General features: G+C 38.0%; 2 protein-coding genes, 1 long non-coding RNA gene and 1 pseudogene across 6 annotated transcripts; 1 reads left to right on the top strand and 3 right to left on the bottom strand.

The window, feature by feature from the left end:
* Window positions 1-38,957: 38,957 nt before the first annotated feature.
* LOC311580693 lies at window positions 38,958-71,878 on the bottom strand. Its single transcript, XR_014773565.1, has 3 exons — window positions 71,600-71,878; window positions 40,125-40,324; window positions 38,958-39,376 (listed from the first exon to the last, which is right to left on the bottom strand). It is a non-coding gene; the product is annotated as an uncharacterized lncRNA (long non-coding RNA).
* Window positions 70,682-185,046, top strand: PHIP (PHIP subunit of CUL4-Ring ligase complex). Of its 3 annotated transcripts, none has more exons than XM_084752382.1 (40): window positions 70,682-71,020; window positions 71,126-71,184; window positions 71,329-71,358; window positions 71,549-71,608; window positions 87,150-87,300; window positions 87,389-87,487; window positions 102,625-102,785; window positions 112,834-113,055; window positions 113,288-113,388; window positions 115,521-115,591; window positions 116,839-116,939; window positions 117,026-117,066; window positions 117,682-117,780; window positions 118,779-118,932; window positions 119,336-119,470; window positions 130,515-130,643; window positions 132,154-132,379; window positions 136,354-136,491; window positions 137,184-137,367; window positions 139,933-140,050; window positions 142,867-143,007; window positions 146,185-146,261; window positions 148,574-148,805; window positions 154,638-154,757; window positions 157,105-157,212; window positions 157,604-157,728; window positions 157,849-157,931; window positions 160,537-160,648; window positions 160,830-160,891; window positions 162,732-162,887; window positions 163,694-163,814; window positions 166,340-166,465; window positions 167,903-167,972; window positions 168,281-168,331; window positions 169,794-169,943; window positions 172,834-172,986; window positions 173,711-173,874; window positions 174,334-174,593; window positions 175,172-175,354; window positions 179,587-185,046. In XM_084752382.1, the coding sequence occupies exons 1-40, from the start codon at window positions 70,981-70,983 to the stop codon at window positions 180,222-180,224; spliced, it is 5,451 nt and encodes a 1,816-aa protein (XP_084608508.1). In that variant the 5' UTR covers window positions 70,682-70,980; the 3' UTR covers window positions 180,225-185,046. The 3 variants fall into 3 exon arrangements, with proteins under 3 accessions (XP_084608508.1, XP_084608507.1, XP_084608506.1); XM_084752381.1 differs by having other exon boundaries at window positions 139,936-140,050; window positions 175,172-175,369; XM_084752380.1 differs by having other exon boundaries at window positions 70,683-71,020; window positions 175,172-175,369.
* An 18,372-nt stretch (window positions 185,047-203,418) lies between these two features.
* On the bottom strand, window positions 203,419-218,630 carry IRAK1BP1 (interleukin 1 receptor associated kinase 1 binding protein 1). Its single transcript, XM_084751794.1, has 4 exons — window positions 218,088-218,630; window positions 210,501-210,566; window positions 204,177-204,307; window positions 203,419-204,086 (listed from the first exon to the last, which is right to left on the bottom strand). The coding sequence occupies exons 1-4, from the start codon at window positions 218,397-218,399 to the stop codon at window positions 203,816-203,818; spliced, it is 780 nt and encodes a 259-aa protein (XP_084607920.1). The 5' UTR covers window positions 218,400-218,630; the 3' UTR covers window positions 203,419-203,815.
* An 11,134-nt stretch (window positions 218,631-229,764) lies between these two features.
* LOC311580708 (ubiquitin-conjugating enzyme E2 variant 2-like) lies at window positions 229,765-238,670 on the bottom strand (annotated as a pseudogene). The gene is made up of 2 exons: window positions 238,478-238,670; window positions 229,765-230,227 (listed from the first exon to the last, which is right to left on the bottom strand). The product of its transcript is annotated as a ubiquitin-conjugating enzyme E2 variant 2-like (transcript).
* Between the last annotated feature and the right edge of the window lie 49,688 nt (window positions 238,671-288,358).

Consider the following 288,358-nt stretch of genomic DNA (forward strand, 5'->3'; position numbering starts at 1 on the left):
TTTGTTCAAAATCTGTGCTGTGCTGCTGTGATGCATGTGCGCACACAGACACACACACACACACACACACACACACACACACACATACACACACACACCCAATGGCTTAATACAAAATAGTTTGTGCACCAATGGGGTATATGTATGTATGTGCAGGCATACAGGCCAGAAGATAGCCTTAAAGTTATTCCTCGGGAGCCATCTATTTTGTTTTTGTGACCTGAGGCTATCAAACTAGGCAAATGGGCCAGAAAATTCAAATTATCCACCCATCTCCGCTTCCCTAGGCCTAGCTTCTTACATTCGTCCTAAGACTTGAAGTCAGGTCTTCACATTTGTGTGGCAATCACTTGACTGACTAAGCCAGCTAGCTCTCAGCTCTCCAAACAATTTCAAGCAATACCCACCACACCACCATTGGCTTCATTATGGATGTGGCTAGCTCCGCAGATTGGCTGTATCAGCAAACATCCTCATTGCTGTGACAAAATGTGTGATGCAAGGAAGGAAGGAAGGAAGGAAGGAAGGAAGAAAGGAAAGAAGGAGGGAGGTAGGGAAGGAAGGAGGGAAGGAAGGAAGGAAGGAGGGAGGGAGGAAGGAAGGACTCCTTTTGGCTCACAGGCTGATGACATTATAACGTGAAGGAAGGGGCTGCTGGTCGTAGGGCATCTTCAGTCAGGAAGCAAAGAGATGAGTCTTGGTCCTCAGCTTGAACTCCTTTGTGTCCCACTGTATTGTCTGAGACTCCAGTCCATGGGACGCCATCATTCGTGTTCAGTCGGGGTGGGCTTTCCTTCCTCTTAGTTAAACTAAAAATGTCCTGATTGATATGCTCAGAGAAATCTTTTGGCTGATTGCAAATCCATCGACGTTAACAGTCAAGAATAACTCCCAGAGAAACCGTCTGTGTCGTGGGGACTCATGACTCAGCCAGTTGTGATCCTGTGGTCACCTCATCAGCACGACTTTACCCAGTGACAAAGAAAGAAAAACTCTGGGAAATAACACAGAAGCTCCTTACTGCCTCAGGCCAGAAGTTACACACTGGACATCTGTTCACAATTTATTAGTCCAAACCAGTCACATGACCTGGCCTAACAGCGAGGGAGCTAAAGTGGATTTTTCCTTGTCTGTGGAGTGGAACAATGTCTGACAGACTGGAGGACCAAGCAGACCTTCTTAGTGCTTCCTTTTCTCTCAGGAGCTTTCCATAATTTTTACAGACAGACAGAAGGCTCCGGTCCTCAATTTGCAAATGCCTACCTAGTTAACATTTATCACCGTGTATTATAATTATTTACATAATTACCTGACTTTTCATCTAGCCTACCCAGTCTTTGAAATAATGATTTTACTTTAACCATATATTTCAAATTTTGCACCATAGTGTCTGGTACACAGAAGGCTTTTGGGGGAATATTTATTGAATAAATAGCTGAACAAAAACAATCAAAAGTTTATATATAATTATTTACATTTAAGATTCAGTTGGAAAAACCAGGATGCAGGAGGCAGAGGCAGGTGGATCTCTGTGAGTGCGAGGCCAGCCTGGTCTGGTCTACAAAAGGAAGTCCAGGACAGTCAGGACTCCACAGAGAAACCTTGTCTCACAAAACCAAAATAAGATAAAATAAAATGTAGTTGGTAGTGTCAGACAGTCATAGAGCACACCTCTAATCTCAGGGCAGAGGCAGGTAGATCTCTGTGAGTTCGAGGCCAGCCTGGTCTTCAAAGCAAGGCCTAAGACATCCAGGGCCACACAGAGAAACCTTGTCTAGAAAAACCAAAACCAAACAAAACAAAACCAAGACAAACAAACAAAACAAAAATGAAAAAAACTCCTTAATGGGTGAGTGGGGGAGGGGATGTGAGGGCAGGACTGGAAGGAGAGGAGAGAGAGGGGCTGTGATCAGGCTGTAAAGTGAATAAAAATACTACCATTATAATATACTACTTATGAAACATTAATGAAACATAGCATGGCACAAAATACATTCCAAACAAACTATCCAATTCATTGAGTTAAAATATGACTCAGGTTTTTTGAGACCCTGCCTTAAAAGCCAGGGTGTTATGGTGTGCCATCTCTGTGACACGTGAGAATGGTCACAGCCTCAGCAATGGAAAAGTGCATTTTGCAATGTATGCCCAAAGTTTATAAGTGAACATGTTTCCTGTCTATATAATATTAATGATGAAAAAGTGGTGACATTAATAACAGTAGTAAAACTAAGTAAAAGGCCATTGTAAACACCCTAATACATTTATAACTATTAGTCAAGTTTCTTTAAACTTAAATCTTAAATAGATGACAAGGCTTAGGCTGTGAATAAAGCAAAATATTAAGGCATCACTTCAATCACTCATTTTGAGGGTTTCCATAATGTTCTTCTGTTTGATTGTGCCATCCTGTCATTTGCACTACATGCCTGCACAAACTATATCATAGTCTGTGTCTTTTTCTTTAGTCTAAAAATATAATCACACAGAGGATGGGGGTGGGGGGGGGGGGAGCTTGCCAAAGACAGCAGAGGTTTATTCACTCACACCACACAGAACTTACCCAGTGAGTGCTAACCTAGCTTTTGTTAGAAAATGCCCATACAAACTAGGATCCTTCTACCCAGGAAGCTCACCAACTGTCCCCAAGATGGTAACTAGAGGTTCATAGAGTTCTGGGACCCTTGTGGATCCTGCCTAACACTCTGAGACCAAGTGGGGGAGATGGCAGGAAGCTATTAGAAGGGCAGCAGCCCATGCAGGTTCCAGCTAGGATGTGCCCTGAGATGGGTAACGAACCAGAATGAATCAGGAGAAACCAATGGAACAAAGCATACAGAATAAATGACAATTGTTTGACCGCTGGCTTCCAGGGGGAATAGATATATTCATACATATGTATATGAGATATATTCTTATGCTATAGAATTTGAAATAACATGTAGAGAGGAATCCAAAGGCTAGAGCCAGCAGTGAAGGGCAAGTCTGAGATGACCTGACAGGCAGGGTCACTGAGGGGAAAGAAAAATGTCAAGTGGAATCTAGGAAGTGGACTAAGAAGGCAGGGATGGGGGCAAAACAAAAACAGTGTCAGAGAAGTGGATGGGACAAGGGGGAAAAAAAACTAGAGCTGGAGGGATTTCATAAAGAGCAAGAGTAGGCTCAGATTCCCCACCCCCCACTCCCTCAGAATCTCATTCTGCTTCTACTTCTATTCAGTCCTAATCACTCTATTTCAAGCCTTGAAAACATTTTTTAAAAATATATTTTGAGGCTTCAAGTATTACAGACATTTTCTTTCTTTAAAAAAAAAAAAGAGCAAACATCTTAGCATTTTTAAATCTAGAGGTGAAAGCATACAACTGAGAGGCTTCTTTTATTTATTTTAACAAAGAAGTAGTCTTGAAAAATTCATAGAAGCCTTTCTTCTCTACATATTATTTCAAATTCTATAGCATAAGAATATATCTCTTATACATATGTATGAATATATCTACTCCCCCTGGAAGCCAGCACTCAAACAATTGTCAGTCACTCTGTATGCTTTATTCTATGTAAAGGATTCATTCATTTCCTACTTAACTACTAGAAAGAACTAGAAAGTGTTCATTTTTTGTTGTTGTTGTATTTTTGTTTTGTTTTGTTTTGTTTTGTTAAAAGATTATGGAGGCCAGTGAACTGGCTCCGTGTGCAACAGTGTTTGCCAGCAAGCCTGAAGACCTGAGTTCAATCCCTAAGACCCATAAAGCAGAAGAGAACTGACTACCCCAAGCTGTTCTCTAGCTTCTGCATAAGTGCCATGGCATATTTATGTGCATATATAAACAAACAAAAAACCAAATATAATAAAATATTTGAGCTGGCAAGATGGCTTTGTGGGTAAAGGCACTGCCACCAACTCTAATGACCTGAGTTCAACCATCAGGACCAACAATGGTTGAGGGAGACAACCAATTCCAGGAAGTTGTCTTCTGGTCACCACTCACGTGGCCTAGGTACACATGCCCCCCCCCTCCGCCCCGACTAATAAATGTAATCCTTAAAAAAAGATTACTGTAAATAAAGTAAGAGAAAAAAACATGTAGGTCTATACAGCTAAAGGTCCTTGTGTTGCCTTGTGTGATGCTTAGTGCTAATTGTCAACTTGACAGGCTCTAGAGATACCTGAGAGATAGACTTGAGAGTGCCTATTGGGGATTATCTTGATTGAATTCATTGAGACAGGAAGACCCACCCACTGTGGGAGGCACCATTTCCTGTCCAGATCCTAGACTACATAAGTGGAGAGTGGGAGCTGAGAAACACCATGCTTGTATCGTTCCCTGTGATTTCAGGTGGGATGTGGCCAGCGGCTTCAAGGTCCTGGTGTCTTCATTTCCCTGCTGTGATGGACTGCGCCTTTCTACTGCTTTTGTCAGGGCATTTAACCACAGAAACAGGAAAAGAAACTAAGACACCTACGGAAACTAAGACACTTTGGAAGTTAAGATTTCTGCTGTGCTGTCCAGAGTAAAGTTGGGCAAGGATGTCTTCCATAGCATTCAAGGAAATCATGTCGCAGGAGAGACGTATACGTGTTGTGAGAGGAGTGGGGGGGTCAGCTCTTCTGTGTGAAACTGATCAAGTGAAGCTACAGTGGCTGCTGCCTCTGCTGAGTATAGTCAGCTCCGTTCTCCGGGCATGACAAAACACGTGTTTAAAGATGTAAAGATTTCTTTTAACTGACAGTTTATGAAGGACTACAGTCTGGGCCAGGGACATGATTTAGCAGTTTAAAAATGCTTGCCATGCAAGCCTGACTACCCAAATTCAATCACTGAATCTCATCTTGGAAGAAAAGCATCAACTTCCAAAAGCTGTCCTCTGACCTCCACATGTGCGCCATGTTAATCTGCGAGCCCCGCCCACCCGTAGTAATTACAATACAATTTTAATATTCAAAAAGGGAACTAGAGCCCCTCCCTGCAAGGAAGCTACAGAAACAAACAGTAAGACAAGCCTGTTTCCTCCAAGGTTAGAAAGCAGAGAGTAGACAGGAAGTGAGGCTGGCCATCCCCAGCGACCTACTTCCTCCAGCAAGGCTCCATCCCCAGCAACCTACTTCCTCCACAAGGCTCTGTGCCCTAAAGGTTCCAAATCCTTCCAAACTAGCAGCACTGGGTACCACATAATACAGGGTGCACATAATACGGGCACCCCAGGATAGCTCTGAATAAGGCCCAAACACAAAATCATAAACATGGGGCTGGAGAGATGACTCAGGTTAAGAGCATTTGCTGCTCCTGCAGAGGACCCAGGTTCAGTTCTCAACACCTGTATGGTGGCCCATAACCTTCTGTAAGTCCAGTTCCAATGAATCAAATGCCCTCTTACTTTCTCTGTGAGTACCAGGCACACATGTAGTGCACATACATATATGTAGGCAAGATATTCATACATATAAGATACAAATAAAAGTGTTTTTTAAGTATCATACATAACCTTACTTAAAATATTACGATTTTTGAGAGGGATTTTAATCCGGCAACAACAATGCTGCTCTTGCAAAGGATCATCTCCAAAGACCGTCTAGGTCTAGGTGATCTGACTGCAATACAAACACGCCCTTAGCGCACACCTTTAAACCTAAACAATGTTGGTAAGGTTAGTTTGTAGAAGAATGCAGCCATGTTTGGAATTGATGTCTAATTGAGACGCAGACAAATTGATGAATCAGAGAAAGATTTGACAGAATAGGATATGCTCAACTCTCACGAGAGCAGGGAGGAAAGAGAGATGACTTAAGAGAGAGCAGTGCAGAGGGAGGAGAGGGGAGGCAGTTTTACCAGACAAGTTTTACAGAGACATGTTGAAGAGAGAACAAGCTAAACACAGGTGAAGACAGTATGAGCCAGAGAATAAGGACCCAGAAGATTAGAGGAGATTGCTAGAGGTAGTTTGAAGCCAAGCAGAGCAATTCAGTCAGAAGTTGCAAGAAGCCAGTTTGAATCAGTCAGCTTGGAGAGGAGTTTGAGCAAGAACAGCTGAATTGAACCAGCCAGAGTTCAGAAAGAGCTAGAAAGGGTAAGCTTAAGCAGCAGTAAGCCTCAGAGGCTGAAAATATTCTAGGCGTAGATTAGATGGTATGGAGGTTAGAAACTTCCAGGACTAGGCCTAGGTTAGCTGATGGAGACAGTAAGCCTCTGAGATGACAATTAAATCAGGTGAATAAAAAATATATTTTTACAATGATTATTTTCACAATTTCTCTCTCTCTCTCTCTCTCTCTCTCTCTCTCTCTCTCTCTCTCTCTCTGTCATTCTCTCTCTCTCTCTGTTTTTTGAGACAAGGTTTCTCTGTGTAACATCCCAGGCTGTCCTGGAACTCTCTTCAGAGAACAGGCTAGCCTTGAACTCACAGAGACCCAACTGCCTCTGCCTCTCGAGAGCTGGGATTAAAGGTGTGAGCCACTGTGCCTGGCTCCTCACAATGTTTTTTTTTTATTCCTTATGAAGGTCTTGAATGTGAACTATAGAGGACAATGTTGTTTCACTGTGTCAAAGGGTTGGCACTCCTGGATAGGGAGCATTCACACTCAGGCCACACCAGGCATCTCTGTGGTAGAGGCATGTTCTTGATGTCAGGTTTTGAACTTTAAAATAGGATCCTGATTGTGAACATCAAATCAATTAGGCATCACCAGCATACTGGCTCATATAAAAACAGAAGTTCAGAGAAGTTTTAAAATTCTTCAAAGGAAAAAGAAACTCATGAGACTGTAGAAGAGATAGGATACAAGATTAATATGCACAAGCCAATTGTTTCCTGCATAATAAAAATGAACAGAATTCAAAATTAAAAAAAAACACAATATCATTTGCTTCAGCACAGCTCTTGAATGGTCCCAGTACTTTGGAAGCCAGTTTGCATATTTCTTACAATGCTAAACACCTTCTTCCTGTGCAAGCAGGCATGCTCCTCAACATTTACTCTAAGGAACTGAAAACCATGTCCCCCCCAAAATCTGTACAGCCGTTCTGTTTGTAATTTCCAAAGTTTGGGAGTGATCGAGATATCTCCAGTAGGTGAATGGATAAACTCTGGGGTATCCCAAGAACAGTTTCTGAGCCATGAAGGGGCACAAAGCTTAAGATGCACATTGATAAGCTGGGAGGGACATCTGAAAGCTGTACAGTCTGTCTGCAACAGTGTGACATTATAAAAAAAAAACAACGTGTTGATATTAAAAGATCATTTGTTGCTGGGATTAGTGAAGGAGGGGTGATGGGAAGAGCTGGCGGAAGTTTTAGGGCAGTAAAATGCTTCTGTATAACACATAGTGCTCTGGGGGAGATGTACTCCAACCTGTAGAACGTACAGCACTGAGACCAACTCTAGTTGTGAACTGTGGGCTTTCAGTGATAAGGATGCGCCGGGGCAAGTTCACCAAAGGTGCCACTGTGGCATAGTGCTGATGATGGAGCAGCTGTGTACACATGTGAGGAGGGTGGCATGTGGGAGGTCCTTGTCCTTCCCATGAGCCCTGTGACTCTAATAGGAAACGAGTGCTGAAAAGACTCTAGAAAATAATGGTTTTTTTTAAATGTGACAATGATATTGATGCTAATGAATGTTGCAATAAGAAGTTTGCAGACAGCTGGGCAGCGGTGGTGCACGTCTCTTATCCCAGAACTTGGGAGGCAGAGGCAGCTGGATGTCTATGAGCTCCAGGCCAGTTTGCTCTACAGAGAGAGAGAGTTCCAGGATATCTAGAGCTACACAGAAAAACCCTGAGTAACTTGTATACCTATTCTGGGCCTCAGCTTCCTCCACACTGAAGAAAACCAAAATATCTTTGAATCTGACACAGAAGTTGGCGTACCAGGGCAGATTGTCCTGAAATAAAAACTTCAAAATGAGAGAGCACATGACAAACACCCAAGACCACCCCTTCCAGAGAGAGGAGCTCAGGAGCCGGACAGTGGGAGGGTCTCTCGGAGAAAAGCTGGGAAGTGCAGCTTAGAGCACAAAGCTTTCGCTTTTTCTCGCCAGGAAAGTGGGAATGTTAACGTCTACCTCAAGGTTGTTGAGAGAAGCAGAGCTCGCACACAATAATCACCCAAATGTGTCACAAGTTATCAGCTTGTCTGTTATCATGGTAGGAAGGTTCCACGGCAGCCCTGGAGTGCAGTTACCAGGCTCAATGGTGCTGTTGAGATGCAGAAAGAGGAGCTACAGTGTCTCTTCTATTGTGTTAGCTTTACTTTTAATCAGGAATAAAATTGCTTAAACACTTTTGGTTATACTTACTTACTTATTTTGTGGCTACACATGCATGCACCCGGGAGACCAGGGCTTGTATTTGAGTGGGGTCAGAAGATACATTGTGTGGCTCCCTCCTTTCATTATGTGGGTCCTGGGGATCAAATTCAGATTGTGAGGGGCTGCTGGCAAGTTCCCTTACCTGCTGCGTAATCTTATTGCCTTCCCCTTTTTACTTTCTTTGTGGTGAAAACAGTAAAAAAAAAACAAAAAACAAAAAAACAAAAAAACTTTTTAAGAAATATAAAGAAATCACCACTACCTATCCTATTCCTACTGTGCACTAGAGTTCTAATTAAGCATGACTTAGTACCTATTAGTTAGTACTTTCACATTTTCCTTTTTTCTCTGTATATTCTTTGTCCACTCATCAATCGAAGGGCCTTAAGTTCGCCATTTCTTAGCCATTCTGAAGTGCTGCAGGCAGGCATAGTTGTGTACACTTTTAATCTCAGTATTCTAGAGGCAGAGACAGGCAGATCTATGTGAGCTCCAGGCCAACCAGACCTATATATAGAGAAACCTTGTCTTTAAAAAAAACCCACAATAAATAAATAAAGAACTGTCAATAAACATGACAGCCCAGATATACCTTTGACAAAATCATTTCATTTCTTGTGAATGCATATCCTGTAGTACAAGTGATGGGTTAACTGTAGTTCTAACTATAATTTTTTGAGGCACCTCTATACCTTGTCTGTGATAGCTGTGTTACATTACCAACAGCAGTATATAATTCTTTTTCTCCAGATCCTTGCAAGTCCTCATTTTTAAGGCATTTTTCCCAAGTCATTCTGATAGAAGGTGAAACATCTCATTGTAGTTTTGATAAGTTATTTCCCTTAGACTCACATGAGCATCTTTTTCAAGTTCTCATCGTATTTGCATGTCTTGACGAGTGTCTCTTTTAGGTCTGTGTGATGGTTTGAATAGGAATGTCCCCATAGGCTCATATATTTGAATGCTTAGTCATCAGGGAGTGATGCTATTTGAACAAGATTAGAAGACGTGGTCTTGTGGGAGGAAGTGTGTTACTAGGGGGTGGCCTTTGAGGTTTCCAAAGCCCTTGCCAGGCCCAATGTCTCTCTCTGTCTCTGTTTCTCTCTGCCTCTGGATCGCTGCCATGATTCCCTCTAAAATTATAATGAATTAAACCTCGGAAACTATAAACAAGCTCCCATTAAATGTTTTCTTTGAAGAGCTGCGTTGGTCATGGTGTCTCCTCACAGTAATAGACCTATGACTAGGACAGTCTACTCACCATTTTCAAATCTGATTTGGGGAGACACTACTGAGTTGTTTTCATTGCTCGCAAATTCTTGATACTAGCTCTTCTCAAATAGACAGTCTGCATATATTTTCACTCATCTGATAGCTTGTCTCTTCATTTTGTTCATTGCCTCTCTTGCTGCTAGGGAATTTAGTTTGACATAACCTAATTATCTATTTTTGCTTTTATTTCCAGCACTATTTGAGGTTTTTATCAAAAGAAAAAGGTACCACTTCAGTGATCATTTTTCCCATGTTCTCTTCTAGTTGTTTCATAATTGGGACGGTGTGTTTAAGCCTCATCTACTCTTAGTTAATCTTTGTGGGGAGAGATAGGGGTCTAGCTTCATTCCTCTTATGGAAATCCATGTTTTTCAGTGACAAGGCTGCTCTTTGCTTGGCATGTGCTCTTGGCGTCTTCCTCAAATATCACCTGGCTTTGGATGAGACAGTTTTCTTCTAGGATTTATATTCTGTTCCATTTCTCCATGTAGCTGTTTTTATGCTAATACCCACTGCTTTCATTACTCTATTTCTAATATGTCTGTGCATATATATCTGTATGTCTGTTTGTCTGTCTGTGCATGTGTATTTATTTCTGTGTATGTAGTTACATCTATATAATCTATAGCTATAAATGTTTTTCCCAGTGCTTAAGACTGAATGCACAGCCTAAGAGTGCTATCAATGACGTCAACAGAATTATACACTAGTTGTCAGGCAGCACATCTCCCACTATGTTCTAGCTAAAGATTGCTCTAGATGTTTGGGTATTTTGACTTTTGAGTTTTACTTCTAATTCCATATGTATTTTAGTTTTTCATATAAATTTAGATTTTTAGTTTTAGGAAACGTGAAAACTGTCACTGGAAACCTGACATGCCAGCTTCACTTTTTATTGCTTGAGAAAACTCCATGAGTCTTAGTGTCCCAACCATGCAGCTCAAACATTACAATTGTCTTTAAAATGAGGTTTTAAATATATAAGATTGATCAGTTGACTTTTAAAAATGAAAGCTTGCCAGGCATTGTGGTGCAGGCTTTTAATCCCAGCACTTGGGAGGCAGAGGCAGGCAGATCTCTGTAAGTTTGAGGCCAGCATGGTCTACAAAGAGAGTTCCAGGACAGCCAGGGATACACAGAGAAACTCTGTCTTGAAACAAAAACAAAACAAAATTTAAATAAATAAATAATTTTTAAATGAAAGCTTTCTCTCTTTGCCTGGAGAGTTCTGCTTTTTTAGGGTTCACATTTCTGAGTGTTTTTGCCAAATTATGATCAGGATTCTTGATTCTGCAGATAAGACTGACCAGGTTTTTGAACATCAACATATACTTGTTGAAAAGGTCAGAGTCTCTGGAGGTGGAAGATAGGACCCGCAAGGACCCTACTGGCTCTTCCCCTCCTTAGGCAGTACTGAGCTGTGAGTACCCCAGAGCCTGGGAACCCCATCTTCCTTCCATGCATACTTTGGACCACATGAAATTCACCCAACAAAAAAACTGGAAAAAGGAAAGCTCAGTTCCAAATGACCCCAAAAAGCACTATCATCATCATCATCATCATCGTCGTCGTCATCGTCATCGTCGTCATCGTCGTCGTCGTCGTCATCATCATCATCATCATCATCATCATCATCATCTATAGCAAGTTCAAAAGAAACAATAGGTAAATGATTTCTCTGTGATGTGCTAAAAAGCAATTTGAGCTTTCCTTTTATAACTGGAACTAGGCCAAATACCCAAAGCAAGAATGGCAAAGACAGCATGGAATGAGTTACTGATAAAGACGTCCATATGCAAGCTGAGGAACTGCTGAATTAGATGACCCACTGCGCGGGATGGTGCAGTCACAGAGGGAAAGTTCGGATCACACTGCGCGTGGATAGCAGTGGCATTTCATGCTTTAGTCAACAAGAAAGGTGAAGTACTTTTCTAACTCCATCAAACATCCAGAAGATCATACTCCTACTCGGATTATTTCTGATGATGATGGTGCTTCTATAAAGATCAAGTATGAATGTCCTTTTAAAAAAAAAAGAAAAAAAGAAAAAAAACGCAAGTTATTTGTAAGGGCATAGCACTTAGAAACAACATATGTTCCCTGTAGTCAAGAATAGGTTCCTTACATCAGCAGAAGACATTCGTGGAGAGATGAGTTTGAGGAAATAGTATCATAGGCAGGCGGGGGAAGTTGTCATCGCCTTTCTGTGCTTGTCTTCTTTGCCTGCCTGTATGTTAATTTTCATTTTGCATTATTCTAGACCTAGAACATTAAAAATGTTGTCTCGACACAGTATCTTTTGGTGTCATTTTGTGTGTGTGTGTGCATTTTGATGGTATGTTTTTCTTAAGACAAGGTCTCAGAGTCCAGGATGCCTTAGACTTGGCTATGTGCCTCAGATATTACTCAGGCTCACAGGCTTCCTGCCTCAGAGTCCTGAGTGATAGATTTACCATCTATACCTCATTAGATATTATTATCAATGCTATTAAGGTAGAGGCCTGTGTCATAGCATGAAGTGTATGTATGTAGCCATTCATTCATGCATTGGTGATCTTTCCTGTCCCAAGGCCAGGCTCTCAGTCACAGTGTCTACTTTCCTTTTATGATCATAGCTCAGCTTCAGGACAGAAGACAGACTCAATGTGCCTCTGTGTTCAATCCTGCTCTCTGCCCTCCTTTTAGTATACAAAGCAACTGGAGGATTACTGTATTTCCCTGCTGCAAGCCTGCAGTGGTGCCCATGTTATGGAACAAGCTCCGGACAAGTCACTGTGTTTGACAGAGTCCACAGTGATTGATCCTCTACTTCTCCAGCCCTGCCCAGTATCATCCTCTGGCTTCTTACGCTTTCCTAGCTTTTCTCACCAGAACCTTGTATGTGTCTCTCTTCTGGAACACACACAGACCTCATTCTTCCAGTTGTCTCTTACACACAGCATCCCAGCAGACTAATCCTGAAACTCGTGCATAGTACACCTCTCTTCACATGCTTCCTGTTTTCTTTACCATGCTACAATGTACAATCCAACCATTGGCTTATTGGTTTCATCCCAGTAGATGATACAGGAATTCCATGATACTGAATTCCAACAGTAAGCATTATATCCATTATCTTAACTAGATTCCTGTGTTTGGTTGGTTGAATACTAAATGAGTGAGACAATAAGGAAACAATTCAGGGTAGAACTGACAGAAGCACAGGACAGTTTTTCTAGACTTCTAGATGTAGAGTTTAGGAAAAGTTGGTGAGATAGGTATGGAATTACAGTCAGATCTTCCAGGAGATGTGCAGTGTTCTAGTTTGCCAGGCAGGTCCCCAGGCAGATCTTCAACTGAGTCTCATGAAATGGAGAAAAAAACATTAAGATTGTCTACCCACCATCCTACATACCCTGAATGTTCTTGGAGGTAGTATGACTTCTGTGCAGCTTAAGGTACGCAGGCCTTATTTTATACTTTAAGAAAATTCACATTTTTTCTGAGTGGCCCAAGTATTTCCAGTTCCTGCCTACTCTGCTTCCATTGCCCTCAAACTAAGCTCTCAAACCATAGAAAGGTCTTGAGCATTTGCCTGTGGGCTATCATACCTATTTTACCTTGTTATTATTTCAACCTAAGTTGTTTCAAGTATTTATAACAAGGTATCTTGTATGTTTTCTAATCTCCTTGGTGTTTCTTCTTCTTCTTCTTCTTCTTCTTCTTCTTCTTCTTCTTCTCCTTCTCCTTCTCCTTCTCCTTCTCCTTCTCCTTCTCCTTCCCCTTCCCCTTCCCCTTCCCCTTCCCCTTCCCCTTCCCCTTCTTCTTCTTCTTCTTCTTCTTCTTCTTCTTCTTCTTCTTCTTCTTCTTCTTCTTCTTCTTCTTCTTCTTCTTCTGGGCAAGGGTTCTCTGTATAGCCCCCGTGGTCCTGGAACTCACTCTGTAGACCAGGTTGGCTTCAAGTCCTTAGAGCTTCTTTTTCATTTTTTTTTTCAGGACAGAGTTTCTCTGTGTAGCCTTGGCTGTTCTGGGCTCATTTTGTAGAGCAGGCTGGTCTCGAACTCACAAAGATCCTTGGGGCTTCTTAATGCTATTAAATTGAAATAAAGACTGATCATCACATTTTATTTAAATTGAGAGATTTCTAAGTTCACTGTGTTTATATTTATTTATTGTTTTCTGTTTTGTGATCATAATGCTAAAGATTTTACCAACAGAAGAAGATGTAGTCTTTCATGTTGTTTTAGTTTGGTTTGGTTGTTGTTCTTTTGCTTTCTGGGGCTCTTGTTTTCTTTTTACTCCTGAATTGTGCCTGTACCTTTAAAACAGCTGCAGCTGTTGAGCTGTGGAACTTCCCTCCATGATATTTTCTGTTTACAGATCTCACTGCCATTGTCAAGGACTGGACACGCTGATCTTAGGCCCAGTTCTGAGCTCTTCACCCTCTTCTATCATTTTCATGACTGTTATGGAAACAGAAGCATCTGTGCACTCACCTGCATGTCATTTAAGTGTCTTCTAGAGCAGTGTGCACTGACTGCACACACACACACACACACACACACACACACACACAACACAACACAAAGCTTGTCTTACATGCCAACACTATTCTTTTGTTTCGTTTGCTGTGGTTAGAAGATTTCCACTAATCACATTTTAATTCTAACATCTAAGAGTATGCAGATAAGTGAATTATGGTACTTTAAAAACAATCAGCTGAATTAGCACTGGTACTTGCCTCACAGAAGGTCGAGTTAGAACACATGAAAATTTACTTTACATTATCATTCATGATTTTCCATCTAACTTCCAAGCTAATGTAACAAACTTTTAATGCTAAAGGAATTTTACATGTGAATTTATTATTTTATCTTTGGGGAACTTTTAAAATGAAAATTGGGTTGCATTACTATGTACATCTCATTTTAACAGCCATTGGAAGTCCCAATAAAAGCTCTCTCCAAGGATTTGAGGTTTGGCATCCAACTTAGTCGGTGTTAATTCACCTTGTAACTAGTTTCCATGGGAGGGATTTGGGGGTTAGTCTCTTTTCCAAACTAATAATTATATAAGGTTAATGCTTGTCTGTATATATCATGTGTCTGGCAGGAAAAGAAATGATCCATTTTACAAATGTTGATTACAAGCCTGCTAAGTACTACCTATTAAGCAAGATGGAAGAGTCAGAATCAAATAAGAAGGCAGGCGGGGCGGGGTGGGAGGTGGGGGTGGAGGGAGATATGGCGATGTCGTTTTCAAGAACTATAAAAGAAAAAATTTAGAAAGTACAGACGTGGCACAAGTCTCCAGAGGCAGGGAGGGATTCTAAAAGGTACTTTTTTTTATTTAAAAAAATTATTAATTTATTCATATTACATCTCAGTGGTTATCCCATCCCTAGTACCCTCCCATTCCTCCCTCCCTCCCATTTTCCCCTTACTCCCCTCCCCTATGACTATGACTGAGGGGGACTTCCTCCTTCTTTATATGCTCATAGGTACTTTTAAGCTGTAGCTGGAAGTGAAAGTAAGAATTTACTCAGTGAGGTAGCTAGCTCTGGATGGTAAAGCTGACCAAGGGCTTGGCATCCTAAGCAGAAGAAACAGTCAAAGTGCAGGGGCATGAAATACTGCACCTTGCTCAGCTCCAGGTGAAGTGCAAGTGAGAAAAAGAGCACCTAGGTGGTTATCAGATACCTACTGAAGTGTTATAGAGGCACAACTTCACTGCCCGGTTTGGGGAGTTCCAGAAGTGAGAAGACAGCCTGGCCAAAGTTTACAAGTCATCCAGAAAACTGATATTCAACCCAGTGGCTTCCAGGGGGTGCTGCCTTGTTTAAAGAGGAAATAGAAGGTGCTATGAGAGAATCTTGCTAAATCTAGAAACATTTGGAAACACCCACGGGCATTCCCTCCTTCGTCTCCCTCCAAAACCATCTTCTCTACCGTTCTGTGTCCCCAGGCTCAAAGTAGCTAGTCTCACTGCTTTAGCCAGCATCGGGTAGGTGAGTCTCTAAAGCTGTGGCTTTCATCACGGGTAGGATAACTGAAGCGTGACAATTAACGACTGACCCAGAGAGCGAAAAAGGTATAAGGTGAAAATGTGCAGAGCTCAGCAGAGAGCTATACAGGATGCTCGTGCATGGACACCAGAGAAGAGCGAAGGAAAACGTTTAAGAGAGGAAAGGCACGTGAAGAGAAGTGGCAAGGCACAGGTTATGAAGGGTCCAATTTAGGAGCAAGTAATATAGCTTCCTACCCTCAGTAGTTCCTTAGACCCTTCATCGTATATTGCCAAAGGCCATTTAGTCTTTTGGCCACTCTGCAAGGAGTATTTCTTCTCTCTTCCACAGCCATTGCCTTGGACACACCCTTGTTTTGGACTTAGCCCATTTCACTGTGGGGAGTATAGAACCAACAAAAGGGCTTTATTCTATGGTTTTTTTTTCTTGGTTAAACATGCTTTTGCTGGTGTTTTAAAGTGTATTTCATAAAGGTGAAATTTATAGCGGATGCTTCAATGGGCTTGGCAAGTGGAATAGAGCGTAAGCACCACTCCACCCATGATGGAGAACGTTCATCAGCAGCATCCTCCCTCCCTCTGCAGGTAAGCTCATCCCACTTCTCTCTAGAAAACCTTGACTAGTTTTCTAACTTTATGGTTTGGCCTTTTCTCGGGTTTCACATAATGGAGTTGCATAGCACACAGCTTGTGTGTATGATTTCCTTCACTAAGCACAATGCTTTAGGCCGTAGTTTATGGCCTCTGCTATTATGTTCACAGGTAATATTCCTTTGTTGCTGGATAGTAGGCCATAATGTGGAACTACCGCAACTTCCTAATTCCTTCACAAGTTGATAGTGTTTTGAATGTTTCCAATTTGAGTCTATTCTGAAAAAGCTTGCTTAAACATTCTTGTATACGTCATCACGATCATGTATGTTGAGGGTCGGTTTTCTTCTTCTTTGGATATATGCTCCTTTCTTTTGGTTAAATCCTGTACCTATGGAATCATATGGAAAGTGCATGTTTAATGTTTCTAGGAAATTGAAATGCCTTTTCCAAACTCTATACTGCTGAAATCCTCTCCATAGGTCTATGAGTTCAGAGCAGCATCCTTGCCAGCGTTTGGCAGTACCTCAAGGCTAAGCATCCTAGCAGGTGTGTGGCTTGACTCACATTTCCTTGATAAATAATGATGGTAGACATTTTCCTATGCTTATTTGACCCCTGCTTTTCTTCTTTGGTGAAGCATTTGTTCAAATATTTTGCTATATTTTTTATTACATTTTCCTTTATTATTACTGAGTGATAAGAAATCTACATATATTCTAGATATAAGTCCCATATCAGGTAATGTGTTTTTTTTTTCAACTATCTTCTTCCAGTTTACATGTTCTCTTTTCATTTGTTTAACTGACTTTTGAAGAACAGCTTTAATTCGAATGGAGTCCAAATTAACCTTTCTATTTTCTTAATGATTTTAGCTTCCAAGATCATTGACATTTTTCTCCTCTTTTATTTAGAAGGTTTATTATCCTAAATCTTATACCTAGATATCTGGCCACATTGATTTGACTTTTACTGTTACTACGCAATATTGTCAAAAAGTCATCCTCATGCATATCTTGTGGTTCCAGTACCCATTAATGGTTATCCTTTCCCCTACTGAATTACTTTGACTCTTCTGTTCAAAATTAAGTAAGCATATATTTATCTGTTGCTTCATGCTTTGTGTTTCATTAAACTCTATAGCACAATCACTGTTGACTATTCGAAATATAAATGAATAAATGTTCTATTTTACCGTTTCATTTCAAGATTGTTTTAGTTATTTTACATTCTGTTAATTTCTAAATAACTATTATCAATTTCCACAAAAGAAATCTGAGTGAATATACACTGAACTTATGGATCAATTTAAAGATAATGTATATCTTTTGCAAATAATTTATAAACTATAATTATCCACTGTTAATGTTTGAAAATCAAATAAATATTTATGCTGATATTTTAGGCTGTAACCTTGATAAATTCACTTATTAGTTCCTGCAGCTTATGTATAGATTCCATTTTATTTGTTAAATATCCCATTGTATAATCAATAGACAACATTTTGTGTACAATATATAGTCTTCTAGTTATTTTTGCATCGTGATATGAATTAAAACTTCTGATATGTTTAAGAGGAGTGTTGAGAGTAGATAGTGATCTTATTCTACAGGAAAAACACGCAGACTATGAATGAAAGAACTGCACTTGGTGCAGTTTTGTTGTTATTTAGCAGATTGGGAGATTTTTTCTTTAATTGTTGGTTCCTAGGAATTTTCTACAATGGCTTGGTCTCTAACTTTGTAAAATACTTTGTTCTTTGTCTATTGAAAAGCTCATATCCATTTTCTCATTTTGCTTTTTAACATCGTGAATTACACTGATACACTGATTTTTCTGAACCAATTTTGCATTCCCAAGGTAACTCCACTGGACCCTGTTACATTATGTTAATAAAAATATGGCTATATGGGATGTAATTGGTATTGTGAGGAGGATTTTAACACCTGTATCTTTGAGGAATACTGGCTTGCAAGAGTCTAATTTGTTTTGTTAAGAGCATAATAAAAGCCTTATTAAGTTTTGCTTAACAAGCAAAATAAATAAAATAGATTTGCTGTGCTGCCTTTTTGGTTGTTCATGTATTTTGTTTTTAGCTATAAACTAATTTTCTTTAATAAATAGTTATTCCAGATACTCAGTTCTTATGAAAACTTAGATATTTTATATCTTTGTGGGATTTTTTTCAATGCATTGATGTCAGGCATAGAAATGAAGTTATGTCTTTATTGTACTTTTAATATAAGTGTGAACACTAATGATGTCTATTTCATAGGTCTGAGCATTTTTAATTTTCTATTTTTCCATTGGCCTATCTTTTCTTAAAGAATCATCCATTTATTTGATTGGTTTTTTTTCTGTTTTTCATTCTATTAATTTATGCTCTTAGCTTTTAAAAATGTCCTTTCTTTCATTTGCTTTGGGTTTAAGGTGTTCATCTCTCTTATATATATTTTTATTGATAATATTCATATTACATCTCAATTATTATCCCATCACTTCTATCTCCCATTCCTCCCTTCCTCCCGCTTTCACCCTATTCCCCTCCCCTATGACTGTGACTGAGGGGGACCTCCTCCCCCTGTATATGACCCTAGGGTATCAAGTCTCTTCTTAGTAGCCTGTTATTCTTCCTCTGAGTGCCACCAGGCCTTCCCATCAAGAGGACGGGGTCAAATATGGGGCACTAGAGTTTGTGTGAAAAGTCAGTCCCCACTTACCACTTAAGTGTGGAGAATTGGCTAGATCTGGGTAGGGGTTTGATGCTTACTGCATGTAATGTCCTTGGTTGGTGCCATAGCTTGAGCAGAACCCTTGGGCTCAGATCTGCCCATCATAGTGTTCTTCTTGTAGATTTCTAGGACCCTCTGGATCCTTCTAGTTCCCCAATCTTCCATACTTCTCTCACCTAGAGTCCCAATAGGATGTCCTCACCTCTATCCCACTTTCCTGGTAAGTGAAAACTTTCACATGTCCCTTGGGCTAGTGCCCAGATATAAGTGAGTATATACCATTTGAGTCTTTCTGCTTCTGGGTTAACTCACTAATTATGATCATTTCTAGTTCTATCCATTTGTCCACAAATTTCAGGAATTCCCTGTTTTTAATAGCTGAGTAGTATTCCATAGTGTAAATGTACCACAGTTTCTTTATCCATTCTTTTACTGAGCGACACTAAGGCTATTTCCATGTTCTGACTATTATGAATAAGGCCACTACAAACATGGTTGAGCATATATCCTTGTTGTGTGCTGGAGCGTCTTCTGGGTATATTCCAAGGAGTGGAATATCTGGGTCTTGAGGAAGCCCTATTCCCAGCTTTCTGAGATAGCGCCAGATAGATTTTCAAAGTGGTTGTACTAGTTTGCATTCCCACAGGCAATGAAGGAATGTTTCTCTTTCTCTATATCCTCGCCAGCATGTGGTGTCACTTGAATTTTTGATCTTAGCCATTTTGATGGGTATACAATGAAATCTCAGAGTTATTTTGATTTGCATTTCTCTGATGACTAAAGATGTTGAGCATTTCTTTAGGTGTTTGTCAGCCATTTGATATTCCTCTGTTGAGAATTCTCTGTTTAGTTCCAAGCCCCATTTCTCAATTGGGTTATTTGGTTTGGTGGTGTTTAATTTCTTGAGTTCTTTATATATTTTGGATATTAGACCTTTGTCAGATGTAGGGTAGGTGAAGATCTTTTCTCAGTCTGTAGGCTGTCGCTTTGTTCTCTTGACAGTGTCTCCTGCCTTACAGAAGCTTCTCAGCCTCATGAGGTCCCATTTATTAATTATTGATCTTAAGGCCTGGGCTGTTAGTGTTCTGTGTAGGAAGTTGTCTCCTGTGCCAGTGTGTTCCAGGCTCTTCCCCACTTTTTCTTCTAACTGATTTGGTGCCTCTGGTTTTATGTTGAGGTCTTTAATCCACTTGGACTTTAGTTTTGTGCATGGTGACCAGTATGGGTCCAATTGCATTTTTCTACATGTAGACATCCAGTTAGACCAGCACCATTTGTTAAAGATGCTATCCTTTTTCCATTAAATAGATTTGGCTTCTTTGTCAAAAATCAAGTGACCATATGTGTGTGGATTCATTTCTGGGTCTTCGATTCAATTCCATTGATCAACCAGCTTATTGCTGTGCCGGTATGATGCAGTTTTAATTACTGTTTCTCTATAATACATCTTGAGATCAGGAATGGAGATTCCTCCAGAGGATTGTTTTAGCTATTCTGGATTTTTTGTTTTTCTATATGAAGTTGAGAATTGATATTTCAATTTCTTTAAAATATTGTGTAGGTATTTTTATAGGGATTGCATTGAATCTGTAAATTTCTTTTGGTAAGATGGCCATTTTTTACCACATTAATTCTCCCAATCCACAAACAAGGTGTTCATTTCCTATTCATTTTAAAAATTATTACATTTATTTTTGTATGTGTTGAGGGAGGAAAGCATGTGTCATGGTCCACATGTGGAAATCAAAAGACAACTTGCAGAACTTGGTTCTCTCCTTTTACCATGTGGGTCCTTGGGAATCAAACTCAGGCCATCAAGTTTGGCAGCACTTGCTTATGTAGTCATGGTGTTTTATCACAGCAGTAGAAAGTCTAAGACATAAATTGGTCCCAGGTCATGAGGTATTACTGTGACAGTCCTGACCATGTGTTTAGGAGAGAATTGTGGGAGGGTTTGGGAACTCTGGTCTAGAAAAACCATTGAGGGTTTCAAGTTTGATAAGCTGTTACAAAAACCTGGAAAATAATGCTGAGAGAAGTACAGATGATACAGGCTTAGCTTATGAAATTGCAGAGGGAAGTGAAGGTTCTATCAGGACCATTTGTGTGGTATTTTGAATTCATAATCTATGGCTCTAGTCAGCTGGGGCTAAAGAATTGGCTGTAATTAACAAGAATCTGCCACCACTGAAGGGACACCTTTGCTTTGCTGGGGCCATCAGAGCTGGTCACATGGAGCTGAAGACTCAGCTTTGAATAAGAGAGGACCAGCATCACTGAGGTGAAATCTTCTGGGTAGCCTTTGTCTTGGCTCAGCATACAGAGTCTATAGTCCAGAGTGGGCCAAAGCTGTACCTTGTGCTGGTAGCCAAACTTTGTAATGTTAGAAGTCTCCCAGTTGGTATTCATTTTGAAGGCATGAAGGGGTTATTGATAGCAGCTGAAGCTTGACACAGTCCTAGGTGCAGATTCACTTATACTAGAAGTCTGGGGGATTTCATGGGTCATGGAAAGAAGTTGAGACTTGGCTTGGGAGAGAGAGAGAGAGAGACAGACAGACAGACAGACAGACAGAGAGACAGAGAGACAGAAAGAGAGAGAGAGAGAGAGAGAGAGAGAGAGAGAGAGAGAGAGAGAAATCAAAGAAGAGAGACCATAAATGGAGAGGCATGGGGAGAGTTTGAAGTTGAGTTAAAAAAAGAAAAGGAGGGAGCAATGTAAATATAGTGCTCAAACTCAGAGTTCTCAAAAAGAAAGTTTAACATAAATAAACAAAAATATTGAATAGGTGTGATGGTGCATGTCTTTAATCCCAACACTTGGAAGGCAGAGGCAGGCCGATATGTTCTATTTTGAGTCTAGCCTGGTCTACATAATGAGTTCCAGGTTAGCCAAGTCTAAATAGTAAAACCTTGTCTCAAAATAAAGTAAAATAAAAAGATTATAATTCTTTCATGACGTGTGTGTGTATGTGTTGTGTGTTTTAAACCATATACAAGTTGTTTATGCTGAGGAATTTTACAGATGGTTTTCTGGTATGTTTGCCAACTTCACTGTGGTCAGAGTTCACCTTGTGAATGCCTTCCGCTCCTTGAAACTTTCAGGGTTTGTTTTGCTCTGTGCTCTATAATATGGTCTACCTTGAAATGTTTTTCTACACACTTGAAAAGTTTGTGCTCTGCTATTTGGGAGTGGAGTGTGCTTTAGCAACACTATCCAGTTGATAGACAGCACTGTTCAGTTCTTTCATAGTCTTACTGATGCAATTTAAATATCCTATCAATTACTGAGGGAAAAATGTCAACACATCTAAATATAATTATGGTTAGACTTATTTTTCCTTTCACTGCTATTGTTTTAGGGTTTATTAAGTACACAAACATGCTATGCCTCCCTGGTACTGGCCCCCTATGATTATATAATGAACCCCTTTCATATTCTGAAGACTATCTATCAGTAACATACCTAATATTAGCAAACCTAACATACCTTTCTTTGTGTGAATGTTTTCATTCTTTTATTTTTTTTAATTGGTCTAGCAATGTCTTTACATTTAAAATTCATTTCTTATAAACTGCATTCAGTCAGGTCTATTGCTTTTGTCTGTCTGTGTGTGCACAAGCGTGTCGGTGCCTGAGGAGGCCAGAAGAGGGCATCCTTACAGGCAGATGTTGTAAGGCCTCTGACACGGGTGCCAGGAACTAAATTCGGGTCCTTGAGAAGAGCAGCAAACCCTTTTAACTGCTGACTACCTCCCCACCACCCTCTTTTATAATGGTGGAGACTGAATGTATAACCGCGTGCATGTGAGGCAACTGCTACATCTACAATCCTCTTCTTACTGCTGACTGTGAGGTAGTGCCTTGCTAACTTCCCTGGGCTCATTTTGAACTTCTCTGTAGCACAACCTAGCCCCAGACTTGTGACCCTACCACCCCAACTTGTCTTGCCATAGGCCTATGTCTCCAGATTTGGCGGCTTTTTAAAATTTAATCACAGGTTTTCTTGCATTCAGTTTGAGTGGTTAGACCTGAATTATCCAGTAAAGCAACTCTTAACTCCATGTGCCTCTGGAAACCTTAATATATGTATGTCTGGTCTGAACTGATATACGATATAATATTAAATACTCATGGAATTTTGATATATGTATATATGTACATATATAATAGACTAGTATCAAATGGCTTTATATTAATTATATGTTAAAACTAATTGCATAGGTTTTATTAAAATGTGCTAAATTAATTTAGTTGATTGTTTTAAAATGTGGCTACCAAACAGGAAACACACTCCACAGCATTTTCGGAGGTCCCTTGTCTTATAATGTCTTGCCAGAGCTTTTCTTTCTTAAAAATTTTATCTATTTAAATTTTTTTTTAATTTTTACTTTTGTCTCTTCTTATCGTCCACATCCTTTGGACATACATTATGGCTTCTGGTTTTGTGTTTTATGGGTTTCCTGAGTATGCAAATGAGTTGGTCTCTGTGTCTATATTTCTTCCTTGTGACTTTTCGTGGGCTTCTGTTTGTCTTTTTTTTTTCAACTTACTCCAAAGTGTTAGTTTTTGTTTTGTTTTATTAAATGTTATTTAATTACTGTCACTTAGAGGCCTGAGTATTTCCTAATGAGAGACATACAGGGGGTGGATCCAGATGGGGGAGAGTAGGGAAGGAACTGGCAGGGGAACCTGTAATCATGAGTTGAGGTTGTGGGGGGACTCATGCCTTTATTCTCAGCACCTGGGGGGCAGAGGCAGGAAGATTTCTGTGAGTTTGAGGCCAACCTCGTCTACACAGCTAGTTCTAGAATAGATAGAGCTATACAAAGAAACTCTATCTTGAAAAACCAAAAAACAAATGAACAAAAAAGAGTAGCATAGGATATATTATTGAAAAATAAGTCTATTTTCAATAAAAGAAAAAACCTCATCATGCATTAAAATAAAGATCAGTGCTGAGTGATGGTGGCACAGGCCTTTAATCCCAGCATTTAGCAGGCTGAGGCTATTGGATTGTTGTAAATTCAAGGCCAGCCTGGTCTACAGAGTTTTTGGGCAGCCATGGCTACAAAGAGGAACCCTGTCTCAAAACATTAAAATCAAAAACAACAACAAACAAACAAACAACAACAACAAAAACCCAACCAAACAAAGATCACTATTTGCATCTCAGGCAACTGTTGGTTCATATATTTGAATGCTTAGTCACCAGGAATGTAACTATTTGAAAGAATTAGAAGGTTAGTAGGTGTGACCTTGTTGGAGTGTGTCAGTTGGGGCTTGGACTTAGAGATTTCAAAAGCCCACACCAGACCCAGTCTTCCTCTCTCCTCTCTCCTCTCTCTCCTCTCTCCTCTCTCTCCTCTCTCCTCTCTCTCCTGCTGCCATGCTTCCTGCTTTGATAATGAACTAACCCTCTGAACTGTAAGCAAGCCCCCATATAAAACCGTGTGTGTGTATGTGTATGTGTGTGTGTGTGTGTGTGTGTGTGTGTGTGTGTGTTTGCTACCAGATCCTTGTTTACATAGGCTTCTATTGGGCAGCATTTACTCACATACTTTTCATTTAATTTTTCTTGGGAAAATGATATATTTACAACCAGGCAGTTGGTTGGCTGTGTTCTGGTTTTCTTTTTTCCTCCTCTCTTTTTGTTCTCTGTTTTTGAATTAACTTATTTTTTTTTCCTCTAGTACTGGCTTATAATTTTTCAATGTTAAAAGGCCCTATGGATTCTGTTGTTAATTTTTTAACTTAATGCAATCTTTTAAAAGAGCACTGTCATTTAAACAGTATTGTCATTTGGAAAGAATCCCTTACAAGCACATTTTCTAGTACTTCCCTCTCTTCATGCGTGCTACTTTGGTGACACATTACCCTTTCACATGTCCAACAAACCCACAGGACACTGCTTCTATTTTTGCCCTAAGTAGCCAGTGTTTCTTAAAATAGCTTAGACGAGGGCACTGCTTGCTGCTGTTGCTTTGGTGCTGGGTTTGCACTCGGGGCCTTGGGCATGAGAAACACGGGCTGCTGAGCAGTGGCCGCCGTCCAGGAATACCTCTCGTATTTACTTTCCTTTTAACTATTTCTGTCGCTCCCTGTTTCCCTGTGTTTCATGTTCCTTGTCATGAAGAGCTTCCCTTGCCAAGCACAATAATGATATTCTCCCTCGGTTTTTGTTTAACCAAGGGTGACCTCTGACCTGTACCTTCTTTTTGAAAAGCATTTTTCCTGGGTATGAAAATCTAGATTAAAAGTTGTGGGTTTTTTTTTCCCCTTCAGCATTGAATTAATACTGTCATGGTTTCCTGTACAAAGATAGCTGAGTTGTCGTCTCTGGGCTCACAGTGGTGATGACAGGTGCTTTCCCTCTTGGTGTCTTCAAACTTATTTTCATGTTGTGACATTGAGTGGGATGTATTCTGGGCTTCTTTTCAGTATTATTTTGACCTTTTTGTTTACTTTAATCCGGCCTTCTTATATGCTTATCTTCTACAATTATTTTGGCCGCTATCTCTTCCAGAGTGATTCCGTCTTTCTCTAGCTGAAACTCCTGTGGTTTGTATGGCAGGCCGCTTTAGCGCTGCCTCTCAGCGTTGAATGCTCCTGAGTGCTTACCAATTGGTCTGGATGCCTTCCTCCCCCCCCCCCCAGATATTTTAAAATTCATGGATTATTTTTTGTAATCAATTTAATGAGGAGTGCATCGAAGTAAATCCTCATTTCTGCTGCTTCGGGTGTTAAATCTTTCGGTAAACGCTCGTTGCTTTGTTTTCGTTTCGTTTTGTTTTTTTGTTTGAGACAGGGTTTCTCTGTGTAGCCTTGGCTGGCCTGGAACTCACAGTGATCCACCTGCCTCTGCCTCCTGAGTACTGGGGATTAAAGGCGTGTGCCACCACCACACCCAGCATTCGGTAAACACTCTTACAACCACACTCATAGGTGATGTTGTAGATACCGTTACTTAGCTCAGTAGTCAAATTATTTTTTTTCTTCCAACTACCTCTGTTTATTTCATTTTGAATGGATTCTGGTACTGACCTTCAGTGTCCAATCCTTTCTATCTGCAGTAAGTGATGGCCTATTCATCTCACTCACTTTCCTTTCATTTCAGATCATGTATTGTTTTATAAGTAGAAGTTCCGTCTCTCTTTTGAAAAACACCTTCCACTATGCTCATTGTCACGTTTGTATTCCCATCACTCGTGTGCAACACCTATGTATATACCTCTGCCATCTGTGAATGACTCTGTATATATTGGTTGCTTTTCTCTTGATTATGAGGCATATTTTCTTGCTTCTATGTTCCATGCTGGAAATATTTGGCTGAATGGTGACAGTGTTAATTTGACAACATTCGTTGCTGACTTTTGTGGTACACACATACTAAGCTTTGTTTCTTGGAATCAGTTTGGTCCTTCTAACCTCTGTAAGGAAGGTATAGGAAAATATTTAGCCTTGGCTGGTTTGTCCAAATTATCATGGTACTGTCCTTCTGAGACCCAACCTAACACCCATTCATTGTAAGTTTTTTTATCTTCTGGCTACTGCGAACACCAACTGTTGCTTGGTCTGTGTGAGCTTGAGGGTTGTCTGGACTGTGCACTCAGCCACAAGACATGGCAGGAACTTCTGGAAGATGCCTGCAGTGCTCTCTCTCCGTCTTCACTCTAAAGCGCTCACCTCTTCACTATTGTCTTCATGGAGCTTAACTTCTTCCATCTCTCTGGACCCAAGCTCCTCTTCTTTGACTGTGGAAGACTGCCAGGCATTGTTTTGATTTCCTCTCATCTTTCTTTCTAGGCAGTAAGATTGCCACTCAGGGATTAGTGGCCTTGCCTATTGTCTAAGTGCTTAAGAACAGTTTCAACTAGTTTCTAGTACCTCAAGACAGGAGGCTAGGCACACTCACTCATACCATATAACCTGTAGACATATAGCTATAGCCACTTAAAGGCTGTGAGGTAGAGTGAAAATAGTAAAGTTTACCATTAAATAATTCTGATGGGAAAATAAAGTATTTCAAGACAGTACCATAGATACCCAAATCAGGTTAAGATGTTAATAGTCCCAGAAAAGATGGCAAGAACATGAACTGTTGGCAGTGGACACTGCAAGGATGTGAAAAATATTTAGAGTAACAGAATCTGGTAACAGGATGAGCCTGGGAAAATCAGATAAAATAATAAACACAAAACCATTTTTAAACATCAATTCAAGTACTTGTTGAACACCTGCTGTGTGCTCAGGATGGTAGAGGTAGGCAGAGTACAAGTATAGATGACATCATATCTGGTCAAAGAGAATTACCAGACTTGAAAAAGTATAACCATGAAGACAAATATCATATGTGCTCACTTATAAGTTGATATTAGAGTTAAGAATAACTCAGAGGTCCTGAGTTCAATTCCCAGCAAACACATGGGTACTCACAACCATCTATAATGTGTCTGGTATCCTTTTTCAGCCTGCAGGGGTACAAGCAGGCAGAGCACTGTATACATAATACATAAATCTTAAAAGAAGAAGAAGAAGAAGAAGAAGAAGAAGAAGAAGAAGAAGAAGAAGAAGAAGAAGCTTGCTAAAATGCATAGACCCAGAGAAGCTAAGTAAGAGGAAGGGAACAAGGGGAAGGACATGAATCTCCCAGGGAAGGGGGAAAATAGAATAGATATTGTGGGCGGATGGGAGGGGAAGTGGGATCAGGAGAGATCAGGTGTTGGGAGGATGGAGAACGAAAATACTATGAGAGACAACTGGAATTGGTGGGTATCTCAAGGATAAGCTAGAAACCTAGTGCAATGGACACTCCAAGAAGTCTTCAAGACTCCTGGCAATTGGAGTCTGAAATGACCATGTCCTGGAATCAGGCAAGTCTTTCAATGGAGGGATGGGCACACCAACCCAGCCTACAAGATGTGCTGAGGTAAAGGTGGCACAGAAATTGCGGAAGTGGCCAACCAATGACTGGTCCAGCTTGAGATCCATGCCACGAGAGGGAGCCCGTCCCTGACACCATCTGGAGGGCTAGGACCCAGAGGCTGAATAGCTCAGACACCTACAATAGAACCAATCACAACTGGGGGAGGAGGGAAGAGTCAATGAAATGATTCCTAATGATCTTCTGTTATACTCATAGATTGGTTCCCAGCTCAATTGTCATGAGAGAGGCTTCATGTAGCAACTGATGGAGACCCACAGCCAAACATTAGGCAGAGCTCAGGGAATCCTGCTGAAGAGGCAGTGAAAGAGCCAGAGGGGTCAAGGACACCACAGGAAAACCCACAGAATCAACTAACGGGCTAACAAGGGCTCACAGAGGCTGAACTGACAACCAGGAAGATTGCACAGAACTGAAGTTGGCTGTCTGCACATATGTTATGGTTGTGCAGCTTGGTCTGCTTGTGAGACTCCTAATAACGGGAACAGGAACTGTCTCTGTCTCTTTTGCCTACTTTTGAGAGACCATTTTCCTCATCCTGGCTTACCTTGCGCAGCCCTAACATGAAGAGAGGTACCTTGTCTTACGGCAACCGGATATGCCATGTTTGGCTGATATCCATGGAAGGCCTGCCCTTTTCTCAACAGAAATGAAGGAGGAGTGGAGTGAGAGGTAGAAGGGAGAGAGAGTCGGACTGGGAGGAGAGGAGGGAGGGGAAACTGTGGTCGGGATGAATAATAATAATAATAATAATAATAATAATAATAATAATAATAATAATAATACAATAATAAAGTCAAGCACTAGGGTAAGGACTTGAGTCAAAAAAGTATAAATAAGATGCTATTTTATACAAACAAGGATGCAGCAACAGCTAAGGGATTCAAGGGGATCTTGAAGAGAAAGCTGTATTTCTGATAGTGCCTCGAAGACATTACCAAAAAGAAAAATAATGAAAAAAAAAGAGATGGGAATTTACAAGTGCAAAGATAGTTTTGCTGTGAATGGGGTATAGAATATATTGTACGATCAAGATGTGTACATTTAAAAGTGTAACATTACAAATTCAGGATTTTATTATGTCTCCAAGGACTGCTTATGTAAATACATATATCATGAGAAATGCAGAAATAAGTTCTGGTGAAGCAGCAGTACTCAAAGCAGAGTCTGTGTCATCTGTTACGTAGTGCAAAAGAAATCAATATTTATGCCTACTTCCAACCCAGGATGCAAAAATGCAATTACTTTAAAAATGTCTACACTCATGTACCAAGATAATGTTCAAACAAGCCAGGCACTTTAAAAAAAATAGAAATAAATATTTGAAATGCCTATAAGAAATGAAAAAAAAAACCTGTTATATAGCCTTCATTATTTTAAAGTTACTTTTATGTGGGTGAATTCCATGGGCAATCATCACCACATATCAAAACACTGTTCTCTGGCTATTTGCCTCCATATTCTTTAGTAGCAGAGGCACTTCCTGTTGACGTTGCTGTTTTAAACAGTCTGACGTGGATTTTTGACTTAGTAAGCCTGTGTTCCGTTTTGAATTTCTATCCTTGGGTATGCCTGGCACCCTTTAGTCAAGGCGCCCCTGTTTAACCCCTTTGGGAAAATAAAACTCTCATCTGTTGCTTTGCGGAATAGGGAGCTGGCCACTAGGTAGTATAGAGTTGCGGTGGTGTGCGGGCGCTGGGGTGGGGGTATAACTGTTTCTCAAATGAACAGTGCGCCAAGTTTATTACTGTGTGGCATACACTTCCGCAGAAGAGGTGCCAGGCACCAACTCCTGAGCCTTGTAGGAGGCTGTGGGGAGGACAGGTACAGGGACTCTGCACTGCGAAACACTTTCCTTCTGCTTCCCCCAAGCACGTAAGCTTTTCTGGGTCCAGTGACTCAGTTTCCACTCATCTTTCTTCCATCCTGGTAGTATTGTTTCGTTTCTGTTCTCTTGGATCTAAAGTCCTTGATGGTTTATACCTTTTTGTCTTTTTTCTTTTTTAAAATGAATTTACTATCGTTCTAATAAGCTTCCAAGAGGGAGTTGAAAGATACACGCGTCCGATGCTTCCTCTAACTGGAAGTCCTTCAGCCCATTGTTTTTTTTTTATATCTATGCCTGTGCATCTTATGCTTTATATACTTGCACAATGATATGCATGCACCATTTACGAATTAATACTTAGATATTCATAGTTTGAGTTAGTCCTTTTTCTTCTTATGGGTGATAGAATATGTTTATAAAGGGTTGAAAATTATTCTTCCTGAACACTAAATTATGCTATTTTCTAGAGTTCAGAATTCCACTTTACTCTCATTTTCTGTTAATACTCCCCCTAAATAAACATGTTTAGTTGAAATGTTAATCACTTCATTTTTAACCCTGATCTATTCTTTCAGCTCCAACTTTCCACTTAATGTTACCACCAGGACCTCATGGTTATGTCCCAAACTCAACTCAACTCTTTTATCCATCACCAAATGCCCCAAACTGTACTTTTCCCAGTCCCAACATTTGTACTGAATTAAGTTATATCATGATTCTAAAGCATGGAAACAGAGCACCAAAGAAACCTGAAAAGATTGATGGCTTATAGCCAGCATTCCAGGGGAAAAGGAATAGGTAGTAAATATATTTATTATTTCTACTTACCTAGGCTCAATGATATTGAGAAATGCTAGATAATAGGAATGGATAGCTCCAGAGTGGGGTGTGTGTGTGCATGTGTGTGTGTGTGCATGTGTGTGTGTGTGTGTGTGCATGTGTGTGTTGTGTGTGTGTGTGGTGTGTGTTGTTTTCTATTATGACTTTCAAGGTTCACTCTATCTGTTTGATGTTAGGGTCTCTTATATCTTTGTCTTTGTAAGTTTGGGGAATGAGATATAGTATTAAGTGCCACTCGGTGAGTTTGAGGAGAGTGTGGAGAGAAACGTATTTGCTCAGTTTGCCATCTTTACCTGGAAGTTGAAGAATGTTCATGGGGCATCTCTATACAATGCTATTCAAGAAGAACCTTGAAAGAAGTGAGGAAATAAGCCATATGACTATTTGAAAAAAAAAAAAAAGAGCATTTCAGATGGAGGGGCCTATACATGGAAAGGAGCCTAAGTTGGGAGCTTTCATAATGTGCTCAGGGACAGTGAGCCAAGTGTTGCTGAAATGGGGTTGAGAAGCGGATAGGAAGGAATGCATTTGAGAAAAGAAGGTGAAGTGTTGACGAGGGGCAAATCATTTACTAGAGTTCACAGTGACGATTTTTACTCACTGAAATGGAATGCGCTTGGAAAAATTTCAATAGACATTATTAAAACTGTGCTTTAAATAAATCACTCTGCTATGATATCCCATAGCAGGATAAAGTCAGAAGAAGGGACACTAATTAGAAGGGTCAAGACAAGAACTCCTGATGCCTTGAGCTAGAAGGATAGCAACAGATGTGTAGAGAAGTGATGCGATGCTATGCTTTGAAGTTAGAGCCACTGGGATTTTACAAGTAGATTGTCCAGGAGAAAAGGCAAGGTTACTCCAAGGTTTTGGCTTCAGCAAAATGGAATCATAGTGTTGAGATTATAAATGCTGCAGATGAAACAGATCCCTTTAGGGCAAGGAAGCACAGGAGCTCAGTTGGGTACGAAATTTGAAATAACTACTAAAAACTCATCTAGATGGTTATTTCAGGGGGTTGTTGAATATAAGAGTCTGAGGTTTGAGGGAGAAGTCAGACGGGGGGCACTAGTGAACAGAGTGAATGCTCTGTGGGAGTGCCACGGGCAATAAGTGACTCAGGAAGACAGGGGTTATCTAGTAAAACAGTGCTCGCAGTTAGACAAGGAGGAGGCATCCAGAGCTCAGACACAGAATGTGCCCGGTATGTATCAGATAAGTCATCCTTTGCAATCAGGGGCTTGAAGGCTCAGTTTTCAGTACGTTGGTTAATGTGCTCCGAGGTGTGGAATGCACCTTTGGTTGAAATAGGAAGCAATGGTCACTATTAGCTGAGAAAAATAAAGAGAAGTGATGGGGTTGGAAGAAAAGACATTACCAAGGAAAGTAAGAAGGTAAATAAATCCATTAGGCAATTATAGTAGCATTGCGCAGCTAGGCTCAAACCACTGAAATCTTAGATCATAGAGAACAAACAGTCCCCTTTGGGCGAATATCTGTATTTCGCTTCTGAGGCGCAGTTGAAGAGTCAATAGAGATTTAGGCTTGACCAAACTGGGATTTTTTTCCATGCGAGTTTGATGAAATGTTTCATGGGAATGGAAATGGCGGTGATGTGATCGTGGCGTGATGGGACATCCCAGCAAGCATGCCCAATCACTTGGTCGCACTCGTCAAAAACCTAAGAATCATCCTGGATTTCTCGCTTCAGTTCCCCAAATCCATCACCAGGTCCTACTGCCTCCATCACAATACATCTAGGCTTTACTCTCTTTATTCTGACTCCATCACCACCTCTTTCGTCGAGTTGCTTGGCTCCTCCTGGGACCAACACCTTTACCATGTAACCCACCACTTCCTCTACCCGTCTGACCCAGCAATCCATTGTCCACACAACAGCTGGGGGAAGTTCCTGACACCTCAACGCGTATTCTCACTGGACAGTCCTTTTCACCCAAATCAGGGACACAAAGGCTCTGCTTGTTTCTCCAACCTTCTTTGGTGTTGCTTTTTTCGGCTGGCTGCTCGGTCACAGACATGTTGGCCTCTTCTCTGATTTTTTCCTTATTTCAGGTTGATGAAACTTCCTCCCTCTGCTTATGCTGACCTTCCACCAGCCCTTTAATTGGCTGCTCTTACTAATACTTCATATGTCAACCTGATTAAATGGTAACTGCCCCCAGAAAAGACTTCCTGGTGCACTGGATTTAAAGTATATCTAGAACTTGTAATCCCAGTGCCCAGGAGGCAGAGGCAAGCAGATCTCTGAGTTCAAGGCTAGCCTGGTCTACAGAGCAAACTCTGGGACAACCAGTGCTACACTGAGGAACCTTGTCTTGAAAAACTAATAATGAATGAATGAATGAACGAACATCTGAGCAGCACGGTGCATCATATCATCATATCTTTTAATGTTCTTAAACAATCTCATTCTGTTTTTATGTGTGATGATCCCTGCATGCATCACTTAGAAAAAGAATGTTGTTTTGCTGAGTGTTGTATCCTCAGAGTAGGGGCCCTCACACTCACTCATTTCAGGAAGTCCACACTCTTAAAAGTCAGTCAGGACTCAAGGTTTTTTTTGCTTTGTTTTGTTTTGTTTTTGTTTCGTTTGTTTGTTTGGTGTGTATGTGTGTTATGTCTCCTATTAATTGCTGTTAGAAATTGAGACCGATTTTGAAAATATGTCTGTATTTGCTCATTTAAATATATCAAAATAAGCTGGGCGTGGTGGCCCACACCTTTCATCCCAGCACTTGGGAGGCAGAAGCAGGCGAATCTCTGTGAGTTCAAGGCCAGCCTAGTTTACAAAATGAGTCCAGGACAGCCAAGACTACACAGAGAAACCTTGTCTCAAAAAACCAAAGTAAAAATAAATATAAATATAAATAAAAAAATGAAAATAACAGAATATCCCGTTTGCTATTAACACAAATAACATTTGTGAAGAATAGTTCCTCTTTTTCAAACAGAGAAAAATATAGAATGGTCTCACTGCTCATTTCCTAAACCTTGTCAATGCCTGGTTTGACAGCTGTCTAGATTCTCGTATCTGTCTCCATATTCAATTTGTAATGATATGTTGCTCCTTCGTGTGTACTTCTTAACTCCAGACTGAGACACTCTTTCCCAGAGGAAAGCCTCACCAGATTCCGGAAACTCAAAAAACCACTTTTAAGACTCAAGAAACCCATAAAACTTACAAGACTCACAAGGCATCTATCTGAGGCCCCATAAGCAGGAAAGTGTCACTGTAGGAGAGCCCGCCTCTGCTTAGGGGTGTAGCTTGCTGCCTGATGTGCTGGGAACTCCTCCGAAGCATGCTTTCAGAGTTGTAAACCATGCCCAGATGGAGCTTTTCTGTGACACAGCAGCCTGTGTCAGCAATGCTCCTGTTAGAAACGCTAACACAGCCAGGCATAGGTGGCTAGGCGTTAATCCTGTACTCAGGCAGCAGAGGCAGATGGCTCTTTGGAAGTTGGAGCCCAGCCTGATCTGCAGAATGAGTTCCAAGACTCATTCTGAGATTTTGTTTTAAAAAATTAAACAAGATAAACAAAATAAATAACAGCAGCAAAGAAAAAAAAGAAAGAAAAGAAAGGAAAGAAAACCCAACAAACTTGTTGGTTCACCACACTGTTGTCACTGGCTTCCTTAACTGTGGTAAGTATAATCTATCTCCTGCAGGAAAAGCCATCTAATATTTGTATTATAACATATACAGAAAATCTACGCATGGTGGCAGATGCATGTAATCCACTATTTGAGAGACTGGAGAAGGAGGATTGTGAGTTTGAGGCCAGTCAGGACTACATAGGAAGGCCATATCGCAGAGGGAAGATATATATATATATACATGTAAAGAACTTTGTCTTCACATTAAATATTTAATAAACACTTTAGGTAACTGCATATATAATTTTTAAAAGAGTTAATTATTTATTATTTATACAGTATTCTGCCCAAATGTGTGCTTGCGCACCAGAACTCATTGTAGAAGGTTATGAGCCACCATGTGGTTTCTAGGAATTGAACTCAGGACCTTTAGAAGAACAGACCGTGCTCTTAACCTCTGAGCCATCTCTCCATCCCTATAATTTTTGATAATACACTAATGCTCAGGAGTACTAAGTCCTGAAATGCCTCATGCAATATGGAATCTTAACCATAGCAATAAATCTTTATGAATAAATTCATTAGCTGATTTTCATATTCGAATAGCTCTCTTCTCTAATATTATTTTGTAACTTCCTACATTGGCTATTTGAAAAATATTTATTCACTAGTTCATAAAATTTTTAAGTGTTGGCATATTTATTTTTAAAACCATACACATTCTGAGGAATCTTTAAATATTGGAAGCTGTCGAGCTCATGGTAATGAATAAAAATTTCCAAAGTTCTATTTTTTGCTTGACAGCTTTAAACTTGACTCACTTTAAATTTTTTTTCAGAAAGCATTTGCGAAGTCCCAAAGTCTAATGACTGAAATTTGTCAGCCAGTTGTTTTTTCACACATAGTAACAATGTCCCACGAAAACCAAGGACTGCCTCAGCTTTTAGTAATGACAGTTCCATTTACACAATGGCAGAGCTGTTTTTCTTAAGATAGTCAAGCAATCTTCCTATTCTATCATAACATTCTTAAAAAATTAAAAATACTGTTAGGTATTAAGATTTAATAAAACTCATTGTTCATTCCAAAGCAAGTTTTGCAAGTTTTGGGGGTTTGTGTTGTTTCTTGTTTTGCTTGTTTTGTTCTGTTTCTTGAGAAATTCTCACTATTAAGCTCAGGCTAAACATTAACTCGTGGTATTTTTTGCTTAGTCTCCTAAGTGCTGGGTTTACACGCATGTGCTACCATGTTTGGCAATAATATATATATATACAGATACATACATACATACATACATACATACATACATACATACATACATATATAGTTTTTGATGCAGGGTTTCACCTTAGCTGACCTGAAAATCGCTAAGGAGCACAAGCTAGCCTCAATCAAACTCTGCTCATGTTGGAATTAAAGGTGTGTGCCACCGCATCCTGTGAACATATTCTTTGTTAAATAAAACTAATGCTTTAATTATATTTTACTTATGTCATGACTTTGTTTGCTGCAAGGGTATGTCAATGAAGGATGGACTGTCCACTAGTACAGTTTTGTGGCATTGCTTTGACTCATGCTTGATTAAAAGTGCAGACAGTTTTATCACCATTATTTGTTTGTTTGTTTGTTTTATGTTGTTTATTTTTGGTTTGGGTTTTGGTTTTTCAAGTCAGGGTTTCTCTGTGTAGCTTTGCTGTCCTGGAATCACTTTGTAGACCAGATGGCTTCGAACTCACAGAGATCTGCCTGCCTCTACCTTCCTGAGTGCGGGGATTACAGGCGTGTACCATCACACCTGATTCCATTTACCATTGTTCTTGGTGCACGATCAGTACAGATAGCCACACAGTGGAAAAAGAAGAAGTATTTTATAATTATTATGAATACAGTCATTACCTCGCCGATGCCAAGGGGTGATGATCTCAGAATCTTAGTTCTCCCTAAGTCGCAGTAGGCCATACGACAGTATGACACATATTAGGAAGTCATTGTGATTCTTACAATATAAATAGGGAACTGAGTTATTCTACTACTTAAGTGTATTATGATTGGGCAGCCTTTTTTTTTTTTTAATAACAGAAGCACCTCTTAGAATTTATCATCTTGTTAGAAGGATTTTTAAAGGGGAAAACAAGGAATAGTTTAATGAACAGATCATATCAATATCCATCTTTTCAGGGAGCTTGTAGAAGCTGCTCAGATCAAATTTCACATACCACTGAGTCTTGAGAGATTTATAAGCACTATATAAAGGGCGTGAACTAACAGACCATATGCATTAATTACTAATAAAGACCCACATACAAGGTAAGATATCATTACACCTTATTCCCTTTTTGTAGACAAGTTAGAAGCCTGAACTTGAAAGAAAATTTGAATACATGAGGAGCTGCCTTGAGAAAGGGTGACCTAACAATGTCAGGACGTCAGCTACCAGCCTAAGTGCCACTTGTAACAGACAAATAGATGAATATAACAAACCAGAAGTGGACACGGGGATAACCCTAGGCAGATGTGAAGAAGGATAAAATGTAAGAATAAATTACAAGGATATAACTTCAATAAGTAAAGAAGAAAACTAGAACCGAGTAACTCTTTCACTCCAATCACCAGAGAGGAAACCATTCAATTCAGTAACCCTGAGTGTGGATAAGGAAACAGGGCCTCTCCTCATTTGCTTGCTCCTATTTTGGAGAAGAGATTTGGCAAAAATAATTGTCCAAATTGTGAATGAACACCTGATCACACTCTGAGGAGAAGGGGGGAAAGAAAAAGAAGCACAAAAAAATAATACAGTCTTCACAATACAGTTTGTGAGAATGAGGAATTTGAATTGACCTCTTAGTTCATCACTAAAGGAACATATAGAAAGGAAGACGCGGTGCATGTTATTAAGGCCACAGAACTGTGAGAAATACGCAAGACCTTACTGACACAAGACTTTATGGAAATGGCAAAACAAACAGTAAGTTGTATTTAAGTAACTCGAAAATGCATATATAAAACAGATACCACAATATTTCTGAAAGTACACATAAATGCATGGGTACTTGTGTAAGTACTACAGAAGTTACCTGTAGAAACATATTAACAAGATTACAACAATTTAATTATGCCAACTTAAAATACTGTAGAATAATAATATATTCACATAGTTTGCATACTTCGATAAAAAAATTTATACCTTTTATGTTAGCCAAGGGCATTAGTCAGAGAGCTTTTGAAGAAAGATCCCTGTAATTTAGCATTTCTAGTTCTGTGATTGCAAGTCTATCTGCTTGACCAAATAAAATTGATTTGTGTCCATTTTTCTTTGGAAAAGTCAGTAACAAAAACTCCATGTCCTTTAATAGACTATTTCAATCCTTAACAAACAACTCTACCAGTAAATTCTATCTTATATCTATACTATATTTCCATAATAACCTTCAGATTATTTTTCAGAGAACAGGAACAAAAATTATTTGTATAGGTCACTTTTCTGTTGCTGTGATAAAACCATGGTGGTTTAGAGAAAGGAGGGTTTATTTGGCTTACTGTACCAAAGGGTTAGATCCATACAGACAGAAAGAGCACGGCAGCTAGTGCAGACATGGCCTCGGGAGCAGGAAGCTGAGAGCTCACATCCTCAACTGCAAGGACAAAGTACAAAGCGAGAACAACTAAATATGGCATAACTAAAATTTCAGAGCCTGCTTTCTGTGACATACTCCCTCCAACAAGGCCATACCTTTTAAGCTTCTCACTACAGCACCACTAACTGACGACATTCCCAAACCAGCGGTACATTGTTCTATTTTTTTTCTTATGACAATGCTTTAAGTATTAAGAGACTGTTATTGTCTCCATACTAATGAACCCAGCCCATATTTTCTTGCGGATCTTATCTATTCAATAAACTATCCATATTATTGATTTGCTCTGAATTTATCCACGTCATGACACCCTTAACAAGATGAGGAAACATTAAACTGGTTGTAATGATAACTCAACAATGGCTAGGAGAGTGTCTAAGAGAGCAATTATTTCCCACTAAGATTCCTACTAGTCCTCAAAGATAATATCTCTTGCCTATGCAATCTTATCTTTATAAGTTTTAGCAACAAAGACTTATATGTATAAAAGTTACTATTATCAAATACCGCCTTACTTAGCTGTCCAACATTTCGGTAATGACAGGATGTCATGATTTCCTCTGCACAGGTGAGTAATATGAACCTAAAGAGACTGAGGTAATTTGCCTGTGGTCACTTAGCTCCTAGATGCTGGAGGTAGAGAGCGCCTCGCTCTAAGCGTCTAGGAAGCACACAGATAGCCTGAATAGAAGGCAGCATGAAGTAAGAGAAAGAGTGCAATTTGCAGCCAGAGAACAGGCATTTAGATTCTAGCTCTGCCACTGGCAGTCACGTGACCACATAGCAATAATAGGATTGATATAAACACTATGATGAAAGTGTAATGAACCATATAAACTGATTTCTGTATTCTCCCCTGTTCTGATGACATGAATACATCTGATTTTAAAAATGTGTTCCAAAATAATTTCCTCTGCCTTTTCTACTCCCACACCATTAATTTACTCTTTTTGAAGTATATTCCTTCTTATTATTTGCTTGTTTTTTCTTCCTTCTTCTCCCATAGCAACATTTCTTACCTACTCTAGTTTTTTTTTTTTAAAGATATTTGTTAACAAAAATTATGAAAGTCAGGAAACATTCACTTTGTGTTGTGTGACCAAACTTCTCCTAGGGAGACACAACGCACACATCTACTCACCCAGGAGTAGCAGCAGAGCAAGTAAGGATACCCGCAGAGTTCAACGTGGTGAAACAATGAGTTTTATTGAGGTTACTTACAGGAATATGGGTGACAAGTTATTTACAGGAGCATAAATGACTCAGAGACAGCTGCATCACCAAAGCCCACCCCAGCATGGGTGACAGCTTACAAAGCGGGACCCTAGAGTACACTTCACATCTTACAAGCAGCCCAAAAAGTTGGAGCAAGACATTTCCAGGTGCTTCCAGGCAGCTTGGCTGGTTTCGGCTTCTTCCAGGCAGATGGTCTAGTCTCAAAGCCTTCTTTGCAGCTTGACTAGGTTGCGAGTCTTCTTTGCAGGTTGGCTCTGCTGCTTCGAGGGGGACTCTCAGCTTTTATTGCTTACGCTGGCAGCGAGGGACCTAGTGAATCTGCTCAGTTTCAGGAACTTCCTAAAACTATTTTGAGTTACCATCTGACTTAAGGAGTTTACCTGCAAGGATGAAAGTTTTCGTCTCAGAGGAAACTGTTACACAGCTCACTGACATTTCATTCTGTCTCAGACTGTTTAATTAGGCCACTTTGAAAATATTTACAAACTATACGTAAATTAAAAATAGAAAACCATCAAATATTAGTATTCCCTGTACTTGTGGGTATTTTGTTATTATTGTTATTGTTTGGTTGTTTGGCTATTGTTTAGAGATAAGGTCTCAATATCTAGGCTAGGCTAGCCACAAACTTACTATGCCAGGACTTATCTAGACCCTAAAATCCTCCTGATTCTTCCTCTAGAGTGCTGAGATTAGAGGTATGTGCCCTGCACAAGGGTCATTTGTTCTTTTGAAATGTTGGGGAGGGAGTAAATAACCACTGGATTGAGTTAAACTATTTTAACAGCAATAGCATGTTTATAAACCCATTGACTATTTATAGCTAGTATTGTAGGGCAGTATTCCAGATTTTGGTGGTACACTGTAGCAATACCTTTATCAATTACATGCAATCAGATGCTTATGCCCCAGATTTTCCCACCTACAGTACTATAAAGTCTTTATGAGTTATTGAGAAATAATGCATTTATGTATTAACTTATTTATTTTGCAGTGTAGGGGGTATCTGAAAATGGTCTGTCTCACATTCTTCTAGAAAATTCTCACTTTCTGTCTGTATAACTAATATTGACCTTTCTCCATGTTTCCAGGTTTCCTGTGATTTTTCTGTGTCTTTTCCTAACTTACAGTTTGGCTGCCCAATACTTTCTTCAGTCACAAAAGCCAATTTAATTCTCCTTTTTCCTTGAGTGTGGTAGAGCTGATATCTCTCTGTTACCACCTAGTACCCGTTAAAACGGAAGTTTACACAGGTGAAGCATCTGTCGGGTGACAGCTGATCTGAATAGGTCCAGTAGGAAAGCCTGCAGCAGGAGTGGATGGCTGACCTAAAAAACAAACAAAAACATGCATTACAGGGTATGGAGAGATGGCTCGGTGTTTAAGGACGCATGCTGCTCTTGTATAGGACCTAAGTTTAGTCCCCAAGCTGGGCAACTCACAATTACCTGTAGCTTCAGTTCCAGGGCAATCCAATGTCCCTGACCTGGCACCTACATTCAAATGACAACCCTTCCATAAAGTGTATACATATGTATGTATATATATATACATATATATATTTAATGCATTATGACATCTGAGGAGGTGTTTCAGACATTAAGAGCACACACTGCGCTTGCAGAAGACTCAAGTTCAGTTGCCATCACTCACACCATTGGTTGTCTTACAATTACCTGTAACTCCAACTCCCAGGAGAATCCAGTGCCACTGACCTCATATGCACATACAGACACAGACACAGACACACATGCACGATTAGTAATAATTAAAATGAATCTGTAAAAAAAAAAACTGATACCTTATTAGAATTCTCAAGGAGTTCACCTAGTGGGCACTACAGAGCTCATAATCTGTAAGCAGTTGAGACCTTAGGGAAAGAGCAAGTGAACTGGTGGCTGCCTCTGAGTTCCGGATGCTGTGCCATGCAGCCGCACAGATGCTGTCAGCTGTGCTGTAGTTGTTTAGTGTTGCTTCAGGTGGTCAGTCCTCTCAGTGGGCTGCACTTGCTCTAACATCCAAAACTGTGACTTTGGAGACTCAGAATGATATTCAGAAAAGTTTAGACCTTCTGTCTTTTCTCAATTCTGGGTCATTTTCACTTCACAGTCAGTGTGTCTAATATTGGATTATGTTTTTGCAGTGATCTTTACTTACAAATTCGTCAGCCATCTAGGAAAGCAGGAATCGCTTGTCACTCTATCCATGTACAAACCTGTGTGTACAAAGAATCTGTTCGGCAATTATCTGATGTTTAATTCTGAAGTTAAATTGGGATCTTGCTATGAAATGAATGAAAGCCTTTCGTTAAAGCACTGAATATCTATCCATCAAAAAAATCATCCAGCTGGCTTTTTGGAAAAGCAATTTTTAATTTACAAAAAAGTAGTGTGGTGTTAGTCAAAGAGGATATACATAGAAGAAGAAGGAAAAAAAAAAAAGAAAGCAGAAGCAAAAAATACTGTCATTTCTCAGATGATAGAAATTCTGTCAGGTCTAAGAGTACTGAAGAGGTCAAGGTTTGAGTGTGGATTACCCATGCCACAGGTTACCATGGTGTTACAACTGACAACAGCCTAACACTATTCTGAAAATTTCTGAAATATCACCATACATATTTACTCTTAGGTTACGATATGCTAGTGAAAGGAAAAAAAGTATGTAACTTTATATAAGATAAAATTATTTTCATCTAAAACCTATCTTTATTTACCTTACTTCTCCTTCCCCACCTCCTAAAGGTACCATAAGATGGATGAGCTGTATCAGAATTGGTAGCAAGATCCCAGGATCCATGTATTTGCTGCGTGCTTCTTCTGCCAGTTCATTAGCTGGGACTAGACTTCTGTTTCTCAGATAAACATAACTTTCAAAAGTGTTAGATTAAGTATAGCAGGCTCAACTGAATTGTTTAATGACTGAAATGACTGATATTTTTTTCTTTGTGAGCACTTCCAGTCTGCATTAATTCATAGACTTTGTTGATTGAAGACTATGTAAGGTTTTGCTACTATATTTAATTTTCACATATTTTAAGAACGGAAGTTGTCAACGTTGTTTATGAGAGGTTACCACCAGGAAGTATACTACAAGCAATTGGTGATGTTGAAGAGGTTTCCTTGCCTCCTTAGTGGCTTTTTTTTTCCTTCTCATAGATATTAGTGGTAATTGGGATTGAAATGAGCCAAAATGTGCAAACATTTAAATGACTTGGTTCTGTAAAAGCTAAGAACTGAAGTGGTTAAGTTCAAGTAATGAATGACTCAACTGCAACTCAGGCAGCCGAGGCTCTATATGCCCTGGTTGACTCCAGTATCAGCTGAGCGGATAAACACTATCTCCATGATTCATAGCTCATGCTGCAGGTGCATGGAAAATTTTAAATTCTAAAATATACCGTTTAACCCGAGAGTGGATAAAGAAACTCTAGCACATTTTTACACAGCGCGTTTACTACTCAGCCATGAAAAACAAGGAAATATTGAAATTTGCAGGCAAATGGATGGAATCAGAAACGAGCATCCTGAGTAAGGTAAACCAGACCTAGAAAGACACGCACGGTATATACTTCACAGATGTCCTCTGAGAGACTCCACCCAGCGGGGAACAGATAATGGGACTCACAACTGGACTCTAGGTGAAGAGCTGCAAATTGCATATAAGACTTGTGGGATAGAAAGGGGGCGCGGATTGTCAGGAGCTCCACAAGGAGACTACCAAGGCTGGCAGGCTTCGATCTGGGGGGCCTCCACAAACTGATGCACCAACCAAGGAAGGACAATGTAAGCAGCAGACCTAGATCCCTTGTTCAGATGTAGCCAATGGACAGCTAACTCTCCATGGGGGGGGGGGGAACGACTGCCTCTGACAAGATCTCTGGTGCCCTTGATTTGTTCACTGCCCCTTAGGGGAGAGGCCCTGTGGGAGCACAGAGGAAGGAGATGCAGGCTGTCCAGATGAGACCTGACAGGGTGTGGTCAGATGATGGGGGAGGAGGACCCTACCTGCCAGAGATCTAGGGGAGGGGACTAGAACTGAAAAAGGAGGGAAGGTGGGAACAGGAAGATAAGAGCAAGTGGATTACAATCAGGATGTACTGTGAATGAATTATAATAATAATAACAACAAATTTTTAAAATGTATACCATTTAATTGAATTCAATTACCTGACTAGAATTTGCGTTCGAGATCAAGAATACATAGTTTTTGTTTTTACATCAGTTATATTTTGTTTTTATGAATAACTGTTTGATAATATGCCAATGTTAATGTGACCTTTTGTAAAGCAAGTTTTTATTATGTAAATACAGTTAAATTTTTAAAAAGTAATTGAATACTTTTGTTTATCAGGGCTCCGAGTAAAGCAGCATGGAAATTGTACTTTGATACCAACAGATCCATTTCAATTCCTTTGATCTGCTTGGGTTTCAGATGGATCTTAAAATAGTAGTTCTATCATGCTAAGATCTACAATGTGCTATTGCCACCTGTGCCACCCACTGCCCTCCACTACTCAAGGAAAGCCATATGCCAGCGTGACCAAGCCATACCATCTCTACCATTAATATTATATCCATAAATAAATAAAATGCATGAATTGCATTTCTTACATTCACATACTACTTTTGAGACTGTAGTTGCTGCTACAACGTTTTTCTTCTTTTCTCATCCTGGCATTTCATACTGACATTACACAGGGAGTTTCCTTTCAAGAGAAAATTACTTCCCCCACTGGTTATAACAGACAAAGTTAATGATTACTAAGTTCAGAACATACATAAGGATTATCTTTTATCAGTTAAAAAAAAAAAGGAAGGGTGGTAGTACAAACTCAGAGTCTGATTTTATTTATTGGATCCCACAAGTGGCATGTCATGTGCACCCATGAAAAGTTAAAATATAGTAAAATGCTTCAGCATACTTGCACTTTGATAGACAAATGACTCTGCTGCATTAAAGATATAAATGCACACACACACACACAAACACACAATTTAATTCTTGCATTTAAGATTTCAAGTGAGAAACTCTCAAAGTAAGAACTTAGTATAATTTGAGTCTGAATTATGCATGCAAAACTAAAGAATGTGAATAGATAATAAAAATGCCTCTTTAAATTCTTTATTGTATATGTATAGTTGTTTTGCTCACGTATGTCTTCACATCACAGGCATGCCTGTCATACCCTGAGGTCAGAGGAGGATGTTGGAGTCCCTGGAACCAGAGTCACAGATGGCTGTGAGCTACCACGTGCTCCTAATTGCCGAGCCATCTCTCCAGCTGATGAAAGATGCGTTAAAGGTACGACTTAACTTGTATTATTCTTTTCACTGAAGGACCTCTGCCAAATAGCAGAAAGGAAATTAAATCAAAAGATGTGCTTTCCAGAAATAAACATGTGAGTATAGAGTTCTTTACATCTTACAAAGGGGAATATAACGGTGTTGGGATACCTACTTGAGACACTGCCAAGGCCAGCCACACACCCAGACAGAAGCTGGTCTGGACCTCCTCAGTCCCAAGGTGCATCTAAGCTATGGTGGAGTTGGGCCAGTACAATAGCTTGCCACCCATTATGAGAAGCCAAGGTCAGTCTTGGATGCAACTCTGTCACTCGGAAGCAGTGGCGTACACCTGGGCTTCTGGGCACGTGGGCCAGTTCGGTATCTGCTGAAGCATTCAGACGGAATGTGCGTCAGCAGGAGTGGCAGTTCGTCTCTCTCCGCATGAACAGCCCTGATTCCTTGGCCCTCAGGCTGCCTTTGGAGAGACATGGCCGATCCTCTTATCCCTGGCCTTTCAGGCCCTCTCCTCTCTGCCCTTAGACTTTTCTAATCCAGATCTGTGGCGTCTGCCTCCTTCCTTTCCTTAGTAGGTACAGTTTAGATGGAGACAGCGGATGATTGGGAGGTGGTGTTGAAAGCCAGCTGAGGATCTAGATCCCATCCGGGTTCCCTCAGAACCCTGAAACACTGTCTGCAACGCCTGACGCTCTGGAATCACCTACCCCTGCCACTTTGTCAGAGGAGGCGACGGAGCACAGACACAGAAGGCTTTGTTTAAAAGTTCCTAACTTGTCGTTCTGCAGCTGCAAAAACCTTTAGTGAATCTCTTTTTCATGCTCCATAAAATCCAAGGTATTTTCAAATTTTCCGGGGGTGGTGGGTGGAGAGGGTGTGCTCCGCCTGGCGCAGGACGCACGTGGGGGTCAGAGGTCATCTTTCGGGATTAGTTCTCCCCTTCTGCTACCTTGGCAAGGCAAGGCCTTTCTTGTTTCTGCCTCAGTACCCCACTTGGCTTTTTGTGGGTTCTGGGACTGGTTGTCAGGCTTTTGCGTGGCAAGTTCTTGACCTTGGTCTTATACAGTTTCCAGAAACCACCACTCAGCCGCAATGTGACCTTGGCAAAAGTCTTTGAACACTGTATGTTATTCATCTACTAGAAAATGAGGAAAGTAGTGCTGGATGGAGTCTATTGATTCGGTCATATGTACCCGCATCAGATTGCCCCTGGCATTTACTAGCCACATGCCCAGAGTTTCAGTTTCTTGCCCCCAGACTTGAATGGAATGCCGTAGAACATATGATCTAGTATTCCACGTGGCCATAGAAATCTAGACTTGGAGAGGAGTTAATACTCATAGTGTAAAAATGAACTAGTCAAAAAAAAATTCTTTTAACCTAGTCAGGTAACAGAAGATAGAGAGATTCTGCCTTCTTTATTTCTTTCCATAAATTGCCACAAGGCATTTTTTTTTCTCTCAAGATGGCCTATGGGGATACCTCCCAAGCCACCGGTGGCACACCTGTACCTCCTCAGGGCTGGTCATGAGGCAAGGCGAGCTTGAACAGGCACCACCTTGCCCTGCTATAGATTCCCCACTCTTGCCAGCCTCACTTTTATTTTCTCACTTCTAACACTTTGGGTTTGAACCTCCCAAATGAAATATCAGTATTTGTATTCTACGTGGCTTTGGCGTAGAAGAAGAGAGAGCCATTAGAGTGGGGCCAGAAAGAAAAACTCTTGTATAACTCCCTTCTTGATTCCCAGGTTTAGGTCACATGTTTTTAATTCATTTACTTATTTGGCTTAATTGAGAGGAGGCTTCACTATGAAGCCCTAGGGTGGCCTTGAACTCATTATGTATGCGACGCTGGCCTCAAACTTGAAGGAATTCTCCTGTCTCAGCCTCCCAGTGTCTGGCTTCAGGTCACAGATAATAAGGATTGTCTCCTGCCCTGCTGTCCCTAAGTAGGTTGAGGAATAATGACTGTCTTGTGGATTCTTCCTGGTAGTTTAGAACTCCATTTACAGAGCCAGAAGACAATTCTACTTAGCAGCAAGCTAATAGTAAGCGGGGGAAAAAATGTCCATATTATCAAATGACGGAATCAGGATCCGAACCAGGATCTGTCTACCCCTGAGGCGGGTCTCTTTCTTGAGAGCTGGTACCTTCTAAAGATGCTGGCCAGAGCCGAGCCTTGAGACAAGCAAGGCGGATTCAGATCTGATTCCTATGGTCAAGGGATCATGCCAGGACAGAAACGGCCACTTGGTGCAGTGGCCCACAAGTAGTAAAGTAAACAAAGCAGGTGAACGAAGAGGCAACGACATCTCAGAAAGAGAGGGCACCAGCAAGGGCGCAGGAGAGTCAGCCCACAAGCTTCCATGACACAGAGCTTGTGAGAGTTGTAGATGCAGCCAAAGGATGTACAGGGGGAAAGGCGTTCTTCTCCTCTCCCTCCTCTCCTCCTTCTCCTCTCTTCTCCCATCCTTTCCTCTCCTCCTCCCTGTCACGCTGGGTACATCTGAGATTGCCTGCTACTTACGATATTGACTACTTTGGTCTCAAAGTCAGGGCCAACTTCCTGAATGGTAGGGTTACAGGTATGAGCCACCATACCTGGTTTTTGTCAGGTATTATTAATGTCACAACAATGAGAGAAGTAATACAGTAACTATGAGGTGACAGGCGATTAGCCCTCTATAAGGTTCATTTCCCATACAAATAGCAGAACATCACACTATGTACCCTGAACTTAAATCATTTAACGCTGAAAAAGATAATGTTGAGTAAGAACTATTCAGAAAAATTAAAGCAGGCTTTATCCCGAACATACGCCGTTTTTAAGGCTCTGGCTTGACGTTTTTAGATGGCATAAATAATAACATCCCATTTATAAAAATCAGGATGGAATGGATTATTTTTAAATGATTAAAGTGACTGTCCTACGTTCAGAAATCTGGTGCTGTTTGTCTAGAAAGTGAAAAATTAAGAAATAGTCTGCTGTGAGGAGAGCAATCACTCAAGTCCTACTATAAAGAACAATTAACCTTATCAACTTGGCTTCGAGATTTGGCAGAGCCAGCTGGTAATCCAACACCTAGTTGCTTTTCCTTCAAAGCTGAACATGTGTGAATGGGCAATTTTATCTTTTTTTTTTTAACATTAGTTTTTAAGAAATATGTTATAGCATAAAAAGAGAGGCTTTGTCTGAGTGTGGGTTTGTTTTTTAATTTAAGGAAAAAAATAAAACCAAAATACTAAATAACTATACTTTGAAGCTACTAAAACCTAGTTATTCTGGTGATAAGCCATCAGCTATGGTTGGGAATGTGGCAAAAAATAAACCAAAAATACCCTGGATGCCATTCTTCAGCACTTGCACAACTGTCTGGTTGCTCTGTCTCTCTACTCTGAAAAGCAAGGACGCAGAGGATACTAGCACTTCAGGAATACAAAACCCTCTTTGAGTGTTTCTATAGCTTAGATCCTTGAAAGTCCTCCAAAGGCTCCTGTGTCAACATTGAAGGTGATGCTATTTGGAATTGGTAGATATTTATGAGGTGGGGTTTGGTAAGTATTTTTCTTAGGTCACTGGGAGTGTGTTTGCAAAGTGAATAGTGGTAGTCTGACCTCTGTTCTCTTTTGCCTCCTGGCTGATGAGATGAGCATTTTACCCTTCTACTCTGCACTCTGCATAAGTATACATGCACACACACATACACATAGAAGCACACACACAGACATGCCATGCCCACATGAGTATACATACACACACACATAAGTATACACACATAGGCCTATGCCCACATAAGTACACACACACACATATACATATACACATAAGTATATACACACATGCTCATGCCCACATAAGTACACACACACACACACACATACACACATAAGTATATACACACATGCCCATGCCCATGCCCACATAAGTACACACAAACGTGTGTGCACACACATAAGTATATTCACACATGCCCACATAAGTACACACACACACACACACACACACACACACACACACACACACACATACTCTCACACGATCACACAGTTTTGTTTTTTGTTTTTGAAGAAACTGCTTTGCAGCATTCTGTGTGCAATGAGCCTGCTATGAGCTCAGCCTTTTCCTGCCACTGAAGTCTATCCAGTTCCCATAATGTATCTTACCTGCCAGTAGGAATAATGCTTACTGGAAGATAGGTCAGAAGAGAAGAACTTCGCAGCCTGCAGTGAATGCTTGGGGTACATATTACTCACGCAGGAGATGCTCCAGCCTAAATATTAGACAACAGTGAGACTCACTGACAGCCTTGAACAAGTTAAACCTAAAATTTGGCTCCTGTTGACAATTTAGTTCTTAAGTTTACCGTTCTTTTGATGGTTAAATAGATGCCATACACAGGTCCGTATAGAAGAATTTCTACTTTTCTTTCTTTCTTTGTTTGTTTTCTTTTCTTTCTTTTTTTTTTTTTTTTGAATAGTTAAAAAATGTCTTTATGGCATTCATTCCAACTCACTGTGGTGGGAAAAATAGACACAAAAGAGAATATGGCTGGTTTCCAAGTTTTCTGCAAAGAATGGTGCAGTGGTGAAGAAGAATTGGGTGGAGTGGTTAAGGTTTTTTTTTCCTGAATTATTTTTTAACAATTAGGGAATGCATTCATCACACAAAGTCTTACTGTCAAATTGATCCCAATAGTTTATACTAAAGACCTTTTATGAAGCTGGTCAGTGAAAATTATAAGTCAAGCACTGAGCTAAATCAAATAAGAAAGCTTGGTTCTACCCCTCCTGGAGGAAAGTTACTCTTTTTTTTTTTTTATATGTGTCAAAGTTTTGAAGTATTACTAAGACAAATTTAACTACAGTATAAGAGAAATAAGTTGTTCAGATTTGGGTAAGATAAATGTATTAAAAGTTGAAGAATGGGGCTGGAGAGATGACTCAGAGGTTTTGAGCACTGACTGCTCCCTCTAAAGGTCATGAGTTCAATTCCCAACAATCACATGGTGGCTCACAACCATCTATAACGAAATCTGGTGCTCTCTTCTAGCCTGTAGGCAGAATGCTGTATACATAATAAATAAATAAATCTTAAAAAAAAGTTGAAGAATGGACTTGGGCTTCCAGCCAATGTGAAATAGCAGAAACTGAATAGTCTCTGCTGTCTGAAATAAGTAAAATGGATGAAGCATTGATTTCCAAGACACCGGATATAAGGTTAGAGTTGGTAGCTCACAACTGCAATTGTAGCACTAGGGAGAATGAGAGTACCATACAGCCTGCCTGGGCTACATAGTGAGACCCTATCTCAAAAGAGAGAAGGGGACAGCAGAAAGATACCAGGCAGTGCATGACTGCGACTTACATGACCAAATACAATGAGACGAACAGTAGCATCATGTTACGTTGTTGCCCAGAAACTATTTCCAGACTGTGTCGCTGAGCAGAGGAATCCAAGTGGACACTGGTTGTCTCCCTGAGCAAAGGCTAGTGGGGAGTCTGGGGACTCCAGGGTGCTGACGTTTACAGGGCATGACACTGTAGAAAAAGATGTTGTCTACATATAACTATAAAACTCTTTCAGGCAAAAAGAAACGGATGTTTAAGTTTCTTGCATCTGTTAAACAGACTGAATTTTGAAGTAATTGTTCCCATGGAGAACCCACTGAGTCTAGGTGGCTATATAGGTGAACTCCACCCAAGCATTCAACAAAGATAAAAAGCAACCAGTTTAGTTAGACAATTAAAAAGAAGCACACAGTTCCCAACCCATCCTGTGATCCTAGTTTCACCAAGATGTAACAACCAATCTGAAAGTGGTACAGGAAAAACCCTACAGACTGTTATGTTTTATGAGCATAGATTGAAATTTTTATTATAACAACAACAATAACAACAACAACAACCAAAAAAACCCCAAACTTACATCAATTTGGACCAAAAGGTAGATGTCAAGTGAAGTTCTTCTCAAGAATCCTAGTTTGATTTAATTTTCTAAACTCTATCACTGTTAGTCACCATACTAACAGATTAAAAGTGAAAACCATGTGATCATCTCACAAAGCACAACAACAGAAAACAAAACCAACCAACCAAGCAATCAAAGAAACAAACAAAAAATCAAAGAAACAAACAAAAAATCTGAACAAAAATTTCAGCCATTCCTGGTCAAACAAAACACTGAAACAAAAGCAAACCTTCCCAGCAAACTAGGAAAAGAAAGGAAAGTCCCCGTACTAACTTAGAGTATCCACGGGAGCTCACCATAAATATAAGACTTAATAGTAAAAGGTTAGATAATTTTCCTCTCATATCAACAGGAAAGCAAGTCTGTTGGCTCTCAGACACTTTGCTGAAGCTTAGAGTAAGAAAAAGAAATTAGAGAAGAGATTAGAAAGAAAGAAATGTTCCTGATTTGATTAACACGTTTATTCTACATGAAACAGAATGAAAACCACACACTACTACTGTTGGCAAACGCAGGCAGTGGGAGCCCGGGCACAAGCTAACCAACTCAGCTACCATTCGGGCTAGGATCCGGTACCTGGAGAGCACTGCCTAGTCCGGGGGGGGGGGGGGGAAGGGGGGATGGGGGGATGGAGGGATGGGGGAGCAAGGGGGGGTCTTTGCTAAATGGGAGTGGTCCTAGGCAGCTGGCCTGCTGAGAGACAAAGAGAGCAAGCTACAAGCACAAAGATGGAGCCCAGTGGCCTCACGAGAGTTGACACCGAGAGCCATGGGCAGTAGGGGAAATAACACGGAACCAGCCCTCAGGTCCCCTATCTATCCACAGAATCGCCCTGACTCTGGGAAACAGAAGATATCCAAAGATGAGTCTCAGCGAGGGTCCAGTAATTGTGGTATGCCAGAACCCAGAGACCTTAAATCATTGAAGTGTATGCATGCATGTAAAGCTGTTTGGGGGTGGGGGGGCGGGACCTACCCTCTGACACACTGAAGCTTCCACTGCCAATATGATGAGCTATGTGATGGAGAGGTTGGAAAGATGGAGGGAAAACCAACTGAGCCGTAAATGCACCGTGGAGATGCAGTGGCCACAGGTGTGAGAGAGGGCTGCCGTCGACAGTGAAACATGTTGTTGCCCAGCAGGACCGGCAGGGTGGTCTGCAGCAGCCTGGAGATTATGCAGATGCAGACGCAACCCTGAACACCCAACCTGACCTGGTTCTGGGCAACAACACAGGCCCGAGATGAGGAATGGTTCACTGACTGGGTTGGACCTCTTTTGAGGACCACCGTGATCTGTGATGCCCCCGCAGTCTATGTTGGCTCATGCTGCTTGCTGCACTAGGCTGTGATGAAGTCCAAGGTCCATGTGGACATGCGCAGTCTTGCTGCTGTCTGAAGCCATGGTGATGTCTGTGGCCTTTGCTGCCTTCTGGGGAGGGCGCATGTTGATATGAGTATACCCACCTGTACATAGTCTGTATAGCCACCTGAAGCCATGTTGCTGCCTATTGGTCCCTGCGGCCGCAGCTGAGGGATTTGAGTGGCATGGTCCTGATGTAGCTAGGGGTCATGGTGGTGTCTGTGGCCCATGTTACCACCCAAGGCCAGGCCAGTGTCTGTGGCCTATGCCGAGACCTGAAGCCTTCTTCTTGTCCGTGGGACCTGCTGAAGCTGAGAGTCATATTGAGGCGGGTGGCCTATGAAGCCACCTGAGACCATGTTGATGTCCATGGTCCCAGCTGCTGCTGGAGTTCTGTGGTCCTGATGAAGCTGGGGGCCACGTTCTGTGCATCATCAGAAACCATGATCTGTGCTCACGCTGATGTAAAGGGCAAGGGAGCTACTTTTGCAGGGATATCAATGACTGTAGACACACAGTTGAGAAAGAGGGACAGTGGAAGGCTTCTGTGACAACCCCTACTCCCATCCCAACCCATCCCCCCTGTTAAGAGCCTAAACAGGAAGCCATCAAAGAGAACCTTTAACAAGTGTGATAAAGATGCTGAAATGTAGCTCTTATAATTTATGACTTCTTGTGGGGATGCAGGAGGGGAAGGATTCAGTTCTATTTAAGGGGTAGGCCATTGGGAGTTTGACCATGCTCTAGTGAGCATATAGACAACACAAATTGGATTTGTTTTTTTGTTTTTGTTTTTGTTTGTTCTATTTTAAAATTTTTTGGGGGGCGTCACAAGGGGAATGGACATGGAAGGACTGGGAAGTGAGTGTGATTGGGGTACACGATGTGAAATTTCCAAAGAATTGCTATAAAACATGTAACATCAGTGTTCAATCCATCTTGGTGGTAAAGGTAAAATGGCAGCTGGTCAGATTGCATTCATAATGATGAGACAGAAAGAGATGAATGACCATGCTTATTTGACTTTCTCATTCATGTGCCTTCAAGACTCTGGCCGATGGAATGTGCCCATCTCAGTTCTCCTTTAATGGAATCTAGAAACTCATTATCACATCCAGAAGTCTGTTTTCTAGGTTACTCTAAATAACATCAAATAGACAATCTATGTTAACCACTTCTTTTTTTAAAAAAAAAATTAAGTTGTTTAGATTTTTTAAATTTTATCTTAAAGAGATTTTTAAAGCCTATATTTCTTGAATAGAAGTTCTTTATCAGATAAGTATGTTTCAAATATACATTCTCCCAGCTCTGGATTGCTCCTTAATCTAAAAATTTCTTATTTGATTGGTGATCAGTGGTGAGGCCTGGTCCTTTTGGCATAACTACAGCCATTTTGTTTCATGCCTAACAGCCACATCGTCTCAGCCAGTTGCTGATATAGCGAAAAGTTCTCTATGCACGGTCAGGTTGACCAAAAACTACGTTTATGTTCAGAATACTCTGTGGCCCTGCTACTCCTAGAAATCCTCCTGCTTTGAATTTTGACTTTCTTTGATGATGAACAGTGATGTAGACGTGTAAGCCAAATAAATTCTTTCCTCCCCAAGTTGCTTTGGTCATGGTGGCTCATCATAGCAATAATAACCGTGACTAAGACACCATCCGACAGTATTACTATAATTAAACTCTGAAGATATTTTCAATAAGGATGTAAAATGATCGGGAATTCATAAGTTTCTGATAGCAGGATAAAATGCCGTAATTGCTATTAAAATACTTGACTACCTGCAAATGCCAAATATATATTGCAGCTCTAATCCATCCTGCTACGTGCACCCAGAAGACTTGCACCTAGTCAACAGTCATGTGATAATGGTCATGCACAATTGACATCTTAGTCCTAGTAGCCAACAACTGAAAGGCAAGTGACGTGTCTCCGTAGGCAAATGCAAAACTACACTACAGAACAGTCAGACAATGAAATATTACACAATGATATACGGTTATAAACTATGCGTTGGCACATCTAATCTTCTCTTTAATGCTGTCATTAGCTTAGACTTTTTGCCTATAGGTTGCAGAAAACAAACATGGTTTAGTTTAATCAAAGAAGGATTTTTAAAAAAAAAATATGATACTGTACTGTCTTGCTCAATTCATGGTTAGGAACTTGTCTTTTAAAGGAAAAAGAGACTTGGAGAAAAGTTGGGTTTCAAACTTTTTACCTGGAAGAAAATTTAGTAAAGAGTAGATAGGACCAAGCAAATGAACCATTGTGTTCTGAGTCAAACACAACTTTTTTCTTGTTAGTAATTAGAAGAATAAGTATATTAAATGGAAATGTTTTAAGGACTTAACTTTTATTTCTAAGTGTCTGTGTGTGTGTGTGTGTGTGTGTGTGTGTGTGTATGTGTGTGTGTGTGTGTGTGTGTGTGTGTGTGTGTGTGTGCGTGCACCCCTGAATGTAGGTGCTCACAGAGGCCAGAAGAGGACGTCCAAAGGGTGACCCTGGAATTAACAGGCTGTAGGGAGCTGATAAAGATGGGTGCTAGGAACTGAACTCCAGTCCTCTACAGAAGCAGCATGCACTCTAAACCCCTGAGCTATCTCTCCAGTCCATACACTGACATTTTATAAGAATCTATCAATATTCATAGCGTGGAAGATAGGTATTATCGTTCCCACATTATAGGTATGAAAAATAATAAACTAAAGGAGGAGAAAGTACAGGAAAGTGGCTAGACAGAAATCTAGTTTGTGACTAGTGGTGTTGATTATAAACCCTCTTCCCCAAAAGATTGTGTCTTCACCTGAATTCTAAAAGTGCAGTTGGAATCTATGTTGAAACACCTACCAGATTAGTGTTTGATTTTATATGTATAGTTCGGCCTATTGAGGGCTACACTCTTTCTATATCCAAAAATATGTATTACTTTATCTTTTATCATGTTGTTCATACACATTAGTATAAATAAATGCCGGTTTGGGAATTCTGAAATTTAATGATGCTATGTATTTTTGTGTGCTTCAAACGTACATGAGATTGAGGGGCTTTATACTCAAGGACTGTACACTCAAGGTCACCAGGTATAGGTTGTTCGGAACGAGATGGTGTTGAATATAAATCCTCCTCTCTCTCTCAAAGATCATGTCTTCAATTGCATTCTAAAAGGGCACTTCGAATCAATGTTGAAACACCTAACAGACTAGGATTTGATTTTGTGATGAGAGGGATATTAAAAAAAAAATCAAGGTTGTCTAGCAACGTCAGCACTGTGTTTATGAGATGAAGAGTTAGCTCTGGGAAACTCTACTTTCTCCTATGATGTTGCCTGTAAAAGAGGTATTTGGAAACATCCCCTCATTCCTTAACAGGGTGGACTCTTATGGATGGTGTTAGCTTATTTTAAATATTTTTAAATCATTGAAAACTATTTATTTTTATTTTGTACCTGTAGGTGTATGCTCTGTCCCTGTCGCCCTCCCCCCACCCCCCACAGCCAATTCCTGCACGTGTGTGTGTGTGTGTGTGTGTGTGTGTGTGTGTGTGTGTGTGTGTACTTTCAGGAGTTGATTCTCTCTTTGCCCTCTAGGTTCAGGAGATCAAACTCAGGCTGCCAGGTTTGTATGGCAAACATTTTTACCCAGTGAGGCAGATCATTAGCTCTATTTTAAGGATTCTAACCAAACAATATAGTCTTAGTTTTCTCTTAGAAATAACAAACACCCGTTGAAATATAACAGGACATCAGTTTGAAATCCATACTTTAAGAAATGCTTACCTAGGTATAACAATACTTTAGTATTCATTCCAGAAAATTTTAACTTTAACCACACAAATACATACACACACACACACACACACACACACACACACACACACACACACACAGAGCCAATTATTGAAATTCAAGCTGAGAAATATTTATCTTTTGAAAATACTTTTTCTGGGTTCTTGAAAACTATCAGTGGTGTGACCCTCTATCAAAAATCAAAGTGGGGATGGGCAGAGAGCTCCATTGGTAAAGTCCTGGCCTTGCAAGCTTTAGGAATTGAGGGCAATCCCCAGACCCCAAAAGCCATATAGGGTGGTGAATTAGTAATTACATCACTTGGGAAGCAGAGACAGGCAGATCCCTGGGGCTCTTTGACCAGCCAGCCTAGCCTACTTGAGAAACTATAGGCTAATGAGAGATCTTGTTTCAAAAAAACAAGATGGCTACCTCCTGATGGATGACACTAAGAATGACTTCTGCCCTCCATGTGCATTCATACGGAAATGTCTGTACACCTGTACACAGCTATGCACCCATGTGAATACACACACACACACACACACACACACACACACACTGAACAAGCAACACACAACCACCAAAATCCCCATCAAACACTAAACCCTCAAATTGTGAATGTCATGAAAGATGTGAAAAGCTGGGTAACTTATTCCAGACTAAGGAAAAACAAAGCACTGTATTAGGTAAGTGCAATATGGGGTAGGTCTTCAGTCAACAGGTGACCTTTTTTTCTTGAGATAAGAAAGTATGAAAATAACCAAGGATGTAGGCACAGTCCTTTAATCCCAGCACTTGGAAGGCAGAGGCAGGCAGATCTCTGTGAGTTTAAGGCTAGCCTGGTCTACAGAGAACAGCCAAGGCTACCCAGAGAAACCTTGTTTCAAAAACAAAACACAAAGTATGAAAACAGTAAGAGCTCATACTATTTTATTAAGCTTTTATTTTGTACCTAGTTATGCACATTGAAAAAGATTTGTGCATAGTAATAACACAGAAGTCAAGAGATGCTTTAGCTAAGTAATTCCTCTACAGCCTGCCCTCCCTACAACATTTGATTCTCAGATTTCCTAGTAATTAGTTTGACACAGGTCATGGTACTTTATCATTCTGTATCTCACTTCACCAATTTTGTTTTTTATTGTTGTTTTTCGAGACAGGGTTTCTCTGTGTAGCCTTGGCTGTCTGGGACTCACTTTGTAGACCAGGCTGGCCTTGAACTCACAGTGATCCACCTGCCTCTGCCTCCCAAGTGCTGGGATTAAAGGCGTGTGCCACCACGCCCAGCCAGTGAGAAAATAATAATAATAATAGTAGCTTCATTCATGGGGTCTTGTGATGATGAAGTAAGATGACATTTATTAAACATTCAGAATAGGGTCTGACCATTCTCAGCTCTCTCTACTGTGTTTAAGTACACAATGCTAGCTTTTTATTATAAATAGTATTATCTACCTCAGCCATCATGATAGACTTATGAGTTAGGTAAACATCTCTATTCTTATATTATTTGTGGGAAAGCAATGCTAAGAGAGGTTAAATCCTCTAAGGCAACTGATATCATTCTTGTCTACATTATTTTAACTCTTCAGATCTTTCCTTGTTTCTATCTAAGCTCTCTCCTCTTCCTCCTTCATTCCCTCTTCCTCTTCCTTCTCCTTCTTGATCTTCCTTCACTACTTCCCTTGCCCCCAGGTTTATTTTGCCTCATGGATTCAGAGCATACAGTCAGTCCATCATCTAGGGGAGGGCCTGGCAGAATACAAGGCAGATAATCCTTATATCAAGCAGACCATGAAATCTCCAGGCTGAATTATAATGGGGGAATTGTTTAAATAGTCTCTGACAGACTTGTCAAAACCATTTTGAAGGTTTGAATATCAGCTTTCTCTCCAGATTTCTTGGTCATGCTTGGTTATCCTCTGACACAATTCTAGTGAAACCAACAAATATCATCTCTCAGGCAGAGACCACGTTGATTGCTTCATGACAAACTATTCTTTTTTGATGATCTGCTCACCTACCATTTAACTAAGCAGAGCAGGAGGATTTCAGTGCTGATTAAAATTTGGAAATGAGAATATGGATATGATTTCATATTATTTAACAGCCTTGAAGGGGATCTGGACTAGACCATCTTCAAAGATCTTTTCCACTTCTATTCTGCAATCTTTTTTCAAAGATTTTTAAAAAAAATTTTATGTATATAAGGACTTAGGATAGACAAAACAATCTTGAGCAACAAAAAGAAAATTGCTAGGGGTATTACCATCTCAGATTTCAAGATATACTATAGAGCTGTAGTAATAAAAACTGCATGGTACAGGCATAAAAACAGATTTAAGACCCATATAAATTCACACTTCTACAGCCCACTGTAAAAGTGTGGCTTTTCTATGCTTGCCCTAGTTTTGAATAATGACAGGAAGACCTTTATGTTTATTAAAAAGCTTTAGGCACTATAGCTGGGCAGTTAGCAATTCTAACCTCACGATACCTGGCACCTCCTTCTTCATCTGTGTTCTTGTGACTACTCCCTTGGTTCACACCTGTCTTCGACTCCCAGTCTCTGTCTCTCTGTCTCTCTCCCATCCCCATGCCCAGAACTCCCACCTTAACTCTCCAACACTGCTATTGGACAACCAGGAGGTTATGGAAAACAATGTTTTACAAAACAGAGTTAGGCGATGTGCCATAATAATGACAATACCAAAGTCTGGATGGCAGCCAGATCTCTGGGTACAGAAATCAGCATTTGAATACACAGAGCACAGAAACATCCTCCAACAGCCCAACTCATTTCCTTCAAAGACAGCATCTTCAACAAATGACATTGGTCTCCTGGTGCATACCTGCAATCCCAGCACTTGGGAGTCAGAGGCAGGTGGATCTCTATGAGTTCAAGGCCAGCCTGGTCTACAAAGTGAGTCCAGGACAGCCAGGGCTACACAGAGAAACCCTGTCTCGAAAAAACCAAGCCAAACCAATAAAACCAAGTGGTGTTGGTCAAGCTGGTTAGCTATTAGTAGAAGGACGCAACTGGATACTTGTTTCTGACCCTGATCAAAACTCAAATCTAAATGGATCAAAGACTTTAGCATAAGGCCAGATACCCCAAATTTGATAAAGGAGAAGTAGAGAATATACTTAAATGCATTGGCACAGAAAAGGACTGTCTCAACAGACCCCATTAACTCAGGCAATTAATAAACAATTAATAAATAGAGCTTCATGATGCTAAAATGGTTCTTGGACAACAAAGGACACTATAATTAGGATGAAGAGAAAACCTATAAAATGGGGGAAGAACTTTACCAGCTATACATCTGACAGAGAGCTAGATTCTAGAATATGTAAAGAGCTAAAATAACACCAAAACCAAAACCGGATATCAAGACAGCAAACACTCCAACTAAAAAGTGGGACATGAAACCAAATAAAGAGTTCTCAACAATCAAATAAAAATAGCTGAGAAAAAAAAACTTTAAATGTCTAACACCTCCAGATTGTGGTGGTGCACGCCTTTAATCCCAGCACTTGGGAGGCAGAGGCAGGTGATCCCTGTGAGTTCGAGGCCAGCCTGGTCTACAGAGTGAGTTCCAGGACAGCCAAGGCTACACAGAGAAACCCTGTCTTGAAAAACTGGGGGGAAAAAAAAGTCCAACATCTTTATCTATTGGGAAAATACAAATTAAAATTACTTTTAGACTTCATCTTACCACAGTCAGAAGAATGACTACAGTAAATTAAATAAATAAATATAAAAACAAAACAACACAAACCAAAGCAGCTACAGATACTAGCACTGATGCAGGGAAAGGGAAACGTTTATTCACTGTTGGTGGGAGTGCAAACTGGTTCAGCCACTATGGAAATTAGTGTGGAAGAGCATCAAAAAGCTAAAAGTAGAGCTACCACGTGATCCGGCTATACCACTCTTGGGCATATGCCCCAAAGACTGTATATCCTACCATAGAGATACCTGTTTATCCTTATTCCATTGCAGTTCTATCCACAATGTCCAGGAAATATAAATAGTTTAACTGGCCATCAACTGATACATGGATCATATGAATGTGGTATATTTACACACTGGAATCATACTCAGCTATTAAGAAAAAAATGAAACTATGAAATGCTCAGCTAAATGGATGGAGCTGGAAACAGCCACGGTGAGTGTGGTAAATCCAGACTCAGAAAGACAAATGCTCCGTTTTCCTCTCATTTGTGGAGGCCAGCTTTGAATCTTTAGATATGTATGTTTCATTAGGAATACTCAGAGAGGCCAGGAAATTACTAAGGGCCAATAGGAATAGACTTTCAAAGGAGGGAAAACAGAATACATGGGCATAAAAGGTTAAAGGGGAATTATGGAAGAAGAAGGGATAAATTGGGGTGGGAGATAAAGTGGCATGGTAGAAAAGGGAAACAGGAAGAGAACACTTAAGAGCTTGCCAGAAAGTCATAAGGAAATGTATTACTGTTGAAGCTTCCTACATGCGTGTACCTACAGAGAGTTGAAAGGGAGTTATCATTCATTATAGGGGCGACAACTAGATACTACAGGCTAACAAACAGAAGCTCAGTAATAGGAATGAGTTATTTCCTTTGGAATTATTGAACATTGAGGTCCCAAAGACTGCCAAACATTATTATAATTGCCAACCATCTTGGTTACTTTTCATAATTTGATGGTTAGTCCTTATTGCTGAAGACATCACATACTTGAGTCGCTGTACATAGAGAAATCAAGCTGGCTTTGACCTGAAAGCTTTATCCCTACTGACTAGCTTTCACAGTGCTTGAAGATGCTGTGCATACTACTGAAAGGGATATATAATCATCATAGCCAGCTGTGAACCCCGTGAGTTACAATAGCGACAAGACATACTCACTGGTGTGACAATGGCACAAATGTCATGGGTGTAACTCATGAGGTTACACTCAACACGAAATTCATACCTAGATCCATTATCTTGCCAAGAATCTGTGTCTAGAAAACTCATAACCCCAGGAAAGACTTAATACTTTTATTCTGCTAAACGGACACAGGACTAAACCAACTCCTATTGAATTATCGGTGTACCCATAGATACCTCTCAGCCCACATCAGGGCGCTTCTGATTTTTGTCGCAGACGGTCAGCACAAAGACCCACAATGGGCCAAGGTGCAAAGAAAAAGAGACTGTAGACTATTCAGCCATAAAAGAAACATATATACTATAGTCTGTTTTCTGAAGGGGCAGGGATCATTGCAGAAGAGAAACTGTAAAGAACGTAACAGCCAGAGGTAGTGGATGACTACAGAGAAACATGATCTTCTGAATACAGCAGGGCAGATAAAAATATGCATGTACAGTGGCTGAGACACAGTGTGTGCAAGACCTCTGCAAGCCCAAGCCAGACCAAATCCCAGAACAGAGAGGAGAGAGGGACACAAAGCTCTACCTGTAGCCAAGAAGTATTGGCAAATATTAACCGCAGGAGAAGGAAGGATCTGTAAGTCAAGCACCCTCAGCGGAAGACCACATAGCCAAGCTTATTTAGGCAGCCCAAAAATAACATTAATGGGAGGAGGAGGAGGGAGGGGGAGGGGGGGAGGGCACCAAGTTGGGAGGGAAGGGAAGGGGAGAGTGTTTGGGAAACGTTGGGGGAGATACAAAATGCATTGTACAAAATTCTCAAAGACCTAATAAAAAGATGTACGGGTTGTTCTTTTGTGGGTGTTTTGCATGCGTGCATGTGTGTGCACCACATGCATGTAGGCCAGAAGAAGACATCAGAATGTTTGGAACTGGAGTGCTGTGAGCCACCTTACTTGGGCACTAGGAACCGGACCTGGGTTTTCTGCAAGAGCAGCAAGAGCTCTTAACCTAAGCCATCTCTTCAGGCCCTAGTCTCCATATGAATTGTGGCTCTATCAGAGTTGTAGATGACAAGACTCAGGCCCTATTTTGCGCTTGGTGTATTGGCAAATACAAGATGGGGATAAAAAACATTTCAAAAAAATTATACTATAAAAGGCATAACAGAGTTAAGTGGCAAAAAAGAATATGAGGGGGAGAAAAAGTTTTGTTCATTAATTTAAATTAGGCTTGTTTTGTATTCTGTGACCTTTTATAAGTCATATCATTTCTTCATTTTATATTCAACTAATACTGTTATAAACACTTGGAAAGGGCAAAGCTGATATCAAAATGTCACATGATATTCCGGTGTTTCATTTAAATGCAACCCATCTTTGTTTCCATCCTTCATCAGGAAAACTGTACTGTTAGTCTAATGAAATTATGGAAAACTAGGGCCATAGTTGAGAGCCACCATAATATACCTCCCTGTGGCCAAATTATTTAATTCAGATATGCAAAGACAAATACCATAAATGATTGTATATTTTGAATTGTGCATACAACGAAGATGCAGCGAAACCCAAAGTTCAAGGATTGTCCTTACAAACAAAACAACCCAAACTATTAGCATTAGCACCCACTGTCAAATTTGAAGGAGCCTAGATTCTCCTGAGAGGGAAATCTTTACTGACAACTGCCTGGATCAGATTGGCAGGAGGGAATGCCACTGGGGATTGTCTTGATTGACACGTAAGAGGGGGCTCAGTCCATCGTGGGCGGCAGCATTCCATAGCAAGGTAGCCCTGAGCTGTAGAAGGATTCTAGCAAAAACATGAATGAGTAAGCAAGACAACAAGAAGCCTTCTTCCACGGTTTCTGCCCCACGCTCCTACTGGAGTTTCTGCCATAGCTTCCCTCAATGAAGGACCATGACCAGCAAGTGTAAGCCAAGTAAACACCTCCCTCTTCTAAGTTTGTCAGAGCAACAGAAAGAAAATGAACATACAGTTAGTCAGAACAAACAAACAAACAAACAAACAAACAAACCACCCCGCTTTAATATACTTGAATGTTTTATGACTCTAGAGACTTACAAAGTTTGCCTGGACGCACAGGGTATGGACAGCTCATCCTTTGTTGTTAGCAGGCTTTCACTTGTTCTTTCTTTGGGAGGTAAGTTTTCCTGAAGAGGCCGTTTTTTTGTGCTTTATATCTTGAAAACTACATAGGAACACCCTGGCTTGAAGTCAGAGATTCTAAAAGGAGATACCAGTATTTTTTTTTAAAGGATGTCATCTCTGGAAAATTAAATGTTTATCTGGAGGGTAGTAAAGACATCAGTGGTCCATGAGATACAGTTGAGCATAGAGATTTGGGGGGGGGGCAATAAAATAAAGTTATTTCATTTATTTTTGAGTATTTGAAAGTTTTTCACAATGAAGTAATTTAAAATTTTGATATTGAAAACCATTTAATTTCTAGAAGGAATGGGTTTAAGAAAGAAGTAAGCCTTTTGTTTTTTTTGTCAGTGGTAGGCCTTGCACATGCTAGGCAATTGTTCTCCCAATCCGCACTCCTAAGTCTGAGAATTAATCTTTTAAAAGATGAGAGCGTAGGTTTGCAGCTTTGAAAACTAGAAAGTAAGGAGAACCCTGAACATTATAAATGGTTTTGTAGTCGATACTTTAAAATATTATTATATTTTATATTATATATATTATTTATTTATTTATTATTATATTATTTATATATTTATTTATTATATACATATATATTATATTATATATATATAAATATATATTTATTTTTATATATTAAATAAATATATATTTATATATATAAATATATATAATATATAAATAAATATTTATTTATTTATTATATTATAAAATATAATATAAAATATATATTATATTTTAATTAAAGTCGATACTTTAAAATATGATTATTATACATACTGATTTAATGCCGGCATGTGTGTGTGTGGGGGGTGGTGGCCAGTGAACAACCTGTAGGTGTCATTTCTCTCCGTTGTAGATCTGGGGGATTGAACTCAACTTGCAGGCAGGGAGGCAGGTGCCTTTGCCTGCTGTCTCATCTCACATACCTCTCAGGGCAGATGAGACTGTGACTGCAGTTTATAAGTTCCAATTTTATTGTGGCTACAGGACCTCTTGGTCAAAATCATCTCTATAGTCCATTGCAGGACTAAAACTAACTTACTAGAAATTAGTTGTTAATTTTCCTCCTCCTCCTCTTCCTCTTCCTCCTCCTATCTTCTTCTTCTTCTTCTTCTTCTTCTTCTTCTTCTTTGGATTTTCAAAACAGGATTTCTCTGTCCTGGAACTCACTCTGTAGACCAGACTGGCTTTGAACTTATAGAGATACATCTGCCTGTCTCCTGAGTGCCGAGATTAAAGATGTGCACCACCACTGCATGGCTTAGTTGTTAATTTTTCAAATATAAAAACCCTACCCTCACTCCTAAATGTCTCATAAAGAAGTCCAGGAGTCTCTGTTGTACTTAGGTGATTATTTCATAATATTTGTTAAAAATACATTCTCCTGAATTTGTTAAAGTTATATTTTTGCACTACAAGAAATTAGGTTAAGACACAAAAAACAGAGTCTACATGTAACAAATACATCCACTGTTTCTATTTCGGGTCTCCGAGTTCTCTAAAGCTAAACTGAAAATGTATATACAGCCATTGATTCATATCTCTTGCAGTCCATGCAATAAGTTGAGTTATTGCTGCTAAATAAAGTACAGCTTTAATAATTGATGGCTTACGGAGATGGGGCAGACCATCGATGCAACCTTTGCTTTCCAGGTATAGCCCTTAGGTGGTGATGCTGCTGCCTCGGACTCAGTCTCAGCCTCTGGACCACCTGTGCTGATCTGTGCACCTTGTGTGTTGGGATGCAGTGTTATAATGAGGGCCCCACACTGCAAACTGGCATTTAAATGATGGTTCTTCAGCCGACACACAGGAAGGAAGCATTTGCAATGAGGATACTATTATATGAAGCGCGGCAGAGAGGGGCAAGGGCCAAATGCTAGAGATGGACACGGGGTTTCCATGTCAACTTACTTTTGTCCAGAAAAAGAAATGCAGCTTCACAGATGGAATACTCAACACCAGAACTTGTGAAAGATATTCCTATCTGTTTTTTTTTTTACGAATGAGCCATGGCAAATCTCCCCAGTTTATACCAGAACTTAATTTTTAAGAATTTAAGGTAGTATGGAACCTAGACGCAATAATCAAATGCCTTTCCTGATTTAAGTTTTGTAAAGATGTAAAGTTAGGCAATATTAGTTATAAAGAAGTTCAAGCCTGTGCAAGTTCTAGAAGCGTCACAACCTAAGAAGCAGAAAGAAGCAGAAATGATGTGTAAAAATTCAGTGATTCCTCTAAGTAAAATCTAACATCTGAAGAGGCCTTGTTTATCTTGACTTGGTCAAACATGTTGAAAAAGAAAAACAAACAAACAAACAAACAAACAAAACCTACTAACGTAAAAACGTATACACACATTGCACAAATAGAAAACCATCGTTGTTTAGACTTCATTTGTTTATGTTTATAGAAATACAGAGAAAGAAGAGGAAGAGAATGAGGGATGGAAGAAGAGAGGAAAAAGTCGTTTGCCTGATTTTTTTTTTTTGCAAAAATTGTTCCCAGTCTTTCCTTTAATAACCAGAACAGTTGGAGGTTAGAGATATTGAGTATTTTAATATATGATGCCTCAGTTTTAAAACTCAGGGACCAGATTCATTTTTATATGATCCTTAGAGTTCTCACGGTAGATCTAAACTGATCACATCAAGTGGAGATTGTTATTTATGTTAATTATGGATCTTCTTTCTCACACTGGATTTACCGTTAGAAACTAAAGTCTCAGTGATGGAAGAGGAGGGAAAGTTTAGATATGTTGAAAACCACTGAAAATGTAGAAGTATTGGGGGGAAGATAGAAATCTGGGGCATGACTTTACCAAGAAACCCAAGACTGAATGGTTAGAAAAAAGCACACAGTGTGACGCGCGCAAGCCATGGGATGAAGGAAAAAAAGAAGGGCTTTCAAGAATGGAAATTGTTCATTTGATTTTTTAGGAAATAACTTTTAAGTTAAGAAGATGTGCTAAATCAGGATGTGGGCGATAGAACAAAAAGATAATGTATTTCTTCCTTCTCGTGTGATAATACTTTCCTATTATTTTCAAGGTAGCCCTCCAGGGACCACCTTCATAGCTATCCAAGTAGCTGTGGAAAGGAAACAGCATGTGCGTTCTTACTGCAATGTCCTACAGAAAGGCTGTTTGCCTATGAATCATTCTCTTTTGGTGCAGTTTTTCCACACCAGAATGTAAGCGTGAGAATTAGGAAGGTTATAAGATTTGTAATCCCGGAATCTAACTATAAGCACATCATAAACTTCTGTACACATATCTCACTAGGATAATGTTGGTATTATTCTGTAAGTGCGTCACGGACATCCCAGTGCGAACAGCCAGTAATATTTCAGTAGGATAGAGCAACAAGTTTCGGGGGCGGGGATCTTTGCAAAATGTAGGTATATATAGGAAAATAAAAGCAGCTTACAAATAAACTATAGATAGGCCTCCTATTTTCTAATTCTGAGACTGGAAAGAATGTTTTTGATTACCAAATGGGTTAAATCTAACTTTGTCTCCTCAAACTTTCATCAAAAATTTAAGTTTAATTCTCAATTTCGAGTTAGACTTGACTTCTGGTGACAACCTGAAAGTTTGGGTTTTATTCCTTTGAATGGCTTTCCTTCCTCACCAACAGGTCTACTTGGATGTCGTTGGATCCTAGCATTTTTCTTATAAAGAAATTTCTCAACATTTATTGGATAAGCCTCCCTCCCTTCCCTCTCCATAACTAAATTGATTTTCATTCCTTGGGGGTCTTGAGGTTTATGAGTTAAGTACATATAAACGCAAGAGATGACTTAACTCCTGTCCCAGAACCCTATCTTAAAAATCATATTAATAATAATATGTTTCATTTAAAATACCACCACCAGCAGCAGCAGCAGCAGCAGCAGCAGCAGCAGCAGCAGCAGCAGCAGCAGCAGCTTCCAGGATCCTGGGCATCTCCCCATCTACCTGTTCCACTGTTCTCTGCGAGGTCAGCCACTCCCTGTTCACCAGGCAGCTTGCTAGGATAAAAGATGCCCACAGACATCTTTTTGTTTTGTCCCCTCTGGAACAGCCTTTTCCATTGTGCTGCTCCAAATCTTGGAGAAATATTTCCAAAACTGTTTTTCTTCTATAACACCTAACTGTACTGTTAAAGTCATAAGGTGACTATAAATACAAATATGTGTATGTGTGTATATATGTATATATACCTATATCTATATCCATGAAGTTAAGTATTTCTCTTACAAACTAACATGTAAAAATTGTAAACTACCAGGGTTATTTCATTTGGAGGAAAAAAAGAAAGAAAGAAAATGATTTACTGACATTAAAATAGGGAAGGAAATATATGGTGGTTGGAATCTAGTTAATATTTGTTACAGATTATGAGGAAATGCACTACAATTTATGGAACAAGCTTTCAGTAATTTAATAAGGGAGAACCATTAAATAAAAACTAAACACCAAAGAAATTTATTAAATGATGGGGTGGCTTACTAAAGTAAATTAACCCTGTTCTGTCTGAAGGCACCAAAGTACTGTAGCTGCTCATGAGCTTCAGATTTGACATTCGCACTTTTGAGGAGACAAAAGGCTGAGAAAAGAAAGACAGGCATGGCAGAGGGACACAGAGACGGAAAGCAAGGCAGTGTGAGGAACACAGAGATGGAGAGCAAGGCGCAGCAGTGTGGCTCATCAGGCAACTCCCTTCTAACAGTATGCTGTGTTTTGTTCTTTAAGGCAAGTAAGTTTTTGGTTTTTTTTTATTAAGATAGTCTTTGGAGATGCATGTTTTCTACTTTTTTATGTTATTGGGTGGAAGTTTCTGCTATGATCTGATAATATATAGCTGAACAGTAGAACGCCTGTGTAGCACAAGCAAGAATCTGGGTTACAAAATAACAACATAATGTAATAGCCCCACCAAAGCCCAAAAGGTAATATAATACCGCACAGAAGCAGGACTTAACACATAAGGTGACACATGGACTCCATGAGCTTGTGTTGTGTCATGCGCTAGAGGAGACAAATTAAATTTCATAAAGGCAGCAACACTTCAGAGTTTGAAATTAGTATCCATGTTATTCTAGAGAAGACTTAGATGGCAGATTTTTTGTTTGTTTTTGTTTTGAGAATTATTGCTTATCAGGATAAATACAAAGTTTTTGTTAAATGCTTAGCTTGTTTCATGTAATGCCAAGGATGCAATATGTAATTTCATAGAAACTTTAAAAACGTTTATACTTCTTCTAAATACTCTCATACTGAAATTAGTTTTCGGCTTCCCAAGAGTTCTGTTCTTCTTTGATTTTTTTGTTTGTTTGTTTGTTTGCTCCTTTGTTTTCTGTTTTTTATTTGGCTTCTTGGATAAAATGCACTGAGAAGTATTTTTTTAATGGTATTTTTGGAGTACATGAAAAACATAAAATAATAGAAAGAAATATGGGTTGAATCTAAACTGTCTTTATGTAGAAACAAATGACCTGTGAAAAGAACTGTATACATCTCTGCTTTGGAACCAAAATTACAGGATTTCTAAACAAGAATTTCTATCTTATAAGCATAGACATTTTGCATATATATATATATATATATATGTGTGTGTGTGTGTGTGTGTGTGTGTGTGTGTGTGTTTATACCATAAATGACTTAGCAATCTCTAGTTACCTGAAATGTTTTATGCTTGATGTTAGAGAAACTTTATTTATCCAATAAAAAAATGCTTTACTGGAATGAGAAAATGAGAGAATATTAATTTTTGTCAAACACTCTGTATTTTTTACATAAGACATGGATGGAAATTATTTTAAAGGCAAGCTCACAACTGTTTTCAAACTATTTAAAAGAGAAACTAAAGACAATGTCAAAGTTAGCCAAAGTGACAGGAATATCATCATATTTAAAGGGATGCAGGCTTTCCTTAAACGAGTTTTTTGGTTTTTCGTCTCATAAAAAAGCTTCCACGGCTTCTGCATGGAGAGCACACATGACATGACGTAATCACGGTAGCTTTGCATGTCTCCCAACACGCACAAGATACGTATGGAAAACTTTACCTAGAAAATTTTTACAGTGCACTCCAAAACTTGACTTTATTTTGCAAAGATAAAACATCTAAGAGTAACAATTAGATAAGTGTATGCATTCAGAACCAGAAAACCGCAAGTAGAATTTTTAGTGCTCAAAAATCTGTTGATTTAAAGACCTTCCCAATGAAGCATAGAAATTATTTGAAGAACATTTAAAAAAGTTAAAAAAAAAAGTTAAAACAGCAACAGTCATATACATACAATTGCAAAAGGCATATAAAATATGTTTTTATGTCTAATCATCTAGAAGCAGGCTACTTTACCTATCACTGTAAGAACAGAATTAAGTGCTTTTTAAAAAGCAACATTTCCAGATTCTGCGGGATGGCCATGTCAGTTCAGTGGCAGATCTGATAATGAGGCAGCGAAAGGACCAATCATGGTAAGGTCGCATTTCTACTTATTGAGTTACAAAAGGCAATTTTACATCCATTATTCCAAAATTATTACAACAGGGGTTGAGGTTGTTCCCTCTTGCTTACATGCGTGAGGATTTCTGATGTTTTAGTGCACTCTTGCAGTGCAGCCCAAGGCAGCTGCAGCATTTTCCACCAGGAAGGCAAGGAGCTAGGAGGGTGCTAGGCTTGAGGAAACAATCCGGAAAACCACAATAGAGCTTCCAGGTCCTTACCTCACAAATTACCTTTTAAAATCAGACCCATAAAAATGCAGCTTATTATCTAAAAATTTCGAAGAGGATCTTTTGTTATGGATTAACAAAAGAAATGACTATCCTAATTCTCTTTAAAATGCCAACCTTTAAAATAAAATTTGAACTCTCAAAGTCTTTTTGGAAAGTGCTTAATTCATCTGAAGATAAATATCACTTGGTGTTCTCGTTTTCTAACAAATGGCCTTTTCCATTGTTTCCATTAATTTCACCCATATTCGTTTTAAAAATAACAAGGCCCCTGTCCTCATCAGCAAAACACAGATGGACGACTCATCATATAAAACCAGTAATTACATTCTGATTTATGAAAGATTTTTGTTTCTGCTTTTCGCCAGTTTTTAAGAAGTCTTCCCGTGATTAACTGTAAACAGGAATGGTTTACACCTCAAATTAGAAGCCATTAATTAGCATGACGAAGTCAACTGCAAGATACACAGATAATTTAAATTATTTAATCACTAATCATCTTGCTAAACCGTAATATACTCTTTCAGTAACCTTCGGTAGGTTATCGACCAGTCGTAGGTATCTAAAATACCTAGATAAGTATTAGCTAGCGTCCTCTCCTTTCCCTCAGGTTTATATTAGCCCTTCTTGTAAACACTTTAAAAAGCTTTAAGGTTCTCCACTCCCAAATCCCTAATTAGTCACTACTAGCCTTTTTGTAATAGGGGGGGGGGGGGAAGAGATGATCTGAACTACAAATCTGGAGTTTCGCTTGCCCGTTTAACAAAACAAAAACATTTTTTTAAAAACGAACGCTTCAGGCAATGGTAGTAATAAAAGAAATATGCAGAGGTGGCTTCGGGGAATAACGGGTTTGCAGAAGGCAAGTGCCTCTCTCTCTCTCTCACACACACACACACAAAAAGCAACCCGAACCTCTCTTGCAATCCACGGCACTCCGATAAATTACACAACACTTGTCCAGGCTGCAGAAATATCGCAGGACAAGACTTACAGAGATGCCAATCCGCAGCATTTATACACATGCACATGGCAAGACAGAAAGCAAACACTAGCGTGCAAGTCGGGCAGGGCGGCGCGATCCCGACTTGGCCCAGCGTTGAGAGTGCTCCCTGAGTGTGTCTGTGCGTGCGTGAGAGTGAGCCCCATCCTCCCGGCATTTCCCCTCTTTGGGCAGTTTTGCTTCATTTGTTTCCTATTTCTGCTACATAGAAACTAACTTCCATCTCAGCCCAGCCAGCGCCGCTGAATAGAGCCTGTGCTGCGGCTCCGTGTGCGTCAGATCCCTCCGCGCAGCCGTGCCGGCCCCCCCCACCACCCCCTCCTTCCCTCCCTCCCTTTCTCCCTCCCGCGGGCGGCCTCCTTAGAGAAAGCGCCTGCCGAGCAGCCCGCCGCGGCGGCTCCGGCGTCTTCTCCGGTCTGGAAATAAACAAATAAGTCGCGGGCCCGGGACCGCGCGGAGGGGCGGTGGCGGCGGCGGCGGCGGGAGGCGCAGGCCTAGGCCGAGGCACTCCTTTTCCCCCGCGGGGAGGGGGGGCGGGGGCGGCGAGTGCGGGCCGCGAAGGCGCGGACTCCTTTCTGTGGCGGAGGGATCCCGGCGGAGGCGGCCGCAGCCGGGGCCGCTTGCCTGAGAGTTGTTGTTTCCTCCTCCTCCTCCTCCGCCTCCGCCGCCGTTGCTTGAATGGTGGAGCCGAGGCTCGGCTCGTGAGCACACACTGACAGCTACAGGGCAGGCGGCGGCGCCGTCCCCGCTTCCCCTCGGCGGCGGGGTGTCCCGCCGGCGGCCCCGAAGTGACCCGCAAACATGTCTCGGGAGAGGAAAGGCCTCTCGGAGCTGCGATCGGGTAAGTCGGGCGCTGCGGGGCCGCCGCGCCGGGCGGACTCGCCCGCGGGCCCCCGCCCCCCGCGGCCGCTCAGCCCGTGTCTCCCCGTCCCTCTCTCCCGCGCAGAGCTCTACTTCCTCATCGCCCGGTTCCTGGAAGATGGACCCTGTCAGCAGGCGGCTCAGGTAAAGGCGGCGCGCGGCGCGGGCCGGGCGGGCGGGCGCTCGCGGTGGCCGCCCGCGGGCGTGGGGGGGGAGGGCGGCGGCGGCGGCGGCGGGGCCGGGGCCCGGGGGGCGCGGGGGCTCAGCGTCCCCGCTTTGTTGTCGCAGGTGCTGATCCGCGAAGTGGCCGAGAAGGAGGTAAGGGCGCGGCGGCCCGGCGCTTCCCGCCGCCGCACGGCTTCCCCGGGCCGCCGAGCGAGCCCGGGCGTCCGGCGGGGCGCGGGACGCGGGGTGCGGGGGTCCCCGGCGGGGCGCGGGGCGGGCTGGAGAGGGGAGCGGCGCGGGCCGGGCCGGGGGCCGCGCTCACCGGGCGTCCTGTCCCCCGCAGCTGCTGCCCCGGCGCACCGACTGGACCGGGAAGGAGCACCCCAGGACCTACCAGAATCTGGTGAGACATTCACAGCGCACAGCAAAGAAACTTTTCCCTGAGTCGAATAAAAATTGAATTTCCCGCAATTTTTTTTTTTTTTTAACAGAGACAAAAACTTGGCCCGGGCACGGGCAAGCTGCAAAGGCCACGGGGAGGGTTGAGAGGCCGGAGCGGGGGTTGTGGGGGGCTGCAACCGGGGGTGCGGACGCCCCGGGGCCGCAGGGGCCGCGGACAATTTATTTGTGATATTTTGTTAATGTGCTAGAAATAAAGATACGTCATGAGTGTTGTGCAGTGCAAGGCCGGAGGAGGAGGGGCCGGCGCGCGCGTCCGTGCGGGCGCGGGGGCGCGCGCGGCGGCGGCGGCGGCGGCGGCGCGGGCGGGAGCGGCGCAAGCCTGGAGAGCGCGCTCGCCGGCTCCTCGCTTGCTCTGCACGCGCGGCCGGCTCAGCTTTCTCCAGACCCACACAATAGCTGGTGACTAACTGCTCCGAAGTGGCATTAGCATTTCACAAGCAGGCCCTGGAGCCGCGGAGGAACCTTGGCAAGATTTTTTTTTCTTCTTTTTCTTTTTTCTTTGCCCCTTCCTCCTCCTTTTCCTTTTGCTTTCTGTAGATTCAGACCTAGATTTTTTTTTTTTACTTATTTAAACATTTTTTAAAAAATAAATGGTTGGAGGCGTTTAGATAGATGTTTGATGGTAGATACACAGCGGCAAGCTCCATTATAAAACAGTATCTGCCGAGGTGTAAATGTAGCAGTTTTAACAGGCATTTTAAGTTTTGCTGATTCGTGGGGTATATTACCTTCTTTTATTAAAAAATCATTAAATAGAGGGCATTGAAGAGTTTTGATTTTTTTTTTTTAATCTACTTACTTGCCGTGGTCTGGACCCTGGCTTTTAAGTTTTTGTTTATATTGAGATGTTTTGTCTGCCTGAAATATAACGTTTTTGTAGTTTGTAAGTTGTAAGGCAGTATTTAAAAATATTTCTTTACAAAAATGGAGCTATCAGTTGAGTATTGTGAATGGTAAGGTAAAGTCCATTAGTTTACTTTATTAAAGGAGCTGCAGTTTTCACAGCATCATCTTTGCCTGAGATGTAAGTTGCAGGAATGTGTTGAATAGTCAAGTCAGAGCAGGGCCCATCCAGCAGTTGAAATTTAGATAATGCATTGAAAAATAATTTTTTTGAGGTGTTTGATGTGGCTGTTATCAGGGTTGTAGTGGTGAGGCTGAGTTAGCAGTTGTGAATGAATGTCTTTTTTGAGGCACTGGTGTGGCATGATTCTGATAGCTTTTCTTTGGTTTTGGATAGAACCACATAACTTTTGCGTGCGTGTCTTCTGATTTAATATAAACCACTGGGGACTGCGGTTGTCTAGGCTTAAGAAACCTAATGGAGACGAGGCCTTTTCTTTCATTCATATGCTTCAAGTTAGTTTTCAAATAGCGGTTCAGGGAAGTTCAGTCACTGTTGGTGCCAGCATGACTGAGATTTGAAGTAAACAACAAGGTGTTTACTATTTGCAGTAGTTGACATTTTTAGATTTTTGGTTTTTACAAAAATCTTCAGTGTCTTTACATGTCTTTCTGGCTGTTTTAGAAAAACCAACTCTAAAAATGTTTGACAAAGATACTGCATTTTTCCAAAAATCAAACTTCTCTTTTTTCTCTTGTTAAAAACCCCCCAAATTCCAAGTCACTAAAATTGATGGTACTTGTTAACTTAAGAGCCTTTAAGTAAAGCTGTGATTTTTGAAGGAAGTAAACTATTGAGCACATAATAGGAATGGCTAATCTACGTAGGAATATTATTTTGTTTGTTTAGTGAAATTTAATTTTAGAGGGGTTCTCATGGCTCAAATATTATCAAAACGAAATAATTGTAGTTAGCTTTTTAAACTTCTTAAATTGTCTTTGTCAGTATGTTATTAAGCCACCTGTTTTGCATAAAGGTGTTTTTCCTTGCTTGAAGAGATTTTTACCTTAACACTCAATAATGACTTTATCCTGAAGACAGTCAGAATTCTTACTGAGGCTTGGAATTGACTTGTGCTCGCAGCACAGAACTGTCTGCTGGATGCAGGGCACGCTTTGAAGTGCTTTTGTATCTCCAGGCTGTATCTTGAGGTGTGTGAGAACATGGGTTAACTTTATGTCACTTTAATTTCTATTTTAGGTAGCTTTAAAAACACATAATTGCCAGCTTTCTGAGCATATTAGTACAACTGAAAATTTTATTTTTTGGTAAATATATGCAAAGTCTCTTGTAGTCTGTTTTAATCTCATGACTTCAATGTTTACTTTTTGTTTATTATGTTGGTTTAAAATTATTTGCTGAGAAATTTCAACTTCTACTGAAAGTGGTTTGTTGGTGTATTAACTGATAAATTGAACAGTATTTTAAATAGGAAATTTTATGTGAAATTGAAATTTCCTAGAAAATCTTTAAAAGTAAGTATTGACCAGCATTGATAGCCTATAAATAGAATTCTTATGATTCAGTTTTGGTGCAGAGGAAAATATAATGTTCAGTGCAGTTTTGAAAGTTTTGTAAGTTAGAAAAGTAAATTACTGCATTTGTTTGCTATATGATTGAAAAGGGAATCCTCATAAGCTGAGATTTTTGTCTTTAGTATTAACAGTGTGATGGATTATTATCTGTGGGAGCACTTAAGACATTTTTTCTTAAAAATGAGTAGAGTTTGGTAGGATATTAAATTTTGGCATGATTTAAGTTTATTCGGCCTTATATTCATTAACCTAGATCTTTTTTAAAGTAAAGGACATTTTTCTAATAGTCTTGGGGTGTTTAAATGAGGCCAGATATTAGGCCAAAAAATTAAAAAGCTGCTTTTTATTTTTTAGATAGGCTGGCCTTGAACTATCTGTGTAACTGAGGTTGGCCTTCCTGCCTCCACTCCTGGAGCGCTGGCATTAGCGTGGTTTCTGCAGTGCCAGGGCATGAACCGGGGAGCTTTGTGCATGCTTGATAAGCTCGTCACAGACTGAGCTAGCTACGTCTTCAGCCCAGCCAAGTGTTTACAGAATAAGAAGTCTGTTTTGGACAGTGTTTTCAGTTTTTTAAGGTGGGACTTCACTCATCCCAGGGTGGTCTGGAACTAGCTGCAGCCCAGGCTGGCTTTCAGTTCTTCATCTTCCTGCCTCACCTTCCCAGTTGTTCTGTAGTTAGTCCTGTTTTTGGTTTTTCAAGACAGGTTGGCTGTCCTAGACTTGCTTTGTAGACCAGGCTGGCCTTTTGAGTCCTGTTATTTTTTATTAGCTCTTAAAGCAAATTATTAAAGCATTTCACCAGACTTGGGATGCTTTGGTTACATTGTTGTTTACAAATTATTTTTTTAGTTGAGTTAATGTTTTGCCAATTTATTTAAATTGTGTAACTTTGCTTTCTCAAAAATAATCATATTTCATTTCATTAAACTGATTGCTCCTTGTTCGACATCTTTTCATCAAAGTGAAAGAATTATAAATCAGGAGATGTGGACTGCTGTCTTAAAGACAGTTAGTTAGTTTGCAGGTGACATGGGCAAACTAACTTGTCTTGCCTCGATTATTTGTAACCACACGTAATAACATGGATTGACAATGATCCGGAAATATGGCTTTGAGTTAGAAATAGCAGTGCATTGTTTTTAAGTGCTTAGCATTCATTTTGGAGTTTTAATTTTCCAAAATGGAAAAATAAATCATGCCAGTTTGGAAGTTGAATAAATGCTTTTCATAGTACCATTTGTTGGTGGTTGTCCTACTTTGCTTTCTATTGCTGCAATGAAAATCTGCACAAAAAGCCATTTGGGGAGGAAAGCTTTTATTTCATCTTACAACTCCCAGATCCCATCCCATCACTGAGCCAAGTCAGGGACTCAAGTCAGAAATCTGAAGGCAGGAGATTGACTTACTCCTCTGGCTTGTGGAGCTGCTTTTCTTACACTGCTTAGTCTGGGTACCACTTGGAGTGAGCTAGACCCTCATCAATTTGCAGTTAAGAAGATACCTCACATAAATGGCCACAGGCTACTCTGATGAGGCAGCTCCTCCATTGAGCTCCCTTTCCCAAGTGTGTCAAGTTGACAACTGAGTTATTAAAACCATTTCTTCTAGGAAAGATAAAGATTTTTGAGATAGTAGCCACACTGTAGAATACCTCTTTATTGCTGTAAAATTACTGTGGTTTTCACTTTGGTTTAAGTTATTGGTAGCTTCAAAATCAGCAATGAGTAGAATTTACTCAAGTATATGTCTTAGATATATGTGTATTTCAAATATGCTGATTAAAGTTGGAGTCATGGAATAAGACTTAAGAGATGAGTGTAAGGAAAGTAATAACATATTAGATGTCTTTAAGCTGGGAATTTCCAGTCTGTATTCGGGAGCTGAGTATAGCATATGAGGAGGTAAATATGTATTGGTTTTTGTATGTGTGTGTGTGTGTTTTTTCCTCCTTCATTTTTAAATTCTTTGACACTTTGATATATGGACATAATGAATTTTAGATGTCCCCTTTAAGAGTTTCAAATAGTAAGCTTACCTTGATAGACTTACAATGAGGGATAAAATGTGTTAAGTAAAAGGAAATAGTATGTGCTAAAGGACTGAAACTTTCATTTTTTTATGTATGCCATTATTCTGTTGGTACAAAAAAAAAACTGGATACATTTATAAAATGTATATGTGTCCTTGGGACTGTGGTCATGCATGTGATTGTGGCAGTCAGAACAGCCTTGGGGTGGTGTTCCTCAGCTACCATCCACTTGCTGTTTTCTTTCTTTTTCCTTCTTTCCTAGATAGTCTCACTGGCCTACAACTCTCCTACTAGGCTAGCCTAGTACCAGGGATCCATTCACCTATATGTCTTTCCAGAGCTAGAAATAATTACAAGTGTATTTTTTATCATGGGTTCTGGGAACCAAACCCAAGTTACTATCCCCAACTCCTATGAAATTTTCCAATGAAATAAGTCCACATTTGATTAATACTCTTAAAGCAAAGTGATGAGGACATAAAGGAGTAGTGGACTTTATACTTTTCCTAACTGCATGGTGGTGTTTATGACAAATCTACCTTAAAAGTCTGGGAGTAATAATTGGTGTGGAGTTTGGATTTGCTCTTGGCAACCTTAGTAACAGCCGTGTAAGTAGAACTGTGTGATAGTGTTAAGTTTCCCATAAGGTAAGCGTTTCTATTTGAGATACAGGTACTCTTAACTTTCTCAGCTTTGCTACGTTTTACTAAATCCACTACTTTAAAACTTGAGAAAGTACTGTCAATGTACTTTTTAGGCTTGAAGATAAAATAGCCTTAAGAAATAGAAAAGGTTAGTGAATATAAAGAGTAAATAATTTAAGTATTGTGAACAGGTCTGTGGAAAAATGTTCATTTTGCTATGACTTTTTGTGAGGCGGCAACAATTAGATATTTAGGTAGTTGGCTTATCTTGAACTGGGGCTTGAGTTACAGGTCTTATGGTTAAGCACTTGCTTAGTGTAAATGAGGTCCTGGATTCAACAACAATAACAACAACAACAGAAAGAGGAGGAAAGTAATGCTCCACATTGGTTAGAGACCAGGTGAAGCCTTTTCTTACGGTACTTTGGAGTACTCAAAGAAAGACTGAGTATTAACAGTGGCTCCTTTTATTCAGAAGTTTGTGAAATTTGTAACAATACTTGTTTGTGGAAATTATCCTTTGTTCTTAGATACTTAAAGATAACTGTTCCAAACATTTAATAAATCAAAATTTGCACTAATTCTTTAGCTAGTTTTAAGCTAAAACTGTCAATTTTTTAATCCATTTAGAGGCTCTTTGTTACGATAGGCTGCAAGTTTTCGTCTCTGTTGATTACATCTGGGAATTCTTTACCTAAGACATTTTTTTCTCTGTCCCAAGTTTTGTTATTATCTACTTATTCTTATAGAGGTTCAATACATGGGCAATTTATTTTGAGCAGTATCTAATGTAACGGGCACATAAGATTCTTATGCATAGTTTTCTTAGTGTTTTTCAGAATTCATCAGAACAATATGTTTAATATTAACTTATCTCGCCTTGATTAACAGACAAAAAATTCCTACTTTATTTTTTATTGACTTCAGGAAGATCAGGCATTATATAAGCACATTGGACATAAAAAAATCTAATTAGGAATTTGTTTCTTTTGTAATTATATCTAAAAGTGATAAGGGCTGTCAAATTTAGGTAATTTGAAAATTACAGTGTTTCCAGTTTCATATTTTGTTTGAGAGGATATTTTAGTGACACGAATAATTCATGAAAGTTAATTTTTTTTGAAAAAATCTTTTGAGAAGCCACTTTGAATTAATAAGCAAAAGCAAAAGTTTATAAATTACAATTAATAAGGTATTGAGCATGTAGATTCTAAAAGGATATAAGTATGACATGGAGAAAATTAAACTTTTATTTATGGAATTTGAGAATATAAAGTATTATAAGCCCAAAACAATGATAGAGAACAGTCATTTATATATGTTTGAGAACTTTCAGTTAGTGCAAAAAGGCAGACATCACTTGTCTCCAATCAAGACTACCTTTATATACTCAGTATACATTCATGTGCAGTCTTTGAGGTTTCACAGATGGTATTAAGATCTAAGCAGTCACATAGTCTGCCATATTTTCTGCTTAGTTTAGAAATGAAAATGTAATGTGATTTGTCACGTAAGTTCTCCATGCCATGACAGATGATGTTAGCATGTTACATGGCAGTACCAAAGGATGTGTGGGTTTTGCTACAGCTGGCATGACATTGGGTTTCTGTCATGGGTAGAAAGCAGATCTGTAACTTGGGGTAAGTTAACTGCAAGAAATAACTACTGTGAGCTGAGTCAGCTTGTTCTGGTTTACTTATGGAGTAGGGAGACACTGAGATAGGCAGCTTGGTGAAACTCGCCTGAAACTTCACTGTTTCCAGATGTGAGGTGATAATTATTATGAATACTGAAAACGGAAACAACTAAAAATGAAACTGTTTGTTCTGTTAATATTATTTACATTAACACTATTAAGAGTAAGCAATTTAAGGATATTTTCCTATTGTTTCATTAGAAAGTAACTCTATTGGATTCATAAATTTGAGTTTTAAATTATACTCTTAACAGGCACCAGGTGGTGGTGGTGCATCCCTCTAATCCCAGTACTCTGGAGGCAGAGGCAAGTGGATCGCTGTGAGTTCGAGGCCAGCCTGGTCTACAAAGCAAGTCCAGGGCAGCCAAGGCTCCAAGGCTACACAGAGAAACTATGTCTCAAAAAAATAAATAAATAAATAAAAAATAAAATAAAAAATATATATACACACATTTTTAACATGTTTATTTTAAAACTTTTGTTTAGCAATTATGATTTCATATTAAAAACTAAAGTGTAACTCTAATAAGTAAACAAATTGTCATTTTGTGGTGTTTTAAATTAATTTTAACAGAGCACCCCAAATTTTCTGTATGGAGGAGTATTTAGTTTTAAGAGGTGGGTTTTCTTAGTTTTATTTAACAAAACAATCAGATTTTATTTTATTTTAAAAAGAATCAGATTTTAAATGAATAGAGTTGGAAATATTTTTATTGCCATCTCTTTAACTGACAGATACTGTATTCATAAGACCAGCTCTAAATGTGTTCTTATGGTTGACTGAAATCTTGACAGTCCTTCATTTTGTGTTTTCAAGTACTTTGTAAGTAGGCCTCTAAGATTAATTTTGAAATTTGACAAGGTTTTGTATTAATTGTTAAAGCATTTTATAAGGAAATCCTGAAAATCTACGAATCCTCAAAGTAGTTAGCCTAACTTTGAAGATTTGGCTTTACTTATAGATTCCACTAAATTTTTAATATTTCATTAAAACTGGCTTGTCTGGTTTATCTGGGAAAACTAAGTTTTGAGAAGGAAATAACACTGTAAAGAGAATTGGAGTCTGCAGATCTGCGCTTAGTTTGTGTCCTCTTCTCTGAAGGTAAATCCTAGCAGATTTTTGTTTTCTTCACCTGTGACATTGGTAGAGGTTTCCTTATGCTTGTTTAATCTTTATAATTAATTTTGAAAAATATTTTGCACAAAGATGTTTTTCTGTGGAGAACCTAGTAAAAGTTACAAGTAAATAGCAGCTTTAAAGGTGATAGATAAAATTTAACTGATTTTAAATGACAGCTTATAAATTTGGAAGTTTTGAGACTTAGCTTTGGGTGGCCCATGCCTTTAGTCCCAGCACTCGGGAGGCAGAGGCAGGCTGAACTCTGAGCTCAAAGCCAGCCTGGTCTACAGAGTGAGTTCCAGGACAGCCAAGGCTACACAGAGAAACCCTGTCTCGAGAACCCACAAAGAAAAAAAGTTTTTTATTTGTATCTTTAATAGTCAAGAGTTGTATTCTGTTCAACTGGATTTTGATAATAGAAAATATAGAGAGCAAAAGTAACCAGCCCCCTTGATCTGACAAAAGTTTATTGGTGTAACCACTAGAAGAAATGAATATGAAGCGAATACTTTAAGTAAAACATTAATTCCAGACAGTGAACTTCACTTTCATAAATGCCAGTATGTTAAAGGAAAGGACATCTCTAGGTCAACATAGACAAAGCAAGTAATTGGATTGAATCTGTGGAGTTAACCTCACACTGAAACTTCATTGGAAAGATTTTTTTTGTTTATATGTAATATCATTCATGTATACTTGTTATGAAAGTAGCAGTGAAACTGACGGTGCGAACAAACGGCACCAATGTGAGTGAGTGGAAATGGGTGAGAAAAGGCAAGTAGGCCCAGGGAGAAATATACCCAGTGTACATGCTATACTTATGAAATTAAAAAAAAAATAAAGATACTCAAAACAGTTTCCTGGGTTAGGTAAGTTTTCTCCCTCATCTAGGAGTCAATATGGAATAAGTACTTTATATATATGCTATATACATATGTGTTTGTGTGTGTATATATATATACACACACACACACATTATCTATACATATTCAAATATATTGCTGCTAAAGACATCATATGACTTAAGTAATAAGTTAGTAATGCCTTGTATTCAGTGATGACATTGGGATTTAACTATGCTTTCTCCATTCTCTTTGCCAAGCAAGTCTGAAGCCAGGTTGTTTTTACTTGATGTTTTCTAAGCCACTGACCTTTTCTTAAGTTGAGTAAGAGACATTCGTTTTTTTGTTTTTTTGTTTTTTGTTTTTTTTTTGTAGACTAGGCTGGCATCAGATCTGATTGTCTCTGCCTCTCAAGTTCTGGGATTAAAGGTGTGCCTCACTACAGTAAAATTATAATATGTCTTGTGGAAATCAGTGCCTTTCAGCTTTTTCATAGTTACTTCTTAACTGATAACACTGTTTAATTCTGCCTTCTGATAGTTGCCAGACTTTTTGTCTAGAAGGGATAGCTGCTTATATTGAATTGCATGTGTCTTAATTTGCTTTTCTGTGGTGTGATAAGCACCATGACCCAACAGCAGCTTGAGGGAGGAAAGGGTTATTTCATCTTACAATTTTAGGTTACAGTCCTTCACTCAGAAAAGTAAGAGCAAAAATGAAAAAGGCATAAATCTGGAGGCAAGAACAGAAAAGCCAGGGAGGCACACACACTTCACTGGTTTATTTTCCATAGCTTGCTCAGTTTGCTTTCTTACACCACACTAGACACCTGCCCAGTCGTGCACTGCCCACAGTAAGCTCTGAGACTTCCCACATCAACCATTATTTAAGAAAATGTTCTACAGACTTGTCTACAGATAGTTGACTTACCTCTTCTTAGATAGCATTAGCTTGTGTCCAGTTGACAAAGTGACCAGGAAGCATGCTACCAGAAAAAGACTGGCCAACTTAGTTTTTTTCTTTTTTTCTAATATGCTGCAATTTACAATCTCAGATAATTATACCATTCAAATTACAGTTAATAATTCTAGAAATACTTATGTGATCTGAGAAAGTAGTAATAACGGTGTGATTTTGCTCAAAATGGAAAAGAAATGAGAAGAGCTGTATTTTTTCACAGACAATTTTTGATCCTCATGGGAGAAACATTGCTCTACCTATGGATAATTCTTTGGGGGAAAGGTCTGTAAACAGGGTTTGCTGTGCTGGACAGCTTCTGGCTTTTAAGGTTGGGTACCTAGTTGGTATCTACAGCCCTTGTTTTAGAGCATTTTATGTGGAGTATTGACTTGGGGAATCCATGGTTGTAGTTTTGCAAATAAAAAGAGACTACTAGGGTTCCAGATGTCCTGAGGAAGTTAAATGAGCAAGGCTAAGAATAGATGTAAATTTTGAATTAGCATAGCAATTGTCCCCAGAGGGAATTTAGTGTGATTTGGGCTCTGACAACTAGGATCTAACTTTACTACTTTGTGGCCAGATAGAGGAGGATAAATCTGTAAAAGAATGCATGGTTTCACAGATAGAGAAAAGCCAGAGAATGGCTTGGAAATTAAGAGGAAGTGCTCTGCTGGCCTAGATGATGGCAGGGAAATTAAGATTCAGATTTATTAAAAAGATGAGCAGTTGAGCCTGTGAGGAGGCAAGCACCTGCAATCCCAGCGCTCAGGGAGGCAGAGGCAGGTGGACCTCTTGTGAGTTCAAAGCTGACAGCCTGGTCTAAAATCAAGTCCAGGACAGTGAAGGCTACACAGAACAACCCTGTCTTGAACCCCCCCCCCCCAAAAAAACCCTACCAAAACATCATAAGTTCAAGTGAACTCCAACAAGGCTTTTGTTTTTCTAGTGTTTTTGTATTAAAAATGAAAGTTGGGATCCTACTGTCAATATTACTTTTTAATAGAATTTTATATTAAGATATTTATAGGCTCACAGGTAAGAAGTAGAGAAAGCCTATTGTACTTAGGTCCAGTGTGAATATTTTGTGAAATCATGATGATAATATTGACTTCGATACAGTGTAACAACATTTGGATCCCAATTTCCCTGCCCTTGTTTACTCATGTACCTGTGTGTTAATTCTATTTTATTTTATTCCATAATTTGTGAGTCATAATGTAATATATAACTTAGAGTATAAATAAAATAATAATTGACTCTTACACAACAAGTGCAATACTAAGGGCATCACATATGGTTTCATTTACCCAAGACAATAGCCAACATTACAGGGATCTTACATTGCCCTTTATAACTATTCTCACACTGGTTAATGTCTCTAACCTCTTAACAATACCTTGCCTGCCTTTTATTTCTAAAATGGGATCTCAAAAAGTGATATAACTTGAACCATATAGTAAGTTACTTTGAGAGCTTGCAACACCCCGCCCCAGCCTAAAAGTGAGTTCTTGAGCCTTTCTCACAGTTTTTTCTTTGGTTTGGTTTGGTTTTAATTTGTGCGAATGAAGGCAGTTTTAGGTTAAGGCAAAAAGTGAGGGGGAAAATGAGACTTGTAGTGAACTATTTAAAAAACATGTTTCTGTGGAGACAAAGAATGTGAAATATATCTGGATGACTAAAACTGAAAGCGGATGGAGAACAGGTCAGGCAGGATTTGGGGGTTTCACTGAAAAGGAACGTGAAGCTTAATGTAGGTTTGACTGGGAGGAGGTAGTTGAGAAGGACTAGCTAGCTTATAGTGATCATTACATTCTCACTGAGAGCTAGGCGCTGGCACTCAGGGAGGCAGAGGCAGGTGGATCACTGTGAGTTCAAGGTCAGCTTAGTCTACAAAGTGAGTCTAGGACAGCCAAGACTATACAAAGAAACCCTGCCTTGGAACCCACCCCCCCCAAAAGTAAGAAGTGCTGTGAACCATGATGATTGTTCAGGTAAAAATTACGATAAGCAGTAAAACTTAGCTTGCCTTTCACTGCTCTTTCCTTCAGTATGTGGTAGTGTTTCCAGACGCCACATATATGGCTTATGACTTTACATCATCAAAGAAGACTAATGGTCTGAGTAACCCAGATATTACAGATAACAAAAACAACAACAAAATTCTCACTTTAAGGTTTAAAGTACCAAAATACATGAAGAGCTAATGCACGTGCTACAAAGTGTTAAGAGTGATAAAGGGAAATTGAAATGAAAACAAAGGCTGTGCCTAAAAAAGAGCTGTGGTGCTTTGAACAACTCATGGAAGGCAGTGAAGCATAGACACTCATGAGGAAAATGGGGTGTGGAAGTGGGCGGGTAAAGAAAAGATTTCCAGCAGACAAGTCAGTTTCTATATTTAATATCTCAAAAGCTGAAGAAAAAGCATAGCATTTAAGAACTGAATGTGTCTCTTCTAAGTTGAAAGTGAAAGTTCAGTTTGAAAAAGTAAGGATATTCTGTAATATCAAAGCTTTAGTCAAAGTGGATTCACAGTATTTTACTAAAAGGAAGAGATCTGTAGAAAACGTTACCAGGCTCACTACATGAAAAGGTATTTTGCTTGCGTATCCTAAAACAAGATCATTATAAACTCAAGTTAACAAGTAGTGGACTTCATCTTGCTAAAATGAAAAATTGGAAAGGAATTTTGAGCAGTTTTAGAAGTCACATTAAACTCCTTGTATGTGGGCCAGCACATTTGTAGCTCTTGGCACAGTCCTGGCATCAGGCATCTCATCACAGCGCTTTCTTGCCTCTGCAGGCACTGGTGGCACACACAGACATGCATGTGCATTTAAAAAAAAACTTTTAAAGCAATAACTTTGTAGATTTGGTCCAAAAGGAAGCTTACAAATACTTCATGTTTTCTTATTTAAAATTTAGTGGATTTTTGTTACTGTTGTTGTTCTGGTGTTTTTGTTTTGGTTTGGTTTTTGTCTTTGTACTTTAAGGGGTGTGTTTGTGTGCATCAATGCATGCAAGGGGCAGGCTGATGGCAGGTATTCTGCTCTAGCACACTCTGACTTTAGTCCTTTGAAACAAGGCCTTGTGCTCATCCTGGCACTAGGCTGGCCATCAGTAAGCCCCAGCCCACTCTGTCCTCAGTGCTGGGGTTATAAGCATGCGTGACCCCTAGATTTTTATATGAGCTCTGGGGATTTGAACTCTGCTCCCTATCCCTTGCTTGGTCTTTAAGCACTCTTACCTGCTGAACCATCTTCCCAGGCTTAATTGACACAGTAATTCTTCATGAGGTAAAGTACAGTAATAGATGCACATACATTGTGTGGTTATCAATCAGTGTTTAGCATATCCATCCCTCACCTGATAAACTTAACCATATCTTTGTGGTAAGAACATTCAAAATCCTTTGAGATATTTAGGTAACTTTGCTAACTATAATCACTTTGTATGCAGAATCCATAATTTTCTGGGACCAATCAAAAATGTATAAATATAATTTTAAATATCTTATTTTGTTTTATTTTCTTTTAAACACTAAAGATAATTTTATTTCCTACTCAATAGTGTTTCTTAAGGTATGTTCCGAGTGTGACAGATAGTGGGGAGGAGGTAGTGCTGTGGCTAAGTAGGTTAAGGATGTTATGGGTTAAACATAATTAAACACAGATTATCTAGTTTCTTAGAGTTACTGACACTGGCCAGGAGAGTATATTGTACATAATTTGTAGTGCATATTTTTCCTAAAGGTATTCATTCTGCCAAGCCTTTTTGAGCACATACGCATACACACACAGGCAAACAGACACACACCTATTCTAGACTGCTATTTTTAATTATCAGTGTGACAGTGTGGCTCCACATTAAGGTCACAACAGGAATGTCTTCTTGAGGAAGATTTATTTCTCTTATTGGCTCCAGCTTAGAAGGATGTTCATTAGCCAACTTTGAAAAATATTTACACTAGTCTTCAAAGTATAATAAACGTAGAGGTGTATCTCAGTGGTAGAATGCTTGTCAAGCGTGCTCAAGGCCCTGAGTTCTAGGCCCAGCACTGAGGAAGGGGAAAATAAAAAGAATATAAACGATAATATGAGAAACAATAAAAATATTTAACATTTACATACCCCCACAATATGAATTAATAAATTCATATTAAGAGTGTCCAAATGGGCGAAATACTTTGAAAAAACTTGGGCTTCCAGGCCTCTTCTCACCTGCACAAATCATTGTGCTTCCCTTGTCTATGTGTGCTGTGCTCTACTGGTGTTTGCCAGTAATGTTTAATATACTAGAAATCTATTAAACACCAGTGTAGTAGTATAACTTCATGTTATCACATCTATGTTACACTTTTTCAAATCAAATTTATGAAGGAAGTGGCTTTTTGTGAATCTTTAATATCTGGTTTACTCAGACCATTAGTCTTTGATTCTGTTGTGAAGCCATGTATGTGGCGTCTGGAAACCACTACCACACACTGAAGGAAATAGCAGTGAAAGGCAAGTCAAGTTTTACTGTTTATCATAAACCAGGACAGCTGAGGCTACATAGAAAAACCCTGTCTCAACAAAATAAAATGAAACTAAAAAGAAAGTACTGAGAACCATGATGATTGCTCTGGAAAAAACTACGATAAACGGTAAAACTTAGCTTGCCTTGTAGACCAGGCTGGCCTTGAACTCACAGCCACCCACCTTTTGCCTCCCTGAGTGCTGGGATTCAGTACATGTTTAATGGGCACCTTACTTGAGTGTTATTTTAAAATGGGGTGCATTTCATAACTTTGATAGGTAAGTGTAAAGTTGTAAGATAGTATGCATTCTAATTTTACTAATTTTGGATTTTGAGGCTTATTAAAAGATGAAATAAAAAGTATGAGGATTATAGTTTCAAATGCTGCTGAATCTTGTTTGATGATGAAAAAGTTTATTTTTAGCAAAATAAAAATTTAGCATGATGGGGCATGGTGGTGCACACCTTTACCGGCACTTGGGAGGCAAAGGCAAGTCATTAATTTTCTTTTTTTGCTCCCAACATGGTTTACATAGTGAGTTCCAGAACAGCTGGGACTACATAGAGAAACCGTGTCTAAAACAACAGCAAAAGTTAGCATAGATGGTATATTAGAAATCCTTAGGTTTTGTATTATGAAAACCTTTAATTTTAAATTATCTTAGAGATATAGTAGCAGTTTTAAAACACCAATTTTATAGTTTTTGTTGTCATTGTTGATGCTTAAGTTTTTGAAAATCCAAATAAAATACATATAGTATTAATATATTTTTCTTTCTTGTGGGGGTGGGGGTGATTCAGAGTTGCCATCCCAGGCAGGCCTCCTACACTGGAGGATCTACATCCCTGTACTGCTGGGATTATAGGTGCGTGCCATCAGATCCCAGGTGTATAGTGTTAAAGACAAAATCCCGAGGCCTCGTGCTTCCTAGGCAGCTCTGCCAACTGTGCTGTCTTCACAGTTCCAAAAACTGTATGTTTGCCATTGGTTAGTATTGGCCAGCAGGTTAATTTAGAGAACTTACTGCATTTTGTTTACATTAATTTATGGCATCTTTTTCTTTCTTGGTGTACTAAATGATATTGTAAGTGGTTTAACAAAATCTGAACATTCTCTTGGAGTGTTGACTATTGTAAACAGATTGTAATTTTTAAAACTTTTAGTTAACATTACATAGCAAATGTTTTTGTTTGCCTGGGATATAATGGATGCCCACGTCTGTTTTTGACAAAATAGGTGAAGTATTACAGACACCTTGCACCTGATCACTTGCTGCAAATCTGTCATCGACTGGGACCTCTTCTTGAACAAGAAATCCCTCAGAGTGTTCCTGGAGTACAAACTTTATTAGGAGCTGGAAGACAGTCCTTGTTACGTACAAATAAAAGTATGAGCATTTTCTGCTATAATTTGAACCTTGTTTTTCTCACTTTTTGTATTTTACTGTTGTACTCATAAAGTATATGTTTTACTAGGCTGCAAGCATGTAGTATGGAAAGGATCTGCTCTGGCTGCACTACACTGTGGAAGGCCCCCAGAGTCTCCGGTTAACTATGGCAGCCCGCCTAGCATTGGTGAGTTGAGCCTAATGATGTGATGTTCTCTTGATAAAGAATTTTTGAAAATAAAGTTTTTAGTTACTCTGCTATCAGAGAAGATTATATCATGTACATATTATGTATATCAACATTCAAAGATGAAAAAGCTCTCGGATTTTCTTATGTAAGTAGTTTTAATAGTGAATTTATAGTATACAATTGGAATTATAGGCATTGTTTTTTATGAAGACTGGTCATCTCACTAACGTTTTATTTATCCTAAAATTTCCTTACTAAAAATTATATTATGTAAGGTAATCACTCTAATAATTCAAGTTAGCTATATTGTTAGCAAGCAACTAGTTTGGTTTTCTTTTAATAGCACGCCATGTTTTTGTCCAAAGTGTCAAAGAGGACAAACTTGAAAATAAGATTTCCTCTTGTGTTGCTTTCTAGACACAGCCTAACTCCTCTTACTACTACCTTTTGTCTTGTGAACTAATAGAAAATCCTCAGGCCTCTATGTCTTGATCTTGTCTCTTGCCTTTCTCTCTCCCAGTGTAGTCTCTAATCCTATAATATTACTTATATGACTTTACTTTTCCTCTTCACAAAGAAATATAAAAAGGTAAATTATGATATTTTAGAGATATTTATTTCATCTACCATTATGTCAGCTCTTGGCTTTTAGAGATCTTCGTATGTCTTAGCTTCTTCCTTTATGTATACTCTCCTGAGTAATGTCTTTTATTGGAGCTGAAAAATTCTCGTTATTTTAAAATAAGTGCTTCATTCTTTCTCTTCTCTAGAACTTGTTAAACAAATGCAGGACTTTTTTGGTTTAGTCTGTTACCCTTTTGTCTGTGTTTACATCTTTTTCTTTCTATGATACATTCTGGGTCATTTCCTCTCACCTCTTCTCTTAAAATATTCTGATTTTGTATGGTGTGTAATTATAGTTGATCATTTATATTTTATTGGTAAAATTTAACATTTTAGTATTAATATAGCATTAAAATAATTTCATAAATTACTTACACTTTTCTATTCATCAGCTTTCCCTCAGTTTTCTCTATTCATTGCTTTTCCTTTCTTCCCTTCAGTTCATACTTTTTCTCTCTATACTTAGTCCTTACTCAGCTTTCCTCAATTAAGCACATTCATTCCAACTTGCTTTCTTAGTAGCTGTTTTCCTTTCACAATTTATTTTCCTGTGCTTTTCCTTGTCATGGTTTTAGTATAATAGCTTTATAGTTTAGTCATTTTCCACTTACTATTTTTGTATTGTTTCTTATTTTTCTTTAGATATATTTTTTAATTTACATTTGGCACAATGTTAACTTCAAAAATTTCACTTTGCTATGATTTATAAGTGGAGTGGGACATTGTTTCTCTGAGGTCATTTCCCCACACCCACCGCTCTTTTCTGTATAAAACAGGAGAATTTTATATTCCCAAGACGTGTTTGCAGTATAGGAGAGTTTTATTGTTTAAATTTCCGTTTCAGGTTACGGTTAACCACAGTCATACATTTTTTTAAAATAACAATTTCCATAGGGAATTTAGTGCTCTTAAGAGTTGTGTTTTCATTTCGTAGTAAACAGTTGATCAAATTTGTTTTTAAGCTTTAGACATGATGAACTATTCTCCTACCCCATGATGTGTCTGCAGGCAACCAACTACTGGTTAGGATGTGCTCACCACCTGTCCTCTCCTTTCCCACCATGGATTTCTCCATAGTGATTGCTGAGTTTGATGTTGGGTTTTTATCTTCATATATCTTTTCATAAGGTCTTTGATTTTTCTAGTTTTTACAAGGATCCTTTGAATTTCCTGGGGAAATTTTTGGAAATTACAAAGTTGATAGTCAGGCTGAATAAATTTTATATAGTAGTGATTTGTTCAAGTCTTCAAGTAAGACTCATTGAAATAAAATAATTTCCCACAAAATAACTTAACTTTCATAACACGTAATTCTTTGATTGCTTAGGGACAGCCTATATATATAAACAAATGTTAGTATAAAATAGTTTTGAGTTCATAGAATAAGTAGTGTCATCTGCATTTCATAGCAGCTGTGTAAGGGACCCCTTTTAATAAATGAAGAAACCAAATGTAGGTGAGTGGTAACAAATTCACTGCACTCCCTGGTTGTTTTGGTTTGTAGCTTCTGCATTCGGCTTCATTTCTGCATTCGGCTTCATGTAACTATTAGATAACACCTTTTTGCTTCTGTGAAATTATTTATGCATTAATGTACCAGCTGTGTCTATTTATTATTTCAGTATAATAAATTTTGGAAGTGGGTCTTAGTCTAGGAACTGTGGAAATAAGCATGGTATATTCTTTCAAGTTACATGTTGTCAGATAAGTCATTTAATTTTAAATCAGGTGCTCATTTCCTTAAGAATATTACAGGTATCTCTGTATGTTAGATTTGTAGCTGAGGATGGCTTTGAAGTTGTGCTTCTTTTCCCTCTATCTCTTGAGAGCTGAGATGCAGGTGTGTACTTTACCACATGTGGTTTATCTTGGCTAGGGGTCAAACCCAACTGTTCGTGGATAAAGCACACAGACTCGACAAACTAAGCTATATCCCTAAAATCAGATTCTGTTGTCTGAGTAGTTGGATGTGTTTCACTGAATGAGCTTTTGCTTTCACTTGTATCCCTTCCAGTTTCCTTTTCACTGAAGCTAAGAGAAAGTTACAGTAAATTATCTTAAAGTAAATCTTACATAAGTCCATCCATTTCTCCTTGAAACTTTAAACATATTTTCACTGGAATTTAGTTAGAATGCATCTGCCACATCTTCTCTGTTTACTTTTTTTCTCTTGACACTTGTCTTTTTGGAATGGGTGTGCCAAACACTTAACTGTGTTTGGGACTTTTTCTCTTCTTTTTCCTTTTTTTTTAAGACAAGGTTTCTCTGTGTAGCCTTGACTGTTCCTGGACTCGCTTTGTAGACTAGGTTGGCCTCAAACTCAAATCAAGCCGCCTGCCTCTGTCTCCAGAGTGCTGGGACTGAAGGCGTGCACCACCACACCTGACATTCTTTTTCCTTTTTTATTGAGAAAGGATCTCATTGTCTTTCAGGCTGGCTTTCCAGAGTTGGAATTATAAACTTGTAGCACCTTGTCCACAAGCTCTGAAGCTGATGTCTTAAAGTTTTCCATTGAATTTATTTTCTTTGTGTGTAGTGTGTGCATGACATGCTACACATTTGTTGTAGGGGTTAGAGGACAAGTTGTGGGAATGGTTTTCTCTACCATGTAGGTTCTGCGATTAAATTTAGGATTCTGGGTATTCAGCTTTGCAGCAAATCCCTTAACCCTTTGAGCCATCTTCTGGCTCTACTTTTTAAATGCTGTTTTAAGGCCCCACACCATTGTACATGGTTTTCTCTCAACCTGGGAATACATTCCCCTCCTTTCCAAAAATATATTTCTTGGGGGCTATTTTTCAGTTTTTAGATTTTTAGAAAAATAACTTAAATGCCCCCCCCCCACCTCCCGTATGTTTGGAACCTTTGCTATATGCTTCAAATTTTCCTTTAGTAACAGTTACCATTGTTGTAAGTAAGTCCTTATTTCCTGTCTTTCTTCCTTGCTTGACTCAGTCTCCACAAGGGTAAGTACCATGTCTTCTTTTCTCTGTTAACATCCTATTGCCTAAATGTGGCTCATATGTGCTCTGTAGATACTAGTTGGCTCAAAGGTAAACGACTGAGATGTTTTACATAGAAAAAAACTACCTAACTTTTTAAGGGTGGAAATGTGAGGCCCTATGTTTGATCCCCAGCAGCAACCAAAAATTTAAAAGTTTAAAGAATTTTTATTAAAATAAGATTTTTACCAATACTTAAAATTTAAAACTATTGTTACACTGTAGTATTTTCTAGTTGAGTAGCAGATCGATTTCTAGGAAAGAAAAGGGGAAAATAAATACTGTTTTATAGTCACTAATATTTTTTCTTTTTATTCCTTTCTTATGCACTTAGCCCATGAAACTTATTTGCATAATTCTTGGGATTATCATTTGTTCCTGTCTGAAATTTCAACAACTTCTCTTTTTTTATACTTCTTCTAGTATTTACTAAATCTGTTGTTTTAAAATAGAACTGAACATCAACACTGAGCATGTGAGGATTTGCAGTAGCTCCTGAGTATACTAATCCTTTTACTTACATAAGTAAAATAAGGAGAAAAGCTTTCATGGTTGTTTTGTTGCTCGAGAGATTATTTCCATCTTCTATTCCCCATTACCTCTCTTCACCATCATTATTATTATTAAAGTGGTTATGCGCTTGTCCTTCTAATACTGTAATCGTTGACTTTGGCTGAAGTTGGAGCTGCTGTTCCTTATGTGATCTGTCTTGTTCCGCTCCAGGTGGTGCTGTAGAAATGAAGCAAGTTTTGGTGAAATGTTTTTCACATGCTATCTGACCTCCAAATTAGAATTTCTAGGTTGTCAGAGTCTGCTAATGGCTTTATTAATGTAATTTCAGGATAAATTTTCTGTTTCTATAGTGAATTAGATTTTTCCTTTAAATCTCTCTAAATAAAACAACATAACTATCTTTGATACATATTTCTTTACTTTAAAAGCTCAGTGAAGTTGTGTGTGTGCATAGAGCGGGCCTGACCCTACATAATTATATTTGTGTGCAGGTACAAAAATAGGAATACACATGTAGAGGCCAGAGATATGGTACCATGTCATAATGTATTATTCTTCACCTAATTTCTTCATTGAACTTTGGAAAAGCTCATGGATTCTGCTAGGCTTACTGGCCAGCAAGTTTCCTGGATATTACTGTGTCTGCCTCTTCAGCACCGAGGCCATCATGTGTGACTCAGGTTCTTATGCCTGCATAGCAAACACTTTCCTCACTGAGCACAGCCCTTCAGTGAGTGTATTTACAAATAAAACTTAAAATAAAATAAAATAAAATAAAAATTGGGGGCCTGTTTTCTTCTGTCTTACAAATCAGAATATCTGATGGGTGAATTTTTTTCCTGTTGTTGTTATTTATGTTTCTGGAGACATGGTATCCTGGTGGTACCCTTACACTTGCATTTTTTCTGCCTTAGTCTCCTGAACGCAGAGATTACAGGTATGTTCCATTATGCCGAACAATATGTAAATTCTTTATATCAGTTTCAGTCATGTAAAATGGACAGTAGGCATTTTCTGTAGAATAATAATATTTTCATATTTTTAATATGCTTATTTTTTAAAATGATTTTTTGTGATTAGATACACAAATTTCTTAAATCTTATGTCTTTTTTTTTTTTTAAACCAACCTTTGATTTAAGCTTTAAAAAAAATTCAGTGTGCTGGGCATTGGTGGTGCATGTATTTAATCCCAGCATTCAAGGAGGCAGAGGCAGGTGGAACTCTTGAGTTTGAGACCAGCCTGGTCTACAGAATGAATTTTTGCAGGATAGCCAAGGCTACACAGAGAAATCCTGTTTTGTAAAACAAACAAACAAAAAATGTTTTTATGGTAATAGGTTGGGATATTTCCTTTTGGTCTTCTTTTCCTTATGTTAATATAAGCAGCATAGAATATACCCTGGCACCATATGCGTCCTGAGTTAACATTGTCTATTGTGAGCCATTATTTACAGATGTGCTACACATTGACATTTCTCAGCATTATTGAATTCTGCCTGCTAGTATTTTGCTTTTTAAAATTCACTTATTTTCATTTATATATGTACCTGTGCCACAGTGAGGTCAGAAGACAACCAGTATTACCCTGGTGATCCAGCCTAAGTCCTCAGGCTCTGGGGCCAGTGCCTTTAGCCATCAGGCCTCCTCTCTGGCCCAGACTGGACATTATTGAAGTCCTTCTACCATGGGCCTCGCTAGCTATGATGGCTAGATGTTGATGGCTTTCTTATTTTTCAATCATTTTTTAAAAATGTATTTGATGTATAGTTTTTACTGTTGTGATTTACAAAATTATGGTGTTTTGTTTTAAACTGCCATTGTCATACATTCTTTTCATTAGAACTCTTTTGTGGTCCTTTAATAATTTATACCATATAGTACATTTGTATGATAGAAATTATCATCCTATAAAGAGATGTATTTGTTTAGAGTAAACTTGGAATCATAGAGAAATAGTTCTCCAAATGTTTGGTCATGAATACAGAGTTATTTCACTAGAATTGAAAATGCTACACTTGATAATTTGCTTTCATGTGCTCGTTTAAGTTTTTATCACTTTGTTGTAATTAAAATTTAGTTCCATAGATTGCTAAAGTCTTTACAACTACTGATTTTAAGTTTTATATTTAGAAAGCCCCTTTTTACATTGTGGAGATTAACATGAAACCTAGTTATAGTTTATTCTTTTGTACTTTAATTTAGGAAACATTTTGATGTTTATTATTTTAAATCCTACTTACTTTAACATTTTACTCCAGGAAGCTTTTCAGAAGGTTCATGTGTGAGTGGTTTTTAAACAACAGTCTCAGAATTAACTTAGACAAGGTAGAATAATAAAATTAATATAATAAACATTATTTAAAACAAACTTACGCTAAAATACCCCAATGATTTTTTTATATGCGTTTTTATTTTGTATCAAAAAGAAGGGGGGTCAGGTGCGTAAATTGTATGGAGATACTTTCTGGAGTTATGTATTTTGCTTTTCATTTTCTCATCTAGTTGTTCTGTCACAGACATTGTTTCTCTGGGCTTGAAATTTGCAGCTACATTTCTTGTATTCATTGAGCTGATAGGTAGGCTTTGCTTTGGTGAGTCTAGCTCTAGTGTACACAGCAGGCTTCTTACACTAGAATAGAAATGGTGTCAAACATTACATCATCTTACAGATCTTTTAAAAGTAATGACTCATTTTGGTCTTTGAACATGAGTAATTTATTACAGTTTTATCTGAATGTTTGTCAATTTTACTAAGTACTTTAGTATTTCTGCTCTAGTGATTAGTTGCTGATTTTTGCTCTATGTATTTTTACTGTCATTGGAAATGTAGTTATGTTTTTCTATTGTGGCTGTGTTTGTGTATTTATGCATGTGCATAAGCCTATGTCCTTTTTCCTCCTTCCTTAAATGAACTTGGTACATCTAATATCTGTATTGAAAATTTGGCCAAGTTATAGAAACTGATAATGAAAGATGTCAGTATCAGCCAATGATTCTCAAATGAAATTTGTAGCTACCATTTTTACTTCTTAATTTCCTCAAACTTAGTTAATAAATAATCAGGAATAAGGTATTTTTAAATAGACTCATATTGAATAATACCCAGAAATATTAAAATGTCATTAATTATAAAACTAAAATGCTTACTAATGGCATAGATTAGCGTAACACAGTTGTTAACCACAGATGAATAGGAAAGAGAATGAGTAAATTGAAAGGCTAGGTATACTGGTTGGGTATTTGAGGGGGTGAAAAGTCTTTCGAAGCTGTCTTAGTCACTGTTCTAGTCACTGTTCTATTGCTGTGCAGAGACATTGTAACCAAGGCAACTCTTTTAAGAGAAAGCACTTAATTAGAGACTTACTTAAAGTTTCAGAGGTTCTATCCATTATCCTCATGACAGTTAGCATGGTTGTCTGCAGTTGGCCATGGTGCTTGAGAAGCAGCATTGAGAGCTATATCCTAATCTACAGGTAGAGAGACTGGGCCTGGCATGAGCTTTGAATGTCTCAAAGTCCACCCCCAGTGACACACACACATCCCCCAAGGCCACATGCACTAATCCTTTTAATCCTTTCAAAGAATTCCATTCCATTACCTAGGGACTAACCATTCAAGTATGTGAGTCTATTAGGCCTCACCACATTACACTCCCTGGCACCCATAGGCTTAGGGCTATACCATAATGCAAAATGCATTTATTTCAAAATCTTTATCGTCTTTCACAGTATCAACACTGTTTAAAAATCCAGAGTCTCTTCTGAGACTCAAGGCAATCTCTTAATTGTACCCCCCTGTAAAATCAAAATCTATAAGCAGACCACATACATCCTACATAAAATGGTACAGGATATACATTACCATTCCAAAAGAGAGGAAAAGGAATGAAGTGAAGAAAATACTGGGCCAAAGCAACACCGAAAACCAACAGGGCAAACTCTAAGTTCTTTTTTTTTTTAATATTATAGAGGAGTTTATTAAATGCGCATGGGGGAAGATGGAAAGGGGAAAAGGGGTATGAGGGGGGAGAATAAAAGAGGGAGGGCAAGGTAGATTTGTCCTTTAATATAGCCCTGGGCAGGGCCATGCCCCATGGCAGGTAGGCAGTGACATCACAGGCCGACTGAACAAACTCCAAATCCTGCATCTTCGTATCTGAGGTCAAAGTGCTCTTCAGATTTCCAATTCCTTTCAGCTTTGTGAACTCCAACATAGTTCTCTCTTGGTCTGGTTCTGCACCTGGTTTGCAGCTTTCCTTGGCAGCTGTCCCATGACTCGGGCATCTTCACGTCTTAGGGTATCTAATACATTCACCTTCATATAATGGCCGCTCTGGGTCTCCATGCAGGGACACCCCTGACACATGTCTGATCAGCGGCTTTCCTTACCCATAGAGGGAGATTCTACCACCCATTTCTTGTATCTTTGACTCTAAAGCCAGAACCATGTGGCCATGACTGCAGCTCCTAAGTTCTGCTTGCTGGGACAGGAATTTGGCCCCCTCTTTCATTTACACTTGTATCAGCTTTCTGTTATTGATGATTTCCTTCATTGCTTAAGCTTTCCTTTAATTTCTTTTCACAGGATGGAAGCTTTGCTGGGAGGAATCTTGCACTGAGGTCACCACTCCCTTTTACCATTTAGCATTAGGCTTTACTTTATAAACTTTTTATCTTCTTGAGCATAGGACTTGGCTCTGTTACACTTCCTGGTGCTAATTTTTCTCCTCCAATTGTATATTTTAGTATGGATGGCCTCTAGTAAGCTGTCTTGAAATTTACTTTGCCAGCGCCATTAATCCTAAACTTTTCAATTTAGCTTCAGTCAGATTTTTAGGACAAAGGCAAAAAGCAGCCATATTCTTTGCTAAAGTATCACAAGAATGGTCTCTAGGCCACTTTCTAATATTCTTCCCCTCTGAAACTTCTTGAGCTGGGTCCCCACACTTCAGATCACCCTCTGCACTGTCTTCCATGTTCCTATCAGGAGGGCCTATTAAACCCACGTAAGGCATACAGCTGTTTCTCTAGTCCTCCATTATCCACCATGGTCAGGCCTGTTACAGCACAGTACCTTACTCCAGGTACCAACCTCTGTCTTAGTCACTGTTCTGTTGCTGTGAAGAGATGCCATGACTAAGGCAACTCTTTAAAAAGAAAGCATTTCATTGGGGACTTGCTTACAGTTTCAGAAGCTTAATCTATTATATCATAGGGGGTGTGAGCACATGCAGGTACTGGAGAAGTGGTTGAGAGCTACCTCCTGAACGTCAGGCAGAGAGAATGAGCCTGGCATGGGCTTTTGATATCTGAAAGCCCAACCCCAGTGACACTCTTCCTCCAACAAGGCCACACTTCCTAATCTTTTTACTCCCTTCAAAGAGTTTTAGTCCCTGATGACTAAGCTTTTAAATATATGATGAGCCTAAGGGTGTCACTCTTAGAAACTCATACTATAATGCATGTTCAAGTTACAGATGTGTTAAAAGCCTAAATGAAGAATGTAAAGTAAAAATTTTAAACAAGTAGGTATTTATTATACTATTTTCTCAGGAGGACTTGAATTAGGAGAAAGCAAAACAGGAAAATTTGATATTAGTGATCATATAAGATGTACATAGAAGACAAGTATGTTGCAGAAAATAGAAATTATTTTCCCTAACATAACTAGAGAGACTGAAGTTTACAAAGAGTAACTTGCTTAAGTTCATAAGAACTCTCAGAGACTGAAGCAGCATGCACAGGGCCTGCATACGTCTGTACCAGGTCCTCAGCATATATACTATGTATGGTTCCCAGTTTAGTGTTTTTATAGGACTTCTGAGGGTGCAAATAAGTGGGTCTGTGATACTTGTGTCTTCTCTTGGGCTTTGTTCCTTTTGTGGTTTCTCTTGTCCAACTTCAGTGAGATAATTTTTTATATACCTTACTATGTTTTATTTTGTTATATTTTATTATTATTTGTTAGCCTGTTCTTTTCTAATTATAGACAGAAAGGGAATGATCAGGATGGAGGGAGAGGTGGGGAGGGGAGGAGAAATTGTACCGAGGATATCTTACATGAGAAAAGAATCTAGTTTTAATAAAAGGAAAAACAGTAACGTGCTTAACATCTCTATTGTCAGGTTTGTACACAAATAAAGTACTGCTTGTGAAGAAAACTTTTTCAATTTTTGAAATGCTTTGGGTGGAGGCTATGCATTGTACTTTTGCAATTATGTTTTATTTTCTAAATTGATTATGTACCAGCATTGTAGCTAGAGAAATAAATCAATTCTTGAGAAATAACTAGAAGTGATTTATTTGGGAAGTTGTGGCATTTTGTTACGTAAATTAATTGTTTTGAACTCTACAGTCTGATGCCTTATGCACACATACTGTATTTTCTGGCATATAAGGGGACTTTTTAACCCAAAAAAATCCGTGTCTAATTCAGAGTTCGTCTTATACGCTGGGTACTTATGCACCTTGCTTCATATATCCAGGGCATATAGTGGGGGATGCTGTGGCTGATTCTGTGCTCTGTGCAGGCAGTATGAAGCAGGGAGGAGCAAGCTGCACACATCTTCCTGTACATGAGCGTGGAATGGCTCTCCACCAGAACCCGCCCATTCGACAAGGAGAGTTGTAAGTCTTCAGGTTGAGTGTGCAGCGAATTTAAAGGGGCAGTGTAGGCTGGCACTGGCTGTTTGCCAGCATGTAATAAAACATCTGGCTGTCAGTGCCCTGCCTGCAAATAGACACATGCCAGATTCTGCTGCATGAGGTGTTCATTGGAAGAAGGGGTAGTCTTATGTAGTGAGCATATTCCAAACGGTATTTTAACTGGAAAAGTTGGGAGTCGTCTTATATGCCGGAAAATACAGTATGTATTTTATATTTTACAGGTAACAATGTGGGTTTTTATCTACAGTAGTTTTATAGTGTTGTGAATATTGATTTTATTTGAAAGACTTCTGGATGATTTATTATAAAGGGCTTTTCACTATTTTCCCCATTTTATACATATTTTTAAAGGAATTGATATTTCAAATGGCTATAATTTCCAAAAGTCTTATTACTGATTTATTTTCAGAAAGTTGACTAAATAAAATATATTTATTCTCTTATCTGCAATTTAAGTCGATTTAGCTGAATAGTTGAAATACAAAGCAGTATTTGGAGATAGAAAATATCTTTTTCTATTAGATACAGAGATCTTCCAGTCTTGATTTATTCTTGAGCCTAGCTATTTTATTACTATGCTGTGCATTTGTTGATATGTTTTCACCAAATATGTATTTCCCTGAAGTAGCCAGATTTTAGACTACTCTAAATACAAAACAAATATATTACAAAAGGAGTTTTGTTATGGAAAGAGACAAGAAATAAATATGTTACATAAAATTAGTGCTTTTATCCATAAAAGATTTTAAAAAACAAATACATGTCTAAAGGATATCAAGAAAAGTGACTGGTAGTGAGAGTGGATTGCAATTTTCTTTCTTTCTTTCTTTCTTTCTATCTTTTTCTGGGTTTTTTGAGACTGGGTTTCTCTATGTAGCCTTGGCTTTTCTGGACTCACTTTGTATGCCAGGCTGACTTCGAACTCGCAGAGTTTGTCTCTGCCTCCCTGAGTGCTGGGCTTATAAGCATATGCCAGCAAGCCTGGCTGGGTTGTGGGTTTTTAGTGGGCACATCTGTTCTGACTTCATTAAAAAGATGACAGACATTTCAGGATCCACTAAAAACCAAACAAACAAATGAGCAAACAAACCCACCCAGCAAGGCAGGGGTAGGTACAGCTAATGCAAACACCCTACATGAGGAGCATGTCTGAACTGTTGGAAGAATGATCGCAGCTGGGCGTGGCAAAGGAGAGAGACGTAGCAGATGAAGTCAGACAGGGTAATGGGGTACCTCTTAGGTAGCTTCCTGGTGATGCGATGATAAAATATCCTGACAGAAGCAACTTAAAAGGCGGAAAGGGTTTGCTTAGCTCCCAAATCCAGGTTATAGAACATCATTAGGAGGGAAGTCAAGACATCAAGAATTTGAAGTAGCTAGTTATAGTGCATCCACATCCTAAAACAGAAGAGTGAATTACTCATTCATGCCAGTGCTCAAATGGCATTCATTCTATACGGTCCAGGACCCCCTCCCTGCTAAGGGAATGGTCCCACCCACAATTACGATGGGTTTTCCCACACTAATTAATTTAGTCAAGATAGTTTCTCACACAGGCATTTCTCAGATGTGAGCTTTAATACAGTAAATCCCTTACAGATACACCCTGGAGGTGTGCTTTGAACATGTCATGCTGACAATTGATATTAACCATCATATGAAACAAGTAGGTCAGTATCAAAGGAAGTTTTGGATTATTCAGAATGAAGTGAAAATATGGTGGTGATCATGGAATTTGAAGTTAGGATACATCTGAAATTCACCAGTTTGCTTTGGAGGGTCATCTACTTGGCCTGGGAGGATGAAGAATCTCTAAGGGAAAACAGTTTAGTGTTATTTGGTAGGGTTTAGAACTATATCCTATCCCCATAACTAGAAAAATAAATATACTTATAAACCAAAGATATATTTCCACTTAATTTATGAATAAGGCTGTGAATAATCTCACGTAAAGAAACCGTTGCTTTCTATCCTTTTAGTCTGTTGAACTATGCTTATTTGAAAAATAGATGTTCTATTTTAATAAAATTTCAAAATTTTTTTGTAGTTTGAGACGTTTCCTTTTTACTCAAAAATATAATTAGCTCACTATTAGGATGTGAATAATTGGCATTTATCTTTTTTCCCTGAAACTAAATTATATTGAACAGCCTTTTATACCTTTTTATCCAAGATTGACTTACATTCCTTTTTATTTAAAAGGCTCTACATTTGCTTGTGTATGAAATACAAGGTAATTTCTGTTTTTCAGTGAAATAGTTAAGATCTAGTAGGATTGATAGAAGTTATAGTAACGGCATCATAAAAGAAAATTGTGAGGCCATTAAGCCCTAGATTATCTTTTCTTTGTAAAAATGACCTACCTCTTTGATACACTCAGATTTTTTTCCCTCAAAATTTGGCCTACCCAGTTGTATTTCAATATATACTTTCTTTATCTCATAATTACAAGGCTTGAATCATCAACTCAATTACCTGATAACTATATTATTTTTTCAGTATGTCATATCTTTAGTGCTGATGGTAGTTTCATGAGTTAATTGAAAGCATATTTTCTCCTACAGGATAGAATACTAAGTAGTTACTTATTAAGTGTCATTAAGACATCATTTTTCTAGTGGTTTGATTTCCCATCCCCCCATTTAGACTCAAATTTAATTCTGGTTATCTTTGAGATAGAATAAACCCTGTTTTTAAGGCATTAACACTTTTTCACTTATAAAATTTTGTACATTATCAACTTTGATTTTTTTTTTTATTTTTGTGTATGTGTAGGTTATGGTAAAAGTTTTGGTATGAGCTAGTACTTGCATTGTGAAATAATAGTTTGGTTATTTTAGTTGTCTCTAACCATTGTCCATTGTGTCTTCATACCTGAGTAATGTTAAATATTCTTACAAAATTTGAAATTCCAAGGATTTTGTAAGTTCTGGGTAAAAGATATATCTTATTAACACTCATCATTTGCATTACAAGTCATTAGTAATTTACTTACAATACAGGCAAGTGAATCTGACATGTCAGCAGTCTGTAATATTTGAATAGGATGGGTTGATTTTGTTTCTAAAGGATGGCTAATAACTGTGTGTACAAAATAAGATTGAACCCAAGCATTAGATGGTTTATTACCATGTTATTTCTGTGTGTAAGGAAAGTGTGTCAGAGGCTAAATTATTGCGGAAACACTACTGAGTTTCCTGTAACTGAATTATTATATAGTCCGCTTAAACTTAATGAAGTTAATTCACAGCTCTCAGACTTTTCAGGTGTTGGATTATTGAATAGCATTTGTAGGCTAGCAGCAGGTATTTACTGTACTCAAATACGATTATGTAGTAATAGAACAGAAAACATAATAAAATTTTCACTTGAAATAGTGATACTTTAATACCTGTGAAGCATGTATTTTTGTTGCCTTTTAAGAATAACACAAATGTAGTCAGAAATTGTGTGTGGAAAAATTGCTGAGATTCTTTACATATAACTGAAGTACATGTTTTATAAACTCTAAGCCTATGCTAGATTTTAATCTAAATTAAATACCATTCTCTCCCTCTCTCCCTCCCTCCCCCTCTCTCTCTCTGTCTCTCTCTCTGTCTCTCTCTCTGTCTCTCTCTCTCTCTCTCTCTCTCTCTCTCTCTCTCTCTCTGTGTCTCTCTCTCGCTGTGTGTGCGTGTGTTCAAGTGAGAAACTGTAGTGCTAGTTTGCCAGTATAGCTGGCAATCTCCTTAGGAAGAAACCAGCCTTCTGTGAAAAACAATATAACAAGACACAGCTTTATTGAGTGCCTTGTCTGTAAGTTCCGTGTGACAGCAAGTGCAGTAGCCCTCTGTGGAGATGGAGTCAGCACACCAAGCCGACAGCTCTGAGGTCAGAGTGCCAAGTGCCTCTTGTTTGCACTCATGCAAAGGTCTTTCTTAAAAAGCTGGTCTGTGAGTATCACAGAGGCCAAACTCAACTACTTTTGTAAGGGAACCTTAGTTTCCACATGCATACACATTTGTAGAATTTGTCTTTAAATAGCTTGGGCTAAAGAGTAAAGAAGTCTGAGTTTTAATTCTAGTTCCATGCCTGATATGGTGACTTTGAACACATCATTTAACTGCATTTGGTTTTGTAAGATGACAGTAGTGAGGACAGGGCAGTTATTTTAAGGAACTTAAGTGTTTATATTGTTTATTTTGAAGAATTTAAAGTAGGAGCCGTATAGGAAATGTCTTTTTTTTTATTTAAAGCATATTGTAAATAAAAAATGAGTTCTAGAAGTCTGAATTTAAGGAACCTAGTTTGTTTCTGGAGTACATTTACATTCCCCCGTTTTCTCGGTAGCGGACACTCTGTTTTCAAGGAAGCTGAATGGGAAGTACACACTTGAGCGGCTCGTTCCCACTGCAGTGTACCAGCACATGAAGATGCATAAGAGAATCCTCGGGCACTTATCATCGGTGTACTGTGTCACTTTTGATCGAACTGGCAGGCGGATATTTACTGTAAGTCATTTTTAAAGTCTTATCTTTTCTGGTAGACAGAATCAAAACTTTGCTTATGGGAGACCTTGAAGTAAAAGTTTTGTTTTCTTTTAATGGGAAACTGGAAATTTGGGTAATTTTTAAAAGCGTGTTTTACCAAGTTTCTATTTAAATTTGAGCTTTATTCAAGTTCAGAAGTTCCTAAATTGAGACCTGTTAAAGTGTGATTACAGGTACATTATGTCCTATAACCTGCATACACGTATTGCTCAATGTTATGTCAGATAGGCTGGTCAGTCATTTATAAAATGTCATGTAATATTTGGAAATTTAGACCAAGAGCATGGGCAAACTATAGGAAAGTATTATCTGCAGAGAACCACTGTCTAACTTCAGAAAATTCCCTTTAAATGGTGATAGAAATTCTGCGTATATCTGACACTCTTTGCTCAGGATTTGTGATCCCTAACACCTAATTCTTTAAAATAGCTGACTTTTAAAGTGCTTCGGGAGTTGTTTGTTGCTGTTTCTCTTAACCTGCTGCTGGGAAAAGGAGCTGGACTTTTTAACTTTAAGTGAGAAAAACTGTTTTGGAAGTACTTTCAAGTTATTTATTCAAATGCCTTAACTATTATACTCAGTAAGGATAATACTTATCATGCTACTATGATTATACTTATTAAACATTACCCTTTGGGCTGAAAGGATACACACAGTCCTTAATTGCCTTTGAAACAAGAAAATGGGAGCTAGAACTTCAAGTAGAAATTTCAATTTCTCAGAAACTGGTGGAAACAGATGCAGAGACCCATAGCTAAACATTCGTCAAAGCTCTGGGGATTCTGCAGAAGCGGGGCAGGAAGGATTTAGGAGCCAGAGGGGTCAAGGACACTACAAGAAAATCCACAGAATCAACTAACTTGGGCTCATAGTGGCTCACAGAGACTGAACCCACAGCCTGCGTGTGACGGACCTAGGCCTCTGCATATATGTTACTCTTGTGTAGATTGGTCCTGTAGGACTTTTAACAGTGCGAGTTGGGGCTGTCTGACTCTTTCCAGGTTTGGGGACCATTTTCTCATATTGGGTTGCCTAGTCCAGCCATACTGCAGCTTGGTAATGCCAAATTTAGTTGATATCCATGCTTGTCCTGTCCTATTCTTAAGAGAAATAGAGGATTGGTGGATGGGGAGCGCTTGGGGGGATTGGGGGGACAGATGAGATAGGGCGACTGCCATGGGATAAATAATAATAGTAGTAGTAGTTGTTGTTGTTATTATTATCATTATTATTGTTGTTGTTGTTATAATTATTGGAAATTCCCATTTATGACTTTGGGGAATTGCTACTAACTTAAAGATTTATTTATTTTATTTTTTTATGGATAGGAGTGTTTTTCCTTCATGTAAATATGCATGCCTGGTGCCCATGTGATTCAGAAGAAAGCATCAGATTTCCTGGAGATGAAGTTAACGGATGATTGTGAGCCTCCATGTGGGTGCTAGGAATCAAGCGTAGGTTCTTCTACAAGAATAGCAAGTGCTTCTAACCACTGAGCCATCTTTCCAGCTCCTAAATTTTATTAAAGTAACAATGATTATAGATTCTACCTGTTTTTCTTTAAGTAAATTTGCTTATATATTGAGAATTACCTATATATCCATTTATCTATAGAACAGCTAAAGAAAAGAACATCTGAAAGAATTTTTGCTTGTTTTTTAAAATTAATTTTAATCCACCAGTCATTTGTACTTCATTCCCATTATCAATATTTTCTACTTTCACCTTGTATTTCCATTTTTCTTATGAAACAAAATTAAAATTTCTAACTTTCCATGTAGATTGTTAAACTCATGAAGAACAGGTATTTGCTTTGTGCTTGCTATATCCAAATTAGTAGTTAACTTTTAAATTGCAATAGAATATCAATCTTGCCACTAATTTAATAGGTTAATGTCTAGCTTTTAAAACCTAAGTCATGACACTTCTAATGTTTGAAGAAATTCCTTCAGTGGCAGTAATAAATTAAAATAATGAGAAGTATTATGTTGGGTTTGTACTTTGACAATAGAAAACATATACCGTTGGTACTTTGATTATAAAAAAGCATAGCTTTTCCATTTTTTTATGTTATTAAAGTACCTTATGGGAGTTCTTTCTTTAAAAGAAATGTGAATTGTAAATATCAAATTTTATGCAATATTATGTGATTTGATAGAAATTTGATGCATAATGTCTTGGAATATTTTTAAGGAAACAACAATGAAATAATGTGTTCACTCTATTTTCTGAGCTTAATAAAATTGTCAGTACAACATTTGAACTAGGAGATAATCACATTAACTTTCTTTGGCTCAACCTAGCCTACTACTTACTCTTATAAACAGTTTCTTAAGATTGGTTATATACGGTATGTAGTCACTCGGCAGTCAAAATTATTTATTATCTGGCCTTATACATCTCAGCATTTAATTTGGGGAAGAAGGATAGGTGAAGAAGAAACTACTTCCTGGTTATTTCCTATACTTGAAGGCACACAAAATGGAAGAAAAGTAACATAGTGATTATATGGTCTTACCTAGACTCTAAAAGATATTTGTAAAAATGTGATATAATTTGTTAGTTGTGCCAGATTCACTGCTTCATTCATATGATTTAGTAATACACTTTAAAATAGTACCTTGGAGTAGAAATGCTAAGAGAGCCTGGTTTTGTATTGTTAATTTATTTACATGTATTTTTATGTGTGTGTGTACTTGTCTGTGTATGTATGCACGTGTGTGCACACGCACCTCAAAGGCCAGGTGCCGGATTTTCTGGAATTAGAGTTAGAGGCAGGTGTGTGTAGCCTCATCTGGGTGATGGAGCTAACTGGTTTTGGTGGTTTGGTTTGGTTTGGTTTTAGTACATGCTCTTAACCTCTGAGCCATCTCTTTAGCTGTGAGACCTATTTTTTTTTTTTACAATTACCTTTATTTATGTATTTATCACTTCAGTGGGTAATAGCACATTTATATCTATCTACTGTGCGAAGCTGAGCTGATGATAGATATTTTCTCCTTCAACTAGATGCACACCATATACTGGAATGGTGCCTGCTTAAAAATTTGGTATTGAAAATTGAAGAGGGGTGGGTAAAGCTTGTGACAGTAGTTTATGACCAACAAAAGATTCATATGTCAGCAGGTTGCCAAAATTTATTGGAAATAACAATTTGGCAAAGGACTAACCAATATTTTCTCTTCATGTGTTTGGTATTCTAAGGCTTCCAGTTTTAATACTGAGTTGTTGGTGCTGGTATATTTGAAAGCCTCTCGAAGGGATAAGAGCAGCTCTTTGTTACAGCTTTACCCGTCTTAAGGGCAGATGGGGATGAATAATAATAGTAACATCAAAACGGGATTTCTGTGGGAGGATGTGAAACAATGCACATGGTTAGTACCTATCTACGGGTACAGAAAAGAAGCCATTGAATTTTACCTACGGCTATTAACTGCTAGGCAGGCTTAAGCAAATGTTGCCTATTTATCTTTCTAAATGCTTATGTGATGCTAGAATTTGAACTAAAGACCTAGGCCGCTGAGTTATGTTCCAACCTAAACTCTTGTTTATAAATGCTATGAAAAGTTTTAGAGGAAATCCTTGTAATTGGTAAGTGAACTTTTGTGTTAGGAAACTATTGTTAATTTGTGCTATGGTGTTTTAATAATTAATATTTTCCTTTAGAACATTTTTTTAAAAAAAGGAGATAACATAATTATCAAATTAGATTTTACTTTCTAATTCTCGCTTAATCTTGTGACCTTTTAACTTGGTTTCAGAATCACTGCCTGAAAATATGTTTACGAAAGAAAAGCAGAGTTGATGAATTCTCAGAATTAAGGCAACAATACTAAAGTTCGTTGAGCACATCAAAGACAGGAGATTCTAGCTGGGTGTGGTGATGAATACCTTATTCCCAGTACTCCAGAGGCAGAGCCAAGCCTGGCTCTACTAGGGAGTTGCAGAGAGAGAGAGATAGCGATGTGGGGGAGGGGAGAAGGAGGGAGAACTTTTAAGAAAGCTGAAATGTATTTCTTTTCCATTGAGATCAAGGCAGAGGAATGGAAAACGCTTCCTTTACTAAAGGTTACAGTAAAAAATACAGGTTTTTTGGGGGGGTTTGGTTTTTTGTTTTTAATGAATTTGGATCTTTTTACCAATCACTATTCGAAGAATAGGAGGTATAAAACTTGAAGACATCTGTTCACAAGTAGTAAATGGACAACAGTGATATTGTATTGTATGAAATTCTTGATAGAGGATACCTAGATGAATAAGTTATATTAGATTAAGTTCCTAATTAAGCCTTACCATAGAAAATGGTAAGAGAATTTGCTGGAGAAGTAACACCTTAGCTTAATTGAGTGGATATTACAGAGTTAAAGGTGTTTACGAATTTTGAAAACTATAATAGTCTTTCAAGTAAATGGGAATTTTTGAATTTCCAGTATTTGAAGGAGCATGCTAATATTCTTGGGTTAGGTTTAGAGCTCATGATGATTGCTAAGTTGATTAAGTGTTGCTGGTATAGATATACAATAACACAAGAAAATGGAACAGAATGGAGTGATTGATCTTGCATTTTTTTGGCTAATTTTTAAGGAAAGTGAAACAAAAGTCTTAATAGATTGGCAAGACAGAAACCTGGTGCTTCTTTTCTTAAAAACAGTTTATACATAAATAATAAGCAATTTGGTAGCCAATAAGATGACTCATTGGGTAAGGGAACTTGTTTTATAAGTTTGTAATTTGAGTGTGATCCCATGAACCCAAGTAAAAATGGAGGGAGAGAATTGACTGTACAGAGTTCTTTTGGGATCTGCTTTGTGGCCATTCCTTCCCCCTCCCCCCACCCCCTAGCATAGACACATACACACACCATCATGGACTCTTAATAATGATAGTAATAATAGTAAGGTTTTTTGTTTGTTTGTTTTTAAATTGAAACAGTTTTTAGTTCAGACTGTAGACCAAGTGCTTTTTAGGTTGAGTAAGAAAGTAAAGTTGAGGTGTACATGTTAATATTTGTGTTTCTTACTTTAAGACAGTAAGAGGTGCGATCGCTGACTCATGGAGTCCTTAATAAGAGAAGGACTATAGTTGTAGTTATTCTGTCAGAGAGTAGAGTGTTTTTTACTGAAAACCTATTTTCTAAGATATCAAAGTGTTTTGTCAGATTGATAGTTTGTTGTTGGAATGTGTAATTCCTCATCCCTTAAAGTCAGGGAAAGATTTTACAGGCTTACATTTTACTCTTAAGGTTGTCTTAGCAAAGTTGCCCTGTTTTCAGTGTTTACAGTTTTCTACCTGCACAAACATGAATCATACTTTTATCACACTTCTCTATCATATTAACTATTTTCATTTAATATTTTGCATACTTGTCACTTGAAAAAACCCATGTGTTTATGTGTGTTATGTGAATGTATATGTATGTACATGTTTAGGAATGCTCATGCGCAGAAACCAAAAGAGCTTGGCGGTGTTCCCTGTCACTCTTGATCTGTTCTTTTGAGAAGAGGTTCTCTCTCCCTGAAACTGGGGCTCTTGTTTTCTCTTATAGGCTAGAATCCAGCAAGCTACAGTGATCCCCCGTCCTCATCCCCTTTGAAGTTACAGGCTGCTGGAGCTACAGGCACTGGCCGACATTTAGTGGACCCTGAGGTCTGAACTCAGGAAGAACTCTTAACACCCAGTCATCTCCCCGTCCTGTACTTGTCGCCTCTAGTTCTTTGTTTTTTAACAGCAAACATAATGGATTTAGAAAATATATCATTTATATAGACTAGAATATCTACTGAATAAGCCATTTGAAAAATAACTAGCAAGTTCTGAAGCAGCTTTCCTTTTAATAAGTTAAAACTTGCTTTCTAGAAAGCACTTAAAATTTGTGAATATAGATTTTTGGCTATTTTTGTTTGTGCATCAGATTTATGTAGTTTATGGCTTTGTGTTGAAGCTTAATGAATTTTTTATGTAGTAGATATAACATTTATTTGAGGCTTGAGGAAACTTAGAAAGTCTGGTATAGTACAGAATAGAAAGCCATATGAAACTTAGAAATCTCCTTCCTCAGAAGCGCACAGCTGCATACATGCCTTCTCAGATGTGTGTCGCCGAGACTTGTACCCATGAGAATGTTAGTTCTCTTGCCATGGGTTTTGTCCCTAAGACCTTTTTTTATTTTTTAGAAATATGGCCATTTATAGGGGGCGTCATGAAATTGTAAACAATTTTAGGTAGACATTTTGCCTTTAATTGAAGATCTAGCTGCATGGTAAGTGGGAGAAGTTATTAATACCACCACTTTTATATAATCCTTAAAAGAATTAGATCTATAACAGTGACTCCAGAGTAACGATCTGTTTTAAGGCACTTTTCTTTAGTATGATACTGGTGGAGTTTTCAAGCTTAGCACTAGAATAAGTGTACTTAAAGGTTACATTAAATCAACTTCTTTGATTTGGGCAAACCTAAGTTTTGTTTAAATCCCAGTGTTTTTAATCAAGCCTTTGTACTCTATAATTATTTTCAGGATAAAAGTATATTTTACGTTCTTTGCCTCCATTCTTGATATACCAGGGTTTTGTTGTTGTTGTTGTTGTTGTTGTTTTTGTTTTGTTTTTTGTTTGTTTTTTTTCAAGACAGGGTTTCTATGTTTGTAGCCTTGGCTGTCCTGGACTCTGTTTGTAGACCAGATTGACCTCGAACACACAGAGATCCACCTGCCTCTGCCTCCTGAGTGCTGAAAGTAAAGGTGTGTGCCATCATGTCTGGATTTGAAATAATTTAAAACCCCACTAAATGGTATCTTGTTTTAAAGATTAGATAAGCTAAAAGGGTGCACAAAAATTTTGTTGTACCAATTTTCGGCTTATACTAGGTTTAGTGACAATAGACTAGTAGAAACATTGCAGTGGGCACTTTTTCCAGTAATTATGAATAGATTGTTGAATAAGATAGCTACTTATGCTCTTCCAAGCTATTTTGAGATTAACACTGTATAACATAATTGGATTTAAAGTGAACCCCCAAATAAAATTTCAACCAGATTCTTTTATCATAGCCTTCCCTGTAATTATGAATTCTTAGTACTACTTCTTTGCAATGAAATCTGCTGTCATTGTCACTTATAAGCTAATAACTAAGTTTTGTTCATTATCCTGGACCTTCTGTTGTAGCTTCTTAGTATTCTTTTCTTGTTAATTATTTTCTGTTAAGTGTATTTCTTAAACAGTAATTTTAAACAAATTTGGTTGATTTTTTTTCTTTCAGATTTTCTTTAAAATTACTGATCAAAAGTTAAAATACACGAGGTAGAATTTGCGTAGGAATACTTAATGTTCTGTTTGAAATTCTGTCAAGAGTTTCGTGGGGACAAGGATAGGCCTTTGATAATGTATTAGAGATTTTAAGTAGATGATCAAAATTTCTGTATTTTCATAGAAGAAAATAGAGGATAGTTTAAATATTAAATATATAAGGGGAAATACACATTACTTTTATTGACACTTGTTTGAATAGAGTAGAAAAATAAAGTAATATTAAATTTGTACAATTATTAAATAATAAACTCAGGAATACAGTAAGACTTTTTGTTAGGTTTAATTTGTGAAAAGATGGTGGCGGGAGCACCTCCTCCGTTTTTGTAAAGACAAGGTTTTTCAGCATAGCCTTGGCTCTCCTGCTCTGTAGATCAGGTTGTCCTAGAACTTACAGAATGCTAACTGCCTCTGCCTCCCAAGTGCTGGGATTAAAGGCACATGCCACCTTCACCTGGCTAGAGCTGACATTTTAATCAGTAATCCAGAAGTGTTCATGGTTTGTTAACATGGAAAACCTGTGAAACAATTGTAATATAGTTTAAAGCAAACACTTATTAAAATTCGTATGAACACAGTGTGCCATACCGATATTTGGAAGCAAAGTTACAGGTATTTTGCTTTTGTGTTGTGTTATATGTATGTGGCTTTAACTTAAAATTTCACTTTCTTGATTAAATTCAAGTCAGAATCAAATATAGTCAGTCAGCCATCTCTTGCTTTTTAGAGTGGTTGATTCCAGGTCCTTAGTGGACATCCAAGTTCTATGGTTGTTCAAGTTGCTTATATAAAAGTGCATATAATTTGTATATTACCTGCGTCTTTTTGCATGCACTTTAAATCATCTTCGCATTACTCAACAATAGCTATGCAGTCCAAGTGTCTTGTAATTCGTTGTTACATCTTGATTATGGAAAGAGGCAATACATGGTTTGTATATATGTGCTTTTGAATATAATTCCTTATTGAATTAGATAATGGAAAGTGTTAACATTGTTTTGGAAGATGAATGGAGTGATTGAGTTGACTCAGTTTATAGAATTGAAAGAACATAATGAAATGAGTGTTGTAAAGCCTTTTTATATTTAGCAAGTATTTGCCATTTTCTTCTTGTGCTAGATGGTGGGATACTTTGTTTCTGGAAGTCAAAGTCTGCATTCTTACTTCACTTCCCACAGAATTGCAGGGGGAATGAATTCTTTGTCTTTTGGTTCTCCCTGCCCCGCGGCCCCCCCCCCCCCCCCCGCAAGGACCTGAGGGCTGAACCCAGGGCCTTGCACAAGTGCTGTACCACTGAGCAAACTTCCCAACCCTACAGGTGGAATTCTTATCCCCATTATTCCCCCTATTGATCTTTTTCTTCCACTCTAGTAACAACTTACAACTTACTGTTTTACTTTTTACTTTTCTAGAAACAAGTTACTTGTTTTACTATTAACCATGTTACCAGCTTTGAACTGGCTTTCTGTTTTCTAGCCTCACTTATGCTGATGACAAAGTACTCTTTTTAAAAATGCATCTAGTCTTGGTACTCACTTGCTTGATGTTCATTATAGATCATCACGTCTTTGCTTTCACACCATTGCTTCATATTCTGCATTAGTATGCAGACTGCTTGCTACTTGGTAACTTTCTAGTTTGCTTCAGGTCTCAACCACAACTAGTTTGTATTTAAGCGGGGGAATATTTGAGGTAGTGCTGGCAGAGTATGAATTAATACACATCTTAAAAATTCCAGTACTCTGTGATTATGTACATGTCATAGCTGTATTTATTTGTTATGAAACAGAAAACTTGGGTGAGTTACTTGCCTTTATAGAATCTATTGAGATAAAAAGATTTGGGTTTCTCTATCTTTTTTAGCATTAGATTGGAAGCTCTTAGAAAAATGGTTACATGAGCCATAGTATAGCGAGATCCTGGGAAACATCCAGCGATTTGGAAGTAGCTGTTTTCTATTTTAATTCAAATTGGCAGAAACACTGATAAGTTTTGAATTGCTAGGATCATTATATGCCAATTAATGACACAGTTTGTGCTGTTCTACATACTTAAGATTTTTATATTAAAAAATAATAGTGCCCAGAAGTTCTCATCTCTGTTTAGGAATATGAAATTGTAATATTCATTTCCAGATAGTGAATTAATGAGGAACTCTTTCCTTAACAATTTCTTACTGAATTTAAGCGAAGCAAATAATTCCATTGATGTTTATTGGTTTTGTAAAACCAAGCCAATTTTTCTGTAAGTGATTTTGGCTGATGTCATACAACTTTAGCTGAAGGTCAGTGATAGTAAACTTGTCCGTTACCATACTTTACAGTTTTGTATAGCAAAATAACTTGATAATAGGAACCAGTGTATGATATATTTGTTTTGCAATTAAGTATATTTTTACTGTAGAAATTCAAATTCTTTTGTAAGGTTGATGATAGAGTTAATTGTAGATAGTGGCTGTGGAACTTTGAATGATTTATTGTTACTTACATTTTATTCCTCTTGTTTGCTTGTGGCTATACAGTTCTTAATTAGTGAATGACTTATAAAATAAGAAATTTAGGAAGAAGAATAGTACTTAAAATTTACTAGTTTTCAATGCCTAAAATCTAGTTGTTGATATGTGGACATAACACATTTTTTATATTACAATTTAAATTTATTATTCATAGGATAAAGTTTATCAACATGTCTATTCTAATTTCAAGGGTTCTGATGATTGTCTTGTGAAAATCTGGGCCACAGACGATGGAAGATTGCTAGCTACTCTAAGAGGACACGCTGCGGAAATATCAGACATGGCTGTAAACTATGAGAACACTATGATAGCAGCTGGAAGTTGTGATAAAATGATTCGTGTCTGGTGTCTTCGAACTTGTGCACCTTTGGCTGTTCTTCAGGGACACAGTGCATCTATTACATCTCTACAGGTAATTGTGTTAAGGCCTGTGAAACCTTTTTGGTTAAAATTTAATTAAGTTTTAAGTAATTTTTGTATGGAGTCTTAATGACAGCAATCTTGAATTTGGTGAATTCTGTGTTTCTGGTTATTATTATTATTATTATTATTAGTTTCTTTTAGTTTGGTTTTTAAAAGAGGATTTTATTATTTGGACTGTTTCTGTTCTTGTAAAGACGGTTTTCCCTATGATTGCTTTTCAGTTCTCACCATTGTGCAGTGGCTCAAAGAGATACCTGTCTTCTACTGGGGCAGATGGCACTATTTGCTTTTGGCTTTGGGATGCTGGAACCCTTAAAATAAAGTCAGTTTCTATTTTATCTTATAAAACAAGTACATTTAATGGTTGAAAGTATAAAAATATCAACAATGGGAATATATTTACTTTTTTCCATGAGTAAATAACAGAAATAAACTTTTTTTTTTAAACTAATCTCATTCACTTTTATGCCTCACCATTTCTATCTGTATCCTTCATTCCCCTCCCCTCATAACTATTTTGATTTTATTTATCTTTGTCTTTAGCCCAGTTGTTTTCTTAAAGGGTATGTTTTAGTTACATGTCTTTCTATGCATTGTATAATTTTGTCTTAAGTAGCTTAGTTTTTTTGCTGAGAATATATTAGCGTAGCTAATCCTGTTTTTTAAAAAGAATAATTTAAATTATATTACTTAGTTCTAAACATTAGATTTTATTTTAGAGTTAGGAAAACAGTTGATGTTTTATTATGCTCTATTAAGATAAGATATACATATTCCGCAGTAGTATTTTACCGTTTTGTTTTTACCTATGTTAGTCTTGGTTTGTAGGGGTGAAGAGACAGTTCAGTAATTAAGAACACCATGTCATACGCTACCATTGTCACGTCATGTATCACTTCATATCACTTCATATCATATCATACAGAGGCCAGGCAATCCAGTGCATGGTTCTGACTGTTACAAGCATCAGCACACATGTGATATAGTACACATACATACTTAACAGGAAGAACATTCACACAAAAATAAATTAAATAATTTAAAATAATTTTTAAATTTTGGTTTATCAAATTAGGGTGGCCAAACAGTTAATCCTTTGATATAAGACAGTGAAGTAAAGAAAGATAAATGGTTTTCCCATAGCTAAGACCATTTCTCAAAATGTGATTCTCACTTTGTAACCCATGTTGTCCTGAACTAATTCTATAACCCAGGCTGGCTTCAACTCTGAGTACTCATCCTGCTTCAGCCTCCCAAGAGCTGGGATTAAGGGCCATCTATTTGTATTATTTATTGTTTCCTAAATGATCACAAACTGCTGTGGATTATTACAGTTAGACATGTACTTGGACACATGGCCCTAATCATTACTGCCTTTTCATCTCTGATAGAAAAAAATAGGATTTTAAATATAATTATCATAGAATTAAATGCACAGTAGTTTTACATGCATTAGAACTATTATCATACGTAAAATCTATAATGTAATTTTATTTTTTCAACATAGTTGATTGTAACATTAAACATATGTCAAATATTAATCTAAAAGATCTGTAGTATAGCTATAATTAATGTAAATTTAGTTGAATGTAATTTATTTTATGTGAATCATACTATTTCAAAGGAATTTTATTGTTGACATGAGTCGCACTGCTTTCAGATTTGCGTTAGTATAAAGGATAAGTTGTATTTTGAAAGAATATTTCATCCTGTTACATTAGCAGGTGAACAAGAGCTGGGGAGATGCATGGCTCAGTTGGTAAAGGACTTGCTGTGCAAGCATGAGGACCTTAGTCTGGAGCACAGTCATCCTTTCCAAAGGTGCACATAGAGGTGTATCTGTTACATCAGGGGCAGGGAACAGGGTTAGGGCAGAGACAGGTGGGGCTTGCTGGGTATCCAGGCTTGTCAGTCTGAGACCTAGTTAGCTAAGACATCTTGTTGCAAAACTGATATGGAGTCTTTGTGGAAGATACTTATTGTCAGCTTTTATCTTCCACATACATGCATTTTTGGGTTGTGCACATACTCATATGCTGCCCCCGTCCCCAAACACATAACTTTGAACAAAAAGGAAAAGCTTAATTAACAGCATTATATTAACCCACAGAGGTGACACCTGTTTTACATTTAGCTTGTTTCCTTATCTATTTGTATGTTGCTTTTCTAGTATATGAACCTTGTTGAGTTTGATTAAGATAAGAGTGGGTATAAGTCATTTCTAGATGACAATAACTATGATTGTTCCATGTGCTGATGGATGTTATGTATCCAGAGTGAACTGTTGAGTTTATCTCTACTTTTTTACAAGGGTTGCTGATAGTGTTTTGATTTTGATGTTTTTAGGAAAATAGCCATCCTTTACTTACTTTTTTCAAGATCAATTTTTAGAAGGGATTGTTTCTTATGCCTCATTAGGATATTTTTAAATGATTATTTTTATTTTCAATATAGTCCAAGACCTACAAAATTTACAGAGCGCCCTCGGCCTGGAGTTCAGATGATCTGTTCTTCATTCAGTGCTGGTATGGCTGTTTAATTTTTTGACTTAAAATTGTTCCCTAGAAAGCACCTCTCAAAGGGTTACAATTATGAAAATATTTTCTGCTGCGTTGTATGCCGTATTCTCATATATAAACTAGAGCTAATAAAAAGGAATGAAAATCAAGCTGGATTACTTCACCTTGTGTCTATAGTCACATGGATGCCATACTTCTAGGAGGAGGAGGGAGGGAACAAATGGTTTCAAAATTGGCTGATTAAAGAATGGACCTTTATCCTTTCCCATCGCAAATAAGGTATTTTAATTTTAACGTTTTTTTTTTGTTTGTTTTATTTTCTTTTGGCTTTTTTGTTTTGGTTTTGTGTGTGCAGGCTTCTTCCCCACTATTCCAGTAACAGAGTTTCTCTGTGAGCCTTGGCTGTCTTGGACTCACTTTGTAGACCAGGCTGTCCTGGAATTCACAGAGGTCCATCTGCCTCTACCTCTTCAAATGCTAGGATAAAAAAAATTTTTTTAATGGAATTTGTAGGTGATCCGTAAAAATTAGTAAAGACTTGAAGAAGTGAGCATGTATGTATTTGCTGCAGAGTCCTGTTTATTCTAACAGTGCTGATATTCTCTTTCTAATTATGCATATGCAGTAGCATTTTGAATTGTTGCTAGATGGTTTTATGACATAAATATTTAAAGTATACTGATTTTAAAAATTAGAGTGAATAAGTCTGGTATATAATATTCCCAGTATTTGCTTCTCCCACTGTTTGATCTGCCTTTGTTTATTTGATGATTGAAGGAGCAGTATTAGCTGAGGGTAAAGGATAATATACACCAGTCTGCTGTTGTTAAATTCTAAATATCCCATTTTGCTGCAACCTAGACAGTGTTTGTTCTAGTTATAAGACAAATATAGGTTCTTTATATGTACTTTAGAGTGAATCATTTAACAAAAGTACTTAAAATATTTCAGTGTGTGTAATTACTTGATGCTCTGAGATAAATAAAATTGCTCTCGAAATAAATACAGTTGTCATGTAAGCTGTACATTTAAAGTAAAATATATACGTTACAGTATAGTGACATAAATGAACTCTGAGGATTACTGACTCCTTTTATGGCAGAGTTTTTTTATAGGGAAGTTACTGGGGAAAATCAAAACTTATAAGTAGGATAGAACTTCTAATACGTGGTTAAGAGGACAGATGAAGACTCAGCAAAAGTATCATGTAACAGTTGTATTTTACTTACAAAATTGGCTTTTGTTCTTCATAGGTGGAATGTTTTTGGCCACTGGAAGCACTGACCATATTATCAGAGTTTATTTTTTTGGATCAGGTCAACCAGAGAAAATATCAGAATTAGAGTTTCATACTGTGAGTATTGGTAAAGGAACTAGAGGGTAAAGTCTTAAGTGGATCAACAGTTTTGTATTCAGCTTCTACTTTGTTTATTTGTACAGGACAAAGTTGACAGTATCCAGTTTTCCAACACTAGTAACAGGTAAAATATGTTTGTCTCATTTAATTGTACTTTAAAACTGTAAGTAAAGATAACTCTAGCAGTCAGTTTTACCCAGTGTGTCATAACATTTATTTGGATATTTTTCTATTATTAAATTATTGTTGTTGTTCTGTTTTACTTGTACCTTTTCTTTCCTATCAGAAGAGAAGCCTTTGATAAAAACTGAAATTTCATATTCTTATATTTCTGACACATTCCTAGAAGTTAAAAAGATGGTTTCTGCAAATATTCTCCTGTTCTTGCTCTAAAAGAAAATAAAGCTACTTCTTGCTACCTAAAATAGAACAAATCAATGTCTTTGATATCGAGGAGTAACTTTTTTCCATCAGAAAATATTAATTCTGTTTGTCAAGTCGTCTTGAATCATTTTGAGTGTTATATATTTTTTCAGCCTATTCATGACCTAATGGTCTTAAAAACTCAAAAGTTTCAGGAATTCTTAAATGTATAGAGACATAGCGAGCCATTTTTATTATATTGAAATACTTCATAAAGATGTCCTTTAAAAACAATTTTGGACAAAGTACATTCTGATAGAGCCTCTGAATCTCAATGTCTTCGGTGGGATTAGACATTTTTCTTTTTTTATTACAGGTTTGTAAGTGGTAGTCGTGATGGGACAGCACGAATTTGGCAATTTAAACGAAGAGAATGGAAAAGCATTTTGTTAGACATGTCAACTCGTCCAGCAGGGTAAGAGGTTAAGCTTGAGATATTTATAGAGATTATTTAATATTGTAATGATAAAAGTCTGGAGTGACCTTTGCTAATAAAGTTGTATATCATGTTACAATGATTAATTCTTTGTTAGTTAGGGTGCTATTGGAGATGAGCAAGGCTGATTTTTTTTCTTCTTTTTTTTTTGGTGAACTATTTCATTGCCCTGAATAAGACTTGCTGTGTTAATTTTTAATTAAGTTTTATTAAGGGAATGCAGATGCTTGCAACCAGAGTATCTTATTGTGTAAAATGTCTGGTTCTCATTTACTTTTGCTTTTGAGACTTGATCTCATATACTTGGTTGATTTGAACTTACTTTGTAGTCAGAAATGATATTCCGCCCCCCTGCTGGTGCTGAAATTAAAGCTATGTGGCTCCACCTCTGGTTTTATTGCAGTGCTGGGGTTCTTTCCCAAGCCTTTCTACATGCTACTAGACAAGCACCCTACCAACCAAGACCCTCTAAAAGGATGACTTTTTATACCCAGTAGCTTCTTCAGCCAAGAAACATTATGATGTATGTTGTAACTGTTGGTGTACTTTACTGTTCAACTGTTTCTCTTTGCTTGTGTTTATGTATAGTTCTTCTACTGTATGAGGGAACAGTGCACAGGATAGCATGGCAGCAGCAGTAAAAGGTGGGACAGGAGCTGCGTGGCGTAGAGCTCCTGAACCATTGCTAGTTGTAGCAGTGGCCATGATGGCTTAAGGACAGTCCTAGAAATCATGGATTTCCTGAATCCATGCCATAACTTCTGTTTTCAGTTGTAATGATAATTGTTCATGTTAGGAAATACGGGCTATAAGTGAAAGCACATTTTATCTCCCCCCTCTGCCGTGTGTGTGTGTGTGTGTGTGTGTGTGTGTGTGTGTGTGTGTGTGTGTGTTTGTGTCAGGGTTTCTTCACACATTTGTTCTTTGTCTTGTATCATAATAATGTCAGTGTAAGCAAATAAACTTGTCCTTTTCAGCCAAAATCTTCAAGGGATAGAAGATAAAATCACAAAAATGAAAGTGACTATGGTAGCTTGGGATCGACATGACAACACAGTTATAACTGCAGTTAATAACATGACTCTGAAAGTCTGGAATTCTTATACTGGTCAACTGATTCATGTCCTAATGGTGAGAAACATAAACCCAAACTTTTATATTACTGAGTCTGACTGTTCAATATAGTCTAAATAAATAAAGCCTGTATATTTAAAACCTCTTGCTTATTTAGACAGCCAAACTTGATGGGTAATTGGGAAAAAATTTTAAAGTGTAAGTAGGATTAGCTTGGGAATGAATTCAAAATGCCTGCTGTTTTTGTTGTGTAAGAATGCATTGATTGTATTCTTGAATATTAGTAATAATATCTAAGCCATGGAGAGTGTTCTTAGCACAGCCTATTAATGCTATACCTTGGTAAAGTTGAAATTTGTACTGGTTGAATAATTCTTACCAGTTGATGTCTAGAGCCAGTGCCATTCTCTGATAAAATTTTAAGTGTTTTCAAATGCTTTGCTACTTCAAACTGTTTCAGGGTCATGAAGATGAAGTGTTTGTTCTTGAGCCACACCCGTTCGATCCTCGAGTCCTCTTTTCTGCTGGTCACGATGGAAATGTGATAGTGTGGGATCTAGCAAGAGGAGTCAAAGTTCGGTCTTATTTCAACATGGTAATTATATTTCTTGTTCAATACCTACTAAAGATGTGGGGAATTCTTTGACAGAAGGGCTCTGCATATCACAAGCGAAATCCATTTTTAAAACTTCTGCCTTATTTTGACTTTATATGTCTACCAAAAAGGAACTGTTTGTTCTGTATATTTATTGAGATACTAAACTTTAAATCAGTTGTTTGTATTATGATTCCTGTGTATTGTGATAACTGGCTTAGTTTTCTTAATTTTAGCAGTGAAACTGACCAGTAAGTCATATAAATGAAGTTATAGGGAAGAAAATATCTTTTTTTTTTTTTTTTGCATTTTTGTTGGCATTTTTCTTTTGTTTTTGTTTCTGTAAAACACAATTTTATTTGAGTACATCAAATTGAAGCCAAAGGATTAGGTATTTCTTAAGTTTGGTCAAGTTGATGGTGTGTTAGATAAATATTTTGGCTTCATGCCTTTTGTCTCCACACTGGCTTTATGTGCATTTAGCTTATTTTTGATGAACATTTGAATTAGCATTGGTTTGAATACATTTACAGCTTACTAAGTAGTTTCTGCCCTCCTCTTTGATCAATGTATGAATTGAAGAGGCCCTTAAATACTGCACCTAAAAAACTACTCCCAGTCAACAAGAGGAAGGAAAGAAACCTGTTTCTACTTTTTTTTTTACTTGTTTAGATTTTTTTAAACAAATCTTTATAAAGTCATAAGGTGGGGTATAATTAGCGAAAATGACAGAAAAATCAGAAGCGTTTTGCAAGTTGAGTCGTTTTCAGGCTGGGAACATAGCCTGGTAGTAGTGCTCCTTGGCAAGTGCAAGGGTTGTAGTGTCTCATTGGTTGAGGTCACATGCATGTCCCCTCCAGAGTCCTTTGTTAGACGCAGTGCGTGTGAAGAGATGGGATGACACTGAGTGCTGATCTTGATTGAGTCTAAGAATAAAAAAGTTTTGTTAGTGAAGTGATTAATTTTGCACTTTGCCGTCGATGTGCCTTAGTGTACATAAGAAATAAAATTGTACAATTCACCTTTTTACGAAAAATGATTATTTGGTTTAGTTTGTGATGAATGGATTTCCTTTGTGATTATGTAGAGTTTTTGTTTTATAGCAAATTCACAAATGTGGCAAAGCAGTTACCTCTTTTTTATCTTTATATTTCTGGATTGCTTGTTTTACATATCTGTTGAATAAAGAAGTTGGTTGTTTCTCAATTGGTCCTTAATTATGATGAAGGATGTTAGTGATTTCACTTAATTATTTACTGTTCTAAAGAGCATTCTTATACTGCTATAGAAATGAAAAGTAATTTTTAGTTAGTTAAACAATGATTCTGAATTTCTTCTTATCAGGTAAGTTTGGAACATCAACATTCCACCATTTCAGCAGACAAAAAAATTGTAGCACTTTTATATTTATTAATTATCTGGTCTTGCCCATAACAAATTAGTTACATAGCCAGAAATCTGATTATAAAAATTCCTTAATTACTAAAAAAAATTTTTTTTGAGTGAATGTATAGTCCACATTTGGAGGATAGAATCAGGAGGATCAAGAGTTGAAGGTCAGTTCTGGCTGCATGAAGTGGGTGACAGGCCAGCTTGGCCTTTTTTTGAGATCACTTTTTTCTTTCTCTTGTTTTGTTTTGTCTTTTCGAGACAGGGTTTCTCAGTGTCCCCTTGGCTGTCCTGAACTCAGATTGAAGACCAGGCTGACCTTGAACTCACATTGATCTACCTGCCTCTGACTTTGGAGTGCTGGGATTATAGGCAGGCACCCCTGTGCATAGCGTGACCATATCTTTTAAGAAAAAAAGAAAAGAAAGAGAAATGATTTTGTTTTAGTTAATGAAATATTTCTTTTCTATGTCCAATAAATAATAAAATTGCATAGGCCCACTTAAAATATTTCATAATGATTATAAATAAAACAATTATTCTTGATACAGAACAGTTGAAGAGTATGTGCTGTGTTTTGTCTAATCAAAAATAAGTTATTACCTTTATTTTTAAAATGTTTTTAGTGGTTTCTGATTTTTAAATGATTTTTGAGATTTCAATGTAGTTATGAAACTACAAAATCTTTGAGTATCTTTTATAATAAGGGTAGTTTGATTTCTGGTTTCACAGAAAATTTTACAAAACTAAAGTGCTTTGCACAGCTTTGTGTTGGTCACAGGGTATAAAATTTTTATGTTTTATAAGACTATTACTAATGTATTCTTCATACTAACTATATTCAGGGTGGTAGCTGAGAAAATTTAAGTATCACTGTATAGCCACTACCAGTTATACCCAGTTAGTGATGTGTTTAAGGAGTAACAACAGTGATATAATCCTGAGTGGCTCTGCTGTGACTTTTATTTTACAATCTTTGTCAATTATGTGACTGCCATAATTCTTTTTGGTTTTTACTGTTTTTTCATCGCCTTTTTTGTTGTTTTGGGTCTTTTTGTTTATTTTTACGGCCAGATGGCAGAAAAAGTATCCAGCACTGCTACCGAGAAATTAAAAACAACTTTTCAATGAAATAGAAGTTGATGGTTTTACTGGCCACTCATATATGTGTCAGCTGTGGCCTCAGTGTCGCTGTTTGGCTTTAATCAGTCCAGATGCTATCTCTGATATTATATTGTGTTTATCATACTAAATCAGAGTTGAATTTAATATTTTCTGAGCATTATTTGGCATGCCTACTCATCCTTTTAGAATTTAAAAATGAATAATTCTCAAATAGTACTCCAATCTAGACTTAGAGCTGGTAAATGCTTATATAATAAGTACTGTTTTTGAGGAATTTTAAGAATTGAAGCTTATAAAATGAATAAATAAATTCAACATTTGGACTGAAAGCCGGAAAATAAGAAATCTATGCCTTTAAAAGAATGAATTTTTAAAATATATAGAAATACTTAAAAATTTAGGGCTGGGGATATAGCTTAAGTGCTGAAGAAAATGTTTGCCTAACATTCACAGGGAGCTGCGCTCAGTCCTGTCACTAAAATAAACCCCCTCATTACTACACTTAAGCGTATTAGGATATTGTATCAATATTAGTATCTCTTTTATTTTTTAAATAATTGGGCTCTTGCCTAAATATATAATATATTTTTGAAAGAGAATAGAATTTATCTTAAAAAATAATTCAATATTATGAGTAAGTAAAAAATATTAGAATTCTCTTCTTAAAATCTTCATTTGAATCCTGTATTAAAGTTTTTTTAGTGAAAAGTTGAATTTTTAAATGCATATGTTTGAGATGTTGTTACGATTTAAAAAAACTTAACTAAGACTTTTTGTTTAATAAGTTATTTATTTTATTTGCATTGGTGTTTTGCCTGTATGTATGTCTGTAAGAGGTGTCAAATCCTCTGGAACTGGAGTTACAGATAGTTGTAAGCTCCTATGTGGTTGCTGGGAATTGAACTCAGGATCTCTGGAAAAGCAGCCAGTGTTCTTCACAGCTTTGACATCTCTTCAAGCCCCTAAGACTTTTAAGTTCTTTGCTTTGTTTTTGGACTGTTTAAATTTGTAAACAAAACATGAGGTTTGCTATTGAGAATTCACATAGTTTCTTTTTGTTTCAGTAATTATTTCTAATTGATTTTATTTCAAAATCATATAACTGAATTCTCAGCTCCTAGTGGTATTTAAGAAAAAAATAATGAGATAACTTTTCTTGTTTTTATTGTCAGCTCCTCTTTGCAGAGGACCTGAATAATAGAGGTAGTTGAGAGGCAGGCTCTGGGTTTGTTTCCATTAATTATGAGATATAGAAGAATATAATAAGTGATATACTTGATAAGGGAAAACACATTCCTGTCAGCTCCTCCACTCTGTTGTCTCGTTGCATTTGGGGAAACAGCCTTTGTCCCTCTTCTCCCCTCACTGCTGTTCCACTTAACTCTCACTCTTCTTCTAGGGATGAAAGAGACTAAAGGAAATATTGTAGAGAAATTATCAACACATTAGGCATTGTTCTTTAAAAAATGCTGAGCTTCTAGACCTTGTACTTTATCTTGTGTAGTAATTTTTGAAACCACGTTAATACTTAATGTTTCAGCTTGAACAGTTTTTGCACAGCTTAAGTTATCAAGGAAAGTGCTATGTTTTTGAGAAGTTTATAAAGCATGTAGTATATGAGTACTCTAAGCCAGTTGTGCCTAGTTTAATAAGGCTATGTTTTAGCTTGGCATTGACATGAAGAAAACTTCATTATAACTTTGTTTTGGTAAGAGCTTTCTGTAACTGCAGTGTATGAACGTCAACTAAATGCTTCAAGGCAGTTAGTTACGTTGCTTATAGAAGTAACTTGAAAATGCCTTCTGTATACTCTCCATACTAAAATTTACGCATTGTGTCAATCCCATCCCTAGAAAAAATTAATTAGGTTTGAAGTCTACTAAAAGTTTAAATGTTCATTTAAAAATTATTAAAAATTGATCATGGCCCCCATTTTTCCTTTTAAATTGCCATACAGAATAATTAGAATTAAATATAGTATTTTATTTTAATTTAAAAGATTAAAATTTCTTCACTTCCACATTTCGTATGCGTTACCAGGGTTCACAGTGGTCTCTTCAGGCCCTGGTTAGATTTTTCTTGTGTCTTTGCTGTTTTTGTTTTATCTCATTTGCTGTTCATGTCTTTAGTTCTCACTTTTTTACTGTGTATTTTTCTGTATTTAAAGATGTACTTTATTGCTTCTTACCTGGTTTGCTTTTAATTGAAAAAAAAGAATACAAATTGTCTCATTAGCAAATGTTTATTGTTTTTGTTTTTTACTGAATTCAATAATCTGCTTTGGTTTTGTTATTTCATGGGTAAATACCAAATAAGCGTTTTTATTTAATAAAGTTTGCTTTATTTTTATAATGTTCTCTTAACTTTTCTTTACTTAAGAGTCTTTTTGAAATGTTCCAGTGTCCACTAATCCAGAACAATGCATTTCTCCTTGCAACATTCCAAACAAATTGAAGCTGCCAATAAACCACTCAGAATTTTTGCCAATGCATACTTCTGACGTTAGCATGTTCTCAGTGTGACCTTGTTTTAGGTAATTACAGTTGTATGTATCTAGGTAGAGAATAGCTGAAAATAGCCATAGCTTGTCGTGCTAGCACTTGCAAACTGGGAGTCCAAGTTTTGTTCACCATCCCTCTCCATTCTTAACTCGTTTCCTCTCCCTGTCTAGTGAGATAGTGTAGAGAGTCACGTGTTTACAGTCTCTGCTTAAGACACTCTGATGCTTATAGCCTTCCTATCACTGTATCTGAGTAAGGAATTATCTTCACGCTTCTCAATGTATATATAACTCTTATTATTTTCATGTTTCCAATGTTTATTAGATTCTCTCTTTCATCTTGGTCTTGGTACAAAAATCAAACCTTACCCTTTTTTTGGTATAAATACTAGTTACTGTTGAGGAACTTACATTTTTCGGGAGGGGAGTGATATAAGCTGCTAACCATTATCTCAAGACATTTGAAAATTGATAATTACAAGGAAAAGTATAGATAATTTATATATAGTATATAAAAAGGAAGTTGAAGGAAAAGTATGGATAATTTACATATAGGATATAAAAAGGAAGTTGAAGGCATTTTGGTCAGTATATATTTGAGTGTATATTTTGTGATTATAAAACCTCAGCATCTTCAAAAATGAGAAAGACATGGCTATCTTTAGCAACTTAGCAGTTAACTTGAAGAACTGAAACATATGTGAAATGGTAAATATTGATGTCAAATAGAAGCATGACAAATTAGAACATTCAGTTTCTATATCTGAAGATACAGTGGTTACTTCAGGCCAGATAGTCCAAGTTTTTGGGATTCTGTGTGACAGGTTAAATAAATACAGAGAAACAATTTAAATGAAATAAGTGTAGGAAGTTTGTAGTAGACTATAAATAATGGGCAGTGAGGTAAAAAAAAAAAAAACAAGCTGAGGGACATTAACAATAAATAAACTTAAGTGACCTTGTTTCTGGAAATAGTGATACATTATGGAGGTTTTCATAAATAGCCCAAAAGCCAAAGCAACAATAGTTTTGTTGCTAGAGGTCAGATGTCAAGTATGAAATTAAGTAGATTTAGGGAGGACTTCTTTGGTTACTTAACGATGGAAAATTATGTGAGTGGGTAGTAGGAAGTTTACAAGTGAAAAGTTTATTATTATGATTTTTGTTTGTTTTTTGTTTTTCGACACAGGGTTTCTCTGTGTAGCCTTGACTATCCTGGACTCGCTTTGTAGACCAGGCTGGCCTCGAACTCACAGCGATCCACCTGCCTCTGCCTCCCAAGTGCTGGGATTAAAGGCATGCACCACCGCACCCCTGGCTAAGTGAAAAGTTTATATGATAGAAGGCTAGGGAGTGAAGGGAGGAAAGATTCATTGCATGCGTTCAGATAGTTAAGCCTCAGTTACTCTGACAACGATGGTAGAATTAGTAGAAGTTCAAGAGGGAAAAAGAACAGGCTTTTTGTTTTGTTTTGTTTTGTTCAGTTCTTGTTTACTTCTTGTGGTGAACTTCCTGTTCCAGCATTTAGAGATACTGTGACCTGAAGCTCTAAGAGTTAAGAACAGAAAGGCTACAGTGTGCCATCTGTAACTGTTTCTTCATAGAGGTAGGAGGGTAGTATAGCGTTTAGAACTAAACTTTCAGAAACACTCCTGTTTGGCAGAGTAGACAAGAAAAGAGATCAAAATTCTGTTGATGTTTTAGACAGCCACTATGTCATTTCCAGAGTTGAGAGAAGGAGAATAAGTTTCCATGGAATTTTATTATATTTGGAGACTTATTTAAATCTTCAATTCACATGTAGTGTTCTTACCGTAAATTTTCAATACTGAGAATAGTGACAAAAAGAAGAGTGCTGTTTGGAAGGCCACTAGAAGGCCAGAATGTGGAGAATGTCTGTTGATTATCTTACTTTAAGCTACAGGAAAGGATATTCACTATATTGGATACTTTTTTAAAACCAGTCTTTATTATTGCATTAGTGTGTGTAAGTGTAGGTCAGAGGACAATTTAGTGGAAATGGTTGTTAATCTTCCACCATGTTGATCACAGGGATTGAACTGAGGTCATAAGGCTTGAGGCCACGCCCCTTTTTTTACTGACTCATTTCTCTGACCCATGTAATATGCATTCTTTTAATTTTCTCCATTGTTGTCTAACTCAAAGCAGTCTTTATACACAAAGGAGGGTTTGTTTATTTTTTAAGTGTAAATACTATCTGTTATTTGATTCTTAGGATATATGTCTGTCCTAAAGTAAAGTGTGAAAACAAAATGGTCCTTGATATAGAATTGACATGTTTCTTTAACAGTGAATTTGCATAAGCTACTTCACAAGCTTTGTCTTTGTGTTTGTTTTGAAGTCTTCTAGAAGTTCATAGTTTTCATTAGTCAGTCTACCTGATTGATGTAATTAGACCTTACAATTTTAGTCTGCACTTTGGTCTTTTTTTATGTAAATCAGGTTCACATTTATCTAGGTCTTTGAATAACCCTCTGGAACATCATGATTTTAGACTGGCTTTTTTGTTGTACTTCATTCTTAAACAGAGCTACGAAATGATTTATTTGCTCATTACTAGAAGAATTCTTCTTGGTCTTCCACCTCTCTTAACAAGGGTTTAACACTCATTTCCTAAAAATACTCCTAGGACCCAGTCACATAGAATTTTTTCATAACAGGAACACTATTTTAATATAATCCTCATCTTCTACTTTTAAAAAACAGAATATGGCAATTGGTAAATAAAGCTTTTCTTTTATTGCCTCCTTTTGAAATTTTTGCCATTCTTAGCTGATACTATTTCATGAATTATTTTAGTTATTCTTTAGTCTTTAGTGTATATAATATATAATAGACATGCTAGAGGAATCATCATCTGGGAGAACTCTTGCTTTAAAATTTTGCCATTATTTGTTTTGTGTAACTATTTTATTATAACATGGAATAAATATAAATCCTATGTATTATTAGATTTTTTGTTGATTCATTTTTTTAATGTAGAACAGGTCTCATGTTTATACACATATTCCTTATATAAATGTAAGGTTTTTTGTTTTGTTTTTAAGGAAGATCATTGCTTCCTAGTTACACATATATTTAAACTCTTAGAAATCCCTTGACTGGTTTAAAAGATGAAATCTTTTTCAGAGATTGCTTTTTTTTTCTTTTGGTGGACTTTGCCAGTCATAGTACACATTATAAAAAAAGAAGCAACTAGGGTAGTCTATTAATTACTTTTCTATAGCTGTGATAAAAGACCCATGACTTAGGCAACTTAAAGAAGAAAGTGGTTAAGATAGCTTAGTGTTTCACAGGGCTAAGTTTAATGACCATCATGACAGGCAGCTTGGCAGCAGTCAGGCAGGAGCTGTGCTGGATTAGAAGCTGAAAGCTTACATGTGATCTGTAAGCTCAAGGCTGAGGGGAGGAGTGGCATTTGCTCTAAACTCAAACCAGCAACACATGAGCCTGTGGGGGTCATTCTCATTCAGATGACCATATTCTACTTTCTGGACCCTATAAACTTGTTGCCACATATAATACAAAATGTATTTAATCCAATGTCAAATGCCCTAGACCATATTCCATTTTCTGGACCCTATAGACTGATTACCACATCATAATACAAAATGTATTTAGTCCAATGTCAAAAGCCCTAGAGTTTCAGACTCGAGACTTTTTAAAATTCAAAGACCCCCCCCCCATGTAAAATACAAAACCAAATTATAAACTTCCAACATAAAATGGCTCAAAATATATTTTACTATTCCAAAAGAAGGAAGCAGGGCACAGTGAGGAAATACTGGACCAAAGCAAGACCCAAATCTAGCAGGGCAAATTCCAAATTTTATACCTCCACGTGTCACATCAAAGCTACTCTTGGGCTAGTACTACTCCCAGTTTGTAACCCCTTGGCAGGTAACACTGCTCTGTCATCTCCAACGTATGTGGGTCTCTAACCCAACTGACACTACAGCTTCGCATGTTAGACTCGACAGGCCTTCCTGCAGGAACTACGGCTTTTCAGATTCTGTGTTATGTAGGACACAGAGATTTTGTATGATTGTTATTTTAGAGTTTTATGAATTCCAGCTCAACCAAAATACTCTTCTGGACATCTACTAACTATAAATATGGACACATTGAGAGGTAGCATGCACGTGAACTTGAGTAACTTCCCCTTCTCTCCCTCCCCAAAGTAAATGCAGTGCAAGATTACTAAGATACCCAGAGGACATCCTGCCATGCTTAGGAAACTGTTAGGTTTCATTTGTTACGCTGAGTGTAACTACTTTGACACCTCTTCCTCTATACTATTGTAGCTTAAAACTATATACTTAGACTTAGAAAAGTGTAGTTTTAAAAGCATTTACAAAATCTTTGTTTTTTATTTTCCTGGAAATTTTGAGTGAGTTGAGGACTGAAACATCAAAGTTTGGATGTAAAATTCCTTTGCGATTTTCTTCTGTTTATGTGCTTAGTTACTTGTAAGTTTGGGTTGTACTTATTTGCCTATAAAATTACTGAACACGCAAAATGTGAATCCTGACAATGTACTTATAGTCTTACATTTCTGGCATATGCTATGTGGCTAGTGTCCTAGACTACTATTGGGAAAGTAGTTCTGTCCTTGGTTCTGTGAGTTGTTCTAAAGTGGTAACTTCCTCTGCTATTGACAAGTTTCCTATTCCCAAGAAATTGTCCTATTTCATTAACAATTTATCTCTTTTATGTGGTAAGTTCTTTCTATATTAGTAATACAAAAGCTTTCTTGTTTTCTTTAATAATTATAAAGAAAGCTGCTTCTCTGTAAATCAGCATCTGGGATATCAATAAGTATCACATGTATTCTTTTTTTTTTTTTTTTAACCTTCAGAGGTCCAAAGGCATGGTTAGTTGTCTTTATGAGGCCATCCTATGTGCCAGATTTTAGAGTGGTGTTTCTCTTTTGAGTGTAGTAGTTTTTTTTGGTTGTTTATTTGTTTTGTTTTTGAGAAATCAGTAGTTCTTCTGCATTTTTAATTCCTGTGTTTCATGAACATCTGCCCTTCTGCCTAATTATTAATACTCAAAGAAAGTTACCATTTCTTTCTTCCCGAGCATTTCCTAGGATGTAACTAGTCAAGTTCAGTTTGTTCTAGATCAGTGGATACCGGAACAGAAAGGAGGTATTTCTTACCTGATAATGTGTGTGTTCCGATTCTGCTAATCCAGAAATCCAGTCACAATTGTTGAAAATCATCCTTAGTTATTATTTGTTTGGGAGTCAACTCCCATTTTAGATGTTTTTGAAATTCAGTCCCTTTAGATAGGGTAGAATTTTTACCTCTTTCAGAACACTGCTAAAGAAGTTTTCAACTGGAACATAGTCTGAAGAAGCACTGAGAGCAAAAAAAATCAGAGTGGTGATTGGCCACCTCTGTTTGATTGACAGGTTGCAGGGAGAAACCCATTCGTTCTGGATTAATGGAACTGGAAAACAGAAAACAATTATCAGGTAAAAAAACCCTTTTCTTTAATCTTTAAAATTCACCATTAAAAGATGAGTCAGACCTCCAGGGATTTTTTTTTTTTTAAACAAGAATAAAATTTAGTGTCTTATCAGCAGTGATCTCTGGCTACAACTTCTGAGTGTTACCAAAAAAGAAAAGAAAAGAAAGAAAGGAAGAAATTGCTACCGCTTCTCCTTAGCCTTTACAGAAAGGGCAGGAATAAATGGAAATAGATGGAATGTACGATTCATTTGTGCTTTAATCTGGGTAGTTTCTCTGGGTGGGAGGGAAATCTGTGTATTTTTATTTTCTGAATTGTGTCTGGTCCGTGACTAGGATTCTGTTTTTCAACACTGTTAATCTGTCACTTTCCGTGAATTTTCACAAATTTTATTGTGCTCTGTTTATTATACTTAATCTTCATTATTAGGATATATGTATACTTTTAAATCTTTCCATTGTAAAATTCTAGTAATAGTACCAGTTCTTTATATTTTAATGGCAGCTTTCTAATTTTTGGTTAAATGTGTTTCAGATTGAAGGGCAAGGACATGGTGCAGTGTTTGACTGCAAATGCTCCCCTGATGGCCAGCACTTCGCGTGCACAGACTCCCATGGACATCTTTTAATTTTTGGTTTTGGGTCCAGTAGCAAATATGACAAGGTAGAGTATGATAAATGAGCATTTTTCCTGTTTCTTACATACATGGGTGTGGGGGTTATATGTTTTTCCTCAGGAGGAGGTGAGAGTGCACGCTGTTTAAATTAGAAGGCTTGGGGTTGGAGACATGCTCAGTGGTTACGAGTACTTGCTGTTCTTTCAGAGAACCTGAGTTTGGTTCCCAGCACCCATGGCAGGCAGCTCACAACCATATGTAACTCCCGCTCCAGGGGATTTGATGCTTCTGGACACATGCACTCACATGCAAATACAAGCACACAGCTGCACATAATTTAAAATGAACTTTAAAATCAGCTCAAAGAATCATACCTTAAATACTCAAGAAACTTGTTTTTAGAAAGCAGTGTAAAGAAAACATCTAAAATCTTTTCTGTATTTAAATCATAATTAGTTAAGAAAGAACGACTTTTTACATATCCTGTTAGAACAATCTACATTTCAGTTTTTAATTTGGGATAAATTATTTTTTTCTTCTCCCTGAGACAGGATTTCTCTGTTTAGCATTTGCTGTCCTGGTCTCACTTTGTAGATCAAGCTGGCCTCAAACTCAGAGATCTGCCTGCCTCTGCCTCGCCTCCCCAAGTGCTGGGACGATGATAAATTAACATTGAATAGAAGGTGATACTTATAAAAGAGCATCTCAAATTCTGTGAAATGTTACATTTATACAGGTAATATACATTTGTCTAGGGTATAATTCCTTAGGTTTCGTGTGAGTCTCAAAGTGTGTAACTTGCTAATGTTTTGTTACTAAAAGTTCTTTAAGACCAGGGATTAAAATAATTAAATGTTTTATTTGTAGTAGAATGATTAAATAATTTATAATTTAGCTTAAGGCATTGCAAAGTAACCAATAAAAATTTGAAGTTGTAGCTATCAGGGGTGAGATCATAATAATTTGTTTACATTATCGCAAACACTGTAGAGACAGTGCTTTTGTTACTTTATTTTTATTTTGTTAATATTACATCAATCTGAGGATTGGAGCATAAATTTTTAGTATTTTTAGCGTGTGTTTGACATGTTAATCCCCCCCCCCCCCGAATACCACATGCCTAACGATTTTAAATAGAGCATGTAGTATCTGTGAAAGTTAAAAAGACCTTTGAATGCTTTATGCCTAAATGTAATTTTATTTACATTTAAATTGAAAAGCTTATTTTAATGATTTTTAAATGTATATGACTTGTTTACACTGGGTTTCAGAGAAAATTTTAAGCAGCAGGTTTTCATATAATAGACAGTGAAGAAAATACAGAGATATGCTTAAAATTAAGAATAGTAGATTCTGTAGTTCCTCCAATCTTTCTTTTTAATTTTGGCAATTAATCATGGATGCTGAGATTAAATCCCAGTCCCATATTGTCCTTTAAAGTAAATGTTTAATACCTTAATTTGTGGTATAGTGTCTGGCTTTTGTTAATGATTTTATTAATTTTTTTTGATGATAAGTTTTATTTTTCCAATATTTTATGGACCTTTCTTTTTACAGATAGCAGATCAGATGTTTTTTCATAGTGATTATCGGCCCCTTATCCGTGATGCCAACAATTTTGTATTAGATGAGCAGACTCAGCAGGCACCTCATCTCATGCCTCCCCCATTTTTGGTTGATGTTGACGGAAATCCTCATCCATCAAGATACCAGAGATTAGTTCCTGGTCGTGAAAATTGCAGGGAAGAGCAGCTCATCCCACAGATGGGAGTAACTTCTTCAGGTAGGCATCCATTTTCATAGGGGGGTCAAGTTTCTTACATAGTCTGAATCAACAAAGTTCTTTCAATAATTACAGATAATTAAAACAGAGATTTCAAGCAAATACATTTTGGTTTATCACAGTTTCTAACCTCAGGGGACTAATAGGATTATCTTGTACTTCATTTATTCATTTAGTAACATGTATTAAAAACCATCTGTCTTGACCTGCTAAATCTTGATTATTCAGTAGGAAATTAAATTTGATCCATGCTCTCAAAAACTTAGTTACAAAGTTAACAAATACAGAGTTGTGATTGTGATTGATGTTTGTGATTGATGTTAGTAAGGTTAATAACAATGAAAGAGCATAAAACTAGATTGACTAATCCTTTTGGAGTTTTGGAGTGTATTTTAAGAAATAATTGGTTTTTTTGTTTGTTTGTTTTTTTAAGTTTGAACCAGGATCTTACTATGTAGGGCCAGCTGGCCTAGAACTCACTATGGTAGTCCAAACTGGTCTTGAATTTCCAGAGATCCATCTGCTTCTACCTCTTGAGTGCTAGGATTGAAGTCACGTGCAGACACATCTGGCTAGAAGTGATTAACTTTTAAAGGATTGTGGAAAGATAGGCTTAAAAATAATAGACAGCTGTTTCTGTGAAGTCATGGAATATTGAAGCCATGCGAGCTCAAGAAATGAATGGTAGTTACGTGTAGACTCTTCCTGGATTTGACAAGTACAGCACTGACGTATTACATGCAGATAATAACGAACCTCTAAAGATTAAACTAGTTTGGTCATTAGGAATCATACTTAAGACTGACAAATGTTTGTTAAGCTACTACATACACGTTTTACACTATGTTGTAATGGGCAGACCTTCTGAATAGATTGTGTGTTGAGTGTCTTACAAACAACACAGAAGATTCAAACACGATAGGACAAGCTATAGGATTGAGTGTAAACTTGGAATAAAGATGGACATACTAGATAAAAAGTGCTAGTCCTTAACTCAGACATGCCCATCCTCCCTGCAGCGCGGTAAGTAAAAAGCATTAGTAGAATTGCTTCCACCACCACTTCTTTTGTAGACTTGAATCTCTATTAAGCTAATGTTTCTTAGCATACTCATAGAAACTAAGAATGGCTACCTGTTGACAACTAGTCATATGTTTAGATTCTAGAAGTCTCCGTACTAGAGAAGTATCATTCATGGAATTAAAATTGATGAGGATGCATGAATTCTTTTGTAGAACAACTGGCAAGATCAGATTTTTCCCAGGTCTCAGCATAGTTTCATTACCAGGGGTTTTAGGTACAGTAAATTAAGAAAAGATTAGTTTCTTTAGTGTTACTGTAATTTTTATTTTCCCTCATTTTATAGCTTATATGAAGAAATTTCATCATTACAACCTAAACATTTAGGAAACATAAATTTTACAGTTGTGTCACACAATTAGAGAAACTTACTGTATGCTTGACTCTGTTGCTGCTTTTAAAAGTAATGCTGGGTACCTTTATCCTCCCTGAGAATGCCCAACGGCAGGAACTTAAACAGGAAATAGTTATTTTCTCACACACATGACAGTGGCAGCTACAGTGGAGCAGCTCAGTGTTGGTATAGTTGTTCCTGGGCCGTCAGAAGGAAAGAGGAGGCAGTTATGCGGGAGTCAGGGTGGTGTTACCTTTAGCCGCTGCTGTTTGTCTACTCCTCCAGCAAGGGTCTACAAAGTTTAGAGGGCCGCAAATGGGAGACAGATTTCAGAGCATATGCCTATGAGAAAACTCTAGGTTCAAAGCATAACACAGTTATAAAATGGCATGAAACGGAGATAGATAGTAGTTACTCATAAGATGCTTCATAAGAGAACCTTCAACCGTAATTACAACTTAGTAGTATTTTAAAATGTTTTTCTAGTTTTCAGAATTGTCATTATTTTAGAATTCTGAAGTACAAAGTGCCAAGTGGAACAAGACCCAATGTTTTTGAGAAAATGTTTAAGAAAAACATTAGTGTCACTGTATTTGTTTGCATGTTTAGGTTTATGAAAATTTATTTGCTAAGTATTGTAAAGCCGAGTGTAGGTTTGGCTACTATAATAATAAATTGATTTAAGTGGAGTTTTGTTGCATCGGTATCTAAATGTACTTTTTAAATTGTGAACTTAGGCTATACCAAATTGTTAATCATTTAAATATGATCTAGCTGCAAATTCAGAAATTCAGTGTAGATATTTGATTTTAGCTGTCTTTCTCTGCATTTTTGCATTGCGACCAAGTCATTCATACTATTTATCCTATTTCAATGTCAGTTTTCTAGGTAAAATAACTCATGTAATACCATAGCATTTTCCTTTTAGCCTTTCTTTTTTTAGGTGAGAGGTTTGAGACAGGGTTTCTCTGTGTAGTCTTGGTTGGCCTGCAACTCTCTCTGTAGACCAGGCAGGTCTTGAACCTACAGAGATCCACCTTCCTCTGCATCCCAAGGGCAGGGATTAAAAGCGTGAGCCGCCACCACTTAACATCTAGATGTCTCTTATTACTACTTCATTTCAGAGTATTCTTTGCGTATTATCTTTACAATTCATGTGTACCCTACAACCTGACCTGATCAGACCTTTTAAACATACATGTAATTATTCTATTTGTTATTTTCTTGGAAATAGTTTCGTAATTCTTATATTATTAAATGTTCTGTTCTTTTTTTATTCTATGTTCAATATTGAACATTTCACAAATTTATTTCTAATTGTGTTTATATAGAGGGCGGGCTGGTGTGTGTGTGTGTGTGTGTGTGTGTGTGTGTGTGTGTGTGTGTGTGTGTGTGTGTGTGTGTGTGTATTCCTGTGTTCAGTCCCATGGAGCTGTAGTTAACAAAAAGACTGCCTGAGATGGATGCTGGGAATTGAGCTGGGGTCGCCTGCAAGGCCACCACAAGCTTTTAATTGCTGTGCTGTCTTTCCAGCCCAAGACTAGGCTGTATGTGCTTCAGTTTATGCTAGATTTAGAAAATAAAACAAAATATATTTGAGAAACAAACTTATGTTTCTTTTTGTTACATATTTACCTGAGTACTAAAATAGAAGATGGATAAGGACCTGAGGAATATGATATTCTTTCAAGGAAATTTTGGAAAAATTTCCCAGTGATAACAAAGTATCTTTTTAGTTGGTATTTGAAGGAAGAGTTAGAATTTTACCATGTGTATCCTTATTGTAAAATTTCAGAGTACAAAGAAGTCAAGTGTGTTTATATGACTGATGGGCATGAATAAGAGGGGCTAGTGAGTGGACTGGGTTAAAATAGGCCAAATTCCTCCATGTCTCCACTCACCAATCTGATACGTTCTTCACATGCTTAACCGAAGTCTCCACCCAATGCTGCCTTCTCAAAGATGGCTGCTTGGACTTCTGGCTTACCATAGGTGTCTTCAGTTCCGCTTTCTCTTTCTTATCACCTTGTTTTTATATTTTTCACAGTCTGCATTTATCTGAGGGCTTATTGTTTAATTGTCCCTATCTGAATGGGTAGTTTGCTGTAGGACAAAGTATTCAATGTCTATAATTTGTCACTGGATCTCCAATGCTAGGCATAGTCTTATGCACATAGTAGACACCAATAGTTTGTTGAATCAATGACTATTGTCAGAAATTAAGGTGCAAATAGGTAATTTTACTGTGGCCACGTCCTCTATATATAAGTGGTAAAATTCTACTTTTGCCACTTCTTGAATGTATGACTTTGAGGTTTTAGGTTTTTGTTTTTTTTTTAACTGTATAATGGAGCTAATAATTTGGTTTCCCTAACATGCATGAATGTTTGAGTCATGATAAGCACATTTACTTTTGTAAGTTAAAAATAAGCTATGGATGTCGTCTTTTATTTCTTTGCTATCGCTTATAGGTAATCATTTTAAGCCTTTACCACAGGAAAATTTATGTTAGCTATGGCCTTCTCTGAGACTAACTAGTATTTTTTGTAATATTTTGCAGGATTGAACCAGGTGTTAAGCCAGCAAGCACACCAGGATATCAGTCCTCTAGACAGCATGATTCAAAGACTACAGCAGGAGCAAGACCTGAGGCGTTCAGGTGAAGCAGGTGTCAGCAATAGCAGCCGTTTAAACAGAGGTGAGCTGAGATTTTACTTTAAAACCTGAGACCACCTTGATCATCAGCAGTAGAGAAGTGACTAAATGAAACAGGCTTCCGAAATGGTCATGTGTTTGAAGAATAAATACAAGTTTTTACAATAGATGAAATTTTAAAGTTACATATATTCTTCAACCTTTCCTTAAGTAAACCTTAGATATAAGATTCTGTTCACCGCCACTCCCTCATTGCTGGCGATGGGAGCCAAGGCTTTCTTTATTCATATTGGGCAAGTGTTCTTACAGTAAACCTGAAAAACATGAAAAAATCAGTTTATTATGTCACTTTCAAAGCATAATCAAAATAAGTTAGTTTTTTGCTCCTGTTGTATATTTAATGTTAAGAGAAAAGTTAAATTTATAAGTCATACATGTCCTTATATTTGCTTTTCTTAATTCTTGAAAGATTTAGCAGTTTTTTAAAGTAATGATTTTATACCAGGAGTAAACGAATGTAACATTTCAAATTATGACTCATTACTTTATCCAATCATTTTAATAACCACATCTTTTGTTTTCATTAAACTTTTGCCTGTGGTTTTGTTCCTGATATGATAATTAAACTATTTGCTGTAAAAACTTTGTGTGGAAGAAAATGTAGGTTGCTTTTGGTTATAAACTTGGGTGAGTGTCTAACTAGAACTTAACCATACTGCTTTTTCTCCCACCTAGGGTCTGTAAGTTCTACCTCTGAAGTTCATTCACCCCCAAATGTAGGATTGAGGCGCAGTGGGCAAATTGAAGGTGTGCGGCAGATGCACAGCAATGCTCCAAGAAGCGAAATCGCCACAGAGCGAGATCTTGTTGCGTGGAGCCGGAGGGTAGTGGTGCCTGAGCTCTCTGCTGGTGTAGCTGGGTAAGGGGAGTTATGAGTTGGTGTTTACCACAGTTGCTTGCATTTGTTGTGAGTAATATTCTTGAAAATATCTTTTCAGCCTGGTGATTTCTTTTAAGCTAGTATTTTAAGCTAATCATCACTGCTGAAAAGTGAAGTTCAAAATATGTTTTTCTAGAACACACTGTGTAAATGGTATGAGATGGGGGATTTAGGGGAGAAAGGGTTATCAGTTAGGTTCACTAAATATTTAGTTGGGTACCAATTCAAGTTTTGCTATGTCTTGGTATTTTTTTCCTCTGTGTGGACATAAACATATTTGCCTATGTGTGTATGTGTGAAACTTAGTAATTGATGTCAGATGTCTACCTGTCATTGTGCACTTTATTTTTAGACACAGGGTCACTGAACCTGGAACTCATTGGAACTAGGCTCTCTGGCCAGTAAGATCCAGGGACTCGCCTGTGTGGTGTGTCCTCCCCCAAACTGCTGCTAGCACAAGGGTTACGGAAGCACTCAAGCTGTGGCATTGGCTGTATGGGTGGGGGCTGCGGACCCGAGTTCAGATTCTCATGTTTATGCAGTAGTTTTTTTTTTTTAAACTAGTGAGCCACACTGATATGGTACTATGTACCTATGAGTACTGGGTATCTATAGAGAAAACTGCTATGCTTGCGTGCTTTTATTTTTTGTGGGAACGTGGCATGGCAAACACTCTCTAGAATTCTGTTTTGTGCTTTTATTATGCAGCTGTTATATATGACTTCAATAATTGTATCTTGGAAATTTATTCTTATTAGCATATAGTAATTATACATCATAATGGGCTTCATTATGCCATTCATTCATTCCGTATATGTGCAATTATTTTGATTATTTCACACTATCCCTCTTTGCCTTCTTTAGTTTTTCACTGATCCCCTTCACTTTCATGACTATTTTCCCTTATATTTTGGTGTTTGTTTGTTTTGATAACCCAGCAAGTTTAATTATGCTTGCTTAAGTAAGCAGAGGTAACTTATTTGGACCTGGGCAGCTTATGAGTATAGACTGCTGGAAAAAAATGTCTCTTCCTCAGCAACCATTAACTACCAATAGCTTCTCAGGGAGAGGTGAGAACTCATGCCTCTACACGAGTTTAATTGCCTGTGAATCCTCAGAAAGGTTTGTGACTTTATGGATCCCTCCCTTACCCATCATGAAATTTGAGGGACCCAATCTTGTTAAGGTAGTCACAATTGCTGTGAGTTTATGAATGCAATAGCCACCAACCCCTGCCCCCCCCCCAAAAAAAGCTAAGAGAATAAACCCAAATTTCCTTTAGTGGCACATGATTAATCTCATGGGTATTCTACTTTATAGAGGAAAAACTTAATGATGAGATAACTTAGATAAATCTGTCTTGTTGACTGGATGCTTAATTAAAACATATTATTTCTATTAACATGATTGAATTAACATTACAGGGTTAGAGAGCAAATTAATGGTCACTAAGAATTAGAAGGGCGGGAGATTGGAGGCAGAAGAAAGTGTTAGTATGATAATAAAATGGTAATACAAAATATTTTTATTCAATAGATGCTTTGTATATTGATTCTTGTGGTAAATACACAGGAACACACACAGTATATTTGCATTGAACCAACATTTACAAATGATTAGCAGTAAAACCAGAGAAACCTGAAGGTTGATTCGTGATTTTAATCAATGTCCGCACGTTGGTATTGACATTGTACTATACTTTTGCAAGATTTTACCGTTGAAGAAAACTAAATAAAGGATACAAGAATTTCTGTGCCTTTTCACGTCTCTATGTGAATTTAAGATTATTTCAACATAAAAGTATAAAAAGATCAAAAAATTAAATTTGAGGTGAGGCCTTTTTCTGAAGATTTAAATTTCATTATCTCATTAATATGACTAGACTGAAAGTAAAATTAAAGTATTAATATGCTTTAGTGTGAGTGTATCAGCAATGTATGGGCATTCTGAATGCTATTTTCTTTCTTGTTTTTTCATCTTGGAAAAAAAAAGTCAAAAAAGGCAATAAAACTTGCAAGATAACATAAAAATAAAATTCTTTAGTTCTCAGAAGTTTGGTTAAATGAAATTAAAATTCAAAGTTATTCCCCCTTTTTATCAACCCCACTCCCAACCCCTTTAGTTCCAGCTGATGTCTAGAATAGAACATGGTTTTGTTTTTTGGGTAGTAGGGTCTGATATCTGTCAATGAAAAAAAAATTGTGTGTTTCCGGAATTGGTGGTTCAACTTTAAGGCTCTGCTGTTATGAGATTGCACATGTCCTGTTTGACATGTAAGAGTGTGTAAGCGCAAGCCATATTCCAAATGAGGAAAGGGTCTTGATAAAACTTCACAGAATTTAATACTTGACTTGATTTATAATTACCACAGCAGAAACGGTTTTAAATGAGGGTAGAGGCAAAACCAGTCTCATATGTCCTGAGACACATGTTTCACCTAGAAATAAAATTCCAGAACAAACCTCACATTGTTACCTTAATATAAAGGAAATAAGTTGTAAAATTGTAGACCTAATGTTTACATTTTCAAATATTCTCTTTTAGTAGACAAGAAGAATGGAGAACTGCAAAGGGAGAAGAAGAAATAAAGAGTTACAGGTCAGAAGAGAAAAGGAAACACTTAACTGTCGCAAAAGAGAATAAAATACTTAGTGTCTCAAAGGTAAATATTTATTTGATCATTAATATTATAGGGGTAAGTATAATGACCATTTTATAGCTTCTTCTTAAAATTGTAATCATTAGCATTATGTTATAAGCAAATTAATATTAATGAAAAGTTACTATAGTTCATTCATGGTTATTTATTTTGATTACTTGATTTTTTTTCTCCCACATAAACTTTTTGTTTCATCCTTATTTGTTATTAGTAGTTAGTCATCTGATATTTGATAAAAAGAACAGCTTTTTCTCTCTCTTAAATTGGGTAGGTTGATGGCTGAAGAGATCTGTTATTGGTTATGAGTACTTGCTGCTGTAAAAAAGAGGACCTGTGTTTGTCACTTGGAATTTTCTTCAGATCTAGGGGAATCCAACAGTCTCTTCTGGACTCTACGCATACGAGGAAAGCATATGACATGGCGCACATAAATATTATATTATGCTAGGTTTATCATTGGCCAAAGCATCATGACATGAGACTCTAATAAAATAGATTCTACTTTGTGTTGAAGGGGGAGAAAAATTAGTATTGATTAACATACATCTTTCTTGATCACTGTCGTTCATCAAGGCGTTTAAAATAGCCAGGTGTGTGGCTAACGCCTCTATCCCAGACTGGGAAGCCAAGGTAGGAGAATCCTAGAAGCTTGAGGCCCAATCCATTTAAAATGCTGCTTATATTTTTCTATTTGGAATTTATCTTGCCAGAGGTATCAATTTGAGAGAATAGTAACTTTAAATGACATGAATTTGAGTAGTGGGAAACTTTTATGCCAAATGAAAACAAATACTAAATTCTTAATAGTGCATTAATCAGGTTTTGACAAGGTAAAACATTATTTCCTTTTTATATCTTACGTACTTTCTAGATTTCTATAACATTTAGACCAGATGTGTTTGGAGTGAATATTACATTCATATGTAACCATTCATTTTACTTTTATCAGTGAGAATAGAATTTTATTTTCAAATTACTTTGTGTCTGATTTTTCTACGGTTCTCTTCTTAACGTCTATGGTCAGGTTCATTTTTCTTTTTTTGTACAACAGTATTATTTATTACATGCTGCCATATCAAAACTTAACACCTAACCAAAAATTCTTTTTATTTTAATTTATTCAGATTACATCCCAGTTGTTATCCCCTCACTTCTATCTTCCCATTTCCACCCTTCCTCTCTCTTCTGTCCTAATCCCTCCCCTGGTCCTCTGACTGAAGCGGACTTCCCCGCCCCCATCATATGGCCACAGACTATCAGATCACATTTTTTAAAAAATTTATTTATTTATTTATTTAGATTACAACTCAGTCATTATCCCGTCCCTTCTATCCTCCCATTCCTCCCTCCCTCCCACTGTCACCCTATTCCCCTCCCCTATGACTGTGACTGAGGGGGACCTCCTCCCCCTGTATATGCTCATAGGGTATAATGTCTCTTCTTGGTAGACTGCTATCCTTCCTCTGAGTGCCACCAGTTCTCCCCATCAAGGGGACATGGTCAAATATGGGGCACCAGAGATCATGTGAAAGTCAGACCCCACTCTTCACTCATCTGTGGAGAATGACATGCCCCTTGGCTAGATCTGGGCAGGAGTTTGCTGCTTACTGCATGTATTGTCTTTGGTAGATGTCTGATTTGTGTTGGGTCTGATTTTTCTGCTGTTCTCTTCTTAGCGTCTAGGGTCAGGTTCATTTTTCAAAAAGAAGATTTGTCTTGTGAATGCTTACCTGTTTGTTTGTATATGTACTTTCTGCATACAGTGCCAGTAGAAGCCAGAAGAATTCAACAGAATCCCTGCTATGAGCCTATATGTGGGTTCTGGGATCTGAACTGAGAGGTCTTCTGCAAGACCACCATTGCTCTCAGCTGAGCATCTCTCTAGCTCCAAGTTCATTGTTTATGGTAGTCTTTAGTACTTAGTTTTCCTTTCTGTATTTTCAGGTTTGACTGGTGTGTCCAATGTAAGTTTTATTTAACTCTGTTCTAAAACCTTAAAACATTGTTTAGGGTGTTCTTTCTTTCTTTCTTTCTTTCTTTCTTTCTTTCTTTCTTTCTTTCTTTCTTTCTTTCTCTCTCTCTCTCTCTCTCTCTCTCTCTGTTGTTGATGGGTTTTTTGTTTGTTTATATGTTTGTTTTGGTTTTGTTGTTGAGGCGGGGTTTCAGCTCTGGATTCTCTCAGTCTTCCTTCTTGGTCCTGTCTTTTTCAGGCATTTGCGTCACTCAGATTTGTTTTTATTGAAGCTTTGAGCAGTAATTAGCCTGTTTTCATATTATCACTCACTGACCGATTAAACCGGTTAAATGTTTAGTTTTTTATTTTAAGAATCTTTATTTGGTTCTTTTTCATAGCATCTGGTTTTCTGTAACAAGATCTGTATTTAAGGATGTGGTGATTTTCGCTCTTGAAGTTGCTTTAACTTTTATAGGAGAGTGTTATGTTTGAAAAATCTCTGTTAGTGTTTGACTTTGTCAGTTTGTTCTTGGTTATTGGCATCTGCAAATGATTTCTTTTAGGGATGGGGTTGGGGTTGGCGTTAAAATAGGGTCTCTACATAGCTCTAGCTGCCCTGATACTCGTTATGTAGGTAAGACTGGACTTGAACTCACAGAGACCCACTTGCCTCTGTCTTGAGTGCTAGGATTAAAGGAGTGAACCACTATACCCAGCTTGCAGTTAACTTTCTGTGATTTATTTCAAAAAGAATTTCATTTGGTAGTCCGTTTCAGTGGTATTTTAAATATGTATGAATTTTCTGTAATATTTTTTTAAAATTTTAAAGCCTATTGTGAATAAATTTTATTTCTATTTATTTCAGAATCATACGCATGAGCATTTCCTGGATCTTGGAGAATCCAAAAAGCAACAGGCAAATCAGCACAGTTACCGTACAAGATCTGCCCTGGAAGAAACACCGAGGCCCCTAGAAGAGATAGAAAATGGGACTAGTTCTTCAGATGTAAGATATTAGCAGATTTACAAATCTCTGTATCTCTTGTACTCAAATTTTAAGTAAGACTCCATTGTTTGCAAAGTAAAAAGAATACCTTGAGAATAGAGTATGTTAAATACAAAATACTAATTAATGAAAGTCCTGTACATGTTCTGAGCTTCAAATATGTTTAAACTTTATATCTATGTAACTGTTAATGACTAATCATTAATGCAGGTTCCCTTTATATTAGAGCTGAGCTATTAAACTGGTTCCTGATGATTCTGTTTTAGTGTGACTATAACAGTAATTAGAAGCAGTTGTCTGTTTGGGTTATTTTTTAACCTTAGTTACAAATTTAGAGCTTCTTATTCTTAGCATTTTACCATTGGTTATGCACAAATTTCTCTAAAATGTTGTTCTTACTAATTTTTTTTATTTTTAAAGCAAAAACAATCAGTGATCAACCATCACCTTATTTGGGACTTCAATCTAAATTATTTCTCTTTCATAATTTTTAGTGTGTTTTAATTTTGAGACATGGGTTTACGTTAGATAGCGATAGGTGTTCATATTTTGAAGCCAAGTTATATCTTACATTAAGCACATTTCAGAATTTTCTTGAGTATCTGCGGAGATGCTATCCATAGTGTAAGTTAATCTCAAAATCTCTGGTACCTTGAAATATTTCTGTAGCTCAGCACTTAGGAGACTGACACAGAATGCATTTAAGTCCAGAAATTTGAGGCTTGTTTTGGCAATAATACTTAGACCCAACTCAGAAACAGATTTTCTCAAAGTTAAAATTCAGAAAAAAAAAATTACTATTCCGTAGTTCTTTCCAACAGGATTTATTGTCTTTTTTTATTTTCTTAGAGACTTGATATTTGAGTAGTAAAGAAGATTCATGAGAGACAGTAAAGAGCTGGGTTTTTTAGCCAGAATAAACCAGCTATTGTAGGAACTCTCACCTGCTTTAGTCACTTTTCTTTGCAAACAAATTTTCTTCTTCATAGGGAAGAAGCCTGGTATTGTTCCGTAGTTTAGTTTCCTGCCTCCTCCTTGTCCATGTGCTTGGTTCTCAGGCTTACCTGGCGCCCACAGACCTGCCTCCCATGCGTTCTTTTAGAGAAATAGTTGACTTGACACAATGTTATACACACACACACACACACACACACACACACACACACACACACACACACGTACGTCCTGATATAGGCAAGTTAAATTGATGTGGTTATTCTATCGAAACAGCAGAAGTACAAATTAATTACCTGATATTAGAGATGGGAGAGGGTGATTTTGTTAAGACAGTGTATTGCTCAAACCGAAGTGCTAGTGATACCCTCTCTCAGCTCCTGATAGGTCTTTGCTTCCTTGCCTATCTGCTGAACATTTGGAAAGTGCCAAGAATATAAAGTACACATGGACAAATCAGTTGAATTACAAAATCTTTATTGTTGAGAGATTTATAATATTCTTTTAAATATAAAACTTTATAAAGTACTTTTACTATTCAATTTATTAGGAACCTGGGTATTTTGACTATTACATTAGTGACATGAAAATTAGTCAAATTTAGCATCCTTTTAAAACTGTCAAGCAAAATCTTTAGAGAAACTAGAATATGTTCATATAAAATAATTATTAATAGAAAGAAGTTTGGATGTTTTGGTTGAGGTATTTTGTCTTTTAGTGTTTTGAATTTAGAAATTAAAAGTAGTTTTATTTCTTTTCTTTTTAAGGAAAAACATGAAATATAAAAATAACTAATTTATTTATAGATTTCAGTTAGTTTACTACACACTTGAATAGTTACATCATTCACATTCTTCACTTAGCCACCAAACTAGAAATACTTTTTTTCCCTTAAAAACAAAATAAAAGAAAACCATAAGGAGCACTTAAATATATTGAGCAGGTTGCATTTTTATATTTATTTGCAATAAATAGATAAGTAAATAAACAGAAATGAAAAAGCAGCCAGTGAGGGATCTGGGGGTTAAGGATGGTTGAAATGACATAATCATATTTAATTACAATTTTAAGAAGTAAAATATTCTGTTGCTGGAATGAAGGCTCGACTATGAAAAGCACTTAGCTGCTTTTCTAAAGGATCTGGGTTTGGAATCCAGCACCAACGTGGAGGTTCACAACCAAGTGTAACTCCAGGACTCTACTTGGTTCCATGGTACTAACCCCCTATTCTGACGTCCAGGCAGCATGCTCACATATGATACACATGCAAACATGAGACAACACTCATACACATAAAATAAATAAGGTTTTAACAATTAATTATTTTATTTAAGTGACAATGTGTGCTAACCTCTTAATGGTTTGAAAGTGCCTAGCAAGTATAAAACTGCATTATTCTTAATGAAAATTGCCAAGGCATTGGACTACGATGACGTATGTTCAAATTAAGCTCTTCATAATAGTTGTGATTCTTCAAATAACTTTCTGTAAAGTTTTTAAAACCTTTATTTTTTTGTATTGAGATGAATTATTCTTATTTCTAATTCTTGGTAAGTCTAAATAACATGACAAACACAAAACACTTAAAATAGGTCAGTAACTGGGGACTGTTACTGTTGAAGCATGACATTTGTACAGAGTAGATTTGTATAAGAATTGTAACAAGAAGTAACAGCCATAGTGTTCTCTGAACTTTGAATGGTTAGTTGGTAAGAGGAAAAACAGTCGGAGGCTGTGTTGTTGTTGTTCTTGTTGCTGCTGCTGCTGCTGCTGCTGATGATGATGATTTAGTTCATCTCTCGTTGGATAATATGAGGCCAGGGATGGAATGAAGACCCGGTTTTTGTTGAAGTATGGAGTTTGATGTCTATCGTTTAATAAATTTATTCTTAGATTTTTAAATAATGAATGAAGCCTGTGGTTTTGGTGTAAACCCATAATTCTACCTCTTTGGAAACATGAAAGAGAATCAGAAGGCTGCAGATACAGCTCAGAACTGCCATATCCAATACCTTGCGTTCAATTTTCAGCTCTGAAAAATAAAATGAAACAATTACCTAAGCGATGTTCTCAATCTGGTACTGATAGATATTATTTATGAACATTTGTTTCAACATTTTTTATTAAAAATACAAAAAATTTATTTTTCTACTCCCAAGTTAGGTTTTAGATGTGGTACTAGTCTTAGGTATTACCTTAAGAATTCTGTCTTGCCTGTCACAGGAAGGTGAAGTGGTTGCTGTCAGCGGTGGGACGTCTGAAGAAGAGGAGCGGGCATGGCACAGTGATGGCAGTTCCAGGTAAAAGGGAAGGGAGTTTTACTTTTTAAGCTTCTCTACTTCTGCCCAACCAAATCTTGGATATAAAGTTATTTGAAGAGTCTCTTGCCTAACAGATGTTTAGAGTTCCTTCCTGACATGTCTTTATAGAAAAACTGCAACTAGATCTGTAAAACGATCTTTTTAACTCATTTGCCTACTGTATTTCTGAATATTGTATTTATCATACAGAATTATAAACTAGCTTCACTGCTAGTTTTGAGGATTGTGTAAGCACCAGATTATGAAAATATTGAATTAGCTCTTACGAGGTTGTATTTAAGGAATATTACTAATCTTCTCTACCAGCAATGAAATGAAACTACATCTTTATTCTTCTGTCTTGTTTTGATCATGCAAGTGAGAAACGCTTGTCAGAATTTCACATTTTTAACGGCCTAGTAGCCTTAGCTGTGTTACAAATTTTTAATGGTCAGTGAGGATTCACCATTGGGGAGGGAAATTATTAGTTGTTCCTTATAATTTTTTTTCCTGCTTCAGCAGTTCCTAAAATAGACTTCCAAAGAAGACATTAAGTTGAAGCTATAAGTTCTTTGGCAAGTGTTAGTTAGTTTTAAGTTCAAAGGCTTCCCTGACACTCAGTAGTTATTGTTAAGATTGATATATAAATGTCTATAAGTAATATTAATAGTTTCCTGTTTTTGAAGAATAAATTGCTCATAAATTGAGGAGAACCTATATTAAAAGGGGTATTTGAAAACATTTTTTAGGTTATTAAAAATCAAATGTAAAGATCCTGCATGGTTGTACATGGGTTTAATCTTAGCCCTCAGGAAGTAGAAAAAGAGGGCCTCTGTAACCCTGAGGACATGCTGATACACTAGGGAGTCCCAGGCCAGCCAACTAAATAGGAAGACTTTGTGCCAGGGAAAACAACAAAATCATTTAAACAACCAATTCTTACTAGAAAAACGTATTTCTTTGATTCTGATCAAGTGATTATAGTGATTACTCTTACAAAGAATCAAGTAAAACACTGTAAAAATGATTTAGACTAGGGAAAAGGCAGTGATGATAAAACTACAAAATTTGTTCTTAGCTTACTAGTTAATATTTGAACTATAAGATCATATATCACGCAGAGCTAGTGGTTTAATTTTAACAAACTAACACATCCTTTTAAGACATTTATAATTATATATCTATGTAAAATAAGCAGACAATGTATTGTATTAAAAGTAAAAAAAGAAGGTAATTCAACTAGATGTGTGTGGGGTGCCGTGTCAGAACTACATATATCTGTAGAGGTCAAATATGGCAAGCGTGATCGATGGTAGCATGTAAGAGTTTGTCCTGTATTTTAATCTGTAATGGAAAGGTAGATAAAATAATCTTCACTGAATGTAATTATTGTGGTTCTATGGTTAGTCAGACTTAGGACGTCCTGTATTCTAGGGGAAAAACCACTGAGCCACAGCCCTACCCTGAACTTACTTTATTTTAAATACCTAGTAATTTTTGAGTTAAGCCTTTCTACTGTGTAGGTATACATTTCACCTGCCAGCTCAGTACCTGCCTACTAAGAGCATTCTCATTGGTTAAGAACTTTATGCTTGCCAGACAGTGTGGTGGTACATGCCTTAAATCTCAGTACTTGGGAAACAGAGGCAGGTAGATCTCTCTGAGTTCCAGCCCTTCTTGGTCTACTCAGAGAGGCCAGTTCGGTCCACGGAGTAAATTCCAGGCCAGCCAGAGCTACACAAAGAAACCCTGTCTCTCAAAAACACAACAACACAGAAATCCCTCCCAAGCCAGGCATGCTACTGCATTCTTTTAAGCAGAGGCAGACATAGTGTGACCCCATCTTAAAAATAAAAAAGAAATTCTTACTTTGGCTGGTTCAATAGTAGAGTGCTTACAAGACTTCAGTCATCAGCACTTCAGAAGACTGAAAAGATAAAGTCCCCTCATGAATGAAATTCCTTTGTTTGCTTATTGCTTATTGTGGTATACGCATGTTGGCTTTCCAGGCCTCTTTCTATGTTCATGGTGATACTCTATTCCTTATTGTTTTTTCCCTTTACTTCTTACATGACAAGTGTTAGTGACATGTGTAAAACAGTATGCTTATTAAAATTGTTAAAGGTTTTTAAGTTTATTTTTCCATGAGAGTTGCAAATTTTATTTTTAGATATGAAGGAGAGTTGAGCATAAGAAGGTAACTTTTAGTTCATTCATGCTTTTTATCTCTCTCTCGTGTGTGTGTGTGTGTGTGTGTGTGTCTGTTTTACAACTATATATGTGTGATTTAAAAGTTGCTTCTTTCCTTTTAGTGACTACTCTAGTGATTATTCTGATTGGACAGCAGATGCCGGAATTAATTTGCAGCCACCAAAGAAAATTCCTAAGCATAAAGCAAAGAAAGCAGAAAGTAGTTCAGACGAAGAAGAGGAATCTGAAAATCAGAAGCAAAAACATACTAAAAAGGAAAGGAAAAAGGCAAATGAAGAAAAAGATGGACCAATATCACCAAAGAAAAAAAAGCCCAAAGAAAGAAAACAAAAGGTTGCTTTAAATTTTTAAGTCTTGTGTATTCTTCTGGAGAAATGATTTAAAGCATAAATGTAAAAAATCCAACAAACATTGTTGAAGTTTATTGAATTATAATAGAAAAAATTTCAGAATTATATAATAAGCAGTAGTAAGGTACATGTAGATAGGTTAACACAAGTGTTTTGGTGTTGGACATTTAAGAATATTTACTCATAACATTACCATGGTAAATATTTGAGCATTTAATTTTAAAACAGTTTTTAAATCCAGTGATATTTATTTAAATAAGGAAAATAATATAAAACAGATTGTATCTACTAATAGCCTTTATTTAGCTATCCTAATTATTATTGTTAAAAATACAGAAAAACTCCAGGGTAGACATCACATGAAATATAAATGACAAAACCTATCATAGTTGACCATAAAGCAAATACAAATCAATTATTGGGGAAGATACACTTCTTACAGCATGTTTTTATTAAATATAGTATGCAAGCCACAAGCTTTCACTTTCTGAGTTATTAAATGTGGGGTTTTTTTTATTTGTTTATTTTTTTTGGTTAGTAAGTGGATATTATGAGAGAGAAAAGAATGAGGGATACAATAGTGAAAACCTGTCTTCATACAGGTGAAAATTTTCAACTAGGAAATAAGAATGAGTCAGTTAATTTTTTATTTGAAGTAAATGCATATTTTTCTGTTATCTAAAATACTGAGCGTCTGATGTAATAATAGCTCATGGAGAGGTTATGGGTGATAGAAGGCGAAGGAAGATGTTCGCTGCCAACCAAGCCTGTCCACCTGAATTTGATCCCTGGGTCCCACATGGTATAATGTGAGAATTGATCCCTGCTGCTGCACCGTGGCACATGTGGTACTTGCGTACCTAACCAGAATAACTATTTAAATTTAAAGACATAATTGAGTAAAGAATATATATTAACCTTTCGTAGCTCAGAGTGGTGTTGAATAGCTTTAATGTCAGCACTTGGGAGTCAGAAGCAGGCAAATCTTCGTGAATTTGAGGCCAGTCTGGTCCACATAGCAAATTCCTCGATAACCAAGGCTAAATAGAAGACTCTTTCCCCTCCCACACAACATTTTTTTCTTTTACTTTCTTTGCAGCCTAATATGTTATCTCTTTATTCCTAAGAAACTTTGAAAATTATAACGGTATGTCTGTGCTAAGTCTATATTTGATTTTTGAATTCATATTTCAGCTCTAATTATAACTTGCTTTAATTTGGGTTTATAGTTAGATGATGGTTCTTTACCAGCGATGGAGCTTTACCAAAGACAATGTCACATTTGTCCTCAGTTTTTGCCTTATGAATGATGGTGAATATAGTTTCAGCCAGTGCTGTATTTTAATCTCCTGTTAGGAATATTTTAATACTGTTGCTTTGTTGTGACAATAGTGTAGAAGGACTTCTTTATTGGACATACTTTGATGAGATTAAGATATTATGAATTGATTAAAATATTTACAAACAGTACCAGGGGGGAAAGATATCATGGATTGAGCCTTTTGACAAGACTTTTGTTCCCATATTTACCAGTAGCTCTAAAAGAAGATTTTTTTTTTTACATAGTCTTCAACAAATTAAATCAGGCAACATAAAAGTATTTCCTTCCTAGGTGTAGAGTTGTGGATTGAAAAGCACTTGGCAAGCAAATAAATGCATTCTTACTAAATGCATGAAGAAATGAGAACATTTCCCATATGACTAACTTTTAATTAAACAAACTGTAAGGCAGATATAGGAAATAGTAGCAAGATTTTTTTCATCAAACTATTCAGGACTCAATATTTATAAAGTAATATGATCAGTGAAAATAAGTGTAAGCCAGTATTCTTATTCTGAAACTAATGTGTAATTAACAATATGTTCTAATGCCCAAAATAACAGAAGAAATGTCACATATTTTAGAGATAATAATTCAGAAATCAAACGGGAAAATTCTTGAGATCTGCCTAGAGGCATTCTAAGAGCTCCATGGAGAGAACGTTGTTAAAAAAAAAAAATCTAAAATCATGTAGCAGGAAGTTTAAAAATAGTTAATGAATTTAATGGTTAAATTCTAAGTGACGGAAGTCTTAAACCAAATGCTTAAGTTTCCCCTAGCATCACTAGGTATTGAAATGTGTGTTTATGGTTCTCTGTGATACCAAAGTCTTAGTTACAAGATTAGTTATTTAATGTACAATTTGTACCTTCTATAAGACTTACTACCCATCCCTGTCAACACTGACACTTTCTTTATTGGGAGAAATAATTGCCTGATATAAATAACATGCTATAATTGCGATAAAATTGAGATTTTAAAACTTTTCCCTTTATCCAAAGAACTCTTTCAGACAAACCTTTGCTTACAACCTTATTTGTAACCAGAGTAAATTAGAGCTGTTCTAGAGGAAATGGTTGGGTTAGGTGGTCTGTGTTTGTAATATTCGTGTGGCTTAGATAAAATCCTAGATCATCAAAAGAAGAATCGGTTTATTTGTTCTTAAGATCCAAGGTTTTAGTTTCTGTTTGGTTGCCTCTGGTGTTTTATGGCCAGGAATGACTGAAGCCAGAGCATCATAATGGGCAATGTATATATTCACCTCATTGTGATCAAGAAAAGGAAGGAACTGGGATTCCAATGTCCTGTCCCCACCCCCTCACCAGAGCTTGGCCCAGCAATACGATTTTCTTCCATTAGGCTTTACCGTCTGAAAGTTTTACCAACCCCCTAAACCACCCTACATAGCCAAGTAGCCAAGTATTCAGCATTTGCCATAACAGGGAAGCCTAACATTTAAGACACCCCACACAGTGGCTGGGTCTAACTTAGTGATAAACATTTATCATTTATATAACTACTTAGATGTCATCTGACTTAATGTGTCTCATCTCTTATAAATCTTTTTCCCCCTTTGGGACAGGGTTTCTCTTTGTAGAACTGTCCAGGAACTCACTCTGGAGACCAGACTGGCCTTGAACTCACAGAGATCAGCCTACCTCTGCCTCCCTGGTGGGATAAAAGGCTTGTGCCACCATTGCCCAGGCATAGATCTTACAAATCTTATTTCCCACGTATCTGCTTCAATTTGCTCTATCTCAACCTCCTTCACTATAGTTATCACAACTCCATCTTTTACTCTTGAGTAATACTGGTTATTTTTTGTTACTTGAACATAATTACTCTGCCAGGGAGCTATGATTCTACCTTCAAAACGTTCAGCATTTGACTGTTGTTTAACCAGGACAGTTGTCTGCATATTGGGCTGAGTCACTTAGAGATGTATTATTCCACCCTGTCCTTTTGCTTCTACCCACTTTCTCTCTCAGAGGACATTTTTTTCTTTTCTTTTTAATTGTAATTCTCATTAAATGTAATTTTAAAATATAATTACATTATTTCTCTTTCTCCCTCTAACCCATCCTCGTGTTACCCATCTGAAACTTATGTTTTCTCTCTCATTGTGTACACATTAAAAAAAAAAACAAACAAACAACAACAAAAAAGCCCTCCTAATGTATATGTAATTTCAGGATCCTCATTCCGAGGGATGGCTTAATTGTCATGCTCTCAGCATTCCTTAGTTGCCAGAAGTTCTCTGTCAAACGTGCTTAGGTATCATGGTTGCAGCTTCCATGTCATTTCTAGGAGACACATTCTTACAACAGGCTTCCTGGACTTCTGACTTCCGATTTTTCTGCCTCTTCCCATGGTACTCAGTGAAACTTAGATGCTGAAGGTGTGTTGTATGTGTGCGTATATATTGGGACTGCACAACCCACAAGTTCTCTGCATTTTTGACTAATGATATTTTCCTCTTTGTTACAAAGAAAAACTTCTTTGGCAAAGGGTGAGCACTAGACTTGTCTGCGGATTTTGGATGCAGTTAGGAATTAGGCTTTTTGGTAAAGTGGTGATAGAAATTTTCCTCTAAGATCCATGACCACATTAGCCATGTGTAGTTGGTTAGGTTTCTAGTACGAGGTGTGATTACCTATTGGTTGATACTGGTTGTAGGCACTACAGTAGAGAGAAGCTTCCCAAGATGTTAAACGTTTACCTTCTAAAGAAGAGGGGTTCAACCTTCTTGGAAAAGACTGACCCAATCATAGGAAAGGCTTGGCTGAAACATGGTACTCAAAGCCAAACACAAGGACTTTACATTTCACTTAAAGCCAGACATTTCACTGCAATTGCCCTCTTTTTTTGAGTGGACCAAAAGTTCAATTTGATAGCTGCTGATTACTACCAAGATATAAGTTACCACCCTTGTACCCTTAGGGATATCTTGCAGTATTGATTGTTGTGGTCCATAAGTGTCATAGCTAGGTAGGACAGTTGTTTGCTTCTGTGCATTGTCAGTTTGCTTAACACCCTCCAGTATTCTGAAGATAGCCCCTTCCAAAAGAAGGTGCTAGTTAGTCTACCATTACAGCCTGAAAGTAGCCATGGGTGAAACACAAGACAAATATGTGTTGACAGATACAACACTTGGTAAATTGTGCTCTTTGACTGTTGGTTATTTGCTATTTATTACTTCTTACATATATCCAGTAATCCTTTTAAAATAGTTTCTGCCTATGCCTTTTCAGTTTACCGATCTCAAAGGCTTTTTTGTTGTTGTTGTTGTTCCATCTTCCTCAAGATAAAAGAGCACTCTGAGGCATTAAATTGAAAAATATCATATATGATCAGTAGTAAGAAGAAGAAACTATATATTATGAAGTAATAGTAGGAGTGTTCTGCACGTGGTGTTCTTTGCTGTCATTACGTCGTTTCTTTTGTCTGCTAGCAAGCCCATTTAGGGTAAAGCACAACTTAAGTTTTACTAGTTCAGGAGTTAATTCGCTTAAAAAAACAAAAATCAAAACAAATACCCAACAAAATAAAGTGTAGATCTCCTAGTTACATTCAATCACATAATTATTATCTTGTATAAAGTTTCTCTACATAAAGATAATGTTTTGTTTCAGAAGGGTCTTTTTGTTCTTTGTTTTGATTTTTGTTTTTCAGTCTGTTTTCCTTGCGTGTAAGGTTATAAAGGCTATCATCATCAGATCACTTATGGTGACAAATAAAATTAAACGTTTGCTTGGGGGAATAGGTTTGTTTTGCTGTTGTTCTTTAATCCATGGAGTAAAAGACTTGGGTTTTTAGTACCAATTTCAGAAAAGATGATTTTGTGCATATGTTTTTAGATGAGCACAGGTTAGTCAATGAAATGGCTACTTTGAGCAAGAGAGAAGATAATTTGGGGTGGAGGATCTGCTTCTGTACCCCAGCAGTTAGGAAGTGGAAGGGAGGACAAATAAGAGTTCAAGATTATGCTCTACTATGTAGTGAGTTTAATCCAGCCTGGGCAGAGGTGACGTGAGAAACAATAAATGGGAGTGAATGAATGAGACTGGTCTTCGGTTGCTGAGAAATGGAATGTCCAATTTATAGCTGTTATGTAAGCAATTAGCTTCCTGGATCCTCAATACTACTTAATTTATAGGATATAATCTTAACTACTGTCACACTAAGGCTAGGATTTTAAGACCATTGAGCACATTTTAATTTGCTGTATGTACTGTTTATAAAACAACTTGTTTTGAAAGGAGAGGAACCACAAGAATTTATAGTTTGCATCTGTAAGGTTGTTCTTAGAGAGTTTTGTGAAGACTGCACATTTCCTTTTGTCTAGCTCTCCCTCAGTGATTTGGAAAAGTTGAGTAACTATTGCCAGGACTGCTCCTTTTCTAGAATAAGGTCTTAGTACTGGAGAATAAAATATTTACAAAGAAGCCATTTCCTTGCAGTTTAAGACACTACTAATGCTGTCCACTTTCTCAGAGACTGGCTGTTGGAGAGCTAACTGAAAATGGTCTTACATTAGAAGAATGGCTGCCTTCAACATGGATTACAGATACAATTCCCAGACGATGTCCATTTGTACCACAGATGGGTGATGAGGTACTTTTAAATTTAAAAGTTACTTAAGTTTTTTCAAGTTATTTTCAAGAAGTGACCCGAGTATCTTTTATAGCTCTTGAAACATACTTTTAGAAGATTGCAGCAAGTTCCTTTTTTTAAAAAGTGTACCTATCTAAATGTCCATAACAGAGTATCAAAAAGGTACAACCAAAGATGTAGTAATAATATTCATTAGGACGATAATTATGTGATCATTTAAATAGTATGAAAGAACAAATTTTGTTACCATGTTTAAAGCTACCCTTTGGAGAGGGAGTCAAAGGCTTAGTTTTTTAAGATGGTATTTCTCCATGTAGCCTTGGCTACCCTGAAACTCACTCAGTAGACCAGGCTGGCCTCAAACAGAGATCTTCCTGCCTCTGCTCCTGAGGACTGGGATTAAAGGCGTATGCTACCCCCACTGGGGTAGAACTGTCATATTTTAACAGAAGGATCTTACTGCTATTCATTACTGTTACTTACTAGTGTTATAAGTTTGGTGGGGTGTTGCGTTTGTCATTGTTTTTCAAGATGTTCATATATGAGTACTATATTCATAACATTTCTTTTCCATCTCCCGTGTCTCCCCCTCCTCAAATTTATGACCTTTCCTTTTAATTATTTTTTATCTATATATGTATGTGTGTATGTACACTCAACAGACATCTATATATCAATGCAGCCTGCTGAGTCCATTTAGTGTTGAACATGTCTATTTGTTTAAGGCTGACTGCTACCAGGAGGCTGGTCCCTCTAGGATACTGGCTCCCCCACCTTATGCAGCCGTTAATTGCCTGTAGCTTTTCATAAATGGGTAGAACCTTGAGATTGCCCCCCCATCCATATTATTTTCTATTTCTATATAAAAATATATTCATTTTAAAAACAGACTTAAATTTATAATATGTTTAAAAAAGGTTTAGCACTTTATTTCTATTTTAATTTTATATCAAGTTATATTTACTCATTCAGAACTTATCTGTCCTTAGTGTCTATAATCTTAAAATAAGAAAACCCTTTTTTAGACTGTAGTTAAGAATTTGAGACTGATTTTAAGACTTTGTCAGGACTATATCTCCTTGTTTTTTTAATACAGATTTAAGAGGTGTTACCTAATATCCAATAGAGTGACAATAAAAATACTTTAAACAGAAGCTTCATTTTTGAAAGCATAGTAATTACTATTATTATAAGGTAGGAAATAACAATTTGAAAATGAAAATAAATGGACAAGTAAGTCTAACAAACAATCCAGAATGATATATTTATTTAAAGAGCCTTCTTCAGAACCTTCAGGAGCTTAGGACATACCTTTGCAGTGACAGTTCTTAACAGAGTCTGTAGTAGAAAAATGACATGGCAGTGAATTCAGAATGGTCAAATATGTTTAATTCCTGTTGACATCGTCTTTTCAGATGCTTGTGCTTGAACCTTCCCCCCTTCTAAATCGTTAACTCAGGGTCTTGGACTACTTACCACCAATGAATCTCAAGCAACAGGAGCAGTAATATATAAGATAATGACTATCTAAAATGTTACTGATCATTAAAACATTTTAAAAGGAGCTTTTATCGGCTGGAGAGTTGGTTGGCTCAGCTGTTAAAAACATTGCTCTTGCAGAGAACCCAGGCTCAATATCCAGCACATGGCAGCTCATAACCATTTGTAACTCCCAAGTATCTATCTGGTGCATCAAGAATCTGATGCCAGTTTCAGGCCTCTGCAGGCACTAAGCACATACATGGTACACATACATACTTCCAAGCATAACATTAATAAACATAAAAAAATTAAATGTTTCTATTTTTAATACTGAAAAGCATATGTAATGGAAGATTATTCAAATACCTGTCCCACAGGACAGCTGCTAGGAATCATTGAAGTATCATCTTGAAATAGAGATGCATACACATGCATGTGCACTTAAGATTTTCAAATTAAGGATTGAGCTAGATAAAATATATGTATGAAAATAAGTGTTTGGTTTCAAATTTTTCTACACACGCATAATTACATGACTTAAAAAGCAAAAACCAAAGAATGTGACTATAAACTTAAAAACCCCTGGTAATTAATGACTTTCTTATACCATGTAGATTATTATTTTGAATCCAAAAATAATAAAGTTAAAAACAAAACAGCTACACTTTTAATTTTCTGACTATATACATAAAGAAGTTTTTAATTAGAGCACTTCAGTTTTTATTAAGTGGCTTTAACGTAACTTTGAGGAATAATATTTAAATTTTTCATTATTAGGATTTCTGTGTAATATCTAAGTTTTAATATAATTTCAATATAAGTGTTGTCTTGGACTCTTAGTTTCAATTTTATTTATTTATTTTAGGTTTATTATTTTCGACAAGGACATGAAGCATATGTTGAAATGGCCCGGAAAAATAAAATTTATAGTATCAATCCTAAAAAACAGCCATGGCATAAAATGGAGCTAAGGGTATGATATTGGCATATTTCTTTATTGAAAGATACACTTTGCATTTTAAAAGAAGTTGTATGATGTTTATTCTTTGAATGTATGAAATCAAATGGGGCTGGGAATAATTCCCATGAAATTGTAAGGATAAGAGTTGAGCTCTTCAGTGTGCGGAAACATAGGATGGGTGCCTGCCCTTCCTGCCCTTCCATGCTCTAGGTTCAACACTGGGGAGCCACAGGCAGTGACTCAGGCAACTGGTCAGACTAGCTAAACTGGCAAGTTACAGGTGCAGTAAGAGAAGCTTGTCTAAGTAAATAAAACAGATAGTGATTGAGGAAAGACCCTAGACATCCACCCGTTGTCTGCACACCACATTTTATTCTGCAGATAATATATTTTTTAATTGTAGGAACAAGAACTGATGAAGATCGTAGGAATAAAGTATGAAGTGGGATTGCCTACCCTTTGCTGCCTTAAACTTGCCTTTCTAGATCCTGATACTGGTAAACTCACCGGTGGATCATTTACCATGAAGTAAGGACTGATACCAAGGCAGTGCTTTGATAGTATTGGACTATTTTTCAAGATTAATTTGAACATGTCTTAGATATTTATAGGTTTGGGACCTTATCAGTCTGTTTCTGTTTGTAATAGGTACCATGATATGCCTGATGTCATAGATTTCCTAGTCTTAAGACAACAATTTGATGATGCAAAATATAGACGGTGGAATATAGGTGGGTAATTATTGCTTTAGAAAACATAAGTATTGTATATCCCCCCCTTTTTTTTATAAATATTTTACCATGTTTTATGATTTTAAAAGCCTTTTTTCTTTTACCATTTGTAAGTATGCCAACAGTAAAGATATGCCATTTTTAAGTTTTGAGAATGAAAATAATTTAATCTGGTTGATGTTTAAAATTCAAAACATTTTCTCTTTGCTTAACTATTACAGGATTATTTTGGAAATTTTCCCTTTGGTTTTCTCAAAACTTAGCTTTAAGTGGTTGAAGGAAGTAGACAGGTGTATGAATAAAAACAAATTATAATGATACACACGTATTAAAATTCCATAACAAAAGTGGGTATTTAGTTTGCTTTTCTGAAAGAGTAACTTTAAAAGTGATACAAACAGCGGGGAAAGAAGTAAAACAGAAAAAAAACAATGATATCCTCTTATGAAACAAAAAGATTAGCACTGGAAAAGTGTAAAGGAATCTCAAGGATATGGGAGTCCAGAGATATTTTTCACCTAGAAGAAAGTCTTCAGAAAAGTAAAGAGTTAGATCCACATGATCTTCATTATATTGCATGGTATTGTTTACATCTTGCGGCATAGAAAGATTTTGCAAATGCATGAAAAAACAAAACATGATAATTGATGAAATTAAAATTACTTGAGGAAAATAAATTATAAAAACAATTGTATTCTTACTTGACTAGTAGCCAACACTATTTACGGTTAAGATAAAACCAACCTAGAATCAATGTAGCACACATTTTTCATAGTTAGTATCTAGTTGGTCTATTATTGTTGTCATAACATGTGTCCAACTGTCTTCTACTTAAGATCACCAAAGATACTTTATGGTTGACTCTGGCCAATATTCTTTATTGTTAACCTAACAGGACTGTCCATTGTAGTTAGATGCATACACAATATGTGACTCTTAATGTAGCAAAGCTTGTCAGTCTTGGGAGAGTCCAGTCTGTCAGATTTATGCTTTTAGTGGTGTCCTGGTAGGTTTGAAGAACAATGTTAGTACTAAGTTCTATAGCATAATTTTTCTCTAAGTGTACTATCGTCAGTACGCGTCTGAGGAACAATGGCTGACTTAACAGTACATCACGTTTCAATCTAAATTTGGATTCAGCTCTATACCCAGTCAAAATCGATAATAGTTTACAAATGTTTTCTTTTAATTCTAATTCTAAAAGAATTATAATTTAATAGATCCTTTATCTTGTTTTCCTGATTTTAATACATTTATGTTATTTTATGTATATCTACATAAACTTTTAAATCAATTTTTTGTAAAAACATAAAATAACTGTCTTGAAAATAACTGATAGATTAGTTGGCAACTGGTTTCCCTAATTGTGTGTTAAAAATGAAAAGTACCTTAGTAGAAGACACTACTTAAACTATTCTTAAATAAAGAATGCCATTATTATTGAATGGATGTAGACAGTTCAAAACCAACTAATAGAATCAGTTACATGGCTATTTTTATTTGAACCCATATCTTTTAGAATTTTACCTATGCTATCAGAAAAAACTCAAGTTAAGTACTATGGCAGCCACAAAAGCAGAAAGGGGAATACCTTGCAGTTTTTATATGACAACAAGACCCTGAAAAGATTGATATTAAAAACAGGCAGTGTCTTGTAGCTTATTAGAGGATTTATTACAGGTAATAACCATAATGTAATAGGGTGTGTTTTTTTCCTCCTGGCCCCAAGCTCCTAGAATAGTGACTCATGAGACGCAAAATATATATATACAAATACCTAGGACATATAGCTAGGCTCACATTTGACTAGCTCATAACCTAAAATAACCCGTTCATACTAACCTACATTCTGTCACATGACTTGTTACCTCTGCTCAGGTTCTCCTCACATCTTCACTGAGCTCATCTTCCATGCCTGGCTTAGCATTATTCCTGTCTACTACATGTCCCATCTTCTATTCTACCCTTTTCTGTAGACCATAGGAAACTGTAATAAGAATTATTAAGTAAGAATTACATTCACAATGTCAAGTCCATGTGGAAAAATAGACAAAAGGCATGCTTGGTTTTTCTACAAAGATTAACAGTTTTCTCTTTGTTTTGTTTTTTTAGTTGTTACCCTTTAGAATGGAAAGGGACCGTAACTATATAGTACAGTGTAAGGATGATAGAGATGAAGGAGAGCAAGCTGAATATGCTATGGGCTTGCATTTAATCTAGCATTGTCACTGTTACTTGGTGAAAATAATAGGAAGTAAAAAATTAAAAATAAACTACAAATATATTTAACAAGAAGCAATTCAAAGTATACTATGAAAAGTTTGGACATAGTCTTAATGGTGATTTTTGAATGCTGCTTTTGCAAATAGGATTAAGCAAAAGGAAAAGTTTCATTACTACTGAGATCTAAGAAATAATATAAGCCACATTTTTAGGTATATGTGCCAATTTTCCTGACTTATTTTTTAAATATATAGATTACCTTGTATCTTGTGAAATCATCCGATTAAGAACCTTAATAGAGTTATACTTTAAGAAAAGGCAGTTAACCAATGCAACAGTATATGTCAGTGTGATGAGATAGGCGGCTTTTGTTGTTTTTCAGGTGACCGCTTTAGATCAGTCATAGATGATGCTTGGTGGTTTGGAACAATTGAAAGTCAAGAGCCTCTTCAACCTGAGTACCCTGATAGTTTGTTTCAGTGTTACAATGTTTGGTAAGAAAATATGCATTATATTTTCCTTTAGGCCAGGCTTTAAATTTTTTCTGATTTATCAGTAAAGGGGTAAAGATACTTCATTGAATGCTATGGCAATTATTTGTTCAATGTGCTTCTTATAAAAATTGTATTGTAGTTTTCAGTTTTTTTTTAATTGAATAATTTTGCTTTCTTAAAGCTGGGACAATGGAGATACAGAAAAGATGAGTCCTTGGGATATGGAACTAATACCTAATAATGGTAAGACCTATTATGTATACCTTGTGGACTTAGGGTGTTTTTTACATTGTGTGAGATGTGTATGGGCACATATGTGTGGCACATTTGTAGAAATCAGAGGATAGTTTACAGGAGTTAATTCTCTCCTTCCTTGGGCCCCAAGGGTTGTACTTGGTTTATTAGCTATTGTGCAAAGCACCTTTGACCTCATGACATTCCTTCAGCCGTGGACGTGGTGGTGGTGGTGGTGGTGGTGGTGGTGGTGGTGGTGGTGGTGGTGGTTGTTCTTCTCCTCCTCCTCCTCCTCCTCCTCCTCCTTCTTCTTCTTCTTCCTTTTTCCTTCTTCTCCTCCTTCTTCCTTCTTTTTAAATAACAAAACTGGTTTACTGCTGGAGGTAAATTCCACCATTCAAGAGACAAGGGCAGGATTACCATATGCTAGGACTGCATAGTAAGAACGTGACTCAGCAAAACAAAAGTGATATTATTTAAGGTTATTGTGACTACCAAATATAAAATATTTAACAGAAGTATTAGTTGCAAACTTATTGTTGAACATAAAATTAGACAAGGTTCAGCAGTGAACATGTTGATTACCATCTGTAAATCTAATTCCAGGAAAACAGACCCTCTCTTCTGATCTGTGTTGGCACCAGGCATATACTTGGTAACAGACATATATTCAGGCAAAACACCCATACACATAAATACAAAAGTGGGGGAAAAAACCCTCTTGATCTTCTAATTTGATGTCACATATGGTCATTACGAATAGTAAATAGGAAGTGAACTCAGCTAAAAAGACCATAGAAATGAGAACAATATTCTTTTATTTCACTGCTCAAGTAGAAATACTGAAAAATAGAAAATATCACTATCAACTTACTACTTGTCACTGGCTTCTTGTTTTGTCTATCATGGAGTTTAAATTTTGTGTTTAAATTTGAAATGGTTTGATTGTTGAGAGTTCATAATTGGCCTAAGAAAGAAATGAGGCTTTGTAATACCGTAGCTATTTTTCTAATGAATTAGTGATACTAATAACTATTTTAATACATCTTTGTATATCCGTTCATGGTTCTGACGAAGTTCTTTTTGTTGTTATATTTAGGTCCATATACATACACACACAGATATTTTGATGACATACAGTGTTTGGTTTCTGTAATAGTTAAAAAAATACTTGCTGCATTTGTTGATTCTGCCTCAACACTACTTGAAATCTTAGGTACAGTGTTAATAGATTTAAACATGTGAAAAACATCACTTTAGAAGTGGAAGCCTTAAGACTTTCTTCTTGGTTACAATTCTCTTTGTTGTGTGTTTGACAAATTGAGGGTCCCTGGTCCCATCCTGTCATTCCCTCACCTCCACCCCCGAGACAGACACCTTGGCTGTCTTGGACTCAGTTTGTAGACCAGGCTGGCCTCAAACTCACAGAGATCTGCTTGTTTCTGCCTCCATGATGCTGGATTATAGGCGTGCGCCACCTCACCAGGCTTAAAAATTTTAGATTTTGATTAAGATACTTTAAAAGTTTTTATCAGTTCATTTTCACTGTATATATTTTATTTAAATAAACATGGTAATTGAATTATGAGATGGATAAAAATTGCAATTTTCTTTTGTAGAAATATTTTCTCTTTCATGTATAATTTGGCTGTAGCATACTTTTTAGGTATAAGTAATCATTTAGTTTTAAATGTAATGTCTTTTTTAAAGAATTTATTTTATTTGCATTTAAGACATTCTTCTACTACGAAAACTGTGATTTTTTTTTCAACTTCAATTCTTTCCAAAGGAAAACTTAACAGTAATAACTAAATATGTTCATTGATGTGTTTTTCTCCCTGCATTTCAGCTGTGTTTCCAGAAGAACTCGGTACCAGTGTTCCTTTAACTGAAATTGAATGTAGGTCACTAATCTATAAACCTCTTGATGGAGAGTGGGGAGCCAATCCCAGAGATGAAGAATGTGAAAGAATTGTGGGAGGAATAAATCAGCTGATGACACTCGGTAAATAATAACATCACTAAAGTATAGAAAATACATCTTAGTTCCATGATCTTTCTGTAGCTTAAGTTTCAAGAGTGCAATAGTGCCAGACGTATTTTGAGCACCTGAGTCTCCCACACCCAATTTATAAAGCCGCCACTCACTCACCTAACATGATATGAACTGGAAGGGGAAAGTAGGCAAAAGTTGAATTTAATTATGTGTATAGCTGTGCTTCATTTTTCCTGACATATACACAAATCATTGCAAAGGGAAAGAACATGGACTGTGAACGGGCATTCTTGGTTTTTGAAAATGTCAACGGTGCCCATAAAACTTGCTTATCTGAACTCTGGGCTTTCAAGGTAGCTGGAGGTCATTGTTGTATGTAAACAATGTATACTAATAGTCCAGAATCAACTTGCGAGGATATAGGGTAATACTCAAAAGTCAACAGTAAGAACTGAAGACACTGGGCATACTGTATATCCAAATGCAGGAGTTTTATTTTGTTTTTCTTTTCCTTTTTGATGCTGAGGATCATACTGAAGGCCTTGTACATGGCAAATAATCTACCACTGAGCTGTAAACCCAGCCCTAAAGTTTAATAAAACGGAAACTTAATAAAAATCATCTTATAAATTTTATCCTAAAGAGTTTTATATTTTAGGTTTAAAGTAGTTTAAAAACTAAAGTGACCTTCTAGTTTTTGCTCCGTTTTTCTTGTCCTGGTAAATTCATAGTATATTTATCTATTATTTCTTCATCGTAATGTAGCAGTGAATTTTAAAATACAAATAATAGACTTATACCCTTATTTACTTTAGATATTGCTTCAGCATTTGTGGCCCCTGTGGATCTGCAAGCATATCCCATGTATTGCACTGTGGTGGCATATCCAACGGATCTAAGTACAATTAAGCAGAGACTGGAAAACAGGTTTTACAGGTTAGAACTTTTTAATGTTGCTGATACAAAAGAACACTTAAGGATTCTTTCTTCTGGTTACTGACAGTCTGTGGCTGTTCCTCAGTTTTGTGTGTACACAGATGGACATGAATCCCCTAGGGGTCAAGATAAAATACAGAGTAAAAGTAGGCCTTTGTACTCTGTATTTCTTTTTTCTTTTTTTTTTTTCCCTTTTCTTTCTTTTCTCTCCCTTCCTTTCTTTGTTCCTTCCTTCCTGTTTTTATTTTATATATCTGAGTACTCTATTTGCATGTACACATGAATATAGGAAAAGGGCCTCAGATCCCATTATCGATGGTTGTGAGCCGCCATGTAGCTGCTGAAAATTGAACTTGGGACCTCTGGAAGAACAGACAGTGCTCTTAACTGCTGTGCCATCTCTCTAGCCCTGTACTCTGCATTTATTTCTTGAGAGTTCCCTACAATGTTGATGATGCTTTTCTATGGGATTATGAATGAATACTAAGTTTTTTCATAGGCGTTTTATAAATCAAGCCAAAGGTTTCATTTCTCTTAGATAATATACTAGAATATTTAATAGATTTTCTATAAATCTCTTGTCTATTGAGCTTTTGAATGCTTACAAAATTTAGAAATGATTCACAGAACTTTTTATGGTTCTTGTTTCAGCTGTTGTGGTCAGTTTGCTTTTTAGTTGCTAGTGAGTTCTTTAGTTTTCCTGAGGCAGGGTCTCACTATGTAGCCTTAGCTGTCCTGGAACTTACCATGTAGACGAAGCTGGCCTCAAAGCCACCTTCCCCTGCCTCCAAGTCCTGGCATTCAATACTGTCTAAAACATTGGTAGAAGTATGCTTAAATCTATAGTTTGTAGAGACATTTTCAATTTTCCTTAATGACTTTTGCTTAGTAGGCTGACACTGTAATGTACATAATAATTAATTGCATTAAAATTTCTTTTTATGATTAGTTTTAGTTTTACATTTTTGCAGTGTTTTACTTTTTCTAATATAAGGAAGTTTTTATTCAGTCCTTCTGCTGATGTTTTTCTATATAGTATGTAGGTTTAGTTTTCTTACTGCTGTAGGTTAGTGTATATAATACTGTAAATACTGCTTTGTCCTTACTGACTGACATGGGCCTTCTCAGCAGCCGTGTTAATGACATGTGAGCTAGAAAAGTCTTTCTTCCCACCTGCCATATTTAGTCCTGGTGGGTAAGAACCATCAAAGCAATAGAATTCAACTTGGTTTGAAAGATGATCTTACTGGTTTTAGGTCCACGTGCTGTTGAATCATTATTGGAAACTACTCACAGATGCAGAGATGAGAAAATTCCATATGATATGATGTTTGTCAGCCTACCTTCAAGGCTTTTGGTGTCAGGTGAAAAAGTTGAGAAGAACAAACAGAATATTAACTGTTTCATAGATCCAGAATTGCTTAGATTTGGAGAATTTATACATAGTGCTGCAGGATAGAGCGTAGCATTGGATATGTGAGGGAGAGTCACTAGTTGGATTATAGCTCACATAAGGAGTTGGCATTTCCAATTACTGTGAATAAACTTTCTTATACACATACTGCTGAAACAGGCTGATTGCTAAAGTGTAATTTATTTTCAAGATACATTATGTTTTTAATAGTCTTCTTTGTTGTTAATCTAGCTTTATAATGTATAACCAATTATACGTTTGTAAATAGAACTCACTTGTTTTCCAGCCTGCTAATACACATAAAATCTGAGTTATGTTTTTATTTAATGCAGTAATGTTTTTATATGATACTGCACTGTTTAATGTTTTTTGTCTCATTTTGTTATTTTACAGTTTTTTTTTCTTCTGATACTGTTCTTTGGTTAAACTATGTTTTGTTTGCTAGTAATTTAATGGCTTATTTTTATATAATTATTAGAATCAACATTTTAAAATGTACAGAAATTCCTATGTATGTTTTTCTACAGCTACAACTGCATGTTTTTATTCTATATAATTGCATCTGTTAACAAATCACTAAGATTAACTGTTATAAAGTTGCATTATATCCTCAAAAAATGGCCTCAGGTTTTTCTATGCTTTTAGAAATAAAATTATGAAACTACAGAATTTTTTTTAGCATTGACAATTGCTCAGAAATAATTCCTACTTAAGTTTCTTGCAGATTCTCATCATCTTTTTATGTTTTATAAGCAATCTGTTTGTTTCCTTTTTGTATAGAAATTAGGGGATGAAGTGATGCCATGCATGTAAAAAATAAGTAAAACTAAAAACTGTAACTTGGTTGTTCTGCCACTTTCCTATAGATAGCCCCTTGTAAAAAGCGGCATTGTTAATAGTTTGCATGTATTATTTCAGATATTTTCTACAGAATATATTTTTCTTAATGAAAATGGAGTTTAATTATTATTATAATTATTATTTTAGACAAGTTTTTCAAGGTGCAAACATTATGATTGTTCTAAGAGTAAGCTAAAAGGTCAGAGGTCATAATTTTAAATTGTGCACATGTTATAAATATGAGGTAAGATTTCTCTATTTGTTTTTTAAGGCGTTTTTCATCCCTAATGTGGGAAGTCCGATATATAGAACATAATACACGAACATTTAATGAGCCAGGAAGCCCAATTGTGAAGTCAGCTAAATTTGTGACTGATCTTCTTCTACATTTTATAAAGTGAGTTATATATTCATGCGTCAGTATAATAAATGCAATAAGTAATGACATGATTTTAAAAAAATAAAAATGTGTAATAATTTAAAGTATAAAGTGCTAAAATCATCTTTTATATAGGTGATATTGCCACATAAGCATAGTTCTTTTAAAGGAGCTAGAGAGATGGCTCAGAGATTAAGGGCACTGACTGTTGCTTCAGGGGTTCTGAGTTCCATTCCCAGCAACCACATGGCGAGTCACAACCATCTCTAGTGTGATATGATGCCCTCTTCTGGCAGAACACTGTATACATAATAAATAAATCTTGACAGAAAGAAGAAAAGCTTAGTCTAAAGAAGAAAATTTAAGCCAGGATTAATGGCTCATGCCTCTCATCCTAGCACTAGGGCTGTGTGCTTTGGTTTGTTTGTTTGTTTTGTTTTGTGTGAAAAATGAGTTGGTAGAATAGAGTGAAGTCAGTGGGCATTGCTGTACTTTTGGGTTGGACCAAATCATGAAGGCACTTTGCCAACCTAAGGAACTAAGCTTTGTAAACAATGTACCTTTATTGTGCTTGTTTGTGTCTGTGTGTCTGTGTTGGTATGAGAATGCCTGTCCCCTCAGAGAGCTGTCAGATCCCTTGTGCTGGAGTTAGAGGCAATTGTAAACTATCTGATGATGTCCATGCTGGAAACTGAACTCTGGTCCTTTGGAAGAATAGTATGCGCTCTTAACTAATGAGCCAGCTCTTCAACTTTTAGGAAGTAGGCTTCTAAAGTATGGGTACTTAAAATATTTAGATATTACCAAGTATTTTGATATGCATAGTTTCTTTTACATTATACCTCAAAATATTCACTTCACTATAATATCTTCTAGTGAAGATAAGACAGAAAGCATAGATAGCCATTACCTTGGATCAACAACCTTATGGCTTAGTGTATGGAAATGAGAAAAAGGAAAGAGCCAAACAGTGTGAGAATAGAATTCACAGTAGTGGACCAATAATTGATTTTTAAAGAGAAAGGGATAGTGAAAAATCTGAGAAGTCTTATGATTGTAAAAGCGGTATGTTGTTAAAATAAAGATAGAGAAAACAATATATGAGAGTAGGTTATGGAAGTTATATAGGGAAAGCCAGTTTTAGGGGATGGTATCAAAAGGAGAAAATTAAAGACAGTGTTTTATGTGATACTTTTTCACTTAAGATAGTAACAGGAACAGGGCATATAACTTTACCTTGAATATCAGAGAATAGATGATACCCAGGCACAGTGGTGTCCCAGGCACCTGAGCAAAAGTGATACATGAATCAAATGTATATGGGTAATATATTATTGTCAACAAATGGAAAAATTGTTTGGCTTAAAATTTAATCTTAAAATCTGGTATTAGGAAGAATTTCTTAAGACAAAACATAGCTCTGATTAGACATCAATATTTTCTTTTATTATTTAGGGATCAGACTTGTTATAACATAATTCCACTTTACAACTCAATGAAGAAGAGAGTTCTGTCTGACTCTGAGGTATGTAATGGACTTCACCATAGTTACTATAGTAATTAACACTGCATTTTATAGTGCATTAAATAAAATTTACAGGTAATAGTATTCTTGTTAAAGTTGTTATAAAATTGCTTTTGCCACTACTGTATTATTTTTACTGTCATATTTAGAGTTTACTTGATTGAAAATTTTGAATGGGGCATGATTTTGTTGAATCAGTCAAGTGCCATAGTGATAGGCATTATGAGATTTCCAAAGAGAGAAAAGAATAGCGACCAAGTGATGAAGTCTGTGATATTTCATGAATTCCATGTTTTGTTGCCTCAAAGGAAGAAGAGAAAGATGCTGATGTACCAGGAACGTCTACCCGAAAAAGGAAGGTAACAACTGTTAACATAAATTTTATCAGTTCAGCCTAGGGTGCCGATAACTGACAAGAGCCTGAAACTGCGAGCACTACTACGCCCAGCAGAATCTAAACTGATTCTAATATACTCATAAGCTAAAATAAACTACTCTAAACCTCATAACAAACATATATCCCAGGCACTTGCCAATCTGATCCTAGTACACTTCTTCCTCCTCCTCCTTTCAACTGTTCACTGTCCTCCTTCCACTATCAACTGTCAATCCCTGCCTCCTCCCCCTCTCCAGGAAGTCCCACCTTCCACTTCCTGTCCAGCCCAGTTGATTGGCTAAACAGCACTTTATTGACAGTTGTTACATCCACTTAAGACATTCCTCCACAAACAGCATTTTGGTTTTGATAGCTTCTATTTTTTTTTCCACAGTTTTTTTGATGTGTGAAAGTATACTAATATCTTAGTCTTTTATTCTTAGTGATATTAAAAGAAATTTAAGTGTTCAAATAATTTTCTAAGTATAAATATTTTTCTGAGAAAGGTTAGTATTTCAAATGACTTAAACATTTCTAATCTGAAAATCTGACATTCAGAATGCTCAAAAACTCTTTGAGCACCAAGACTCAAAAAGTTTCTCACTGTAGTTTCCAGATTTTGACTATTATTCTTCAGTGTTAAGTCTGTGCAAATATTGCAAAACAAAAAAACTTCAAATAGAAACACTTCTCCTGCCAAGCTTTTCAGTTCAGGAATGCTCAATCTATGCTTGATCACCTAAGATTGTACTAAAGGCACAAATTGGCTTAGTCAGTGAATAGGGTGCTTGTTTTGTAGGCATCAGGACCCAAATAAAAATTCAGATGTTCAGCTCAGTGTAATCACAGTGCTGGAAAGGGGAAGACAGGAGGTGCCTTGGCGCTTGCTTGCCAGTGAGCCCAGTAACTCTGTGAGGTACCCTGAACAAGCAAGATTTTCAGTGGTTAAGAGAGCTTATGGTCCCAGCCCCATGTTGGGCGGTTAATAGCTACTTTAGCTTCAGGGCATGTTCTGATGCCTCTTAACTTTTGCAGGCACCTTCTCTTACTTGCACATACTCACGTGTACATAATTAAAAATAAAATCAATCTATGAGCACGGTGACAGACCTGTAATCTCAGCACTAATGAAGCAGATCTCTGAGTTTGAGGCCAGCCTGGTCTAAAGTAGTAAGTTAGGCCAGCCAGGGCTATGTAGAGAGTGACTGTCTTAGATAGATAGGTAGATACATAGATAGATACATAGATACATAGATAATGGATGGATATAAATTAATACTTTAAAATAAAACCAAAGTTCTGAGGAATGGTACCAGATGTGTCACATAGGTGTCACATATGGGCACAAGCACGCACACAACACTAGTAAGTGTATGAATGAATGAACAAATGAGTAAGTTGTGTTGCATAATAGCTTCTAACATACTTGTGTGTTTTTATTTCAGGATCATCAACCTAAAAGAAGGTTACGCAACAGAGCTCAGTCTTACGATATTCAAGCATGGAAGAAACAGTGTCAAGAATTATTAAATCTGATATTTCAATGTGAAGATTCAGAGCCTTTTCGACAGCCAGTAGATCTTCTTGAATATCCAGTATGTATTTCTAAGATTGCTTTGGAACAACTGTTTTTATTACTGTGCTTCATTTCCTCATTAGTTCATCCATGTGCTCAATGCCTGTACAGTTACAAAAAGCTCTTCAATTGGCAAATGTGGTGAAGTGGAAAGAGATCTAAAATACGCCTCTAAAGAACTGGCCTAATGCTTCTAGCTGTTCTCTTGCCGGTTTTGTAACTTAGAGGAAGCCACTTAGTTTTCACATATGATGTAATTTTTACTAACTACGCTTAGTGGTTTACTTTCAATTGATGTCTTAAATACCAAGACCAAAAGCAACCTTGGGAGGATAGGGTTTATTTGACTTACAGATTAGTATCCAACAGTAAGTGGAGCTGGGGCAGAAACTGAAGCAGAAACTATGGAGGAATGCTTATTGGCCTGGTCAGCTACCTTTCTTATACAACCTAGGACCATCTGCACAGGGTTAGCACCATAGAGGGTTGGGATTCCTCATCATGCATTAACCAAGAAAACATCCCCTTCAACTCTTAACTACATGCCAGTGTGATGGAAGCAATTCCTTAGCTGACTTACATCTTCTCAGATAACTCTACCTTGTGTGAAGTTGACCAAAATAAATACATGAATAATAATGATGATGATGATGATGATGATAATAATAATAATAATAGTAGTAGTAGTAATAGTAATAATAATAAAATTACCAGCACAAACTCTTTTCTTCTCCATATTAATTCTAAGAGCTTACACCTGTTATCTAGAAAGCAAAAATAATGAAACCTATTTTTCTCATGGAGTCATGATGATGAAATGAAAATACATAAGTAATTTTTTAATAATGAAACACTCACTACATGGAAATAATCAGTTTAAATTATTGTGTATATGTCATGGCTGGTTGATACCCATGGGAGGCTTGCCCTTTTCAGAAGAGAAACAGAAAGAATGGATTTGAGGTTGTTGTGATGGGAATGTGAAAAAACAAGACAAAAAGACCAGCACTATAAGAAATCTTGTATGATTTTGGTAATTTCAGTGTATGAATGTTAACAAATAAGTAGTTAAAAGTGTTGAGATTATGATACAGCTACTCATTATTGCATACAGACATAGAGATGTCAATTTAGGTTAATTCTTCTAGTTAGGATTTCAAGAGTGTACTGTTTATAATGCATCACAACCTAAATATGGTTTCACCTAACTTCATTATTTGTTTTTATATAGGCATTTTGATTTGAAATTATGATATAGACAAGTATTATTTGATACCATAAAATATATATCTTTTTTAATTTCAAGAACCAGAAGTAGACTCATTAAATGTGCAAGGAAAATATTTAGCTCTAACAGTTGAATAACTTGGGTTAGTCTGCAACTCACCTTCCCAGAATTCCAGAACTTGGTTTGTGCTGTATACAGTACTCAGATTTTCAGAAGCTCGGCTTTCCTTTGTTTCCTACAAATTCATTGTAGTTTTAAAAATGGATTTAAATTTTGCTTGTCCTATTAGTTGTTTGTGTTTTAAGCCTTAATATTTTTATTATAGGGATATAAATGTTAGCCTTGTACAGAAATAAATGAGGCTTTGAGCCATGCTTAGTAAAGAATTTAGACCCAAGAACCCAGTCTAAACCAACTGAGGGAGAGTTGCAACCTGATTAAAAATCTAGAATAATCCATTCCACGATAAATGTGATTCTTAGCTTTAGTGTTAGAGAGACATCTCCTTTAAGCATATGCTACTCAAAACCTATTCATGTAGCACATAGAAAGATGAAGAAAATGGTAAAGACAATCAGCAAATGGGAAAAAAGTAAAAACTAATATTGATTGAAATCATTAAGAAAGTGTGTTTCTAACTGTGATAAAATCAGTGTCGGAACGTCTCTCAGGTAGATCAAACTGGCCTAGAACTCATAGTCCTTTTGCCTTTGCCTTACAAGTACTGGATTATTAGCATATAGTACTTCCAAATCAGGCTGTGTTCTACTCTTGTACACAGTAGATCACATAAGTGTGTGGTAGTTAAAAATATAACCTCAGTGAAAACGAATACAAAAGGGTATCAGCATTTGTGGGATACACAAATGTAGGGGTATAAGGTGTAGGGAATATTTAAACTGGTGTATATAACTTATATCAGAACTCTAGAAATCAATATGGTGTGCTCAGGTCTCAGTATGAAAAGGGAAGAGTAAAGCAAAAGGAAGCAGGAGTAAAATAACCAAAGGCTGAAATCAGTGCTTTTGAACAGGTGCAGTATACTCAGTAGTACTAAATTACTTGTCTTACACTGCATCGACCATTAGCTCTCATTTTACCTCTGTTTTCTTCATCATGTTTACTTACCTTTTATCCAGTTCTCTTCTATAGTTCTATTTTCCCTTACACAAAAGAATGTAAGCTTTTTGACATCAACTTATATTTACTATTTTTGTTGATTATAAAATATTCTTACATTCTGAAACTTGAAATTACTGGAACTTATGTCTTGGGGAGTTTGAGATTTATTTTTGTCCTATGTATGTGTGTACCACATGTGTGACTAGTGCTTGCAGAGTTCAGAAGAGGGCATTGGATCCCTTGAACTCAAAAGACGGTCATGAGCCACCATGTGGGTGGTGAAAACTGAGCCCTGATCCTCTGTAGGAGCAACAAGTGCTCTTATCTACTGAGCCATCTCTCCAGCCCCACCGTGATTATTTTTTCTCATTTTATGGTGTTTCAGTCAGTTTATTCATTAGATTTATAGGTAGGCTGAAGTTTTTAGGAATTGATTGTTCTGTTTTCACAAATGATGGGCAATATTTCTGTCACTTATCTTAAAAATCCTGTGAATTCCTGTACTGTAAAATGATGCTTTGCTAATAGTAATAATACTACCTGTTCCCTTTTATCCTAGGACTATAGAGACATCATTGACACTCCAATGGACTTTGCTACTGTCAGAGAAACTCTAGAGGCTGGGAATTATGAGTCACCAATGGAGCTGTGTAAAGATGTCAGGCTCATTTTTAGTAATTCTAAAGCATATACACCAAGCAAAAGATCAAGGGTATATCATCAAATTGTTTTATTTTGCTAAAAGAATGTCAAATCTTTAAATGTTTTTACTTAAAACTTTGAACAAAATTAACTGGCTTTTATGTTGTCATTATTAATGATGACCTGCTACTTTCTACTGTGGGGTATATGTGTTTGTTTCAAACAGTGATATCATTTAAACATTGATGTCAGTTCAGGAATAGTTATCTTTTTAAAGGTAGTGCGATTGTCTTGTTAAATACTAGAAGAGCCTTCTGGGCCTAACTTGTACCTTTCTGCTTTACTAGTTCCATGTGAATGGGTAATAGAAACAATTGAGAATGACTAAAAGTTCAGTTTGCCACTTACCTTTGTTTGGTCAGAACACAGCTTCACAAAGTACAACCATGAAGAGATCATATTGATGATAGACCTAGCAAAGAAACTTGTTTCCAGCCCTTTTGAGGTAGTTTTGAGTATGGTAGAGTTCATGATATGGAATTTTGCTTTCAAAATGAGAATCATTTCTGTTAAAAATCTCAAGTAATGTCTAATCTAAATTTAAAATAGTTAATTGTAAAAAAAATTCTTTAGGTTATTTTCCATCAGAAGAGATTGAAAAATTAAATACAAACAAGTTTTTAAATTCTTGAAAATTTTACTAGAAAAATATTTAAATTACAGTATTTACGAAATAGACCTTTCCTTTTGAAAAGTATTTACCCCATTTTGTGGATATTTTTTTCTCTCTGTAGATTTACAGCATGAGTTTACGCCTGTCTGCTTTCTTTGAAGAACATATTAGTTCAGTTTTGTCAGATTATAAATCTGCTCTTCGTTTTCATAAAAGAAATACCATAACCAAAAGGAGGAAGAAACGAAACAGAAGTAGCTCCCTTTCCAGCAGTGCTGCATCAAGGTACTTAGTTCCTTTTACATGACTTACTTACTAATCTATAACTTTGTCATCTAAATGGTAGAACTTGGTGGTTTTTAATGTTTCCTTTACTATTCCCTATATTGCAGAATGATATATTTGACATGCAAGTTCCTATGATGTGGAGGATTTTTAATCTTTTAAACTAAAGCTTTTCTAGTGTAAGTGCTTAAATTCAAACTGCTAAATCTATACAGTAAAACAGCATTTTTAGGATAGTGTTGGCATCATGCTTTCTGTCATATAACTGTAGCATTTACGATGATCCTTCACTAAATATTCACTTTCAAAGGCTCACAACCATATGAAATCCACTACAAATCTCATATTTTAACATATTCATAATAGTACAAATGTCAAATTCAACTATATTAAAAACTTGTAAATAAAAATGGAGAGTTGTTAGGAATGACTAACAATGTGATCTAATCTTGTTTACAGCCCTGAAAGGAAAAGACGGACCTTAAAACCCCAGCTGAAGTCAGAAACATCTACCTCTCCATTTTCTATACCTACGCGATCAGTACTGCCCAGGCATAATGCTGCTCAGATGAATGGTAAACCAGAGTCCAATTCTGTGGTTCGAACCAGGAGCAACCGAGTGGCTGTGGATCCAGTTGTAACTGAGCAGCCATCTACATCATCAGCCACAAAAGCTTTTACTTCAAAAACTAACACATCTGCCATGCCAGGAAAAACAAGTAAGACTTAGTCACAGTTTCTGCAGCACAGTGTGATTTTTTTTTTTTTTAAGCTTTTGATATTTTTGTGAGTTTTAGTTCTTACTTGAAGTTGCTGTTTTTGCTTTCTTTATTGTTTTTTCTCGTTTTGAAAGTTGGGTTTTTAAATAAGAAAAAAAATTGAGGTTTAGGGTTTTTTGTTTGTTTCTTTGTTTTATTTTGTTTTTGTAGAGCAAAATAACAATGAACTGATATAGACTGCACAAATGTAAACCTGATGCTTGCTAACAATTTGATGAGACTTGGCCTTTATAATCTTGAGCAGAGAAGAAAACTTCTATAGGGCTACACTTGCTAACATTTTCTTATATCCTTTTCTTAATAGAGGGTAGATCCCTGGGCTTGTCTAATATGAATGAGGCCCTGGGTTTAATTCCAGCACTATAGAAAAGAAAGTGTTTGTAAGGAAGCTTCAATTATAACTCATTTTTCTTCTTCTGGCTAATTGAGGCAGTTCAGATTAGTAGCACTCCCAGACTTTTGCTTATCTTTGAATTCAACAAGTCTTAGCTTCTAATCTTTTTACATTTGTGTTTTAGTACTAGAAAACTCTGTGAAGCATTCCAAAGCCCTGAGTACGCTTTCAGGCCCTGATCAACCCACATTTGGCCATGGTACAAGGAATAATTCTGCAAAAGAAAACATGGAAAAGGAAAAGCCTGTCAAGCGTAAAATGAAGTCTTCTGTCCTCCCAAAAGTATCCACACTTCCCAAGTCATCAGGTATCATTGACCAAGGTAAACTGTTCTATCTGGCTGTGGTGGTGCGTGGCTGTTCAGTGCAGAGACTGAGACAGGGAGATCACAGGTCTAAGGCCAAGCCAGTGAAATAAGTGCCTTTCCTCAAAAATGTTACCTGAATGTTTTATAGAAGTTGGCCTTTATTTTTTCTTTTTTGGTAGGTGACAATTTAGTAGTTACAATGTGTAATCTGATAAATTTAGTAACATCCAACTTTGTATTAAAAGCTAAATATTCACTAAAAATTTAAAGATAAAAAGCTATAGAATTAAAAGCATAGTCTAGAATTAAAGGCTTTGAATGTTGTAAACTAGTTTCTAGCTTCCTTTTTACAAACCTGAACAAAGGCATCTTCTAAATTGATTTTGTTAACCCAGTGTGGCATAATTTACATTTCTAGAATAAATATATAAACTGTTGATAGACCATAGGCCACAAAATAAAATACATTGACCTTTACTAAAGGGTAACTTACTGGTTTTTAACTTTTGCTTCCTTACACTTTGAATTCCAAAGCCTTTGGAGTATAGTTTATTTGTTGTTGTAAAGGCTTTATGTTTGAAAGATGGGGAAAAGTTTCATTACCACATTACTAGGATAGCCTAGTAATAAGCAATTTTTATTAAAACTTCCCAAAAATGTTTCTTAGACATTTCTTATCTAATATTCTTACCAGAAACCTCACTCAAGTTTTTCTTGGCTAAAGTGGCCTCATTCATTTTAGAAGCATTGTATTTTACCCACCTACGAAGACTAAACCTTGGGTGTCAACCTAGCATCCAAATCTATTCAACACTTTAGATTTCTTTTGTCTTGTGTTTGTCTCTAATGTCACTTAAACCCGTTCTCCTTTCCACGGATATAACTCAAGCCTTATCTTAATTCCCTAACTATTGGTCCATTCACTTTTCAGTCCTTCCCAGTCTGTCCTGCCTCTGATGGCCTCGCTCCTTTGGTCTCCCGTATCCTTATCCTCCCGCCTCCTTAGATTCCCTTTCCTCTCCCTCCCCTCCCTTGTTTTACCTCATCCTTATTCCTTCTTTGGCTGGTCTTCCCTTCTCCCTCACCCCCTCTCTTTCCTATTTTGTCTCATGTTACCTTTTTAACTCTTAAAATACCATCTCAGGAATCCTTAAAAACATTTTTTTATTTTATAGGTCTGGGTGTTTTGCCTATATGTATGTCTATGAAATACATGCATACAGTGCCCATGATAGTTAAAAGGAGTCGAATCCCCTGGAATTGGAGTTAGAAATGGATGTAAACTACCTTGTGGGTGCTGGGAATCAAACCTCAGGCTCTCTGAAAGACAAATAACCGTTTTTAACATGTGAGCAAATGACTTTGATCATCACAGTTTTGCACTTATTATTTTTGTTGTTGTTGTGTTGTTGTTGAAATCTCATATATTTCTACAATGCATTTTGGTCATAGTCATTACTTTCCCCATGAAGCCCCACTATTGCTCTCCATGCCTCTTTCCAGTCTCTATATTCTCCTGTTTGGTTATTAGTGCCCAAAATCCAATTAATAGGTTAGTATCCAAATTGGTAATTTGGTTATTAATGCCCTAAGTCCATTATTCACATGGATTTGGGGCCACCTCCTAAGGTACAGACCATACACTAGCAGCCACACCTTCAATGGAAGTGATTGATCTTCCCTCCCCAGCCCTTAACTGCCAGTAGTTACTTTTCCAGGCATGGAGTCTCAGGATCCCCTACCCCATTCATGTTGATATTTTGGCTGGCTTTATCTTGTGTTGATAACCACAACTGCTGTGAGTTGATGTATACATCAACCACATCATATCCGTAAGTTAGTGTTTCACCACTCTCTTCCCCTTCTTCCAGCCCCTAGGATTGTTTTTGCCCCATCTTCTATCTTGCATGAGCAGAGATTGGTATTGGTGATTTGCCCACAGCTATACATTAAACTTTGACTAGCTAAGACTCTCAGCATTTACCCACTGAAGAGAGCTGCTTCTCCAACCAAAGCTTAGAGTAACATAATTCTATAGATATAAATGTAAATATTTAGTCGAATGCCATTTGCCAGTATGGCCATCTAGCAAAAACTCACAACATCCTGTACTCCCTCCTACGGTGTGCAGTCTCCTAAGTTTTGGGCTTTTTGACCAGGTTTACAGTAGCAAGCATGACCTCTGTCTTTGGTGCAGGCCTCATACTCATTTAGAATTGGTTGGTTACCCCGTAAGTGACATGGCACTATTGCACCAGTGAACATGTGTTGCCTGGCAGGTTGTACATATAGGCTCCAGCTCTACATGAGACAGTTGTATTCTCTTCCCCTGCAGGCTGCATAGCACCTTTTGGCATTATCTAAGAATAGGCAGCAGGGAGAGAGTTTGGGGATCGACTGAGGTTTATTTCCTATACCCAATGTAAGGAATGACTTCGTCAGTCGGGTCTTAACATCTAGTTGTGGAGGACAATCAAGGTCAATGGGAAATAGCTTATGTTGTTTTAGGTGTTTCTTGGGCCTACCTTACTAGTAACTCAGAGAATATATTCTGAGCCTAACACTGAGAATTTTATTCAACCCATATGCTTTGGAAGCAGCAGTAGCCACCCATGCAAGGTTTTGATCAGTTTCTTCTTTTTTAAATAAGACTTTAAAATTAGCTTACAAAGTAGTAGATTTCCAAAAGGCTTTTACATATATCTTCAGTTTGGAACTAACCTATCCCCAACCTCTCCTGAGTCCTCCTATGTCCACTTATGCATTTAATTCCAGGTAGTGTTCCCCTACCTCTTCTGTCATGGGGCTTGGGTTCTCTTCCCTTCAATTAATTTTTCTTCTTACCTTTCTGACTAATTTTGGTTTGAACTTCATTTTGTCACATAGTATAATACTAAGTATTGTTTCCTAACTCTACTTGGCCGAAACACATTTTTCTATCACTTTACCCCAAAATGGAACCTGTTTTCTAACCTAGTCTGTTAGCCTTTGTTTTTATTTTTGTTTTTGTTTTTCTTTTTAATTAGGAAGTTGAGGTATTGATATTCAGAGTTACTATTCAAAGTTTTGTCTATATTATCATTTCGTTGCTTGTTTGGTCTTCTCTTGGACCTTTTTATTTATTTATTTATTTTTAATTGTCCTTCTGTGGCCCATTGAGTTGCTTTACCTTTCTCTTTATTTCTACATATTCTTTCTTTTCGGTTTGGTGTTCAGTTGGGCCTTTTAAACCTGAATAAAGCATCTCTTCTTTTAGGTTTGGAAGTTTTTCTTTTGTCGTTTTCTGGAAAGTTTAGCATGGTGTTAACTATATTTCTTCTATGCCCATAATTCAAATGTCATATCTTTTTACAATATCTCAAAAGAAGAAAGAAAGAAAAGAGTTCTGATATGTGTGTGTAATTGACCTTTGTTGAATGATTCGATTTCTCTTTTCATATCTTAGTGCTTTTATCAGCAGTCTTTATGGAAAGCAAAGGGCACACAGACGTCACACAGTTTGTTTGGTAGAAGTACTTTGCTACTTTATGCACATTCTCACATTTCTCTACCTTACTGTCAACTCATAGTTGCCGTTGTAAAACAGCTAAACTAAAGAAAACCATTTGTGGGAAGTTAGCATTTTTTCTCTCTTTGCTCTGACTTGTTGGATTTCTTGGCTTTGTAGCATTGAATTTTTTAATATTACCATACAATGGTCTTCTATTTTGTACTTAACCTTCTCTTTCTGTCTTCATTAAGAATCTTTTTCCAGGGGCCAGTAAGATGGGTCAGCAGGTAACTGTCCTTGCCCTACAAATCTGGTGATCTCATTTTCATGTTCAGAACCTATGTGACAGTAGGAGAGATCTCCCTTCCAAGAGTTACCTCTGACTTCACAGATACATGGTGACACATGTGCTGCTCACACATAGACATCATCAACATCTGAGTGCACACAATAATTTTTTTTAAGATAAAAATTATGTAGGTAACAACTGTAGAAATTTATCAGTTCTCTTACTCATTTTAGTAGAACTTCTGTCTCCTCCTCCTTCCTCTTCTTCTTCCTCCTCCTTCCCTTTCACTTCTTTTTTTCTCCTCCTCCTCCTCCTTCTCATCCTCCTCGTCCTCCTCCTACTCCTTTCATTATATAGAAGTATACTAGTGTTCTTACTAACTAGTTGAGGGCTATACAGCAACAACAACAAAAAAAGCCATTACATGTTAGATGTACTGTTTTTTCTTTTCAGGAGACTGTAAGAACAATGTTATTATACCAGGAACCATTCAAGTAAATGGCCATGGAGGACAGCCGTCAAAACTTGTGAAGAGAGGACCTGGGAGGAAACCTAAGGTAGAACTTAACTCCAGTAGTGGAGAAGTTACACACAAGAAAAGAGGTAGAAAGCCCAAGAAACTTCAGTGTGCAAAGCAAGAAAACTCTGAGCAGAATGACGTGCATCCTGTCAGGGGTGACGTAGTTCCTTCTTCAACTTGCAACTTTCTTTCTGAAACAAATGTTGTTAAGGAGGATTTTTTACAGAAAAAGAGTCGTGGAGGCAGAAAACCCAAAAGGAAGATGAAAACGCAAAACCTAGATTCAGAACTCATAGTTCCTACAAATGTTAAAGTGTTAAGGAGAAGTAACCGGAAAAAGACAGATGATCCTATAGATGAGGAAGAGGAGTTTGAAGACCTCAAAGGCTCTGAACCTCACATGAGAACTAGAAACCAAGGTCGAAGGACAGCTTTCTATAATGAGGATGACTCAGAAGAGGAGCAGAGGCAGCTCTTGTTCGAAGACACCTCTTTAACTTTTGGGACTTCTAGTAGAGGACGAGTCCGAAAATTGACTGAAAAAGCAAAGGCTAATTTAATTGGTTGGTAACTTGAAACAAAATATTGTACTCAAAATCTATAAAGCAGGTACAGTTAAGGAGTACGTAGAACTACAGTTTCTGCTTCCTGGCTGCTATTATGGATTAGGGAATGTTACAATTTGACTTGTGGGGGTGCGGGGAAGGAAAAACAAACACACAAATTTAGAAGATAATTTACTTCTTTGAATGGAAAAAAATCTATATACATATATATTTCAAATGTTTGCTATTTATTGCCCTTAGGTAGGTTACTTGTTTCCACATTTCATTTCACCCACTATTTTAAATTGAAGACTTGTTACAAATTCCCGATTTATTTATGGAAGAAAATCTCTGCTACACTCTAAAGAAGCATAGTATTCCTAGTGATAGAATGTTTCCTGTTAAATTGAGTTATTTTTGACCAATTAAGGTACATTTTTAGTGATAACAGAAGTCATGCCCCTAGGAAGAAAGATGTTACACAGAGTAGCAGTACATTAAGAAGCGTTTCCTCTAAAGGTAATTCTATAAAGTTCCCACCGTTAGTTATCCTGGAAAGGGTTGTTAGTTGTACTGTGTTCAACTGCAAAAGATCTAGAGGAAGCTTTTGTTTAACTTCATTTCTGCCAAACTTAGGAGAAAATGTATTGATACAAAGGAAACATATCCACATTGGAGAACACTTGACTGTCTAATTTTTCAGACCCGGATTCTTGTATCAGTCACTCTATCTCTGTTTATTGTGCCAAAGACTGAGAATCAGTGCAGTGAGAAGCCTGTGTTTGACTGTCAGGACATCATACACTTTTCAATACTGGGAAAGCTATATATTCTAAAGAGCAAGTTATTACAGAATTATGCTGAGTTGTATCTTTTTTTGGAACTAAGAGTAGGAAAATAATGCACTGGTGGGTCCTTTGACAGAGATATCTTAGAGAAAATGTTTTAAGTGGTTAAAGGATTCAAGGAAAATACAGAAAAAAGTATGGAATTTGATGTTTACTTGATCTGGATTAATGTCATTTTTTAAACTTCAGACATATCCAATAGGCTAAAATGACTTAAAAAGAACCATGTCTGTGTGCGTGTATATTGATAAATGGGTGTCATTGAATATATATACAAACGCATACTTAAGTACTATTACCCAGGTATAAATTCTTTTTTCAGGATTTTTTTAGGTAGTAGTAGAATAAAAATAATTTTAAAATGTCATACTTTATAGTTTAATTTTAAGGAAAAGATTGGTTATTTTCAATTATTAAAAGTTAAAAATAGGCCAAATCACTTTTTATGCAATCATGTTTTATACAGTGGTCTCATTGCACATTGTGTTCTTTCTGCACTTTTTATGGTATCCTTATCACGCTCAATATACACTCTAAAGAGAAACTCCCATTTAATGATTGTGCCTTGTAGTCTATTATTTTTTGCATCATTAGTAAAATTAAGTTGTCTATTGTAAATGATAACTATATGACTTAGGAGAATGTATTACTATATGTACTGCTATGGGAAAGGAAAGCAGTTATTTATTTGTTTATGGTACATTAGTTATTTTATACCTTGAAAACCAACATAAATGCCATTTCTATTGTTTAAAATTACTTTTTTCTTAAGTTTTAAGAATGTAGTATTTTCTGAGGACTAATATGGTACAAAAATGTATCCAAAATTTTCAGATACTACATTTTTAAAAAGCCAGGATGGGGAATATATTTATCAGCATGACCCTGATGTAGAGAATAAAGTCTTTAATTGAATCTTGGCAAAATATGTAATTAGATTATATAATTATTTCCTTGTTTCCAATAAGGATAAATGTTAACTGTCATTTAGCTGTCTTGAAGAAGAATGAAAAGTGATGCATTTGGGCTTTTTAGATCATTTGTACCGAAATTTGTACAGAAACTCTCCAATGACACTAAGTGAACCATTTTCCAGATCTTGACTGGATTGCTGTGATTTTACAGTTGAAAAATAATTTCAAATTTTTTAGGTTTTTTTGTACATTTATTTTTTTCTAACAAATATATTGAACTATATGATTAAAATTAAGTAGTTAACTCTTCATAATGCAGAAATGGATGATGACATGTTATATTAAAAAAGGAGTAAACTTTACCATTACTGAAAATGAAAGTGTGTATGTTGGAAATTTAAGTCAGTAATTAGTTGGTTTTGAAGGGAATCTATTTGAAAAATGTAATTTCCTGATGTTATCTGCGTTGTACTAGAAAAATAGACTAAAATCCATTTTTATTTTAAAAAACGTAGTTGTAAGGTGTGTTCAACATAAGGAAGCGCGCACAGTCTTAGTATGGAGGACCTCTAGAATGGTGCACGATTAGTTCCAACCTCTGAGCAGTGAAATAAGTATTTCCATCTTTCCTGTAACAAAGGAATATATTATTTCTGTTTTAAGACACTGTATATTTATGATCACATTTGGACATTTTTAGAATACTGGTTTCTTAGTAAAGCAAAATGACTTGGATCACATTTGTAACTGAAAACTTAAGATATATATAATATCAGATACAGATTTTATATTTTTATAATTTAGCTTCTGTACATTGCAAAAGTTGAATTATGAAATTTAAGTCATCTTCTTTGGGATTGTTTTTTACTGCTTGGAAAAGTCCCCTCTTTGAGACAGTAAAAACCTGTGTGTACTGTTTATAGACTAGAAGGAATGGTTGGCGCTTGTCTTAGGTAAGCAATAAGAAGTTTACTGAAATTTTCAGAAACAAAATTTATTACATGCATGGAACAGAGATATCAGTTTTCAGGCTGAGCTTAGTGGTTCATGCCTATATCCCCAGCATTTATGAGGTGGAGGCAGGAACATCAAGAGTTTAACGTTACCTTTAGCTGCAAACCAATTTCAAGACTAAGACTACAACAGCAGCAACACCAAAAAAAAAAAAAGTTATATTTCTAATATTCACCATATTGTTTTCTTATGTTATTCTGACTTCACAATGCCTGAGTTTAATAGAATTTTAATTGTCACAGGGTAGTTTAAAGACTTAGTCTAATTAAATCTACCAGCCTTTGGAAGTAGAAATGTAGCTTCTTAAAGTTTCACCCCTCATAATCTTCTCTAGAGCAGTCTTTGTCTTCTGCAGATAAGTATAAACTGAAGATTAAGGGCCTTATTTTCATTGTTGTTATTGCATTGTCCCACTCTACTGTACGGGCTCTCTGGGTTACTACAGAACTGTCTTACTTGGATTAGAAAACTCGGAGCATTTGATAGGTGGTTAGGCCACCCTGGAGACACAGGATTGGCTCCATGCAGTTGCACTTGGTGATTAATGAGATAAGACAGTGAACAGCAAACACTTTTATACCACATCATCCGTAACAGAACTGGTTTTTAGTTGTAGCATAGTAGCTTAGTCAGACCCTGCATGATATTAGCTGCATTTACATGAGTGGTTTCCATTGACAGTTTTAATTTTGACATTCCATTTTATACATCCATAGCTATCTCACCTTTTTTCAAAAGGTGAAAGTAAGTGGTTTTAATCTATCTAAAGACAACAGACTGAGTTAGTATTTTGTTCACCGGAATCTTTTTTGAATAGGTTGAAAGGACCAAGATATTTGAATGATTAAAGGGCTATTATCAATGTTCATTCTATATGCAGGAGGTATAGTATTTTAAAAGTGAAAAGGGTGAGGAAGATTACTTTTGTCTAGAATGCATTACTCCCATTTTATCCGGAAGATAAACAATAGTAGCTTAATTAGGTGATAAGTTGTCTTGTGTTAAAAATTGGAAAAAGACACCTTTTGTTCCTATCCAAAAAAAAAAAAGTGAAGACTTTCCCTAGTTCCCCTGATTTCTAGGTGACTTGAACTAAAATTAATGCATTTACTAAGAAACTATTTTGTTTTTAATTATACTCACCAATAAATAAAAGTCATCTTAAGTTATGTACAGTACCCCAGGAAGAGGTCAGATTGAGTCAGAAGACATTAAGTACCACTTTGAGCGCTTTGGAGATAAACTCGCACACAGTACAATGAGTAGACTATCTGAGCTATAAATATATTTTTTAGTTCCAAAAGCTCTGTTTTGAAATACTTTTTTAATGCAGATAAAAATATCAGGAAATTAACCTTATATGGCACAAACCAAATACATAGTAGTATATGGATGAGTTTCTACATTTAAAGAGCTAAGAAGATAGGTTCAGGACTGTATTATAGTACATGCACTTACAAGGCAGATGCACACACATGCTGATTACTTCCAGAATGTGTGTGTGTTGATTTATCACAACAGTAAATTAAAAAATAAGATACAATGTTACATTTTTAGACCATATTGAAACTGCAAGAAGAGACAGGTCTTAAAGAGTTATTAAGAAAACTACTAAATCCCACCACGGGATATTTAGATGTGTAGAACATAGCTCAATTTTTCAAAAGCAACTGACCTAAAGGGTTAAAGTTGTAACTGACACATTTCAAATTAAAATTATGTTTATTTTGTACAGAAAGCAATGTTAAACACAAGCAAATCTGTTGTATGTAATAAGTGACAGAGTTTTTAAAATTATTTAGCTTTATTGATGTTTTTGTTTTATTTCTTCTAAACCTGGAGTATCATGTCATAAACGGCAGTCTTGCACCACAGTAGCAGGCCCTTTCTTTTTGTACATATTGATTGGACCTTTCTTTACTGTTACGTGGACACTTTCTATGTTAGTTTTGATGCATAATTCTTGGAATCCTTTTATACAAACTACTAGAATGTATGTGTAAGAATTCCTGTCCCTGCAATGTAGTAACTATAAACTTATTTTTAAATAAATAGAAAACTTGTTTTTCTAAGCGACTTTGTAGAGCCTCATGATTTCTTTGCTTTTTTTGTTTTGTTTTGGTTACTTTTGAACAACATAAAGCACTTGGTACATACTCAGCAACTTACCAAAGCAATTGTGATGTAGAAGCCATTATGTAAGCTCAGGTTCATTAGAGGTCCCATTTTTCTGTCTTTTTGTGAAATGTTAAAATCACTATCAAAGTTTTCAAACACCTAATGTAATTCCAGAGTGACTTAAGGTAAAAATAAACACTCCTTTGCCTTTCTGTGTGTCCATTTAGAACAGTCTGATTAGCTTGTATGTAAGTTACTGCATTGGTGATAATTAAGTATTATGATAGTTTTATGACTGCTACATTTCAAGGACACATTTTGCATAAACATTTACTTAAAGCTGAGGCTTTGTTAAGGCATTTATACAGATCTGTAAAAATGTTTTAACCTCAAAGTATCGAGAGTTCAATACCAGTTTAGCTTACATGAGACCCTGTCTCAAAACAAAACAACAATAATTAAACAAAAGAAACAACAACAAAAATGTATCTTCCCCTAGATCTGTTTAGGTTGGCATTCATATTTATTAACTCTAAGAATCTCCAGTTTTAAGATGAATATTAGAATTATATGTAAGAGTTTAAAGTTATATTTAAACGTAATTGTTTTTTTTATTATTATTAGTTGTTGTTTTTCAAGACAGGATTTCTCTGTGTAGCTGTGGCTGTCCTGGACTCACTTTGTAGACCAGGCTGGCCTCAAACTTACAGAGATCCCACTGCCTCCATAGTGCTGGGATTAAAGCGTGTGCCACACACCCAGCTACTACTAATTTTTTCTTAAGATTATATACTATTTTGCCTGTACATATTCCTACAGTCCAGAAGAGGGCACCAGATCTCACAGATGTTTGTGAACTACCATGTGGTGGCTCGCTGGAAATCAAACTTGGACCTTTGGAAGACCAGTCAGTTCTCTTAATCTCTGAGCCATCTCTCCAGTCCCTACTAATCATTCTTTAAAAGTTACATTCAAATTATTTTCTGTAAGTAGATTTCAAAAGTGAAACAAGTAATGATTTTCAGGATATAAACCTAATTAATATTTTAAAACCAGTCAAGAAAGATTAGCTCCATACCACTTTGAGTTGATTATTCTTGTTATAACGTTCACTAAATTCCCATAGTAGTGAAAAGTAGCTTTTTTAAAAAATGGAATAATGCTAATTATTTCTCTGAAAGACAAAGTATAATTAATAACAAATGTCAAGGAAAACCAGCAAAATTTTACAGCAACTGATGTAATCTTGTTAGCTAAATGAATAGATTTGGTCAGTCTGGGGTTTGGACTTTCAGTTAGGTGTGCATTTTTTTTTTTTTAATCTAGATCTCTTAGCAAGCTTTTCCTCAGTGCCAAACTCATCGATGATAAGAACAGTGGCTTTTGTTATTAAGGATGATACATTGGGCAATAGTCTGCATTTTTATGGAGTTTATTTAGTTTCAAGAAGCCAGTACAATTAGTCCATGTTGCTTTAGAAAAAAATAGATCAAGTAATTTACTCTCCACTGCCAAAGAAGGTGACCAGAGAGTGACTAGCTTCTACTCATGCATCATCCTCTAGACTGTAGTCTTGAGGAACTTCTGATGGTGGATCTTACTATAAAAGACAACACCATGAGGACCTTCTCTAGCAACGGCCATTTTCTAATGTAGCATTTAAGAAAACTTCGTGCATCTGGTATAAATCATACTATATGGGTTAATCTGTGATGGCTCAGAAGCAGATGCCAAGATGTAATTAAATGTTTAAGAATTTGAATAAAGGACACCTATGAATGGAACAGGAGGGAAAAAGAAAAGCAGTGAGATCAATTAGTGTGTCAGCCTCCTCAAAAAAGAAAAAGTTGGAGAGTGTTTTCACTTGCTTTTGAAACTTGAAGAATATTTGATACAGCTACTGTGCCAGCTCTTGGCAAGGAGAGTTTCTTGTCTCTCAGATGTGCACCTACTTAAAGTCCTCAGGTATTGCTTAGGCCATGCACACTGTGGGGAACATGTTCATCCTGCTGCAGTAAGTCTCAGGATGCAGTTGCTGGGCTCCAGTCTAATAAGGTCCCTGGCTTTAATTGAGTCATGAGGTCTTGCTCTTGCTTTTTATGGAGTGGTCATCTTTTTCACCTTCTGTCTTTTAATCTCTGCCAATTTCATATCTAACCTAATCTAATCTATCTTATTCAATAGAGTATCTGCACCTGGTGTACAGACTATGTGATATGGATGAAACTTTAAACTTGATAGTCTGATAACAGTTCTTCCTGTGTATCTAGGTTATAAAAACCTAAAATTTTAAATTGGCACCTACAAAATTCATTGTCTTACAGTCTTAAGTGATGCAATATTGAAAAATTGTAAGCACTTCTGTATTTCTGTGCCATGTTCTATACTTTTGGAATGTTTGTAGTGAATTTTTTTTTTTTACATGAACGAAATCAACTGATGAACAGTAGACGTGGAATCATAGGCAGAAGAACTAGATCCTTGCAGCCTGCGAAGCACCGCTGCTCCCCAGTAGATATGGCGGCCACAGCAAAACATTTTTCAAACAAAAGATCATGTACGTTATTTATTAATACACTGGATGTCATAATACCAAAACTCACATCATAATTGATCTTCAAAGTTAAAATTCATTTTCAGACAAGGTTATCTTTGAGCTAGACACCGTATAATTCTTATTTTTTTAAGTTGACATTTTAATTAAAATATAGATTTATTATTTCCCCTTTCCCTTTTCTCTCTCCAGTCCTTCATCTGTGTCCTCCCTTGAAGCCTTCCCATGTCTACCCCATCAAAAAAAATTGATGGCCTTTAAAATTTTTTGTTAAAGAAATACATAGGTGCACATATATAAACCTTCTGAGTTCATTTAAGGATGACCACTTTGTATTAGATAACCAATGAAGAGGCTAGTCCCTAGGGGAAGCTTGTCTAGGGATGCTATAATGCCATGATATTTTCCCTGCTTCCACATTAGTATGTCTATTGATACGTCATTTTTCAAGTCTTAGGCAAGCAGTCTTACAACAGATATTCTGGTCTTTTAACTATTGTAGCCTCTGAAACTCACTCACCCACATTGTTTCCTGAGCCTTAGGTGCAGTTGTACAGATTTATCCTTGGGAACTAGGATCCATAATCTGTTTATTTCTGCATTAAGTCCAGTTGTGGTTTTCTGTAATAGTTCCCATTTGCTTTAAAGAGAAGTTACTTTGATGAGAGGTGAGCATAAGTTTCAGAATGTAGTTAGGAATTGTTTAATTTCTTGAACTTTAGTTTTGTGCAGGGTTGTAAGTATGGATTTATTCGTGGTGGCGCACGCCTTTCATCCCAGCACTCAGGAGGCAGAGGCAGGCGGATTGCTGTGAGTTCGAGGCCAGCCTGGTCTACAAAGTGAGTCCAGGACAGCCAAGGCTACACAGAGAGACCCTGTCTCGAAAAACCAAAAAAAAAAAAAAAAGTATGGATTTATTTGCGTTTTTCTACATGTAGAGATCAAATTAGACCAGCACCATTTGTTGAAGATGCTATCTCTTTTTCCATTGTATGGTTTTGGCTTCTTTGTCAAAATCAAGTGTCCATAAATATGGGTTTATTTCTGGGTCTTCTATTCAATTCCATTGATCAAACAGCCTATTTCTATGCCATTACCATGCCATTTTTATTACTGTTGCTCTATAATACAAATTGAGATAAGAAATGGAGATTCCTCTAGAAGATCTTTTATTGTACAGGATTTTTAAAAAGCTATTCTGTATTTTTTGTTTTTCCATATGTAGTTGAGAATTGATCTTTCTAGGTTTGTAAAGAATTGTGTAGGTATTTTGGTAGGGATTACATTGAATCTGTAGATAACTTTTCTGTAACATGACAGTTTTTACTATGTTGACCCTTCCGATCCATAAGCATGCGAGATCTTTCCATCTTATGATATCTTCTTCAATTTCATTCTTTAGAGACTAGAAGTTTTTCTCATGCAATTCTTTCACTTGCTTAGAGTTACACTAAGATTCTTTATATTATTTGTGGCTATTGTGAAGGGTGTAGTCTCCTTAATTTCTTTCTCAGCCTGTCTGTTATTTGTATACAGGAGGGCTACTGAGGTTTGTTTTGTTTTTAATTAATCTTGTATCCAGCCACTTTGCTGAAGGTGTGTATCAGTCATAGGAGTTCTCTGGTGGAATTTTGGGGATCACTTACGTATATTATCATATCACATGCAAATAGCGATACTTTCACTTCTTCCTTTCTGACGTGGGTCCCTCCCTTTGATCTCCTTTTGTTCTCTTACTGCTCTAGCTAGAACCTCAAGTGCTATATTGAAAAGATATGGACAGAGTGGGCAGCCTCGTCTAGTCCCTGATTTTAGTAGGATTTCTTTGAGTTTCTCCCCATTTAGTTTGATGTTGGCTATTATCTTGCTAATTTTTTCCAGTTGCACAGCCAACTCTGCAGCCCTTTCAAAAATGAAAGAATAGCGTGACCCTTTTGCTTCTTCCATTTAATTCATTTTTTGTTTCTCCCTTTCCACTTGAAAAATTTCCAGTTGTTCAGACATTCTCCCAACTTTTTTTTTTTTAAATCCAATATAGGAAAACAAAGAAAGAAAGAAAAGGAAGAAAAAAAGAAAGAACAAACAGAAAATCTTCTCTGGGAGCAAAGCGGGAGAAATCCTAGGAGTAGTAGCCACAATAAACCTTTTACTGGTTCCATAAAACAAAATATTCATTCCTTCATCCTTGCTGTTGTCTTTAGAAATCCAGCCTCCCATTTTTCCTAGCCTCTGTCTGGCTGCCGCTTGTACTGTGCTTTTTGGCTACTTCTTTATTGGATTCTTTTCCTTACCACCCTTCTCCACCTCGATCCCATCCAACCCCCCAACACTAGTTAAGGGAGAAAAAAAGAATAGAGGGAGAAAGAAGCATTGATTTCATCAGACTATTTCCTATCAATCAGGAGCATCAAGTTCCTTTGGGCAATTCTCATTGTCTCATAATATACATATTTTTGGAGATAAAGGTTTGCCAAAGGAATAGCAATCCACAGCCTGAGAAACGTTGTTCTAGATTACATGAATGGTTTTCTGGTGTTCTTTTATGTACTAATCATGGCCAAAGCTGTCCTATTCCTCCTCCAATCCCATACCATCTCCGCATGGCTTTGGTACATACAGCACATGAGATGGATCACAAATGCTCTATGTTCTTAGGCGAGCCTTTCGTCTTGTTTTTGTCATCTAATTCTAAAGATTTGCTAGTCTTCCCAAGCCTGATCTAACTTGAAGAGAACAGTTAAGTTACATCTTGGGCTTCTTTTTATATACTCCAGCATCATGGTTTCCTATGTTCACTATCACTCCCATCTTTTTGATTCCCATATTGATGGGTCTGCTGCTGTCACTTTGTAATAAAATAAGCATATGTGAGAACTATTAGCTATTCTAAACATATTTGCTTGGTGATTTCTTTATTTTGGTGTATTATACCTTACAAATTTGAATCAGAAAAAAATAGATTTTGTTAGATCATTTAAGACAAAATTCTAAAGAAAAAAATTAAGGAAAATATTACTTAAACAGACAGAATAATTGCATTCTTGGGATAAAATATTCTTAGACTGTTATGAGTTATTCTAAGAACAACTGCAAATTTGTTGGGCATGAAATTGTGTCTGCTTATGTATTTTAATGTTCTTGTTTTATAAGAATCCCATTTCCTCTTAGTACGGAAGGAACTACATATGAGTGTATATATTGTATGGCTTTCTTAGAAATGACAGCTTTAACCTTTGTCATATTTGCATACATAATAAAAACGTTTAAAAGTTTTTATTATTAGTTCTGAATACATGTTATTTTAAAAGTTTTTTATTAATTAGTTTTGACTGTTTGAGAGAGAGAGCTGAGAACTGATCCCGGAACCTCAAGCCTACTTAGCCACACACCTCTGACTACCAGAGCAGCTTTGGAGAATGCAGGTGTGGACGGGTCAGAGAGAGCACTCACTACCACCCACAGGAAGGACAAGGCTAGAGCATAGGCTCAGCTTTCATATTTTGCCTTTGTATCTTATCCAGATTGCATGTACCCTTTTCAAAATATATTTTGAATTAGCTTATAAAAACATCTTTGTATAGGCTTTGGGTGTAAAATACAGAATAGGAAAGATATTTCCTGATTATTTGTAGAGTTTACTAGGCTACTTGGGGCTAGCGAGGTAGGTCAGTTAAGAGCAGGTACTGCTCTTGCAGAAGGCCAGAGTTGGGTTCCTAGCATTCACATCAGATGAATCAAAACCACCTGTAATGCTGGCTTTGGAGGGATCTGGCATCTCTGTCCTCTGAGGTCACCCATATGCACACATTCACACACAGACATAAACACGTAATTCAAAAACAATGAAAACAAATCCTTAAGATTTACCAAGAGTCTAGTAGTCTATCCTGCTACTCTATCCTATCATTAAGAAATACATGTTATTTCTAAATAAACATTCTAGGCCAGATAATGAAATACACAGATATGTTTTCGTTTACAGAGAGGATACCGACAGTGTAGGGATGCTACTTAGGAGGCTGAGGAGAGAAGGCTGCTTGAAACCCAGGTATTCTGGGCCAGAGCAACAGAGTAAGAACCTGCCTGCTGAATAAAAAGAGCAAGGCAGAGTAAGTTTTCTTAAGTCTTTAGTATCAGTAGTAATGGAATATGTCAGAGGAATAGTCCCTTTAGTAGTTTTGATAGCTTTTTGTATCTGGGTATCTAGATTCCTCATATATGATCTTTATATAACTTTTTATGTAATAGTGCTATCAGTGGATTTAAACCCATCACTATCTCTTGGGAATGAAAGCAGCCTAAATAATTTCTATGTAAGGAAGCTATTAACCACAGGCAAGATGGTTTCATGATATGCAAAATATCTATGCAAAGTCCCTTTAAAGCCTTGAAAAATTAACTTTTGATATTTTTTTTATTTCAATTTGATTATGGTTTTGTTTTGTTTTGTTTTCAATGAGAAAACTGCAGGAAACAATTGGGTAACCACATCCATTCTAAACATTGTTCTGGGTTAATCTGGGTTTGGCTAGGAAAGAGGATACATTTTTGGTGAAGAGTATAATAATAGAACTATGTGATATGGGTAGCGCAATTGCCTCAGTTCCTATTATTTTTAGAAAATACCATTATAATATTTAAAAACTATAAAGTCCATTTCCTCCAAATCAGTCATGAAATCCCCTTTGTCATAAAAATTCAACTTCTCACTAGGAAAAATGAAGAGATGTCTGGCCTTGGCTGTGGTATTAGACTCATTTGTGTCTTTTACCATATGCAAACGTTAGGGATGTTCATCTTGACTAGAAATGGCTGCAGAAAAGGCATGTGTGGGAGCAGCACCTTTGTACTGTGTATAAAGCAGGGTAGTAAAAGCGGGAAGAGAATTCAGAATTTGATTTTTATTTCATTAAAGAAAACAGGTTTTTCTCATTTATATTGTTTTATTAGTTCACTTCAAGAATTTTAGCATTTGCCATTTCTAAATAAGTGATATTGCTTTCAAGTATAACTTAACAAGTATGTTAGGTTCCACCTCTCTGATGATTTAACAGCTCTTTAGCTTTCACACAGTTCTTTCCAGTCTTAACATCCATTTGTCTGTGAGTGTTCAAAAATACGAACCAATAGCCTATTAAGCAGGAAACCAAAACCTTAGCGTTGAAAATACTGCCTGACTTCCACTCAGATTTCTGGAATGGATAAGATCTATGACGGTACGGTCTTTCAGGAAGTTTATTTTTCCCAATTTCTACCTATCTGCTCCTTCCAGAGTGAGAAGTGACTCTGGGCCTCATGGATGCTGCTGGCATTTCTAGGTTCCTGTTGCCAGGGATGCTGTGGTTTTGTGAAGGCAATCATTGCGCAACTCTCAGAGCTAGCTGTGTGCATTCTCAGTCAGTCGTGTAGTTACTGCAGCCTTTACAGCATCTTCACCAAACAGGATATGAGCCCCTTTGCCAGCTGTAGCACTTGAGAGAGCAAGCCCTGAATCTTACCTGGGTGGCACAGTAGAGCTGGCTGTGGTGGCATGGGCACACATGATCCCAGTCAAGGGCAGGAGAGCTGGCCCTGCCTTTTGCTGGCTGCAGCATTCCGTGGGCTAGCTGGAAAAGTGTGGGAGAACTCACGCTGGTGCTGTGCTTGCTGGAGAGCTGGTGGGTTGACCAACTCGGTTTCCACCCAGGCCCAGATCTAGGACTTTGAATTGGCCCAACACAACATCTACCCATCTATGAACTGCTGGAGCATGTGAAGAGGCTGGTTCGGCAGATCCAAAGCTGCTGGACTTCCATGACAATAACAGGATATCTGTGAGGATCTGTTATTGATGGTGTAGCAGAAGTTACAGGCCTGGAACCAGACTGAGGACTCATTTCAATGAATATTTGCAAGCAAAGAAGCGAGGACAAAGGGGTATACTGTAGGAGACACTGTGACACACTACAGCTTCCACAGTGAGATGGGTTTTTGCTGTTGTTTTTGGTTTTGTTGTTGTTGTTCATTTTATAGTTTGTAGGATATTTTTTGGGGGAGGGGAAGTTGCAAGGGCAGAGGGGAAAATAAAGGGATGGGGAGATGAGTGGGTTTGGGATGAATGATGGGAAATTCACAAATAATCAAGTTAAAAAAGAGTCAATATAGACCACTGAAATCATGTAGACCACTACCTAATCATGTAGATAAAACAACTGGAAGTAGACTCAATTCTGTATTTCTTCTTAAGTTAAATATCAAATTAAGGAATATTTAAATGACTATAATATTTAATAAGAGGAGTAACACTTTGGAATTTTGTGACTTCTCAAAATTTCTCCATGATGAAATCAATATATAATTCTTCAAAAACATGTTGACCCTGTGGCATGCACAAAAAAATTCTTGTTAAAAATTTTAGCTGCATGTTAAAATTGACTACTGCAAACCATATGAATTTGTATCACTGAACCTATAACTTTAGGAATAAGTGGAATGGAAATGAGAAAATCTGCTTTGCAGATATTGAGGTAAGGGTGGTATTTGATATATTTAAAATGTTTATTTTATTTTATTTGGTTGACAGTCAACGCTGAATTAATTGTACCTCACTCTGTGCTGCACTTGGACTGTAGTACCTTGAACTTTACATGATTAATTTAGCATAAACTTAAAAAATGCCTTTGATGGTTTTTCTTTCCTTGGGCTAGAGCTGATTTATTTGAATCGCTGCACTAATTATTTTAAGATGGAATTCTAATAGATATATATGATTTATTCAGTAGAAGGGAAAAGTATAACTGTGTAATGTGCTACATATTCGTTATTACTATCAAGTATAAATATGATTTTCTAAATAAGACTTGGAATTAAATTAATCCCAATGGAAGTTTAACTCAATTTAAGTATGTTTATTAAAAGTTGTAAGTTAACTAAATTTATTAGATGCTCTTTTGCAGTAGCTGCATGAGGCTATCCAAAACATTATTTTTTTTTCTTTTCTGGGCAGAAGTTTATGGCTTGTGCTGGCAAGCCCAGGCATGTATTATCTTCAGTGGCAGTAGGAAGTATAAGGCAGAGAGAGAGAAACTGATTGCTGATGCACTAGGCTTGTAACATAGTTCTAACATACTGTGAGAGTAGTTCCCACAGTGGAATGCATGCTTTCATATAGCAGCCAACTTTTTCCTTCCGAGACCAGTGCCTCGCGCATGTCAGGCAAACACTATCACTGAGTTGTGCTCCTTGCTTCAGGGTTCTTAGGAGAAAGATGAACTTTGGAGAAACATGCTATGCAAACACGGCACAAATGGACAGATATGGAATCAACACTGTCTTTCCCGTTCCTGGTTCTGTAAACCAGCATTCAGGTACTCTGCTATTGATGGTCGCTGTTTGAGAGTAAAGTACAACCTCTGACAGACAGTTTTCCTTCTATTAACCCGACACTGAACAGCTGTCCAACATGAGGTGAGAAACTGACAGTCATACAGAAGGACTGATAAAACGTAATCAGTTTGCAATTAGTGCGATCAGGATAAAACTGATGTGTGTGAATTGCTGGAGCTTTTTCCCTATTTCCTGTCCAAAATTGTCAAGGAGAAAAAGGACAGGTAACAGAATCTTATTTCTAAAGGACACTTCTATTTTGAAAGATAGACATCCCACACCCCCACCTGCTACACTAGACGGGAAGCCACATGGCAGTTGGAAGATTTCTTTAATTTGGGGATGATTAGCTTGTTCCAGGATCAGTCCAGATTAACATGTTTTCTCGCTTCTTATACTTTTCCTCTCATCCAATATGAATTTCCCCCGTTGCTTCCCTAGTTCCCATCGATTATACGAGCATATGAAACCCGAAAAAAATTTAATACCCGCGGTAGGCAACAATACATGATCTTGCTCAGTCTTCCCACCTCTTCGTTTTGATGTAGAGCTGGGTGACATATTTATTTAGGAGCAGTTGGTTTGTGTAAGTGGGTGCAGAACGAAAACAGCGAACACAGCCACTCTCCGTGGAAAGAACCCAAACTGCCCGGCTGCCTTCCATAGCAGAGGACAGTGCCCAGCTGCGAAAGCTTGTTGGGTTTTATATAGGAGGAGGATGGTGGTCCAGCCAGGTGGTTATCTTGGAAGCTTTTTCAGGCAGAGGAAGTGCGGACAGCCACATCCATCAGGCCTCTATGGGCTCATGAGAAATGCTTTAGGTTCCTGTTGCCAGCTAGGGTGGAAGCTAAGTCCTTGCCGTCAGCACCGTCACTTTGGGGCCTGATTTGGGAACCTAAAGTTTCAGCCTTTTACTGATGATAAGAGGTGACAATAGTACACTTATGTGGACTTTTGGAAAAGGGACTGTAGGCTTATGTTTCTCAAAAAACCTACTTTATTTAGGATTCTTAAATGTTTCTTCCTCCCTTCCAACCGCTGACCAGACTTAGGGGGAGAAAGGTCAGTGGGAAGAGGGGGTTGTGGACCTTTTTAGATGTAGTTCCTTGGGCAATTCCGCTCTTCATTGTCAGGATACCACCAGTTCAGTCAAATAGCAAACACCAAACAGCAACACCAATCAGCAGCAGTGGCTCAATTCAGCAGAAGCAACAAGACTCCTCTGAATTGGCAGGAGTGAGCGAGAGGATGTGGCACAATTCAGCTAGAGTGCCACAGAGAATTCTTAGGAACATTTCTCTCCACGAAGTCAAGTATGGAGAAACAAAAACCAGAGAAGTGATGTGAACCGTTGCAAAGCATAGCTATACAAGAGCGTTGTCTCACTGTCTGTAGGCTTCTATTGACCCCCTCTCAGAGTCCACACAGGGATGTTTTGCAGCTGACAAAAACCATGCCCCCTGCACAAGACAGCTTTCAGTGAAACATCACCTGCCCTCTCATGAGTCTGTTTTCTGATAACAAAGATCATGAGTCTTCAGCTGTGGAAAAATGACTCCCACATCCTATACTTGTGACCAAAGCAAAAACATGCTCACATTTCACAACTGAGTCTTATAAAGAAAACACAAACGTCCACTTCAAGGGAGGGCTTGGAATGCTGGTCCGAAGCAGGGACTCAAGCTGGCAGGCAATGGATAGGAGACCTGATGGAATATTGTCAGAAACATCTGGTTGACCTGAAGGAATACTGTCAGAAACATCTGGTTCACTTATTCTTTCCTGAAAAACTCTGAAGACATGAGCACATGTGGGAGATAGAGATGGGAGGGCAGAGGACAGGTATGGGCTGAAGACCACAATGCTGAGAGTCCTGAATTGGAGTCAGCTCCCAGGTGTTGGGTTCTGCATCCCAGATCATGGTTGTTTTTAATCCCCTCACCTACCTGACCAGATTGATTTACATAACAACATTCTTTGTTAGAGAAGAGACAGGTGCCTCCTTTTTCTCTGTGGTCAGCAAGTCAAGGACGGTTTGGTTTTGTAGGACCACCAGAATTAGGAAGGTGACCTGGTTCTGGGACAATAGTGGAGGCAAGGTTGTTTCCTGGATAGCACTGGCCAAGCTGGGTGGAAATGTCCTGGGAGAGATAAAGACTATGTCTAGAAGGGAAACAAATGTCTTTCTGGCAAACAGTTTTTTAATTAATATTCTTTTTTAACATATACATTTATATTATTATACTTATAAAAATAAACTACACGGAGCAAGAAGAACCACGAAACAATCAGGAATTATATTAATGTTGCATTCATAGTGTTTTGGCTATTTGTATTTGGCAACCTTGAAGAAAACACTTTCCTATCTTGATGAGTCTAAAATTCTGAATGTAAATCAATATCTATTATATCTCATCTCTATCAACTTAAAACATCTACCTAAACCTAAAAACATCTTAAACCCTAAACAATTAAGCTTAATTGTGAAACTAACCTATTTGGTCTCCAACTCCATTAGAGATTTGAGAAGGAATAAAATTAATTACCTGAATAAACAGGAAGTGCAGGTTAGCAGTTTGCAAATTGAAAAAAAAAATGACAGAGTTTGCTGCCTGAACAGTTACCCATAACTTTCTATAATATTGGAGCATCATCTTCAGCCTTTAGGCCTAATATATCGACAGACATATTTATGAGGCAGGAACTATTGAGGACATGCTTACCCGGACTTGGCAGAGTTTGGCCATCGACTCTGCCTGCATCCATACTTGGCTATTTTTAGGCAGAATTCTGTCAGTGGTCAAAATGAGGACATTGTGTTTGCCACATTTGAAGCCATCTCCATAAGGAGGTTCTTCAAAATTACATCATCTTCTTTGAGGTAGCTGGGTGTTGCCAGGAGTTAACCTGTCTTATTGTCAAAGAATCCTTAAAATGATTAAAAAAAAACTCTTTAAATGCCATATTCCATAGGACTCTGATGTTTTTGAAGACCTTATCTGTTTCACCTAGGATGTATATTTTTGTGATATAAAGACTAGTAATTGATATGACCATGGTTGGATCAATTGACAATTAACTTGTCTAACTTACTTATTCTAAACAGCGTGCAACAGCACTTTCAAGGTATTGGAGGTAAACCTTGTATTCTACTTGAGTGGTATGGGTACAAATACTGCATATAAGAGTAGAAATATATATATATTTAGGGTGTGAAGGATAATCTTAAATCTTAATTCTATACCAATGTATCAAAATTAAACTTATTTTGCATCAGTATACAAATTTTTATACCAATTAAAAATAACCTTGTGAGCACAGTTAAGGCCTTAAGTTGAGGAGTCAACTCAATCTACTTTTTGTCCTATCATCCCTATATATTTCTATATTTCCCCCTTCTTTCTTTTCCGCCCCATCTCCAAACATAAGAAAGAAAAAGAATGGAAAAGAGAGACATCCTTGAGTCCAACCTTGTTTTCTCTCTAAATAAGACCAGTAGTAATTTATAGCCAAATCTCAATGAAAATAAACATCTAAAGCCCAAGAAACCATCCAGAAACCTACCCAACTCCCCTTAAGGGAAATGGGATGATGTTCTCTTAAGGTTTCTTCCAGCTGATTTGGGACGAATAATACCTTTGTAGAGGCATAAATACAATTGGGGAAAATGGTTAAACAAGCTAGTAATAACATTTGTGGTCCAGTTTCTAAATGTTGAGAAATTCCAGGCTTAATAGATGTCCTTTGTGCGATAGTCTGAAATGCAGGACCAGTTGGAAATGGAATCTTTCTTCGATGCTGTCTTGGGAGCTGTCCTGTTCTGATGGAGAACAGCAACTGAAGCACTTGGGGCTGGAACGTGAGGGTTGCAGGACATCAGTGTCTGATATGCTGAGAGGAATGAATCCTGTCAGGTCTGATCCAGCTACGAAGTCTGGTTCTTTTATTCTGAAAATATATTTTTCACACACATTGTAGTCCTAAAATTATAAGTATATGAGGTGTGCAGGGTGCACATAACAATTAAGGCTAGTTCTCTGCTTTTTACATGAGCAAAAGAAAGACACCTGTAAATCTTCATTCATGCCATATGAAGAACAGCATCTAATCCCAAATCACAGGGATTCTGTAACCAATAAGAAGCATTGTCTATGCATAGACATTTATATCTCAGCCAGTCTCAGAGCTATTACCATGTAGTGGGATTAGGTATATAAGTTACCTGCTTGTTCTGCCATTTTAATTTTTTTTGTGTGTGTGTTAATCTCTTTTTTTTATTTTACATTTTTAAATTAATTTATTCATATTACATCTCAGTTGTTAGCCCATCCCATGTATCCTCCCATTCCTCCCTTCCTCCCACTTCCCCCCTACTCCCCTCCCCTCCCCTAAGTCTGTGTCTGAGGGGGACCTCCTCCCCCTGAATATGCTCATACGGTATCAAGTCTCTCCTTGGTGACCTATTATCTTTCCTCTGAGTGCCACCAGGCATCTCCATCCAAGGGACATGTTCAAATATGGGGCACCAGAGTTTGTGTGAAAGTTAGATCTCCTTCTCCACTCAACAGTGGAGAATGTCCATCGGCTAGTCCGGGTAGGGGTTCAAGGTTTACTGCCTATTTTTTCCTTGGCTGTTGCCACAGTTTGCGGAGGACCCCAGGGCCCAGACTCGCCTGTAGTTTTCCAGGACCCGCTGGATCCTTCTATTTCCTCTTTCTCCCAGGCTTCTCACGCCTAAAGTTTCAATAGGATGTCCTCCCCTCTTACCCACTTTCCTGGTAGGTACAGTTTTTCATGGGGACGTACACCTTGGACTAGTGTCTCGATATAAGTGAGTATATACCATTTAGCTCTTTTTGCTTCTGTGTGAACTCACTCATTATGACAATTTCTAGTTCAATCCATTTGTCCACAAATTTTGGAAATTCCTTGTTTTTAATCGCTGAGTAGTATTCCATAGTGTAAATTTTAATTCTTTACATCCCAATTGTAGCCCCCTCTCTCATTGCCTCTTGATCCCATCCTCTCCCCGTCATCCCCTTTCCTTCCCTCAGTCCTCAGAAAGGGGGACCCTCCTTCCCTAATGATCTCAGCTCATCAAGTCTCATCTGTACTATCTGTATCCTCTTTGTGGCCTGGCCAGGCTGTCCAGCCAGGGGGAAGTGATCCACATTGGGGGACCAGAGGCCAACCAAGCAGTTATTAAGGGAGTGTTTGTTAGTGATGGAAAGATGGCTAAGCAGCTAAGAGAGTGTGCTGCTCTTTTAGGGACTGGAGGTCCAGGCATTGTCTGCAGCTCTAGTTCTAGGGAGATCTAATGTTCTCTTCCGGCTTCTGAAGGCACCCACATGAATAAAAACAAACGGTAAAGCTAAAGAAGAGATTATTTCTTCTTCCTGATAGATGTCTATTACCTGTCCCTGAGAATGTCACAGGGGATCAGTCACTATCATTTAACACACCTGGACATTTTGAACTGACTTAGGCAACACTGAGTTGTAAGCAGAAAAGTGTCTAAGTTACTGTGATTAAACTAACTTAGGGAGTTTTCCCTAGCAAAAATAACCAGTCATTCTCCATCAGAATTGCACTGCAGAAAGTGTTATTCTGTCTTGAGCTTATAATGCATGCTCTATGTTTCTGGATCCTCAGTATCAAATTCTTGTTGCCCCCCTGCCCCTAAACAACAACAATCTGACTGAAATGGGATTTCTTTGATCTACATTGCAGAGGACACTGACATTTCTATGAACTTATTAGGAACTATATCTTGAATTTTATATTATTCCCAGCTCTTATTTAAATTCAGCTCAACCTGTCATAAGTATATCCATAAAAGTAAGCTAAATTACAACTACAAGAGACTTGTACTTGTGACTAAGTGGATTTCTAATTTTATCAGTAATTACCACATATAAATCTTAATACGATTTCTTCTTTAAAGAAACTTAAAATATAGTGGGTCTGTCTCAAATGTACTTAGAAAAACCATCGTTTGTCTTCTAAGTGCCAGTCGTGATGCTCTGCTTTTTGTACATTAAAAAAAAGGGGGGGCGGAGGGATTAGGAGAAGAAATTCTGTCAGGAATAGGGACAGATTTTTTTTGAGATGGGTTTCCTGTAGTTCTGCCTGCCCTGTTATAAGTCACTATGTTGACAAGGCTGGCCTTGAACTCACAGTGATCTGTTTGCCTCTGCCTTACAAGTGTGTGCCAACATGTCCAGCTTAGTTTTTCTTGTTACTTTTTTGTTATTGATGTTTACGGATGTTTTGCCCACATTTGTGTCTGTGTATCATGTACATGCATTATACAAGGAAACTACAAGAGGGCAGCATGGAAAGTAGAGCTGCGGAAAGTCGTTAAGCCACAACTTGAGCGCTGGGAATTGAACCCCTGCCCTCTGGATGAGCACCGAGTGCTGGTAACCATTAAGCTATCTCTCCAGCCCTGCAGGTGAACTTTTTTAAGACAGAAGGTAAACAATTCAACCTAGCTTCAGAAAGGAAGTTTCTGAAACTGACCAGATTTGCTGGGCTCCTCCCTGCCAAGAGTAAAGCCTGCTGAGGGACACTCTCAGACAAGCCAGTCTTCAAAGACGCTTGAGACCAGACCAGCCGCCTGGAAGATGCAGAAACCAGCAGAGCTGCCTGGAAGTTTAGACCAACTGAGGCATCTGTTGAGCTGCCTGCAGGCTGTGCAGTGAGCTCTGGGTTCCCAGGTTTTGTGAGCTGTCACCCATGCTGTGGTGGGATTTGGTGATGCAGCTGTCTTTGGGTCATTTCTTTTTTTTCTTTTTTAAAAAATATTTCCTTTTTTTAGATTTTATTTATTGCATGAGTGCTTTATCTGCAGAAGAGGGCATCAGATTACATTATAGATGGTTGTGAGCCACCATGTGGTTGCTGGGAATTGAACTCAGGACCTCTGGAAGAACAAGCGGCACTCTTAACCACTGAGCCATCTCTCTAGCCCCCTTTGGGTCATTTCTATTCCTTTACCCCTCACCCATATTCCTGTAAGCAACCCTTTGAAAATGCATTGGCTCACCAGTTGTACTTTGGTAGTATTCACACTCTGGTCAACCAAAATTATGTTTGTTGTTCCTCCCACCTCTCCTCACTTACCCTTGCTGTTCTCGTTTTGTTGTTTTTAGTTCCCTTGTCCCTTTACAACCCTTTATTGCTTTCCCTTCTTTGGAAGATTCCCCATTTCCTGTTTCCTTTCTAGTAGTAGCCTAACCTTTGTGGTCATTCTGATTGAAAGGCGTATTTATAGTTTAAAAAGCTAATATCCACATAGAAAATGGGCAATGCTTGTCTTTTTGGGATTGGGGTCCCTCACTTTAGAATGATGGTTTCTACTGCTATCCATTTAGACAAAAATTCTCATTTTTAACAGCCGAATATCCCATTGTGAAAATATATTATGCTTGTTAGCTATTCATTAGTAAACATCTCAGCTTTACGAATAAAATAGAAATGAACATGAATGAACAAGTATCCCATGGAAGCCATGCCTGACACTGTTTTTTTTTAATATTTTTATTTTTTTTAAATTAAAAAAATTAATTTATTCTTGTTACATCTCCATGGTTATCCCATCCCTTGTATCCTCCCATTCTTCCCTCCCTCCCATTTTCCCCTTACTCCCCTGACACTGTTAAAGGGGCTAGAATCTGAGAAGGGCTAGTTCATGGACCCCAGCGGGAGATCTACTCCTGTTAGGCTCCTAAAGGAACATAACAATAAAACAACTTGTAAGACATATTGCTACATCCATAGACCAGAGTATCGTTGACCCTCATCAGAGAAGCTTCTTCTTGCTGTAGATAGTAATTAACACATAAGTCCACAACTGGACAGTGTGCAGAGAGTGTTTGGAGCACTCAGCCTTGAATGGATGTCATCATTAATCCCTTCCTTTTCCAGGCTTGGGAATCTACTCAGAAGCAAAGGCAGAAAGGCTGTAGAGAACAGGGTGATGGATGACTCCAAGGACATAGCTTCTTCCAGACACAAGGCTGATGCACATGTGAACTCACAGACACTGTGAAGTATACACAAGACCTGTGCAAGTTTAAGCCAGACAAAAAATCCCAGCACACAGAGTCCCACAAATAACCAAGAAGCTATTTGTAATTGGTAGCTGCTGGGAGAGAGAGAGAAATACCACACCTTTCTTCAATGGAGTATATATGTGAGGTATATAAACCTCAGGGCAGGCCTCTTGATGAGCAGTTGGCCAACAAAATCGGAATCCATTCTTTGTGTATGTTTTTTTTTTTAAGAGAAAGAAAGAATATAAAGTTGGGTGGATGTTGGAGAAGTTAGGGGAAGGAAAAGAATATAATCAAAGTGCATTGTCTGAAATGTTTTATTTAAAAGAACAAACAAATAGACTGTGACGAACGGAAAACAGTCACTTTTTTAATGGAACACGAACAAAGGTTTTTTCTTCATATGCAGCTCAGATTCTACATTTCTGTACAACTAGACAAACAACTTACCTGATTTTGGAAATAAAAATTCAACATTAGTAGTTTTTTAAAATTTTATTTTCAATATATAAATTCTCAGTATATAAAAGTACGCTTTAATACATTTATTTCCCACAGTATTTCTTAGAGTGTTTTGGAAACTAGAGAGTGAACATAAGTATTCCGTGGGATTATGTTCAAAAGGTGGCAGATATTTACAGACAATCAGTATACCATACAACACATATGGTTAGGATAGAAATAAGCACTATAAAATGTATAAAAACAGATTAAAAAATACATATACAGTATGTTTTAGTTATAACTTTAAAGCTGCTTTTTTTTCTTCTCTTTCCCTTTTACCTCAAAAGTAATAAACACTTTTGAAGCTGCATGTATTGTTGCACTTTTGATTTTCTGTTGCACAGTTAATGAGCCTGGGAGTCTGGATAACTGATGATTATCAATTTGGCCTTCCCATTCTTTTGTTTCTTCTTCTTTGATTAGTAGAGGTTTTCCCAGAGTTTGGCCAACGAGACCACAGACCTCTTGAGCTTTGCGCCATGCATTCTCAACAGCAATAAGACAGGCTTGCCGCCTTAGGGATTGAAAGTAAAGATCAACATGACATTAAAAGTATTCAAAAGTCTTGTCTAGAATGAGTAATTTAAAGGTGTGCTAAACTTACCGAAGATTCTCAACAGAACCTGGAGTGTGAAAGAACTCAGGTGGGCTGATGACAACAGAGCTATCTAGCTTTTCAACCAGAAAGTTACAAATATTTTGCATTTTTCCAAATTCAGTAAATGTAATGCAGACCTGGAAGTAAAATGATAGTTGATGTTATTTTCATGCCTCACGTAGTTTTAAAATTTTGTCTAAATATGAATATAAAAAGTACAGCCAAGCAGGTGTTGGGGCATGCCTTTAATTTCAGCACTTGGGAGACAGAATCAGTAGATCTCTGTGAATTTGAGGCTGCCCTGGTCTACAAAGCAAATTCTAGGTCAGCCAGGGCTACACAGCAAGACCCTGTCTCAATCAATCAATCAATCATTCAATCAATTAATCGATAGGAAGGAAGGAAGTAGCAAAGCCAAATTATAAGGTCCTTTTACAGTAACAGATAACAATTATACTAGATTTGTGCTTATAGCTATATTATTTTATTAAAGACTTCTGATTATGAAATTTATAGTGATTAATATTAGCTTATATATTTAAAAATCCCTTTAATACCATTTTAAATTTTATTTATTTTTACTTTTTCTTATAAATTGTAGGATTCTCCTTTCGGCTTTATTATTTGGCTAATTTCTAACCCTGATACTGTTTCTGAATTCTTAGTCTAATTTATTCATTTAGGTTTCTGATTGGTAGTATTGCAACCTTTACTGAGATCACTGAGGTGTGTTCCCTTCCAGGGGTCTTACTACATGCAGAAGTGAATCCATTTCCCTCAGTATCCACCTTGAAATATGGAGCAGCAGTCTCATCTTAGCAAAACTGTGAGCTTTTAAGCTTTTAATCGAAGACTAACTTGTTTATATTCTAGGGCCTTGCACAATCTTAACCTGTTAAGTATGTACAGCTCTAGGGGAGCAGGGGCTGATGAGGAGCTGACCTCATCCCATACAACATGGACAGCTGTGTTTAATTATAAATGTTATCCCATGAAGAATAATGTTCCCTCTGGTTTTAACAGTAAATACTGGTCAGAGAAACAAGAAAGAGAGCAAAAATTCAGTGACTCACAATAGATTGGGAAACTCCAAAGCCTGACGTTTCTAGCAGGTCAGTATCTCCATTTCAATCATCAATGTTCTTTCAAAATCATTCTTTTAAGATTTACTTACTTTTATGTGTGTGTGTGTTTGTCTACATGTATATCTATATACCATGGGTGTGCTATGTTGTGGAAGCTAGAACAGGATGTTGGATCCTTTTTCAAGACAGGACTTCTCTGTATAGCCCTGGCTACCTGGAACTTGATCTCTAGACCACACTGGCCTTAAACTCAGAGATCCACCTGCTCCTGCCTCCCAAGTGCTGGGCTAATGGCGTGTACCATGACAGCCCGGCTGCAGCCAGTGCTCTTCATCACTGAGACTTCATCACTGTCTCTAGTCCCAAAGACCAGTCAGTGGATAGCTGACCTTTGAAGTGCCCAAGCTGACCTCCCCAGATCTGGGCTGGCTGCCAGCCTAGTCTGACAGGACACTTTTCCAGAATGTCACCATGCTGGCCTCTGCTAGTCGTCTGATGATGGCTTAGGTCATCTGCCTATGGATGCTTTCTGAGTGCCTTTCTTTTGGCCAAAATCCCAAGGGTGGCTGCTTCTGTTTCATTCATGGGAACAAGAGCCATGAGGCTTCCTGTTGCTTTAACAGATCTTGTTCTTCATCTCAAGCCTACTAGACTACTCCCCTGCACCAACTTGGGCCTTCTTTCCAGACCCCCCTAGCATGAATCCCACCTTTTCCCAGTCTATAGAAAGGGTGAAGAAGTAATGTACTTAATGGTATCAAAACCAGAGACTTTTATGGTCTTCTGTGTCAAAATCAGACACCAGTTTTCACTGAGAAGGCAGAAGGGTGAATCCCAGAGAAGCAGTGAGGGGCTGAAAATGTGGGGTTTCTTTTCTTTCTTTCTTTCTTTCTTTCTTTCTTTCTTTCTTTCTTTCTTTCTTTCTTTTTGAGACAGGGTTTTTCTGTGTAGCCTTGGCTGTCTTGAAACTGTATCTATAGATCAGGCTGGCCTTGAACTCACAGAGATCTGCCTGCTCTGCCTCCCAAGTGCTAGGATTAAAGGCATGTTGCACCACTGCCCACCCTGTGGGGGTTTTCTTTGTTGTCAAAAATTTCATGGGGGAGCACAAGTTCTTGATGGCCTACTCAGTAGGAACTGGCCCCACAAAGTGTACTTCCCCTCTGCCTTCCTTGGACAGGACAGATGAGATTCAGAATTCCAGGTCCAAAAGAGTCACATCCCTTTAGACCAGCCAAGAGCTTCTTGGCCTGAGCAGTAAGGGAGTTGCAAAATGTAACAGTTTAAAAATAGTCGTGTGTGTGTGTGTGTGTGTGTGTGTGTGTGTGTGTGTGTGTGAGAGAGAGAGAGAGAGAGAGAGGGGGGGGGGGAGGGAGGGAGGGAGACAGAGACAGAGAAGTTACAAAAAGGGGGTCAAGAGCTTTTCCCAACTTACTTATGTTTAGAAGAAACAAAACAAGTTGCTTCCCCCAAACCAAAGCTTAGGTCACTGGCAAGAATACAAGAACAAAAAAAGGGATGCCTTTAAAATCTCTTCAAAATCTCCTATATAGAGAAGTAAAGTCAATTTGAGCAATGTAAATTCACACCTCAGGATTCAAATCAGTAAATTTGGAGTGTTGAGGCATGGCGACATTCCCTACCTCACATCTTCCACTGAGATGGGGAAGTGGCCATTACACATCATTGCTGGAGAGTCCTTTCTCAGTGAACACAAGGAATGTATAAAAGGGCAGTGAGGACATAAGGCAGCCACTCAAATCCCGGGAGACTGAAAAGTAAAAACCCAAGACCCTTCAGTGGCATATGAGCACATACATCCTTGGATGGATGGGTGTGGTTCCACATCTCCCAGGAGGCCTGGATGCAGCTGGACCAGAAATGGGTGCTTCTCCAGCAGGACAGTCTGAGCATTGCCAGCTTCTGGGGGAATGGATGAACCTCGGAACCCTAGGTTCCATTTCCCTCTGGAATGGCTGGAGCATGAGGTCTATGCAACAAGATGCCGGATCTCACCAGGAATGTGGAAAAAAGGTTTTCCACCAAGTTACAAATAGCTCTTTAATAATATTGCCAGTACTATATGGGCAATGGAAACTTGGAGTTCTGAGGCTGGCAGTGATACCGCAGTGTTACAGCCCTTGGTTAAACCACTTTCCCAGAACACAATGCATTTGAGTTGAGGGACGGGATCTAGTTCTCCAGGATGGCGCCAACAGCCGCCACACTTGAGTGCAAATACTCTGGGAACAATCTGTCTGGCAGGGCTTTGCCTGCTCTCCTATGGAACCCTTCCACACAGGGAACGTTAATGCTTAGCACCTCAGAGAAGTCCCAGGTCCACATCTCCTACAGGCAGCAAACACAGACAAATTGCTCAGGGTGCCTTACCTTCCCCATGATTGTCATACCCTGACTGCCAACAGGCTTCTTGAAGGCCCCTCACACCCTCTGGCAACCATGGAGGCCCTAGCTTATTCCCGTCAGACTTCAGAGTCCCCAGCACGCTGTGGAGCTGGCTCCCTGGCTTTAGAGTTCCCTTCAGGGTGTGCTATTCCAAGTGTTCCCCTGGGGCATGAACCTTCCCTTGTCTAAATAATTAGAACTGTCTCATTACTTCACACATCTCAATTTTATTACTGGTTACTTCCTCAGCTCCCAGGCCTTTGGCAGTTAACTGACCTGTTCCTGATGGACAGACTTGCCTTTTCCAGGAATATGTTGTCTTTGGAGACTCCTTTAACTTGGCATATTGCATGTGCAGTTTTAGGCATGTTCCTGCATAATTGTTTTGCTCTGAGTAGTTTTCTGTTATATGGATAAAACCACAGTTTGTCTGAAACATTTGTTTTCAGTTTGAGGCTATTATAGCTAAAGATGCTTTTTCAAAGTGGCTGCTAATATTTTACATTTCTGAACGTATTTTTGATTCAGTTTGCCAATTTCTATTTTTCTATTTTTAAAAGCTAGCTAGGATTTGGAACAGGTTGTAATAAATCTATGTATAACTCAATAATCTAGAGTCTTCCAAATCACAAACAAAATATATTTCTCCACTTACTTCGGTCTTCATTTTCTCTCAGAAATGTTTTATTATCTCTAGAATATTTTATCAGCTGTATCCCTTGACATTTAAATTTCGTTTATTACTTCTAATAGATTTTTTCCATAGTATTTTCTAGATAGATACTTGTGTTGTTCCTGAATAAAGAGTGTTTTAATTCTTCTTTCTCAATTTGGATATTTTTAGCTTTTCTGCCCTGCTCCCAAGCTACAACGACAAGAATTTCAAGTAAAATGCCAAAAAGAAGTTATAAGAGTAACCACCATCTTTATATGGTACCTGGTCTTAAGAATCAAGTACTCAGTATTTCACCATAATGGTATAATGTTACCAGCAGCTTTTAATATAGGTGCCCCTTATCAAATCAACCAACCAACTAACTAACCAATCAATTACTCAATTAAATTAATTCTGACACAGTGAGACAAGGTGTCACTATGTAGCCTGGCTGGCCTGGAACTCACAGGGATTTGCCTACCTCTGTTTCCCAAGTACTGGGATGAAAGGTGTGTGCCACCATACTTGGCTTGTAGACAATTTTTATTAAGAATTGATGATGAATTTTATTAGATGCCTTTTAGGCATCTACCAAAATAAACCTGTCATTTTTCTCTTTTTGTTTCTTAATATGGTGACTCAGAATGGCTGATTTTTTTTCAAATTTTAAGCCAATCTTTTATGCTTGGGATAAACCATTTTTGGTTATTGTGGGTATCTGAGTCCTAGTTTCTCTCCTGTTGCTTTTATAAGACTCTGACAAAAGCACCTTTAGGAGGGAAAGGGCTGGGTTGTCTAACTATCACAGGTTAGAGTCCTGAGGGCAACGGAACAGAACTGCATGAGCTCAACTGACCCGCTCTGAACTCAACCCCACTCCCTCTCCCTGCACTGCTCCTAAGCAGCCTCTCTTTCCTGTGTTGTTCTCACGAGAGTTGGGCATATCCTATCTCTGACTCACTCTGTCAAATCTTTCTCTGATTCGTCACTTTGCCCCTCAATTAGATGTCTCTTTCAAATATGGCTGCTTCCTTCTATAAACTAAGCTTACTCTCATTGTTCCAGAATAAAGGTGTGTACTAAGGGCGTGTCTGTATTCCAACCAGATCACAAAGACCTAGAAGGTCTTTAGATGTGGCTCCTCAGCCAGAGCAGCCATGTTGCTGGATTAAAATTCCTCTGCACTCTTGACAATTGGAGATACCGAATACTTCTCCATATACCTGTTGGTACAGTTTTGATAAGTGTCTATCAGGCTTATTAAGATAAGTGTTTATAGGTAAAACTCCCTAGAAAGGGAGTTACCTTTCTAGAGACCGTTCTTTTCTGTTACTCTTATCTTACACTTGGTCTTTGAGAAGTTCAAGTGACCTAACCCTAATGTTAGTACTAGTAAGTGATAATGCACTAACTGAGAGAAGAGAACTTCAGGTTGCTGCTGGGCTGTTTTCTATCTCTGCAGAGAAAGGTTCTCTCCCTAGTAAACAAGATTTCCATTCTAACTCAGTCACTTTGTTTCCTATGACAAGGCGGCAGCTGAAAGCACAGGGAATCAAAAGCTGCACTCTTTTGGCTACTGACACGGTCTTACACACACCTCGGTCCATAGGCTTTGAAGCTGGACACACAGCTGTCTGTGATCTCAATGTTATCGTGGACTGAGCATTCTGAAAACAGTGCACTTCTTTTTTTTAAATGTGGATAAAGACTACATGACTCAAAAATTTAAATAATATTTGTCACAGTGACTGTAAAAGAATATTTAAAAAGGGTCTCAGAGTCCTCCCAGCACTCAGGGAGGCAGAGGCAGGGGGATCTCTGTGGCCTTGAAAAAAAAAGTGTCTCAATCTTTTATATTTTTTTTTTCATGAAGTTTTATCTGAGGGAAATTTCTCTTCTGCAGTGATTTCTGCTCACCAGGCAATAATATTACTGAATGTCTCTGGTACTTAGGTGCCCTCTCCCTGTTGCTATTTTTATTTCATTTTAGACCATATCTCCTAAGTAAATCTCAGAAAATTATTTTACAGTATCTCCAGATACATAATATGAGAATGATTTTGAGAAAAATCACCTTTTATCATTACCATAAGAATCCTTTCTCTGGTAGATTTCAGTTTAAGAATAACCTAAATCGCAGTTGCCGCCACAAAGTCAAGGTGCTTCCAATTACTTCACACGTACCTCGGCTTCCATGTGATAAGCATTTTCTACTCTTCTAATATCCTTTGTCACAGTTACGTTTTCTGCCTGAAACAGAATGAACCAAAGTAACGTTACTAAATTCAGTTGTTTCTGCCTATCTATTAACATGCCTGAGTTTGAAATAGGAAGACACACAGCATGTAAGATGAACTGTTTGCCTTGGTGTATTAAACTTCCTTAAAATGGCCATAAAATCAATCAGAAACATACAAATACTTGTTTAAAAAATCAGGTTTTACTTCATTTTTTACTCACTTACTTCACTTGTATAGGAAATATGGATTTACTTGAGAAAGTATCAATCATATGTACCTTTGGGCAAATTACTCAGTATTTTTCTTAGTCTTTGCTTCCACATGTATAAAATGAGGTCAGTAGAGACAGCACCGGGTTGTTGTAGTGATTTGAAAACAAGTTAAATGAAAAGTACTTGTATAGAGAAGACAGCAGACAGAGGTCGACTCTATAATATTACAGTATAGAACTCGGCCATGTCTTTCCTGCTCCAACATTCTTCTCAAACAATGAGAAAAAAAAAAAGACAACCAAAATATATTTACATGATCATGATTGCCCCTAAAATTTCCTACAGGTACAGAAGGAAGCTATATGACTTTTTCCATATAGGAAACAAGTGAAGTCTTGAGTGACTGAGTATTACGTGACATGGGCACAGCAATGTCAAAGACCCCAATGCCTCAGCCCCATGAGAGCTGCAAAGCCTTCTTCCAGTCAGAATGCGAACAGCGCATGCAGTGCGGCCACTTACGTTCACACCTATCCCCCACTGACACCTTAGAGATTGCCTCCTTTTATGCAACAACTCTCCCTGTTCTCCTGCATCTAATAAACACACTGAACTCTTAACCATGGAACCATGTCTCCAGTCTACAGGAATTTTTTTCTAATGTGGTTACAATAACTAAATGTGGTTGTCTCTTAAAGTGACTTATCATCCTGTGATGTAAGGCTTGGGATGGATGCAGCATTTGAGTCACACAGGGAGATAGCAGGAGATCCAGACAACTAACCAGAAAATCCCAAGTAACCACAAAATAACCTGATTTTTTCAGTTATGCTTTTTATATTTTTATTTTCTTTTTAAAATTTAAATAATTTATTCAAATTATATCTCAGTTGTTATCCCTTCGCTTGTAACTTCCCATCCCCCGCCCCTTTCTCTCCCTCTTTCACCCTATACCTGTTCGCTAGGCCTGTGACAGAAGAGGACCTCCTCCCCTACCATATGGTCACAGCCTCTCAGTTCTCATCCTGGTAGCCTGCTTACCCTTCCTCTGAGTGCCAGCAGGCCTCACACCAGAGTTCATGTCAGAGTCAGTCCCCGCTCTCCACACAACTGTGGAGAATGTGCTGTCCATTGGCTAGATCTGAATAGGGAGACTCTTCAGTTATGTAGAAACAGCACTTTTTATTTTTTCAGTTGAGATCATATTGCTAAGTTAAGATTGGCTAATGAAGGTTATGAGCTCTGCTACTTCTCTAGTTAAAAGAAAATAAAAGCCGTTATTTTACCAAAATAAACTCCAAGCATAGAATATTTAATGGACTATTAAACATCACATCCAGAATGTGTCATTTAATAGCCACAGTGCCTCAAAATAGTACATTAAAGGTAGAAAACATACAGAAAACAATAATGAATTTGGCTAAACTGTCAAAACTTTGAAAGTTTAAAACTATGTAAGTTATATGACAAAAATGCAGATTTGTTTTTGTAATACATGCCAGCCATAAATTATTAGTAATCTTAATTTTTCAAGGCTCCTATAAATTAATGCAGAAAAGGTAAAAGAAAAATGGGCAAGTTGGGTGCGGAGTGCACACCTATAACCCCAGCACTCAGGAAGGTAGAGTCAGGTCAATGTCCTTGAGTTCGAAGCCAGCCTGGTGTACAAAGTGAGTCCAGGACAGCCAAGACTACACAGAGAAACCCTGCCTTGAAAAACCAAAAGGGGGGAAAAAAGGAAAGAAAGAAGTGGGCAAAGTATTATGAACTGAAAATGTACAAAGAACAAGCTTAACTTCCATTGTTAAACAGAACAGCACTTCTTTGGGCTTAACTAGTTTGAAAAATTATGGAAGAAAATAACGCTGCTATGGCAAGTGGAGAAGCCATAAACTAAGCCCCCGAGTTCCTACCATTCTCTGTCTTAATTTGAGTATGACCAGAAGTGGATCTGGAAACAGAGTTGGAATAAATTCATTTTGAAGATAATTCCAAAAAAAGATGTGGGTGGAAGACAAAAGACAGACAATCACAGTTGTATTGTAAAGCAAAGTACCGTTAGAGATAACTGAAGTGAACCCTGCAGAGAGACTCTGAAGCTGGCATCAAAAATATCTCAACTATTCCACTCAACAAGAGAGGAAGCTGGGGGCCTCCTCTTCACTCCTGTCACTCAATTCAGTTCTTCATTGCCTTTACTTGAAGACTCTTCAGGGTGGGGCAGAAAACCTTAATTTCCTGGTATTAACACCTGACTCCATTTGCAGGAAGTTTCAGGGCCTGGAAGCTTTTCACTCTGATAATTAATTCATACAATGGCAAACAGTGTTGGGCCAGCAAGCATATAAAAGGAGATTATTATTATTACCACCTGTTATATCCCTACCTACCAGACACCTGAATCATCCACTGCCAAGAGAATCAAAAGCACACTGTACCAGTTAAAAGCATGGGTCAACGTTCTTGGTTGGTATCTAAAACTAGGTCATCTCTCAGCTGTGGACAAGTTATCTGCCAATAGTTGCTCTGGTCCCGAGAATCCTCTTCTGGAAAACAGCAGTTGAAATACTACCTTTATAGAGCAGCAATATTAAATGAGACAGCAGTTGTGGAAAGACTATCAACAGTAAGTAGGTGTCTTAATCATTGGAATGCTCCAGTAGGCCACTGTTCTGTTAGAACCTAAAACATGTTTCTGTGTTGAGCACTTGTTTCCAAGCTTGTGGTGTTATTTTGAAGGCTGAGGAGCCTTCAGAAGGTGGAACGTGGCTAGCAAAAGTAGGCCACTAGAGGTGGAAATAAGGTGGTGTGTGAAGAGGGCACACACACACACACACACACACACACACACACAGACACACACACAGACAGACAGACAGACAGACACACACACACACACACAGACACACACACACAGACAGACAGACACACACACACACACACACACACACACACACACACACACACACACACACACACTATTCCCTTGGCCCTGCTTCTGGTCCCATTCTCTGCTTCATGCCAGGCCATATGAACAGCTCTTGCTGCCATAGACTTAGCTGCTCCTGCCATCGTGCCTTTTCCCCGGCCATCTTGGACTGAGACCCCCTGAAACTGTGAGCCAAAATAAACTCTTCCTCTTTCAGGTTGCTTCTGTCAGTACCGTCAGCAATGAGAACAAGAAGGCTATGCAGGCACACACCTTTATATCTGGTCTCCCGTTCTCTCCTTTAGTCTTAGCTCCTAATTCTCTTTCACACGGCTCAGCGTCTTCTGTTTCATTCATCCTGTACTAATTAAGAGTGCTGTTAACACACACACCTGCTGTACTCTGAGGTGGAACCGGAATGATTTCCCTTTGGCCAGTGCTTAAGATTTTGACAGAATGTCACTTCCTTTATCAAGTCTTTTTGGAATTCCTAAGGTAAAATCAACGTTATCTCTTCAATGTAATATGCATGTACTTCCAGGGTAGCACGAATCTCACTATCCTTATCATGGGATTCCAGCAGCAGAGGACTCAAAATTTATTATCTCTCTGTCTCCATCAAATCTCTCCCCTCAGAGCTCAGAGAACTCTGTGGAGGAGGAGGCAGAAGGAGAGGGACAGAGAGAGGGGCCAGAGGATTCCAGAAAAACAAGGCCTTCTGAAATAACTGCGTTCATCTGAATTCAAAGACTGAAGCAGCAACCACAGGGCCTACAAGGGTCTGCACCAGGACCCCTGTATATACTATAGCCATGAGATTAGTATTTTGATGAGACCCCTGAATGTGTGAATGGGTTCTTTCATATTTCTTTCGGCTTGCTCAATTTTGATATGATACTCTTTGCTTCATCTTATATTTTACTTTTGGGGGGGGGGTTTCAAGAAAGGGTTTCTCTTTGTAGCCTTGGCTGTCCTGGACTCACTTTGTAGACCAGGCTGGCCTGGAACTCACAGAGATCAGCCTACCTTTGCCTCCCTGAGTATGGGATTAAAGGTGTGCGCCATGCTCCTGGCTGCCTGTTCTTTTCTAATGAAAGACAAAAAGGGAATGGATTTGGATGGGAGAGGAAGTGGGAGGAGTAAAGGGAGAAGAAATTGTATTCAGATTATATTGTATGAAAAAAAAATCTATGTTTAATAAAAGGGGAAAAAAGAAAAGAACATAAAGGATAATAAAAGCAATATATAAATAAAAAAGATACTCGTGTGATTGATCCTTTAGAAGCTGTTGATAAGCCAGGTTTGGAGAAAACAGTAAATAAATATCTCTAAATATTTTGCCCTTTATCACAAAAAAATTCTCTCTCTTATTGTCTACTGACCGGCTTCAGACATGTATAGTCCACAGGTGAGTGGAGAGCAGGGACTGGCTTTCACACGAACTCTGGTGCCCTATTATTTGACGACAACCCCTTGATGGGGAGGCCCGGTAGCACTCAGAGGAAGGATAACAGGCTATCAAGACTTGATACCCTATGATCATATAGACGGGGAGGAGGTCCCCCTCAGTCACAGACCTAGCGGAGGAGAATAGGGTGAAAGCAGGAGGGAGGAATGGGAGGACACAGGGGATGGCATAACAATTGAGATGTAATATGAATAAAAAAGTAAAAAAAGAAAATAATACAATTATGAGTAGACAAATACTGGATTTACAGCCTAAGTTGGTATAGAAAATAGAAAACACAATATTCACTATAATCTTCAATGTTTGTATGCTTCATTCATATACTAAAACCTAATCAGCCGAGTGTGGTGGCACATACTTTCAATCTCAGCACTCAGGGATGCAGAGGCAGGTGGATCTCTGTGAGTGCAAGGCCAGCCTATTTTACAAATGGAGTCCAAGACAGCCAAGGCTACACAGAGAAACCTTGTCTCGAAAAAAACAAACAAACAAACGAAAACAAAAAACAAAACAAAAAACCAAAAAACCAAACCAAACCAAACAAGAAACAAAAACCAAAACCAACTGACCAACCAAAACAAAACTCTAATCACTAGTGTGATGGTATAAGATGGTCTTTGAGGTTAGATGATGAGGACGGAGCCTCCTGGATGGAATTAGTGTCCTTATGAAGAAGAGGCTCCAGTGAGGTGCCTTGTCCCTTCTCTAATCCAAGGACATGGAGAAGGCGCCATCTATGTACCATGAACTGTATCTTCACCAGACCAAATCACAGATGATGGTGCCTTAGCCTTCCTAACCTCCAGGGCGGTAAACACTAAATCTCCATTGTTCTTAAACTACTCGGATTGTGATACTCCATTACAAGCAGCCTCCCCTCCCCTCAAATTAAGACAACATTAAGTTAAGGGCCATGTAAATCTGAATAGTGTTTGCGAGTGCGTAATAAATGTTTCTCAGTTAAGTAAATGCAATTTAGAACTTACAACAGTTTCCCATTAAAGCGATGCTCAAACTGATTGCTGCATCTTCTTACAAATTCATAAACCTAAGATCTACTAAATAATTGACCTAATAACTTATGCACTATTTCATTCTTTTTCTTTTACTCATCCCAAAGCATTTTTTTCATTGTATGCATCATGTATATGAGCATTACTCAAATAGCCATCATTTTGAGAGAGAAGTACATCAAGAATTATAATATACTTGACAAGGTATACTTGAAAGGAGAAGCAGAATACGGCATACCAGGGATTACTGTTGAGAAAAGAATGACAAGAATGTGGTTTTGTCAACACTTAAAAACAAAATAGAAGTTATCTAGACTAAGAGGGAGAGAGGCCAGGAAGTAATGATGAGAGAGTAAGGCTCCACCTGTCAAGCCAGTGTTTAACTTGGGAGGGGCCCTTTAAGCAGGGAGTGCACATTTACAGCCCAATATTCCAAAGCGGAAAACATACAAGGGCTTTGTGAAGTCCATAACTTACCCTGAGGAGTACTATGCATGGTTTTTATGCTATCTGTGAACAAGCTATCCATGAGTGCATCCCTCCAGCAGCAAACATAAGCTGGGAGATTGCTGACCTGTGCCTTGCCTCCAACACAGACTTTAAATGTAATTACTGTATTTATTTTGTTTTACACATTAGAAGTTAGAAACATGGGGTCAGATTATGTTCTATGTCAATGACATAAAAGAAAAAACACCCAGCTCATTACATTATTCAAACAGGACTGCAGCAGGTTGCTTAGGAGGTTTTTCCCCCTACATTTTGAAACCATTTTATTCACATTGTTTATAATTTACATTTAAACTTTTCTAAAATGAAAAATAACCTGGGTTCCTGCCAATCCCTTCCCTCCCAGGTTATTTCAATTATTCTGGTTTTAAATGCAAAACAAATATATTTTCTTTTTAAAAACAAAGACCTGCTTTTTAAAAAGATCTATTTATTTATTTACTTATTTATTTATTTATTTATTTATTTATTATGTATACAGTGTTCTGCCTGCACACCTGCACACCAGATCTCATTATAGATGGTTGTGAGCCACCATGTGGTTGCTGGGAATTGAACTCAGGACCTTTGGAAGAACAGGCAGTGCTCCTAACCTCTGAGCCATCTTTCAGCCCAAGACATGCTTTTTTTTTTGAAGGTGTGACATTTCTAGCACAGAAACAAGACTATGTTGCACTTTCACCATGACAGAGTTACCTCAGCAGGAGACTTTGGTTCCTAAAGTCACGGTCCTGGTTTATACAATAGTAACAAGGGATGGCAAAGATGGAAGCAACCTCGAGATCCAGAGCATTATTTTATCTCTCTAGTTCTGGACAATGAGGATGGAGTAAGGCAGGCTAGTTCTGTTTTCACCTCATTCTTTAAGAGGACTGAGGCCTACGGTGCGATCTATTCAGTGATGTGTTTCACACATCTCTAGGAATGATACCTACCTACATTGAACTAAAAAAAAAAAAAGAGGTTAAAACTAAAAAGTTGTACAGTTTGGGGTAGGTGATTATTATTAACCAAAAATAGATGCTAATACACTAAAGAACCACTCCACGCTAGCCTTTGGGAGGAAGCAATTCAAGCTCCTCACCTGCCAATTTCCAGCCCAGAATACTAGGGTCCAACATTCTATTTAGGCAAACATTTACATGTAACTTTCCAAGAAAACGTTTCACCACTCTAAGCTTCAAAACAAAATCACTGCAGCAAATATCACCAGATTAAAAACCTACGCAATCTGCATTCGTGATTTCAAGTTTACTACGGCCAATAACGGCTTTCATCTATCTAGACTCAAGAAGGAAGGGTCCAAGCACTCATTGCGTGCCGGAATAAACAATGAGGTTAACAAAGCATCCCCAAAGCTCCAGGGTCACCCGGCCTGCACTGGTCCCCGAAAGCTCACCTGCAGCCCCTGCTGCTGGAGGCTCTGCGTGATGTAGTCCAGGCGGCGGCACACGCTCTTCTTGGTCTCAGCGGCCGCCTCCTTGGTGCTGCTCACCCGCACGACCACCAGAGCCCGGTCGGGGCTGGCGGACACCTCGGCAGCGCCGCTCACGTGGACCTCGCGGACTCCAGGGTGACCCTGCGCGGTGTAGGGGCGGCAGCCAACCGGCTGCCCCTCTAAGGTCGAGATCGGGTTGTTTTCCCGGCCCCGGTCAGCCCAGGGAACCAGTTCCATGAACACCCGCGAAGGATGGGCGGGTTGCAGCGACATAGCTGGGGCAACTGCGTTGCCATAGCAACGCCACGTTGACGGCGGAGAGTGACGTCTGGCTCCAGCGCGCCGCTAGCCAGCGCAGAGGATGCCGGGATGGGCTCGCAGCCGAAGGGAGATCGGTGCGGCTCCGAGAGAAGTCGGCCTACTACTTCGGTACACGTTTAAAAAAATAGTTACCTCACGGCCTGGAGCAGCCTTAGCAGGCTATTTTGGCCTCATTGTCAGCGAACATAGGCCTTCCACGTGACCCCCGGCCCCTGGCGCCCCTCCCCCTCCCCCGATATCCCCCCCCCCCGGCCCCGCCTCTTCCACCCTCAGTCAGCTAAGGGATTTAGGCTCTCGAACCTTTTCCCAAGCGTGAGATCCCCACAGCCCTGTCTTCCCAGCATTTATGGTGCAGGGTCGGCTTCCCAGTTTGTGCCGCTTCCGTGGTCTTCCTCGCAGGAACTTGTCTTGAATCGTGAGAAATTCCTCTTGTGATAAACTACATTTTCCCAGTGAGAGTTTGGACACTATTTGGTTGCTCTAGTCAGTTTTTTCCAGGACAATGTCCGTATTTTTCACAACCGCTCTATGTTTACCAGAGGCCCGTTGAATGCCGAGTGTTGGCATATGGAGAACAGGGAAAATAAGGGTGGCTGCTTGTCATCGTTACAGTCTTTGGGATGATTGTCGAGTCTCAAAATTCTAAAATACCTGGAGAACTTGGTGTCTTGAGCATGGACGTTCAGCGTGGGTAACGCCAGGCATGTCAGGTCACTGTCTGTTACACCTTCCTCTGTCCGCTCCTGGAGACAGGGGCTCAGTGTGTAACCCTGACTGGCCTGGAACTTACCGCCTTGACCAGGCTGGCCTCGAACTTGCAGAGATCCAAGGTTTCTACGCATTTCCTGACAGCGCCTACCCCCCTCCCTGCCCCTCTCTTTTTTTCCCCTCTATATTCTTTCCCTCTCCCTCTTCCATCTTCTCCCAGTGCCTATACCTTTCCCTCTTTTCCTGTTCTCTTCTTCCCCTTCCCCCTCCCTCACTCCCTCTCCACCTCTGGAGTGCTGGGGTTCAAAACCATCGCATCTGGCCTATAGTCATTTTCGTAATCACCAAGCTGTGGACTTTGTGAAGACAGCTTATCTGCTTTCTAATAGAATTCCATTAACAGAATGGGGAGAATTCTCACTTTGCCGGTGTGTGAGGGGGTAGGAAGTAGTTTCTGATGGGAACTTGAAAAGTCTACAACCTTTCTGATTTTTCCTCAAATTAAAAAAAACAGAACAGAACTATGATAGTTCAATAATTCAGCTAGATCAGGTGGTAATGTCTTGGTTTGGTCCATCATTGGGTTGATGTTTATTGTCAGATGAGAATATACACTATTATAATTTAAGAACTTTCCACCACATGTATATATGCATATTTTACAACTCTAGACAACTAAATTATCTCTTAAAATTGGAGTTGTTGTTGTTGGGTTTTTTTTCTGTTTTTTTTTTCTGTTTTGTGTGTGTGTGTGTGCGCGTGCGTGCGTGCGTGCGTGCGTGCGTGCGTGCGTGCGTGCGTGCCTGTGTGTGTTTTGGTGAACCCCAGGGATTGAACTCAGGTCCCCAGGCTTGGATTCAAGTGTCTTTATCAGCAGAACTGTCTCACTATGCCGAGTCTGTTTTGATGCACACGGTCGGCTGTCACTGGGATCTTGGATAGGCTAGCTGGCCATCCGGCTCTAGACACCTGCCTGTTGGTGGAAAATGTTATAATGTAGTAGGATATATAGTCTCCAAAATGAATTACTGAATGAATGATGTCATAGGCCAAAAAAAAAAAAAAAACCCAACACAAACATTAGAAGTTTCAAGGTATGTATAAGAGTAGATAAAGAACACAGAGATAAACTGTTAGTTCTTGGGGCTTGGCCTGGTGCTCTGTGTACTCAGATGCTAAATTCTGGGCCCCCAAATCTGGTTGCAGTCCAGAGGAGTGCATTCTCATGTACATGGAATAATGTTGTGTAAACTTTGCTCCCCAATCATTTTTCATTGGCTAATTAAAAAAAAAAAGGTGTTGGACAGCCTGTAACTGGGCAGAAGAGAGGTAGGTGGGGCTTCAGTGGCTTGGGTGTCTCAGGTGGGAGAGGGAGGAGAAAGAAGTTGGAGAAGGGATGTGGCCTGATGACGCTGACACCCATACAGGACCAATTTTGGCAGGTAACTGGGGCGTGTGACTGGGAAGTAGCCAGAGTAGTTTAGAAAATCAGTATGAATAGTACCTGCCCAGTTCTTGTGCTTAAGCTTGTTAAATAAATCAACAGGTCTCTGTCTCAATTATTTGGGAGCTAGCCGGGTTAGAAAAACCCACTGAATTAATAAATTCTGTACTATAGTTGTAGGCTTGGTCTGCCATTGATGCCTAACACAATTTCATAGTCTCAGAGTTCTAGAGGTTGGAAGTTCAGGATCAAGGCATCAGTGGGTTTGCTTGGCTGCTCCTGGTTTGCAACAGGTACCTTTAGAGGGCCTTGCCCCTGCCTTGTCCTTGGTGTCCTTGGTGTCTTTTTCTCTTCTTACAAGACCAGTCCTATTAGATAGATAGAGACGAACTCTTGGGACTTCAGTTAACCTTAATTACCTCTTTAAAGGCTCTGTTCTCCAAACACATTGGGCCCAGGATGTCAGCAAATGAATGCGAGTGTGACAGAACACATACAGACCCAAAGTAACACTAGAAAGAAAAATAAACAGTTTAAACAGTTTATTGGTAATTAAAGAAGTGAAAAATTAAATATATAGATTGATATCTTTTTAAAATTGTCATTTTGTTGAGTGATGAATTCAAAATCCAGAAAAATAGATTAAAGTAATTCTATAAGAAGGGCAGCTTAGTTCTTAGTGACAGCGCTTTGTAATAAGTAGATATGCTTAATGATAATGAGTCTTTCAGAGGATAATGGATGGGAATGAATATATCTATTTGTTCAGCTTCTTCCTCAGAGTTACGGCTCAGCCACTAGCAACCACTTTGAACAAGGTAACTGTACCAAGTTGACTGAATCAAGAGTACACATGCCAATTATTTTTCTTGTTCTGAGAGTAAGAGCAAAAATCTGTTATCACCAGGTCATCAGAGGTGTATCATCATTACTCAAATGTATCATGATAGATGGGCATTTTTTTGATTAAGGAAGCACGCATCTGGAGATAGCATAGGAGTCTGGAACCTTCTCTGCAGCTTTGATTTCATATAAAAAGTTCTTCCTGGGAGTCAAGGATGAGATGATCAATATCCAACTAATTATGCTCTGAGATTTTATAAGTTTACAACAAAGATCTTTTTTCCCAACGTAATATTTTTATTGATTACTTGTGAATTTCACACAATGCACCCTCATCACACTTAGTTTCAATCTCCCAGGTTCACCCTCCCACCCTTGTGTCCTCCCCACCCCAAAAGAAAAAAAAAAGAAACCCAAACACACCACCAAGTTTAATTTATGTCACCCATATTTTTACTGGGGCATGGTCAAAATCCCCGTGGCCAGCCCCTTAGAGGTAACTGAGACCTTCCCTTTGCCCACACCAGAAGCCATCACCTGTGACGAGCTACACTTCAGCATGCCTATCACAAATTTTAATGATTCCTATATAGACTATTTTTTTTTGAGGGGTTAGTTGAGGGAGGTTGTCACAAAAGCCATCAGTGTCTCTCATTCCTAACTGTAAGTCTGCAATCACCAATAACACTGCAAAACAAGCCTCTTTGCCCATAACAGCCAACAGCAGGGTGGCACCCAGACCTCAGCATGGTCCCCCAGGCTGTCGCAGGGACCATGGTCACCAGCATTGCCCCTCTCTGCCCTGTGTGCTGCTCTGTTCAGCCATCTTTCCCACTTGTCCATTGCACATTTACTGAAGTGGCACTGCAAACCACAGTGTGTTATAATATGTCACAAGGACATTCACACAGCTATGTTCATAGCAGCCTTATTCATAATAGCCAGAGCTGGAAACAACCTAGATTTCCCTCAACTGAAGAATGGATAAAGACACTGTGGTACATTTATACAGTGGAGTATTACTCAGCTACTAAACACAATGAAATGAAAATTTCAGACAAATGTATGGAACTAGGAAAAATCATCCTGAGGGAGGTAACCTGTAAATGCTATTAGCTACTTTGTGGCTTCTTCTTTCTTCCAGGCTTGGAACAGGGGTGATGTTATTATTAGACTACTTCTGCTGATTAGGGGCCTGGAACTCCTTGGGGCAAGTTTTGTCTTCACTGTTAGGATACTTAACTTCTCCTTCTTGTTGTTTCTTCTTTGTGCATGAGTGCTTAACAAACCATAACCAACCCTCTTGAACCACCACCAACCACCCACGACCCACAGGGGCTCTAGCATTTATATCCTCTTAAAAAGTTCCAGATGTTACGCAATTGCAGAATCTATCTGCAGATGACAAAACCACACCTCTGCTAGCGAAGTAGGCAAATCATAGTTAGCTGCTGCGAAGTAACCCATATCCCCATACATGGGATCTAAAAACCAAAACCAAAGCAAAACATATTCTTATATTTTTGTGTTTTAAAAGAAACAAAAATTCCAAAATTCTCATTACACTAAACCAGACCCAGAAATACAAACATAGTATGTACTCACTTATAACTGGATATTAGCTGTAAAGTAAAGGATAGCCATGCTACAATCCGTAGACCCAAAGAAGCTAAGTCACAAGGAGGGCTCAAGGGAGAGAGCTGTGAGTCTCCTGGGGAGAGAAAAACAGAATAGACACTGTGGGAGGAGAGGAGGGATCAGGTTAGGGGGAGGTTAGAGGGAGAGGGTACTGGAGAGACAACTGGGATGGGGGGGGCTTCTTGGGGACAAGCTAGAAACCTAGTGCAGTGGATACTCCCAGGAATCTGCAAGCATGACCCCAGCTTAGACTCCTAGCAACGAGGGATATGGAGGCTGAACTGGCCATTCCAAGTGTAACTAGGCAAGACTTCCAGTGGAGGGATTGGGACACCAATCTGTTAACTTTCAACTTACAATTTGTCCTGCCTTCAAGATGTGCTGGGGTAAAAGTGACACAGAAATTGTGAGAGTGGCCAACCAATGACTGGTCCAGCCTGAGACCCATGCCACAAGTATGAGGGAGCCCATCCCTGACATTGCCTGGAGGGCCAGGACCAAGATGCTGGAAAGCACCTAAGATAGAACCAGACACACGTGGCAAAACAAAACAAACAAGCAAAAACCTAAAGCTAATGAAATGATTTCTAATGATATTCTACTATATTCAGAATTAATGCTTAGCCCAATTGTCATGGGAAAGACTTTACTCAGCAACTGATGGAAACAGGTGCAGAGACTCACAATAAAACATTAGGTGGAGCTTTGGGGATACTGCAGAAGGGGAGGAAGGATGCTAGGACCCATAGGGTCAAGGATGTCACAAGAAAACCAACAGAATCATGTAACGTGGGCTTATAGGCCCTCCACAGAGACTGAACTGAAAACCAGGGAGCTTGCATGGGACTGACCTAGGCCCTCTTTGTATATGCTACAGTTACGTAGCTTGATCTTCTTGTGGGGCTCTTAAGAGTGGAAGCAGGGGCTGTCTCTGACTCTTTGGACTGCTTTTGGGACCCTTTCCCCCTACTGGGTTGCCTTATCTAGCCTTAATACAAGGGAAAGTACCTAGTCTTACTGCAACCTGTTATGTCATGTTTTGTAGCTACCAATTGAGACCCATCCTTTTCTGAATAGAAACAGAGGAGGAGTGGATAGGAAGTGGGACCCAGAGGTAAGGAAGGGGAAGAGACCAGGAGGCAAGGAGGGAGGGAAACTGGTTGGGATGTACAAATAATGATAAAAATAAAAAATTTAAAATGCAAGCTAAGCAAGCTAGTAAACAATATTCCTCCATGGTGTCTACTTCATTTTCTGCCTCCAGCTTCTTGTTGGAGCTCTAGACCTGGCTTCCCTTGATGATAGACTCTAACTTTTACAATACACTACTTTCCACTGGATTTGGTCAGTGTTTTATCACAGCAATAAAAATCAATCTGGGACATTGTCAACCAAAATATATAGCAATGATACTTGTATGACTTCATTCTTGAATAATCATTAATTAATACTTGGTATTTTTGTTAATTATTATTATTTTGGGGTTGTCAAGACAGGGTATCTCTTTGTAGCCCTGACTGTCCTGGACCTTGCTCTGTAGACCAATCTGGCCTTGAACACAGATAATTTTTTGCTTTTGCCTCCCAGGTGCTTGTATTAAAGGCATGATCCATCGCTGTCCCACATCAACTATTATTCAGTGAAAGTATATTTGAATAAGCACTAAGATAAGTTGAAAGATTTGACAATATGAAAATATTTCCAAGAAGTATAATTTTATCTTAGAGGAACACATTTTTATAGAAAAAAATAAACATCATTTTGAGATGTTTAAAAGTTGCTGGTTATAATTTTTCTTGCATTCTGATGTCTTAGGAGTATAGGTGTTGAACATATTAATAACATAACAGGTATGAATGATTAGGCAATATTTTAGATTTTTCCTATAGGATAGGTGTTTTAACTAATCTAAAAACATGAGATATAGTCTCATTTGTGTGTGTGTGTGTGCACACCTGCATGCATGTGTCTATTTCTGTGTGCTCATGGGTACATGCAAGTGTGTGCATGTGTGTACATGTGCTTGTGGAGGTAAGAGGTGAATGTTTTGTGTCTTTCTCAATCGCTATCCACCTAAGTTTTAGGGACATGATCAATCACTAAACCTGAAGTTGAAATTACAGATGTGTGTCATTGTGCCCGGCCTTTCACATGGGTACTGGAGGTTAAAAAATCAGGTCTTGTGCTTGCATAGCAAACACTTTAAAATGAGAAAACAGAATCCTGTTGGAGTTAAGTGGGATGCCCTTGTTATATACCTAGGTGAGATTTGAGTTAAAGTCTCATTCTTATGTTTAACCTTTTAATCAATACAGTATAACAGATTTTAGCTGGGAACAAAATTGAGAAGTCACAGGTGTGAGAAGTCTACATTATCACCCTTCATCGACCTTCCTTCCTGCAGAGAACTCTCATGTGGAAGTAAACAGCTTCTTCCTGGTTTCTGCTCATCTGTCCCCATCAAGAGATTCATGGTTAATTTGAATATTAATCTTCATCTGTTCCTTCCTAAAGACTTTTTAAAGAAAGCATCAAACAGGGTTTCTCATTTTGAACAAAGATAAAATCTTATCTCTGAAATCATACAATTCCTGAGTCAAGTGTAAGAGTTTGCATTATGGTAGGATTCTTTGGATCCCAGCAAAGAAGACTGGCATTCTAGGGCCTGTCCCATTCGCTTTCCATCTCTACCCTGGAGCTACACGAGTGTGGCCATGTTACCCAATTTGTTTAATCTCAGCTTGCACATCTGGTTTTTGTTATATGCATTTTGAGCCTTCATATCTGTCACAGAATCACTTTTTTTTAAACAATATTAAAAATAAAAGTGGCCAATACTTTCAATCATTGCCCTTATTTTTAAACATCAACAAAAACAGTCATGGTTTAAGCTGCACTTTGAATATATTTTGAATGATATTTTATTTACAAATCATACCTGATATGTCATGTTCTCTTCATAATATATACAATATATTGTGTATTTGTAGGAACTAGTCTGTTCTGGCGTTTATATTTCATTTTTGCCAGCAGCTTTGTGAATGCTACTCTTGAAATGCTTGATCTGACCCAGCTTGGCAAATACTTACTTTCCTTCCTAAAGCAAAAGCTCATTAAGACTCAGAAAGTTTCAAATTATAGACCTCCACTACTCCAGACATTCTCCCCAGTTCAGATCAGCAGAGCTTCTATTCATTGCCACAAAATGTGCACATAGAAAATGCATATGTGTATGTATAGGTACATGTATACAAGTTTTTATGACCTATCAAAAACTATGAAAGAATCTATTTGTGAATTTGAGATTAACTGAGGATTTACTGTACCTAATACTGATTTTACCAGACTATCTGTAATAACACTTGTGTAACTAAGTTTTTTGTCTTTGAAAATTTCTTACATATATACAGTGTATTGAGATTACATTCACCTCCAGTACCCTCTGGTACCACTTTGTTTTCTGTTTGAGCCTTTATCCTTCCCAATTAGTCCCTTAGTGGCTACACCATTGAAGAAAATGACACCCTCTCCTGCAGCAACCATTAATAGATTTTTATTTCCGTTTACTTGGTGGCTACATAAACATTTTTATCAGTACAAAAAACGAGAAGTTCATTATGGTAACTTCATTTTGGGCTCCACAGCCAGTTATTTATTTTTACTTGACAAAAGCAAAAGGATTCTGTTTTTTCAAGAGTCGATTTTATCCATCTAGTGAGCATTTGTAGAGGTGCGTTACCAAATGCTGAATGAAGCCTATTTCATTTAATTCTCTCAAAAGTTCTCAGACCAACTCATTGTCCCAGCTTTACAGTAGTGAAGCCGTGTGGACAGGTGAGCTGATTGTACAAGTCACCCAGCAGCACAGTTAAGAGTCAGACCTAGTCAGTTCACTCCTACTCATGTCCACATAAAGATAATTCTAGGTATTGGAGAAATGGGTCAGTGTTTAACAGCATTTGTTATTGTTGCAGAGGTCATAAGTCTTGTTCCCAGCACCCATGTGAAGTGAGTCACAGCTGCCTGCAGCTTCAACTCTATGGGATCCAATATACTCTTCTGATCTCCATCAGCATCTGCCCATAGGTCAGATCACACATGCATGCACGCATGCACGCATGCACCCATAATTAAAAATAAAGATGATTCTATGCTTTTTTACTTTACAGTCTCTGAAGGTTAATTATTTCTTAGTTTTAAACTAGATGGGGACCTTGAAGCAAGGAGAATGAAAATACTGGTGTTAGTAGCTAGAGAGGCCAACAGCAATATAAATGATAGGGATATTTATAATGATAAAATTATGAAGATTACTAATATCGAACATTAATAATGTCAATATGAGTTACATTAATATAATAGTTAATATCAAAATATCTTATGACATTTTGACAATGTCCTGTTAAACCTATGTTCCTATAAATGTAAAATGTATTAGAAGTTTGGTGGAGGTGTCTTGGGAAGCAATCTGTTGAAATCACACATCCACACACCTATTTCCTTTTTGTTGACTTCACTTAAAAGTTCTTAGTATGGGGATTCCAAGACTGTGGCACCAAAGGCGCCAGAAGGCCCTGGACAGAGGCCCTGCAAACCCCGAGACCACAGATGCTGGACCCGACTTCTATAAGCAGTGAAATTTTCAATAACCATTGATGGAGAAAACAAGATATTCCATGAGAAAACCAAAACCAAACAGTACCTATCCACAAATCCTGCCTTACAGAAGTTACTAGAAGGAAAACCCCACCTCAAAGGGACAAGCTACAACCAAAATTACATGGGAAATAGATAACTACACTGTCACAAAAACACAATCACACAAACACTCTACTTCAACCAACATCAAAATCAAGGGACTTAACAGTCATTGGTCATTTATATCTCTCAGCATCAATGGCCTCAATTCTCCAATAAAGACATAGACTAGCTGAATGGATGCATAAACAAGACCCAACATTCTTCTGCATTCAAGAAATGCATCTCACCCACAACGACAGACATTACCCCAGGGTAAAAGGCTGGAAAATTTGAAAATCTAAGGGAAATGGACAACTTTCTTGATCGATCCCACTTGCCAAAATTGAATCAAGATCAGATAAACAAACTACCTCAAGACCCAGCTATTCCACTCCTTGGAATATACCCAGAAGATGCTCCACCATACAACAAGGACATATGCTCAACCATGTTCATAGCTGCCTTATTTGTAATAGCCAGAACCTGGAAACAACCTAAATGTCCCTCAGTCATGTTCATAGCTGCCTTATTTGTAATAGCCAGAACCTGGAAACAACCTAAATGTCCCTCAGTCATAGAATGGATAATGAAACTGTGGTACATTTATACTATGGAATACTACTCAGCTATTAAAAACAAAGAAGTTCTGAAATTTGAGGGAAAATGGGTGGAACTAGAAATGATCATCCTGAGTGAGTTAACCCAGAAGCAGAAAGACTCACATACCATATACTTACTTATAATTGAACACTAACCCAACATGGATGTCCCATGAAAGTCTCCACTTACTAGAAGATTGGGATAGATGTGAGGACCTCCTATTGGGACTCTAGGTAAGATAAGTATGGGAGAATGGGAAAATAGAAGGATCCAGAGGGTCCTAGAAACCTATAAGAAGTACATCATGATGGGTGGATCTGGACCCAGTGGGGTCTGCTCAAACTACTGAACCAGCCAAGGACACTACATGCAGTAAACACTGAAGCCCTACTCAGATTTAGCCAATGGACAGGACATTGTCCATTGTTGTGTCAGGTGTGGGCACTGACTCTGACATGAACTCTGATGCCCCATATTTGACCACTATGGTGGGAAGTCCTGGTGGCACTCAGAGAAAGAATAGGCAGGCAACCAAGATGAGATTTGATAGGCTGTGACCATGTGGTGGAGGAGGAGGTCTCCTTCTGTCAGAGACCGAGGGGAGGGGAATGGGGTGAAAGAGGGATGGAGGGGGGAATGGGTGGAGACAAGGGGATAACAATTGAGATGGAATCTGAATAAATTTAAAAATAAAGGCGTGTGCCACCACAAAAATTTTCTAAGTATGTTTAATTAAACAAAGACTGTAAACAAATTATCATGTCTATTACATGTAACAAGCAGGAATGTCTTTTAACAGAAATTTCATCAATCCACACAAATGTCTTTGTATTATAAAAACAGGTATCAAAACTATCCTGAACCTAGTTTTGATACCAATAGTAGTCAGCATGCAAACCACTTCAAGAATTAACACAATTTGTGACTATTCATTATACCTACTACTTTAAACAATTCCAAGCACAGCTCTGAGCATGATGGACAAAGTCTGCCATATCTGTTCCTTCTTGAGACTTTACTTTTCAGAAGGACAAAGCTTTCCATGGCCATCTGACACTGACACTCCTTTGCCATTATTTTGTTTTGAAAATCTGATTTCAATTTTGAATACTTCAGGTTCATGTATGTTAAAGTGACTGCTTTAAGTAGTGAAAGAAAGATTTTGCTGCATTTCTTGCTATCTGAAAACAAAATAGGTGTACATATATTAAATATATTCTTACAGCTGTCTGGGTCTGTTTACCAGCAGCAATTCTTTTACTTAATATATAGGTAATCTGTATTTAATCAAGACATTAACATGAATAGAAGGTTGTTGATTTAAGATGTTTGAGACCCCCACTATCAGTTGTTGTATGTCTGTCCTTCTGGCGGCTGTGGAAGCTTCATATCTTATTTGGACATCATTACACATCTTAGCTCTTGAAGTACAACTTTAATGCTATAGGAATTTTGCTGTTTTTCTAATACTGGTATGTTCTGTGCATCCAGCGTTCCACTGGAATTATTGACTCCATACATGTTCACTTTTATTACAAATCTTACCGGTGAAGGAGTTTCTGGGTATTTAGATCCACATTCTACTTTCAGGCTATATGTTCTGTTTTCCTAGTTTGTACTTGGTGGCCCAGTAATCATGATTGTCCAACTTGTATCATGTCTTCATCATCCCCAAGGCCCCAACTAACTGTACCACTACCTACTCCTTTATGTCCTCCTTCAAGCTCTTCCAACAAGTGAAAATTATGAGGAACTTCAACCCTATGTTCTGCTAACAGACAAATACTTTCCTTTTTCAATAAACATACTTTAAAGAAAATAACAGAAGATATGGTGAAGTCATCATGACACCTATTTTCCTTTTACACTGCACGTATTCTCACAGAGAAAGAGCCCCAGGAGATGTTTTGCTTTTCATGCTTTCAGCGTCTTAGCAGTCAGTTGCTCAGATAACTTCTTGGTGCTGTGGGTGTCTAAATTGTCTACCTTATACTCTGCAGTTATAAAAATCACCACATTGTGGTCCTCTGTTCTTTTCAGCTTCCTTTTGCGTTAGAACCCACTTCCCTGCTTTGGATATTTTCAACCTGAATATTATTTCTTTGGTCTTACTGCTATACTTTTTTTTTTTTTTTTTTTGGTTTTCTGACACAAGGTTTCTCTGTGTAGCCTTGACTGTTCTGGACTCACTTTGTAGTCCAGGTTGTCCTCGAACTCACAGTGATCCACCTGCCTCTGCCTCCCAAGTGCTGGGATTAAAGGCGTGCGCCACCACGCCCGGCTCTTACTGCTATACTTTTAAATCCATTATGTGTGTTAGAAATTTTTATGAATCAAATGAAAACACAGGATCATTTTCTACAGATTCTGATTTGGTGCTTAAAATTTTTAAAGGATTTATTTATATTTTATACGTGTACATGTTTTGCCTCCATGTGTCTCTGTGCAGTGCTCATTGAGGCCATGGGATCACTTGGAGGTGTAGATGGCTGTGAGCCACCACGTGGGTGCTGGACATCATCTCTTGGTGATCTGCAAGAGCAGCCAGTGCTCTGAATCACCGAGTCCCTGATACTTTTAAAAAGGGATTCTTAGGAGATTTTCATTTTTATTGCTGGTTGATTCACACACTAATTCACACATGAGTTTCTCCCTTTTAGCCCAGCTTTTATTAGCCTCCCATTAATGAGTTTTTTTTGTCCCTTACCACTAATAACAGGATGGTGTTGATGCAGAATTTCCCCAGCCTATTCTCCTGAATTTAGTTTATGAAGCTCAAACCAAATGTAAAATCATAAAATTAAAAGAATCACTAGGGTTATGTAGTGTGTCATTCAATTACTTCTAGGCAACCAGGGTCAGCTCTGCATGGTTTGGCTTGACTTAGCATTTAAAAGTGAGTCAACAGCAGTTTATGTAGGCACTTGTACCTGAGGAAGCCAGGCTGGTAATTGATGTATGATGTATGTAACACTGTCATAACAAGAGCTGTCATAGATTATCACGATTGATTTTGTACAGTTTTCAGTGTAGATCTATTGTTGATTGTGGAAGCATTACTTTATTATACTTCTTTGTAACAGGTTGATCAGTTTTTGTAGTCCTGATTTATGTTTAAACAGAACATGGTCCTTGTTAATAATTGTTCCTATGCATTTATTATAACACATTTTCCTCTATATAATGGAAGTTACTTTAAGAATTGGGAAGTAAGTGCCATAATTGCCATTATTTTCAATTTTCTTCATTTTTGGAGAAATGCCCAGTAAAATACCACTTTTCTTAATTAGACTTTTTTTTTTAATTTGCACAAGGAACTTATTTTTAATCTTTCCTAGCATTTACAAGTACCACTAAAGAAGTTATTATCACAAACAGTTAAAAAGTCAAATTACTTATCATTTTAGATGTTGAAGAGCTGATTGAATATATTGATATTCTTTCATTCTCTATTAATAATTAATCATCTATCAGAAACTACTAAAATAAAATAACTCTGGGAGGGCCTTTCCTACAGAGTGAAGATCTATCCTGAGCATCTTCTGCGTCTGCGTAGAGCCTTCCTTTAGCTTGATGGACTGAGCCATGTAGGTTGTATTGTTAGTTTTGAGTTTTTATATTATTTTCTCACATAAGGTGTACAAAGACATCCTAGTGAAGAATCAAAGAGAAAAGTGAAAATAATTTATACCCTTATTAGGAATTATTCTGTTTTAGTAGATGTCTAGAAATGGGACTTAGTTCCTGATTAGATAGCTTGGTTTAGGGTTTATTGTCTTAGGCATTGTAGACTCGTGTGTGTGTGTGTGTGTGTGTGTGTGTGTGTGTGTGTGTGTGTGTATGTGTGTGTGTGTGTTTGTATGTGTGTGAGTATTTTTCCAATTGTTCTTTTTACCTCAGTGAGAACAATAACTTAAGTTTTTCCTAAAATACCTTGAATATACTTTAAGAAGAGCTTCAACATAAGCACTCATGCATCTTCTACGAGAAATGAAGCAAGACCATTTAATCTTTGCTGATAATGTTGGTATTTCATCTAATAGAAAATGTTAAGATGTCTTGGATTTTTACATTTTTCTAAGACTCATTTAAATTTACATGACTAGAATTCTGTAAAAGCTTACAAATGTAGAAAGGTTATTTGTCAACATCATGGAACTTTGTAACTCTGTACTTCCTCCTCACACCCACTTCCCGAGCTTCCAAAATTCTGCCCCTTAAGACGTCTTTTTGGCTAATATCCTTATGTAATTTACTATGGTCTTTTCTGCAATGATTTTTTTGGGGGGAGAATTTTGGAGTCACAGAGAAACACAATTTTGACATGGACAACATCTGCTCCTTATTTCTGTATCCAAAATTCTGTAGTTTTTATATTGATTTGTTCTTACAAATAACTATGAGCCTTTTTTCGTCCCATTCATTTTCTATGAACTACACAATGGACCATTTTGGAATTGTAGGATGAAAGGAAAGGATCAAATTTTGTAGATTATACATACATACATACATACATACATACATACATACATACATACATTTTTTCAACCATAAGTTGAGGCAAGGTCTTGCTCTGTAGTTGAGTTTTGTCTGGAACTTTGCAGCACATATTTAATTTTGGATCCTCTTGTGTTGGGTGCCCATGTAAAAAGATTATTGGCATGCAACTTTTTACTATAGTTTCTTGTTCTCCTCCCTAACTCCACATCACAACTTCTGGGTTATGAGGCTTTTGTTCAAATGGAAAGTTTCTGAAAAAGACAAGAAAACTTCGTGTTTATGAATTTATTTCATAGAATATATCAAGTAGAAAATGCTCTGCTAAACATTTGACTAAAGTTGAGATTCTACTCAGCTCTCCCCAAAGCTGGTGTTGTTTAAGAATTCTCTCTGTTCTGTTACAATTATTATTTGCAAAACTTATATTTGATTCAACTTTAAATGTGTCCCAATTTTGCCTTAATAGACATCATCAGTATTTCAAATGCCGTATTGTAGAATCCTTTGAGAGTCCTCTGTTATTTGGATCCCTGGCAGTGACATTTTGCCATTTGATGTGCTACTCATGGCACAGAAACACACACACACACACACACACACACACACACACACACACACACACACACACGTATTTACTGGACAGCAGATTTATCATTTGGAGCATTTATGTTCTGGGTACCTTGTGTTAGGAAGGCATCTCCTTAGGAATGTTCTTTATTTGTCCTTTATAATGTGCTACAGAGTTCATTTTAGCCAGTTTTCTCCAGTTTCTTCCCCTTTCTCTCAACATTATTTTTGGTTCTCTTGGCTATAGCATTGCATTTGAAGATTTCTCTTACATCTGCTAGCTCTCCCTATGTATTTCCTCAGACACTTTGCCTGACGTTATAGTATAGATTTGGAAAGAGAAGGAAGATTTTCACTTCAGCTTAGTTTACTATCTGAACCTAAACTCATAGTATAGAACAAAATTAATATCTGCTCTTGGTGGACACTGGTTCTTCTTACTCATTCTTTTCTCATATTTTTTCTAATTTGATTCATAGTGAGGAACAGAATAATCACTTTCTTAGTCCCACCTGCAGTTAGGAATGGCAATATATGGTTCTTTCCAGTCAGACTAGTAAGGATAGAAGCGTCTGGTGCTGTCTGCTGCCACTTTGCCTAACTTTGATACTGACTTAATGTCTAGAACTACAGCAATTGTGTGGTGGCTGTGAGGTGACAAGCATGAAAACAAAAGCCAGTTTGTAAGGAGAGAGGAAGGGAGCAGCGCAGACCATCAGGAGCAACTGTCAGGAAACACAGTTCTGCTTGTGGAGACTTACTCTGTATGTCGTGGTCAGTTGGCGCTTTTTAAAAATACATTTATTTTATTACACATGTATAAGACAAACTACATACAGCAGGGAGAACCATGTGACAATCATGAGAATAATGAGTTCTATACATATTACCTTCAGAGTGACTTGGCCATCTGCATTCGTCTTGTTTGAAGTAAGTGTTTTTTTTTTTCCTGTCTTGTTGGGTCTAAATTTCCAAATGAGATTCAATATCTATCCCATCTCAACTCTAATAGCTTAACTTCTTTATCTTGATCTAAAACGATCTTGTCCCCTAATCAACTAAGCTTGGTTGTAAAACTATACTATCTTGTCTTCAATGCTCCTCAGAGACTTGAGAAGGAAGAAAACTTAAATTCTGAGTGAACCAGCAGTGTGGGTTAGCAGCTTCCAAAATGTATAAATTGACTTAAGACAGTTTACTGCCTGACCAGTCACCCAAAACACTTTATAACGTTGGAGCCTCATCTTCAGCATTCTGGCCCAATATCTCTGCCAGACTTGTTCACAGGGCCAGAACTATTGAGGACTTGCTTATCCTGACTTGGCAGAGTGCAACCATCGACTCTGCCCGCATCTAAGTAGCCCATTTTTAGGCAGATTCTGTTAGTGGCAGAACAAGGACATTTTGCCCAGTGGTTATTTTGCCACCTTTGAAGCCATGTCCATAAGGAGGCTCTTTGATGCTCATCATCTTCTTTGAGGTTGGCTGGGTGTTGTCAGGAGTTAACTTGTCTTGTTGTCGAAGAAATTTAGGATTATAAGAACAGCTTTAAATGCCATATTCTGTGTGTCTCTGAGGCTTTTGAAGACTTTATTCAACTCTTTTACCTCATAGCCTAAATCTAACAGATAGATATGATTCTATCAATACATGAGGTCAGTTGGCTTTTTGTTGTTGTTGCTTTATTGTGACTAAGAGTACTCCCAATTAATATACATCTCTAGTAGCTTGTTTTTATTAGGAAATAAAATAAAAGTAGGAGAGATTCTGTACCCCAAAGCTTTCCAAATTGTCTGAGAATGTTTGAAGAGTAATTGATTAGGGAAATACAGTTAACAGAAACTTAGAATTTGTAGAAAGTTCAGGCTTGCACTTGCACTGTGATTTTAAACTGCTGGCATTGAGTGTAGTTGACTCATTAAAACTCTTTGTGTAAATTTGTTGGTTCATTGTTTGACATAAGGATGTTTGCTCACCTATTTGGTTTAATGAACAGAGCTGCACACTGTTTCTGATTTATTAACATTTACAATTTTTGGAGTTTACATTACTCATACATCAGGTTAATGTGCAGTGTTATGCAACATTTTACATTACAATTGGCCAGGTTAAGCTACAGTAAATATGACGAGCATTAAAAAGCTCAAGAAATCAATAAGGGAATTATAAATACATTTCTCAGTGGCTTAATGTTTAAAAATTTAAATATAATTAGAATGGAGAATGGGAGAACAATAATTTAATTTTCATATGATAAAGTCATGGATATTTAACTTTTATGTGAAGAGCATGGGCTTGGTACAGTTTCCAGAGGAGGCTTTTGGTGGTCCCTCCTCACGCATCTTCCTCTTGGATTGTGCAGTGACAAGACACTACATAAGATGGCAGTAGGAGATTACAAATATTTTCTCTCACAGTGCTCCACTCCAAGAACTAGGACCGTGGGTGTAATAAACACCACCATATAACACCCGTTCTAGATTGCCAGACGGCTGGCTCATCTTCACCAACTCCATATTCCCTTTTTAATGAAAAGAAGGAAGGTGCTAATTTTGGTCTCACATACATTTTTAAAGGAATTATGTACGATGGTGTCTTTCAGTTCACTTTTCTCTGTCTAACTCTCTAACAATCTAAGGTTCTCTGTGTTTTTCTGGAATCCTAACTTTAAAAAGCAAGGCAGGATTCTTATTTAGACTCTTTTCTAATAACCAAAAACTCCACTAAAATTTTTAGGGAGTAAATACTTCATTATTGTTTTATATCATGGTTTGTTGGATTTAAGTTTCTTTCTTGAAGATGTAATAGCGTATTATTTCACTTTACTAGTGTTGTGACTCAAACCCAGACAGAGTCTTGCAAATTGTGATTTACTAGGAAATTGTACTGTATGATTGTAATCTTTAAAAAAAATTAAATGTCTAGCTTGTGTGGGTGTGTCTTACTAATAAGGCTGCCTGAACAAGGCATGAGCAAGAATAACACCAGTGGACACTCTAACACGGAAGGGGGAAAGCTTGAGAGGGTTTCACTCTGGACAAACAACTCTAGGCAACTATAGAGCTGAGAGTGGGAGAGATAGTCTTCTCATGGAAGAGCACATCAACTGGTTATCCAGAACCAAATGATCATCCCTGAAAACATATATATGAATAATATTATACAGACAGAGAAGGTCTACATATTTAGGGGCACACACACACACACACACACACACACACACACACACACACACACACCCCACCACCACCACCACCGCCACTATGACTACCACCTCTACCACCACCACCACCACCACCAATTAGAAAAAGAGGCCATAAACTTGAAAGACAGCAAGGGGACGGAGGGTTGCATGACAGGGTTTGGAATGAGGAAAGTGAAGGGAGAAATGATATGATCTAGGAAGAAAAAAGAAAGAAAGAAACAAGGAAAGAAAGAGAGAAATGTAAAAGGGCTAATTAACATGTCCCAGATCACACACTTGTGGAAGAGCTGACATCTGAAAGAAGGACATCTGTTTGTAAAGACCGTGATTTTCTTGTTACACACTCAATACTTTTGTTCAGATAATATTTAAGAAAAAAAAACCTCCTTATTAATTGGTACTGAAGTATTTTTACTGTTTGTTGATATTTTTACTTTGATATTTTTTACTCTCCTAAGAATGAATAACATGATCAAATTTGACACAATCTAGAAATCTGTCCATGTAACATCTTGGAGGAGAAAGGAAGAATTGTGCTCTTAAAGGGGCATTGTTTACACCAAGGAGTTTGCAGCCTGGGAAGAAATAGTTCCCTCTGCTGGTAACTAACACCAATCTCATTACAGGCTCCGAGTCTCTAGGCCTTTTGAGGATCAGGTTAATGTATTTATCCTCAAAATTAGTGGCTGATATTTCTGACTAACTCCAGATAGTAACAGCTACTTTCTAAATATTAAAATTAGCATGGATTATTTTTAATACTCTCCATTTAAAAAAGCCCAACACCCTCCAAACAAACCACCACTTCCTCGTCCTCCTCTTCTTTCACCACCACGACCATCAGCACCAACAACAGAAACTGGATCTGACATTTACCTGTCTGGGACTTTGGGCAAAAGGCTCAACTTCGTAAAATCCCAGCTCCTTAGTCTAGTGATACACTGAGGACTGAGTTAATGAAAGCAGTACTGGGTACAACACTTCCTATTGAATATGTAAATGCCAGCTCTGATTACTGTATTATTCAAAAATGTAGCTGGTCTATTCAGAGAACACACACAGAGGCATATTCCACAGGAGCAAACATAACAACACTTTTAGAATATGCTTTGATTTTGAGATGAATCCCCAAAGATGGAAATATCTCATCTAAGTCAAAATGTGAAGGGCACTGGTTAAGAGCAGTGGCTGCTCATGCAGAGGATCTGAGTTCGGTTCCCAGCACGCACACAGAGGCTCACAACCACCTCTAATTCAGCTCCAGGGTATCTGATGTCCTCTTCTGGTCTCTGCAGGCACCAGACATACACAGTGAACACAGCAGCATGCAGACAAAACATTCAAATGAGTAAAGATAAATACGTATGAAAAAATAAAATGAGTGAGTGTGGGTGCTTGTGCTGGTGTGAAAGCCCCTGGTCTTTTACGTTCTCTACAACAAATAACGCAGCTTGAAAAGGACACAAGATACCAAAGTCATACCAAATCAAATGAGCTGTGTGCTGGACTGGAGCAGTAGGACTAAGTAGTGAGCTGGCCTGTGGCCAATCGGCATTTACTCCCGTACGCTTTCTGGGCTTTTAAACATCAAAGCCCAGTTACATTCCCATTGGTTGTTGATACAGAATGTTCCGACTCCTGGGGTTTCTGCCTGTCAGTCAGGACATGCTGAAGGATCAGTATGATCTAACTGCTGGACTCAGCATGAGTAAATGACTGGCAGTGGACTGCTGCAATAAACTCGGTATTCTCTCATCTTTCCAGTCTTCAGACAATTTCTCATACCACTCTGAAAAAACCGAAAGCCAGTCTGATGAAGTTTAAACCTGACTCTGAAAGTGTGTGAGATGATTGGATAGGAAGTTTTCATAGCATTTGGGAAGTAACACTTGGAGACCCCTTTGGGAAGGGCCACGGTCAATTGGTGGTTGCGGGAAATGGCACAGTGGATGTTGAATGCCAAGTTTATAATGTGCATTCTGAGTTGTGAAAAACTCCTCAGGCTTTGGCACTATGGGGAATTTAGGCTACCTCTCCTTCCTCATTCTGCTGAAGGAACCTAGTTTCACTATAAGAGAGACTCAGTGGAAACGTGGGAGCCATCGGTCCTGAGATGACAGGAGCCCTTCCTGCCACCATCAGCTCTAGAGGGTTTGGATTTAGTCCACTCTGCTGGGGTAGTTAACTGGGGTCCTACCAGAGGAAAAGACTGTAACCAACAGGTTTTAGTTGCACTCAGCTGACATATTTGAGCAATTATGAAGAATGAGAAGGAGGCATTTTCAAACATGGAAAGCAGCCTAAAGAAAAAGTTGGATGCTTGAAAGAATGCTTTGTGATAGTAAAGTAGAAAGTATCCTCCTTTTTTTTTTTTAAAAAAAAAATTAATGTCAGAGATATAGGCATAACTGGACTATTAGATTGCTATAGCTTAAAGTGTTTTCCAAGAAAAAGCCACCCCATTTAAAGATCTCAGTTGTGAGCACTTTGTTCCTCCCATCACAATTACCTTTTGCCAGTTCTAGGCAGTTGGTAATGGAATTCCTGTGTCAGCCCTGGCTACGAGTGATAGTCCTGGGCACTAGTGGAATACTGGGCACTGGTCATAGCCCTGGGCGGTTGTGGGAGCCCTGGCCTATATTTATGCATCATAAGGAGTCATAAAAGCATGATGGCTGCTATGGTTTCTTGGTCATTTTGTTTTTTATCAATGGGCTTTGCTCCCCCATATGCTCTACTCAAACCAATCTTCCGCTCCTTACTGCATGGCACAATTCAATCCTGTGCCATTGCTGTCCTTCCTCCTGACCTCCCTTACTTTCTTGTTTCCTGAGTAGAGAACGAGTTCCTCGTGATAAGGGCTAGTTTATCTTCAAGCTACAGAATATGTTTATTTAGTTTAATTTTCAACCAAAATTTGCCATTTTTATTTTCTGTTGTATCCAGGAACTTGGTTGGTAACATTTTTTTTTTGTTTGTCAGTTCAAAAATTTTAAAGTAAAATAAAATTCATTACTTTCAGCTTTATACCTGAATGGCAACTTCATAGAAATTACTTTCTATATTATCACCTTCACAGGCCTCTATGTGTGGTGAAAGGATTAAATGGACTAATATGTACAATCACATATTGTGTTAAGCAGTATCTGAGATAGTCATTTGATAAGGAGGATCACCAAAGTTGAAGCTGGCTTAAAGCATACAAATTTAAGGTAGATAACATTTAATTATCATGGTCTTTATGGAATATTTATATTTTTCTTACCAAAGACTAACATAATTATGACAAAACTAAAACCTCGGGACTATGCTAGTCTCTGCCTTGATAATATTTAAATGTTTAGGAATAGATTACAAATCCTTAAATTTATGAGCTGCCAAAAGCTCTCTTACAGGACTATAAAGAAATAAACAAAAAATCATATTCTCATGTGTATAGTTTGGCCCAACATGTTATAGTGATCCCACTGGTTCATGCTGGAAGTCATCGAGAGTGGTACCCAGTCTTCCCCAAACCCCAATGATAGTGAGTGAGTGAATTTTCTGACTGTGGGGATGAAATTATCTCACTTCTTATTTTCTCACTTAAACTCTCAAATCACAGCAACATTTTTTTCTTCCTTGATTGAAGAGGAAATTTGGCTCTGCAAAAGTGTCCATCTGACCCTTCCCACGACGTTCTGTCCTGTAATCTCAACTTGATTTTCCCATCGTTTCAGTGCGTGCCGCCGAATCCTGCCTGACACCAGAAGCACTTTCCTCTGCTGGGACAGCTCTCCCTCCAGATATCCGTGGATTTACTGTCATGCTTCACCACGTCTTCCATCAACGTTATCAGAGAGCCTCCCCTGGCTTTTGCTGGTAAGCCAGAACAGTTCGGGAGCTCTCTATAATTCCTTTGTTACCTGCGGTAAAAACTTGTTTGTCTGTCTGTTGGATTTAACACCTTTCCATAGGCGTCCACTCCCACTTTGTTCATGAGTCTGTTCCTAGCATTTAAAACTACGTTCAGTAGAGAAAAACATCTGCTACACATTTGCTGAATGAATACATGAACCTGGCTGAGAAAATGTGGATCGCTGTCTGTGGGAAATGCTAAGTGTGATTCGTAAGTTATGCCGCAGGGTGCATGTACTGCCTCGGCCCAGGCACGGGCTTCTCTCTCGCTGGAGTGACGTCTGGACTTACTTCCTGCCTCTCGTCTTTTCACTTTTGTCTCCATTGCTCTGTGTTCTTCTGCGGATCTGTTGGAGTCAGTTTCTTAAGCTGCTTCCTGCCAAGGTTCTGCATGTGTTTAAAGTACGTGGCGGTAGCCATGGGATCCGACTTCATTTGCCTTTCTCTTCTCTTCTTTCCCCCATGTGTCCTCTCATTCTTGCGTTTGGCTGCCTGTAGAGCCCTGCACAGGCTGGGCTGTTTCAGACCCCTGTAACTTGGTGTTCTCCAATCCTTGTTTAGTACTTCTCTTAATTCTCAACCGCTCACACAATCCCCTTCTGCCGTGCTTCGCTCGGAATTTCCATGCCATACCTTCTGATGTGCCGCTTAGCTAACTGCGAGCTTCAGTCAGGCAGCTGCAGACTTCTGCAGGCTCCTTATGAGCATCATCTGTCTCACGGCAAACTGTAACTTACAGCTTACCCTCCTGGCCATTTGAGCTCTGAGGCTGGAGTCATACACACCCGCTCCATTTTTGGCCACCAGCAGCCTTTACTTATCTGAACTGTTGTCATGTGTGCTGACTTTTGTGTCATCGGGGAAAACTGATAGCTCAGTGTGTGTCCTCTGATCAATTTTCAGTGTTCAATGTTGTATCACAGATGGATGTAAGGAGCATTTAGAATTCTGACTGGGGGGATCCTAGTGTCACTGTGTGTGCGTATGTGCGTGTGCATGTGTGTTTGGCCGGGTGTAAATTGTGTCTAGCTAATTTATGTTGTTATTATCCCCATTTATTTCCTTATTTGGATACTCCACAATTTATTTGCTTGTAATTACTACTCATGTGCTACTCTCTAAGCCGAACAGTTGGCATCTTCGTAAGAGCACCTGAGTCTGCCTGCAAAAGATCATCACAGCTTATTGATCGCTGGTTTACCCCCTTGTAGAAGGAATAGGTCAGGGACGGTGATTGGAATGCCCCATGAGTATCCAGCCATTTATATGCAATTCTTCTCAAATTGCCCATGGTCTTAGTGGTCTCAGTGGTCTCAGAGGTCTCAGGGGTCTCAGGGAAGGGCAGAATTGGAGAAGACTAACAGAAGGGGCTCACTCTGTGTGGCAGTGGGGAAGCCTCTTCCACACTCAGTGAAGACTCCAGCGGAGCTGCTTTGGGGTCACCCATGCTCTGGTTAGGAACCTCACCCATGTTCTGTAATTAAGTCCAATAAATTCACTGGCTCCCCAGGGTGAACTGTGGTGGATTAGTGATTTGGTTTCCAGTTAGGACTTTGTGTATAGCCCCTACTCGAAGAATTTTAGTGACACTTTTTGTTTATTGTTGGTGTTGTAGCGCAACTGTTGCAAATAATAGCTGCTGTGAGTGGGAAGTACTCTTTAAGATGACTGTAGCACACAATGTGTTTAATTAACTTAAAGACTTTTCTATTTATTCTTCTAGTTAAAAAAAAAAACCAATGTTATGCAAAATTAAATTCTCCCTTCTGTCCCTTCCTCCCTTCCTTTTCCCACTCCCTTCCTTCTTCCCTTTTTCTGTCCCAGTTGCTAGGTGTCAAATCTGTAGTTTATACCTTGTTGGTTGGTGGAGGCATACAGGCTTACTGTGGAGCAATGGGTCACATCCTGTTGCCTCTTTTTCCACACTGCTACTTGCCTGATTTGATGCACTAATGAGCCATGAAATATTCTTCTGCTAATTTAATTCAGGGAGACCACTGGGGATTTGTCTCAAAAGTTGAGACAGAGAGGTGCTTAGCTTATGGATTAATTCACTGAAATATATATTTTTCCTTTGCAAAACAAAAACCCCAAACAAATAAAAGAAACTCATTTAACAAACCAATCAACAAAGCCAAGTAAAATTGTATGCTAATTATCACATGATTTAATTACATTTATATGAGCGTTGAATTATTTAGTTGTAATTTAGACACTTGAACAAAAGACAGCATTTTGGAAAATAATAGAATCCCAAAACAGTTCAAATTTCCTTGTAACTCAAATAGTGCTTGCTTACAGTGTTTGTCCTAATTAATTTAAATCAAGAAATCTCAGTTTAGCAGTTTGCTGTTTGTCTTAGGTAGGGTTTCCACTGCTGTCTTAATTTGAGTTGTATTGTTGTGAAGTGATGACACCATGACTACAGAATCTCTTCTAAAGGAAATATTTAATTGGGTGTGGCTTACAGTTTCAGAGGTTTAGTCCATTTTCATCATGTAGGGAAGCATGGCAGCACGCAGGCAGACATGCTGCTAGAGGGGCCAAGAGGTCTACCCCTGGATCCTTAGGAGGGAGAAAGGAGACTGCAGGTAACACTTGGTGTAGCTTGAGCATAGGAGACCTCAAAGTCCACTCCCACAGTGACACACTTCTTCTAACAAGGCCACACCTATTCCCACAAGGCTACACCTTCCAATAATGCCACTCCCTAAGAACCAAGCATTCAAACACAGGAGTCTATGGAGGCCATACCTATTCAAACCGCCACATTGTTTCCCTTTTTTCTGTTTTAAGACTTTTATTATTATTATTATTATTATTATTATTATTATTATTATTATTATTATTATTCAGAACTAACTAGTTTGTCATTATCTAAATAAAAATAGTATCTAAATAAAAATGTCTATGTAAATTAAAGTGAAATATTATAGGAATGGTAAAACTTTTATTTGCACAGATTTACCTGTCAATAGATAAATAAGAATTTTAAGAAAGATACTATTTTAAAACCTTTTTATTGGTTCTTTGTGAATTTCACATCATGTATCCCAAGCCCACTCATCTCCCCTTGTGTTCACTACCCACTCTTGCAACCTCCTGCCAAAAGAGAAAAAAGAAGTCTCATTGTTGACGCTGTAGTGTGACAATGTGTCCCACAGTATACCCCTTTATCCATACTTTTTTGCTTGAAAACGCTCATTGCAATGAATCTGGTTCGAGGCCTCTGCCTGCTTCTACACTATCAATACTGGAACTTCACTGAGACTTCTCTTGGAAATCCTGTTGTTGTCTTGTGTCATGGAGAGCCTGTAGTTTTGGATCTATAGGACAGGCCCCTTCATGTGCTCAAGCGGTTCATTTGATGAGGTAGATGTCGGGGTGTGCCTATTCAAAGTCCTGGATCTGGGCCTAAGAGTTATCTGAGCTGGTCAGTCTGCCAGCTTTTCCGCACCTACCCCTCGGTGCCTGCTTTCCTGCCCTGCCTGGGCTGGCCTATGTAATGCCACAGCCAGCAGGGGACAGAACCAGATCTCGTATTCTCATGCCCTTGGAGCCGGCTCACCTGAAACCCCTGAAACCAGGGGCAGTTCTACCCTGATGAGCAGACGGGGAGCAGGACCCACTCTCCCAAGTGCTGCAGCAGGAACAGCTCTTCTGCCTTCATGACCATGGAGCCAGAGAAAGATATTATTTTCAATTCTTTAAAAAAGTTTGTATTAGGAACTGGAGAGATGGCTCAGCAGTTAAGAATGCTTGCTGTTCTTGCAGAAATCTGGCTTCTAGCACCCATATCAGTCAGCTCATGACTGCATGACCCTCAGTTCCAGGGCATTAGATACCCTTTACTGGCCTCCTTAGACACTTGCACACCTGTGCACACACCTAAACACACACACAGATGCACATAAAATCATGAATTACTTATATTACTTTATTGTAATTGGTAGTGGTAGTGTGCACATGTATGTGCCATACCATATGTGTGGTGCTCAGAGGACAGTTTTTGGGCATTGAGTTGACTCTCTTTTTCCACCATGGGTTCAGTGGATCAAACCCACATCAGCAAACTTGCTTAGCAAATACTTTACCAATGATTCACTTCAGCAAAGTTAAAAAATACCATTATAAGAGCTGGAGAGGTCACTCCAAGGTTAAGAGCACTGACTGCCCTTCCAAATGTCATGAGTTCAATCCCCAGAAACCACATGGTGGCTCATAACCATTTGTAATGACGCATTGTCTCCTCTTCTGGCTTGCAGGCAGAATACTGTATACACAATAAATAAATCTTTTAAAAATATCATTATACATTTTAAGTATTATTATTTTTTTGTAATGAAAAGGTTTTTCGAGGTATTAGAACCTCTAAATTATACCAGGTGGTGGTGCATGCCTTTAATCCCAGAACTTTGGAGGCAGAGGCAGGTGGATCTCTGAATTTGAGGCCAGCCTGGTTTACAGAGTGAGTTCCAGGACAACCAGGGCTACACAGAGGAATCCTGACTAAAAACAAACAAACAAACAAACAAACCAAAAGGAATCTTTAATTTAATTAGCTAAAGTTAATTTAATTTAGCTAACAGAATGTAGAATTGGCAGCTTTTTGACTACATTGATAAATTTAACTGTGTTTTTAGTGTACTCATTCCTCTAGTTTTACTAAACCTAAAGTTTAGTTTAGTTTGGTTTTTTTAAGCAAAGACTATTTGCCTTCTGCTCTGTTCCTTGGTGCTTCTCTGACCAGAGGTAGCTACCCCCGGCCCTCAACTAAATCTTTCATGTGAGGTTTGTTGTGTGGTGTGACTTTGTGATATTCCTTGGTTCCCAATTCCCAGGATACCTTTCAGAGCAGAGCTGTGATACTTTTGCTGGGGAATTCTTCCCCGGTCAGAGCAGATCTGTTACACCTGTCTTGGGAAGCCTTTCCCCTGCAGCTGGAGCAAGCTGTAACACTTACCTAGCTTGAGTTGGCCTGTGGACATAGTGTGGAGGATTATCTGATTGCATGAACTGAAGTGTGAAGAACCATCTACTGTGCCATCATACCCTAGGAAGGGACTTGCGAACTGGGCAGGAGTAGAGACCGTGAGCTGCACACTAACATGGCACGCTCTTTGCTCTCTGTGTCTTTATTGTGGTCGTGAGTGACCAGCCCCTGGGACTTTTCCTAATATAGTGGTCAGAGATTTGGAATTGGGAGCTAAATAAGTCCTTTATCCCTTAAGTTGATTTTGTCAGAGCATTTTATTACAGAAATGATATAAAGACTTTGTGGTGATGCATGTCTTTAGTCCCAGCACTCTGGAGGCAGAGGCAGGACGATCGCTGTGAGTTCGATGCCAGCCTGGTCTACAAAACAAGCCAAGGACTGCTAAGATTACACAGAGAAATCCTGTCTCAAAAAAAAAAATGACATTGTGTACCCATATGTATAAATGAGTGTGAGTGTGTTTATCTATGTATGTACTTGTGGAGGCCAGAGCTTGATGGGGGTGTGTGTGTTTTCCTAAAAAACTTTTTTTTTAGAGAAGGTTTCTCATCCTGTTTTTTGATACAAGATCTTTCACCAAACGTGAAGCTTACCATGTGGGCTAGACTGACTGGTCATCTAGCTCTGGCTGCCTCTCAGTCCAGCCCTATGCACATGTGCGTGTGCACGCACGCTCGCGTGTGTGTGTGTGTATGGATCACTATGCTTGGCTTTACATGGGTGCTGGGAATATGAGTTAGGTTCTTATGTTTGTGAAGCAAGTACTTTGTCCACTGAGCCATCTCCACAGTTCAAAATTCTCTTTTGAAACTCACTTTAAACAGGCGTTTGTTTTTCTCAGTGTTTTATATTTGGTTATATTTTTCAACTATTATTTGCAATGCTAACATGAATAGTCCTCAATTTTCATCTTTTTTCTTACTTTTTTTACTATTTTATTATTTTGTTAATAATCATAATTAATTATTTAATTGAATTGAATAATTTAATAAATAAATTAATAATATCAGTAATATTGTTATTTTGTATAAATCTTAACACAAGTTTTACTCAGTTGTCACATCTTTTCAGTTACTTTTTTTCAGGTCAGGTAGTGCTACCTAATTTCCTTTTACAACTAGCTTGGGCACTTGTTCCTATTATTAATCTTGTCTTGCTTCGGTTAAGAAAACCAAGCAACTTTACTCATGTTGATAATGCAGACTAAATCACTTCTATCCTGCTTTATCATGAGCCTGCTTTATAAAAATGTGTAAATTCTCAGTTTTAGTTTTTGTTTTCCCCAACTCTCTTTTTTTCTGCACTAAACAAAATCCTGCGATGAAATGATGGAAAGGATGCTAGGAAAAAAGAATCTATATTCAATATTACTGGAGTAATTTACATAATCAATTAGAGAAATCAATGTGGTGATTCCTCAAAAAACTAAAAAATGGAATTACTGTTTGCTCCTGCCATTCCACCCTGGGGTATTGACCCAAAGGAGTCAAAGTCAAAATACAACAGACACCAGTATACACATTTTTTATTGTGCTATTATTCATAGTAGCCAAAGTCTGAAAACAACCCAGGTGTTCATCAGTAGATGAATGGCCAAAGAAAATATGCTGTTTATATATGATGTGGAGTATTAGTCATAAAGAAGAATGAAATTATTTAAATTCTTCTTTTAGATGGAACTGGAGACCATTGGTAAGCAAAATAAGCCAAACTTAGATAAATATTGCATATTTTTTTCAAATGTGGTTGTCAACTTGACTACATCTGGAATTAACTAAAACCTAAAACCTAAAAAAAAAAAAAAAAGGAGGACACACCTGTGAGGGATTTTTTGCTTAATTTGCAGTAGGAAGATCCACTTCTCTTCCAGATCTTGAGGTGGGAGGGAAGACTCACCTTTAATCTGGACCACACCTTCTTCTGGAAGCCTTCCTAAGAGTACTGAGGAAAGAAGCATTTCCTTCTTGCTTGCTTGCCCTTACTTTACTAGCAAGTTCTTTGCTTCTCTGGCATGGAGAACTGTATGAAAACATCAAATGTTTGTAGAATGGAGTACTCGGTATATAATTTAAACTTATTTTATATGCACCAGTTAAGAAAGAATAAACATTGTTTTAGTTTACTTTAACAGAATCATTCAGGTAACAGTTCTCCGTACAAAAGAACAGCTTCAGCAACTGAAATTTAAAACTTATTTAACAGGTTTTGGTGGAAATAGTTTAATAAGAAAGGGAGTCTGCATGCCCCTGTACCCAATGGAGACAGTCAGTATCATCTATTATGTAAATAGGAAAAACCAAAGTCCAATGGTTGGGGGAAAATCTCTGACTATGGAGATGTGGGCTGGCTATGGGAGGAGGAAAGATTTTATTTTAGCTTAACTTTTTATAGTCCCTCATGAACAGAAATCAAGGTAGGAACTCAAGGCAGGAACTTGAAGGCAGAAACTGAGGTGGAGCCCATGGGGTGGGGGGGAATGCTGATATTGGCTTGCTTCCCATTATTTGCTCAGCCTGCTTTCTTATACAACCAGTGATCACATGTCCAAGGGTGTCATGGCACACAGTGGGCTGGGCCCTCCCACACCAAACATTAAGCAAGAAAATGCCCCCATAGGGTTGCCTACACGTCAATATGTTGGTGACATTTTTAAAAATTTCTTTTTAAAAAATTCTCTCTACAGCCTGATCGTAACTCCCTCCCTTCTCTCCTCCAGGTCCTTCCTCTCTCTCCCCCATCTTCCTTCCCTACTCCTCAGAAACGGGACTCCCTCCACCAACCCTCGTTGGCACACCAAGTTACATCAGGACTTGCTAAGTCTGAGTAAGGCAGCCCTGCCAGAGGGCCAGAGAAGCAGGCAACAGAGTCCATGTCAGAGACAGCCCCTGCTCCCCTTACTAGGGGACCCACATGAAGACTAAGCTGCCCCCTCTCTAGCTTCACCTAATGTTTGGCTATGAATCTCAGCATCTATTTCAGTCGGCTACTAGGTGGAGCCTCTCAAAGGACTGCTATGCTAGGCTCTCGTCTGCAAGCATAGCGGAGTATCATCAATAGTGTCGGGCAGGGGCTGGCTATCGCCCACGGGGTGGGTCTCAGGTTGGGCCAGGCATTGATTGGACATTCCCTCGATCTCTGCTCTAACTTTATCCCTGCACAACTTGCAGGCAGGGTAAATTTTGGTTGAAAGTTTTTGTGGGTGGATGTTTTTCCTCTCCCTCCACTAGAAGACATGTCTGGCTAGAAAGTGGCCTCTTCTGACTCCATGACCCCTGCTACTAAGAGTCTCAGCTAGAGTCTCCCCCAAATCCTCTCAGGAGCCTACCCTGTCATGGGTCTCAAGCTTGTATCAATGGTGCCCCCCCACCATCAGTTTCTCTCTTATGGGAGGAGTGTTCTAAAGGTTAAAGAATAATCACATATGCCAAGAAGAGATCATGGAAAAACCCAGCAAACATTCATTGCTGCTGGCAACAATGATAACATGTCTCGGAAAGTCCAGTCCTGGGGCTTCACGGTATCTGGAAGAGTTCCAAAGGCTTTTCCTCTGAGAGGTCATAGAAAAGGCCATTTTAGAAAGAGGCCATTTCTATGTGTTCTTTTAGATACCTGACACACAATGCAAGCTTAATAAAACAGTCCATAAAATGTTACCTCTGGGGAAAGACTGCATCTTAGACTTCCGTTTTCCTCCCCACACAACAGAATGTGAAAGCGAGGCAAGAGAGATAAGAGGTGTTTAGTCCCAGCAGTGCATTCTGTGTGGAGCTGGGATGTTAATGGGAATACATTCTGCTTTTTGGGAAAATCGTGGCAGTTCTTTCACAGATAGCTTTCAGACTTTTACCAGTGTTTGTTTCAAATTTCTTGCTAAGGGTGCCTGCACTGGTACGTGAGTGACTGTGGAGAAGCAGAACAAAACCTAAGGTTTAAAACACTAGATGTTAAGGCTTTGTGGGTGCACCTCCCTGTCATAATTAGAAGCCACAACCTCACAGCAGATACCCTGGTCCTCTGTCCTTACAACTTCCATCCCCTCCTCCGAGATGTGCCCTGAGTCTTAGGTTTAGGGGCTGCATTGTAGATGTACCAATTGTGGATGGGCACCTCACATTCACTTATCTTCTTTATATTGATCTGTTGTAGACTTCTGTAATGGTCTCCATCTGCTGCAAAGAGATGGTGGGTAAGGGCTACAGTCCCAGGTGGTTACTGCTAAACGCACACACATGAGCAACAGTAAATGGACTCAGTACACACACACACACACACACACACACACACACACACACACACACCCCAAACCCCAAACCACACACTCCTCTGTGTGGAACAGTAACAAAGTTGAGAGAGATTGGGGTGAGTTGGAGAGAGAAGAGTGGGGTGAAAGTGCAAATACAGTGATCCTGTGTGACATTCTTAAAAACAATAAACTAAATATTACACAGTAAATTGCAGACATTAACAGACCCAGTGACCAGTAGCATCTGGAATGTTTTGTAAGGGAGATGGCATCCATATATGACCTGTTCTGTAGAAGACTGAACATACCAGGAGACCTATCTGTTGCTACTAGTGGTAAACCCTGTAAACATTTCTCGCTCACCAGTAGATTTAATGCTAAGCTTTGTTTATAGAGTATGCTGGAGAGACACTGTTTGCATGATGAAAGGGCACCTCTAGTTCTTGTAGTAGATAATTTTTTTAAGGGGGGGTTTCTATTCACCTGTTCCAGCTCCCAGGTAAAAAACACAGAGACTTATTATATTTATTAATAAGCTTTAATCTCAACAACTGGGCAGATAAGCATTTATATTAATTCTCTATGCCATTCTTGCTATTTCCCAGCCACATGCCCAAGTTACTTGCCATATTGGTCTTGCTTGATTGTTTCTGCTCCATCAGGTCAACTCCTCATGGTGAAGTCCTTTCTCTATCTCTTCCTTTTTCATTTTCCCCTTGTGGTCCCCACATGAGACCCCCATGCTCAGGAATGAATGCTCTGCCTGCCTATCTCCTCTGCCCAGAACTGGCTGTACAGCGTTTCTGTTAATCAATCAGAGATAACTGGGGAGCAAAGTTTACAGAACATTGATCAGAGTACGTGATTGCAACCAGATCTTGGGGCCCAGAACTCAGCACAGAGCAACAGATCAACTCCCAACAAATTCTAGCTCTCATTCCCTTTTATTCTCTATGGAAGTTGGTGGATTAACTTGGAGGAGGCTGGCAGGCTTCTTGTCAGTGTAACCTCTTGTGGAATTTGTCTCCTTCCAACCCAGTTGTTTCACTAGTAGCTCTGTCCTCCCCTTCAAGTAGCTATTCTCTTAGTTGGTTTGGGCACTTCTATAGACAGATCTGTGCCCTGTAGAAAATTTCTTCTCTTCATACAGGCTTCACATCCCTGAAAGAACCTTGTCCCCAGGAACATGGACATCTTACCAGTGGCTTACGGTTGAAGAAAATGTCCCTGCCCCGTCAACTATTAACTACCGATAAATCCTCAGGATGGGTGGAGGCTTGTTGCAGGTTTTATCATCCTGGTCCCAAGCTCCCGGAATAATGAAACATGATTCAAAATATATATTTACAAATACCTAGGCCATATAACTGACCTCTCCTCTGAATACCTCATAACTTAAAATAACCCATTATACTAATCTACATTTTGCCACATGGCTGCTTACCTCTGCTCAGGTGCCATCCGTCTGTCCTTCTTACATCTGTCCAGAAAAATTTCAAGCACCTGCTGACTCTATCCCAGAATCCTTTCTGCCTGCTGGATGTCCCACCTTCTATTTCCAGTCTCAGCTATAGGCCATTAGCTGTTTATTGACAGGTGATGCTTCCATACAGACATAAGAGATTCCTTCTACGGGGGCTTAGTAAGCCACTCTCCCTCATAGAAGAATGTTGACAGGCCCAACCTTACGGAGATAGTGTGTAGGTAACCATTGCTGCTGTGAGTTTAAGAGTGAAATGACTATGTCATGCCTAGAAGTCAGTGTTCCACACCATGCCCTTTCCCTTTCCTTTTCCTTTTAGATTCTTTCTATCTCTTCTCTCACAGTATTCCCTGAGTCTGGGAAAGGCTGATGTTGATGCTCCATTTACAGCTGAGCACTATTCAACAGTTAGTTGCTCTCAGCACTTTGAACAGTTGTGATCTCTGTAGGTACAGCTTACCATCACGGAAGGAGGAGTCTTTGCCCAGAGCTGAAAGGTCTACGCTATAACTGGTGGGCAAAACAAGGAGGTAATGCTTTTACTCATCAACTGAGTTAAGCATTCAGAGTTTTGATAATGTGTAATGAATAAAAAATGTGGGGAAGCAAGTATTATAATGCAACATCGAAAGGAAGGAGTACATTAACATTTAGAAAGTCCATATTATATATATGTATATCTCATATGTTTCAAACTCCTAAGTATATACATAATCCTTAGTTCATCCGTAAAATAATTAAAGATGTATAACTACCAACATCATAGCAAAAACTAGGGTTATCATTAATTGTCCAGCAGTTGAGGCTGAACTAATTGCAACATATCAATGAATTTATGCATATGGAGAATTATAACTGAACTTTATATGTATTAAGATGGAACACAGTCCTAATGTATTCTAATTCTTGTTATAGTAAACCTTGCCTTAGGACATTTTAAAGCATAATCAGTTGTAACTAGAAGATTTTAGGCTTTCTTTCTTTACTTTTATTTAATCCTTCAGATCTCCACATTTTTAAGCTTGACACCACACAATAATAAGTGACACTAAGCCATTTATCAGCTGACGAATCAGGGAAAGCCTACTTCTCCATGCTGTTTAAGAAGGATTCTCCTCTTGTTCAGTTCAGTATGAGAACTTTATTTAATCTATGTTTGTACTCACTGTGCTGATCCTAAATACAGTGAAGAATACAAAACACCAGTGGAGTGAGCTGTAACTAAAGCCCAGCTCCAGTGCTTTTGAGAAGCTAAACATCATTAAATGCAAAGAGCTTAAAAAAGACAGAAAAGGTGATGTTCAAAGTCAAGAATCTCAAAATAGAGAGTGAAGTGTCTTGGCTTTTGTCAGTTCTGATAAAGATTCCATTTTTTAAATATGAAGTTGCTGAGGTAGGTGAGAACTCAGGAAAGCAGGAAAATGTTGTCTTGTAGGAGGTATTTTTTGAGATGAACATTTGTTGACTTTACTTCAGTAACTACAGAGGTCACACTTGCTACTGCCGAAGACTGAAAGTGATTTTCCTTTGTGTTTTAGAGATTTTCTTTAGCAAACATGTAGAATTTGTAGACGTGTACACAATAATATAAGTAATAAAAAGATGAAGAGACCTAAATTCAAAGGAAGAATTCAACTTTAAATTTAATTTTTTTCTCTCTGATTTAGGAGCAGGGAGATTATGAAGAGAGATGCTCTGATTTCTAAATACCAGGGCTTAAGTGATTACTTTTCCTATATATGAACAAGGACAGATTTTTATTACTGTCAGAATAGTACACAGTCCTGAAAAATCTTGAGCTTTCAGGGGCACTTTGAGATGCACAGTTCTAGGGGTTATTGCCTACGTATCTTTTGCACAAATGATGGCTGCACTGGGTTAAGAAATGTATAGCTGCCGTGGTCAGTGTATACGCTTGTTTACTTCAAAAACACTTATTAATGTTGTCAAGAATGTGGAGGCCCTGGAGACATTTTAAATTGCTCTCTAATTTAGTATGTTGAGTCAAATTTTCTAAGAGATATATTAATTTTGACACTTAACCTACCATCCAAATAAAACAAATTACTTCTCGGAACAATTTTTCAATTTTTGAAAAAGGTCAGGGTCATTTATTTGATTTCTTACAAGCCGAGACTCCTGACACTAAGCTAGAGGAAGGTTATTAACATAAATTGATTTAAAGTTGCTTAAAATGATTGATATGCGTGCTTGGGCTCTTGGTTTTAGTCTTCAGGTTAGATACCTGACATACCTTTGGGCAAATGATTTCCCGTATGTTAGCTAGTGCTATGCATTCTCAGTTGAGGTTCACAAGGCTTTGAGAGCAAAAATGTCCATGGCTTCTCTTCCAGAAAATGAAGGTCTCTTCCAGCGTGGCATGCTTAGGTTCCCTTAGGTCTTTTGCTGACATGAACCTGCTCATACTTAGACCCCTGCCTGAGCTGTGGAAAGAGCCCTAGACTGAGCCCAGGACCCCAGTGTATAGACAGGGCAGGGGAATGTTACCAGACCTTGGAGTCTCTGCTTTTCTCTATGATTGATGAAGTGAGTGTGTTATTTGTTTGTATTAGTTTCTATGGCAGATGTGACAAATTGTTCTAGACTTACTGGTGTACAGTCACCAATGTGTCACCTTATAGTTCATAGGTCAGAGATCTACTGTGGTCACACAGGGCTGGAGTGAAAGTGCTGGCAGGACTGTGCTTCTTTCTGGTGCTCATTGGCTCTGGCCTCGGTTTTTCTCTTCAAAGCCACCAGTGTGACATCTTTCTGATACCTTTGTCGCTACAGCACAATACAGTTTGTTCCCGGTACAATGTTTGTTCTTATAAAAAAGGGTAATCTGGAGTGAGATAATGGACTTGCATCTCTATGAAACATATGCCAAGGTAAATGAGATTAGGCCAATATAGCAGAAGCCAAGGAATGCCAAAGTCCTCCAGCTATTTTGATTTGGTTTGAAATGGATATACATACAGAGCAGTTTGAGAAGTCTGATTTTTCAGTATTGATGAGTCTTCTCATGGGTGATCACGACCTACGCCTCTAATCATTTTGTTCTTTAAGTATTCATAAGAAGTGTTTTTAAAATTTTAACGTATTCACTTTACATTCTCATTGTAGCCCCCTCCCTCGTCTCCTCTCGGTCCCTCCTTCCTCCCTCATTCCCCTCTCCTGTAGTCCTCAGGAAGGGGGAGCCCTCCTCTCTTATCATTTGATCTGAGTCTCATTTGAACTCTCTGCATCCTCTTCCTCTGTAGCCTGGTAAGGCCAACCCACCAGGGGTAAGTGATCAGCGAGTGGGTACCAGAGTCAATGTCAGAGGTAGCCCCTACTCTTCGTATTATGGGACCCGCAAGAAGACTGTGTTGCCTATCTACTAAATCTGATCAAGGGGTCTAGGTCCTCACCATGCATGGTCTTTGGCTGGTGCATCAGTCTCTGCAATCATCCCCTACCCCAACTCCCAGATTTGTTGGCTCTATTGGTCTCCTTGATAGGCTGGGCATGATGACACATGCTGTAATCCAACTCTCATGAGGATGAAGGAGGAGAAATGAGAGTTCGACGCCAGCTTAGGCTGCATATTGATACTCTATCTTTAAAAAGCCGTGAAAAATGACTATAGTTTCAATGTAGATGTTTCATTATAATTATTCTGTGGTATTTTAAAAATATTTAAAATTTAAAAGTTTTCAGTTTATGAGTATTTTTCTTCCATGTAAGTTTGAGCACCACATGTGTGCCTGGTACCCATGGGCACCAGAAGAGTACATTGACTCCCCTGGAACCATAGTTAGAGATAGCTGTGAGCTGCCTTGTAGGTACTGAGAATTGAACCCAGGTCCTCCAGAAGAGTACAAAGTGCTCTTAATCATTGGAGCATCTCTCAGTGATTTAATGTTAGAAAACTATTGTAAGTAGTATTTTTAAAAATTCCTAATTGTTGGTAGTATATGAAAATCTTTTGTGTATTGGCCTTGGAGCCTACAACCATAATAAATTCATCTATTGTCCCAGTCATTTTAAAGATAAAAATTGCTTCATAAAATCTAGGACATAGGGGCTGGAGAGATGGCTCAGAGTTTAAGAGCACTGGCTGCTCTTCCTAAGGTCCTGAGTTCAATTCTCAGCACCCACATGGTGGCTTACAACCACCTGTAATGAGATCCGGTGCCTTCTTGTGGTGGACAGGCACACATGTGGACAGAATACTGTATAAATAATAAATAAATCTTTAAAAAAAAATCTAGGACATAGATACAACCAAGTGCTGGTTAGGACCTGGAACCATAAGAGATTTCATTGATTAGTGCCAGGAATACCAAATGGTACAACCACTTTGAAAGACACTTTGGTGGTTCCTCACAAAGCCAAGAGTAGGCTTCCTAAACTACCCAGCAGTATGAGTTTAGGTATTTGCCCCCCAAACTATCTAAGGAGGTTTAACGACTTATTTACTGTAGTTCAGTACAGCCAAATACTTTCCAGCAGTAAATGAGTTTTTCAAGCCATGAAAAATCATGAACAAACTGAAAGAAGTCAATTTAATTAGTTATATGCTATCTGATTCCAAATGACATTTTGTAAAGAATACAGACTCTGAAAACAGTCGAAAAGGTCAGATTTTTCCCAGGATTTTGGCAAGGAGAGTAGAGCACAAGGGCTTTTTGGTGAAGGAAAAGAGACTTGTATGGGTCCGTAATGATACATACATCACAGTATGCTTCTGTTAAAAACCGAAGAACTAGCCAACAAAAAGCATGATTGTTAATGTAAACTGTGGACTGTAGTTAATATTAAATAGCAATATTGCTTCAGTAGTAACAAATGTACAACACAATTTGGAGCTGTTAATCATGGGAGAAACTTCATGTATGAAGGAGCAGTGTGTATATGAGAAATGTCCACACTTGATGTTTGCTTTAGATGGCACTGTGACAACATACCTCTTGTAAATGGCTCAAAGGAGGAATGGCTTATTTTGGTTCATGGTTTCGGAGATTTGGATCCTTGGTTGCTTGGAATCCTTGCTATGGGCCATGTGAAGGTGAAATGCTGTGGTGAAGAGTGCACGCTGGAGCAGAGCCACTTCTCTCATGATGCTGGGAAGGGAGAATCAGAGGAGAGGCCAAGGCCGAGACAGACCCTTCATAGGCAGATGCTGGCAACCCCTTCCTCTAAGGCCTTACCTTCTTTCCCACTACCTTCTGAGTGCTCACTGAGTCATGACACAATGGATTGGAGTAATACATTGATAACGTTAGTATGTGATCTGGTCACTTTCCTCAGGTTTTGCCTTGCTTAGGGACCAAGCCTTTAACCACATGAGCCATTGCAGAAGAAGATAAGCCATAATGACTACCTCTGTCTGCCTGCCTGTCTGTCTGTCTGTCTGTCTAAGTTCTTTTCTGAACTTGCCATGATCTCTATGTACTTTCAAATAGTAATGGTAAACACACATGCAAACACACACACACACACACACACACACACACACACACACACGTTCCTGTTCTTAGAAGAAAATAATACAGATTTTAAAATCTTTTATTATGCCAACATTATTAATTATATTGAGTAGATTTATCTATATTAAATCAATCTTGTGTTGTTGGCAGAAGCCTCTTATTATTTTTGATTTATTTATGGGTTTCATGTTGTTATGAGTTTGCTAAGGGTTTTATATCTGTTATTTTTTATTTAAAATAATTTTTATCAATATATTTTGATCATAATTTGCCCTTCCCAACTCTCTATTTCTCTACCCACCTAAATTTATGATTTATGTTCTATCTCAACAAACAAACAAACAAACCTCCCCAAATGAGAATCAGACAAAAAACAGTAAGACCGCACCACAAAAGCCAAATAAAGCAAAACAAAATGTTCACAAAAAAGACATGGAGTTTTTTTTTTTTTTGTTTGTGTGCCAATTACGCCTAGGTATCTTGTTGACCTTGCTGTGTGGTTGATATACCCAGTGACACTTATTGGAGACAACTGGTGTTCTAGATCCAAGTAGGTATCAATTGCTAACAGTTTCTTGCTTAGGAGGAGACTTAGCATCCACTTTCCCTTTTTAGTGCTGAATTTTTGTGTGGTTTGAACTTGTACAGATCTTGTAAATGCTATTACAGCCTCTGTGGGTTCATATGTACATCTGGAAGATATTGTTTCTGTGGAATCATCCACCACTTCTGACTCTTAAAATATTTCCTCTTTCCTTTTCTGCATAGATCCCTTGAGGGGTTTGATGAAGTTCTCCAAGTTTTATTACATAGCAAGTATATTTTCAGCAATAGGGCCTTACCACGAGGTTGTGGGGAGTAATAGCCCTGGCCATAGCCTGTGATGTTTGGCGGAAGGGTTTATGAAATCATTTGGTAGATGAGGCAAGATTTAACCCATTCCTGGCACTGCAGGCTTTATTTGGTGGCATCAGATGTCTAGTTGGTAGCAGACGCTGTCTCTACCATTATATGGTAACTCAATTTAAGTTGGCGTCTTTCATATATGTCTATATTTTAGGAAGTGTCTACAGGAGTAAGTTTCTATATGTTTTTTTTCAAAAGGCCTTTAATATTAGTTGTCCCTCATCACTTTTCTTATTTTTGACATAAAATTGCTCATGCTACTTACTTGTTTTACATTTTCTCGTTAATAAAATAGTTTCAGTTATGTGGCTTCTTTTTTAATGACTACCGGGCCATTGCTAAATGGATGTTTCTATAAGTGTCAACATGACCTTAATTATTCCTTATTTCTTAATCGTGTCTAAATCAAAATCAAGGAATTTAATAAAGGTGAACATTGTAGGCCTTGGGTAGTCAGCCTACATTTAACAAGTAGAGTGGGCAAGCAAGGCAGATTTAGGCGGAAATAATGGAAAAGGCAAAGATCTCAATGCGTTCTTTGCATACCAATTTAACAGGGTCTCTGAATTAGTGGTTTAGAGCTTTTGCAGGCTAATGTTGAAAAACCAGAGCCTCTTGTGCTAGCAGATGGTTTAGACTAAGGGAGGCCTGAGGAGATTGCAGTGGGCCCCAGAAGGCTTAGGGAGTATATAAAGCTGATGTAATGGAGAATAGTTTTTCCATGTATAGGAATTTTAGAGACCAGGGCCTAGAAAAATTATGGGCTGTTTTTTTTAATGTAAAAATCCGAGGCTAAGAATTAAAAATAAAACTAAATTTTTGTGAGTGGGTCAGAGAGTCACTGTATATTTCTAGCAGGATAAGGAAACAGAGAAGATAGATTAAAAAGTTTCATTTCATGCTGTTTCCTACTGTCTACTGGGTTCAGGAGAGGTTATTTGGATAGACTAACTGCTGCTTGACTCGTGGGTAAGCTTTTAGAGGGTACTCTGCCCCACATATGGCTCCTCTTGGTTGTGGGCGTGTTCGCTATTTGAGCTCTGACTTTAGGATTTAACAGAGATCCTGGATTTATTCTCTACAAGCAAACCTTGAGTTCTGCTTCTAGTAAAGATGATGGATGCGTCAGACTTTGATTTACTTCTTCAAATTAACTTTGGCAAAACTGTAGAATCATTAAGCAAAATAGAGTCAAGAATCTTCCAATTACAAATTATCATGAGATCCTTCCTGGCCATGCCCTTGGAAGTTAGGTACTGTGCCCAGGCCGAGAGAATTAGTTGGAAGAATATAATTTATTAAATAAACACTAACTTGGAAGTATGTGGAGGGTGATTATCCAGCTTTACAAAATGTATACTGAGAGATTCCAGAGACATAAGCAGTTTCAAAGAAAGTGATAGGAACCTCACTACACAGTCACAAAAGAGACACAGAGCTCAGGTTAGGAGAGGAGAGGAGGGGAGGGGAGGAGAGAGAGAGAGAGAGAGAGAGAGAGAGAGAGAGAGAGAGAGAGAGAGAGAGAGAGAGAGAGATCTGGTGACTAAGTCTGGCACCACTCTACACTTCTTGTTACAAGAAGACAAGAATTTCCCAAATGCTGGATCTTTCGATTTTTCTCTCAGAGATTGCAAAGATGAATCCAGAGTGCTGAGCCCAAGACTAGGAAAATAGCGAGTGCTAAGTAAATCCCAAAAGCTAATATGAAAAATAGTAGGCTATCAACAGCAGTTTAATAAGCAAAAGTAAAGGAAGAGACTATTCTTGCTGATCTCAATTTTACATCTGTTGCCAACCATGGATAGATATATATCCTCTTGAATTTTTCCTGGGTGGTAGTCATCTCTGTAATTTCTCCCTTCTCATAAGTGAGTGGCCATTTACTTTCAGCAGTATGCATTGTTTTTCAATGTAGAAAAGATAACATTTCCGTGAACTATTTTGGATCTGAAGACACATTACAGAAAAAGGGAAACAATTAAGTAATCAGTGATTTGATTTTTATTGCGATGGAAGCTAATGACTTGTGGGATATGTCTATATGAAAATACAGTGTAATACTTTATTTCAAAATTAGTCTTTAACTCGCAGATAAGATAATGGTTCATCTTTGTATACTGTTTTTACTTCCAAAAGCTCAAACTTCTCTGTAATTTCTTTCTTTCTTTATTTGCATCATAACTCTGTGATGCAGACAAGAATGGGTAGATATAATTTAATGACCGACATTCAAAAATATTTTTAGAAATTTTATCTGAAAGTTGAGAGAGTGTATCTTATTGCGTCTTGCCAGAATTGTAAAATATATTCAAGCATATATAAATTTATACTGCAGCAATCCTTCTTTCTAAAAAATTTATGTATTGATGCTTATAACCCCTGAGACGGAAAAATGAAACATATAAAAATACTTTGTTCTTAGTTTTATGGATGTAGATGATGTGATATGTCACCATACCTCTGAAAGCCAAGCAGTTTTATTTTTTGTTCAAAAATTTAAAACATAAAACCAGCTTAAATATACGTCTTGGAGAAAGTGGTACAGAAAGATGAGTGCAGCAGGACTGATGAAGTCCTGTTAGTTATGACTAAGAATAGTCACTAGTAATCACTGGGTTCTGATAACTGAAAACTGCCACGGAATTTTCAATCACATGTTTTTAAAATTTTCTTCCATTAAAGAATATGTGCCAAAGTATAATTAGTGTTAATTTGTTTTTGTAAAAATTACAGATGGTTTTATTTTCTTACTTACATTTCCTAGTATTTTGGGCTTTAAAAATTAAATCTATAATACTGTGAAAGATAAGAAATGCATTAAAAATAACATTCTTGTGAACAATTAAAATTTATTTTTAAGAAGACTTCAAGACAAATCATATATTTATCAAATGATGGCATTAAAGACATTTTAGTTGTTTGCTGTTATGTCACTCTCCTAGTAATTCTTATATGTTTAAAGTAAGTAGGGCTTGGATCCATCAGTCATTATTTATTAAGCCCTCTATATGAGATTAACACTTCAATGCATTTGTGGAGCCATGAACGGCTCCTGAAACATCCTTGCAATTGGCACAACCACAGACGTCATAAGCCTACTGGCCCTTAAAATCTAACAAACAATTAGGTGTGCCTGTATCACTTACAGTTCACAGAACAGAGCAACAAGCGGAAGCAGTGTGAGATTTCACCGAACTCTGAGAAGAGCGTGGCTTTGAGAGAGTCTTGAAATCTAGGATGTAGAAGGAACTGATTATTTTATGTGCTGGGTGCTTGGGATTCTTATGTGTCCTGATTAAATGGATCATCAGGGCTTCCTTCTCAGGAGCGTGGAGTAAGGGGAAAGCGTGGGGATGGCAGAGGAGGCTGTTCCTCATGTACTCTCTTTCTTCTGCTAAGAGAATGCTGAGATTTTTGGTGGCTTACATGTTACCCATTTCCTGCTTTCCTTATGTGGGCATAGCCATGGTATAATGTTTTCACCAAGGCAGTTCTGAGTGAAAAATGACACAATATGTCCTTCAAGAAAAGGGCTCCACTGTTCATTCTCCATGCTGCTCATGATATTTTACATGATACATTAGCCCAGGTTTCTGTCTCATGCTGCTAAACCCATGCCATTACTAATAATGCAGCTTGATTTATGAGTAGAGCACTGTACATCTGAGATACCAAAGAAGATGAATTTATTTGATTCTTTTAAGGAAGCCGACATTGCAGTATGTAATGGTGGTAGCGTTTTTGTTTTTTGGTTTATTTTGGAGATTGTATTTTAATTACAACATTTCCCCTTTCCCTTTCCTCGATCCAAAGCCTCCAATATATTCCTCCAGGCATCTCCCTCAACTTCATGGCCTATTTTCATCAATTATTATTATACACACACATGCATACATACATATTCCCTTTTATATATACATATGTATTTCCAAATATAACCTGTCCAGTCCATATTATATTACTTGTATGTATGCTTTCAAGGCTGTTGGACCCTGGACAACCAATGGTATGGTCTTCGCTGAGGAGGATCCCTTCTGCTCTCAGTTTCACTCAGCTGCCTCCAGTTACTCATGCAGGCTTAAGGCCTTGTGGGCTTTTCCGTATGCAGTTTGGCATGCTCATTGGTGTCCTCCTTGTTGAGCTCTTATCTGGGTGGTCATGTTAGTGAGACTATATGGATGTTAGTGAGACTATATGGACACAGCTTCTGATGTTATTAGGAGACACCATCTCACAGCAAAGCGCCTGATCCCCTGGCTTTCACAGTCTTTCTGCTGCCCCCTCATCTGCAGTGCTCCCTGAGACTTCGGTGTGGGAGTGTTTTGTAGCTGTATTAGAACTGGGCACCACAACTCTGCACACTGGTTGGTTATGGTTTCCTGTAGCAGTCTCAACCTGTTGCAAAAGGAAGGTAACATCTTTTAAGTCTTGTGGTAAGGTATGGCAAGCATGCGTCTGATGCTAGACAGGTTAGGAGCTAAGTGATCTGGGGGACCCCGGTGAAAGGATGTGTAAGCTCCATGTCTAGCGGCTGCTTCTTGCCTCTTCTGAAAGACTTTAGAGGAGAGAGGTATGTTCTAGGGAGAACACAGAGCACTGCAACTGAAATGTTTAGGAAAAAAACACATGCTGATGAAATCTTCTGCTACGTTTAACCCTTGCCAGAAAGGTGGCAAACTTTGCAGTGAACATCACGCAGGATCCACACATCAGTTGCCAATTCCCTATGGTGCCTGGAAAACACCCTGTAAATATCCAAAGATAAATTGATGGGGAGTATGATGTTAAAGTTGTCAGTTCCCACTGCAAATGTCAAAAAGTATTTCCCCCTGCCCCATGCAGGCAAAACAAGAGACACTTGAAGAAAATGGACACTTAGACTGCAAAACCAAGGTCCTTCAGACATAGCTATGAGCCCTTGGAGTTCTCAGAATGTGAGCCCAGAGGTAACTCAGTGGCTTTTACTCCCTAACCACTAGTGAGTATGTTGGATAAGTAGCTTCTCTTTTGTTTTTCAAAAAATCTGACATATGACTAGACCATGTCTGGACCTGATATAAAGAAATTTGTGTTACTAGAAGGAAAATAAAAATTCCAGACCATAAGATAACGGATACAGTCTTGTGGTTCTGTTCTTAGGGTTAGATGTTGCATATATTGGAGGAAATGTGCTGTGTCAGTCAAAAAATTTCCTTTGAGAGTGCTTCTCCATCAAAGAGTGCAGTCAGCTGGCAATATAAGCTGCAGTGCCTTTGAGATCCATCAAAGCCTTTGAACAGAGGGCTCAGTGCATTCCCTCTGAGCCCCTTTAACTAATGATTAAGCATGACTGGGATTCTAGCTCTCAGTCACCGGCTGCTTATCATGGGACTCACCAAAGGGCAGTTTTTCACCCTGTCACTGTCTGAGAGTATTTGCATAGTGACACCACAATCTGGATTCATCACATTCAAGTTTCTTTGCTTCCTTTCCTGTCACAAGTGGTCAGGAGGAAAAGATGATCACAATGAAAGCTATTCAATTAGCAAAAGATACTGGCCCATATTGTAAGAACTCTGGGAGCTCATAATTGTCTCTGTTAGCTAACGATGCCGCCTGTGTATCCTGGCCTTCCTGCACTGTCTTCCTGATCTCCTGTGAGAGGTGCTCCTTCACCCAGTACATCTTGTAAAACCCACCTTTTCCTGCCCTACTTTATCCTGGTAATTGGAACTCACAAAGGCACATGCCTGTACTCCTCACTATGAAACCAATTAGCATGCCAACAGCATAGTTCCTTCTTGGTGAGGTATAAGGCTGCTACCCTGTATCACCCATTGGAGCACTCTCTTTCCTCCTCTTCTCTTCTCTTCTCCCTCCCCTCCTCTCCCTCTCCTTTCTTCTCTCTCTCTCCTCTCTCTCTCCTCTCTCTCTCCGTCTCTCCCCTCAATCTCTCTCTCTCTTTGAAAATTCAAGACAGCGTTTCTCTGTATAGCCTTGGCTGACTTGGACTTGCTTTGTAGAGCAGGCTGGCCTTGAACTCACAGAGATCTGCTTGCCTCTCATGCCTGGCTCATTGGAGAATTTTCATTTTTACACTTCACCAAGTGCCTTTGTTTTAGCCTCAAGTTTTCCTACAGTCCAAGTCATATCTATTTTGTTTGTTTTCATCTTCTCCTGATGATAATTTTACCACCTATTTTCTGGTTCCACTCTCGCCCAAGAATTTCAAATCATTCCTTTCTGGGACTGGAGTCACTGTTTTGGGGACCCAATATGTCTTCCCTGTTTTGGTAGAACACTATCTTTTCTTTTCTTTTTTCTTTTTGCAATATATTTTAATTCCTGAGAAATGGTGCACTTAAGGTAAATCTGTGAGACATCACACATTTGCAAATACATTTATTAGCCAAAACACTATGAATGTAATATTTATACAATTCCTGATTGTTTTGTGGTTCTGCTTGCTATAGGTAGTTTATTGTATATATTTGCAATAATATAAATGTATATGTAAAAAATTTAATAAAATATTGTAAAAAAAATCCTGTCAGTGTTTATAAGGCTGCCTGTAGGGACCTGGATTAAAAATCGTTTTGGAACCTGGAAGGCCTTTCTTCACTGCCTTTCTGTTTCCTATGATCTGACAAGAAAGTGAATGCCTTTGGCTGTCACCTTTTTTTCAGGTGAGCTGTCTTTTCAGTGATCTGCTGGGGCCTGTCTTCATTCTCAGAGCTGTGGTAGTTTTCTAGGCTGCATGCACTTCCTAGCATAGACTGAGTTCTCAGTCTGAAGTCTGAATCCACTTGAAGTGATAGACATGTCCGTCCGCCCCTCGGTGAACACTTTTCCCTCTTCTCTCTTTGTTCTTTTTCATTATTTAGATAGAAAACTCTTAGAACAATCCTTCAAATCTTTGACTTTTTAATTTTTTCAATCTCTTTGTCTATAGTTGAAGGGATTGCTTTAGATATATTTTGCACATTTCCATAAATGCTTATTTTGACAATAATATTTTATTTCCAAAAGCTTTCCTACTTATCTGAATGTTCTTCTTTCTAGTGTGTTATATTTATGCAGTATTTTATTCACAGTTATTTATTTTCAAGGGAAATAAATCATGGTCATGAAATATGATATACTATAAATGCAGATAAAATAAATGTATTCCTGTCACTGTGGTCAGACAGCCCTTGGGATTTCCTTTATCATAACTTACTATTTTCTGGTTTAAACTTTATGAATAAACTTGTGCTCCACGTGTTCGTGAATTGTTTCGTTTGATTAACTACATTTAAATGTGCTTATTTACTTATAGCTTCCACACTTGTTTGTTTGTAGTTGGCAAGTTGTAAGTTAATAAAGGTAACGCTATTATGTTAATGAAGTCTCAGCCCAAAAGGAGATAAATGTGTGCTCTGCCATGTTAAGTGAACTGAAACCTAGATGAGGGTTTTTTATTAGTATGTGCTTATTAATTCATACTTGGTTTTTATTAGCATACAGATACTGATTGTGTGTTGTATTTCTGGGAGTAAAAATTAAAAATTGTAATTCAAAAGGTGAAGTAAATTCATTAGGAAATAATAGGAAGTATTGGATGTGATGGACCTTCAGGTCAGTCCGTCCAGCTGCTTCATCCGTTGCCTCACAGGCATTTGTGCTCAGATGCCCTGTGCTTGTTTTAATGCCAGACTGACATTGTCCTCAATGTATTCATAATTTCACCTTTGAATTATGTTGTATAGGTGCAGTATGGTGGGGCTATGGAAAATGAATATGAGCATAGGAGGCACAGGTAGTATGTGTGCCCAGATGTGATGGAGCAGCAGCTGTGAGGCTACGGTGGGCAGTGAGGACACCTTGTGCTAAACAGATAAGCACACAGTGCTGGCTATGTTTTAATTTTGTCAAATTGACATATGCTAGCATCATTTGGGAAGAAGGAGCCACAGCTGAGAACAATACCTGTGTGGAAGTCTATGGGGGCAATTTTATGATTAATGATTGAGGTGGGTAGTGCAGGTGGTCCTGGGTTGTATAAGACAGCAAGTTTAGCCAGCTATGAGGAATAAGCTAGCAGGTATAGTTTCTCCCCGCCTCTGCTTCAGTTCCTGCCTTCAGGTTTCTGCCTTGAGTCCCTGCCCCAACTTTTCTCGATGATGGGCTGTACGCTATAAGATGAAGTAAGGTTGTGTTAGTCAGGGTTTTCTAGAGAAACAGAATGGACAGGAAGAATTTCTGTGTATATGTATGTATATGTATATATGGATTTTTAAGAGTGGCTTATAGCCTGTGGTCCAGCGATTCCAACAAAGTCTTCCCAAAATCCAGTAGTCTTTCAGTCTTTGAGTGTTGAGTACATGTTGGAATCCCAAAGAAGTAGGCTTTAATATCAGTGGAGGAATAAACTTGCCATTAAGGCGAGCGCAAGCAGGCAAAGAGGCAAAGAAACAAGACAAAGAAGTAAGGCAAAGGCATCTTTTGACTTATCATTAACAAAGGCTGACACAAGAAGGTGTGGCCCAGATTTTAGATGCGTTTTCTTACCTCAAGTAATCTGGATTTAAGTTTAGTCTCCCTACCTGAAATGAACTAATTAAACATTGCTCAGCGGTGTGCCGAGTGGCTTAGGTTTTTAGTTAATTCCAGCTGTGGTTAACAACAGAGACTAGCTGTTGCAAAACCTATTCCTCAAGTTGCTATGGAAAGCAAACTGGGACACAAAGAAACAAACTGTGTTCATTTTTTGGGGGGTCAACCTTTTGAAATATACTGTTTGCAATGCCCCATGAGTACAAAATTCCAACGAAATGACTATAATTCATGAAGGTTCAGTGAGGTTCAAGCAAAGTCAGGGAAAATCGTCCATCTGCAGCTGAATAACTAGGGTGCCAACAGCCATGAGCAGTTCCGAATGACTACAGAACTCATGTTGAACAAAAAGACGATGGCACAAATGGGCCTGGGTACCATCCAGCGCCTTTTCATTCTCCTGCCCTTCTCTATCGACCGATGATTTGTGGAGGAAATGGTCACAGTTCCTTTCTAGTCTGGCCTCCCTTACTTATCATTTAGAGACTCAAATGGTATATACTCACTTATATCTGCATATTAGCCCAAGGGGCATGTCCCACAAAAGCCTTCACTTACCAGTTGGGACAGAGGAGAGGACATCCTATTGGGACTCTAGATGAGAGAAGCATGGGAGAATGGCAAAGTAGAAGGATCCAGAGGGTCCTAGAAACCTACAAGTAGAACATTATGATAGGCAGATTTGGGCTCAGGGGTCCCGCTCAAACTAAGGCACCAGCCAAGGACAATACAGGCTGTAAACTTTAAACCCCTACCCAGATCTAGCCAATGGTCAGAACATTCTCCACAGTAGAGTGGAGAGTTGGATATGACTTTCTCACGTACTCTGGTGCCTCATATTTGACCATTTTCCCTGGAGGGGGAGACCTGGTGGCACTCAGAGGAAGGACAGCAGGTTACCAAGAAGAGACTTGATACCCTATAAGCATATACAGGGGGAGGTAATCCCCCTCAGGAACAGTCATAGGGGAGGGGAATAAGGGGAAAATGGGAGAGAGGGAAGAATGGGAGGATACAAGGGACGGGATAACCATTGAGATGTAACAAGAACAAATTAATAAAATAATATATATCTTGGAAAAAAAAAGAAAACTGAGAATGTTGGTGGATGGTCTGGTGCCAACATGTGTTAGTTTTGGGCAGCCATGCTATGCTTCTAAAGACTGAATTTGCATGTGTGGTCTATGAAACACAAGTTGTAGAAATTGTATCACTGTAATACTATACAACTGCTTTTCAAAACTCATCATATAATATAAACACGAGTCATACAATGCATGCTGATAATTTTATATTTTGTTATCCTTTCGCACAAAGTCAGTGAGTTGAGAGTACAAAAACAAAAAACAACAAACAAACAAATAAACAAACAAAAGAACCTGACTCTTAACATGTCAAGAATGTTACCATGAAAGAAAAGAAAATGTTTCATATTTTAGGAACTTTAATGGCACTGTTTCCTAAGCATTTTGAGCAAGGGGGCCACAGACTTTCATTCTAAACCAGGCTTTCCTGATTACGCATCAGGCTCTGCTTCTGAGTGTAGTTATGTAAGTTGGCTTGGCAGTTTTCTTTTATGACAGATGAAGACCTCACAGAACACCATCTAATTTTGCTTATAGAAAACAAATTATGTGTGCTGAGTTGTGAGTCTGGGACAAGCAGGAAATGCTTAAACAGAAAAAGTGGAAGGGAAGAGGCAGTATATCTATCATTCCATTTCAATGATTATTCTTTTTAGATTGAGGCAAGCTCTCATTATGTTGCCCAGGCTAGCTTTGAATTTCTGAACTCAATTAGTCACCCTGCATAGCCTATTGAATATTTGGGGGTGACAGACAATGTTACTGTCCCAACTGTGTATATTGATATTAAGAGAATAAATTAAAGATGATTCTGTGAAAAGGATGACAAATCTGAGTATAAGCTGGGGCCATTTTCTCTCATTTATAAAGGCTGTATACAAACATGTTTAGAAAGTTCTGGCATCTAGTTCTAGCCCTAGGATTTTGACACAGAAATACAAACCAAGAAGTATTTGATGGCTGGAGTCATAAAGGGAGAGGTAGAAGGGAATAGCTTAAACTAAAAAAAACCCCACACTTAAAAAAAAATGTTAAAAATCTAGGAGAATGTGTTCACACGAGGTCCACTGCCTACTAATGAAATAACTAGTGAAATTCATGGGTGAAATTAATTTCCCATTTGTAGTTTTAAAAGCAGAGATGTCTATATTTGAAATAATTTTCAGAGATTAATATGCTATAAAAGGAAATAGCAGCCAAGATCAAAGCCACTTACAAGAGAGACAGGAAAGAATAAAACTTCCATAGACAGTTGAAAGAAGTTTTGTGAGTCTCAAGGAATTTTTCCTTCGTATTACTTATTATTCTTGTAAGAATAACGATGTTTTCAGACTCATAAGTCCCATTGAATGGTATTCATCTCTCTAGCATCTGCCTCGGGGGAAAAAAAAGGGTAGCTGCCACTAGGTGTCACTGCTCACCCGTGTTTCTTTAAAGGATGATTTTTTTTTTTTTTTGAGACTAAAGGATTTAAAGAGTTGAGGAGTCAGAAAATCAGCTTTGTTTAAACCTTACATATCCACAGCATTGTTAATTTAGACAGTAGAGTCATCTGACTATGTGGGCTGGTACATGGATAAACAGAGAGATTATAAGAAAGGTCAAACATGTATAGCAAGGGAAAAAAGCAAAATGATTTTGTCTTTTCATGTTGCTGTCACTTCCCTTTAGGATTTCTAACTGTTGATAATTATCATTTATTACAGCATGCTATTGCTAATGTATTCTTACTTTTCACCCAGAACCTGGAGTCTGGGAGGGGCCTGGACTCTATGAGACATGGCGATATTTGTAATAGTTTAAAAAATGTTTTTATTATTTTATATTTTTTCTAGCCCAATTACCCTTGTAACTTGAATAAATGTTGAAAGGTTAAGGAAGACTTAGCCTTCTTTTTGACTGAAAGACATCATTAACTTAAAATATTAAATAAGTTTTAGTCTTTTAAACATCTCGAGATATTGAAATATCATATTCCATTAACTTGTTTTCCAAGTTGTTTGGAGCTCCAAAACAAAAAAAAGTTATCCTGTGTGCATGCATCTCTCTCTCTCTCTCTCTCTCTCTCTCTCTCTCTCTCTCTCTCTCTCTCTCTTTGCGCGCGCGCGCGCGTGTGTGTATGGTGCATGTATGTGTATTAGCATGTGGGTAAGTGAGGTTGATATGGGGAATCTTTCTTGATTTCTCTTCCACCTTAGATTTTTGAGGCAAGGTTTCTCAAGCAAACCCAGAGCTCCCCAGTACTGTGAGTGTAGTTAGCCAGCTTACTTCAGAAGCCTTCTTCTCTGCTTTCTAAGGCTGGAGGTACAGGTGAACCGCTGAGCCTGATGGGCATTTAAAATGGGTTCTGAGGGTCTGAACTTGTTCCTTTTACTTGTGTGTGAGTGCTTTATGTGCTCAGCCATCTGCCTAGCCCCACAAAAGCATCTGATATCTGCTAATCATCGTGCTTCCCCTGAGAGCTCATAGAAAGGCTCTTATTTCACAATAATCTTAACAATAACCAGTGTGATATAATCCATACAGATCTGGGCAACAACACTAGAAGCTAGCAATTATCATCCTCATCTCAGACAAAGAAGACAAAGGGCCGTGCACTTAGGGTGTGGGTATAGAATCTGAGCTCTGATGGTCTAGCTTTTCCAGCTTTTCTCTGAATCATTTAGAATCAAATTTCTAATGCATCTTGATAGTGCAACCTTGTCTTATCTTTACCTACAGTGCATATTTTAAAAATGAGAGTAGATGAAAGTATCGTTAATATTTGTCCACACCTGGGGGAATTTGTTCCGTGCTACCTGAGTTCTGAGAGAAACATAAGAGTTCTTACTGGTTTTTTACACCAGTCATGAGATGGGTATCTAGTGTTACTTAGGCATGGCATTGCGCTGCATTGAAATGCTGGGCAGGGAGGTTCTGCTTTCTGCTTCTCTGTGAAGCAGGACTTTGCACAGTTTTCTGTGACTGACACCAAACAGCAGCAGTCAAGCCCGAAGACAGCACTGCGAACACATTAGAGCCTGACAATCCTTCTGAGGGAAGGCTGCTGCCTGGCAACCTGCCTGAAGTGAAGAGAAACATGGAGCACACGGGTGGGAAAGATGGAGAGCTTCAATAAATATTCCTTGGTTTGATATTATTTGGCTCTGAATTATTTAGAGATGATCACTTCTGTGCCACTTTGTCTCTCATGACGCTTTGCTTCTCACGACTAGGCAGTCTTCTGCCTCCTTTCGTGCCTTTTAAACACATTGATGGGCACTAATGAGACGTCCTTGGGAAGGGGAGATGGTGAAGAAATGGCATTTCCATTACAGTGACGTAACACGTACACCCAAGCACAAGTCATCAATTCTTCAAAGCATGGCAGAGAATAATTTGTTCTATTTCAGAACCTCACAAAATTCACTAAGTAAAGAATAACTCTTAATGCAATATACCATGTGGTACCACAAATGACTGTGCAGTTAAGAAATAACAAGTAAAATTCTCAGCACTGTTTTGAAAGGAATTTCTCAGTGTAGCTATTTATATATGTGCACGGTAGCATAATTGGTCTTCTTATCAATTTATTTTGGAATATAAACCTTTAAGTGAGCAGAAGATCAACAGAAGGGATTTAAAAAAAGATAATAGATATATAGAAATTTTAGGTTGTTGTCTGAAGTCACAAGTGCAAGCAAAAAGAGAGGTTTTTGTTAAATTGGCAGTGAAAATGATTTAATTCAGTGGTAGATGCCATGAGAAAGTAGCAGTCATAACCTTTAAAAATTTATTGAAAGTATAATCATATAATTTTCCCCTCCCTTCAGCCCCTCCAATCTCCTACCAGTGCATGGTCTTCTCTTCTTTAACCATTGTTATTATATATTCATATAAATGAGTAACCATATGTCAATGATATGCTGAGTCCATTTAGCCTGCATGCATGTTTCTATGGCTGAGCACTTGGTACTGGATAACCAGTCAGGTGGCTCCTCCATGAGTAAAACTAATTCTCCCTCTCTGCAGTTATAAATAACTAGGGATGGAGCTTGGTGAGACTCCCACCACCTACACAGAACTGTCAGTTGATGCTGGAATTGCTTAGGTCTTGTTTAGACAGCCATGTTGCCATCGTTTCATCCGTACAGCTTTCTTGTCGTAACTAGAAGGCATACTCTCACAGCCGACTCCCTGGTCCTCTGTCTCTTACAGCCACTCTGCGTCATCCTCTGCGATGTTCGCTGAGCCTTGGGTGCAGGCGTCACGCTGTAGATGCGTCAGTTGCGGATGGGGTATTCCATGGTCAGGCCAGTTGTCCTCTGCAGTTTTGACAAGTTGGGGATTTCTGTAATGATCTCCTTCTACCACAAAAAGAGGTTCCTTGATGAGGGGAGGCGATCTACACTTGTCTGTGCGTATAAGGATACAAATTTAGAATGCATATTTAGGGCTTATACTGGTTTAGATTCTCCCCTAAGATCCATGGCCGCGCGAGCCACATGCAGTTGGCTTTGGCTAGGTTTACAGTACCAAACACGATTTACCTTCCGGTTAAACAGCTTGGTTACAATTAGACGGCTGTGGTTGCTACCAAGATGTAAGTGCTGATATGGCAGCATTAGGGGTCGTATGCCAGGCTGGTCATTGTGCTTCCTAGGCCACACAGGTGGTAGGACTAAAGGATGCTTTTTCTCCTTAGCAGCTTGCGTGTCACCTTCCAATAGTGTGAAAGTTAACTCAGGGAGGAGGGTTTTTGGGTCAGTCTATGTAGAAAGTGCATGGTGTCTGTGGCAGTAGGGACTTAATGTCAACTTTTGGAAGGCAGGCAGCAGAATTGTCAATAGCTTTTACTGTTTCTAGAGTGCCATGGACTGCCCTGACTGGCAGTTTCTTAGTTATTTATTTTATTTTATTTTATTTTTTTATACACTGGCACTGGGGTTTTGATAGATAGTTTATAACTCGTGGGGGGAGTACTTCTATACTGTTTTGGCTGCTGTAGCATTGTAATGTGTTGGGAAGCTTAATGCTATTTATTTTTCTTATGATTTTTTTCTATTTGGGGAACTTTGTAGTCTGTAGAAGTTTTAGGATCATTTTTCAAAATTTCATCTTATTAATTTATTCAGATTATATCTCAATTGTTATTCCATCACTTGTATCCTCCCATTCCTCTCTGTCTCCCTCTTTCACCCTATTGCCCTTCCCTAGGTCTACGACTGAGGGGGACCTCCTCCCCCACTATATGGTCATAGGCTATCAAGTCTCATCTTGGTAGCCTGCTTATTCTTCCTTTGAGTACCACCAGGCCTCCCCACCAAGGGGAAGTGGTCAAATATGGAGCACCAGAGCTCATGTCAGAGTCAGTCCCTGCTCTCCACACAACTGTGGAGAATGTCCTGTCCATTGAGTAGATCAGAGTAGGGGTTCAATGTTTATTGTATTGACCTTGGTTAGTGCAGTAGTTTGAGCAGGACCCCCTGGGCCCAGATCCACCCATGATGATGTTCTTCTGGTAGGTTTCTAGGACCCTCTGGATCCTTCTATTTCCCCATTCTCCTATATTTCTCTTACCTAGAATCTGAGTACATCCTAAGATCATTTTTAATTTATAAATATGTCATGGTCTTTTGATACAAGTTATATTTCATATTTTTCTTTTATCTTCTCCTCTTCTTCTTCTTTAAAAAATTATTTATTATTATGTATACAGTGTGCTGGCTGCACATACACCTGCAGGCCAGAAGAGGGTATCAGATCACATTATATAGATGGTTGTGAGCCACCATGTGGTTGCTGGGAATTGAACTCAGGACCTCTGGAGGAGCAGTCAGTGCCCTTAACCTCTGAGCCATCTCTCCAGCCCTTCTCCCCTTCTTTTTTTTCTTCTGAGACAGGGTTTCTCTGTGTAGCCCTGACTGTCCTGGAACTCATTCTGTTGACCACCTGGGCCTCGAACTCAGAGCTCCTCCTGCTTCTGCTTCCTGAGTACTGGGAAGGCATTGTAAGGACCAGATAAACTTCATTTTGAAAAAGAAACTCCATTTTGTGTTAAACTTGGCCAAGGGCAGAACTCCGATTCCAGAAAAACCACAAAGTTGTCTAAACAGAAAAATGTTCCCCTAGCAACACAATCAGCTCGCCTTGGGAAAGTCCAAATATACTCTTTGCTTGTCAAGCTGACCAGCAGGTGGTCTGGCACATAGCAACAACTAATTAGGATAAGCCAGGCCAAAGTTTCTAACGCCCCCATGACTGCTTCAGCCAATCTTTTCTATAAGTCAACTTGCCCCTACACCTGTTACCCAACCATGAAACACCAAGGCTTGTCACTCCCTGCATGCAACTTTTCTGCCCAAAGACCATCAAATCATACACTGTAAAACCAATTTCTTTGTCTAAAACCTATAAAAACCCCTCTCAGTTGAGAGCTGAGGCCACTTCCCTGCATCTGCTGTGTCAGGGCATAGGAGGTGTGGCCCGGGTTCGAAGCTGCAATAAAGACTTCCTTGCTGTTGCATTTGGACTCCGCGCTGTTGGGTGGTCTGTTTGGGGAGTCTCTCAAAATTTGGGCATAACAGCATGCGCCATCACCACCAGGCATTCTTTTTCCCCCTTGTGACATGCTTTCTGTAATTAGGATTTCCAGTATTATTTTGAATAGAAGTGGCAAGAGTGGGCACATTTCCTGATGATAGAGGGAAAGCTTTCAGTCTTTTATGATTGAGGTTTTTGTTTTTTTTTTTCCTTTGTTGAATCGTTTTCCTAGATGGCTTTTATTTTATTGATGTAATTTCTCTCTACTAATTTAAATTTTTATTTTAAAAAATTTAACATATAAAACACTTTTACATAATTTCTATCTCTCTTCTCCCTATCCAGCTCCTCCCATGTCCTTTCCTCTCCCTTTAAAATCCATGGCTTCTACAATTACTACTGTTACATAGGCATAGACACACACAGCATCCTGAATCCATTTAGTGTTGCTTGTTCATATGTTTAGTACTAACCACCTGGGATTAGATAGCCTATCAGGGGCCTTGTATTTGGAAGAAAAATTGATTCCCTTATCTTACCAGTCTTTACTTTCTGCATTGCTTCATTTAGGGGTGGAACCTTGTGAAATTACTCCATCTATGTTGGCATACCAATGGATGTTGTCATAACGTAGGTCTTGTTGAAAGGACCATATTGCTGAGATTCATGGGTACAGCTTTCCTATCTGGAAAGTGGAAAGGGCATGGGGAAATGATGTAATTACACTGTAGTCTCAAAAATAAAAGAAACAATTAAAAGAATAGAAGACATTATCTAGCAGGAGGCATCTTGGTCCTCTAACTTTTAGAAATCTTTTTTCTTCCTCTTCTAGAATGTTCTCCAAGCTTTAGGTATAGAGGTTGCATTGTACATGTACCAATTGGGACTGTGCATCTGCAATCACTTACTCTCTGCATTTTAACTAGATGTACAGGGTTGTACATCTCTGTAATTGTGTCACCCCTCAGAAAAAAAGCTTTTTTTCATTACTTTCTACTTTTAGTTTAGTTTGCTGAATGTTTCATTATGGAAGCATGTTAATTTTTCTTCTGCATCCATTCAAGTAACCAGGCAATTGGTCTTTCATTCTGTTAAAATGGTGTGCTTGCTAGGTTTTTCTTTTATTTTTGTCAACATGACACAAAGTCCTCACCATCTGGGAAGAATGGGTCTCAGTTGAGAAGATGTCTCCATCAGGTTTTCCTATGGCATGTCTATGAGACATTTTCTCGATTAACGATTGATGTGAGGGGCTCTAGCCCACTATGGGCTTGCCAGCGTCGGACAGATGTTTTGGCTTGTATAAGAGAGCAAGCTGATCAAGCCATAGAAAGCTAGCTATTCAGTGAGCAGTGTTGCTCTGTAGCCTCTGTTTTAGTTCCTGCCTCTCAGTTACTATCTTGAGTTCCTGACCTGAGGTCCCTGGATGGAAGATTATGAACTATAATCCCAAATTGGTTTTGGTCATGGCGTTTTATCACAGCAATATACAGTGAACTAGGACACATGCTATACCAAATTGATTATTTTTTGTATGTTGAACAAACTTTGTTACTCAAACGTAAGTCCTTGATCATGTCACATTAAAACATTTTAATTCATTAATTAATTAACTTTACATCCCGGTTGTAGCCCCCTCCCTCATCTGCTCCCAGTCCCACACTCCCTCCCTCTTTCACCACTCCCCTCCCCTATTCCTTATGAAAGGGAGGCACCCTCCTACCTTCTCACCCTAGCTCATCAAGCCACATCAGGACGGAGCACATCCTCTTCCCCTGTGGCCTGGCAGTGCAGTCCCACCAGGGGCAAGTGACCAAAGAGCAGGCTACAGAGTCCATGTCAGACAGCCTCTGCTCCCCTACTAGGGGATCCACATAAATCCTGAGCTGCCCATCAGCTACGTCTGTGTAGGGGGCCTAGATCCATGCATGGTCCTTGGCTGGTGCTCCAGTCTCCACAAGCCCTTGTGGACCCTAGTTAGTTGGCTCTGTTGGTCTTCTTGTGGAGCTCCTGTCACTTTCAGGTCCTTCTATCTTTCCACAACTTTTCCACAAGACCCCTTATGCATCGCTCAATGTTTGGCTGTGAGTCTCAGCATCTGTTTCAAACCACTGCTGGGTGGAGCCTCTCAGAGGACACTCTGCTAGGCTCCTGTCTGCAAACATAGCAAAGTATTGTTAGTAGAGTCAGAGGCTGGCTCTCTTCCATGGTTTGGCAACACGTGGTGCCTAGGAAGTGGAGAAAGGGAAATACTCCTCCATTGCTGGTGGGAGTGCAAACTTGTGCAACCATGTTGGAAATCAATCTGGTGCTTTCTCAGAAAACTGGGAATAGCTCTACCCCAAGGCCCTGCTATACTACTCCTGGGCACGTGCCCAAAAGATGCTCTACCGTACTACAAAGACACTTGCTTAACTATTTTCATAGCAGCTTTATTTGTAATAACCAGAATCTGGAAATAATCTAGATGTCCCTCAACTGAAGAATGGATAAAGAAACTCTGGTACATTTATACAATGGAATACTAGTCAGCTATTAAAAACAAGGTAATCTTGAAGTTTGTAGGAAACTGGATGGAGATGGATGGAGATCTCATCCTGAGAGAGGTAACCCAGACCCAGAAAGACACATGTGGTATGTGCTCATTCATAAGCAGATTTTAGCCATATAGTATAAGATAAACATTTTACAATGCACAGACCTAAAGAAGATGATTAACAAGGAGGGCCCAAGGGAGGATGCTTAAATCTCACTCAGATGGGGAAATAGAATAGACAGAGGTAGTGGTTGAAGAGAGAGAACAAGGTAGGGAAGGCAGCATGGAGAGAAATAAAGGAGGAGATCAGACCTGGGGAGAGTCAGGGTGGAAGGGCAGAAGGCCCGGAGAGAAAGAAATTTTTGGGCAGGGTCATTTCTGTGACAAGCTGGAGACCCAAGTCATGATAGGCTTCTGGGAGGATGTGAGTGAAACTCTAGCTGAGATTCCTAGTGGCAGGGGCCACGGAGACTGAAGATCCTCTAACTAGGCAAGACTCCTACAGAATGCACCCACAGAAACGTTCGTCCAAAACTCACCCTGCCTACAAGACATGCTGGGATAAAGATAGAACAGAGAGGGCAGAGACTGAGGTAATGTCCAAGCCAAGACTCAGCTTTTTTTTTTTTTTTTAATCTACTGCTGAATTTACATTGCTAGCTAGTCAAAGCTAGAATTATCTGAAAGGAGGGAATTTAAATAGATAAAAATACCTCCATAAGATCTGGCTGTAAGACATTTTCTTAACTAGTGATTGATGTGGGTGTGGGGATGGGGGGGGGGTGGAAAGTGGGCAGGGTCAGCCCATTGTGGGTGTGCAAGCCAGTAAGCAGCACCCACCCTTCCATGGCTCTGCATTAGCTCCTGCCTCCAGGGGCCTACCTTGTTTGAGTTCCTACTCTGACTTCCTTCAGTGATGAGCAGTGATATGGGAGTTGCTTTCGTCAGGGTGCTTCAACATAGTGATAGTAGCCTCAATTAAGATACGTAAGACACTAGTATCTATAGTCAGCAGAGATTTTTAACTATAGCTGTTATTTATTTATTTATTTATTGGTAGAGTGTCTGGTTTGGTATCAAGATAATACTGGCTTTGCTAAAAGAGTTTGGAATATTCATGATATGTGAATTTTTGTGAGGAAGTTGAAAATGATTAGCATTGATTCATTTAAAAAATGCTGATAGGATTTGTCTGAGAAATGACACTGGAGTGTGGCTTGACTCTTTAGATCTAATTGTATTTCTTTGCAAATATACCCAGTAGTGGGGTTACTGGGTCATTTAATCTCTGGAGAAATGTTTTAGATGTTTTCCTATAAAAGTTAGTGCTGAAAAATGTATACTCATCAACAGCATGCAAAGGTTCCTTTTTATTTTATTCTTATCATTGTTTATGTTTCATATTTTGTTAACAGTCATTCTGTCAGGAGTGAGGTGGTATCTCATTTTAATTTTAATTTGTATTTTCTTGAATAATGATGTACATTTTCTGATGTATTTGTTGCTGCCTTTTATAAGGTGTCTCTTTGGGTCATTTGCCTACTTACAATCAAGTTATTAGTTTTCTTGCTATTGAGATCTTTATGTATTTTGGGTATAAAACTCTTTAAAATGTATTTTTGTGGTTATTATGACTTATATGTATGTGTGCATGCAGGCATGCCTGTAGAGGACAATTTTTGGGAATAGGTTCTCTCCTGCCACCCTGTGGAACCTGGATGTTGAACCCAGATCATTAGTCCTGTGCATGTGCCTGCAACCGTTGAACCATCTTGCTTACCCTTAATGTTTTTTTATACCTTTTCTTCTTGCCGAAAAATAATTTAGTTCAGTGTAGGTCTGTTTACTTTGCATTTGCTTATAACTTAGAGGCCATAGTAAGTCATTTACTGTACAGACCCATTGCCGTGACACATCCTCATTTTTCCTTCAGGTATCCTCATAGTCTTAGATCTTTATTGAGATATTTGATTAGGTTTGGCCTGACTTTTGCACATGGTGTGATAAGGGTTCAATTTCATTTGCTTTCATATATTGATACTGATGTGTTGTTTGGATTGAGAACGTTCAATTATTGTTTTAGATTTCTTCACATTTGCTATTATTTTTCTTTGTTCCCCTCTAGTGGTGAAATCTTAAGTGAAATGTTTTCTGAATTCGTGGATGCTTCTGTTGATCTCTTGATTGCTGGTGAATTTCCTAGTGAACCTTTAATTCCAGGGGTGTGATGAGCTAGAGAGCAAAGGATGTGCGTAGAGTAAGTTAAAATCCTACAGAATTTGTTCTCAACTAGCCAACTAACATTCTGTGCCCCCTTTCCTCCCTCCCCCTCCCTCTTTCCCTCCCTCTTTCTTGGTGTGTGTGTGTGCATGCACGCATGTGCTTGTGTGCAGTGTTGGGAGTGCAGCAGTCATCATTAGTTGTTTTTTCTATGGCGACTCATCTTATTTTTTGAGACAGGGTTTCTCAATGAACCTGGAGCTCCCTGATTCTTCTAGGATTGGCTGGCCAATGAGCTCCAGGCATCCTGCTTTCTCCATCCTCAAGTGACAGAGGTACAGATGTGGGCGCCATGGTTCTTATGTGCATTTTGAGGGTTCATGCTTACATAGCAAGAGCTTTGCCAGCTGAGCCATCTGCCTAGCTCCTCAATGAATAGTTTTGAATAAGTTTTCTTCAGGTTCTGAAACCTTTTGTTAGTTTTTAACAGTGTGGGGTTTTTGGTGACAGCTTTCATTGTTTTTAGGAAGGGGCAGACTCCTAGACTTCCTCATCTTACCATTCCCACTGACATCCTCATGCACCATCACCTGTCGTACAGTAGTTAATATCAAGGTATTATGAAATGTTGTTGTATAATAACGAATTGGTGTATATGTACACATGAATTGGATAAAATATAGTATTATCTTCGTATATTATAAAACAAATTAGTTGGATTTTCCTAGCAGAAATGACTTATTTTATTTTCATTTTTACTTTCTACTTTCTAAAAATGGCAAAGTAATGAATTTTATTACCACATTTTAATACATACCTTGTGTTGATTCTAATTCCCTGCCCTCCTTGCCCATACCTCCTGATCCTCATTGTGTCCCCTTACACTAGCTCCTGCCTCTTCATACCTTCACATCACACATGTTATATAACTCTTTCCCCCTCTATTTCTTTCTTTTTTTAAAAACATATATATTTATTTTACCACTCATGAATAAAACAAACTACATACAGCAGGGAGAACCGTGAGACAATCATGAGCTATATAAATGTTACATCCATAGTGATTTGGCTATTTGTATTTGTAAAACTTGAAATAAATTTCTGAATGAAATTCAATATCCATCATATCTCATGTCTAGTAACTTAAATCCTTTATCTTGATCTAAAAAGACCTTATCCCCTAACCAACTGAACTTGATTGTAAAACTAAACTATCTGGTTTTCAACCCCTTTCAGAGATTTGAGAAGGAAAAAACTTAAATGCCTTCCCCTGTATTTCTTCAGACCCCTTTTCTGGTGCTGGAGGAGCAGAGAGTTCTACATCTTGATCCAAAGGCAGTAGGGAAAGACTGCATCCCATACTGGGCATAGCTCGAGCGTACACGATCTAATACCTGCCTCCACAGTGACACACTTCCTCCAACAAGACCACACCTCCCAATAGGGTCATTTTCTATGGGCAATGCATCCAAACACATAAGTCTAAGAGGGTCATACCTGTTCAAATTACCACAATATCTTCACACCAAATGAAACTTCCAGTGTTAGGAATAAATTACACATAATCAAGTTGTTGGCCAAAGGGGCCCCAATAGGAACCTCTAAATAACCTAGGATGCTATTTCCAAGGCTATTGGTTGATCTCTACAAACTGATAGGAAGGCTTTTTTTTCCTGAACACAACAGCTACATAACTGAATGCAGAGAAAATGAATTAATCCTTTCCTAGAGGTAAGCATTGACACCCATGAGTCTGTGTTGGCCATATCTATTCAAACCGTCACTTGGCTGTTATGAATAAAGCTATTAACAGAGTTGAGCAAGTGTCCTTTTTGTATGATGGAGCATCCTTTGGGTATATGCCCATAGTGCTACAGCTGGGTCTTGATCAATTTCCAATCTTCTGAAAAACTGTCATATTGATTTCCAAAGTGGTTGTACAAGTTTGTACTCCCACCAGCAATGACAGAGTGCTCAACTTGCTGCACATCCTTGCCAGAATATGCTGTCACTTATGTTTTTCATCTTAGTTATTTTGACAGGCATAAAATGGACTCTCGGAGCTGTTTTGATTTGCATTTATAGATGGCTTAGGATGTTGAACATTTATTTAAGTGATTCTTAGCCATTTGAAATTCCTTTCTTGAGAATTATGTTTAGATCTGTATCCCATTTTAAAAATTGGATTATTTGCTTTGTTGATGCCTAGTTTCTTGAGTTCTTTATACATTTTGTATATCATTCCTTTCAGAGATATGAGGTTTATGAAGATATTTTCCCATTCTTTAGGTTGCCATTTTGTCCCTTTGATGGTGTCCTTTGCTTTACAGAAGCTATTCAGTTTCATGAGGTCACATTTATTAATTTTCAATCTTAGTGCCTGTAGGACTGGTGTTCTATTCAAGAAATTGTCTCCTGTGTAATTCAGTGTGTTCAAGGCTATTCACCAATTTCTTTTATATCAGATTTAGAATATCTGGTTTTATGTTGAAGTTTTTGATTCACTTAGACTTGAGTTTTGTGAATGGTAACAGATATGGATCTATTTGCATTCTTCTACATGCCAGTATCCTTTTTGACAAGCACTATTTGTTGAAGATGCTTTCTTTTTGCCATTGTATAATTTTGGTTTCATTATCAAAAATAAAGTATCCATAAATGTGTGGATTTACTTCTGGGTCTTCAATTCTATTCCATTGATCAACTTGTCTGTTTTTATGCCAATGACATTGATCAATGTTGGTCATAGATGCAACAGTAGAGAGGGAAGCTCACCAAGAGAATAAGCCTTCATTTTCCAAGGGAGCAGAGGGATTCATCCTTCTTGAAAAAGACTGACCACAGGCTAGCTCACTCCAGTTATTCAATCATTACACAACGTTGAATGGGGTTGGGAAAGGTTCCAACCACCAAAGTTATCTTGCCCTTTCTGTCTGAGAGAGCAGACAACCCATACAAATCTTGGTATTAGTTCTTTGAAGGTCTGGTAGAATTCTGTACTAAAACCATCTGGCCCTGGGATTTTTTTGGTTGGGAGACTTTTAATTACTGCTTCTATTTTCTTAGGGGCTATAGGTTTATTTAGATTGTTTAATATGATCTTGAACTTAGTAAATGGTATCTATAAAGAAAATTGTTTCTTTTAGAGTTTCTAATTTTGTGGAGTATAGGCTTTTGGGGTAAAAGCTAATGATTGTTTGGATTTCCTTCATGCCTGCTGTTATGTCCCTTTTTGTTTCTGATTCTGTTAATTTTGATATTCTTTGTTTGCTTTTTAGTTAGTTTGGCTAAAACTTTGTTTATCGTGTTAATTTTCTCAAAGAACCAACTCTCTGTTTCATTGATTTGTTGTATTGTTCTCTTTGTTTCTATTTTATTGGTCTCGGCTCTCAGTATGATTATTTGTTGTCATCTACTCCTCTTGGGCGTGTTTGCTTCTTTTTGTTCTAGAATTTTCAGATATGCTGTTAAATTTCTTGTATGAGACCTCTCTATTTTATTTTTCAAGGCAGATAGTGCTGTGAACTTTCCTCTTAACACTGCTTTCAAGTTTGGATATATTATGCATTCATTTTAATTGAATTAAAGAAGGTTTATAATTTATTTCTTTACTCAGTGGTCACTGAGTAGAGAGTTGTTCAGTTTGCATGAGTTTGTAGACTTTCTGGTGATTCTGTTATTGTTGAAATCCAGCTTTAATCCATGGTGGCTCAATAAGAAAGGAGAAATATTTCAATTTTCTTGTATCTGTTGAAACTTGTTTTGTGATGATGTGGAGAAGGTTCTGTGATATTCTGATAAGAAGGTATATTTTTTGTACTTGGGTAAAATGTTCTGTAGATATCTATTAGGTCCATTTGAGTCATAATGTCTGTTAGTTTCATTATTGCTCTGTTTAGTTTCTTTCTGCATGACATTAGTGAGATTGGGGTGTTGAAGTCTCCCACTATTAATGTGCAGGGTTCAACATGTGATTTAAGCTTTAGTAATATTTCTTTTATAGATGTGGGTACCCTAGAACTTAGGACATACGTGCTGAATGAGACATCATCTTGATAGAATTTTTTTCCTTTGATGAGTATGAAGTATTCTTCCCTGTAAAAGTAACTTTTATTCTCTTGATGTAACTGTCGTCTCAGAGGCTTACTGCTGAACAAGCTCACCCTTTCTAGTTCTTTCTGAACTCCATTGGCTGATTCAACTTAGCAGTTCTAGCTCAAAACTCCTCTTCAAAATGACTGGTTCAAACTGGTTTCTGTCAAATTGCTCTGCTTCTAAACTCCATGAACTGAACTGCACCGAACTGCATAAACTCAACTGAACTCTACTGTATTTTCTTCTCTCCTGAATTATCTACTGTACTCTACTATATTGTGTTCTCTTCTCTCTCAACTGTATCCTATTCTTAAGTAACTTCTTCCCATCTATTCTTGTGAGAGTTGGCCATATCCTATCTCTTACTCATTCTGTCAAATCTTTCACTTTGTCTGCCCCTCACATAGACTTCACTTTCAAACATGGGTGCTTCCTTCTACAACCCACTTTGCCTTCATTGTTTGGGATTAAAGGTGTGTACTAAGGATGTGTCTGTATTCCAGCCAGAGGGATTAAAGATTTGTCATTCCAGCCAGATCACGCAGACCTAGGAATTCTTTGAATGTCTACACTTCCCCATTTGTTTTGATTAATTCTGGTTGGAAGTCTATTTTGTTAGATATTAGAATGGTTATACTAGCTTGCTTCTTGGATTCACTTACTTAGAAAATCTTTTTCGATCCCTTCAGTCTGAGGTAATGTTTATCTTTGATGTTGAGGTGTTTTCTTTAATGAAGAAGAATGATGGATACTGTTTTTTTTTTGTTTGCTTTACATCTATTCTGTTAGCTTGTGTCTTTTTACTGGGGAAATATCGACAGATATTAGTGACCAATGACTGTTAATTCCTGTTATTTTGATGTTGTTGTTGTTGGTAGTGCATATGTGTGCATGCATGTGCATGCATGCATGTGTGTGTGTGTGTGTTTCCTTCCTTGGGTTTTTCTGGTGTCAAATTATTTGTTGCCTGTTCTTTTGTAGGTGTAGTTAACCTCGTTGCATTGTAGGCTTCCTTCTAGTATCTTCTTCAGGGCTGGATATGTTGATAGATAGTGTTAAAATTTGGTTTTGTCTTAGTATGTTTTGTTTTCTCCATCTATGGTGGTGAAAAGTTTTTCTGGGTATAGTAGTTTGGGCTGGCATCTCTGGTATTTTAGAGTCTGCAAGACATTGTCCAGGCTAGTTCAGATTTTATAGTCTCTGTTGAGAAGTTGGGTGTAATTCTAATATGTCTACCCTTATATGTAACTTGGATTTTTCTTTGGCAGCCTTTAATATTCTTTCTTTGTCATGTACATTATTTAGTGAGAGGACTTTCTTTTCTGCTTCAATCTATTTGGTGTTCTATATGTTCCTTGTACATTTATAGGTATCTCTTTCTTTAGGTTAGGGAAATTTTCTTCTATGATTTTGTTGATATATTCTGACCTTTGAGCTAAAGATCTTCTATTTATTCTATTCCTACTATTCCTAAGTTTAGTCTTTTTATAGTGTTCCGGATTTCTCGAATGTTTTATATCAGGAAGTGTTTAGATTTAACATTTTCTTTGACTGATACATCAATTTCTTATATCCTGAGGCTTTTCTTCTGTTTTTTTTTTTTTTTTTTTTTTTGTATTTTGTTGGTGATGCTTGTGCCTGTAGTTCCTGCTCATTTACCTACATTTTCCACCTCCAGGGTTCCCCTAGTTTGTGTTTTATTTATTGCTTCTATTCCCATTTTAAAGTTTTGGACAGTTCTGTTCCTTTCCTTCACTCATTTGATTATATTTTCCTTTAAGAAATATATTCATTTCTCCTTTAACGGCTTCTATTTTCTTCATGAGATGGGACTTAAGGTCAATTTCTTGTGTTTTAGCTGTTAGAATATCCAAGGCTTGCTGAGTAGGATAGCTGGGTTCTTGTGGTGCCATATTGTGCTGGTTGTTGTTGACTATGTTCTTAAGCTAGCCTTTGAGATTAGCTTTAATGGTACCAGAACACTCCTTGTAATCTTCCAAAGGAGGGTGCCAATCTGTGGTCTTATATAGCTTTGATGCCGATGAACCACATCAACAACCAACATGGCACTACAACCCCTAAGGGTTCAGTAGTGACAGATATACTCAGCAGTAACCAACAGCTCTCTAATTGAGTTTAAGATCTACCCAACTTGATGAAAACTGTGCTGGCCAACTACTCAATGTTAGTGAAGTCATGGTTATTGGGGAAGAATCTACGTCCCCTAATGTACTAAACCAGCATAATTGCTAACAATAACCTATAAGCTTGGTTATAGATTAGTTTTTTAACATTCCTTTGTATGTTCTAGATATGAAAGGTTTGTCAGCTGTATAGCTAGAAAAGACTTTCCCCTGTTCTTTAAGATGTCTCCTCACTTGATTAATTGTTCATGTACATAATTTTAAGTAGCCTTTTAGCTTTTAAGGCCCCATTTTTCCATTATTGGATTTATTTCCTGGTTGCAATCTCATTCAGAAACTCCTTTCCCATGCTTTATCTTTGAATAATATTAATTACTACTTAAAGATCCATTTATTAATATGATTTTGTTTTAGCAGGCTGAAGGTTGAAGCTTCAACATCTGAATTTTTAAGACATCATTTAGTCATATACTTAGACATATTTAACAAAGGACTTGTATATAGTGTGTATTAGACATACTTTAGAACTTTTAGGAAAAAGAAAATTTAACAGACAAACCTAAGAAAGATTTCAATAAAGTAAGTTTTTCTTTACAAAAGACCATTACTGAGCATTTGAAGACCGTTAAGGAACAGCTGGCATTACTATTTATCAATGTAATAAAAATTTAAATTACAACACGAAATCCTATACACCTCATATAATGGTTATAGATGACAATGCCATGACCTGACAAACATGCCGATGACTGGGAAACTTCATGCACTGTTGGCAGGAGAGTGGATGAATAGCATCATTTTGATAAAACAGCAGGTTGAATCCCAGAAATATAAATTTCACTGAAGTAAGGAAATTGTTCTACACAAGTCCATTTATTTCAAATTCAAAAACTAGAAGATGATAGAAATAAAATAATGAAGTAACTTTGAGAAAATGGAAATGCACTTTTATTAAATTGCAAGAGTATAGGGTGGTGACAATATTCTATTACTTGAGCATGCTGCATAAAAAAATCCACTTTCAATGAAAGAAAAGAAGGAGAAAAAAGAAAAGTTTCTGGAAATGGAAAAATCACTGTATTGTCCTCATAATAATCTGCATGTCTAGTTTATTCAAATGTTTATTAAAAATAATTTTGCCAGTTGTGTAGCACACACATAGAATTCAAGCATTTGAGAGAATCAGAAGGATTTTGACACTTTTGAGGCTAGCCTGTGTTACATGACAAAGCTTGTCTTTAATGGCCAAATAAATGAATAGACTAAATAAGCAAATAGACAAAAATGAATTTACCCGAAGCAATGAACTATTAAGAATTTTATATTGACACGTGCAAGCCAAACTTTTAACAAAGGATCATTTATTGTGCCTGTCAAGTGGCACTTTCTAAAAGCCCTTTGTATTTTATCTGTATCTAGATTATTCTAATATTAGCTCTGTTATTCTCTAATCTTCAATTTTACTTCTCTTGCAGGTTTTCTTAGGAAATCTCTAAATGATTTATTGTCAGGATGTTAAATACTATACTATGCTATGCTATGCTATGCTATACTATACTATACTATGCTATACTATACTGTACTAAAACTACGGAATTTGTTGGTTTGCAAAGAAGAGCAAGAAAATGATGTAAAACAATTTAACAAAGGGATTTGTTTTGGAGGCAGCTGGCAAACATTTTGAGCCTTGATCTTCCATCACATGCAAACTTCTTGTTAGAAATGCACGTGCTTTTTTATGTTACTCAGACCTGTGTTTACACTAAGAAAAATTCTGGTTATGACTTCATATATTAACTTCTTCCTCTTATTTTCTGTCAGGATATGTGCTGACTGGTGGCTGTGGACTCTTGAGATCACAGCTTTGGCCACACATTTGCCTACCTCCTTCCATCTCCCTGTTGATGTTATCTATCATGGGAAGATAAAAGAGACAGATTTTACTGTTAATCCAATGAAATTAACATCTGTGGCCTCCTCACCAGCAAGAGTGTTTTCTGAGCTCCTGAGAGAGAGCTTAGCAATACTTTCATATGACTATATGCTTTCAAAAAATTGGCAGAGCAAGGCACTTTAATCATGATTAATAAAGCTGTTATATTTTCCCATTAAACTTCCCACCTCTTTTTTATTTCTCCTCTTTGAGATGAGTTTAAAGTTATTTTAAACATTTTTGGAGTTGGGTAAGAAGAAGATGAGCCCAATAGCACAATGGTCCAGCAGTTAGTCTGGGGTAAGAAGGACGTGCATGGCTTGCGGTAACTGCTGTACATAATTATTGTTAGATATTTTGGAATAAAACAGCGTACAGCACAGTGTGTCCATATTTGTAATAATATCCTCTGTCTATTGTTGAGTGGCTCAAAACAAAACATTGTAAAACTGATAGTAAATTGAATTACCATCAACTTTTGCAAAAAATAAAACTACCCTTTAAACTCATCTTTTCTCCTATCCCTATGACTCTTAGGTTTGGTCTTTTCATCGTGTTCCAGATTTCTTGGATGTTCTGTGTCAGGAGTTTTTTAGATTTAACATTTTCTTTGACTTGACAGTCATATCTTCTGTCCCCGATATTCTTTCTTCTATCTGTTGACTTCTGATGGTAACGCTTGTGTCTGTAGATCCTGTCCTCTGCTCTAGGTTTTCCATTTCCAGGGTTATCTCAGATTGTGTTTTCTTTATTGCTTCTAACTCCAATTTTAGGTCTTTAAACCCTTTTATTCATTTCCTTCTCCTGTTGGATTGTAGTTTCTTGTTTAAGTGATTTGCTTAATTCTTTGATCTCTTTCTTTGTGTATTCCTGATCTAGTTTGAGGGGCTTATTTTCCTCCTTTAGGGCCTCTATCATTTTCATAACCTCAGATTTGAAATCCTCTGTTGCGTCGGGTGTGATAGTATCTCCAGGTCTTGTTGTGGTGATAGGACTGCTGGGTTTTGGTGGTACCAAATGGTCCTGGGAATTGTTGATTGTGTTCTTTCACTGACCTCTTCGCATTGTGATGTCTCTGGTTGGAGCATGTGACCAGTGCTTGATGGGACCCTGGATCATTCTATAGATTTTCTGGGTGACCTGAGGTCAGAGCCACTTGTGTTCCAGACTGTGGTGCCTGTTCTGTGCTAGAAGCCACAGAAGCTGCTGTTTTTGAAGGCCAGGGCTTCCTCTCTGTCCTTGGAGTTCAAAAGCTGCCTGCTAGCCAGGTGAATGGCACTAGCTTTTGGTGTTTTCATGCCCAGTGGCTGCTTACACTGTGGAGCCATCTGTGGCTTTCCTGGGTGACCTGAGGTCGGATTCACTTGTGTTCCACACTGTGGTGTCTCCTTGGTGCTAGAACCCACAGACACTGGCGTTTTTGCAAGCCATGGCTCTTTCAACACTCTGGGAGTTTAAAAGCTGCTCATCAGCCTGGAGTGTGGCGCTAGCCTTTGGAGGCCCATTACTCCAGGCACCTGGGAATTTTCTGTGGTTTGACTGGGTGGCCGGAGGCTGG

The sequence above is a fragment of the Acomys minous genome (assembly GCF_964271855.1).
Source record: "Acomys minous genome assembly, chromosome: 13".
Lineage (NCBI taxonomy): Eukaryota > Metazoa > Chordata > Mammalia > Rodentia > Muridae > Acomys > Acomys minous.

Coding starts and splice junctions, on each gene's coding strand:
- PHIP (XM_084752380.1), top strand. CDS start 70,981: ATGTCTCGGGAGAGGAAAGGCCTCTCGGAGCTGCGATCGG. Junction 154,758..157,104: donor TACCACAGATGGGTGATGAG/GTACTTTTAAAT, acceptor TATTTATTTTAG/GTTTATTATTTTCGACAAGG. Junction 163,815..166,339: donor CTGGAAAACAGGTTTTACAG/GTTAGAACTTTT, acceptor TTGTTTTTTAAG/GCGTTTTTCATCCCTAATGT.
- IRAK1BP1 (XM_084751794.1), bottom strand. CDS start 218,399: ATGTCGCTGCAACCCGCCCATCCTTCGCGGGTGTTCATGGAACTGGTT. Junction 204,308..210,500: donor CTTATCACATGGAAGCCGAG/GTACGTGTGAAG, acceptor TTTTACTTCCAG/GTCTGCATTACATTTACTGA. Junction 204,087..204,176: donor GGTTCTGTTGAGAATCTTCG/GTAAGTTTAGCA, acceptor TCAATCCCTAAG/GCGGCAAGCCTGTCTTATTG.